The sequence below is a fragment of the Canis lupus genome, chromosome 19, assembly GCF_003254725.2.
Source record: "Canis lupus dingo isolate Sandy chromosome 19, ASM325472v2, whole genome shotgun sequence".
In the NCBI taxonomy this organism is placed as follows: domain Eukaryota; kingdom Metazoa; phylum Chordata; class Mammalia; order Carnivora; family Canidae; genus Canis; species Canis lupus.
Window position 1 is genome coordinate 20,638,003 of NC_064261.1, and position 288,358 is coordinate 20,926,360.

At 40.2% G+C, this 288,358-nt stretch overlaps 1 protein-coding gene and 4 pseudogenes across 15 annotated transcripts; all 5 read left to right on the top strand.

Annotated features, from left to right (window-relative positions):
* The first annotated feature begins 14,938 nt into the window (after positions 1-14,938).
* LOC112648868 (uncharacterized protein C2orf72-like) lies at positions 14,939-15,744 on the top strand (annotated as a pseudogene).
* An 8,893-nt stretch (positions 15,745-24,637) lies between these two features.
* On the top strand, positions 24,638-32,595 carry LOC125753055 (ubiquitin thioesterase OTUB1-like; annotated as a pseudogene).
* Positions 32,596-52,976: 20,381 nt separating this feature from the next.
* LOC125753011 (aspartyl aminopeptidase-like) lies at positions 52,977-56,565 on the top strand (annotated as a pseudogene).
* Positions 56,566-72,018: 15,453 nt separating this feature from the next.
* Positions 72,019-183,590, top strand: LOC112668321 (rho GTPase-activating protein 20-like). 15 transcript variants are annotated; one of them, XM_049097107.1, is made up of 30 exons: positions 72,022-72,258; positions 73,062-73,207; positions 76,035-76,155; positions 83,687-83,802; positions 87,448-87,594; positions 89,937-92,790; positions 101,040-101,349; positions 102,285-102,452; positions 109,778-109,927; positions 112,388-112,429; positions 113,065-113,149; positions 116,705-116,782; positions 118,992-119,052; positions 121,814-122,002; positions 123,768-123,943; positions 125,262-125,423; positions 127,195-127,304; positions 127,821-128,010; positions 129,249-129,360; positions 131,244-131,419; positions 132,742-132,903; positions 134,697-134,806; positions 135,614-135,803; positions 137,024-137,135; positions 140,405-140,580; positions 143,860-143,969; positions 144,487-144,676; positions 145,935-146,046; positions 149,904-150,080; positions 151,488-154,729. In XM_049097107.1, the coding sequence occupies exons 7-29, from the start codon at positions 101,285-101,287 to the stop codon at positions 150,050-150,052; spliced, it is 3,075 nt and encodes a 1,024-aa protein (XP_048953064.1). In that variant the 5' UTR covers positions 72,022-72,258; positions 73,062-73,207; positions 76,035-76,155; positions 83,687-83,802; positions 87,448-87,594; positions 89,937-92,790; positions 101,040-101,284; the 3' UTR covers positions 150,053-150,080; positions 151,488-154,729. The 15 variants fall into 15 exon arrangements, 14 of the variants coding, with proteins under 14 accessions (XP_048953067.1, XP_048953066.1, XP_048953064.1 ...); XM_049097101.1 differs by lacking the exons at positions 101,040-101,349; positions 151,488-154,729 and adding an exon at positions 183,388-183,590 and having other exon boundaries at positions 72,023-72,258; positions 89,937-90,051; positions 92,718-92,790; XM_049097102.1 differs by lacking the exons at positions 101,040-101,349; positions 151,488-154,729 and adding an exon at positions 180,859-181,036 and having other exon boundaries at positions 72,023-72,258; positions 89,937-90,051; positions 92,718-92,790.
* A 75,488-nt stretch (positions 183,591-259,078) lies between these two features.
* LOC112652460 (60S ribosomal protein L10a-like) lies at positions 259,079-259,724 on the top strand (annotated as a pseudogene).
* The last annotated feature ends 28,634 nt before the right edge of the window (positions 259,725-288,358 follow it).

Here is a 288,358-nt window from a genome sequence, read left to right on the forward strand (position 1 = left end):
CGCCACATTATTGCCCTTCGCAGATACTGTGTTTTTTCAAACTGAAGGTATGTGGCAACCCTATGGCAAAAAAATCTATTGCTGCCATTTTTCTAATAGTATTTACTCACTTCATGTCTCTGTGCCACATTTTGGTAATTCATACAATATTTTAATTTTTTCAATTATTATTATATTTGTTACAGTGATCTGTGATCAGTGATTACAATTCACTGAAAGCTCAGATCATGGCTAACATTTTTTAGTAATGATATATTTTTAAATCAAAAATTTAGTATATAAAGTGTTTGTTATGATAAATGATCCATGTTATGAGAAATGATTTCCCAGAAATAAGGAAAAGCTATATGCATAGAAGTGGTAAACAATATGTGGAGTCTATTCATGAATTATTATTAATTATTATTATTATTATTTCCACAAATAATTAATTGATTAACACAATTAGATGCCTTGAGAGACAGTACAGTACATCTCTCATGATTTACTATTAGTTTTAATACTGGTAAAAAATAAAAAGGACTAACTGACATATCCAACATTTCAACATTTACCTACTGATATTAACTATAATTTTAGTAAAATCTTTGAAAAATTGCAACATGAAATGATGAAATTATAGAAAAGTCCTAAACAGCATATTCACCAGCTGTCTTATTGGACAGTTTGCAGAAGTTTCAAGGATTTATATTTCAACCCACAAGGATTTTTTTTTTATGATTCATCAAGGGAAACCACATAGACTACTATTTCATTTTAATGTGGAAGTCATTTAACCATTTCATGTAAAATAACAAAATCATAATTAATTTTAGCTAATACTTATTGGCACTCAGCATGTGCCAGGTACTGTGCTAGATACCTTATCTTATTTTTAAAAAACTACTGGTACTTTATGGTCTCATTTTATTTTATTTTTTTTTTTTTAATTTTTTTTTCATTTATTTATGATAGTCACACAGAGAGAGAGAGAGAGAGAGGCAGAGACATAGGCAGAGGGAGAAGCAGGCTCCATGCACCGGGAGCCTGACGTGGGATTCGATCCCGGGTCTCCAGGATCGTGCCCTGGGCCAAAGGCAGGCGCTAAACCGCTGCGCCACCCAGGGATCCCTATGGTCTCATTTTATTATCCCCATTTCAGGGATGAGAAGATTAACAAATTCATCCAAGATGAAAAACTAAATCCATAGAATGGCAGGGATTGCCTTCAGCCCTACTACAAAAAATTTGCTTGAGGAAAGGCACTAAAAATGCCTTACTCTTCTTTTAATGAAATAATGCTATATCAGATCCCCAAGGAGATTAAACTTAAAAGGAGAAAAATGAGAGTTGGTAAGACATAACTCTGTGCTACATACAGAGCTACTTGCTGTGTACTTACTGTCACTTCCCTGACCAGGGACTTCCAAATTCTCTTGTCAAGATCCATAGCATAAAATACAAATTATGTTTGATGCTATATAGTCATACACTTGCTCACACACACATATACTTTCTATTAACTGAAGCAAGTTTTAAACTGCAATACTTAGCCTTACTTAGATTATGCTTCCTGATAACATTACATTCTATTATATCTCATTAAGAAATGTTTGTCAAGCCTAACTTAAATCAACTTCATGATTTTATGGCCATAACTTGAAAAACTGCTCATGTGAAATTCAGAGGGCTTTGCATCTACTTTGAAAAGGACATTTGAGGGGTGCCTGAGTGGCTCAGTCTGTTAAGTGTCTGCCTTTGGCTCAGACCATGATCCCAGGGTCCTGGAATAGGGTTCCGGACTCTCTGCTCAGTGGGGAGCCTGATTCTACTTCTCCCTCTGCCACTCCCCCTGTCTGTGCTTTCTTTCTCTGTGTCAAATAAATACATAATTCTTTTTTAAAAAGAAAGGACATTTGGTAATATTCTTTCCTATTAATGATGCTTTTTCTTCTTGTCAGAAGTAAATGAATAAAGAGTGAAGTGTATGGAGTCTTTAGAAAATATTTTTAAATATTTTTAAAAGGTAAAATAAGAGACTTGGCTGTAATCTTTTTGCCTGGTGTCCAAGATATTATGTCAGAGGTCATACAAACAAAGCAAATGCATCCCAACCTAACACACAGATATGATGGTATCACTCTCCAGTTTAAAATCCTTCAATTTTTTTTCCCCTATAGCCTTTAAAATAATATTTAAACTCTGTTATGGAAACATGGGGCCCTTATGTTCTATTTTCTAGCTACATGCCTATCTTCATCCCCCTTATACCTTAACCACCATTCAACTAAATAACTACCAGCTCCTACAAGAGATCCCACATGCTATCTTTTCACATGCTCTTTCATCTCTGTGGAATGTTATCCTTCAAAACTCAGTTCAAATGCCATCTATCCAATGAAAATATCTTTAAATTCTCCCAATCTCTCTCTCCATACATATTTCATATGATATAATCATTTGTCTGAAATATTACCTTTTTAGGGTGCCTGGATGGCTCAGTCAGTTAGGTGGTCTGCCTTCTGTTCAGGTCATGATCCCAGGGTCTTGGGATGGAACCCCATGTCAGGTTCCCTGCTGGAGGAGAGTATGCTTCTCCTTCTCCCTCTGCCCCTCCCCCTGCTTGTGCTCCCTCTCTATATATCATTGTCTCTCAAATAAGTGAATAAAACCTTCAGAAAAAAAAATGAATATATTACCTTCTCAGCTTTAAATTTATAAAAGAAGGGCAGTAGATCATCTTTGACCTGGAATATCTTTTTGAAGGAAATATAATTCCAAAATTTAAATATCAACTAAATCTATGTATTTATAATGATAGAGTGAGGACTTCGTACGTCCATTTCTTTAGGTTTTTATATTTCATTACCATTTTAATTGGTGGGATGGAAAATATTCCAGTTCAATTTATATCTTTTCAGTCATGGCCTACCAACAGCAAGTAGAGAAATAAGAGCAACCACAATTCACAACTTGCCACAGAGACTTCTGTGTATGGATTCATTCATTATCAACTCTACCTTAACATACAGATGGACTGTTTGAAACTCAAGAGATCAATCAATCACCAAGGACCAGGATCTATTGAGCAAATTGCCTCTCAATAATTACCAAGAGGTGACTTTAGAAATAGGAGCATGCAAAAATAATCCTTTTATGATAATGCTTTTGTTTACGTGCTCTAATGAATTTTGCTGCTGGCCTGCCTGCATGCCATTACCAGCTGGTTAAAAGCAGGTTCCATCACTCTGAGTGTTGGCTGTTTATTGCTCATAACCACCCCTTCTTGGTAGAATTTCCCTTGGTTGAACAGAAGCCACCTCACCGAGGATGTTATATTTCCATGTATGCTGATGCAGCCTGCAGCCAGCTAATAATTTACTGATTTGAGATTACAAAAGTTGCTTCCCTTTTCCCTAAGGCTGAATAATCTCTGTGGTGTAATTCATCCTCCAATGCTCCCAGAGACCGACCATGTCTTTACTTTGCTTCTTCCTCTAGCCAGTTCTTTTTTCAGGTTTTTATTTACATTCCAGTTAGTTAACATACAGTGTAGCATTTGTTTCAGGACCCCTATCCAGTGCTACTTCCCTTGTTGCTTGTGTCCTGAGAACATTCTCTTAATGAGTGACATGCACCCAAATTCTTAGGCTCTACTTCAGAGAAACCCAAATGAAGAAATGTTTCTGAGCAGTTACTGGATAAATAAATTGGTATGTTTTCCAATATTCCTGAAAAAATAGATTTCATTCTACTATAGTATGTATACTAAAAGATTTGTGTTGTGATTTTCTTTAATAAGATTTCCCTTTACATGTACAATATAACTCTATTTTTATGAAATGGTCTTTGGTCTACTATAAAGCTCCCCCATAGTATAAGTTAGTTGTCAGGGTAAAGGGAAACCAACTGCCCTTTCTAAAGGCCGTGTAACATCTTATAATCATCAAATAAATTAGATAGAGAAGTGAATATGTTTCCATTACATATATCTTTGTCCTCATGCTCATAATGACACAAGTTCCTAAAGTATAATTACCCACCAACTGCCCAGCACCATAAAAGGATGTAAGGTGTTCCTATTTAAAAACAAACAAACAAACAAACAAACAAACAAAGACAGAGATATATCTCTGCTTTCAAAGAGCTTATGCAATTCTATGTCTTATATTTTGTTTTTTTTCTTATATTTTGTTTTTTAAAATGCTTTTTTGAAAACAATATTAATAAGAATAAATATCCAGTTACTATTCTAAACTTTATTTCTTTTAGTCGTAACCTCTGTCCTTTGGCTAAAAGATGAAATCAGAGCACACTTTTTCCTTTTTCACACTTGCTGCAATATACTACTCTTATAAGGTGTAATATTTGCAGAACACCCCCAGGAGTTTAGTGTGAACAGAACACTGGTGCAGGCTGCTTAAATTCTAGTAGCAAAATTGGCTCTTCAGTTTAAGGGACAAAGTTAGGCATACCCATCACACAGCCAAATTATGGTGTATTAATGATCTCTTTAGTCTCCAAGAGCCTTCTATACTGAAAATGGCACAATGTTGCTAAAAGACAACTATAAAACATAGAACTTTTTTTAAGATTTATTTATTTATATTAGAGAGAGTGGGTGTGAGCAGAGGGAGGGGTAGGGGAAGAGAGAAACTCCTCAAGTAGGCTTTCTGGTGAATGAGGAGCCCTACTGGTGTCTCACCCAGTAACTAGTCATTTAAGTTAACCACTGAAATGACTGAGCCACCCAGATGCTCCAAAATATAAAACTGTTTTATTTATTTTTAAAATATTTTTATTTATTTATTCATGAGACACACACACACAGAGAGAGAGAGAGAGAGGCAGAGGCACAGGCAGAGGGAGAAGCAGGCCCCATGCAGGGAGCCTGACGTAGGACTTGATCCCGGTCTCCAGGATCATGCCCTGGGCCAAAGGCAGGCACCAAAGCGTTGAGCCACCCGAGCTGCCCAAAACTGTTTTAAATTAACACAGATATTTAGGCAATTTATGATAATATTAATCCACAAATTAATTGTAGATTATACCTTCTGGATATTTATTTTATGAACTTAGATCAGGGAATCCCCATAGGCATCATACAAGAAACTGTTTTCTGAAATACTGGTGCTTCTGCATGTGAACATTCATCCATATCCTGGTAAAAGTTGAAGTTGCACAGGTGTTTTCATTTGTAAAGACTCAGAAGATAATACACTGTAGATTTCTGAATTACATTACATGCAAGTTTTACTTTTAAAAAGGCTCTAAGAAGATACTGAATGATAGATAATGATATATATGTTGAAATATTTAGTAAAAAGGTGTATTTTGAAATAAGTAAAGAAGATGAACTGAGTAGAGAACAGAAGGATGGCTAGGGTGATAGATGTGTAACAAAGCATATATAAGAAAATGTTAATTGCAGAATTTATGCAGTTATTATGAGGAGGTTCATATACAATTCTCTCAACTTTTTTTCTGTGCTTAAACATTTTTATAATAACATATTAGGGGAACTTTTTGTCTTAAGCAAATGGAAATTGTGTTATGTTCCAGTACATTGAGTTAAAATCTTCTTTTAAAAGCACAGATTTTACCTCTGAAAATTAAAGTTAATCATGTCAGAACACTGTCTTGGAATATTTGGAAAATGACTTCAACATTTTCTAACTAATCTATTCATTTCAGCTTTGAACCAGAATTAAATTGAATGACTTTTTAAAAGAGTAATTTGTATGGCCCTGGTAAAATATAACTTAAAAACAAAATGAGACATAAAAATAATTTTACATAGCTTTAACAAGTATATTTTTATAACAGGGCTGATATATTTACTCTGACATTATTGTTTTTGTCTTTTATTATAGGATAAATAAAGTGAGTGATTACGCTTATGACATTGAAGACTCATACTTTTCCAATGTGAGAGCAGAATATGTATACTTAAGATCTATGAGATTAATTAAAATTTCATAATCCTGAAAGTGAACTGGAAAAATATTAAACTAATGCTTCATTTTAATCAACTAAAGAAGTCCACTTATCTTCTAGATCTATCTACTGATTAGTCCTAGAAATATTAAACAAAATAATAGCAGGAAGCACCACTGGAGTTATAAATTTGGTTTCTAAATGCCATCACTCACTAAAAGCAACAAGAACGTCTTGGAGAAATGGGCTTTCAAGTTGTGGGTAGATAATATACATCATTAGTGAAGAGCATCTCGTCATACTATAAAGCAAAGTAGCTTTCATATCCCACGAGAGTCACATCCATGAGATCCAGGAAGCAGCTTGAGGAGACATCCACTATCCAAACATAAAATTATTTAGGCATTAATAGTGCTGATGACTACAATGAAGAGAAGCACACCTGATATCTTTACATACATGCATTTATGGTGATACTGAAACATTTAGTCAATAGAATAGACAACAACATGGATTAGAACAAAAAGAATTTTAGTGCCACTGTTATATAGTTCAAGGACTTAAAGAAAAATATTATCATAAGAGTCAACAGATGTGGGATCTCAGCAGAGATTAAAATTTAAAAATAAAATTTAGAACTTAAAAACATAATACCTGAAATGAAAATTTTATTAGCTTGGGGAGAAACAGATATTACCTCCCAAAGTCAATTCTTTAAGGTCAGTTTTGATGGATGATAGGACACCAATTCATTACTTAAGCAAACTGGTATATAAAATAGTAACTGATGAAAATAAAATGGTAAATAAAAAGAATTGAAGATTTATCATGCCTTTTTTTCTACAATAGTACCTCGGGGTAACCAAAAAAGTAATAAGGGGAAGTTTCTCTTTATAGAAGTTTTCTTTTTAATACATAAATTTAATACAAAAATAATAATACAATAGCTTGATATATCAATCTCCAATTAAAGAATGAATCTCAGAAGTTATTATCCTGGGTGCTATTATCAGTCTGGATTCAGCCAGGAAACAGAGTTAATTCAGCATTGTAGAAATAAGAGGCTTAATATAGGAATTCCTGCTTATATTAATGTAAACATAAGCAAGAAGAATAAAGGTCTAGAAGGTTGTATCCAGGGAATCGGAGAAACTATTATAAATTACATCAGCCTAAAAGCACTGATGTAGTAGGGGAAGTGGGAGCTAATGAAGACGTCCAAGAAATTGCTGCATGAAGTACAAGCTCAGGAGAGATCTGCGATGGTGCAATGTCTGGATACTATGATTACTAAGATCATTATGGAAATCTCCGTGTCCGGCTGCCAAAATTGCCATGAATGACTTTTGTTTTACCTTCATCTTCCAAATCATGCAGGAGTTTTTCTCATTTACAAACCTTATGAGGAATCATTCAGGGAATGGGGTTCTGGAAAATAAGGTTTCCAGCTTTCAAAAATGCAGTTATGCTTCCAAGTTAACAAGAGGCAATGCAAGACAGATGCTAATATCACAAAAAGAAAGAGAACTGGAAATCATTTTTGTTTTGTTTGAAAAAAAACACATTGCTGTCAATGAAATATTCTTCTCTTTAAAAAAAAATACCGAACAATCCCTTAGACTTTCACTTTGTATCATAACTCCTAGGAATAAATGTAATAGAAGGCATCCTAAAACTTTCCACTTAAATTTATAAAACATCTGGATGTGACCTCTTAGGCATGCATACTGTTGGCATGAGGGACCTCAGATTATAAGGAAGCCTCAAAAAACTATTAGGTCTTGGATGGCATTGAAAAGTCATTCTAGGGGGATCCCCGGGTGGCTCAGCGGGGGATCCCTGGCTGCCTCAGCAGTTTAGCGCCCTCCTTCGGCCCTGGACATGATCCTGGAGTCCCGGGATCGAGTCCGCATCAGGCTCCCTGCATGATACCTGCTTCTCCCTCTGCCTGTGTCTACTATGCCTTTCTCTCTCTCTGTGTGTGTGTGTCTCTCATGAATGAATAAATAAAATCTAAAAAAAAGAAAAGTCCTTCTAGAAAGATGTGTGTGACAGAACTATCCTATCAAATGACATATTGCTAAGAGTAGGGGTATTTCTGGAAGAATGCAAGCAGATCAAGTCTCTGCCTCTAGGACTGGTAGTAGAACCACCTGATGACCTACCTTCATTGTAGAGCCTAATGTTCTGGACCTTGTATCTTTCCCTACTGAATTAAAGCAGGACACTTTGCTGTGAAGTAGTTGTCATATGGCAGGACCTCATCACAAAGTTCACTGCTATTTGCCCTGTGGATGGTGGGATTATTTGATGTACATAAAGATAAGTCTTTGCAATGGTCAAGGTCAAGAGCAGTATATATGGTACTAAAGGAAGAACATGGTTCGCCCCCAAAGGGTAACACTTGGGTAATCAAAGATTCCTCAGTCCTAAGTAATGACCATACCACATGTTCAAACAAGCTCTTGATAAATTCACAGTTAAAATACTCTGGTGTAGGGACACCTGGGTGGCTCAGCGGTTAAGCATCTGACTTTGGCACAGGGTGTGATCCCACAGTCCCAGGATCAAGTTCCACATCAGGCTTCTTCCATGGAGCCTGCTTCTCCCTCTATGTTTCTGCCTCTGTGTGTGTGTGTGTGTTTCTCATGAATAAATAAATTAAATATTTAAAAAAATTATAAAACATCTCTGAGAAAAACTAAGTAAGACACAAATAACTAATGGAATACCATGTTCATAGGTTGGAAGATTAATATTGTTTGGACTCCAATTCCAATAAAAATTCCAAAGTATTTACTATAAAAGGACAAGCTGATACTAAAATTTATTTAAGAATGCAAAAGACCTAGTATAGTCAAAACATTCTTGAAAAAGGAAAACAAAGTTGGAGGGTTTATACTACTTTATTTCAAAATTTACCATAAAGCTACAATAATTAAGACAATGTAGTATTAACATAAGGATAGTCATAGAAAACAATGGGACAGAAGAGAGGCCCTGACATAAATCAATCAGCAATCAAGTCTACAAAATGAAAACAGCAGTTCAAAGGAGAAAGAAAAGCCTTTGCAGGAAATGATGCTGGAACAAATGAATGAATCATTCATATTTAAATAGCGAACCTGGACCTCTACTTCAGCTTGGAACCAAAACTTAATTTGAAATAGTCATAGATCAAATGTAACAGCTAAAATTATAACACCTGTAGGAGAAAATGTAGAAGACTATCTTCACGAATTTGGAGTCGGCAAAGATTTTTTACACAGCTCTCAGGAAGCAATAACCATAAAAGCAAAACTTGATAAATTAGTCTTCTCCAAAGTGCTGCTAAGCAAAGCTACTGCTAAAAAATGAAATGGGAGATAATTCTTTCAGTATACACATTTTATAAAATCTTTATAAATAGAGTTATATATAATATTATTTTCTATACCTAAAACTCTAAAAGACCTTTATATATCTGTAATATAAAAGCAATACCCATAAAAATATGGGCAAATGCTTGAACAGACACTTTTTCAAAAGAGATACACAAATATCCAATAAGCATTTGAAAAGTTGCTTAGTCTTATTAGTTATCAAAGACATAAATTAGAAGTATGATAATTTACCACTTTATACCCCCCAAAATGGCTACAATTATAAAGACTGACAAAACTAAATATGGTTTAGTGGATGGAACATGTAGAACAACTGGAAGTCTAATACATTTCTGACCAGAGGCTGAAATGACAAGTCACTTCAGAAAAACATTTGACAGTTTTTATAAAGTTAAATAGATACCTTCCCTTTAAAGAATAAATTAGGCTCCTAGATATTTGCCCAAGAAAAATTAAAACACACATCTATAAAAAATAACTTACACAACATAGTTATAGAGGTTATTTTCAGAAAGATTCCAATCTAAAAGCTACTCCAATGTCTTTAAAAGAATAGATAAATAAATTGTGTTATATGAACACCATTGAACATTGCTTAGCAAAAGCGAAACAAAGCACAACAAATGAAAAAACTGACTTGGCAATATGCATGAATCCTTTAAAAAGTTATGTTAAGGGAAGGAGGATGGATGTAAAGTTGTGCTTACTGTGTGATCCCATCTGTATGAAGTTCAAGGAGAGATGAGATTCACCAATGGTGACAAAAATCAAAACAGAGGTTGAAAATTGAGTGATCCATGAAAAAACTTTCTGAGGTGATGGAAGAATCAGGCAGGAAAATTTGCATTAGCTATCAAAATATAATAAAACTATGTTAAAGACTTTATTGGCATAGGAATAAACAAGTAAGCCAATGGAAAAACTAGAGAGCATTAGATTGTCTTTTTAAAAATTTTATGTGTATATATGTAGATTATAATGTCTATAAACATTGGCTAAAATCTCAAAAAGTTATCTTGCTGGAAATCCTTTTACCAAAGTGCAAGCTTTTGTGTTCTGATAATTCAGTGATCCCAAAGATGTCCAAGATCTCCCTTATGAACATATTTTTTAATTAATTTTTAAGTTTTCTTCAACAGTGGTTATCCAATGTTTTTGTTGTTTTGGCCTCACCTGTTTCCAACTCTGTATCCTATATGCCACCTTTGGTAGGCATTCTGGTTTACCTTGACTTTCTCGTCTTTCCACATTTTATAAAAACTGCCCTTCTCATCATGTTGGTCTTTCTGGTTCTACCAGGTGAGTATATGATAGGTCAATCTTCGTGTCTTAGGCTTATTTATCATTATCCTTAGACTGCCTCTGAAACATTTTGGATATTTGTTTTTGGACTCTCTGTCATTTCATTTCTCAATTTCACTTTTTTCCTCCAACCAATGCCCACATTTTTTGTTAATTCTCATTTCTAAAATAGCAAAATCACAAACTGAATTCCATTGGATTCCTCCTTGCATTAGTAAAATGTTGACAGCTATTGTTCCCTAATTCGAGGATTCCTAGTATTTCACCCACAGTTGACTCCTGCATCATCACTTCCTGGTCCCAATCTAGAATAAAACACACTATGCTTCCCTTTCTTTTAATGTTGAAAAAAATGCTTGCTCTAAAAAGTGATTATTTTACTCCAAATCTCTCCTTCACTAATCACTTTTTGGATTATTGAATTCCATCATAATCATTAAATAATATATTTTTTCACTTTCCTGAAGCAGTTTTCAGCTTAAACTCATTAGCCTGATCACATGCTTCCTGGTACGTAACTGTTACGGCATTTGTGTAATTTAAACTAGGAATATTCATATAGTGAATTGGTAATAATTCTTGTACTTGGTGAATTGTGTTCTTATGGCAGGTTCTTTTATATTTCCCCTCACAGGAAATATTTTTTTTCCATTTACCCACGTTAATTATAGCATACTTCACTTAGAAATATTGCCAATCAGGGGCACCTGGTTGACTTAGTCAGTTGAGCGACTGGCTCTTGATTTCAGCTCAAGTCAGGATCTCATGACTGAGTGAGTGAGTGGTGAGACTGAGCCCCCGGCCACTGCATGCTCAGCAGTGGGATTCTTTCCCTCTGTTCTCTCTCTCTATCTCTCTCTCTCTCTCTCTCCCTCTCAAAATTACTAAAATAAATATTTTTAAAAATATCTCCAATCAGGGATCCCTGGGTGGCACGGTGGTTTGGCGCCTGCCTTTGGCCCAGGGCGGGATCCTGGAGACCCAGGATCGAATCCCACGTCGCACTCCTGGTGCATGGAGCCTGCTTCTCCCTCTGCCTGTGTCTCTGCCTCTCTCTCTCTCTCTGTGACTATCCTAAAGAAATAAAAAAAAATATGTCCAATCATAACACAACATTATGGGATGTTGGAAGTAGAAGTATGTTTACAATTTATTTTTTCTAATTTTTAAAAAAGATTTTATTTATTTATTCATGACACATACACACACACACACACAGAGGGAGAGACATAGACAGAGGGAGAAGCAGGCTCCATGCAGGGAGCCTGAAGTGGGACTTGGTCCTGGGACTCTGGGATCACACCCTGGGCCGAAGGCAGATACTCAACCGCTGAGCCAACCAGGCATCCCATGTTTACAATTTAATTGAAAGCCTCTGTTTTTAAAAATAAAGAACTAGATGCAAAGCTCTGCTACAACTGTCTTTCTACTGTAATGTTACAAGACCTTTGCCCATTGACAACTGTATTCATTGTAATTTTCAAGTGTACAATTCAGTTATATTTAATGAATTCACAGAGTTTTATAACCATCATCACTATCTGTTTTCAGAAGATTTTCATCATTCCAAAAAGGAAGCTCAATATTTATCAGGTTACTCCCTATTTCCTGTCTCTCCAGACCCTGTTAATTACTAATCTAATTTTCATCTCTATTAAGTTACCTGGTCTGGATATTTTATATAAGTGGAATCCCACAATATGTGGCTTTTTGTAATTGACTTCCTTCACTTCGAATGTTTTTAAGGTCAACTCATACTATAACATGTGTCATTCCTTTATATAGCTGAATAATATTGCACTCTATGGATATATCATATTTTGTTTATCCATTCTTCAGTTGATGGATATTTGAGGTCTTTCTACTTGTTAGCCCTTTTGAATACTGCTTCTGTGAACATGTGTATATAAGTTTTTGTGTCTAAGTATTTTCAGTACTCTTGGGAGAATATACCTGGGAGTGGAATCCCTGTGTTAAACAGTAACACAATGCATCACCTCATGAGGAACTGCCAAACTGTTCTCCAAAGTGGCTGTATCACCTGATAACACCTCCAAATTATTCCAGTTTTAAGGGCCTCTGGGTTTCAGACAGAAGCACTGAATCAGATGTCTTTACAATCTTCCATGTAAGTAAATCGCACAACTCAAGGATTATTACCTCTTCCCTTCCCACTTAGTAAGAGCAGGGACACTCTATCATAGTCTTTGTATATCTGAGCCTAGTGTTCTTTCATTTCCTTTAACTTCCCCCATAGTTTTCAATTCTAAACTTTTCCTACTATGATTCTAATCTTTAGCATCATAACCTTGGTGCAACATTGATTGGCTTGGAGCCCTTCCTGTAGAGGCTCCCCTTATCCCTATATCCCTAAGTTGTACCAAAGATGAAACATTCCTTCATGAATCTCTGTGAGAGTTAAACACTGAGGCTTGAGCCCCCTGAGCTGTCCCAAATGGCATGTGTATTGCCAGCCATAAATATAGACGTTAAACTGATTTATGGACTTAGCTTCAAATTCAAAGTGAAAATAACATGAGAGGTGAGGGAAGAGAGGGTGAAAATTATCAATCTCTTTCCTTAAATTTAGTTTATACTATTTAGGTAATTACTTAAAATAACAATAAGGTAAGAGAGAATTACCTAACATTGAAAAGGTATCTCTACCCCAGTATTTTAAAAGACTAGTAATTTGAACACTTTTTCACAGTATTTCTGTTCTTTTTTTTTAACTGTAGTTCATGGCATCATAAGTTTTATAGAAGCTAAATATATCAAGCCTTTGGCCAGCTTTCTCACCCACACACTACCTAGAATTTTTTTCTGATTTTCAATGATTCAAGTAATAGTATTCTATCATTTCCAATTGGGAGTAATTTTAGACTTTGGTGTTTCGAGAGGGCATAATTTATTGTGTTTGATATTCAGTTGGATATTTGTTTAAATTTTACACTAAAATCACATATTTGTACCTGTTTTATTCCTTCCTCTTAGGGAATATTTAGCCATGATTTAATTTTTTTTTTCTTTACTCACATATTTCAAGATTTTCTCAGGTGTTTTAAGATTTGAGGAGCAGAGATCCCTGGGTGGCGCAGCGATTTGGCGCCTGCCTTTGGTCCAGGGTGCAATCCCGGAGACCCGGGATCGAATCCCACGTTGGGCTCCCAGTGCATGGAGCCTACTTCTCCCTCTGCCTGTGTCTCTGCCTCTGTGTGTGTGTGTGTGTGTGTGTGACTATTATAAATAAACAAAAATAAAAAAAAAAGATTTGAGGTTCAAAGAACAAAATGAGAAGAAAATAAATACTTTTGACTCCCAGTGACATGGAAATGTTACAGAGTGGCTCCCCAAGGAAGGTCAGCCATGGCATGTACTGAGCCCAGTGGTCCAGACCTGCCTCACAGAGCTACCACCATGCTTACAGGTTAGTTTCAAATCCAAGGATCCGTTTTTCTGGGGGTGATTTGGAGGATTAGATAAGAGGGGAAACTTTCAACTACAATTTTGTAAAATACTCAAGGAAATTAAGAAAGAAAATTATCCATGAGTATCCAAGTTGTGTTCACTCCCTGTATGTTTTGCTCTTTTACTTTCACTTTATTTTTCACCATGCATAGACTATGGTGCCGTCCAGATACTTATAGATTGGGGAGGAGGGACTGGTATTTTTTAAATTGAAAACCATGTACGTATTAACCTTTAGGGACCTGTCACCTCTTTGCTGCACTGAGGATTTACATGCTGATCTCCTGAAGTGAGACTCTATTAGATTCCACAAATCTCATGAGTCTGATTTCTGTGTTTCCCAGTTTTCTGCTGAGTGGTTCATGCCAGAATAAAGGTAGTAGAAAACAAGAAGGAAACAAAACAAAACAAAAATCAAAATTATCCACTTAGGAATATTATTTGGAGAGAACAAAGAGCATTAATTAATTTGCCAGTCTCTTAAGATGATGATGGCCGTATGATACTAGGGAAGAGTCTTAGCGAACTGTAATTTCTAGAAAAAGTGAACATAGTTTAATAATTTCTTTATTTTTACAACATAGTCTGAGATTAAACACTTATGTCTTATTTTGAATGCATTATGAGTATATTTAACTCTTGAAATAAATTTGTATATATAATATATAAGTAATATATATATATATGTTTTATACATAGATGTGTATATGGGAAAGTGCCATAATTAATTTAGCAGAATCAGAATAAAGGTGTAATCTCATCACCGTCTATTTTCTGAAAAGGTATATGTGTTTCAGATCAGAGTGATATCTTTCCCCACCAGCTGCTATGCGGTCCCCTTCTCAGTAACCTGGGTAGTTCGTGATTAAATGCTTGCTCTAGGCGGCGAGCAGGCAGCGGAGCCGGGAGCTGGAGGCGCGGCCGCTCGGCCGAACCGCCCGTCCAGGCGCTGCGGGCGGCCGCGGGCAGGTGCTGCTGGAGGGCGGGCTGGGGAGCGCGAGCAGAGCCGCCGCTGCTGCGGGACGTCGCCGGGCCCTGTTCCCGCCCGAGCAGGCCGCGGCAAGCCGGGGGCGCAGGGGGCGCAGGGGGCGCAGGGGGCGCGCCGTCCGCTCCCGCTCGTCCTCCTGCTGTGCGGCGCGTCCTCGCCGACCGCCCGGGAGCCGCGGCGCCGCCTGCGGGAGAGGCTGCGGGACGTGCGCGGCCGCCGGGGGCGCGGGCTGGTCGGGGCGCTGGGGGCCGAGGCCGGCGGAGGACGCGGCGGCGCCCGGCTCGCGGCCCCTGGAGGCGCTGCCGCGCGCGGTGTTCGGCCGCCAGGCGGGTCCCCGTGCAGGCGGCCGCCTACTGCCCCGGCCACCCGGCCTCCAGCCTGGCCGTCCCCGGGCCGCCTGCGGGGCGCTGCAAGCCGCCGGCCCGCGCGACCAGCAGCGGGACCCTGGGCGAGACCAGGCCTCCCCGCACTGCTGGCGTGCTTTTCCTGGGGTCCCTGGAGCTCGGGGAAGGATCCAGATGCCACCTTCCCCAGTGACCCAGCTCAGGATCACCTCCAGGGTCCTGGGGAGGAGCTGTCACTGACAGCCATATGTCCCAGCGGAGACTGTGGGACCCCGGGAAGGGGTCGAGAGCCTGTGATGGACTTGTCCATACTCCTGCTGAGCCCGCTGGAGCCCCCAGATGAAGGCTGGGCTCCCGGGCCACCCGCACTCTAACCTGCACACTGGGGACTGGCTCTTGCTCACCGAGCTCCCTTGCCTCTATGTTGGCCTCGGAATGGTGGTCACTACACTAAGGCCCCACCTGTCAGAGGCTGCTGCACTGAACAGCTGGGGAAACTTGTTTTCCTGGAACCTGCCCCCCGCCTCATATTTGCTCACTTTCTGATCACAGTGAGGTTATTTGGTCTTTCTGGACCTCGGTCTTTCTACAGCATTGGGACAGATGGCTGTCTACTTGGAGGCTTTGTGGTGCTGTGGCAGCCCATGGTGTGTTGGCATGAGCATCCATCATGTCAAGTGCAGCTGGAAAGAACTCTGGATCAGCTGTCATCAGATCAGGAATGGGTGGGGAGCTTAGACCTGTCATTGAACCTTTGGGGCTTCTGTTTCTTAAACACTCCAGGGACTATGAGCCCAGGGGCTCTCAACCCAGGGCCAGACTGCCGCTCCAGGTAGCACTGGAAGCTTGTGTATGCATGTGTGAGTTTGAAAGTGTAAGTGTGTGTGTGTGTGTGTGTGTGTGTGTGTGTTGGGAGGAGGGTTACTGTGACTGTGAGGTGCCCCTGGAACTTAGTGAGCTTCTCACAACGTACAGGACAGACTCCAACAGCAAAGACTTATTCCACCCTAATTGCCCATCAAGGCACCTTTGAGAAACTCTGGATGAGCCCATCTAGTCTCTCTGAAATTCTAGGAAGTCCCCCTCCCCCACCCCAGCAGAGAGGGTTGGGCTTCCTGAGATCTTGGCTGCCAGAGGAAGCTGGAATAAAGACTGCACTGCTGCCCTGGGGACCTATTGGGTCAAAGCCAAGACATCCACATGCTCTGCCTGACCACAAATGTTGGAGAGGATGCGGAGAAAAGGGAACCCTCTTACACTGTTGGTGGGAATGTGAACTGGTGCAGCCACTCTGGAAACTGTGTGGAGGTTCCTCAAAGAGTGAAAAATAGACCTGCCCTATGACCCAGCAATTGCACTGCTGGGGACTTACCCCAAATACAGATGCAATGAAACGCCGGGACACCTGCACCCCGATGTTTCTAGCAGCAATGTCCACAATAGCCAAACTGTGGAAGGAGCCTCGGTGTCCAACGAAAGATGAGTGGATAAAGAAGATGTGGTTTATGTATACAATGGAATATTCCTCAGCCATTAGAAATGACAAATACCCACCATTTGCTTCAACGTGGATGGAACTGGAGGGTATTATGCTGAGTGAAGTAAGTCAGTCGGAGAAGGACAAACATTATATGGTCTCATTCATTTGGGGAATATAAATAAAAGTGAAAGGGAATAGAAGGGAAGGGAGAAGAAATGGGTAGGAAATATCAGAAAGGGAGACAGAACATAAAGACCCCTAACTCTGGGAAAGAACTAGGGGTGGTGGAGGGGGAGGAGGGTGGGGAGTGGGGGTGAATGGGTGATGGGCACTGAGGGGGTCACTTGACGGGACAAGCACTGGGTGTTATTCTGTATGTTGGCAAATTGAACACCAATAAAAATAAATTTATTATTAAAAAAATAAGAATGTAGGACTTAATCTCAGGCCCTCGTCCAAGGTCAAAGCAGACCCAACCCAGAAGTGCCAAGTTCCTGAATCCTTTTTTTCTCTGTTTATGAGTCAGACAGGGTCGATGATATTCCCTGAAAAACCAGAAAAGCCATCTGTTCACTCATAGAATGAACTCTGCATTACCTCCCTTGCCTTCCTCTCCTGCCCCTGGAGAAATGCGGTCTTTGGAATGGCAAGAGCAGCTCTTGATTTTCCCTGGTAGGAAGCACTGTCTAAAGGAAGTAGCTAGATTCATTCATTCATGCATGATTTGCTCAGTGGACATGCAGTTGGGCTACTATATGCCCAGGATTCCACAAGGTGCTGCATACCTTTCAGTAGTTACGTTGGCTTTCATCTCTGATACCAAAATGTGGAATTGGAAACCTGTGGCTGAGGGCCTGTGTGATATCAAGGAGGGTCCCTACTGGCTCCGTGCTTCAATTTATTCTTCATAATATGCAGCCTGGTTCTATCCTTTCTCTGCCTGGTGGGGATAGTGTGAAGGCAGGCAGGGTGACATCTTATTTGGGGTTGGTTAGTAGCAGGTGTCATTTTAATAATGCAAGGCTGTCTTACCAATAGGTAGACCTGGCTGACCTCCTACGATGAATGAACTTAAACAATTACCACTGATTTTGTTTTAAAATGGGGAGACTGGTATTTTTGAAGCTGCTATATTTTTCTATTCCTCTGTTAATTTCTTTGTAATCATTGGGTTGGATTCTTATTATTTGGTGGGGAAGGGAGCTTTTATTAAGGTAGGAAATTATATAAGGCAGAAGTCACAAGGCACAGTCTCTGCTGTGTTTAAAATCCTTTTGTATTTGTTGCCAATATTTGAAGCTTGAGAGATTGCATGTTAAAAAAGCTGGTTTTCTGGGTGGAGGATGGGGCATGCCATTAAGTCTGGTTTGCTGTAATCCTCCTGCCCTGGAACGCTCCTCCCACCCATCTAATCCACCCCACCACTGTACTTCACTCATCTATGCCACCTGCCTGGTCCTGGTGGACATTTGAGTTTACAAACCTGTGGCATAAAGGGTGGTATACATATTTTTCATTACTTTCAGTTTCTCTGGTGACTAGTCGAAGAGAGAAGGTCTTTACTGAGATTTGTGTTCTGCTTCCCAACTGGGAAACATGGGACTGACATACTTTGGGACCCAGGTTGGCTTTTTCGACACGTGGCGAAGATAAGCATGAATTTTAGGAATAATCTAGTTGGTATTTTTTAGCAGACAGAAGAGTTAGGTGCTGGAAGGGATGACCTTGGTGGTAGGTCTCTTCCCCAAGGACTCTCAGAAGGCATGAAGATTGGGGTGGGCCAGGCAAGTGCCTCCAGTCAAGTCACAGTCAGGGCTGGTGCATATTAATCCTTCTAACATGGCAGTAGTTGTGCTGCTTCTGACTTGGATCAATAATTCCTTGTATGTAATAAAACCGAACAGTACATCATTGCTGTCAAATAAAAAAAAATGCTTGTTATAAAATGAAACAAAGGAATGTGTGCCCAGTATAATATGAATATTTTTATGTCTAAAAATGTTCTGAATATAAAAATATTGGGTATTCGGTACATTTCCATATCCCTTCATTATAAAACGAGTAAGTCCATCAGATCTGAATTTAGTAATGAACTTTACATCATGTTACTCTACCATCAAATATCATTCACTCTGCTGTCTTTTGAAATGAGATATAATACTGAAAATACAGGTGCTCCCGGGAAGGACTCTGTCCTAGGATGGTAAAAGTCTTCCAAACAAGTTTGTCAAGAGCAACACTATTTCAGTATTCAGTATCAATTAATATTGCTAATTTTTAAATCTCTCCCATCATATTCCCCAAATCCATAATTGCCAGATTCTGTGAAAGCATCAATTCTTATGTTCAATACTGAACAATACCAAAGCAGATTCTAAGAATTTTTAAATAACAGTCACAATATTACTACATTCAAAAAGATGTATAAAGCATGTACTTTAGAACATCCACTTTGCTAAAAGGAAAAAAAAATCCAGTTTTGCATTCTGTCTATATATCATAAGTGAGTGTTACTCATAAAGGATTTGAACTCCCTCAGCATATGTGTCCACTTCCGCCATTAAAGTGAATTCAGGTGCCGGGCATGACTGTCCCCAGACAGGCTTTTTTGAAATAACTGATGGCTGTGGTCTTATTGCCCCATTGAACTATATCTGGATACACTCTTGTTGCTTTGACAAGAGTTTCATACAACTCCACAGTCTGTAGAACACGTGGGATGTATCTCATAGTTTCTTTTATTAATGTAAACTATTTTCACTTTCTCCAGTGACAAATTGCTCCAAATTAGGTTTTTTACACCTATTATGACTGAACTGATGAGAAATTCATCTGTAGACCACAGCTGTGTATTGCAAGCATTATAAACCCTTGTGGCAAGGAGGTGATTGTTACATTGCCAAGATCAAGCAGAAGAGAATTGTTTATTTTGGAGGGAGGCAGAAATCTTCGTTTTCAAATTTTTCAAAATTTAAAAGATTATTTGTTAAGATCCAAAATGGCCATTTTAAGAGCTATCTAACAGCAACTTGTTTTAATATATTATGAGAGAGTGAAAATTTGTGCAGAGCCACTACATTCAAAAAGAAAAAGAAAATCTACTATTTTATTACTATTTAAGTATCCATTGAATGTTAGAAATATGGCAAGCATTGTATGTGGCAGAAGCAATATCTGGTGAACATACCATTTACATGACATGGAGAAGATAGATCTCTGTGAGAGGACAGGAATGTGATCCATGCATGCACTGAGTCCATATTTCCTAAGTGTATTTACACACACGTTTGTAATTATTCTCACCTGGTATACTTAATACTGTCTGGTGATTTGCCATGGATGACAACTGCCCTCCCTTAAAATCTACCAAAGGGACATAATGGCCTGACTTTTGAAAAGTTGCTGACAAGGAACAAAAACATATTTAAAAATTCAGTACTAACAGCAAATAGGAGCTTTATAGTAACACTTGGAAAACACTGAGAAATCACAAATAAATTCCAGAAAATTGAAAGAAACTTATGCTCTACTTTTCTTGGGCCATTAATGCATGAGAACGGAATAGATTTGAATACTCTTCACTTTAAAAAAGAACATGACTGGTTACTATTGATAAGTATTGTCATAAAATATAGGGTAAAATCAATGCCTAACTTTCAGAAATTGCAGACACCTCCAAATTTTCACATGTCAAGAATACCATTATCCACAATGTCTAAAGTATAGTACAATAAAAAAACCAATGTCCATGAAATTATCGTCACAATGCAACAATGTTGTGTTCACTGAATAAATATTCACTATAACAAGATTTCAAAAAAAAAGACTTCATTCTTTAATTTTTGGTATAGGCATGTGACTGTCAGTTTGCTATTGTATTCCTATGTGAAATAGAAGATTTATAGTAAAATATATTTGACATTTCCCTTAGTCATAGTCAATGATAATTTTAATCAAGATTGCGACAATAAACAATTATTTACCTTTGTCAACATAAATATGCAAAGAATACTAATTCTCATAATGTTCATGTTTCTTTTATCTTTTTAAAGATTTTATGTATTTATTTATGACAGAGAGAGAGAGAGAGACAGACAGACAGACAGAAAGACAGAGAGGCAGAGAGGCAGAGGGAGAAGCAGGTTCCATGCAGGGAGCTGGACGTGGGACTCGATCCTGGGTCTCCAGGATCACACCCTGGTGGTGCTAAACCACTGGGCCACTGGGGCTGCTCTGTTTGTTCTATCTTATTTGAACATTGGACAGCATTTGATATGAAATGTGTCACACTCATTTTCTTTCATTTTATTTGAAAATTTAAAAACTCTTTATTAAATTGGTCATAGAATTTCTCAATGCAACAACAATTTATTGAATCTATCTCATAACTTGAAATTATTTTTTCATAAATTAGTACACCCAAAATTTTTAAGATCCATCTTAATGTACTACAAAACATGGAAAACAATTATTGGATCATTAACCTTGTAACAGACATAATAATGATTTAGTAAAATGTGTAGGTTTTTTCTTTCACTAAATGACCATTTCAAAAGGAATATTTTCAAAGAAAATTATTAGTTTAAAAATTAGTCTAATGATTTTGGTCAAAATATAACACAGACAGGAAAATGAGACTTCTAAATTAAAAGAACAATTTTGTCGAGATAACTTTTTTTAGACCAGAATATGAAATTGTTTTTTAGATTGTGATTCCAAATCATGAAGAATCAGACCAAAGAAAGTGAAATAAATTCTTCAAGAATGTCAGACCTGCTTCAGATCTTTTTAGAATAAAATGGATATAAACAAACCAACAAAACACCATATTCTTTAAAGACAGTTGCACAGGCTTTCTTTATAAATAAGAAGAAAGAAGAAACCATTTCCTACATATGTTCCAAATAGTACATAGTACCAAATGCTCAGTAAGTATTCCTTGAATAACAAACCAGCACAAGTACCACCTGTTAAAAATAAGCATCTAAGATAAAAAATAAATTTCAATTAGTTACGTTGAAAAAAATTTTAGAGGGCGCCTTGTGGTGGTTCTCTATAAGAGGTATGCGTGATTAGACCTCAGTGACAAAAGGAAAACGTTCTAGGCTAGAAAAGTTTCAAATAAGGCAAAAATTTTCCCCTCTTAAAGATGTATAAATCAAATTCTTAGGATATTTTTAAATCATACTAATAGGAAAGCCTTGGACAAGTTATTGAAATGTATCAAAATTCATGTTTTTCTGCCAACTGAATATTTATTAACACTTATATAACAGTTATGAAGATGTATTCATATGAGCATATGCAAATGAAAACCACTTGAGATCAATAACTATAGTATAAAAAGTTTATGAATATGGACTTTAGCTGACATAATTTTCTTTTTTTCTGATATAATTTTCGATTGGAAATGATCTCATAAAAATCAAAGATGTGACATTGCATACACTGTGATGTTGAAGTCTGAGCTGACTGGGGAGTTTCTTCCTGCCTGTTGCTGAGCCTGCAAGTGAGCTCGCTCAGGGATGACACAGCTGTCTGCATGTGCCTACTGTTTTATCTCAAAACTTGTAGTGACAGGTGTGTCTTGTCACACTCTCTGGTGACCATTACAGGCCTGCCTTGTTTATCATTTCAAGATGAGCTCCGATGTGTGTGACCCTGACAGTACAGAATATAATCAAATGCCTTTGAACCGAGGAAGAGGAATTTATTGCTTGTTAACACATTTTACAGTTTATAGGGTCATTAGCCCCTTAGCTTCCGAGATTTTTTTTCAAGCTTGGCTTTGAATCTATAAATTCAACGGATTTCTATCACAGAATTGACAAGAAATGTGATATTTAGTGTAGCCTTTTATAAAATCCTTACCTCATATATAACGTATAACAATAAAAAAGAGTTAATAAGATGCTTTTCCTTTTCTTATCCATCTCAGAGGGGAATAATATAGCAAAGTTGTGTAACAAACAGTGAATTTTCTATATTGGAGTAGAAGATGTCTTAAACGTCATTAGTTTTATTTTTTATAAATTTATTTTTTATTGGTGTTCAATTTGCCAACATATAGAATAACACCCGGTGCTCATCCCGTCAAGTGTCCCCCTCAGTGCCCGCCACCCAGTCACCCCCACCCCCTGCCCACCCCCCTTCCACCACCCCTAGTTCGTTTCCCAGAGTTAGGAGTCTTTATGTTCTGTCTCCCTTTCTGATACTTCCCACTCATTTTTCTCCTTTCCCCTTTATTCCCTGTCACTATTTTTTATATTCCCCAAATGAATGAGACCATATAATGTTTGTCCTTCTCCGCTTGACTTACTTCACTCAGCATAATACCCTCCGGTTCCATCCACGTCGAAGCAAATGGTGGGTATTTGTCGTTTCTAATGGCTGAGGAATATTCCATTTACCCCAAAGATACAGATGCAATGAAACGCGGGGACACCTGCACCCCGATGTTTCTAGCAGCAGTGTCCACAATAGCCAAACTGTGGAAGGAGCCTCGGTGCATGGAAAGATGAGTGGATAAAGAAGATGTGGTTTATGTAGAAAACGTCATCGATTTTTTTTTTCAATTTTTATTTATTTATGATAGTCACAGAGAGAGAGAGAGAGAGAGGCAGAGACACAGGCAGAGGGAGAAGCAGGCTCCATGCACCGGGAGCCCGACGTGGGATTCGATCCCGTGTCTCCAGGATCGCGCCCTGGGCCAAAGGCAGGCGCCAAACCGCTGCGCCACCCAGGGATCCCAACGTCATCGATTTTAAATAACTGCACGACAGGGGCCGGGAGGGAGGCGAGGCCGAGCGGGGGAGGCGGGCCGCGGGGCCGCGGGGAGGCCGGGGCGGCGAGCAGGACGCGGCGCCCGGGAAGGAGAGAAGGCGGCTTCTGCGCGGGGCGGGGGCGCGCCCGGCCCGGGGACCGCGATGCCCAGCTCCAGCCGCGTGCAGCCGCAGCAGGCGGGGACCGAAGCCGCCCCCGCGGCCCGAGCCCTGGGCCCCGGCCGCCTGCTGGGGGGCGGCGCTGCCGGGGGCGCCGGCCTGGCCGCTGCGGGCGGCCTCCGCCAGCAGAGGGGCCTGGGGACGGAGACGGAGCGCCCCCGGCAGGCGCCGCGCGGGACCCCCGGCCGAGCCCGGCGTCCCCCTCTCCCCGCGCTCGTCGTGCTCCGGACGGGCGTGGAGCCGCTGCAACCCGCTGCGAGGCCGAGGAGGAGGAGCAAGCGGAGGGGCGGGGGAGGAAGGGCGCACGGTGGTGGAGACGGCCGTGGAGTGGCGCCCGGGCAGCCGCAGGTCGGCCGCCTCTTCGGCCGGGAGCTCCGGGGCGGCCGCGCCCGGGGCCTGGGGGGCTTCCAAGGCCGGGCCCCGAGCGGCAGGCGGCGCCTTCTAGAGGACCCGGGCCGCCGAGCCCCAGCCCGGCCGGCAGCCGGGACCCGCGGCACAGCACCTCCCCCTGGACCGGCAGCCGCCGCGAGTGGCCTGGGCCGGGCGGCTGGGTCTGGCTGCGAGGTCTCTGGGGAACGAGACTCATGGAAGAAAGCAACAGCAGCCGAGAGAAGTGCCTGGAAGTGCTTTACGGAAACGACCACATACCTGCTGCTTCTCAGGCTTGTGCATGTCGACCCGGGGGTGACGAGCTCCAGGGTGTGCTGCTCCACCGGGTAACGTCACAGCTCTTCCTAGACACCCCAGGGTCCAAAGCAGCGAAACAAACTTCAAAACTCTTTCTTCAGTGGAAGACTTCTGGAAGTTCACCGAAGGTGCCTCATGGGATGGGCTGTACTGGAAGACACGGCCCCGCAACAGGACCGAAGCCGACAACCGACGTTTTGTCTCTATGAGAACCTCCTGTTAGGCTTCCACGGATCCGGCAACTCAGAGTCAGAAATGGATCCTGCTCTATCCCCCCGGACTGAAGAGATGAGATTAAAGAGTGCTATGATGTCTACTCTGTCACAAAAAGGTGACTTTTTGTCACCTCCACAAAAGCACTCCTACATCCGCAAGACCAGGCGCGAGCAAACTGTTTCTACGGAGCTTCGGGATTCTCCCACCTGGAGGCGCTGCCGGATGACAGCGAGGAATTGCAGCGCTTTGAGGCTGTGTCTGCCAAGGGCCAAGAGGCCCTGGTGTCCAGGGCTTCCCTGAGGCCACAATCGAGGATTTCCACAGCACGTTCGTGGGCCTGATGGAGCGGGTGGAGAAGCAGACCTCTGTAGCTGACCTGCTGGCCTCCTTCCACGGCCACAGCACCTCGGACTACCTGGTGGTGTACCTGCGGCTGCTCACCTCCGGCTCCCTGCAGTGCCAGAGCAAGTTCTTCAGCACTTCCTGGAGGGCGGGCGGACAGTCCAGGAGTTCTGTCAGCAGGAGGTGGAGCCCACGTGCAAGGAGAGCGACCACATTCACTCCACCGCACTGGCCCAGGCCCTGAGCGTCTCCGTCCAGGTGGAGCACGTGGACCGCGCGAGGGCGGCACCACCAACCCGCACACCTTCCCCGAGGGCTCTGAGCCCAAGGTGTACCTTCTCTGCCGGCCTGGGCACTACCATATCCTCTACAAACAGGGCTGGCCCCGGCCTCCCGCTGCCCTGTCTGCCCTCCCCTCTGCCAGGCGCTAGACATGTGCAGAAGTTTTTTGTGGTTATAAATGGTCATATTTCACTCCCTCCTCCACCTTCCCCCTCACGCAACCTTCCACATTTTATTAAAGGAGATGCTGGTGGTGAAAATAAAGTAGTGAAGTGTCAGTAGTGAAGACCGGGCTCCTTTTGGTCTAAGAAACAGAACTGCGGAAGTGTCCGTGCCCTGTAGCCATGTGCCCTGGCTTCTCCATCCCTTCATTCATTCATCCTCTAAACTCTTAACCAAGGAGAAGATGCTTTAAGTGAGTCTTCAGTGCTTATAGTTAAGACCATGCAGACCATGGCCAAAGTGACCTTTGGTTTCTCAGATTTTCTCTACTTTTTACTGCCTTCAGCTTCTGCATACGTATTTTTCAAAAGACTAAATTGTTGACTATATGGCCAACAAGAAAGTAGCTACAGGGCCTCTGGAGATTTCTTTGAAGATTCCTGGATCCTGTTTTCCTAGATCCAGTGACATCGTTCACTAGGTTGTTATCGGGTACTATTCTGGAACAGAAATTCTCATTTTACTAGCGTTTATGAATACATTTTTGTTCAGAGTACAGGTATTTAAAGTGTATACTAAACTTGTGAGCCAGTTTCCTGTCTGGTTTAAAACCTGGCGTCTCAAATGTGTGTTTATGATTTTGAATATGTATTGTCCATTGTGCAGATCTGTGGGGGTTTTGGTGTCCTTTTGTAACCATACTTAAAACATCTTGTGTATGAAGGGAAGCTAGTCAATACTTTTAGAAATACTGTAACTATTATAAAGAAATAAGAGTGTGCAGCCCAGGTGGCTCAGCGGTTTAGCACCGCCTTCAGCCCAGGGTGTGTTCCTGGAGACCCGGGATTGAGGCCCATGTCCAGCTCCCTGCATGGAGCCTGCTTCTCCCTCTGCCTATGTCTCTGCCTCTCTCTTTCTCTCTGTGTCTCTCATGAATAAATAAATAAAATCTTAAAACAATAAATAACTGCATTACAATTTCAAATGCATTCTATAAACTCCTATCAATACATCATAAGCTTATCTATAAAAATACTATAGTAAATGAATTAAAGAAACAAAACATTATTTTTAAACACTATGGAAATTTCACTTGTTTACTTTCAAAAAAATTATTTATTTATTAATGACAGAGACACACACACCGAGAGAGAGAGAGAGAGAGAGAGAGAGAGAAGCAGAGACAGAGGCAGGCAGAGAAGCAGGCTCCATGTAGGGAGCCTGACGAGGACCTCGATCCCGGGTCTCCAGGATTACACCCTAGGCTGAAGGCAGCGCTAAACCACTGAGCCACCTGGGCTGCCCACTTGTTCACTTTTTATTTATTAATAGTTTTTCTAGAATATGGAGAAACTTAAATTTAAAACAATTGCTATTTGGCAAAAGTGTATATATTTTAACAATATTTGGGATTTAAATTAATAATTGATTACAAGATAAATTTTGTTTGTTTTTAAAGATTTTATTTATATATTCATGAGAGAAACAAAGAAGAGAGGCAGAGACACAGGCAGAGGGAAAAGCAGGCTCTCTGGGGGGAGTCCTATCAGGACTTGATCCCAGGACTCTGGAGTCACTCCCTGAGCCAAAGGCAGGTGTTCAAACACTGAGCTATGAGTTGCCCCAGAAGATAAAAATTTTTAAGCAAAATGATTGAAAATATTCCTGAATTCTAACAAAAAGAAAGAAGGAAAATAAGTTATAGTGATTCGATACCTTTAAATGGAATTGAAATCAATTGGAATTAAATTATGTGATACATATTTCTTAATCATAACAATGGACTCCTGTACTAGACAGGAGGTAGTTTATCTTATATTTAGTAAGAAGGAAAACCACATTAGTTCTAGCACAGTGAGAAGATATTCATTAAAATAGCTATTTAACACTAAAAAGCCACTTCAAGAGTATGCTGACCCTCTCCCATTCAATTATCATCTTCCATTAGAACACAGGATGAACCTCAAAGATGCAAAATAGGATAAAGTCTATGTACCTGGCAAGTTTCTTAGTTATAAACGACAGAAACCAACTCTGCCTAACTGGAGTCATTGGGATCATTGAAAAGATATCAGGTAACTCACGAATTTATTGACTTGTTGGCAACTCAGCTAAGAAACAGAGGGAGGCTGGGTCAGGGAGAACACAAGCACAGCCAGATGCTGCCCCCGATGCAGCCGCCTCCAGGTCATCTCCACTGAGTCCTTCACCGGTTTCCTCAAACAAGAGCCATCACCTTCCACGTGAAAACTCTCCCACTAAAATCATGCTGTGGGACTCCAACAGCAGTTCTTCTTAGTCCATGAGTCTGAGTTCAGCCTCATATTAGTCCTAATAATTCAGCAGCTGCTGAATTTCATTGTGTTGAGCGGGTCTTCTCCTCAGACTCCAAACTATTTACACTTTCCCCCTGCTGTTTGGGATGCCCCTGTACCCAGGATACCCTCTTCTTCAATGTGTCCCTTGGTGTAACCCCACTTCACAACCCTTCTGCTGAGGGGATTCCATCTACTTTCACAGCTAAGACTCTCTCTCTCTCTTGCCTCCAAGTCTCTAACTCCACCAGCCTCTGAATTCCAGATCCTCACTGCTCTTTCCTTTCTGTCCACTTCAGCATTCACATTCAACATGTTTCGAGGTCAATTTATCATGTTGCTCGATCTTTCTTTTTTCCTTTCTTCTTCCGTGCACTTTCTCTGTAGGCAAGTCCAGCTTCTGCACCCCCCAAGACCTACCTAAACATGAGGCATTTTCAGTTTCTCCATCTCTTTCACCTTACAGGTTCAGATGGTGGCTACAGGGGTTAATTATTATTGTCTCTTCCCTCATTATTCCAGTAGCAGAACTACCCCTGTGCTGTTTCTTTTTTAAATTTTTTTTTATTTATTCATGATAGCCAGAGAGAGAGAGAGAGAGAGAGAGAGAGAGGCAGAGACATAGGCAGAGGGAGAAGCAGGCTCCATGCACTGGGAGCCCGACGTGGGACTCGATCCCAGGTCTCCAGGATCGTGCCCTGGGCCAAAGGCAGGCGCTAAACCGCTGCACCACCCAGGGATCCCCCCTGTGCTGTTTCAACTCTTCAGGCAAGCGCTGACTCTGACTGGAGTGACACATTGAAGAACGGCCACCTCCCACAATGAAGAAATTGGAGTCTTTCCCCACAGAGGTTCACAAGGAAGCTACAGGAAGAAGATTCCTTTCCTTTTTGATTGTAAAGTGGTGGAAACATGAGGCCAGAAGATTCTACAGGCATGTCCCGGTGCCCTATGCCCCACACCCGCCAGTCTACAGTAATAGAAAATAAGGCTGTTGGGTTAGAAGGGAGGGATCAGAGATGGAGAGCAATTGACAGAGCTGGTGTCCCTGCTTCCAGGTGCACTCCTTTCCTACCCATGGTTTAGTTACTGAGATATTATTTCTCTCCTTTTATACTTAGTCAGGATGCCACTACTAGATGAATTTTCCCACCCCTATATTAATTATGTCACAGCTTACTCGGCATCATTCTCCATTACCTGCAGCATAAAGACCTCACTGTGACAGTCAGTCCTACATGATCTGGACCTAACATTTCCCATCTCATCTCCTGCAAGTCTTTCCTCTCCTCTCTTATGTTATAAACTCTGGCCTTTTTTTCATTTGTTATCTCATTGGCCCATTACATTTCTACCCAGCTGAATAGCACAGATTACCTCTTCTCCTGCAGTGAATTAAGCACTGAACAGTGGATCTGCAAGTCCCATGTTGGAGTCTAAATTCCATTTTCTCTGTGTGGAGTCATCGCTCTGCAAGTCTGTTATTTCTCATTTGTGAAATGATACAGTATCTTAGCTTCACTTAAAAAAAAGATTTTCTTTATTTATTTGTGAGAGAACGAGAGAGAGAGAGAGGCAGAGACACAGGCAGAGGTAGAAGCATGCTCCATGCAGGGAGCCTGACATGGGACTTGATCTGGGGTCTCCAGGATCATGCCCTGGGCTGAAGGCAGACACTAAACCTGAGCCACCCAGGTTAACTTTAAATGAGATGTGTTACAATATCTTTGAAGGAATTTTATGCCCATGTAATTTTATTCAGGAGATTCTATTTAACTGGCTGTTGATTTTACTTAATCTGCTGAGTAGCAAGAAAATTATATGGAGACCTTTCATAATATCTGAGATTCACAGAAGCCAAAGAGTGCTTGGTATATTCAATGGGCCAATATAGATATTCAAGTCCTGCATCAGGCTGAGTTGTGCCCCCTTAGCAGTCATCTGAGAGTTTGCTTGTAAAACCAAAGCCACACGGGTGTTTTCCGCTCAGAGGAAACTGGAAAGCAGAGCAGCTGATACCTGGGACTCTGCATTAAATTTGGTCCCACTAGTGATGTCCTGGAAGTCTTGTCCACCCCCCTAGAATCATGGGAGCTTCCTGGCTTTGCTGGACAATCAGGTCCACGTGACCATGAACAACTGTTCAACGTGGACTCTGCAAAATACTCCTCCCTCCGAGGCTCACTCTTTTGAGGCTCTCTTCGACAACTTTACAGTAACTGGTTCTCCTCTACTCCAGGGGAGAAAAGTGGTCCATCTGAAATTTTAAGTTTGAGTTTAGATGAAAATTTTTCATTGTAAATTTCATTGCTCTTCTCCCTCAAATACTCGGCAGAGAAATGACTGCGGGCAAATGGATTGAAACAGATCTTTCATTTCAACACTCCTTACGTTTTTGTGGAAAACTGTTACATATTCTTAGGTAAAGTTGCCAAAGGCTCTGACAAAAATTTTACCACCTCTCGTCTAAGGAAAACGTCTTGCCTATTAAAAAGAACTGTGTCAATTTTTAGCAAACTTATGAAGGCAAATATATTGGAAAACAAAAGGAGTTTTGTCTTTTGTGGGGGTCGATGAACAGAAAAAAGTTTTCAGAGTTAATGACTCAGGCTGAGGATCTCTGAGTCCTGTAGGCTTTGCTTCCACGTGGTAGCAATTGTATTTAAACAATGAAATTGCTTTATAGTATAAGCAAACTATAAACTATAGTTTATAGTATAAGCAAAGGAATTGGGAGTCATAGGGTCTCCCAAGGCTTGGAATCATCCACATAACCCCAGGGAGTCACTTGCAGTGAATGGGGCTCTGCTTAATTATCATCAAAATTGTGATTTGAGAATCATCATAGTGAATTCTGAGGTGGAATTCTAAGGTGTCGCCTAGTTTGATACTGTTTGTCTTTCTGCTGCTTTTGCATCTCATGTTGCAGAAGTCTAGCCTTAGGCTCACAAAGAACACAAGTACTGGCAGAAGGAAATGCTTTGGCAAAGGTTTAGTGGTTTCAGAAATCAGGTCTAGCAACCTGTCATGTGGAATCTTCAAACGTGTCTGTTAGCAAAACTGTGGTATTTTGAAATCACTTGTTGGTTAAATTGGAATCACCCTGAGACAGAAAAGTTCTGGCCAGAGATTGAAGCTCCACTGCTATAAAGGGTCAGTAAGTCAAAGATCTCTATTATTATTACTACTTATGTGCTTTAATTCAACATTTTGACAAATATGTACAGGGCCATTTTCTCTGATCTATCAAGAATTGTCTAACAGGAAATGAACTTCTACTCCTTATCTGGACTCCTTTTAAAGGAAATGCACCCCCAATCTGCTCTTCTCCATTCTGTTCATACATAGCAGGAAGAGTTCACAAGTTGCTTAGTTACCTCTGCTCCATGTAATTAATGCAAGATGTTTATAGCTCAGACGTATCCCTCAGTAGACGTATTTTATGTGGTCTACATTTTTTTATTTTGGCAGTATTGGTATAACAACTTTCTGACCAACATTTGTTTTAAATGAGCAGGTTATATACTTACAGTTTTACAAGTTTGCATTTCAAATTGAATAAGCTTATATAATTTAAATGGTCACAAGTTTTTCCTACCATTAATACATTCCTATGAATAACACATTTAACCCCTTGTCAATAAACTGGGCTGGTTTCCTATATTTACAGTCACCAGAAAATGAGATTGTGGGATAAATTTATCCTTGTCAGATGCTTGATTTGACTGAGGTTGTGGAGCAAGGAAGGCTTAACTGAGTTAAATTTGGAGAGCTGAGTAAATGATTCATAAAGCATACCTTTAATTACAAATTCTAGCACGATGGTTTTCTATCACACAGAAGTCTTCTATTTGTTTTCCTAACATATAGAAATAATCATTGATAAAACATTGAACTTTCTTCTCATTCATTTATGTACACAGCCTAATAATAGTTAATGTCTTCATGAACTTAACTTATATGATCAACAGATTATAATGATTCGTACCACAAGTTTTGAGGGCCTAATATGTATAGACTTTGTGTGAGGCAGTAGTAATATGGGAAAACTTGATTCTTGTCTCATGGAATCAAAGAATGAATCTCACGGGCACAGGAAAGTGAGCAAAGGAATAGAAATTTATTAAGTAAAGATACAGAGAAAGCTCTCAGAAGTGAGAGGGGTCCCGAAAGGGTTGCCACTGTGGGCTTGTAGGGTTGGTCTTTTATTGAGAGCCTAATCAGGGAACCTAAATCCTTTTAACATATCTATTATCACCATTGAGTAAGGACTAGTATAACATCTTTAATGACTTACTTCCTTTCTAGAGTATGATGATTTTTTCTTGGTCACAAGGAGCTGTGATAACAAGACCCCACCTCTGGCACTTGGGGCAGGGTGGTCTGGCTTATTTAACTCTGGTTTACTTTTATCTACATATTTTTGGGATTTTTGTGAGGTTGAGTCCGGAGGCCCCTACTTAGCCCTGCTGGCCCCATTTGTCTCTAATTCAGTAGATATATACGAATAAATTCTAAATAGTCAAGGATGTTATATTTCAGGAATGTTTAATCATGATTCAATGCGATAAATGTCCTATTATAGGTATATACAAGTTACTACAGAAGAACAGAGATAGTGGAGAAGTGGGTTGAATTTCTGTTGTGGTCTAGGCATTGTACAATCATTTTACATACAAAATCTTATTTAATTTTCACAATATATCTGAGGCTTGTAGAAATAGAGCTGGTAGAAGTCCTGGACTTGGCCACGATTACATAGCTAGAAATGGTGGGGTGAGGATTTCAAGCCAAATTTATCTGATTTCAGACCTCTGTTCTCCCAACCATTGCAAGTTGCCTTATTCTCCCTAAGAAATGAGAGGATAGGAACTGAGGAGAGTCAGAAAAAGATTGAGAAATGGTATGACATTTGGAATGAGAAAATATGCATAAGGCTCACAGGTCTTGTCATTGGGACTGTCTTTTGGGGATAAAGAATTACCACAAGGAAGTTTCAGGAACAAGGTGAACATGTTCAAGAACTGGCAAGCATTTCAGAACAGTTGAAGCTTGAGGAGAAAAACAGAGATTGGCAAGATTTGGTGACATAGAGGTTGAGAAAAAAGCCACAAATTGTTTTCAGTATCAAGCCAAAGAGTTCTGATTTCATTAAAAAGTTAAAGAAGATAATGAATGCTTTGGGATGAGCAATAACAGACCAGATAGCATTTCTACAGGGGATCTTCCTGGTGGCAGTGTGGAGAAGGCAAAGGGATTGAAGTTGCTGAGGTAGAAACTAATTTGTAGTGTTTCAGCCAAGAAATAATGATCACTTGAGTCAAAGATTAACAAAGGTATGCACAGGGAAGGATTGTTGCTATTTTTTTAAAAGATTTTATTTATTTATTCATGAGAAACACAGAGAGAGGAAGAGACCTAGGCAGAGGGAGAAGTAGGCTCCCTACAGGGAGCCCAATGTGGCACTAAATTCCAGGACCCCGGGATCCTGCACTGAGTTGAAGGCAGATGCTCAGGCACTGAGCCACCCAGGCATCCTGATGCTAAAGATTTTAAGGATATAAATATCACAGGCCTTGGATTTGCACATATAAAATGAAGTGGGTTTAAAATTTGCAGAGTAACTCAAAATGGATGAAAGATCTAACTGTGAGACAAGATTCCATCAAAATCCTAGAGGAGAACACAGGCAACACCCTTTTAGAACTTGGCCACAGTAACTTCTTGCAAGATACATCCACGAAGGCAAAAGAAACCAAAGCAAAAATGAACTATTGGGACTTCATCAAGGTAAGAAGCTTTTGCACAGCAAAGGATACAGTCAACAAGACTCAAAGACAACCTACAGAATGGGAGAAGACATTTGCAAAGGACGTATCAGATAAAGTGTTAGTTTCCAAGATCTATAAAGAACTTATTAAACTGAACACCAAAGAAACAAACAATCCAATCATGAAATGGGCAAAAGACATGAACAGAAATCTCACAGAGGAAGACATAGACATGGCCAACATGCACATGAGAAAATGCTCTGCATCACTTGCCATCAGGGAACTACAAATCAAAACCACAATGAGATCCCACCTCACACCATTGAGAATCGGGAAAAATAACAAGGCAGGAAACCACAAATGTGGGAGAGGATGTGGAGAAAGGGGAACCCTCTTGCACTGTTGGTAGGAATGTGAACTGGTGCAGCCACTCTGGAAAACTGTGTGGAGGTTCCTCAAAGAGTTAAAAATAGACCTACCCTACGACCCAGCAATTGCACTGCTGAGGATTTACCCCAAAGATTCAGATGCAATGAAACACCGGGACAGGGCAGCCCGGGTGGCTCAGTGGTTTAGCCCTGCCTTCAGCCCAGGACATGACCCTGGAGACCCGGGATCGAGTTCCACGTCGGGCTCCCTGCATGGAGCCGCTTCTCCCTCTGCCTGTATCTCTGCCTCTCTCTTTTTCTCTGTGTTTCTCATGAATAAATAAATTAAAAAAAAAGAAACACTGGGACACGTGCACCCTGATGTTTCTAGCAGCAATGTCCACAATACCCAAACTGTGGAATGAGCCTCAGTGTCTATCGAAAGATGAATGGATAAAGAAGATGTGGTTTATGTATACAATGGAATATTACTCAGCCATCAGAAAGGACAAATACCCACCATTTGCTTCAACGTGGATGGTACTGGAGGGTATTATGCTGAGTGAAATAAGTCAATCGGAGGACAAGCATTATATGATCTCATTCATTTGGGGAAAATAAAAATAGTGAAAGGGAATAAAGGGGAAAGGAGAAAAAATGAGTGGGAAATGTCAGAAAGGGAGACAGAACATGAAAGACTCCTAACTCTGGGAAATGAATTGCGGGTGGTGGAAGGGGAGGTGGGCAGAGGTGGGGGTGACTGGGTGGCGGGCACTGAGTTGGGCACTGATGGGATGAGCACTGGGTATTATTCTATATGTTGGCAAATTGAACACAAATAAAAAATAAATTTATTTAAAAAATTAAAATAAAAAATAAATGAAAATGGCCAAAAAAATAAATAAAAATAAAATGCTTACCCTGTCATAATATAGCTTATAAAAATATTAAGCTACTTTTTAATAAAATTTATAGCATATCTTAAAAAATAAAATAAAATAAACTTTGCAGAGTGTCCTATCCCTGTCACCTTTTTGTTTGTTCCTTTTTAGTTACTTGATAAATTCTGGCCTCTGCTTTTCAAGCAGTAGTTGAAGGGAAGAATTACCTATGAAAATGGCCTGAAAAATCAAATGTAGTTGTTGTAATTTTAGTCTAAAATAGGAATAAAGGGGAAAGGAGAAAAAATAAGTGGGAAATGTCAGAAAGGGAGACAGAACATGAAAGACTCCTAACTCTGGGATATGAACTAGGGGTAGTGGAAGGGGAGGTGGGCGGGGTGGGGGTGACTAGGTGACGGGCACTGAGGTGTGCACTTGATGGGATGAGACTGGGTGTTATTCTATATGTTGACAAATTGAACACCAATAAAAAATAAATTAATAATAATAATAATAAAATAAAATAGGGATTGCAAGTCATTGCAGATAGAATACAAGCAAATTCAATTTGATCTCTGTCTTTAAATCTGGACGAACCAGAAACTGTCACTTTATAAGTAGAAAGAAGTACTCCTAAACTGCCTTTTGTGTCCTGCGGCAACCTACCTCTTTCTATATGTGGGTACTATCAGGCATAGAGTGTAAAAGAATATCACACATGCACAAAAATATGCATAGAACCATAAGGTCTACCTCATATGGAAGAAACACATAATCCAACTTGTTTCTTCTTTCATCCCTCCTTTAAAACATGACTCCTTCACTTCCATCTGGAGCATTTTATGAAGCAACTTCCTAGAATGTGCAGAAGGTCAGATCAAGTTTTCCTAAATCTGTGGGCTGCTTGGAGAGAATTTCAGTAAGTAAAGGCAATAAATTAAATTCAAAATGGAATTGAAGTTGATAGATAAAAACATAAAGTTTTCAGCATATGCAGGGTGGCAACAGTATGAAATGAACAGCTAAGCTGTGAACAAATGCCCAGTTGTTTCTAAATACATTATTTAGATTTATGTTTTGCTTTCTATTTGTCAAGTGTTGAGATAACTGTGAAAACCACTGCAGCCCCCAAACATTTTGGAAATGTAATTTCAGTAGGAAAGTTAAAATCTAGGTATGACCATTATTAGCCTACAGGCACAGTCATTAGCTACAATGATATCAGTAATATTCACTTTTATGGGCATCACTGGGTTAATTGTGTAGACACGGCATTTTATTCACATTGCAGTAGTATGTGGATGGAAGTCCCAAGATTCATACCCTTTAAAAATTATCATTAATCTGGGGGAATGCAGTCTTCCCAATTATCTTCTACAATTATACACTACTACTAGTGTTTTGACTGACTTGTACAGAAATTATCTTTTGCAATTCACGAATGGCAGGAGAGATCATGGGTGTTTCCTACATTTCTAACATTGTAGATTTAACTTTATGCCACCATAGTTACAGAGTTGAAATTTCATGGTAATCTTGAGTCAAAATATCTATTACTTTCTTCCTATCTTTTCCTACTTAAAGATGCATTTGCCTCTAAGTGAATGTTGATATCTCACAGGTAAAATAATGGACTATGATGCAACACATCTTATTTTCTTCATGTGTTTGTTCTGATATATACCTTCCAGAAGACAGAATTTAAGTAAGTCTAATTATGTTTTTTTATCATTTTGCACCTTTAAAATGTCACTGAACACACCTGTCATTGCCACCTCCAGCTAAATGACAGCATCCAGCCCTTTGGAAACATATGTGAGCTTATGCTGAAAAGCTTATTCCGAGCTCAGAGAAACCATGGAGTATTAAAAATATATTGTACTTCACATGCTTATAAAAGTCATATCCACTTCTAGAGACCACTGGTTTCACTTTTCTTTTTTTTAAATATTATTTATTTATTTACTCATAGAGACACAGAGAGAATGAGAGGCAGAGACACAGGCAGAGGTAGAAGCAGGCTCCATGCAGAGAGCCCGACGTGGGACTCGATCCAGGGTCTCCAGGATCACGCCCTGGGCTGCAGGAGACACTAAACCACTGTACCACCGGAGCTGCCCTGGTTTCACTTTTCCTCCCATTTGATATTATCTCACATCTGTGGAAATATGAGTGGAAGATCACCTAACTTGGCAATAGAAAATTGTGGAACTCTTTATGGAATATTCAACATGAAAATCAAATAATTGGTCTTAGGGGAAACTCCAAATAGAATAGGAGTTCCTGGGAGGATATGAGCTAAAGGAACCATTTTAAAGATACTGCACATATTTCTCTTTGTGAAATGGGGTTGGCACCTAATAATGAAAATGGCACCATCTACATTTCTCTGTAAATAAGTTTGAAATTCTATATTTACAATAAATACAGTATCTTTAACATTTTGTCCCTTCTTTAAGCTCCAAAATATAGTCATAGTTCCTTGTGAATCACTGATGGAAAAGAAGATTCTCTATATCCCCTAAGGTATTAATGTAGATATATATACAAAGTAAGGGAAAAATAGCCTTTCATGTGCAACTACACTCACTGTCATTCCAATGTGTCCACAGTCTGCAGGGAAATGTACCTATATAATAAGGGAGCACGGTCTGGACAAGAGGTTTTGGTTCAGGTTCTCTGGAAGGTGGAATATATCCTACTGATTACTTTTGACCAGTATCTTCCCCTGACCTACAATCTGTATTTCTTTTTATGATCAGAACTGTTTTAAGATTTAAATGTATTCTTTTTTTTAATTTATTTTTTATTGGTGTTCAATTTACTAACATACAGAATAACCCCCAGTGCCTGTCACCCATTCACTCCCACCCCCCCGCCCTCCTCCCCTTCTACCACCCCTAGTTCGTTTCCCAGAGTTAGCAGTCTTTACGTTCTGTCTCCCTTTCTGATATTTCCCACACATTTCTTCTCCCTTCCCTTATATTCCCTTTCACTATTATTTATATTCCCCAAATGAATGAGAACATATAATGTTTGTCCTTCTCTGACTGACTTACTTCACTCAGCATAATACCCTCCAGTTCCATCCACGTTGAAGCAAATGGTGGGTATTTGTCATTTCTAATAGCTGAGTAATATTCCATTGTATACATAAACCACATCTTCTTTATCCATTCATCTTTCGTTGGACACCAAGGCGCCTTCCACAGTTTGGCTATCGTGGCCATTGCTGCTATAAACATCGGGGTGCAGGTGTCCCGGCGTTTCATTGCATTTGTATCTTTGGGGTAAATCCCCAACAGTGCAATTGCTGGGTCGTAGGGCAGGTATATTTTTAACTGTTTGAGGAACCTCCACACAGTTTTCCAGAGTGGCTGCACCAGTTCACATTCCCACCAACAGTGTATGAGGGTTCCCTTTTCTCCGCATCCTCTCCAACATGAGGAAGACACAAAGAGATGGAAAAATATTCCATGCTCATGGATCGGCAGAATTAATATTGTGAAAATGTCAATGTTACCCAGGGCAATATACACGTTTAATGCAATCCCTATCAAAATACCATGGACTTTCTTCAGAGAGTTAGAACAAATTATTTTAAGATTTGTGTGGAATCAGAAAAGACCCCGAATAGCCAGGGGAATTTTAAAAAAGAAAACCATATCTGGGGGCATCACAATGCCAGATTTCAGGTTGTACTACAAAGCTGTGGTCATCAAGACAGTGTGGTACTGGCACAAAAACAGACACATAGATCAGTGGAACAGAATAGAGAATCCAGAAGTGGACCCTGAACTTTATGGTCAACTAATATTCGATAAAGGAGGAAAGACTATCCATTGGAAGAAAGACAGTCTCTTCAATAAATGGTGCTTGGAAAATTGGACATCCACATGCAGAAGAATGAAAATGTATTCTTTAAAAAAATAAATGTATTCTTTAGATATTGCTAAGTAAGAAAGAAGTTGTATTTACCCAAAACAGGAATTCTAACATTTCTTCTGTGCTTAGCACCAATTTTTTCAGTAGTACCAATTTCTGGCTAAGAAGGGAAAATGTGCATGCATGTGCCCGCGCGTGCGTGTGTGTGTGTTAAAGTTTATTTTCACCAGCCCTCCACAAGATGTTTGCAAGTAGAATCACACTTGAATCGACTTGAAATGTAACTAAATTTGGTTGTATCCAGACCTCATGAAATGAAATGTAATGTCATTGCTACACAAAAGTAGTAGGTGAGGAAAGGGCAATTCTGGGATGCCTGAGTGGATCAGCAGTTGAACATCTGCCTTTGGCTCTGGGCATAATCCTAGAGACCTAGGGTTGAATCCTAAGTCAGGCTCCCCACATGGAGCTTTCTTCTCCCTCTGCCTGTGTCTCTGCCTCTGTGTGTGTGTGTGTGTGTCTCATGAATAAATAATTAAAAATGTTTTAAAAAAGGAAAGGACAATTCTAGCCAGGGCAAAGGTCTATGGTGTGGGACAGTTTGGGCAGGGGACTCCCATTCCCACAGATGAGGTCCAGGGCTGCAAAGGGTCAGTGGAGGAAAAGAGGGGTAAGTGACAGAGACCCTATACTCCCCATGCTGAGTGATGTGGTCAAAACTTTATGAGTCTGTCCATTCCCAAAGAGAGAATGTATGAGAGTAAGGGCCTATGAAAAATGGCCACACCTCTATGGGACCAGGGCAAGGCAGTCTTCCTTCTCTTGAACAAAGAGGTAAGGAAAGTGAAGAGTAACGCTTTCTCTGAGCTTCCTTTCCCACCAACCAACAATATAGCCCTTCCTCCTAGCTTCTTCTTCTGCTGTTAAAACGTGGCTACTTTAAAAAAAAATTTAAATAGGCAAATATTCATATTATACTATAATATCAAGCAAGGTGACCTTCTTCAAAACGTGTTGTCAATCACAGATACTGTCTGGGTTTAAGTTTACTACATTAAATGCAAATTAGTCTTAAAAGTACCAGCATTCTAATTTAGTAAACTTTTTCTATTTAGTAGTAGATTGCTAAGGAGTATTTTCAATATGGATATTATGGATAAAACAGGCAAAGCTTTGGGAGTAGATCTGAAATCTTAGAGCAGAGGAACATACTTCTGAGCTGAATACAATCTATAGGTATTCTTGTTTTTTGCTGCCATGCTATATACAGTAGAACTTAAGCTTATACACCAAAGCAGTCTCAAAACACCTTTGAAAGGAGAACCTTAAAAGAAAGAAAGAAAGAAAGAAAGAAAGAAAGAAAGAAAGAAAGAAAGAAAGAAAGGAGAACCTTGCAGTTGCCTGCAGGCATTTATTTAGCCATTTTACGTGCTTAAAAAAATCTACACAATGTCTTTGAAGGACTATGAATGGGTGGTAAGCCCTCCAGCCACTTAACACTGAATACCAGCCATATTTAGGACAAAGTCTTTGTATTTTTGTATCAATAGTTAGGAGGACTTCAACAGGCAAATCTGAGGGGACACAATTCAGCCCATAGCAGCTATCATGAAGTGAATGGATATGGAGCAGAGTTGGGTTGAAATCCGAAAGAACAGTTACAAAGGCAGTGAGCAAAGCAAATGAGAACTCTTGTGAATGGATCTTGGATCTTGGTATTTGGACAAAGTAGCATAGAAATGTAAGTGGATTTGAGAGATGTTGCAGAATGCAAATTTGCAAAAATTGGTGATTGTTTGAATAGATGGGTCAGGGAGAAGGACGAGCCAAGGATGTTCCTCTAAGCTCCCAGAATAGATCACTGTGAATATTGGCACTATTTACAATATGAAGAATTGAGGAACAGTCTGAAGATGATTTCTCTTTTGAAAGTGATGATTTTAAATGTCTGAAGACTATCCAGGTGAATGTGACCAGGAAAATCAGGTTAAAATTTTAGCCAGAAACCACAGAGTTATATACTTAGCTTGTTTATTTCCTGTATTTCTTCCTTATAATAAGCATGTATAGTCCCTATCTTTCTTCCCTAAAATTAGCATGTAGGTTATATAATTGTTTTAATGAGTGTTGTGTTAGCTGCATACCACAGGTTGTGATATTCAACAAATTCACACAGAGCACCCACAAGAGGGCCTAAGGATGAGGGGAAGTCTGCAATATTAAATGGGTTTGTAATGGAATCTCAGAGAGAAGGAGAAATTTTAGGGAAGACTTGAAGATGGCGAGGTAATTCACCAAAGGTATTTCTTGAAGATTTCTAGGCAAAAGGAAGAGTAGAGCCTAAGTTTTAAGGAATCAGGAATGCATGCCTGATTCATTCTAGGACCAACAGAGAGGCTGGAGGCTGAGTGAGCAATGGAGAGTATCCAGATAGGAAACTGGAAATGTGTTAGAGGTGACTGGGAGAGCCTTAGAGACCATCCTACAGCTTTTCTTCTGAATGAAGTGGGAAGGCACTACAGCATTTTAACAAGAGGTGACATATTCCAGCTTGCCACAGAAGGGGTCAAGTCAGCTGCAATAGTTGAAAATAGACACAGTGGGTCATGGCAAACCTGTTAGAAGGAAATGTGCAGAAGATGGCTTATGCCAGGGCAACTACAGCGCAGGTGGCTAGAAGTGGTTTTTTTCTGAGATGTCATTTTTAAAGATAGAGTCCTCAGGATTTCCTCACAAACTGGGTGTAGGTTTAAAAGCCAGAGGAGACAAGAATGACTCTGAGTCTTTTGGCCTGAGACACTATAGACAGGGAAACTTATGGCTGGAGCAACTCTAGCAGGGGGAAATTAGGTGCTCACTTTTAGCCACATTGTGTTTGAGATGTTTATTAATCATTCACGTGTTTATGCTGAGTGGGCAGTTGAATGAAGTATATGGTTTCAGGATAAAGATCTGGAGATTTAAAATTAAAATCTGTGAAATTAATTTGTATTGTGGTCAGAGAATGTCATCTTTGTTTTATTGATATTTGAGGATTACTGACATACTCGTTTTATTTTCTAGTATGTGATCATTTTGAAAATGTCCCATTCATGCTAGGGAAGAATGCATATCCTTTATTGGGTGTTCACCTTGATATCTTTACCAATTTTTAACCTACTTGAATTGTGAATAAAATAAATGGGTGCAAGGAGAGGCTAATGACAATTAGAATATTTAATCTTGGATGAGCCAGAGTAAGTGTTAGAAAAATAAATATACTAGTGTTTTGTTTTATTTTGTTTTTTGATCCATATTTGGTGTGTATCTCTTTGCACTCCCTTATTTCCAGTTTCCAGTTTTAGGTTGCTTTGAACATCTCTCCAATAAGAAAAATATATCAGATTTTTTTTTAATTTATTTTTTATTGGTGTTCAATTTACTAACATACAGAATAACCCCCAGTGCCTGTCACCCATTCACTCCCACCCCCCGCCCTCCTCCCCTTCTACCACCCCTAGTTCGTTTCCCAGAGTTAGCAGTCTTTACGTTCTGTCTCCCTTTCTGATATTTCCCACACATTTCTTCCCCCTTCCCTTATATTCCCTTTCACTATTATTTATATTCCCCAAATGAATGAGAACATATAATGTTTGTCCTTCTCCGACTGACTTACTTCACTCAGCATAATACCCTCCAGTTCCATCCACGTTGAAGCAAATGGTGGGTATTTGTCATTTCTAATAGCTGAGTAATATTCCATTGTATACATAAACCACATCTTCTTTATCCATTCATCTTTCGTTGGACACCAAGGCTCCTTCCACAGTTTGGCTATCGTGGCCATTGCTGCTATAAACATCGGGGTGCAGGTGTCCCGGCGTTTCATTGCATTTGTATCTTTGGGGTAAATCCCCAACAGTGCAATTGCTGGGTCGTAGGGCAGGTATATTTTTAACTGTTTGAGGAACCTCCACACAGTTTTCCAGAGTGGCTGCACCAGTTCACATTCCCACCAACAGTGTATGAGGGTTCCCTTTTCTCCGCATCCTCTCCAACATTTGTTGTTTCCTGCCTTGTTAATTTTCCCCATTCTCACTGGCGTGAGGTGGTATCTCATTGTGGTTTTGATTTGTATTTCCCTGATGGCAAGTGATGCAGAGCATTTTCTCATGTGCATGTTGGCCATGTCTATGTCTTCCTCTGTGAGATTTCTGTTCATGTCTTTTGCCCATTTCATGATTGGATTGTTTGTTTCTTTGGTGTTGAGTTTAAGAAGTTCTTTATAGATCTTGGAAACTAGCCCTTTATCTGATATGTCATTTGCAAATATCTTCTCCCATTCTGTAGGTTGTCTTTGAGTTTTGTTGACTGTATCCTTTGCTGTGCAAAAACTTCTTATCTTGATGAAGTCCCAATAGTTCATTTTTTTTCTGTTTGGTTTCTATTTACTCTGATGACCTCTGTATTTTATTATATGAGTTTAATCTCTTTATAATAGTTCTGTGTGGTATCGGTTTTTTTTGAATTATAACATTTGGAACTGTGCACATTACACATATAAACTCAGTGAATTTTCACAGATCGAACACCCCAGTGAAACTATCATCAACATCAAGAAATAAGACACTATTGTAGCCGGGTTAGAGGAGAGCAAGAGCACAGGGTTCCCAAATAGACCCATGTTATTCGTCACTAAGATTTCATTTGCCACTGACAAGATTCGAAGGCAGAGAAACAAGTCAGGGTTTAGTGAAAAGGAGTACCCTTCAGGGGATGCTATGCCTGCTGGGTGTTTTGCCTGAGTTAAGAGATAAGCTGATTGAAGAACTTAATCAATTAGAAAGTTTGAGGTCAAAATGGAGGTGGTCGAAATCCTCCTTCACTATCATGTGCAAAGTTCCATATGAACCCTTCCAGGAAATCTTCTCCTGCTAGCCTGGCTGGCATCCTGACTTCTTTTCTCTTTTCTTTTTAGGTTTTTAAAGATTTTTTAAAATTTATTCATGAGAGACACACACAGAGAGAGGCAGAGACACAGGCAGAGTGAGAAGCAGGATCCATTCAGGGAACCTGATGTGGGACTGGATCCCTGGTCTCTAGGATCACACCCTGGGCTGAAGGCGGTGCTAAACAACTGAGCCACCGGGGCTGCCCACATCTTGTCTTCTAACATCATAGATTAGCTGAGCCTGCTCTTCTGAAATTTATGTAAATAGTGTCATGCCATATATATTCTTTTTTTTTGTCTGAGGGGCATGGATATGCAGACAGAAATGTAATAAAACTAAGCATAACAAAATATTAATGGTATAACCTCGTTGATATTTTGGTGTTTACTGTAAAATTCTTTCAATTTTGCTTTATTTGTGAAAATAACCATAATAAAATGTTAGAAAACACTTTTTCTTTATCCTGACTTTCAAAAAAAGTTTAAAAGTGTTCAAATTTATCAATTTGTATGGGGTTCGTAGCTCAAGTTTTCTCAGCAGACCAGCAGTTCGATGTCTTGGTAAATATTTCTCTGGAACTGAGAAGAATGGCTTACTAGGTTACTCACAGCTCACTCACTTACTTTTAACAATCCTACACTCTTTGTTCTGATTTTGTATTAATGGAATCATCTTCTGATTTTTTTTAATTTCTCAGAAGAAAGGAAGAGAATATAGAAATTTTGACCCTACGTTTGATAATTCTTTCTCATTGGAATTGATTATTTTTCTGTTAGAACTTTGGTTTCCTGAGCAGCTCAAGACAAACTGACCATCAACATACAGGCTTCATGGCAAGTAGGGAGTCTCTGGACCCAAGACAATAGCAAAATAGCAAAACACAAAGTCCCAATTCCTTATCTTTATTAATATTGTGTACAAATAAAGGATGCTCCATTTCCATGAAATTGCTTCAAAACTAACTGGGAGGGAGGAGGGACAAGATGGTGGAAGAGTAGTGTCACTAAGTCACCTGTCCCCACCAAATTAACTAGATAACCTTCAAATCATCCTGAAAATCTATGAATTCAGCCTGAGATTTAAATGGAGAACTTCTGGAATGCTACAGTGAGAAGAGTGCATGCTTCTATCAAGGTAGGAAGACGGGGAAAAAGAAATAGAGAAACAAAAGGCATCCAAGGGGGTGGGGCCCTGTGGGAAGCCAGGCTAAGGCCAGGGTGAGTGTCCCCAGGACAGGAGAGCCCCGACCCGGAGAAGCAGGAGCTTCACCAATCTTCTCAGGCAGAAAGGCCTTGCAGGGAGTTAGAGCAGGATCCCAGGAGGGCAGGGATCCCTCAGGCTCCCTGGGACACTAACAGAGCACCTGCGCCCCAGGAGAGGGTCCCGAGCTCCCTAAAGGGCTGCTGCGCCCGCACGGCTGGACCCTGGAGCAGCTCAGAGGCGGCTCTGGCAGAGACTCCACACAGGAGGGGCTACGAGGCCATGGGAGCAGCTCGAAAGCAGCTCAGGCGGCTCTGCAGAGAGGGAGCTGCGGGGCCAGGATCGCAATTCCAATAGCGCAGGCCCGGGAGCACAGGGTGCCAGGGACACAGCCCAGGATCCAGCCTCCCTCCAGGACAGGCAGAGGCCAGGAGGGCACAAGACAACAAGGACTCTCCTGCCCCAAGCTGAGCACATCAGCGGCCCCACCCCTGGAGCATCCAGACCCCTGCACAATGAGAGCTCTGTAGTTACTGTGGAAGCTGATTCCAGGGCTGCAGAGCTGGCCTCTGCCACTGTTACTGTTCCTCCTGGGGCCTCCCAGGATCAACAACCCCCACTGAGCCTCACAGTGGCCTCACCAGATAATCAGCTTAAACATCAGTCACTGAGCCCTGCACCAGGCAGGGGGCTGAACAGCTTCCCCAAGTGCTAACACCTGAAAATCAGCACAACAGGACCCTCCCCTTAAAGACCAGCAAGGCGGACATGGGAAAAACAAATTATTGATCAACCAGCACTAGAAAGTTCCGAAGTCAAGGAACTTACAGTATACAGAACCACAGGATACTCCCCCTCTTTTTTTTTCCTTTTTGATTTCTGTTTGCTTTCCCCCACCCCTTTTTTCCTCTTTTTCTTCTCTTTTTTCTTTTTTCTCTTTTTTTCATCCTTTTCTTTCTTCTTATTTCCTTTTTCTTTCATTCTTTCCCTCCTCTCTTTTTCTCCTTTTCCCAATACAACTTGTTTTTGGCCACTCTGCACTGAGCAAAATGACTAGAAGGAAAACCTTACCTCAAAAGAAAGAATCAGAAACAGTCCTCTCTTCCACAGAGTTACACAATGCCAAAGTTAAGACATAATTCGATAATACTACACTTATACTTGGACTTATACTTGGTGACTTCAATCTAGCACTTTCTACACTCAATAGGTCTTCTAAACACAACATCTACAAAGAAATGAGAGATTTAAATGATACACTGGACCAGATGGATTCCACAGATACCTACAGAACTTTACATCCAAACTCACCTGAATACACATTGTTCTCAAGTGCACATGGAACTTTCTCCAGAATAGACCACATACTGGGTCACAAATCAGGTCTTAACTGATACTAAAAGATTGGGATCGTCCCCTGCATATTCTCAGATCATAATGCCTTGAAATTAGAACTAAATCACAATAAGAAGTTTGGAAGGACTTCAAACACGTGGAGGTTAAGGACCATCTTGCTAAAAGATGAAACGGTCAACCAGGAAATTAAGGAAGAATTAAAAATATTCATGGAAACTAATGAGAATGAAGATACAACCATACAAAATCTTTGGGATACAGCAAAAGCAGTCCTGAGGGGGAAATACATCGCAATACAAGCATCCATCCAAAAACTGGAAAGAATTCAAATACAAAACTAACCTTACACCTAAAGGAGCTAGAGAAAATACAGCAAATAGATCCTCCACCCCACAGAAGAAGGGAGTTAATTAAGATTCGAGCAGAACTCAACGAAATCGAGACCAGAAGAACTGTGGAACAGATCAACAAAACCAGGAATTGGTTTTATGAAAAAATTAATAGGATAGATAAACCATTAGCCAGCCTTATTAAAAAGAAGAGAGAGAAGACTCAAATTAATAAAATCATGAATGAGAAAGGAGAGATCACTACCAACACCAAGGAAATACAAACGATTTTAAAAACATATTATCAACAGCTATATGCCAATAAATTAGGCAATCTAGAAGAAATGGACCCATTCCTGGAAAGCTACAAACTACCAAAAATCGAACAGGAAGAAATAGAAAACCTGAACAGGCCAATAACCAGGGAGGAAATTGAAGCAGTTATCAAAACCCTCCCAAGACACACAAGTCCAGGGCCAGATGGCTTCCCAGGGGAATTCTATCAAACGTTTAAAGAAGAAACCATACCTATTCTACTAAAGCTGTTTGGAAAGATAGAAAGAGATGGAGTACTTCCAAATTCGTTCTATGAAGCCAGAATCACCTTAATTCCAAAACCAGACAAAGACCCCACTAAAAGGAGAATTACAGACCAATATCCCTGATGAACATGGATGCAAAAATTCTCAACAAGATACTAGCCAATAGGATCCAACAGCACATTAAGAAAATTATTCACCACGACCAAGTAGGATTTATCCCCGGGGAACAAGGCTGGTTCAACACTCGTAAAACAATCAGTGTGATTCATCATATCAGCAAGAGAAAAACCAAGAACCATAGGATCCTCTCATTAGATGCAGAGAAAGCATTTGACAAAATACAGCATCCATTCCTGATCAAAACTCTTCAGAGTGTAGGGATAGAGGGAACATTCCTCAACATCTGAAAGGCCATCTACGAACATCTCACAGGAAATATAATTTTCAATGGGGAAGCACTGGGAGCCTTTCCCCTAAGATCAGGAACCAGACAGGGATGTCCACTCTCACCACTGCTATTCACCATAGTATTGGAAGTCCTTGCCTCAGCAATCAGACAACAAAAAGACATTAAAGGCATTCAAATTGGCAAAGAAGAAGTCAAACTCTCCCTCTTCACCGATGACATGATACTCTACATAGAAAACCCAAAAGACTCCACTCCAAGATTGTTAGAACTCATACAGCAATTTGGTAGTGTGGCAGGATACAAAATCAATGCCCATAAAACAATGGCATTTCTATACACTAACAATGAGACTGAAGAAAGAGAAATAAAGTAGTCCATCCCATTTACAATTACTTCACCCAAATTAAAACGATATAAAACAATTCAATGAAACACTTCTATTTTAAGTAATTTTGAAGTTTTGCTCCTTATGTGCAATCTCATTTTTTTTAAACATAAAGATACTCTTAATTTAGTAAAGAATAAGAAAGAAGAAAATCTTTACAGTGTCAACCTTGGACTGAGTGCCAAATGTGGAGCATTTTTCTCTTTCTTCAAATTTTTGTTCATTAGATTTTTTGTTGTTGTTGTTCATTAGATTTTTTTAAAATGTTTGTTGCCAAATAAAAAATCATATTGGCTGTAATTTGGAAGATGATCTATAAATATGAAAGAGTATTAAATACCTTATCTTCTCACTTATGTAAAAGGATGTAAAAGAAATCAGCTTAATTTTCCACATGAGATCAACTAGAAAAGTAGATAGTTAAGAAAAATTTTTTAGAATTTTTTTTATAATAAATTTATTTTTATTGGTATTCAATTTGCCAACATACAGAATAACACCCAATGTTCATCCCGTCAAGTGCCCCCTCAGTGCCCATCACTCATTCACCCACACCCCATGCTCTCTTCCCCTTTCACCATCCCTAGTTCATTTCCCAGAGTTAGGAGTCTACATGTCCTGTCTCCCTTTCTGATATTTCCCTCTCATTTTTTCTTCTTTCCCCTTTATTTTATTCCCTGTCAATTGTCTTCCTCAATTTCTTTCAGAAGTGTTCTATAGTTTTTAGGGTATATATCCTTTACCTCTTTAGTTAGGTTTATTCCCAGGTATCTTATGCTTTTGGGTGTAATTGTAAATGGGATGGACTCCTTCATTTCTTTTTCTTCAGTCTCATTGCTAGTGTATAGAAATGCCACTGACTTCTGGGCATTGATTTTGTATCCTGACCCCTCCCGGCCTCTGACTGTCCCAAGGGGAGGCTGGATCCTGGGCTGTGTCCCCAGGGCCCTGTGCTCCTGGGCCTGTGCTGTTGGATTCATGCTCCTGGCCATGCAGCCCCTTCTGAGCTGATCCTGTGTCAAGCCCTGCTCATGCTGCAGTGCTATAGGGACCTCGGTGCACTCTCCTGGAGGTGCAGGTGCTCTGTTAGTGTCCCAGGGAGCCTGGGGGCATCCCCGCCCTCCTGGGGTCCTGCTCTAACTCACTGCGGGCTCCTTTTTCCCCGGGAAGATTGGTGAAGCTCCTGCTTCTCTGGGACGGGGCTCTCCTGTCCTGGGGACACTCGCCCCGGCCTTTGCCTGGCTCCTTGCGGGGCCCCTCCCGCTTGGATGCCTTTTGTTTCTTTATTTCTTTTTTCCCCGTCTTCCTACCTTGATAGCAGCACAAACTCTTCTCACTGTAGCATTCCAGCTGTTCTCTCTTTAAATCTCAGGCCAAATTCGATGATTTGAAGCTTATCTAGGTAATTTGGTGGGGACAGGTGACTTGGGGACCCTACTCTTCTGCCATCTTGCCCCTCCCTTCTGACCGCATCGTATTTTAACTATTTATTTTGTTGTGGCCCCAACTTGTTAATAAACTCCTTGGGAGCAGTCAGTGCGCCTTTTGTCTGTATGCACAGTGCCTAGTGTTTAGCACATTGTAAATGGGCAACGAATGTTTTTTGATTGGGAAAAAAAAAGAAAGGGATCCCCTGGTGGCTCAAGGGTTTAGCATTTGCCTTCAACCCAGGATGTGAACCTGGAGATGCAGGATCGAGTCCCACATCGGGCTCACTGCAGGGAGCCTGCTTCTCCCTCTGCCTGTGTCTCTGCTTCTCTCATGAATAAATAAATAAAATCTTTAAAAAAATCAAATTTGTTCGGGCTATTTTTTTTCTAATTCCTTTAACCCTTACATGATACAGACGTTATTTTCTGATTGGTTACCTCTGAAAATGTACATGCCTTTTTTTTAAGACTTATTCATTTACTTGAGAGTGAGAGAGAGATTGAACACAGGTGGTGAAGGTGCAGAGGCGCGAATCTTCAAGCAAACTCCCTGCAGAGCCAGCTCAGGGTTAGCAGTGGGTCTCAGGGTCCTGAGTTCTTAACCTGAGATGAAACCAGGAGTCTGATGGTTAACCAAGGGAACCATCCAAACACACTTTATTTTTTTTAATTTACATCCCTTTTAAACAAAGTCTAAAGTTGAAGTCTCAGCAGAATCAGCCTATAATATTTAATTCCACTCATTCAGAATATTTGGGAACTTTGAAATCCACAAATAAGACTTTTTAAAAATAACATCATGAATGCTTTATTTTGTCAGGTTTATTGAAGCATAATTTACTTGCATCATGTTCACCTTTTTGAGTTTATAGATCAGTGAGTATTCTTGAGCGTATGTAGGTAGGTACATATGCCACAATCAAGATACAGAGCAATTCTGTCCCCTGAAAATGTCCTCTCACAGCATTTTGTAGTCAATCTCCTTTCCCTGTGTCTTGGTGACCCTGGCCTGTGTTCTGCACCCATAGTTCTGTCTTTTCCAAAATGTTATTATTTAAATGGAATCATATGGGACATCTGGGTGGCTCAGTGGTTGAACGTCTGCCTTCGGCTTGGTTCATGACCCCAGGGTCCCAGGATCGAGTACCACGACGGGCTCCCAGCAGGGAACCTGCTTCTCCCTCTGCCTGTCTCTGCCTCTCTCTCTGTGTCTCTCAGGAACAAATAAATAAAATATTAAAAAAATGAAACTGAGAAATTGTATTCCATGTTGGTCGAACCATTTTGTATTCCCACTAGCAATCAATGTATGAGAGTTACAGTTGTTTTGCATCTTCATCAGCACTTAGGATGTTTTTTTTCCTTGCGACTCTAATAATAATAATACTTAATGGTATTTAATGGTATTCAATGGTATATAATGGTATTTAATTTTGGTTATAATTTGCAAATCCATAATTACTAATAAGCCAATCAACTTTTCACGTGCTTATTTGCTATCCATATCTCCTCTTTGATGAAATCTCTGTTAATTACATTTTATCATGTAATATTTTTAATTCCTGAGGAATTATAAGTAGATATGGATATTTTTAAAGACAATTTTACTAACCCAGTATAAGTAAACTCAAGTGCTTTAAAATCCAAAAGTAATAACCTCATAATTGACATTACCTTGTTGCAGCAAATAATTTGTATCTAAATAATTTTAAAAGGTTAAAGTAGAAATGAAGATATATCTCAGAGCTCGAGTCACTACCTTTAAAACTTTCATGACTAATAAAAATCAGCCAGTTTCCAACCACATAAAAATGCTTCTGATTTCTATTACTTCATACTTAGCCAAACATGTATAAGAATTAAATATGACAGTTAAAAACATCATGTGTTTCAAGCATTTCACACTAAACTGCTACAACTCAGGGACTGATGTGGAAAGCCTCTCTCGCTTTCTTTTTCCTCAAACAGCTAAAAAAATGTATTCCACTCATATTAAATACTGAAATGTTTAATACATACATAATATCACAAATAAAAATATATAATTGGCAATATATTTGGCAAAATATATATTGGCAAATATATTATTGGCAATATATTTGGCAAAATATATATTGGCAATATATATATATATACTGATTATAAGCAGTAATCAGATACCAAGTTATTATTTGATAATCAATAATCAAGGTTTCTTCTTTTTGTCATGATCCTCAAATATTCTTTTCTTTAAAATATTTTATTTAGTTATCCATGAGAGAAAATGCCGAGACATAGGCAGAGGGAGAAGCAGGCTCCCTGCGGGGAACCTGGTGTGGGACTCGATCCCAGAACCCCAGGATCACAACCTGAGCCAAAGGCAGATGCTCAATCACTGAGTCACCCACCCTCCTCTTTTTTTCCCCCAAACACGTACTCCAAATGCTTTATTATTCTGTTCAGATGCTTACAAATACTGAAAGTCACCCAGCCTGGGGCCTAGCAGCCACTGCCCAGTGGTGGGCAAGGAGGTGGGCTTAGTGTTAAGGTGTGAAGGGCCAAGGCCAGGCAGCTGGTGGCCTGGTCCTCTGCTCTCCATTTCTGTCACCCTTCTGATGCTGAAGGGAGGGCAGCCACACCTCAGGATCCTCTCTCTCTGCTGCCTCCTCTCCTGCTCAGGTTCTCCCTGGAGCGTCTGAGCAGCCCTCCAACCCTGTTAGAAACCCAGCCTGTACAGAACCCGTGTAGCCGCAGTTCCCATCAGCTCCCTTCCTCTTCCAGTCTCTGGATGTCAGGGGCTTCGTCCCTTCTGGCTCTAAGCAAGGCACCAGTGGAAGGGAGAGGGCTGGGCTGGGGGGCCACATGCTGTGCATCAGGCCTGGAGACACAGGTGGAGGGCAAAGAGGGGGTGTCTGGTCCCTTCCCCCACTCCCAGCGTGAGAAGCACAAGGTCCTGGGCTGGAGAGATGGCAGGAGGTACCCTCAGGTGGGCCCACAGTAGAAGCATGGGCAGAGCCACAGAGCCCAGGCTAGGAGTCTGTAACCATGGCGGTGAAGCAGTCACCATGGAGATCAGAGTTTGGGGTCTGCAAAAAGGGGACGGGGCTGGGACCTCAAGGATGACACCTGAGGTCTCTGGCCCTTGAACAAAGTAATAAAATGCAGGAGAGCAGGGTGGAGCGGGGTTTGACAAGTGCACCGCCTGAGCTGGTTCCCCAATCTGGATGTGGCTCTCCTCAGCCTCCGAGGCCCCTGCAAAGGGGGGCTGAGGCAGGAGGGGATCTTTGGCAGATTCCGGTACCATAATTTGTCCTTTGTGAAAGAGAACACGGGCTGGGGAGCGCAGGGGCCGGTCAGAGCTCGAGGCCCCCTCTGCACCGGCTCCTCAGCCCGGGCAGGCCTGGGTCAGGACCCCGAAGGGTTATTGCAAATTCTGAGTTCCCAGGAGCCTCCCCACTTTTTATCCATTGGCCGGTACGTTAGGGGCCGAGCTCCGTACAGAAGAGCACGCAGCCTGGCACAGGAGCCCCGGCGGCGCTCCGCTCCCCCCACCCCCCAGGGCCCGGGGAGCGCTCCCGCGTGGCCGAGGGCCCAGCGTGCGGCTCTGTCTCGGGGGGCAGCAGGAGTCCGGGCCCCGACCACAGTCAGTTCAGGAGCTGAGTGTAGGCCTCCGCTCCCGGGACGATGACGTCCGTCCAGGTGCGCGTGGCCTCTGCGGGCGGGGCCACCCTGCAGCACCGCGGCGGGGCTTCACCCGGAGGTGAGGGCTGGGTTCGGGCTCTTGGCCGCACTGCGCAGGGGGTCGGCGTACACTTCCGCGATGGCCTGGAAGCAGATGACCCCCTTCAGCTCCGGCTCGTGCCTGTCCACATAACGGGAAAGGGTGCGCCTGAGCCGGTCGAGGCCAACCCGGCGCTTCTGCCAGGACTGAATCTCGCCAGCATCTCGACCGAGGACCGGCAGACCTGGCTGCTAAGCACCGCGCAGGCAGCCAGCGGCGCCGCCGACACTCGACGTGGGTCTTCAGGTCAAAGTCCTCCTTCGGGACTGGCACGTAGCGGGGCAGGGGTCGTGCCTGGGAAAACTGTTTCTCTCGCATCTTGACCTCCTTCTCCACCAGCTGCTGCCTCCTGCGCTCTCCTGTGTCGCCTCCGCCGCACCGGTTCCCGCCTCCTCCGCTCCTCCGCCCGGGCCTGCCGGGAGCTCCGCCTGCGGCTCCCTGGGCTCCAGGAGCCGCTCTGCTCGGCGGGCGCCGCTTTCAGCATCTTCTCCATCTCCTCCGGGAGGATCACTCCCGATCCTCAAACATGCTTGAGCGATTCTCCAATTATCTCTCCAGAAAATTTAAAAATAGTCTCATACAACAAAATGAGGAGTTATACCCACCTTCCATATAATTTGACAGGAAGCCTCCTTAGTGGCGTGAGGAATGCTAACTGATCCTTCCCATTTCTTTTTCAGTAATTCAAACTGGAGAAAACAAAATGAAAGTCAAACAGCAGGAAATGTGATCTGTCCTTTCTAACTAAACCTTCTGTCATCTCATGAACAGAAATCTCACAGAGGAAGACACAGACATGACCAACACGCACATGAGAAAATGCTCTGCATCACTTGCCATCAGGGAACTACAAATCAAAACCACAATGAGATCCCACCTCACACCAGTGAGAATGGGGAAAATTAACAAGACAGGAAACCACAGATGTTGGAGAGGATGCGGAGAAAGGGGAACCCTCCCGCACTGTGGGTGGGAATGTGAACTGGTGCAGCCACTCTGGAAAACTGTGGAGGTTCCTCAAAGAGGTAAAAATAGACCTGCCCTACGACCCAGCAATTGCACTGCTGGGGACTTACCCCAAAGATACAGATGCAATGAAACGCGGGACACCTGCACGATGTTTCTAGCAGCAATGTCCGCAATAGCCAAACTGTGGAAGGAGCCTCAGTGTCTATCGAAAGATGAATGGATAACGAAGATGTGGTGTATGTATACACTGGAATCTTCCTCAGCCATTAGAAATGACAAATACCCACCATTTGCTTCGACGTGGATGGAACTGGAGGGTATTATGCTGAGTGAAGTAAGTCAATCAGAGAGGGACAAACATTATATGGTCTCATTCATTTGGGGAATATAAAAAATAGTGACAGGGAATAAAGGGGAAAGGAGAACAAATGAGTGGGAAATATCAGAAAGGGAGACAGAACATGAGAGACTCCTAACTCTGGGAAATGAACTAGGGGTGGTGGAAGGGGAGGTGGGCGGCGGGTGTGGGTGACTGGGTGATGGGCACTGAGTGGTCACTTGAGGGGATGAGCACTGGGTGGTATTCTATATGTTGGCAAATTGAACACCAACAAAAAATAAATTTGTAAAAAAATAATAATAAATTTAAAAAGCCCCCTCCTTTCCACGCGGTGGCCCAGTGCCGCAGCTGCCTCCTCCAGGCTGCCTTCCATGAACTCAAAGAGATGGAGAGCTGGGATATCAAGCCGGAGAGCAAGTACTTCCTGCCCGGGAGCTCCTCCACGATCATCAGATCATCGCTTGTGCTGTGGGAGGCCAGGGTGTTCCTGGCAATGGTTTCAGCCTCACCGGGGTCCACCCGGACAGTCCCTGCCTCCGGGTGCAACGGCGCTCCCGCCGTAGCCAGGTGGGCTTCCAGCAGGTTGGCGTGGAGACCTCTGCTGTGGGATCTGGAGCACCCGGTCCGACGGGGACCTGACCTTGACTGGACGCGTCCTTGTCAAGTGCCCTCCCTCAGGCCGGCTGGGTCAGCGGCTGGGGCACGTGCACCGGCCCATTCTCCCCATCCCCCACCTGGCCATCCCTCTGCCGTGAAATGTCAACGAGAACTTTGGGCCCCACAGGGAGCTGCCCTTAGTCCCCATTCTTGCCGCAGCTGTCCCGGAGGAGCTGGAGAAGGGGACTCCTGAGCCTGGGCTTCTCAATGCTGCAGATGACCGCCACCACTCCTTCTCATGTCCCTTCTGTGGCCCCTCTGGGACTGAGCCCCGAGGAGATCTTGGAGGTGGAGCTGGGCCTTGCTGGCACGCAGCCTGCGGTCCTGGCTGGTGCCTATGAGGAGTTCATCTTTGCGCCTGGCTAGACAATCTGCACAGCTGCTTCTGTGCCCTGCAGGCTTTGATCGACTCCTGTGTGGCCCCTGCCTCTTTGGCCCTGGAGCCCCACTGTGCATGGTCGCTCTCTATGACAACGAAGAGGCGGGCTCCGAGGGTGCCCAGGGGGCTCAGTCACTGCTGACAGCTGGTGCTGCGCCGCATCTCGGCCCCCTCCCAGCACCTGACGGGGGTAGAGGAAGCCATCCCCAAATTCTACATGATCAACGCAGACGTGGCCCACGCCGTGCACCCCAACCACCCAGACAAGCACGAGGAGAACCACAGGCCCCTTTTCCACAAGGGCCCTGTGATCATGGTGAACAGCAAGCAGCGCTGTGCCTCGAATGCGGTTTCCGAGGCCCTGATCTGACAGGTGGCCAACAGTGTCGGGGTGCCCCTGCAGGATCTCATGGTGCGGAATGCCTCTCCCTGTGGGACCACCATCGGACCTCTCTTGGCTTCTCGGCTGGGCCTGCAGCTTCTAGATTTAGGCAGCCCCCAGCTGGCCATGTACTCCATCCAGGAGACCGCCTGCACCTCAGGAGTCCTCCAGACCATCAGCCCCTTCCAGGGCTTCTTGGAGCTCTTCCCTTCTCTGAGCTGTAACCTCTTAGTGGATTGAGGCCTCTTGGAAAGACTTCTCTTACACTTGAGAAGTTGTCAACTGAGCTGAAGCTAGATTATTAAAGTGGATTTTTCGCATAAATAAATGGAAAGAAAGAAAAAAAGAAAGAAAAAATGCTATTATGAGTTAGAATAAGCACAAGTGGATTGCCACAGTTCTATTCTGGTATTTGGTATTATAAAGAATGACTGTATTTAAAAAAATGCTTGTATTTTAAAAATCTCATCTTACCGGACCTCTACCTTATCTACCAAATTTGGCCTTAAAACCTTGCTTAAAAAAGTAATGTAATCCTATACATTCACCAACATTTAAGTCTTGTGAAGGGTAGGAAGTAATTAGTATCAAATGTTTCTTAAATTAAAGACTATATGCTTTTAATTTTTCCTCAGCTGTCTTATCCACTTTCACTATGGAAAATATTAACTTTCCACAGATTAGACACGATTGAAACAATTTTTAAGAGGGGAGAAGTATTGGTAGAACTATTATACAATAAAGTTGAAATGAAAACATCTCAAATATGCAAGTGAGTGCTTTTTTTCTTAACTACTTTGCAAATGTTTCAACTCAATGCTTCTTATTATATGACTACTCGCTTAAAAAAGGAAATAAATATTCATGTGGCCTTCTGAATTATTTTATGTATCACATTCAGGCATAACTGATGAGGTCTAGCAATCAGATTTTGAACATTATGTAAAATAATTTACTGAAGTCTTAGAGATTTTTTTTGTTATACCATAGTGAAATGTATTTCACTATATTTCAACACATATTAAATTAGTTGTTTCGAGCAAAATAAAGTCAATCTATAGTTTTTACTTAATATACAGCTTATAAACTTCAATGTTAAATGATTTTTTCCTGATTTCAGAGTTGTCTTGCACACTGCTCATTGACGCATGATGTGAATAAGAACTGAAAAGGCATTAGACATGAAGGGAGGCATTTGCAGATTCGTGTAAATGTAGGCCAAACAATAAATATAAGAATCCTGTTAACTTGCCATTGTAGTTTTCAGTTTTAAAAATGCTAACCCAATAATTAAGCTATACTCCTTAAGAAGCATATTTAATTAATATGAAGCTCACTAACTAAAAACATATTCACTAGTTTTAAATGTTATCAAAATCACGGTTTAATTCAAATGGACATAAAAATGTTTTTCTTCAGATAATTCCATTTATATACATGTTGATGTTCTCACAGGCTGTATAAAGTCCCTGCCATGTTCATTTCAAGATGGAGATATACAGCATTTACTTCAGTTCACAAAGTGTGGGCATAAAACAATCTACAGAAGCGTTTTATAGGGTTTAAAAGAGTTCTAATCACCCATGCCAACTGCACTCCTCTCTCAACACAAAACTGCTTTTGAAACCAAGCATTCATTTGCTAAAACAAGGCATCTGCTGTTAAAGAGATTGATTATCCTGGGGCCTGACCTAATTGGAAGATTAGATATGCTTCTCTACTATGGATAGCATGGTTTATAAAGAAAAAAAATTAGACCAAAAAAAGAGCAAACTTCTTTTGGACTCCAAGTGCACTTTTATTTATTTCTAATTTTTTTAATGATAGTCACAGAGAGAGAGAGAGAGAGAGAGAGAGAGGTAGAGATACAGGCAGAGGGAGAAGCAGGCTCCATGCACCGGGAGACCGATGTGGGATTCGATCCCGGGTCTCCAGGATCGCGCCCTGGGCCAAAGGCAGGCGCCAAACCACTGCGCCACCCAGGGATCCCTCTAATTTTCTTTAAATGGAAACAAACAGTATTACAAATGTCAGGTTGGTGTGTTACAAGTTAAAAATTCATTGGGTTCATGTCATTTCTTTGGTAACAGGTACACATTCACTTGCATCACATAAACCAAACATTAACAAAAAATGACATGTTGTCATATCCTACTGAGTTAAGATCATTATGTAATACATACACACACACATGCACACACACAAAATCTGGCCTTTTACTGATTCATTTCAGTGTTTTCTATTGCCAGTTAGGTGTCGATTTTTTCCCCCAAACACAGACATCACCTCATTGCTGTGGCTAATTGCATTTTTCTTTCTAGCCTTTGACAACCAGACCTTTGTTAATGCTATTCACCAATATATCAGACTCAGGTCATCCATCCAAAACATGACAAAAGACCCAGATGCTCATGTAAATTGCACTCCCCAAAAGTACTGCCCTCTGCCTCCATACAGATACAGATCTGTGACCCCCCCTTTTTTGTTCACTCCCTTTGTTTTCACTTAATCTTTCATGGTTGGAAAAAGTGATTATTTATAGGCTTTCAGAAACATTATACTTTGTTTACATAATAAATCAAATAATCAAGTTAATTATGAAGTTGGATAAATTGTCTACCCAAAATTCAAAAATTGCTTATTCCAGTTGAACTTCAAAATGGATTCATTTTCCACAATAAAGACTTCTTTCTACCCATTTTTTACCCTTTCTTGAGCTCTTGAGATAAAACCAAGTTTGTCCTCTTTCACTGAAGAAAAAGGAAGAAAAAAAAGTTCATGTAGAAGCGTCCAAGCAGAAATGCAGGAGTGAATCATTTATGAAATATAATTTAAAAGACGATCTTAGGTACTCGATGTTTTCTTACTGCCTTTGGCACAATTTGCATTAAGCATTAGTTACTCAAAATTTCTACTTTCCTAAAGCCTTAAAGATAATTTTGAGATACTTAGAAACTAGTGTAATGATGCTTTTAAAGGAAGGTTATTATGGATTCAAATGGCAGAGGGAACAAACTGTTGTGTAGATATATCCACATGCCAGATCCAAGACTACTTTCTATTCATTTCCATTCATTTTTATATACATTTTCACCTCATATACTTAAATGTTTACTATGTTTCAGAGTCTAAGTCACTGTAAGGGAAGGCAGAAACTGAGAATTTATTAAATAAGAAAACAATGTATCCAGACAGAAAACCAATGGCAATATTTTAGTATTCCAAGGTGAGCTTCAAGATCAAGTTAACATATATGATTTTCTGAATTTAATTTTAAAGACTTTCAAGTCCGAATACAATTATGTGAAAACTTAATAAACGTATAGGGTTACTGGAGCAACTATCCTTATCTCCTACTCAAAAATACAACCACACTAAATTTGACATGCTCATCTGTTAGTTATAATCCCATGGAAAAAAGAAGAAATACTTTATTGAATTTATTCAATAAAATGACATCAAACATTAGTGACCATTACAGCTTAGCAAATATTATGGAATATGGCAGTAACATTAGGAACGGAACATCAGGTCCTCAGTTGATTGGACTCTCCTGTGGCTAGGCCCAAATGTGCAGGCTTACTCTCTGAATCAAGTAAGAACAGAGCAGAACAGCTCATACAGATAGAGCAGTGGAAGACAAACCAAACAAGGCCAACAGCAAAGGGTAGGAGCTAAGAAGAAGACTGAAAGTTTGGAAGAATTAATGAAGCAGAAATCAAAGATACCGAAGATAGGAAAAAGTGAGGGGGGGAGTGATGACTTTATGATGATGGGGTAAAACAGGCTTCTCCTGGTAATTACAACATTCACCAGATTTAAACAGTGAAGAAAGTCTTGAGTGCTTCTTGCCTAGACTGTTACAGAGCTTTCCAATCTGTATTTCATGGCAGCTACCATCATGTTACTAAAACATCACTTTAGTTACATTCTTCCCGAGTTTCAGAACTTCCAATGGCTTCCTCATGTCTCCTGGGAAAAGTCCCAACTTTTCCACCTGCCACACAAGGCTCTCTAGAAAGGGGACCCCGATGTGATCTAATTACATGAAGACTGTGTCCTGGGTAAAAAGTGAACTGGTTTGGCCCTTCCATACTTTTGGTCTGTTGATTTTAAGTTCTGTGCTTGTAATGTCCTACCTATATGTCTACATCCAAAAAGGTTATTGTCCTACCTTTTCTTTATGATCCACATAAGACTTCATGTGCTCAATGTAACCTTCCCCAACAGCCACCCACCATCTTTGCCTGCTGAAGTTCCAAGTACCCTTCAAGAACTACTATGTCCTCCAAGAAACAGTCCCATAGTTACCTTTGCATTCATTTTGCATTTACAGCATATATTCACTTGGTTCTTATGTTATACCTCTTCCTTTACAGCTATTTTTGTGTATTGGCTCCCCAGATAGATTTACCTGGAAAAGAAAAGCTGTTTTCTCTCCCTCTTGTATCCATACAGCTCCACATCATGTGATAAATAGTACTCGGGAAACATCTATCGAGGAACAATGCTCTGTGCTATTTTTTTTCCCTTGGTTGATTTATCTTCCCATTTCTCAGAATGGCTACCCCCAGAATCTTTCCAATCCCTTTTCCTTGTTTGCCTATCTTTGCCCTCCCCAACTTCCCTATCTTACTTCCTCCTCCATTGAGAAACTGAAGGTCATTCCGCACTTCATGTAATGCTTCCCAAAAAATAAAAGTTCATCTACACTCCTGCCTCTCCTTTCTTATATATTTTGATTTTCCAAGAAGGAAATGTCTCTTCTAAGGCTTATTCTCCAGTTGGGTCCTTGATGTCACTGCTTTCTGTGGTTTCCAGTGTCTGGCTCTATTAGTTCCACCTTTCTGACCTTCAACTTTAGTTTTTATATTGCTCTGGCTCATCCTTCCTCTTTATTTTATTCCTAAAAATAATTTAAAATTAAAATTTAAAAGAATAAATTAAATTAAAAACACATATTTCCTCTTTGTTTTATTTCTAAAACTAAAATTCCTCAAACCCAGCAATGGCTCATGTTATTTCCCCACTCTCCAATTTTCTTATTCACGAAACTTTTGCTTCTATCTCCTCATCCCTCACTTCAAAACTCAGCAAGACTTCTGTCCCTACCACGTGGCCCAAATTGCTTCCTCTTAATTCATCAAAGATCTTCTAAATACAAAATCTGATGATGTTTTCCCTTTCTTATTTGTGTATAGTGTACTAAGCTACTAAAACTTTTTTTTCACCTAACTCAAATAGGTGCCTCTAACTAAATAGGTTTTTATGACATTCATCTCCCATGATTTGCCTCCTACTTCTTCTGACTTTCCTTCATCGCCTTTTTTTCCTCTGTGTGACATTTTATTAGTTACTACCCCTAGATCCTTCCCTCAGTCTCTTCTCTTCCTGACCTAAACTCACTTGAAGGAAAATGAATCTGATCCCACAAACTTAGTCATCATCTCCATGTATACAACTCTACTATGATCTCTAAGATTCCAGACTTTATTTATCAGAGATCAACCAAACACATATGAACACATTTTCAAAATGTCTCTCAATATCTCATCTTTTTACATTCTTTAAGATATTTATTTATTTATTTATTTATTTATTTATTTATTTATTTATGGCACACACACATGTGTGCAAGAATGGTGGTGGTGGGGAGGACCACAGGGGGAGGGACAGGATAGGGGAAAGAATCCCAGGCCAACTGGTTCTCACGCCCCTGAGATTCTGACCTGAGCCAAAGCCAAGAGTCCTGCACTTAATGGACTGAGCCACCCAGGTTCCCCCCCTGCCCTTTACACTCTTACTGTACTGGATATTCTTTCTCATTTCCTTTTGCCAGAACTATCCACAGAATTGGCGAGCTGAGCAATAGACTGGATTTCAATCATTCTGTCCCTGGCCAGGGCATTTGTAAACAGCACAAAATAGAAAACAACTTCTAATGTTGTAACCCTACTCGGGATACCCCTTGGGCTACCTACTCAGAAAAGCTGATACTCCAACCTGGATCCCACTTCTGGTCTCTCTTACTCTACTTAGGACCTCTTCCCCTCATTTCCACCCTTTAAGATAATATCTTAAAGTGCAGGGTCTTCTCTTTGAGTGTCCACTAGGTTTCTGGCCATTCATCTACATTGTATTTCACTGCTACATGACTCCAAGGAGTTTTATGTCAAGAATGGAGGGGGGGACAGGACATAAGGGCCCACTGCCCATCACCTCAAAGGAGATTATTTAAAATATAGCCAGACTTTTCATATTTTCAGGATTCACATCCTGCTGCAATCTAGATTGTCGGGACTTGACCTCGGTTCTCTAAGTTGGGTGACCTTGGATAAATTTTTCAGATTCCTTCTATAAGTTAATTTTCTTAGCTATAAAATGCAGGCAATAATAGTACCTAACTTGCATGCTTGTGAAAGGATTAAATAAGTAGATTCACATAAAGCCCTTGGAAGAGTGCCTGGCAGAAAAGAAGTGCTCAAAAAATGCTAGCCATTATAATTCCACCTTGTTTGCCATAATGGTAAGAGAGTGTCTGTTCTCACCTTTTCCTTAGGTTGCATCATCTGAGGACTCCTTTAGTTATCCTAGATGTATCAGGATATGCTGGAGAAACTTGGAAAAAAGCTATCTAAATAAGAATGATAATTAATAAGAAGAATAGAACAAGAATAATATATTTAAAATAACCAAAGCTTCAGTTTTATTATCTCCTGTAATCCTCACAAAAATTTTATGTGACAAGTTCTATTGTTTTCTGGCGCATGTGCCCATGAACTATGCTTTTGGTAGACTGATTGGAGATTGCTGCTCCCTTAGATGATCCCATGACATTCCACCTCTGTGCTACCAGTAGTAAAATTATTTTACGGGATCCAAATGGACTTTTACCACATGAGAATTGTTGAAACTCATAAGAGGGTTTTTATTCTGTGCCTTCAGTAAGCTTAAGTGGAAAATGAATGGTGTCCAAAAGTCTGGGGCACCCTTTCCCAAAGAAATAATGTATTTTCCTCACAGGATTGGTCTGGCAGAGGCGACATGGAAAATGATAGCTCAACTTTCCACACAGGCAGGTCAGTCATCCAAGCTGCTTCCTGAAGGAAAATGTCTCTCAATTTCTCATGTCTACCTGAGAGTGGGGGCAAGCAGGGAACACTACCATCCCCAACTCAGGATGCCTATCCTTCAGGCAATAGGATTTCTGTACACATACTTTCAACTAATGATTTGCAAAGTGAGATATGTGTACAAAACAATCCCTTGTGGGTATCCCCAGTGGTTCAGTGGTTTAGCACCACCTTCGGCCCAGGGCATGATCCTGGAGACCTGGGATCCAGTCCCACATCAGGCTTCCTTCATGGAGCCTGCTTCTCCCTCTGCCTGTGTTTCTGACTCTCTCTCTCTCTCTCTCTCTCTCTCTGTGCCTCTCATGAATAAATAAATAAAATCTTTATAAAGAAAACAAAACAAAAAAACAGTCCTTTGGGGGTATACAAAGAACTCTTAGAACTTCTACTTAGGTTGATTTTTTTAATCTAAGAAAATAAACTAAACTGTAATAAAATGTAACAAATGGATTGACACCAGCACCCTCAAGCAGCCTACACATCAGAAAGTTACAGGTCACTATTGGTATCTTGAGGAAATGAAAGTCAACTGTTTCAAGTTTGCTCACCCTTTCTCTATGGAGGTAACACGTGGTACTGGGCTATCTGACAAGAATTTCAGAAAAATTAACACCCAAAATATTCTTTTAAAGAAAACGTGACTTTTTTAAATGAATGAGCAAATGTTTTTCAAAAGACAGTCATGCTGCTGAGAGAGCATGTTGTATCAATTATTAAAAAAAAAAAAAAAACAGGGGCAGCCCCGGTGGCACAGCGGTTTAGTGTCACCTGCAGCCCAGGGCATGATCCTGGAGACCCTGGATCGAGTCCCATGTCAGGCTCTCTGCATGGAGCCTGCTTCTGCCCCTGCCTGTGTCTCTGACTCTCATTCTCTCTCTGTGTCTCTACGAATAAAAAAAAACAACTTCACCTGTACAATTGAAAAACTTGGAAACAAATTTTTCTAACTTGTTTATAATTTTTCTAAATTACAAATTATTTCCAAAGGCAATTAAAAGATGGGAAACATTTAGTTCTAAACTAATAGAAAGATGTATTTTCATATTTTTAAGAAATGGGTCAAAACTGATTAATTCTTTCTTTTTAGATACATTCATTAAAATTAAAAATACAGATAAATAAAAATAAATAATAAGTCAATAATGAACTTTTTCCATTTTCATCTTCATATCTTTGTAATTTATCTTTTTAACTTTAATGGTCAAAAAAATTCAAAAACAAACAAAAAATATAACATTTGAAATACATTTGGTGTTAAAATAAACCAAACTCAGTATCCGACTTTTAAATAATTCTTTACAAATAATTAAATCAACTTTTAAAAAAGTGAGGCATATTAACCACATACACTTTAATATAGTTACTAATACATGAAGTGAAAGTAAAAATAAATTATCTTTCAATGTTATAATAAAAGTCATTTTTAAAGATTTTATTTATTTATTTTAGAGAGAGAGAGAGAGAGAGCCTGAAAGGAGGGAGGAAGAACCGAGTGGGAAGGAGAGAGAGAGAGAGAGAGCCTGGTGCAGACTCCATGCTGAGCTCAGAGCCAGACTTGGGGCCTGACTTCACAACCCTGAGGTCACAAGCTGATCTGAAACCAATGATGCTTAACCAACTGAGCCACCCAGGCTCTCCAACAAGAATCATTTTGAAAAGAAACATTTATCTCATCGTTCTCCAATTTCTAACTTTAGTATGTTTTAATATATATATTTATTTATTATGTTTAAATATAACATATATAAAATATAACAGTTGAAATACACATGTAAATATATATTTTAAATATATATAAAGTATAATAGATAGCACAAGTGCCTAATAGCCTGGAAATGTTTATAATTTCGAGATAAATAAACCATATTGGTGTATATTCATCACTTTTTCTGTTACTAATGGGATACACTATTTTAAACAAGATCTTTGAGAAAGAAAAGAGGCAGGTATATTCACATTTCCAGAGTCCTTCAAGCAACCTTCCTTCAAGTGCCAAGTGTACTTGGGGCATTAAGTAATGGCCTGCTTTTCCCATACTCCTTATCATTATCCTAAGGCAGGCAGCCATCCTAGGGATAGAAGCACAGAACTTCCTAAGTCCCTAAGATGTTTAGCTGTATTACAGTAGCATATTTGGCTGCCCTTAGGAGCTAAATATTATAATTTCTTATTAATTCAATGGAAAATAAAAATAACTCAAATTTAATAAGAATCTTGATGTAAAATTCCAAAACTAAAAAGGAACCTATCTTATTAATAACTGTTTAATTATATGAACTCATATCATCACTTTTAAGAATAACAAAATTCTGTGAATATCTAAATGCTTCAGCCTGTTGTGTCTCATACTAGGGTCTGCAAGAATATTCTTGGAGACCTAGAAATTAATGAAACTTCATTTCAAGTTTCCTTTGATACTAATGTAACACAAGCTTAAAAAGGTATATTCTGGATCATCCAAAAGACTACCTGTCAAAAGATGATTGCCATCTATTTCAGTGTGAAAAGTTAGCATCTTTATTTATAACTATACTGAGACCAAGGAATAATAAAAATATATCATTTAACTTTTAATCCACTTGATCTCCAACACTAAACCAAAAACTCTAGGGTTCAGTAAGTCTTTTTGTTGTCAGTTGATGTTTTAAAGACTATGTACATTACTCCAGAATAAAAAACACTGTCATATTCAATTTTTAAGGGGGAAATCCCAGCAGAAATAATAGAATTAATGTGCATGACTGATCTGTAACCTGATAAATATAGCTTGACTACTACATTGTTTGAATGAGTTATAAATACAAGGCAGGTTATAAGAGAATTGTTCCAGTTGAAAAAACCAAGTTTATCCAAAGAGAAAAAAATATAAATTTAAAGTAAAGTGATTTTCCATGTTTTCACAAAGCTTTTTCTTCTCATAAGTATTTTATAAATTGGTATTCACAAATATTTGATAAAGACCCGTAGGTATGGTTTCTTTATTTTGTCTGTAAAGCTCAACAAGTATCTTTCCATTCACTCAGATAACATCTTAGTCTATTAGTTGATAGATTTACCAGAACCAATTCACCTTTACTTACATATAGATAAATAATAAAAATAACCCTACAAACAAAATATTCAGAAACGATAAGCTAAAAATGTATCATGGGCAAACGATGTTTGATCAAATTTAGTATATAATTATAAAATCATTTAGGAAATTAAATCTATTTTATTAATTTAATAACAACCATGGCTTGTTAATTTTTCATAGAGGCTCTGTATTGATAGTTTCTATATCTGAAACTGTTCTAAGTTGTTTTGAATTTCAATTATACTTTAAACACACTGTGCTGTCAAATCCAACTGACTGCAGAACCCATTCTTCATATATACATCATACATACACACATACACATTCCATCAAACAGTCTCCGGGGATTAAATATGAATAAGATTATCACCTACCTTTCAAATTATACCTTTGGTACCTAACATGGTTGAGCCATGAAAAGACTTCTAAGTGACTATTTGCCATTACCATAACAGAATTAAAATATCAAAACAAAATCATAACAAAACATGGTAATACTTTCTGATAAGAAACAACCCATATTGCTCTTTATAAGAACTTATGGAATTATTAATATGTTCTCAATAATACTTGGTTCTTAATTTTTACTAAAGATTATATTCTGTATAAGCAACTGGATTGTTAAAAAATATAAATTATTCCAGTATGGAGATATATTTGTTCACTTTATTAAACCATTACTTATTAATACAATGTCATGATTCAAATTTGTTTTGCTACTTTTTTGAACATGTGGGCCAACAATCAAAGAAAGTTCTTAGCAGGAAATATCTAAGGGAAATAAATGTTTATAACAACATCCATATTTTAAAAAGAAAAAAGCAAATTCCCCAAAATGACATAATTGTTAATTTATTAACTAGGTGCACAAGAATCTTATTCAAAATTTAGTAAATGCATTTATTATTCTTCTTCAAAAACAAAGGAATCGGGTTGGGGTTAAAGGGGTGAGCCGCAGCCCTTGTCCTGTGCTGTCAGCCGGGAGCCGCAGGGGCAGCCTCTGTGCCCGGGAATAAGTTGCTCGGGAATAAGTTCCCCCACCAAACAGGCCCAGACACACTGAAGAAGTTGTCAGGGAATTTTGACCCACGAATTCACGGATTTTACCTTAGGATGAGAAGCTTGGAAGAGAGCGCACAATCCATGTCAATTGCAAAAACAGTGTAGTCCTTGAAGGAGCTAGAAATATTATTTGTAAAACTCAAGCCTCGAAAACTACCTACCAGACATGCTATCCTACTTGCTTAAATGAGAAATGCCCTAGTGTCTTACTGTTCTATGATTGCATGACAAGTTACTGCAAATTGATGGCTTAACACACATTTATTATGGTCGGGTAGATCAGGGGTTGGTGTGACACAGCTGGATGCTCAGCTTAAGAGTCTCACGCAGTTGAAATACAGGTGTCTCTGCAAGTGGAATCTCATCCACTTGCATCCATCAACCCAGAAGATCCAGGGTTCTCTTCCAAGCCCCTTGGTTGTTGGCAGAATTAATAACTTTGTGTTTCTTGGACTGGCGTTATTGTTTTGCTCGTTGGCCAGAGGGGAGTCTTGTGCCTTAGCCAGATGGCTCTTCCATAGACCTTCTCATACTGTGAGTCTCTCTGACTTCATGGAGATCTCTTTTAAGGATTCATCTGATTGGATTAGACCTAGTCAGTTAATTTCCCCTTTGATGATTTTTTTTTTTTTTACCTTTGACGAATTTAATCCGGGAAGTGAATCCCATCATAGTCATGGGCTCTGGCCACACTCAAACAGAGATTATCTAAAATGTGCAGAAATGAAATTTCTAAAGCTAAAATCAAGTGGAACTTTAGAGGCCATGGATTTTTCTGCCATCTTAGAATGCTGCCTATGACAGTGTTACCATATATTGATCAGTTTGAATCATAGGTAATAGGTCAAGTAGCCCTACCATATTTTCCTTACACCCTTTAGTCTTTTGTACCTGTGTATATACACAGGTGTGTTTAAATCACCATCTTTTCACTCCTTCCACCAGGAATTTAGAGGCAGAACTCAGGCATCATACCGGTAGAGCCACATGCTCAGCTTACTACAAATAAAAATTGTTTCTCTTTCTGAGGAATTTTATATCGATACTCAGCACTTAAGGAAAAAATTTTCTTCGGTTTCATTTATCTGAATATATAAATAATTTTTGGTATAATTTTGGATATTCTAGAATTTAAAAGGCTGGCAAAGTATGTTTTTCATGTATAGAAGAAGCACTTATTAAATGCTTTTTTAAAGATTTTATTTATTCATGAGAGACACACAGAGAGATAGAGGCAGAGACACAGGAAGAGGGAGAAGCAGGATCCACGCAGGGAGCCCCACATGGGACTCCATCCCGGGTCTCCAGGATCATGCCCTGGGCCGAAGGTGGGCACTAAACCGCTGAGCCACCTAGACATCCCTTATTAAATACTTTTTTTGTGCGCTATGAGGAGATGTGAAATATTTAAGTTTAGAAGACCAGGTCTATACCTTTGGAGGAGTTTGTAATCTAGTTTTGTTTAAGTATGCACACTTGAAAAAAAAAAACCAAAATTGAAGTCTCATAAACTTGGCTTTATCTGGCTTCTGCCTAACTCTATGGCTGTCTTTCAGATTACTTTACCAATCTGCGTATTCCTTTAGTCACTTTTCCATCTCAGGGCTTTTCATAATGTGCTTACTGCTGCCTAGAAATTTCTGCCTGTTCAAATTAATTAATTGATTGATTGATTTTTACTTAAATGTAACTGTATTCTAGAAATTTCCTTTGGCCTCTCAGGACTATAAGATCCTGCCCTTATGCATTCTCCTAGCATTTCAGAGCACTATTTCAAAGCAATGCTTCCATTGTTACAATGAAAACGATGACATTGTAATACTTCTGTAATGATTTGTGTTATATCTTCCCTGTTACCATGGAGGATCCATGATGAGATTTAGTGGGTACTCCATCAATATTTGTTGAATGAATGATCATTTGACTATTTGCCTAGGAAAATTTCATGGAAGAACCCAAGACCTTTTCAAATTGGAGAGCAGGTTGGATGGATGAGGTGAGGCCACATTTTGGGAGCTTCAAATATCCACCTGAGTTGGATGTACCAGGGATTTCTAGGCTCTTAGAACTGACATAATTAAAGGGGCATTTTTTTGAAGTGTAAATTCAATAGTGGTTGTAGAGTGGATTGTATATAGGTCAGTCTAGAGTGGTGGTCCTCAAACTTGAGAGTGTGAAAGAATCACTTGGGTATTTTGCTATATGTAGACTCCTGACTTTTATTCTCTTTTCTTCGAATCTGATTCAGTCCAGTACCATAGCCACTAGCCACAGCTGGCTCGTAGGCACTTGAAATGTGCTTGTCTGAACTGAGATATGCTACAATTATAAAAATACCAGATTTCAAAGACTAGTATAAAAAAAAGAATGTAAAGTTTCACACTGATATGGTTTTTAATTGATTACATATTGAAATAATATTTTCACATGCATCAGGTTAATTTTACTTGTTTCATTTTAGTTTTTGAATCTGACTACATGACTATTTAAAATTACGTTTGTGACTCATCTGAAATTTCTGTCAGACAGTGCTGGTATAGGAGATGACACACTTTAACCAGCATCCCAGATGATCCTTACATTACTTTTAGAAAAGCTTTTATGCTTTTCAGATATTCCATAACGGATATTTTAGTAATGCAGGCCTAGGAAGTTGAGAGCCTAGACTAGATGGATGCCAAAGAGTTTGAATAAGAAGGTATATGTGTATTAGAACAAGATATTTTGAAAATTGAGTTAATGACTCAAAGGAAGAAGGGTACACTAAATAAATCCGAGGGGACAAGCCTGTAATACAGGCTAGTGTTGGTAAAATCTATGGGGATGTTAGGAAGAACTGCCCAAACTTGAGCCTATTCTGTTTCTTATTTATTTTGTAAACACTTAAGAATCCAGAAGCTTTGGAGAGATTTCTTTTTTTCTTTTTTAAGATTTTATTTACTTATTCATGAGAGACACAGAGAGAGAGGCAGAGGCAGAGGGAGAAGCAGGTTCCCCACAAGGAACCCGATGTGACTCCATCCCAGATCCTGGGATCTGGACCTGCGCCAAAGGCAGATGCTCAACTGCTGAGCCATCCAGGCATCCCTGAGAGGTGTCTTTGCTATTTTAATTGCTCGGTTTGACATTGACATCTTATTTAAATCATCATGAAAGTTTTTAAAAACTTGTTTTCAGTTACTTCAGTTTAGTTTTATTTACAATTCAGTGATGTCTTTCTAATGTGTAGGAGAAGGCTATTTGGGCAATGAGAAGGATAAATATAAATTAAGATTTATTTCTGTAGAAAATTCAAGCAGAGAGCATAACCAGACAAAACCACATCAGTAAAAGAGATAACTATGAAAAAGTGTCATAAACAGGCCTACACTCAATATTGGGATGCTAAAACCAGAAATGAAATTTTTAAACTAAAAATCAAGTGGAACTTTAGACTGAAAGTAACTTAATTAATGACTTAGTTGAACAGTTGAAGAGTCTTATTTCCTCAGTTGAGGAGACTGAGGTCCTGAGTAGATATGTGATGAGTTTAAGATTCAATATCTAGTTAGAATATTTAGTAGTAGAATCTAGAGTTCCTGACTTAATCCCTTTTTAAATTTTATCAATTTAAAGACATGGTAATGAATGCTTTTATTTTTAAAGGCTATTTAAAAAAAATCAACTGATTTTAGTTTAAAGTTATTCCCCCCAAGACTTATTTATTTATTTATTTATTTATTTATTTATTTATTTATTTAGAGAGTATGCATGAGTGGGAAGGGCAGGGGGAGAGGCAGAGAATCTCAAGCCGACTCAGAACTGAGCTCTGAGCCCCATACAGGGCTCAATTCCAGGACCCTGAAATCATGATCAGAGCCAAAACCAAGAGTCGGAACTTTAACTTCCTGAGCCAACCACATGCCCCAAGATTATGGGTTTTTATTCGTTAAACTACACATTACTTGCCAAGAAAACGACAGTACAATCCATAATGAATTGTAGGTCAATACACAAATAGTTTCAACTGCCAGAAGATGGCACTGTTTACATGTGAAATAACACCTCTTAAAAATTCAGGGTATATGTTTAAATTCAGCTCAAAGTAAAATGAAGGAAAAATGTATTTAATGGCTTCCAAGCTATCAGTATATGTGAAATACATCAAAATGAAAAGCTGAATCATAATACATTACATATTTCATATCCTTGTAACTATTATAGGGATACCATTTATATTTACATTCACTTTGCATATTAATTTTTTACATGGACAAAGTATTGAATCATTTTTCTTCTTTTTTTTTGAATCATTATTCTTATAGAAAGGTTTCTTTCAAATCACTAAGTGTTATTTTATTCTTGAGGCCAACATCTTGTCATAAAGCAAGTTTGTTCTAAATCTGAGAAGAATGTATTTATTCACGATAGACACACAGAGAAAGAGAGAGAGCGAGGCAGAGACACAGGCAGAGGCAGAGGCAGGCTCCACGCAGGGAGCCCCACGCGGACTCCACCCCTGGGCTCCAGGGTCAGGCCCAGGCTGAAGGCGCGTCAACCGCTGGGCCGCCCGGGCCGCCCCCAATTTCTTAAAAGCTGCGCGGGCAGACAGTCACCAGGCCCTCTCCAGCTGTGCTCGGTGCCACGCAGGCGGCTTCTTGACTGGCTCGAAGCATCTAAGCAAAAGTTTGCGGGGGGGGGGGGGGTCCCTGGGGCCACGTTAAGATGCAACCGGCGCGCAGTTCACATCACTTTGAAAATAGCTTTGAAAAAAAAAATCGCTTTGAAACTGCCGAACTGGGATCCTGGGCCTCACTCCGCAGGCCTCGGAGCGGGCGTCAGAGCCAGGTTTTGCAGTCCTCTCGCCTCAGCTGCGGCCCCGCGACCACAATTCCAGGTGCCCGCCAGGACCCTTCGAGCCCCGACAGCCCGGAAGCGCCTGACCACGCCTACCCACTGCGCCTGCGCGAGGCGCCCCCTCCGGCGAGCGGGGAGACTGGCGCTGGGCGGGCCGAGAGGCTCGTCGCGCCTGCGCGAAGGCCCCGGGGAGCAGCGTCGTTACTTTCCAAACGACTGGCGGGAACCGTTGGAGGCCGTGCGGTCGCCGTCTGGTCTGCCGGGCAGCAGCGCGCTCCCTCGTCCCTAGGCCTGGCCGTGGCGCCGCAGCTCTCCCGCGAGCAGAGGCGGAAATCGTGGCCCAGTTCTTCTGTGAGTCCCCCTCCCGCAGGCCAGAGGGCGGGGACAGCTGAGGCCAGCGGCCCTGGAGGCCCGGCCGGCCCGGAGGCGGGGGCCGGGGGTGGGGGGCGGCTCTGCTCCAGCGCCCGCCTGGCTGGAGAATCTAATCTAGGCGCCTTGCTCCTGGGGGAGCGGGAAGCCCAGGTGCTGCCCGGCCTGCCTCGCGCCGCGCCCCTGCACCAGCAGCCTTGCGGGAAACTGCGGATCCCACAGGCCGCCCAGCCCGGCCGCCCGGCACCACCCCGAGCGGTGGAGCCCAGTGCACTTTGAACAGCCCATCCACCAAGCTTTGATTCCGGTACTGAGGGCGATGGGCTAGATTTAGGACCAGGCCATGCTTGTACCCTCTGATAGACTCTGGCAGGAGAAGAGGAGGGAAAAGTGAGGGAGAGGCTTGCTCTGGAGCATCCGACCGGTTAATCAATCAATTGCTAATCCAGACGCAAAAGCCTATTTCCACACCCTGTGATCACGTAACCTGAATTGGGGCTTGCATTACCCTGAGCTTGTAGTTCTACTTGGACGCTAGGTTAATGCAGTTTGGCATTTTTATTTCCGCATAAACGCAGGTATCGTGTTCTTTTGATTTAGAAGCAACATTTTTAAGGATTTTCAGTGGCACTTTTCCCCTACTCTGCTTTCCGCAAGACACGCACAAACGCACGTTTAGGCTTTTTCAGTTTGATGCCATGAATGAAACCGCAGCCACATCTAAATAGGCTTTATTTTCCAGAGTTACAAAGTGGAAATAACTTTAACATTCCTTTTGTTTTCAGCATTTGGCATCAACAGCATTTTATATCAGCGTGGCATATATCCATCTGAAACCTCTACCAGAGGGCAGAAATACGGACTCACCTTGCTTATAACAACAGATCCTGAGCTCATAAAATAATTCAATCATGTAGTGGACAAGTGAAAGGTATTTAATTGTTGAAAACCAATTTGAGTTTTGCAGGTCTTCTTGGACCCGTACTTTCTGGCATCTTGGTGTTCATTTTTCAGCTCTATACAAAGAGGTGTAGAACACTGCAATCTCAAATATAGTGATTCTCCATCGGAAGGAAGCAAATAATAAAGTGAAAGAAAGTCCACTCTTCCCTACCACATTTTGAGTGGGTTAAATATGTTGATGTTAGGAATCTGATCTGGCTTCACAAAACAATCTCTATCAACTCCTTTTGAAGTGATTTTTGCAGTTCGTGTAGCCAGGTGGAACAAGTTGGAATTTTACATAACTATGATGATGTTTATTATTGGAGAGAAATCCACTACATATTTTTAATATGATATATTTTCTATAGCTGCCTAGAGTTTAAAACCGTCATTTAAGATAAATGAAAATGAAATTGGATCCAGCCTGGGAACTAAACTTAAAAAAATACTACTAATAGAATACCCAATAAAGTTTTTTAATGTCTTACTGTCTTCATTTGTCTTTGTTAAAATCCTGCCTGTCCGTTAGCCATTTCTAACTGAACACCCCTTGTTTTTTCTTAGCTCAAGAAATTACTGAATACTTGTTGAATGGATACTTGTTCTCCATCTATTCTGTCTCTTTTTTCCCCCATGTTTTTCTCTACTTAGGATTCTCACTTCTAATTTTTCTGTGTTATAGGATGTTTCTCCCTGGCTCCTCATTTCACCTTCCAAAACTAGTTCCAAAAAAAAAAATTACAGTAATTTTTTTATACCTGAGTCATATATATATATATATATATATTTTGTTTGTTTGTTTGTTTCAAGAGGCTTTATTTTTAAAATTCTATTAATTGTGTTTTTATCATCTTCAGGGCTAAATCACCCAGGGCGATACTCAGATTACTTAGCCTGAAACATAGAAGTAACTAAGAATCTATGTCACCTTAATTTGATGAAGAAGCAAGCCCTGCCTAAGTTACTGGTTTTTAGGTTGTCTCCTTTAAGACTACACTTAGGACATTTCACCTCAGTTGTATGTAGACCTTCCTATTTAATTTGTCCCTTTTATTTTAGTTAGAATGGAGGAATTGCTCTTCTTAGAGGCAAATTGTTCAATCTCTTTGAATCCCCATCCCTCTAGCCTTCTTAAGGAATCTACCCTAGTTCTTCTCTGGTATTTCTGATTTCTTTGTTTTGAGATATTTTCATTGGTTTCATTTGTCTTCAGTTTTAAAAGAAAAAAATTTCCACCCACCCCAGATCTTTAAGTGACTACCCAATCTCTTCCTTTTCCGAGCAAAATTGAGACAAGGTTGGTTTTTGTCAAGGGGTCAGCAAACTGATGGCCCATATCCAGCAAGTGGCCTATTTTTGTACTACCTGCAAACTGAGTGTTTTCAGATTTTTAAAGGCTAGTTTTTAAAAAACTATGCAAGAGACCTAGGTGGCCCACAAGTCCTAAATATTACAAGATTGTTTTTGTGTCTTAAAAAAAAACAAAACTGTGTATTCTTGAGTATATTATCCCAAGTTCCAAGATTAATTCAGGGCTCATTATGAGGCCCCCTTATTATAATCTCTAAGATGACTTCTGACACATACATAACTTTACTAACAATCTTTGTGTAGTTGACTCATAAACATACATCCAACCCAAGTCTTCTCTTTGCTCATATAGTAAGTGGCTCCCTTGATATCCACATGTGGCTAACCTAGTGATACTTGAAAACTAAATTTAAGGGGGTCCTGGCTGGCTCAGTCAGTAGAGCATGCAACTCTTGATCTTGGGTTGTAAGTTCCAGCCCCACATTGGGTGTGGAGATTACTTAGAAATAAAACCTTAGGGCAGCCCGGGTGGCTCAGCAGTTTAGCACTGCCTTCAGCCCAGGGCATGATCCTGGAGACCTGGGATCGAGTCCCACATCAGGCTCCCTGCATGGAGCCTGCTTCTCCCTCTGCCTGTATCTCTTCCTCTCTCTCTATCATGAATAAATAAATAAAATCTATGAAATCTCTTGACTCTACCTATACTGATCCATCTCTACCAATTTATCCTTCTATAAGCCTTCAGTACCTCTTGCTTGAATTACTAATCAATTAGCATCCCTAGATCCTCTCTTTACTTCCACTCTACTTTCCACACATCACAGCCTAAAGGATAGTTCTGAAATATAAGTTTAATCACATCACACCGTACTTCAGACACAGTAATGACTTCCCTGATTCTTGAAGTATAAGTTCTTTAATTTACCCCATGTGACCTTGCGTGGTCTGGCCCCTATGTATCTTGCACAAACCGACCTTGTTCATTCTCCCTTTCTTAACTGTATTTGTATTACCCTTTCAATCCTCTGGTCAGATACTTTTCGCTTTTCAGTATTTTAGACCTGTACCCTTTTCTGTAATCTTTTGCATATTTAATGGTATTTAAGTGTAGAACTGAAGTCAAGTGAGAATTCCCTGAGTCAAGTTTTCCTATATTCTCTCATTGGATCACATACTGCACCTTCTTAACATTTATTACAATTAAAAATTTGCATTTATTGCTGCAGTGATTAGATTAATGCTCATCTTCTGGAATTTACCTTGGATTAGAGTATACTGCATGTTCACTACTCTGTGCTTAGCATTCAGTACTAACTACATCTGGTACGGATACTGAGAATTGGACAACGGGAGCTAGGTTATTGTGAGGCAAGTTTTCTGTACAGGTTGGAGGAGTTCCAAAATACCAGTGGTAGGAATTTGCTAAGGGCAGAAAGTGAGACCTGGGAAGAGTTACTTTGTAATGCAGTGAACCAAAAAAGATGCCTTGTTCTGTATTGCAGATTGGTTATACAAGTGTTCAGTTCAGAAACTGGTGGTATTCATCTCAAATATTGAAAGCGGTGAAGTCCTTGAAAGGTGGAAGTTTGATATTGAGTGCGACAAGACTGCAAAAGATGACAGGTAAGTATGAATTAAACTGCTTCCACTTTCATAGATTTTTTTTCCAAAACTTGTTTTCTTGACTCAATGAGTTCTAACTATATTGAACTAGTTTCGTATAAGGTAGTTTGTTTCTAACTATGTTAGATCTCCCGTGGAGAAGAATAAGACTCACAAACTGTGCTCACAAAAGAGTCGTGCCTATTATGGACTTGTATAGTGTACTTTTAACATAACTGCCCTTAGTCTAAAATCCATAAATTTCACCCTTTAGTATTTATGGTGCTATATGTAAGCTACACATGATGTATTAGGTGGGCCATTTAATGGATTGTGTCAAGGTACTTTTAACCATGAAGTATTATCCTAGATTTTCTCCTAGCTTGATATGCAGCTCTACTGTATTTCATTTAACGCTATTAACTTCCTAAGACACTCTGAACTGAAGTTCTTAGATCCTCTGGATGGGAAATGCCCCCTCATTATATGCTAATTCTTAGCATTGTCCCAGGCATGCTTACCTGTAAACTCAGAACTCTCTCTCATAATGAAATGTAGTTTGTTCCTGAAGCCTTTGGTCTGTTTTAGAAAATGTTTATTTTATTTTTTTAGTAAATTTATTTTTTATTGGTTTTCAATTTACCAACATACAGAATAACACCCAGTGCTCATGCCGTCAAGTGCCCCCCTCAGTGCCCACCACCCAGTCACCCCCACCCCCGCCCTCCTCCCCTGCCACCACCCCTAGTTCGTTTCCCAGAGTTAGGAGTATGTATGTTCCGTCTCCCTTTCTGATATTTCCCACACATTTCTTCTCCCTTCCCTTATATTCCCTTTCACTATTATTTATATTCCCCAAATGAATGAGAACATACAATGTTTGTCCTTCTCCGACTGACTTATACTGCACTCAGCATAATACCCTGCAGTTCCATCCACGTTAAGCAAATGGTGGGTATTTGTCATTTCTAATGGCTGAGTAATGTTCCATTGTATACATAAACCACATCTTCTTTATCCATTCATCTTTCGATGGACACCGAGGCTCCTTCCACAGTTTGGCTATTGTGGACATTGCTTCCAGAAACATCCGGGTGCAGGTGGGTGCAGGTGTCCCGGCGTTTCATTGCTTCTGCATCTCTGAAGTAAATCCCCAGAGGTGCAATTGCTGGGTCATAGGGCAGGTCTATTTCTAACTCTTTGAGGAACCTCCACACAGTTTTCCAGAGTGGCTGCACCAGTTCACATTCCCACCAACAGTGTAAGAGGGTTGCCATTTCTCCGCATCATCTCCAACATTTGTGGTTTCCTGCCTTGTTAATTTTCCCAACTCTCATGGTGTAAGGTGGTATCTCATTGTGGTTTTGGTTTGTATTTCCCTGATGGCAAGTGATGCAGAGCATTTTCTCATGTGGGTGTTGGCCATGTCTATGTCTTCCTCTGTGAGATTTCCCTTCATGTCTTTTGCCCATTTCATGATTGGATTGTATGTTTCTTTGGTGTTGAGTTTAAGAAGTTCTTTATAGATCTTGGATGCTAACCCTTTTCATCTGATATGTCATTTGCAAATATCTTCTCCCATTCTGTAAGTTGTCTTGTAGTTTTGTTGACTGAATCCTTTGCTGTGCAAAAGCTTCTTATCTTGATGAAGTCCCAATAGTTCATTTTTGCTTTTGTTTCTTTTGCCTTCATGGATGTATCTTGCAAGAAGTTATTGTGGCCGAGTTCAAAAAGGGTGTTGCCTGTGTTCTACTCTAGGATTTTGATGGAATCTTGTCTCACATTTAGATCTTTCATCCATTTTGAGTTTATCTTTGTGTGTGGTGAAAGAGAGTGGTCTAGTTTCATTCCTCTGCATGTGGATGTCCAATTTTCCCAGCACCATTTATTAAAGAGACTTTCTTCCAATGGATAATCTTTCCTCCTTTATCGAATATTAGTTGACCATAAAGTTCAGGGTCCATTTCTGGGTTCTCTATTCTGTTCCATTGATCTATGTGTCTGTTTTTGTGCTGGTACCACACTGTCTTGATGACCACAGCTTTGTAGCATAACCTGAAATCTGGCATTGTGATGCCCCCAGATATGGTTTTCTTTTTTAAAATTCCCCTGGCTATTTGGGGTCTTTTCTGATTCCACACAAATCTTAAAATAATTTGTTCTCTCTGAAGAAAGTCCATGGTATTTTGATAGGGATGCATTAAACATGTACATTGCTCTGGGTAACATTGACATTTTCACAATCTTAATTCTGCCAATCCATGAGCATGGAATATTTTTCCATCTCTTTGTGTCTTCCTCAATTTCTTTCACAAGTGTTCTATAGTTTTTAGGGTATAGTTCCTTTACCTCTTTGGTTAGGTTTCTTCCTAGGTATCTTATGCTTTTGGGTGCAATTGTAAATGGGATGGACTCTTTAATTTCTCTTTCTTCAGTCTCATTGTTAGTGTATAGAAATGCCATTGATTTCTGGGCATTGATTTTGTATCCTGCCACACTGCCAAATTGCTATATGAGTTCTAGCAATCTTGGGGTGGAGGCTTTTGGGTTTTCTATGTAGAGTATCATGTCATCGGCGAAGAGGGAGAGTTTGACTTCTTCTTTGTCAATTTGAATGCCTTTAATGCCTTTTTTTTTGTCTGATTGCTGAGGCTAGGACTTCCAGTACTATGTTGAATAGCAGTGGTGAGAGTGGACATCCCTGTCTTGTTCCTGATCTTAGGGGAAAGGCTCCCAGTGCTTCCCCATGGAGAATGATATTTGCTGTGGGCTTTAGGTAGATGGCTTTTAAGATGTTGAAGAATGTTCCCTCTATCCCTACACTCTGAAGAGTTTTGATCAGGAATGGATGCTGTATTTTGTCAAATCCTTTCTCTGCATCTAATGGGAGGATCCTATGGTTCTTGGTTTTTCTCTTGCTGATATGATGGATCACATTGTTTGTTTTATGAGTATTGAACCAGCCTTCTGTCCCGGGGATAAATCGTACATGGTCATGGTGAATAATTTTCTTAATGTGTTGTTGGAACCTATTGGCTAGTATCTTCTTGAGAATTTTTGCATCCATATTCATCAGGGATATTGGTCTGTAATTCTCCTTTTGGTGGGGTCTTTGTCTGGTTTTGGAATTAAGGTGATGCTGGCCTCATAGAAAGAATTTGGAAGTACTCCATCTCTTTCTATCTTTCCAAACAGCTTTAGTAGAATAGGTGTGGTTTCTTCTTTAAACGTTTGATAGAATTCCCCTGGGAAGCCATCTGGCCCTGGACTTTTGTGTCTTGAGGGGTTTTTGATGACTGCTTCAATTTCCTCCCTGGTTATTGGCCTGTTTAGGTTTTCTATTTCTTCCTGTTCCAGTTTTGGTAGTTTGTGGCTTTCCAGGAATGTGTCCATTTCTTCTAGATTGCCTAATTTATTGGCCTATAGCTGTTCGTAATATGTTTTTAAAATCGTTTGTATTTCCTTGGTGTTGGTAGTGATCTCTCCTTTCTCATTCATGACTTTCTTAATTTGAGTCTTCTCTATCTTCTTTTTAATAAGGTTGGCTAACGGTTTATCTATCTTATTAATTCTTTCATAGAACCAACTCCTGTTTATGTTGATCTGTTCCACAGTTCTTTTGGTCTTGATTTCGTTGAGTTCTGCTCGAATCTTTCTTAACTCTCTTCTTTTTTTTTTTTTTTAATTTATTTATTTATGATAGTCACAGAGAGAGAGAGAGAGAGAGGCAGAGACACAGGCAGAGGGAGAAGCAGGCTCCATGCACCGGGAGCCCGACATGGGATTCGATCCCGGGTCTCCAGGACCGCGCCCTGGGCCAAAGGCAGGCGCCAAACCGCTGCGCCACCCAGGGATCCCCTTAACTCTCTTCTTCTACTGGGTGTAGGATCTATTTGCTGTTTCTTCTCTAGCTCCTTTATGTGTAAGGTTAGCTTTTATATTTGAGATCTTTCCAGTTTTTGAGTGGATGCTTGTATTGCGATGTATTTGCCCCTTAGGACTGCTTTTGCTGCATCCCAATGATTTTGAATGGTTGTACCTTCATTCTCATTAGTTGCCATGAATCTTTTTAATTCTTCCTTAATTTCCTGGTTGACCCTTTCATCTTTTAGCAAGATGATCCTTAACCTCCACGTGTTTGAAGGCCTTCCAAACTTCTTGTTGTGATTTAGTTCTAATATCAAGGCATTATGGTCTGAGAATATGCAGGGGACGATCCCAGTATTTTGGTATCGGTTCAAGCCCCATTTGTGACCCAGGATGTGGTCTATTCTGGAGAAAGTTCCATGTGCACTTGAGAAGAATGTGTATTCAGTTGAGTTTGGATGTAAAGTTCTGTAGATACCTGAAGTCCATCTGGTCCAGTGTATCATTTAAAGCTCTTGTTTCTTTGGAGATTTTGTGCTTAGAAGACCTATCCAGTGCAGAAAGCCTTAAATCGAAGTCACCAAGTAGAAGTGTATTATTATCTAAATATGTCTTAATTTTGGTTATTAATTGATTGATATATTTGTCAGCTCCCACATTCAGGGCATATATATTGAGGATTGTTAAGTCCTCTTGTTGGATAGATACTTTAAGTATGATATAGTGTCCCTCTTCATCTCTTACTACAGTCTTTGGGGTAAAGTTCAGTTTATCTGATATAAGGATGGCTACCACTACTTTCTTTTGAGGACCATTTGAATGGTAAATGGTTCTCCAACCTTTTGTTTTCAGGCTGTAAGTGTCCTTCTGTCTAAGATGAGTCTCTTGTAGACAGAAAATAGATGGGTCCTGCTTTTTTATCCAGTCTGAAACCCTGCACCTTTTGATGGGGTCATTAAGCCCGTTCACATTCAGAGTTACTATTGACAGGTAGGAGTTTAGTGTCATCATGATATCTATTCAGTCCTTTTTTTGTGGATTGTTCCACTGAACTTCTTCTTAAAGGGAAATTTTAAGAGTCCCCCTTAAAATTTCTTGCAGAGCTGGTTTGGAGGTCACATATTCTTTCAGTTCCTGCCTGTCTTGGAAGGTCTTTATCTCTCCTTTTATTCTGAATGAGAGCCTTGCTGGATAAAGTATTCTTGGTTGCATGTTCTTCTCATTTAGGACCCTGAATATATCCTGCCAGCCCTTTCTAGCCTACCAGGTCTCTGTGGAGAGGTCTGCTGTAACCCTAATACTCCTCCCCATAAAATTCAGGGAATTCTTGTCTCTTGCTGCTTTAAGGATCTTCTCTTTATCTTTGGAATTTGCAAGCTTCACTACTAAATGTCGAGGTGTTGAGCAGTTTTTATTGATTTTAGGGGGGGAACACTCTATCTCCTGGATCAGAATGCCTGTTTCCCTTCTCAGATTAGGAAAGTTTTCAGCTAGGATTTGTTAAAATACATATTCTGGCCCTCCGGCCCTTTCGGCGCACTTGGGAAACCCAATTAAATGTAGGTTTTTCTTCCTCAGTCTGTCGTTTATTTCTCTTAATCTATCTTCATGGTCTTTTAATTGTTTGTCTCTTTTTCCCTCAGTTTCTCTCTTTCCCATCAACTTGTCTTCTATGTCTCCCTCTCATTCTTCTGCCTCATGAACCCTCGTTGTGTGGACTTCTAGTTTGGATTGCACCTCATTCAATTGATTTTTAATTTCTGCCTGATTATATCTAAATATTGCAGTCATGAAGTCTCTTGAGTCCTTTATGCTTTTTTCTAGCCCCCAGTAGGTTTATAATAGTGCTTCTGAATTTCCTTTCTGACATTGAATTGTAATCCAGATTTTGTAACTCTGTGGGACAGAGGACTGTTTCTGATTCTTTCTTTTGAGTTGAGGATTTCTTTCTAGTCATTTTGCTCAGTGCAGAGTGGCCAAAAACAAGTTGTATTGGGAAAAGGAGAAAAAGAGAGGAGAGAAAGAAGGAAAGAAAAGAGAAAAAGAAATAAGAAAAAAGGAAGTAAAAAAGAAGAAACAGAGATAGAAAAATAAAGAAAGGAAAAAGAAGGGCAGGGTAAGCAAACAGAAATCAAAAAGCAAAAAAAAAAAAAACAAAAACAAAAACAAAACACAGGGGAGTATCTTCTGTTTCTGTACTTTAATTCCCTTGACATCCCCTGGAATTTGTCCGTCTAGTTGGTCTTCTGGGGGACGGGCCTGTTGTGCTGATTTTCAGGTGTTAGCACTTGGGGGAGCTGCTCTGCCCCCTGCCTGGTGCAGGGCTCAGTGGGGATTGTTTACCCCTTGAGGCTCCAGAGGGAACAACTGCAGTGGTGGCGGCCAGCTCTGGAGCCCTGGAGTCAGCTCCCGCAGTAACTACAGAGCTCTCCATCTGTAGGGGCCTGGATGCTCCAGGGGCATGGCCGCTATCTGCTCAGTTCGGGGCAGGAGCGTCCTTCCCGTCCTGGGCCCTCCTGGCCTCTGCCTGTCCTTGGGGGAGGCCGGATCCTGGGATGTTTCCCTGGTGCCCTGTGCTCCCGGGCCTGCGCTGTTGGATTTGCGCTCCACCGCATAGCCACCTCTCCGCAGAGCTGCCGTCTGAGCCCCTCTGAGCTGCTCCTGGGTCCAGCGGTGCCACGCTGCAGCCCTTTAGGGAGCTCAGCGCACTCTCCCCTGGGCACAGTTGCTCTGTTAGTGTCTCAGGGAGCCTGAGGGCATCCCCACTTTTCTGCGGTCCTGCTCCAACTCCCTGCGAGGCCTTTCCGCCCAGGAAGATTGGTGAAGCTCCTGCTTCTCGGGGCCTGGGGTCTCCTGTCCTGGGGACACTCACCCCGGCCTTAGCCCGGCTCCTAGTGGGGCCCCTCCCCCTCGGATGCCTTTTGTTTCTTTTTTTTTTTATGATAGGCACACAGTGAGAGAGAGAGAGGCAGAGACACAGGCAGAGGGAGAAGCAGGCTCCATGCACTGGGAGCCCGACGTGGGATTCGATCCCAGATCTCCAGGATCGCGCCCTGAGCCAAAGGCAGGCGCTAAACCGCTGCGCCACCCAGGGATCCCGCCTTTTGTTTCTTTAGTTCTTTTTGCCCCATCTTCCTACCTTGATTGAAGCATGAACCTTCTCACTGTAGCATTTCAGCTATTCTCTCTTTAAATCTCAGGCCGAATTCATAGATTTTCAGGATGATTTGAAGATTATCTAAGTAATTGGTGGGGACAGGTGATTTGGGGTCCCTCCTCTTCCGCCATCTTGCCCCTCCCCTAGAAAATGTTTAATTATAAATACACCTTGATATAACATCTTCTTTGAAGCACTACAGAATTAGACATTTAGGTATTCCTAAAAATACCAAAATGATTATGCCAATTAAAGATCTTAGATACTAATTGTTATCTTTATTTTACAATATGCTGAATGTTTCTTGACTTGAAGCACTCTGCAGGTTTTCTGGTCATCTGTTATTTAATGACCTGATACTAAGATCAGCCTTAATAACTGGAATAATAAATGAAATTATAATTGTTTTTTTAAAAACTCGTTTGGAATGCATTACTTAATTTGAGTTTTGAAGCATTTAATCAAACAAATAATCTTACCAGTGTTTTAAATAACTTGTTAAAACTTAAAATGAATCAAATCATTTAGTTTCTTTGGTAGCACACCCAGAGAAATGTCTCAGAAGGCCATCCAGGATGAGATCCTCTCCATAATCCGACAGATCACAGTTACCGTGACGTTTCTGCCCTTGTTGGAAGTCTCTTGTAAGTATTATATGACTTCACGTTGGTTCAGATTTCTTGTGGAAAGACTAAGGTATTACTTTAAGAATTAACCGTTTTGTTGAATTTTTTCTTAATTATCCATGTCATGGTATATAAGTGAGAAAAACGTCATGAATCTAAGGCAATGCTGGTTGTGTTTTTTTTTTTAATTTTTTTTTTATTTATGATAGTCACAGAGAGAAGGAGAGAGAGGCAGAGACAAAGGCAGAGGGAGAAGCAGGCTCCATGCACCGGGAGCCTGATGTGGGATTCGATCCCGGGTCCAGGATCGCGCCCTGGGCCAAAGGCAGGCGCCAAACCGCTGCACCACCCAGGGATCCCCTGGTTGTGTTTTATTTACAAGTGCTGAATAGGGAAAGAATGAAAGTTTTCTACAGTACTCCTGAATATTTAGATTTAATTTCTTCCATTACTTTTATTTTATACACATTTCCTTGTATATAATTAAGACTTAGGTATAACTGTGTCTTTCTTTTCTAGCTTAGTTACTCCTTCATTAATCAGATATACCCTAAATGCCTACTGTATGCCTAACACGGTTCTGGGCATTGGGATACAGCAGTCACAGAACCAAGATGTTCTTTTTCTCTGGCTTAGATTCATGCTGTCTCGTGATTAATTATATACTTTCTGCAAATATCTTTAGTGGCTCTTTGAAGAAAAAAAAATCAAGTTTTTCATTAAGTAAAAGGGAGTACAGTATTTTCTGTACTAAAATTTCCATTGAAGAAAAGCAATTAGCTAATATAACTGATTAGAGATCAAGCTAAACTAGCTTTTCTGACATGATAGCTGGCTCACATGTGAGGGAGACAGGAAGGATAGTTGTACCTTTCAAAAAATAATTGTACTTTAATGATCTTATCCAATTTAGGTTCATTTGACCTACTGATTTATACAGACAAGGATTTGGTTGTACTTGAAAAATGGGAAGAGTCAGGACCACAGTTTGTTACCAATTCTGAGGAAGTCCGTCTTCGTTCATTTAGTACTACTATCCACAAAGTAAATAGCATGGTGGCCTATAAAATTCCCACCAGTGACTGAGGATGAGATAAGGACAGTGATGTACTTGTAGTTCTCAGATGCGGTTTTCCTGAAACCAAGTCAACTATAGTTGATAAATTTTGTATCACTGGTTAATTTTTAGACTGGGAAAACTTAACATTCTACATCTATTGAACTGTGCATAATTGTCCAATTTTTTCTACCTGTATAACTTTATACAGGGTTGACATAAATTATTGCACATTGTTCAAAAGGGAACTAGCAGATCACATCAGCATTGTTGTCAATTCCTTGAAAGTGGTAACTGTAGATGGATAACTTTTGCCATAAAACTAAATGCCTTCTTAAATCAGACCTTTTGGTCAAGGACTTTGACTCTGGAATATAGGTAGGGAGATATTAAATGTAAAATACAGCAACAGAAGTCTGAATATTGAGAGTCTTTGTTTAGATTCTGAAATTATCTAACGATAACTTGCAAGTAATGAAACATTGCTCATAATAGGTCTCTGCCATTTATTTTGTCTATTTTCCATATTGAAAACATTTCCAATGATTTGATTTTAATTTGTTGTAGAACTCGAACCTACAAAGCTACGTATATTGCCACTGTTTAAATTCCTGTGATACAGAACTCTTAATTTTTTTTATGTTTTCTAAAATCAAGCTTTAAATGATGATGAAATAAAGTTAAATATGTATGTTTAAAATTTGTCTTAAAATATGTTTATATTGGTGTGGTATTAACACATACAATAGAATGGATTCAGTATAGCAAATAATATCTTGTGCTTACTGAGGCCTAAGGATACAAACTTGAATAAATCTGGAGGTACTTTCAATTTAATGAACAAGCTTTGATTATATCTCTTTAATCTTATAACCTTAGACTTAAAATAAGCATCATTCTCTGTAAAAAATAATAGATGTCATTGGAATTAATTCATTTTAGCATGTAGTGTACTGGAGAACTTTTCTATCCTCTTAGCCTTATTGCCAGCCTAGTTTTCCTTATTTTTTAAGGGTCAGTTTAAGGCAAACTTCTGACGTCTTTTCTCATCTCTATTCTAAATGTTACCTTGTTTTGTAATTAAGTGCTTAGTATCAGACACCGTTCTAAGCTTTTTATATGATTTAACTCATTAACCTTCACTATAAAGTAAAAACACATGGCCTGTATCACTCATTCAGAAATTACAAAGTGAGCACCTGTTAAAGTGCCAAGTATTAGGATGAATGAAACAAAGTCCTGGTCTTTCTAAAGCGTGAGATATGGAGAGGAAAATAGATGGCAATCTTCCAGGCAGTTACTACACAGGTTTATCTCATTATGTATTTGTCTTTGTTTTTTCACCTGAGTAATCTAATCTCTTTGATCCAGTTGCCTGCTTGTTAAGAATAAAGGGCAATTCTCTCATTGCAAGACAAATAAGTGCCAGTAATTGATGACAGGTATCGTGAATGCTATTGTGAAAGCCCATTGCCTTGAGAATTGTTGAAGCTATCTAATTGAGGTCCACCCACATGTGTCCTTTTCCTGAATAAGAAAAGTAGTTCTAGGGATCCCTGGGTGGCGCAGCGGTTTAGCGCCTGCCTTTGGCCCAGGGCGTGATCCTGGAGACCCGGGATCGAATCCCACGTCGGGCTCCCGGTGCATGGAGCCTGCTTCTCCCTCTGCCTTTGTCTCTGCCTCTCTCTCTCTCTGTGTGTGACTATCATAAATAAATAAAAAAAATAAAGTAGTTCTGCAGAAATGAAAATGATGTTGAATTAAGGTATGGTCAAGAGTCTGGTTTTCCAAACATGAGGTATGTTACAAAGTGAACACTAGTAAGATTAAAACATTTAAATACTGGGCTGTTTGTAACCTCTAAACATGAAACATTAGGTTGAGAAGGAAAACAGAACTGGAAGTTCAGTAAAAATATGAAGAGTTAACAATTCTGGTCCTACTTTTGGGACAAAAGTTTGAAATTCTTTTTAGAAAGCAGTAACTGCTTTAGGAAACACTAAATGACTCTGCTAAATAACCAGAAATAATGTGGTCATTCCCTGAAAAATGTTCACCAGTAGCAACTTTCTTAATAGGTCACGGATAATACTTTAATTTCTGTCAGTTGTTTTTATTCATCAAATTAAACTGTCCTAATATTGCCACTTATACTTTGTGGCTTATAACACTACTGACTCCTACTAGTACATCTATTAGAGTTGAGTGGGAGCCAAGCTACAAGCTTTATTGGCAAAGCTCAATCGGAAAAGCTTTGGCCTATGGCTCCAACTAAACTTGTCCTGCCCTCTTTTCCTATACCTTGAAGTCCACCTTAAGAGGAAGATATTTATTTATTTATTTTTTTAAGAGGAAGATATTTAAACCAACAGATGCAAGAATTGCGAATGACCTATGAACAGTGGGTATTATGTGTAATTGATGAATCACTAAATTATACTCCTGAAACCAATATTACACTATATGTTAACTAAAATTTAAATAAATGTTTGGAAGAAAAAAAGAGCCCTACATGACTTCCACACCATGTTATACAGAGAAACCAAGATTCTAAGAGAGCCTGATGGGCCTGCCCTGGACTCTTGACTCAGTTTTGCTTACCATAGGTGGAGGAATGGAAACATGTTCCGACTGGGCCTATCAGGGTCTGAAATAGAGCCCCAGAAGGGACTGAACCACACGTCTCCAGGATTCTTCTCCCAGTGTCATCAATTGGAGAGAGGAGTCAAGCCTCCATGGGAATTCACACAGAGGTGTGTAATAGTCTCATGTATTAATTGGCTTTTACACAAACAACCATAGAATAACAATTTTTTCCCTGTAAGTCTGTGGGTTATCTGGAGTGCTTGTCTTCTTCTCCTGCAAATCTGCAGGGCACGTGTCTCCTTCTATCATTGAAGGGGCAATGCCTCACCAGGACTGCTAAAGCTTATCTTCAGAACTTTCACACTGACATTTTTGCCCATATTCCACTGATGCAGGTAAGTCTTAAGGCTAAGCCAAACTTCAATGGGGCCAGAAAGTACACTCTTCTCATGGACTTGGGGAGAGGGCTGTGTGAAAATCTGATGAAAGTGATAGTATAAAAAAAAAAAAAAAAGAAAGTGATAGTATAAAGGAAAGATCAGGATACCTAAATAATGCTACACTGTAACTCATTTTCCACCAGATGTCATTAATGCTACAATATTCAAATTAAGGTGAACTTTTAACTTTAATGTTCAGCCTTTCCTATTGGAAATTAACTTTGGGATTTCTGGCTACAAAGATATAAAGACATCAGAGGAAGAAAACATAGCACCTGTATTTGTTAGGTAATATTTCATTTAATTTTCCTGCTTTAGTGCACAAGTAGAATTGCAGGATCAATGGACACACAAACAGCTCTACATTTTTTAAACTTTAGATGGTCTCTTCTGTCCATGATCAAGAAGCTCATTTGGCTCCTCAGCAAGCTCATCAAGAGCAGTGTTTCTTCACCTTTCCTAATGGCTCCTACCCTTTTACATCCTTTTAGCAATTGAATGTCCATAACACATTACTTTCCATTTACTGTACTTTACAAAGCTCCAGGTTTCTTTTTTTTTTTTTTTTTTTTTAATTTTATTTATTTATGATAGTCACACAGAGAGAGAGAGAGGCAGAGACACAGGCAGAGGGAGAAGCAGGCTCCATGCACCGGGAGCCCGACGTGGGATTCGATCCCGGGTCTCCAGGATCGTGCTCTGGGCCAAAGGCAGGCGCCAAACCGCTGTGCCACCCAGGGATCCCAAGCTCCAGGTTTCTTTGGGAGCATTGTAATTACACTGTCCTCAGATGACTTTAACCAATTAATGGCAGGAACCAAAAGACAGAAGACTTAATCCTGTAACTTATCTATATCGTTCAAAGAATAAATCAAGTGTGAACTTGTGAGCTGTGGTGCAACACTTTCCCAACCAGTCAAAAGAATTGTTTATTAAATAGCCTTTTACTCTTTAGGGAATTAATTTTTGGCTAAAGTTGTAAATAATATCTTCATCTTTTTATTAAATATGTAAAGTTCTGTTTTAATTAATTTTTGTTCAGTGTAACCATGATAAAAACTTGGTGTTGGAATAACTATGGAATAGAAATGCTGCTAAATTTCAAATTTTATTAGTTACATCTTCTTAGAGCAGATCTTTATTTTTTATTTCTTTTTTTATTTATTTTTTACTGGAGTTCATTTTGCCAACATAGAGCATAACACCCAGTGCTCATGCCATCAAGTGCTCCCCTCAGTGCGTGTCACCTCGTCACCCCATCCCCCTACCCACCTCCCCTTCCACTACCCCTTGTTCATTTCCCAGAGTTAGGAGTCTCTAAGAGCAGCTCTTTAAAGATCTTTCCATTCTTCATGAATATGGCTTTGAAAGCCCGCAGCATTAACTGATGCTTATTTTAAAAAAATCTAGTTGGGAAAGCTACTTAATCTTCATTAGAGTTGACAATCCTCTTCCAATATGGCAAAAACATTGTAGCCTTAGCAAGAAAACTATTAGAAAAAGCTTAGAGAGGAAAATGTCAAGAGTTGACTCTCTGATTACACAAGTCAGTTTATGTTACCATTTCACCTACTTTTGTGCTCTTACCATTTGATCTATTTTTATACTAGAGAAACATTTCATTTATTTGTATAAAGTCCATTCATCTGCGTTTATCTGCACCATTTTGCTAGGCAAGCTTGTTTGCACAAAGGAACACATGAGATCAAAATCTTTATTGTTTTGGCATTTTATCTGTGCTAAAAAAAGCCTATGAGTATAAGCACGACCACACATACTCCACTATCCATGCAAGGGAAAGATCTCAAACCTCTTCAAAAACTATCTAGTTATGGACATACCCAGTGGATACCTAGACATGGATCTAAATTTCTTTCTGAACGGCAGTGTCACTGACTCACATGCATTATTACTTAATCCTCACAAGAAATCTAGAGGGGTTATTGTTCCCATTTTACACGTATAAAACCTGAGACTCAGGAAGGCTAGGTAATTTGCTGAACTTCAGACATCCAGGGTCTAGCCCCAGGCCTAACCCTAAACCAATATTCTTTCTCATTGGTTTTCAGAAACTAGACAACAGCGGAAGGTGCCCTGCTCCAGCTGCAGGGACTCAGCCAGAAAGACTGGAATACTACATGACTCTACCTGCAAGTTGGGGAAGGAGAACTCAACACTATTTGAGTATTGAGTTGCATTCATTTTTTTAAAAACACTTTTTCAAAATAAGCTATCATTAAATTTTATATATACATAGTATTTTTGCTGTATAATAGCATCATGCATTTTCTTCCATCAATGTTTTCTTCTCTCATTCTTTCACTTGTTTTTGTAACTACATGCTGTGTTGGAATTTGCACTTCTTTACGGGTTGGAACCAGTTTGAGAAAGGGGAGACAGAAGGCAATTGAAATGTATGTTATCATCCAAATGATAGGGTTCCCTAGTAAAGCTGGGTAGAGGCTTAGACCTCATGCAAAAACAGGGTTTGCTACTGCATCTCCATAAACAAGCCATGGGATGGCCAGAAACTGCAGTTGTCCTCACTCAAGCCCACTCCAATAGGGGACCAAGAAACACTTTAAGTACAAAAGCTCTACACAGCTTCTATAGGTCTTAAAAAAGGTCTGTTCTACGTTGCTTGGGATGGTGTGAGAAAGTGAAGAGAGCGACCCCAAATCTCTTCTCCAACACCATGTTCTGTCATCAGGATTGGAGTCGAATCCTGAAGAGGGGAATAACGCGCATCCCTCTGAATGTTTGCCAGCTTTTTAATTTTTTAAATATATTACATTGTGGGTTCCACTGGCATCATGTGAGTTGTTTAAGTAGCATACTCACAGGCATATTTTTTTCAGTTTTAGTAATTATGTATGTATTTTCATCTGTAGTCAGAAAGATACCTGTTTTTTTTCCTAACATGTTTTAACACATATTACCCTGAGCAAAGATTGTAAAGTCCATGCTGAATACTTAAAAACATGTATTTGTAGAAAAGTCATGAAGGTGGTGTACACATGATGGAAGGCTGAGAAACAATGTCATAACCCTTTGTACTCAGGCATCAGAAGGGGACCAGGCAGCTGTCCCTCTCAGCCGAGTGGTGCATGCTCACAGTGCTGCTGTGCTCACACAGTCCCCAAGTCTGCTTCTCCCTACACAGAGTCCTTCTGGGACTTCTTGAAGGGCATTTTGCTTTTTGCCCATAAAAGACTAGCACCATGAGTCAGATAGTACTAAGCTGAAAGTTCACTCTCTAATTCTATTTCTTATCACTAATTATGCCCAGTCATGTTGTCCAAAATAGCTCACCAGACTTTATGATATGAATACAGAGAACTATATCCATATTAAAATGTCCCAAATTTGAACAATATGAAACTCATTTTTGTTACTCAACTTCCCCACAAACTAAATCCCCTTGCAAATAAAAGCTCTATGAGCTTTTATTTAAAGTCCAAATGCTCTCACTCTCCATTTTATACAATTGGCTCAGTGTCAGCCAGAGGCTTTTACTCAGAGCCAAGGTTCCTATAGCTGCAGCTGTGTCCTGGGATTTCACAGGAATGAGTATAGCTTCTTCAGCTTCTTCAAAGTTGCTTCAAATCTCTAATTAGTTCTAGTCTCCAAGGGGTCAGCAATCACAAAAGAAACTGTCCACTATAGAAGTTGTCACAAACAAAACTGTGGTACCCCACTTAAGTGACTATGTAATGTCACCTGACACTGCTATCAGAGCACAGCAGATAACTTAGTAGCACCTATGCTGGAGACAGCGAGGACCTGGTCTCAGTCTGGTGGCAAGCCAGCCAGCTGCACCAGCACTGAATCCACGGCCTGTGAATCTGTATGACTGAGCAGAAAGTGCCCATCAATAGTTGTGCTTCCACATGTTTAATATAGGTATTCCTTTGCTTTTGCTGTTGTTATTGTTTTGTTTTGGTGATGTGTCCCGGGTCTCCCATATATATTACCTACTTTCTCTCAGAGAGTGACATTTGAGACATTATTGCCTTCTTCAAAAATATAGATAGGTATTCTGGTTTCTTCATTTTTTTGTGTCTTGTGTCTCATGTTTTGGCTACTTTGGTACAAGATTGTGAGACCACAAGTCTAGAGAAAACCTCTACTCCCAAATTCTTCCAAGTCTGTTCTCTCTAGAACAGGGAAGTACACTCTCCTCTGTAAATGCATGAGGAATGGGATGATGAACATCACCCTACTCCCTTAGTACTATGTTTAACTTACTAGTATATGACGTTTCATTTATTCTGAAAATGATAATTGTCATCTCTTTTCCACAGACATTTCATTCCTACCTAGGCAGGTTGAGTTGGGCCAGGCAAAGCAGTAGTTGGCCAGAATCAAGATTCTAAGAAAATAAAATACTGTGATCACAGTAAGAGGCAATGACTCAGGATTAGTCTTTTGTCAAGAAGTAAAAGAAGCTTGAGGGATCCCTGGGTGGCGCAGCGGTTTGGCGCCTGCCTTTGGCCCAGGGCGCGATCCTGGAGATCCGGGATCGAATCCCACGTCAGGCTCCCGGTGCATGGAGCCTGCTTCTCCCTCTGCCTGTGTCTCTGCCTCTCTCTCTCACTGTGTGCCTATCATGAATAAATAAAAAAAAAAAAAAAAAAAAAAAAAAAGAAGTAAAAGAAGGATAACAAAGTTTAGCAAAACTTTAAGGAGATTCTAGATATCACAGATTAAAGTAGTCAAAAGTTAGTATTCCAAAGAGTTCCACCATTGAAAAGATAGAACCCAAGCACAAACCAAAAAGATTCCAAAAAAAAACTTAAATTCAGGACAGAAACTTTTCTAGTCTCTTTTATTCCTTCCTGCCTCCATAGGATCTGACTACTGGTGTGAGGAGAGAGATTGCAGATGGGAAGGAAGTGGTGCCAAGAGCTGCAGCTGCAAAAAGTTGAGTTGGTTTTGTTTCTTCTAACTTTTAAACTTAAAATTAATACATACACACGTTTTAAAAATCAAGCAGTAGAGAATGATACCAAGTGAAAAGTAAATTCTCAGCCTGAACTTGTTCCCCGACTCATTTCCAGCTCCCTGTTTTTAAGTATTTTCTGTTCTCCTGGTGGTTATCACAGTACCTCTGAAATATATGTTAATACTTGATTTCTCCTTTTATCTTGTTTATCAACTTTAGATAGCATCTATTGGAAGATGAGAAACTTATTTCTTTGATCCATCCATGTCTATGTTTTTCCAGTTACATTGCTTTGATATTTCTGGTGATTATCATTTTAAAGAGTATACTTAAACTCTATTTTGTTACATCAATTTTAGACAGTATATAATTGATTTCTTGCTATATAAATAAATAGGTGAGAAAAATCTGTGACATTATCTTCCATATCTCTCTGCTGCTTTAATATTCAGACTTCCATTGTTTCATATTATCAGTGTTACTATTAGTCAGATTCTCTTTTACAGTTGTTGTCTTCCAAGCTTTGTTTGTATGTTGATTCTACAAATTAAAATAGCATTTCCGTTATTCCAATGATTAAAATTACTCCTTACTGAAGGACTAAATAGCTCTAGTTACTGAGAAAAAAAGGGTAACCTTAGGTCAGGAAAACTGAAAGATGAATGTTCCAAGTGCCAAGGTCAAATGGGATTCCTTGAACTCAATCTTCAAGACTTTCTATTAAATTCAATTTGGTCGATGATACTTTTAATATACAAGAAATATTTATCTGCCTTTGTTCTTATTTCATAGCCACCTCTTTTTTGGCTTCTTGACTCTAAAGATGTTAGTTGGTTTTGTTTTCTTAATTTTTTTTCCATTCTCTTGTTTTCCTCAGGAGTCTACTGTTATAATATCTGTTCCACTTGCACCTTTTTTTTTTTTTTTGGTTTATTCTAAATTTTATGGGTCTTTTTCCCAAATATGCGAGTGATGAAAAAGGTTCATCAGCACTGGTAGCATGATTTTCTACTGTGGTATTAGACTTCTTTCTTGAATGAAAAGATGGATGGCAGGGTCTTTGTACACATAAGCTAGTAGTACTGTTTTAGGGTACATTTTGGTAGTTTGTTCATCATGTATCTTTTGAAAATTGACTTCTAAAAATATTAAATTAAAATATCATATCTTATTTACTTAGTTTTTTGGTGCATCTCAAATTTTGTGTGCCTGGTTTCACTCACTGCAGTATCTCTATCTGCTTTGGGACATGGACCTGGAAGGTTAAATGTAATTTCCAGATATGGTCAGTAGAGGGCAGCAAAGGGTAGTAGAGTGAACACTCAACTGCCAAGGCCTGGGCATCCCTTTTTTCCTTCTTTATAGAGATCAATTAGTGGTAGTAGAAAATTCAGAGTGCCAGAATCAGGATAGAGATTACTCATAATACTGATCCAGGATGGGTATCAAGCTTAGAAGGCAGTGGAAATGTTTAGCCACAAATTCATAGCCTGGTATCTATCAATGAGATGTGAACCACTGGACATTGGGAGGGGAATCATTAGGCTTTCACAGTCCTGACTCTTACTCCCAGCCTGTCTAAAACCTAAGATCTTGTTCTGTAAAGTCCCAGGAATCTCCTATCCACATTGAGAGCTTTGCAAATTTCCTGTCTGACAGTCAGTTCATGGTACTAGCAGTGGCTCTGGGATCCACAACCAGCCATTTCCGGGAGAAGAGACAGAGTGGGACATGGGCACCTTACGTAAACACTGACAATTGATGAAAACACTCACTTATGTTTAAGTTAAATAATTTGTGAGCCAACCTAAATGGGATGTGGCTTAAAATATATTTTCTTTCCTCTTCCAGGAGGGAAACATTCTTTAGGCAAGGAAATATTATAGGACTTTGAAATTAGACAAACTTGACTCTATGAATTATTAGGTATGTGGTTTTCAGTGCCTTAACTTTACTAAACTTCAGTTTTTCCAACTATAAAGTGGAAATAATGATTCTTACCTCACAAACCTGCTGCAAGGAAATGAGATGATGTCCATAAACTGCCTGGCAAAGAACTTGGCAATTTGCATTACTCAATTGGCATTACTACAATCTCTCCCTATCTTTGGTCATGGAGAATACTCATGATATTGTTACTATTTCTGAATAAAAAGTCTCATTGTCTCCTATAAGCATAAGTAAATCATTTGAAGGATTACTCTGTTAGATATCATACTAAGATTTCTGCGGTATGATCTCATTTAATTCTCATAACAGCCCTATGAAGCAGGTGCTTTTATCACCATCCGGATTTTATAAATGATAACAGTGAGGCTTCAGAAGTGTAACTAGTTTACCCAGTGTCATGTAGGTAGTAAATTATGAGGAAGGATTAAAACTACGTAATTTGATTCCAGACCTCGTGCTCTTGCCATTACATAATGTTTTCTGATGAACACATGTAATCAAAGATTTAAAATTTTAAGCAAAGAAATCAAAGAAGAAGTTTAAAAATACTTGGAGACCAATGAAAATGAAAACACACTGGTCCAAAAACTTTGAAATCCAGCAAAAGCTGTTCTAAGAGGGAACTTTAGAGCAATCCAGCCCTACCTCAAGAAGCAAGAAAAGTATTAACCTAACCTTACACTACAGAAGCTGGAAAAAGAAGAACAAATAAAACCCCAAACCAGCAGAAGAAATAAAATAATAAAGATTAGAGCAGAAATAAATGAAATAGAACCAAAAAAAACAATAAAACAGATCAATGAAACCAGGAGCTGGTTCTTTAAAAAGATCAACCAAATTGATAAAACTTGAACAAATCCTAGCTGAAAACTTTCCTAATCTGGGAAGGGAAACAGGCATTCAGATCCAGGAAATAGAGAGATCCCCCCCTAAAATCAATAAAAACCCCTCAACACCTCAACATTTAATAGTGAAGCTTGCAAATTCCAAAGACAAAAAGAAGATCCTTAAAGCAGCAAGAGACAAGAAAGCCCTGACTTTTATGGGGAGGAATATTAGGGTAACAGCAGACCTCTCCACAGAGACCTGGCAGGCCAGAAAGGGCTGGCAGGATATATTCAGGGTCCTAAATGAGAAGAACATGCAACTAAGAATACTTTATCCAGCAAGGCTCTCATTCAACATGGAAGGAGAGATAAAGAGCTTCCAAGACCAGCAGGAACTGAAAGAATATGTGACCTCCAAACCAGCTCTGCAAGAAATTTTAAGGGGGACTCTTAAAATTCCCCTTTAAGAAGAAGTTCAGTGGAACAATCCACAAAAAAAGGACTGAATAGATATCATGATGACACTAAACTCCTATCTGTCAATAGTAACTCTGAATGTGAACGGGCTTAATGACCCCATCAAAAGGCGCAGGGTTTCAGACTGGATAAAAAAGCAGGACCCATCTATTTGCTGTCTACAAGAGACTCATTTTAGACAGAAGGACACCTACAACCTGAAAATAAAAGGTTGGAGAACCATTTACCATTCAAGTGGTCCTCAAAAGAAAGCAGAGGTAGCCATCTTTATATCAGATAAACTAAAACTTACCCCAAAGACTGTAGTGAGAGATGAAGAGGGACACTATATCATACTTAAAGGATCTATCCAACAAGAGGACTTAACAATTATCAATATATATACCCCGAATGTGGGAGCTGCCAAATATATCAATCAATTAATAACCAAAATTAAGACATATTTTGATAATAATACACTTATACTTGGTGACATCTAATAGTGCTTGGTACACTCAATAGGTCTTCTAAGCACAACTTCTCCAAAGAAACAAGAGCTTTAAATGATACACTGGACCAGATGGATTTCACAGATATCTACAGAACTTTACATCCAAACTCAACTGAATACACATTCTTCTCAAGTGCACATGGAACTTTCTCCAGAATAGACCACATACTGGGTCACAAATCGGGTCTGAACCGATACCAAAAGATTGGGATCGTCCCCTGCATATTCTCAGACCATAATGCCTTGAAATTAGAACTAAATCACAACAAGAAGCTTGGAAGGCCTTCAAACACGTGGAGGTTAAGGACCATACATGTACAAATCCTCAACAAAGTATTAGCCAACCAAATCCACCAATACATTAAAAAAGTCATTTACCATGATCCAGTGCGATTTATTCTTAGTATGCAAATGTGATTCAATATTCACAAATCCATTAACATCATACATCTCATCAACAAGAGAAGGGTCAAATCCATGATCATTTTAATAGATGCAGAAAAGCATTTAAAAGTACAACATCCATTCATGATACAAACTCAACAAAGTAGGTTTAGAGGGAACATACCTCAACAGAATGAAGACCATATGTGAAAAAAACTATAGCTAATGTCATACTCAGTGGTGAAAAAGTGAGAGCTTTTCCCCAGGATCAAGAACAAAACAAGGATTTCCACCCTCACTACTTTTATTCAGCATAGTACTGGAAGTCCTAGCCCCAGCAATCAGACAAGAAAAAGCAATAAATGGCATCCAAATGGGTAAGGAAGAGGTAAAACTTTCACTATTTGCAGGTGCCATGATACTATATGTAGAAAACCCTCAGGATTCTACCAAAAATGGACTAGAACTGATAAATGAGTTCAGGAAAGTCACAGGATACAAACCAATATACAGAAACCCACTGCATTTCAATACACTAATAATGAAGAACAAAAAGAGAAATTAAGAAACAGTCCCATTAATGATTGTACCAAAAATAAGATACCTAGAAATAAATTTAAACAAGGAAGTGAAAGACGTGTATATATATATATATATATTGAAAAAAATTGAAGACATTCAATATATATATATATTGAAAAAAATTGAAGACAACACAAATGGAAAAATATTCCATGCTTATTGATGAGAGAACAAGTATTAATAAAATGTTCCATACTCAAAATAATCTACTGATTTGATGGAATCCCTATCAAAGAACCAATAGTATTTTTCACAGAACTAAAACAAGTAATTCATAAGCATGCATGGAACCACAAAAGACCCCAAATAGCCAAAGCAATCTTGAAAAAGAAAAAAAAAAAAAACTGGAGGTATCACGGTCCCAGATTTCAAGATATATTACAAAGCTGTAATAATCAAAACAGTATGGTATTGACAAAAATTGACAATAGATCAATAATATGGTATTATGGGCATAATGATCACCTTAAAGTATCTCTTCTATTTGATATTTAGGCTGAAAACATAGGTGTTCGGTGAAATAGATGAAAACAGACCAGGGCAGCCCGGGTGGCTCAGCGGTTTAGCGCTGCCTTCAACCCAGGGCATGATCCTGGAGACCCGGGATGGAGTCCCACATCGGGCTCCCTGCATGGAGCCTGCTTCTCCCTCTGCCTGTGTCTCTGCCTCTCTCTCTCTCTCATTCTGTGTCTCTCATGAATAAACACATAAATAAAGTCTTTAAAAAAGAAAACAGACCCTATCATTATTATTCTATTTAGAGCTCATTCATCAAATTAAAATAAATCACAATGGTATTATGGGAGAAATTAAGCTTTAGCTATTACTGCAAAGGTAACTGTGACCTGGTAAAAGAAGCTCCCTTTATCTTTCTCAGACAAACTTTTCTCTCCTTTGCTTTACTACAAGGAGAAGATACTATCAAACACTGTATCTTTCTCAATTAATTCCTTAAAACCAGTGACTCACAATCCTGGTTACATGTAAGAATCACTCAAAGAGCTTTTTCCAGATCTGATGAATCAGAACCTCTGGGGGAGGCAGTTTCAGAATGAGTGCCTGAAAAGCCTCCCAAGTGAGTCTGATGCATATCAGAATTGATCAACAGGACGAGATTCTAAAAGGAGAGAAGTTTTCCCGGCCTCTAAATCTCTAACCTCTCTGAAGGGAGATGCAGAGAATGGGACATAATCTGAGAATTGGGGAAGGTGCAGAGATAAGTCTGCCTATATTTTTTACCTGAAATAGATTATTTTTTACCTGAAATAGATTTTGACAGGTGCTTGATGGGAGGCCAGAAAGTGTTGCCCAATGAGCCTCCATGGTTCTAAATACAGTCAAGCATGGCCAGACTAGCACTTGTCCTTTAAAAGTGGTGAGAAGGGGTGCCTGGTGGCTTACTTGGTTAACTTTCTGACTCTTGATTTTGGCTCAGGGTTATGATCTCAGGGTCATGAGACAGAGCCACAGCTCAGAATCCACACTCAGCACCATTTGTGCTTCTTCCTCTCTCTCTCTCTCTCCGCCCCCACCTCTTGTGCATATGCACTGTCTCTTTCTCTCTCTCTCTCTGTCTCTTTCTCTCTCTCTCTCTCAAATAAATAAAATATTTTTTAAAAATAAATAAATGTGGTGAGAAGCCTGGAGGCCACTATCTACATGCCACTTCTGTGTTAGTTTGGTTTTAAGATGAGAAGCCTTAATAAAGTCTAAAAGGACTACCAGGACTTGTGCTCTCACCTCTACCTAATTTACAGGCCGATTTCACTCTCCTGAACCTTCTGCCTGTGTCTCCAATCCAGCAAAGTCTTCCATGTTTCTGAAACATCAGTTAGTCACATTCTGTCCCTTCAACTGACAAATGTATCTTCCCTCCCTTCCCCCTTCCTTCCTCTTTCTCTCTTCTAAGTAATCCCAAGTTATTCTTTAAAGGTCATTTCAAATGAGCTCGTCAAAGAAGCCTTCCTCTCCATAATTGAAATCAGGTGTCAAGTCCCTCCCTAAATTTCTCACCTCAATCTTTAATTTTCCTCTGCAGTACTTTCCAGAGGTTGTGTTAGGCAGTTATTGATGACATTCTCTGTTTAATATCTGTCTTCCCCCTCCTCACTTAAATCCTGTTTTTGAGAGTTGGGCCTGGCTCCCTGTTGCCCAGACCTATCAAGTGCCTTTCTCCTAGTACAGGTCCAAACACTATCTGTTGAATGAATAAAGTAAATAAGAGAAAGACTATTTTATGTCATGCCTTTTTCCCTGTCCATCCCTGCCAGAAAACTATTTCATTCACTTGTTCAATACAGAATTTTTTTATTCCTCTGATGTGCCAATGTTTGTGTGAATTTAATAATAAATCAGACATAGACTCTTTCCTTGAGGTCCATAGAGTCTAGTGGGGCATAAAAGATAGGTTTTCACATGCCTGTTACAGGAGCCTGTAAGGGAAACCACAAACTTTGTCTGTAGGATCAAATTTCTGTCCTCCACAGTTGTCAAAGAAAGACACTGTCCATGGTGGGGGTGGGGGGCCCTCACAAGAGGCTGTGTGACCTCCTGAGTCAGTTGGATTTGAATCCTTCATATTATGTCACGGCTGCTTGGATTCAGAGTCCAACCTGTATGCGCAGGAGCCTCCTAATCTGTAAAACCATCAGTTTCCTAGTGGAAAGGGAACACTGTCTTCATGTAACATGTTTTTAACAGGCTCCTGTAGGTGCTTTGACACTGAAGGAGATGTCCAGGTGGCAAATCAATGGTTAGTATCACTAACCATTAGGGAAATGCAAGTGAAATCCACTGTGAGATATCACACTACATAGCTATCAGAATAGCTAAAATAAAAAATGACAACACCAAATGTTCGTGTGGATGAGGGGAAACTGAATGACTCACACAGTACTGGGGAGAATGTGAAATGGCACAGCCATTCTGGAAAACAGTTGAACAGTTCCTAAGAAATAAAAAATAAAACTATAAAAAAACAAAAAACAAAAACAAAAACAAAAAAACATACCTAGCATATGACCTGGCTCTTCCCATCCTGGGCATTTAGCCCAGAGAAGTGAAGACTTCACGCTGACACAAAAACCTGTACACAGATGTTTATAGTAGCTTTATTAGTGACAGCCAAAACCTGCAGACACTTCGAACTCCTTCAACAGGTAGTTAAGCAAACTGTGATACATCCATATCATGATGTACTACTAAGGGACACCAGGAAATGAACTGTGAATCCTTGCAGCCATCTAGATGAATCTCCAGTTACATCAAATGGGAAAAAGGAAATCCCCAAATTTCATAAACTATGTGATCCCATCTGTATAACATTCTTGAAATGGCAACATTATACACATGGTGAACAGATTTGTGATTGCCAGGGATTAAAGAGGTGGTGGAGGGGGAAAGAAATTTGTGTGGTTGTAATCGGGGAATAGGAAGGACCCTTGTGGTGATGCAAGTGTCTCTGGAAGACTCCATCTGTAAAAAAACTGATGTCATCTCTCTGTGTTATTTATTACAGCTGCAAATGAATCTACAGTTATCTCAAAATAAAATGATTACTTTTAAAAAGTCAAAACTTGGAGGCCAAGATAAGGAAACCAGTATGTCAGTTTGGCAGTTACAACATGAGCTTTGAATATGTGACATCATAATGGCAGTGACCGCGGACCGCTGCGGAATCTTCAGGCTTCAAGCATTTGACAGTACTCTGCCAAGTGCTGTAGACTCACTCGATTTCCCGTCCCGCGAATTGAAGAGAAAAGGATGTTCCCGTCAATCAGAAAGCACGCTGAGCTTACAGGTGGACATTCAAGGCTTCAGCGCATGAGGTAGTCTTCTGATCCACTATTTCTGACCATCCAAACAGACCGGCAATAACAGGAACTGTTCTTTTCTTTTGTTTCCTCTAATACATAGAAACTAATTAGTAACTCCAGCACCAGCTTCCTGAAAAGCTGCTCCTGTTCATAAGATTCAGTGCTGCTGAGCAGAAGGGAGCAGGCTTTATACATCCTTGGGGGAGGCGGAGACACTTTCTTGGCTCCATGAGAGAGCCAACTCTCTCTCTCTGTGAGACAGTTTTCAGTGGGTCTATGAAAATACCTGTCTTAGTTATGAAAGAATTTTTACACTCTGCTCAATTGAGTTGTTTTATTACCTATTTTGACCAGGAAGTCCTGTCAGAGCTCAGCCAAGTAATAGCTAAACTCTTGTGTTCAGAAACTTTCTGAGGTTTCCAATATTTTTGTTGATCTTTGAGAATTTTTACCCCAATTTTGAATATTGAATTAGATAAGATGGGGGTCAACTTCCAGGATCTTCAGTTATCTTCATTTTATCTTAACATAAAAGCAATTTGTAATTAATTCTTCACACGTTGTTTTATTTTATATTAGGCCACAAGTTGTCCTGTTTGTTGTTGTTGTTCATTCTCCTTCTTGTAATCTGCTCTACCTTTGGCTTCTTGGCTCTCGCCTACCTCATGGCTCACAATTAGCTCTGCAGCTTTCTCCACCACACCTCTAAGTGTTCGCATGCCCAAGGGCTTTGTCCTTGAAACTGTCCTCCCTCTGCATCAGTTTCCCAAGTGACCTCACCTCTTTCTATAGCTTTCTGTAACTCAGGGATCCCTGATTCTGAGCTCTGGAGCTCTGCTTTGGGGGTTGAGACTACATTTTAGTGTTGTGTGAACCTTGAAACTTGGCATTAAACTATATTGTGTATTTGACCAGTAACTAACTGCTCTGTGTTTGATGTGTTGCAGGAAGACCTCGTCTGTGGAGGTGGACACCCACAGCGAAAGCACTACATCATCTGAGGGTGCCACTCGTACCTTGCTCATCCATGGCCCCGTTGAGCTCAAGAAAGGCTGGAGGAGGCAGAAGTGGCAGCTTTTCTTGTACAGCGATTTATTACTGATGTCTAATACCAAGTAGGTGTACCATGTTTCGTGCTCTTGTGAATCTCAAAAAAAATGCATTCCCATTAACCCTTACTATACGAAAACATAACATTTTTTCCCTTTTGTGTTTGCCAATGCTTGAGTCCTTCATTCCATGAGTACTTCTGGAGGTCTTCTTTTGTGTCATGTCCCTGCAGCAAATACAATTGACAATGTGACAGACCAATGTCTCTCCTGCCTGGGACTAACAAATGATAAAATAAGAGGGGGAATGATAATGATTAGTGCTGCTGATAGAAGGTGGATAGGGGGCTGTGCAGAGAGGGTGGGAACATGTTAGGAATAGTCTAGGAGGGCCTCTCTGAGGTGGAGCATTAAAATCAAATCTATGAGAGGAGAAGCAGCCACATTGTGCCTGAGCCATCGAGGCTGAGAGACTTGCAGGTCTACATGGGTACAATCTGACCCCTCAGAGAGAGGGGCTCAGGGAAGCCTGATTTGACTAGAGCCCAGAGCATAGGCCATGCTATCAGATATGATACTATGCTCAGGGGTCTAGTCACACAGGGTCTTCACAGGCCATGGTAAGAAAGTGGAGATATTTTGCCAAAGGATTTGTAATTAGGGGACTAACCAAATCTGATTTATATTTCTAGCAAATTTTTCTGACTGTTGCTAGATAATAGATGGATGGGTAAGCAAGAGTGGAAGCAGGGAGAGTAGTTAGGGGAGGCAATAGTCCTGATGGATGGTATCAGGGCTCTATCTTAGCAGTTTAGTAAAAAGGAAAGATGGAGCAGGGTAGCCCGGGTGGCTCAGGGGTTTAGCTTCGCCTTTAGCTCAGGGCATGATCCTGGAGACCCAGGATTGAGTCCCACATCAGGCTCTCTGCAGGGAGCCTACTTCTCCCTCTGCCTGTGTCTCTGTTTTTCTCTCTCTCCTCTCTGTGTTTCTCATGAATAAATAAATAAATCTTTAAAAAAAAAAGATGGAGCAGATAGATGGAATGTAGGAGAAAGAATTGACTGTGTGTACTTTCCTCTCAACCCTGAACACAAATGCATTGAATATCCAGTCTAGAACATGATGATTGCTCAATAAATGTCTGGGAGCAGGTCATGGAAGGTCACCTGTTTACTTACTCCATCTCTGTTTGCATTATTCACAAAACGTGGAAGACCAAGAACACTCCCACAAACAAAATATCAAGAAGTTTTTTGGTCATGAGAAAAAACTAACTCCCTCTTTTTTTTTCCTGCTTTCACCCTAGATCTCAGTTATGCCATGTCATAGGTACGACATGCTAGTAATAATTTGGCAAAATGATATACTCATCTGAGTTACATTAATAACAATTTATCAGGGGCTTACTACATGTCAGATATTATGCTAAAAAACTTTATGTACCTAATTTTGTCTAACTTTACAATGACCCTGTGAGATGGGAGTATTTTTATATTGGAGAACCTTGATGCTCAGCAGTCTAATGGATCTGCCCAGGTTACCATATTAGTAATGGACAGAGTCTACATTTGAAATCAGGTCTATTTATTTCAAAGCACAGGCTTTTATTCACTATGTGATGCTACCATTTCTATTCTCTCTTTTTTCCTGAATTTCATACAACATTCCATGAACACCTAGATTCTTTCATTATTGAAATCGACCCTTCCTTTACATTGAGTGAACAACTAACTCCAATCTGCTTGGTAAGAAATAGATCAGAATGCTTAGTGAATTGAAAAATGAAGCAAGTACAGCCATCAAAAAAATCAGAGTCAAAGATAGTAGTAAAATATATTTGAGACTAGGGAAATTGCCCATAGATGTAACCTTGAAGGTGGTGATGTCATAAGGAGGACAAAGAGAAAAGGAATGTCCAGGCCTTGGCATGAGGTCCATATGAAAGACTCTCTTCCTCCTGATAGAAGGCCAAGTCATTATTTTAAAAATGCAGGCTAGTTACCATTCTCTTTATTTAACCAAGGTGGGTATGGGAGACCAAAATATGTGGGATGCATGCTGGGAACCACACTAGGAACATCACAGATGCCTCACCCACCTGGGTTTCTCAGTGATTGAGCATCTGCCTTTGGCTCAGGTCGTGATCCCTGGGTCCTGGGATCGAGTCCCACATCGGGTTCCCCACAGGGAGCCTGCTTCACCCTCTGCCTATGTCTCTGCCTTGCTCTGTGTATCTCTCATGAATAAAGAAAATTTTTCAGGGGAGGAGGGCGGGGGGTGGGAGTGAATGGGTGACGGGCACTGGGGGTTATTCTGTATGTTAGTAAATTGAACACCAATAAAAAATAAATTAAAAAAAAATCGAAAAAAAAATTTTTTTTCTCACAGCCCTCCAAGGCCCATATTTTTTATCATCCACAGGCTGCAGAGATGAAAATGGGAACAGAGGAAGTCTCAGAAATGGTCCAGTCATACATAGGGAAATCATGCAAGAGGTTCCAACCCAGGCCTGCCTTCATCAGAAGGCCATGTTCTTCCTTCCATACCATGTTGTACCCTTCCATCCTTAGCCCAAGAGACATGCTAACAAATAGCAAACTCATTTCCTGGTTGTTAGGACCTTGCAGACCATATTCAATTTATAAGGGGAATATGTTCTTCTTTTTTTTTTATCTTTGTAATTATTATAGCATTTAGGGACAGGAGAAGACTTTCCTTTTCTTACTAGAACTATTTATTGTCCTGGGTGCTGCTTACCTCTCAGCGGGTTTTACAGAGCCTATGATGTTCTACTAAAAAGATTTTTAGGGGATCCCTGGGTGGCGCAGCGGTTTGGCACCTGCCTTTGGCCCAGGGCGTGATCCTGGAGACCCGGGATCGAATCCCACATTGGGCTTCCGGTGCATGGAGCCTGCTTCTCCCTCTGCCTGTGTCTCTGCCTCTCTCTCTCTCTGTGACTATCATAAATAAATAAAAAAATTTAAAAAAAGAATCTTTAAAAAAAAAAGATTTTTATATAAAGATAGTGTTGTTTTTCCACTAGAGAGTTGCATCTATTGAAGGGCTGAATTTTTATTTCGAATGGTTCATTATGACAAAACAAGTTGAACATTTTTCATCTTTCACATATTGCTTTTGAGATATGTCCTTATGTCTACTCAAGGGTTTTTATGTGACAAAATCTTTATCAATTTATTTGTTAATGTTCTTTGAAAGAGACTCAGTTCCCAAAAGATTATCTTATATACTTTATATTATACATTGGTAATATTAGAAAATGTAAGTGATCACAGGCATGTTAACTTCATATTTAACCCAAGGTCTTTGATATAGAGAGAACACAGATTTTTAGAATTCCAAGTTCGGGATATCATCATGGTCAGGTTCTGGTGAGAGCTCTTTTTCTGCTTGCACGCGGCTGCCTTCTCACTGTGTACCCCAAGGCATGTCCTCAATGCATGTATGTACACACATACAGATCTCTCCCACTTCTTACAAGACCATCCATCTTACTGGATTAGGACCTGACCTTGATGATCCCATTTAAACTTAATTACCTTCAAAAGCTCTATCTCCAAACATGATGATACTGGCAGAGAGGGCTTTATGGTAAGAAGGCGGGAAAGCAGTGGGAGGGAGACACAATTTCATCCATAGCAGTAGCAAGCAGCACTTAATGCTTGCCACAATCTTTAGAAAACTACTATGAGATCATTCCCATAGTAAATATTTTGGTATATTTTTGATCACTGTTAATATGAAAAAATTTACCTTTTTTTCTAGAAGGAAAAAACTAAGAAGAAATAGCCCCTGAAATAAAAAAACATATTTCATCCCTGTCATGCCTTGGTCTTACATGGAGGAATCAATACCCTCAATCAATCTATTCAAATGAATAATCTGAGTTTAGTGCCTAATTTTTCCAATTAGCCATAAAAAAGGGGGTAGGCTGACCCAGGTTCCATTTTACCTCAGCTCACCCTCAGGCTTCAGCTGGAGACTCTCTCATCTTTAGGTTGACACTACAGAATTTAACAGAATTGAATAAATAGTTGATTAATTTCTACCTATTTTTCAGTCAGAATTAGTGAATTTTGGCTTGTGTGTAATAATGAGGGGAATTAAATGTTTCTTCACACAGAAATTCTATTTCTCTAGTTGTACAAGATGTTACTAATAGTGAAAATTGGGGATTTTTCTCACTTCTTTCATACACTAGAAACTTGTGTTCACAAGAATTGAAGTCAAATGGAATCTTCCTTATCATTTTTGGTATTCATTAGAATACTAAATAAGTTATTTTTCAAATAAAAATTACTTTAAAAATTAAAGTACTTTAAAGTACTTTAAAAATTAAAATAAAAATTACTTTATTTTTAAGAACAGTATCTACTTGGGGCCCTTGGGTGACTCAGTGGTTGAGTGTCTGTGTTTGGCTTAGGTCATGGTCCCAGGGTCCTATAATCAAGTCCCTCACCAGGCTCCCCAGAGGGAGCCTGCTTCTCCCTCTGCCTATGTCTTTGCCTTCTCTCTCTCTGTGCCTCTCGTGAATAAATAAAATAAATATTTTAAAAAGAGAGAAGAGTATCTATTTGATAAAATATTAAGATATTTGTACTAGTAGAAACCCGTGAAGAATTTAGAAAAAGGGACTGAACTTAGCTCACACCCTCTTTAGACATCACATTCCTCATCATTAGTTATTAAGGAATGTAGAAATGAAATAAAAAATGAATTTAATTTGGTCAAAAGATGAAGATGACTATTAACTCACTGTCATGAAATGACGAATAGTTACAGAATAGACTATGACCCCTGCTCCCAACATTTGTAAGAGAATGCCTCTATCTTAGAAAACAGGATATCTCCCTAGAATCCTGCAAAACTCCCCAGTTCACTGGGGCTTACCTTCTGGCATAAAGATTAAGGTAGTGGAAAGCAAGAAGGACATCATGTTAATACAACTATAATAAATGACTATTTTTATAAATAAAAACTGCAGTTCTCCTCCTCTTCTTCTTGAGTCAGTTTACAGTAGATTAACACTTTCTAATTTCTGCTTAGATAATCCAATTGGGTCAGTGATTGAGAGTAAAGAAACACAGTAAGACCTTAGAAGAATCTATTGAAGTATAAAGCTTTGTTGTAACACGTTTTAAATATTTCCAAGCTAGCAACTGGCTTTATTAATATAATGCCTTGAGATTTATCCTCTCACTTCCAATATAAATCCCATGAGAAAGCTGGGCTGATGGCTCTGGGGACAGAAATGAGGCTGAGGTTAGGAAAGATGAAAAGGTTACTTCACGGTCAAGTGGTTACAAACATGGGCTTATGAGTTAGGCTGTCTGGGTTCAAACCCTGTTTCCTGCATTTGACAATTTATTTAAACTTTCTGTGAGTTTCCTTATTTGTAAAATGGAGTTATTAGAGATCATCTAGTGTAGTTGCTTGAGGATTAAATTTTTTATATTTATATTTATAAAATATTTAGAACAGAGCTTGGCATATGATAAGTGTTCAAAACGTTATAGGAGAGTAGAAACCACACTCTGGGCTCTAGGATAATTCCTTGGTTCAACTAATCCTGGTGCTTTATTGAACTAAGGTTATTGGATGGCTTTTTCCAGGTCAATGTATTTGGAAGTTTCCACACAGGATCTTAGGTGTCTGTATATACACAGATACCTATATTAGAAAGAAAAAAATCTGTAAAAACAAGCAGATACCTGTCTATCATTCCCCTTGGGCATATATTTCTGACATGACAATGCCTTTGGAATTACTATCTAGAAAAATGATTTTATCTGTTAATTGACTATGTTCCATAAAAATCTTCAAGCACATAGATACAGGCACTTGGCTGTAATGTTGAAATAAAAAAATGTTGAAATAAAAAATGTGGAAAGATGTTGGTATCCATCATATTCATATTCATTGTGTCCTAAGCTTTGAATCTACATTATCCTTCAAGTGGGCTTCCTAAAAGATTATTTTTATTTCATAAATCCCACTGAAGTGTTTTAGCTCTAATTGTTCCATGAATCAGTGGAGTCGTAGGGATTTTTGCACATGAGGTGTCTTTCATCTCAGTTTAGTTCAGTGTTTTCCACATGTGTTTCTGAATACTAAGGAGTTCCAGAGTGGAGGATCCAAGTTCCCCAGGCATTCCTTATAGGACCTGTAACTGTTTAAATCTCAAGCCCACCTGCGAGTCAAAGTTGTGAATTAACCAAATTAATCAATTAATTAATCAACCAAAATAAATCAATGGTGGTTTTCATCTTTGAGGCCAAAGAAGATTAGGCAGAAATTATCAAAAACCCATTTCACCCCTTCTTACTCCTCAGAGAAATGGGAAGTATCCATGACTTACATATAAGACCTCCGGACCACTGATCTTGGATTGATTGATGGACAGATGGATGGATGGATGGATGATTTTTCAGTTGGGCTCAGTCTGTAGGCTAACAATTTTTTTTGTTTTAGCCAGAATCTATGGGAAAATGGTATGGACAAAATTTTAAGAAGGCAAATTGAAAATAACCTATGCTTTAAAGGCTAGAAAATATTTTTAAAATTAAGGTTGAAAGTAACTTTTAAATCTTTCTGATCCAAGCTTGTTTTTTTTTTTGTTGTTGTTGTTTTGATTTCATCTCTCTCCCTCACACTCTTTAAAAGGTTTATTTATTTGTTTGTTTGTTTGTTTGTTTATTTATTTATTTATTTATTTATTTATTATTTATTTATTTTAGAGAGAGAGCAAGCATGAGTGGGGGGAGTGGCAGAGGGAGAGAGGAACCCGACTCCTCATTGAGTGGTGAGCCCTACATAGGGGCATGATCTCAAAAGCCTGAGATCATGGCCCAAGCCAAAACCAAGAGTTGGATGCTTAACTGACTGAGCCACCCAGGTGCCCTTGGTTTGTCTCTCTTAAGAAAAAAATTGTATAACTATTTTTATAAGTCATGTATCAGGTACCTTTGTTCAGCCCCTCAAACACTTTTCGAAGTATGCAAGTCATAAATGAATAATTAACTGCAATAATAGCCATAAAAATTATGTGTAATAAGTACCAAATCCAGCAATAGCAAATGAATTAATGGTTTTCCTACAAAGCTCTAAAATATACAGTGGTTACTCAAAACTCACCATTCAAAAATATGGCTGCTTGCTGCCATTAGAGTGTTTTCAGGTTTCCAAGCCAGAGTTTGCTCAACACACACATTGCAAAGGCCCATCTAACCATTTGCTGTGTGTGCACAGAGGGTAATAGAGATGTGGGAGACCTGATTTGCCCCAGAGCATGAGAACTGGTCTCTAATAAGCACAGCTACTCCCATAACATTTTTGAAATGTACTAACAGAGGTCATGTTTGGGATCTTTCTAGGTATAAGAAAAACTTTAAGATAAAAAAGAAAATACCACTGAACACCATGTGGATTGCCAACTGCATGGATACAGTGGGAGATGCCAACATCCGTTCTGGGAGGTCCTTTGTGTTGGGCTGGCCCACGGTGAACTTCGTGGCCACCTTCAGGTAAGACCGATGCCTTGGTGTCCTGTATCTACATGGCTTGAAAAGGATAACATTGTAATCTATTGTCTACCAAGCTGGTGACTCACTTTTTGACCTCCCATGACACTTGTTTTGCCTTGTACTCGGCCTAAGAAGGTGCTTATATCCACATGGAAACAAGTTATGTATAGTGGGAACTACTGGAGTAATTTCCTTCAGTTTTGATCAATGGTTTTTCAAATGGGCTCTAGTAGCCACCTGAGGAGTTAGGAGTTCTAGTTCTGTGGAAGGAGAATCAACAGAATGAGGTTCAAAATCTCCTCTCCAAGATCCTGCCCTCTGATTCCCAGGGAGTATCTGCATTTTTAAATCACCGGAATAGATTTCTTGAGCAAGTACTATTAAAGGGTCCAATTAAACTTGAAAAATTGCTTTTACACTCCCACGTTAATTCCCTTAACAACAGTATGTAATTATACAAATAAACTGATCATGCCGTTGAATACTAGGTTGCCTGAATTGCTGTGTACAGATTATCTTAGTTGGTGATGATCTAAAACAAAATATGATTCCATTGAGTAGAGGTTAGTTGTGTAAGACACATTCTTAGGCTGACAAGAGGATGGGGAATGTGGATCTCGACCCTGGATATCCTGAGTAGACACCTCTGAGTTTACAGGGATCATGCCACACTTGCATCTCTGTTTGAAACATCCACACCCCAAGCCTCATTCCTGTTTTATGTGGTTGTACTTAACATACTGCTTTCTTCTCCTCACCCCACTCCACCAAAATCTCACAGGTCATCATAAATGTAAGACAACAAAAATCTTTACAAGTTGTTAATTTATTAATCCTATAATGCAGCTGTTGACTTAATGAAAAATTTTCAAATCTTATTAGGAAGAAACATGTATTTATATCCTCTCTGCAGGTCTTCTTTTCCATAAAGATCATCAGTTCCCATTGCTTAATATCTTCTCCAGGTTGCAAGAGGATGGAAAGAGTTTCAAATGGGAATTAAAAAGAAAAAGGGAATATATAAAGTGTTTGGTAGGGGGATGTCCAAAAAAAAAATTCCCCCTAATAGGAGGAAAATGTGGAAGCCATTTAACTATTAGTTAAAAAGGCTGTATAAATATATAGAAGGCATTTATAACAACATCTGGCACCTAATGCTTTTGTTATTGATTATTATTACTGTTCTGTGGATTGGCACGAGTAACTAGAAGCTGTGTCTATGCACCTAGGCAGGTTGGGACACTAAATGGGCATTCTACTTTCTTGATGCGACAGGTCCTGAAATGGTGATGGAGAGGGTGCGGAGTAGTGTTGCTGGTAGAATTATACAATGTGACAGCCACCGTGGACAGTTTGATGGCTCCTCAATAAGTGAAACACAATTACATATGACCTCCAGACACATATCCAAGAGAAAGGAAAATATATGTCCATGCAAAAATTAATACACAAACATTTGTAGCAGCATTGTTGACAATAGCAAAAGAAAGAAAGAAAGAAAGAAAGAAAGAAAGAAAGAAAGAAAGAAAGAAAGAAAGAGAAAGAAATAAACCAAGTGTTTATCAACAAATATACGAAATGTGGTACAGGAGCTAGGGACAGGAGGGAAGGGAGAGTGACTGCTTAATAGACACATGTTTGCTTTGGGGTGATAAACATGTTCAGTCACGATGATTGCACAGAACGATGAATATACTAAAGGTCACTAATGGTCAATTTTCTTTTATGTGTAATTTACCACAATAAAAAAAATGCTGGTAAGTGGTAAGCCCACGTGTGAATGAGCCTTAAGACATTTGCAACTTTGGATATTAAATGCTGTGAAAATTTTAGCAGAGAACATACTGATCTTTAGTAGTTTTGCATCAGGGGATTGATCTTTCTCAGAAGATCACAGTGATGAAGAATACGGTTTTTAGGAACTAATTTAACATATTACAATCTGCCATATGTATAAAGAAATAAAAATATTACAGGTGTTTTTTCTGAAAAAGATATTCTTGTTTCTGAGCCAAGACAGTTCCATCAAATTGCTAAATTTCTTAAATGTGATTTAATTTGAATGGTAATATTCTTTATATCCGAATAGCCCTTGCAGCTGCAGGAACACTCTGAGCTATAATTAACCTTTTTCCAGTTCTGGAAACTAAATATCAAAGTGGTTAACAACATGCCCGTGATCACATAGCTTGCATCACATAGTCACAATTAAGTTTTCAGATTTGAAATCAACTTTTCTTCCTCTTTAGGATCTACTTCCCATTGCTTTAATACCACTCACAGATGAGTGGTATTAAAGAAGAGTCCACCAAAAGCCCAACTCTAAGGGGAGTACAATTTACACATCGACATCCCTTAACAATGGGCTCCTGATATTTTTAATCTGGAATGGTGATCTTAATATGTTATAGGAGTATTGTACATTCCTCAATTTTTTTCTTCTCATTTTTTAAATTGCAGTTCTTCAGAACAAAAGGAAAAATGGCGTTCTTACCTTCAAAGGTATTTTGTCAATGTATTATTATAAGTCTTTAACCCATGATGGAAAAAATGTAGATCTCTTCAAAGCAGTGCCCCCAAACTATGTTCCCTCCCCTTAGTAGAAATTGTTACACTATCCTCCAATGATTTCTTATTTAATTGTACCCTGGCCATTACTACAAATAACCTGCTCTCCTTTACATGCATATATTGCTTATTTTTTATGAAATTCTGGTTATCACTCTCATCTTCCCCCACTCTCCAACCTCATGATTATAGCTAACATTATTCTCAAAACATATATTAAATTTCCATAAGTGCAGTTTACCCTACTGAGTAATGCTGAAATCAACTTCTAATTCCTACATTTGAAGGTGCTAGTATGCCCTCTGGTCTAGCTAGGCAGGAAAGCTTTGGTGACTGGATCTGCTGGTCAAATCTCACATGACGAGAGTGATCCATTGTTTTCCGAGTCACAGCTTATTTTCCTGAAATATTTTTGCATGTTTCCTTCCGACCCAAAATTTGGTTTTGCTGAGCTTATTTATATGCATTTAAAAATAACAAAGTACGTTGAAAATATGATCAACATAAATTGATTGGAAAATAAGGTAATTTATCCTACTCTATTTTGGGTTACTATCAAATTCGATTAGGTACATCATGCTAGCCAAAGAGAAGGAGCAGCCAAAAAGCATTCTCCTCAAAATCTTCACTGAGAACATCAAGAACTGTGCCTGTGTGAGTATTTTTAAGACCAACAATTAAATTCTGAGTTCCTAATTCTGACTGAATGAAAAAGATGGAGATAGAGGTGGAGACACAGAGAGGGAGGAAGCAGTGAGTTGGGGAGAGAGGAAAGAGAGAGCAAAAGGTAGGAAGAGAGAGAGAATATTTAGAAAAGTACCATGAGGAAAAATGTATTTTCCCCCTCTCCATGTACCTCTTTATAGACCTAAAAACTGCGTCCTAGGTAATATGAAGCAAGAGGAATACATACTACAGTGCTTAAGCAAGGAAAGAGTATTGGATGTTAAGTGTCTATAACATTTCTCTGGATCCTTCTAATTGATTATAGTGGCTTGTAATACAGTGATTTAGAATCAACCTTTTTTTTTCCAATGGCCAGCACTTACATACAGAATGGTCTGGATTGTCCCCACAGTCCTTTTTCCCCTCCAGATATTTTATTTGGTATAACTATAAACTCAGAGAAAAGTTGTAAGTATAAAAGTAATACAAAAAGACCCCGTATACTCTTTATCTAGATTCACCTAATGGTAACACTTTATTCCATTTGCTTTATCACTTATTTTCTTTCTGTCTATTACATGTATGTGTATACTTACGTTTGAGGGTCATACATACACTATGGCCCTTTTTCCTTAAACCTAAGCATTTCTTAAGAATAAAGATATTCTACAGTTATCACCTTTAGTGAATTTAACCTTGGCATAATACTTTACTCTGCCATTCCCATTCTCATTTTGTCAGTTGACCTCAATAATGTCTCCTTTCTAGTACAGGATCCACTTAAGGATCAGGTGTTTCATTGAGTAGTTATGTCAAATGCAGAGGAGTTTTGAAAAGTCTTTTGTTCCAAGGAATATCAAGATTGAATTGAACTAAGAGGGATGACACTTTTAAGGGATCAGCATATTTCTATTTCTATTTCTTTATACCGTGGGGAGAAAAAAATCAAACCAATTGGCCCAGTTTTGTGTGTAAAATTTGATTTCTGAAATTGTAGTACAGTAGCCAAGACATTTACAGTGATGAACAAGATACTTTGGGTATCTTTAAATGGTATTTTTTTTGTGGTTGTTGTTATAGTTTGAAGTAGCTCTAGATCACACAAAACATTATTTGAAGGAGGAAAAAAAAGGTATTCCTGGCTAAAGCAAAAGCCATGCAAATATTTTGATCTGTTGCTAAGTGCAGGCTAGATGCACTGCATGAAGGAGAGAGAATTCTCTAGCAGCAGAGCACATTCTCGTCTCTGCCTTTGATATCAATTGTGGCAGTGGTTTACATTCAGAACTTTCCTTGGAAAATTACCTTGAATTTTTTAAAAATCAACTTTATTGAGGTATAGTTTGGGTGAAATAAACATTTCTGATGTTCTTTCAACCATTCTTAAAGATCCAAGTTTCCCACTGCACTGTTTCACTTCATCGTAGAAAGATGATTCTTAGCATTCCTTGTGCAAAACTGGTGCAAACAGATTTACTTAATTTCTTTTATCTGAATATGGCTTTATTTCACACTGACTCTTGAAGGATATTTTTGGGGATGTAGAATTTTGTTTGCAGATTTTTTCCTTTTAGTCCTTTAGAGATGTTCCAGTCTTTTGGTCTTGATGCTTTCTGATGAGTAGCCTGTGATTAAACATTAACCCTCAGTAGGTGATTTGTCATTTTTTCTCTAGCTGCTTTCAAGTTTTCTCTTTATTTTTGGTTTTTAGCAGTGTGGCTAGGAAGTACCTAAGCATGGTTTTCTTTGAATCTGTCCTATTTGACATATTCTGAATTTCTTGAATTTATAAATTGATGCCTTCACCAAATTTGGGAAATTTTAATCATTATTACATCAAATATTTCCTTCCTCATTATTTCTCTTTCTCTCCTCCTGACAGTTCCATTCTTTGCATATCAGACACTTTCACATTGTTCAGAGATCTCTCAGGCTCTGTTAATTTTTTGAATCTTTTCCCCCCTTTTCTTCTTCACACTGGATAATTTCTAGTATCTATTTTCAAATCACTACTTCTTTTCATCATCTCCATTATTCAATGTAGCCTCGTCAATAAATTTTTAAAAAATATTTTTTCAGATAGAAATTTCTATTTTTAAATATTTTTCCTCTCAAAAAAGGAAAAGTCATAAATACTTCTTATTTCTACAAAAATAGAGGCAATAGATGCCTCTATTTTTGTTTATTGTGAGCACATTTTCATTTGTATCATTGAGCATTATTGTAATAGCTGTTTTTGGCTAATAGTCTAAGCATCTAGATCATCTCAGGTGTGGCTTCAGCTCCTGAAAATTGATCTCATTTTCCTGGTTCTTCACATATTAAGTAACAGTTTGACTCATGAACAAAAACTAACTTTTCTTTTTCTTTTGAATTATTTCAAAAAATAGTTTGTTTTTCTGAAGTTATTTGTTTAGAGAGAGTTCCTTCTAATGGAATTTGTCTGTTGGGAGATCTTACAACATGCAGGAAAATATACATACATCCCTTGAATTACTATTTGAATGACTATTGAATTACTTTTGGACCATCTGTGATATCAAGCAATTGCATTCAATTCATAAGAAGAAAAATACAATGAAAGGACAAGGAATGAATTATGAAAGAGTTTCTTTTAACTTTGCTTTTAATATTTTCAAGGCCTGTGGGTGTCCACTTGTGCTGTTTCTTCTTTATGCACTGTTTCCCGAAGGACACAGACCCCATTGCCTAAAAATGTTACAAAAACTGTATGCATAGTAAATGTTCTGGTTACATATTCTCTTATTTTAAAATGACTTTTATAATTGAGATAGTTTTATAGATCCATCTCAGATTCCTATTAACTCCTTTCAGAAAATTTTCTGTAAACTTTTCCTAGTTGTATGGAGCAGTTTCTCAATGTATGGTCTGATAGAGAGCTATTATAAGTATCTACTCACTGGCAGAGTTGTGAATGGAACATAAACTTCTAACATTTCCAGTCTCATTTCCTAGATTCATTGGTTTTATTTGTCTTAACAGATTGCAACAATGGAAGTCTTAGTTAACCATGATGCCTGACAAAGAAAATACAGACTAAATAGTAGTTTTTAAAAAGTGTCTTTCATAGCCCGTTCTTATCTGATTTTACTGAAACCGACTATGTAATTACAAAGGAACTAAGCCATACTATACAAACACAACTCAGTAAGAGAGGAAAGTATCTAGTGCTTTCCTTTAATACTATCCCCCTCCCACCATTTTGGAAATAGCCTTATGGAGCTGAGGGTCACCCCATGTGCCCTCTTGGAATTCTCAGTTTTTCTCTTCCTTGCTTCAGCTGCTGTATTTTGTATGCCACAAATTCTTGGAGGGAAATATATGTTTTACATGTTTCCTACTAGCTTCATGTTATATAAAAAAATGAAAATATAATTAAGGGTTCGTGTTCTACACGTGCTTTACTTTGTCATTACCTGAAAACAAGCTTTACCTCTGGAGTATGGATAATAATTTGACATTTGGTCAGATGCTTTAAATCTAAAAACATTTGTAGCAATTTTTCTTATTTATTTTTTACAGTCTGTAACTGTAAGAGTGACAAATTCTGACACGGCAAATGACACTATCAACATGTTACTAACAATGCTGGGAATAACCGTAAGTTGCCTACAAACTATTTTTAGTTTACCAACCAACTTTGACTTTTGAGATTTGTGTCTGTGTGTATGTGTGTGTATGTGTGTGTTGTGCACCTCCCATCATAAGACAGCTGATTATTGTAGATAACATAGTCATATTTTGTCCTTCCAACTTTAAAAATTGAAGGCAGCAGAGCTATAGTATTAGCTTATAAATGAGTGCTATTCTTATATTCCCATTTTAAATTTTCTGCAAATTCAAAGTCATAGCCTAAAATTGGGCTATAATTTGAGAATGCTAATAACAACATGCAGTTTATTCTTTATATTTTTAATACAGACAATAAAAATGTTTCTAAATTTCTTTTTTGTTGTTGTTGTTTCTAAATTTCTAAATATTTCCTCCTCTATTGGACTCTTCTTTCTGTGTTTTCAATTCTGATACGTCCCCATCCCTATTGACCCTAGTTATCACACAAGGAAGAACTCAATCTGTTTAATGAATCCTAAATTACATGTTCTGTTGTACCTTTTGACATAAAGACTACATGGCTACAAGCTACCTCCTTTTGATGCAGATCCTGAGGATGAAGCAGCTCATATCCTTTAGGAACTGGTAAAGACAAAGACAAGTTCTGAATAAGACCATGGATCTGGGGCATTTGTACATAGCACTTTCATCGTGTTTTGGCTTTAACTCTCTGTTCTTTACCTTTTGATGGTGCTCGTGTGAGTTGCTGATATCTTTTTATGAAAGAGAAATAAATTTGAGGATGAGGTTTTATAAGGGAAAAGAGAAGGACAGTGATAGATGGAGAGAACCAAAGGGAGCACTTGGAAAGCACAGCTTCTTATCCAAAATCCTCTGTAAATGTGACGTGACATAATCATAAGATTGTTTGTAAATTCTATCTGACCCAATGGTATAATAAAGCCCTTTAAAACTTCAGAGCAACTAGAATTTGGCAGAAGAGATCAATGATTTCTGTACAAACAACATTTAATAATACATCCAAAATAAAATTGAATTTATATGTACTGACTAAAGCACATCTTTACATACATTTCTACCCTGTATGATATATAAACCCCAAGTAAGAATTAAATCCTGGAAAAGAGAGTGAGTGGTTTGAGAGATGAAGGTGGGGAGATTGATTAATGATTTAACTCATTTTATTTCACGTTTGTGATTTTCTTTGCTTAAAGTGATCAATGTCACTAGGCAAAGAATTTCTATTTTAATGAAGAACTGGGGTTATTTGGCTTTATGTATACCTGATTTAAAGGATTCCAGCATGGCATTTCCAAACCCTACCCTACCTTATTAGCTCTTACTTCTTATTTGCAACACAATCTTGAGCAGATTTAGCTGTGTGTGTGTGTTTGTGTGTGTGTGTGTATCTGTGTCTGTGCCCATCCAAACCTGTGACATTCCTTCATAAGGTGAAGGCCATGATTTTTAATCAAGAGTCAAGGGCACATGGTAACTATTACCAATAATTCCATTTCAAACATTTTTTGTTTTAGTCTCCTGGAAGACTCTTTAAAATAGTTCAGCAATCTTTATAATTTACAATTGGGATTTCCGGTACTACTGGGCAATAATTCTGCTGGGAGTAATCGTTTTCTGCATCTGACATGTTGTCTAGAGTCCTCATCCTTTCTCTCCCTAAAGTGGGGTTTGCCTGCCCCAAAGCCAGTGGCTGACTTCCATCCACTATCTCCTCAAGGTCTCTTGGGCATTTGTCTCCTTTTGCTCAGGGCTGCTGAGCTATTGATGCCTCTCAAGTTACTTTGCTCAGGATTAGTCATAGCAGAGTATATGGCTCTCTGGACAACATGCATCTCTGGGCAGGGACATTTGGAGACAAAAGCCAACACTACCCAAGGAGTCTAGAGACAGCAGAAGAGAGGACTCTGAGATGAGACTTTTACTCCATAGTAAAGGGACACAAATCTCATTTCTTATGCCATGGATCACCCACAAAGTGAGGGGCTGGCTGTACTGTGGTTTCCCGGTCTTTATAAAAAATTACAAGAATCTGGGACAGTCTATTGGAAGCTGTGAGGGGAACTAGTTAACAAGTACTATAGCTACCTCCATGGACCAAATGCCATTTATCCTGGCCCCAATTCTTTCTTTTTGGAAATACAGATATGCTAAGGAAATGTGTTCTTCAAGTACTGTGAAAGATTTGTTTTGACACCTAGTTCTTTTTGTTTCCAAGGGCTCTGAGAAAGACTTCCAGCTGTGGGTGAGTTCTGGCAAGGAAAAACTTCCACTAATTGGTAAGTGTCAGGGAAAATCTAAGATGGGATTGATTGGGTTCAAAATTGTAACTCTAAGATTCAAAGTAATGGTTGTTCTTTCTTAAGCTTCAAAATCCTTAAAAGTGAAAATCACATGCTATATTCACTCACATGTTTATTAAATAATTATCAGGTACTGTTTCCCAGGCATTGATAACATCTCTTCATTCAGCAGCTATGGTTTAGTGAGGGAGAGAAATGTAAATTTTTGTTTCTACTTCTTGTTACCTGACAAACAGAGCTGTCTTGAAAAAGTGTGATTATTTACTATTTACTTACTTATTTTCTCACTTAGGTATGAAAGCAAAATGGATTGGAATTTTTTCCCATACATTTATTTTTCATATTTCAATCTTGAATTCTAGTTCCTAACTACTAAGAAGCCTCTATTTTGTGAGAATCCTCTAAAATCCAGTTATGTACCTGAATCCAGGTACAGATATGTATTTAACACCCCTGCCCTGTGCCCAGTTTTCTCTGCATCATAAAGAAAATGAGATAATCACATTTAAACTCTAGTCTTCACTGATGAAATCGCCTGCACTTTGCTGTTTCTCAGGTTTTTTCCATCACTGTTCTTAAGGTTATTGATAAACAGATTGCACCTCTTCTAAAATAGTTATTAGCACAAGTTCTCTGAAAAAAAATCTTTGGATTAGCAAAATTGTTTAGTGTTTCCAGTAATGGAAGGATTTTAAAAAAAGAAAAAGAAGACAGGGTCGGTAGCAGACCTTGAAGTATAGTAATGGATGGTAATGGTGACAATAATCTCTTCTAGAAATCTTAAAGCATTCCTTCTTACATGAAATTCTTTATCCTTTTAATAAACCTGTGAAGCTATAACTCTTTTTCAAATAATCTGGAAATCTAAACAACCAATTTCCTTTTTTAAAAAAAAACAACCAATTTCTTTCTGCAAAATATATATTCCCAGTCTTAGACTATAGAGTCACAAAGCTCATCACTGAGATCAAAATCCCCCAGTACCACTTCCTGTTTTGAATTAATGTTGACATCTTTGTAAAAGTTGGACAGGGGCAGCCCTGGTGGCTCAGCGGTTCAGCACTGCCTTCAGCCCAGGGTGTGATCCTGGAGAGCTGGGATCGACTCCCACATTGGGCTCCCTGCATGGAGCCTGCTTCTTCCTCTGCCTGTGTCTCTGCCTCTTTCTCTCTCTCTGTTTCTCATGAATAAATAAATAAAATCTAAAAGAATGGTTAGCAGTAAAAAGGAAAAAAGCTAAATACTTATATATGTTTTAATAAAGTACATTAATTTAGATAAAAATGATGTAGATGATAACTTTTTAGACTTTGAATAGCTTCACACACGAACGCAGCTCTAAGGAATCTGAAGAGCCTGTTGTTCATGATGATCCATTACAGCATTCAAAATGCATTTTTTTAACATACTCTCAATTCTCAATTGTGGATTAACTCCTGGTTATCTTGGTTTGGTTGTATTGCTGTCATAGAAGCTTCTTTTTCCTTAATGGAGGGAAGTCCCTGTGATTCTTGCAAACATTGCATTTATGATGGATGAAAAGAACAGCAAAAGCTCCTTTAGGTACATTCAATAATAAATCTGAAATGACAGAATGAGAATTTTCATTCTATTCTTAAAAAACGAAATCCATATCATTGCATAGGGTCTTTGAGAATTCTCTAGAGAGGAAAAACAATTTAAAGCATAAAAGAGCAAAACAAATCACTTGGCAGGCAATTCTGGATGGCTCTGGGTGTGGTTTTCTATTCTCTAACCATCGTTTTACAGTTTGCTTCTGGGTTTCCCACTCTGCACACCCTTCCTTCTGATCATTGCCTGGCAGGACACCCATAGAGGGAGGGCAGCAGTGGGAGGGAACCATAAAGCATAAGGGCAACACATCCCACTACTCTCGAGTAGCTCTGGCTGGAGAATTGACAAAAGGAAATGAAAAAAAAAATCTGTTCGACTGACATTCTGTTGGAGAGAATAGTGAAGATAGCAATTCTTTATATATATACTCCAAATATTTAAAAATTTATTAACCAGGGATCCCTGGGTGGAGCAGCGGTTTGGTGCCTGCCTTTGGCCCAGGGCGCGATCCTGGAGACCCGGGATCGAATCCCATGTCGGGCTCCCGGTGCATGGGGCCTGCTTCTCCCTCTGCCTGTGTCTCTGCCTCTCTCTCTCTCTGTGTGTGTGACTATCATAAATAAATAAAAATTTAAAAATTTAAAAAAAATAAAAAAATAAAAATTTATTAACCAAAAAATAAAAATAAATAAAAAATAAAAAATATAAACCACCAATGCTTATTAATATATTCACTCTGATAAGTTTGTGTGTGGACAAGCATTTCAAAGAATGAATGTAAGGCTCGACGGGGTCAAGTAATTTGCCTAAGATGTATAGATCTAGTTAGTGTCAAGGCACAAACTAGAAAACCTTAAACATTCTCAGATAGAAACACAGCAAAAGTCGGCATTGTTTAATGCACTCATGAATATATGTATTTCATGTAACATGCTTTAAATTGTTTTCTCTTCTTAAAATCTTTCCCTTGGGCACACGCTTTCTGTAAGGTGTTCCCACAAGGGTGCATATGATGCTCACTCAGGAGGCACAGCCTTCTTTATCTAGAAGTCCCAGAAAAATACCAACATATACAAATAGGGTGATGCTTACACGCGTGGTAAGGTAGGTTTGATGACAGCCATCACCATCAGCCTAAATATTCAGGTTTCTTTCCATACAGGACATGAACATCCCTATGGAATTAAAATGAGCCATCTTCCATCTACTAAACCTCTGCCAAAGGAAGCAGAGGACTCCGTCTCTCCTTCCCCAACTCAGGAGTCCCTCCTTCTGGAGCAGAAGATCACAGACGTGCAAATCCATTTCATACTGAAGCCCAGGCACCCAGCCCAGAACAAGCAAGAGAGAGGTGAGCCACTTGCCTTTCTTCAAGTGCCTTCCCTTGGCTCATGTCTCCATGCTTAAACACAATTCAGACACACAGTTTATTCTTTCTGGGTGAGCTTATTGTCATCAATGAGGAGGAACAGTATAGGAAAGAATGCAAACACTACCCAAAATCAAGCTTAGAAAAATTCAAAAGTCTGACATCAAGACCCAACTCATTTCTATGAAGGTTGTTTTCTTGTTTTAAATCTTTTGGGAAGACCATTAACTCCTGTCTTTCTCTATATCCCCAGAGCACTTTCAAGGCTGCCCTGAGCCATGCCTTGTGCTGAGTAGTATATCATATATTTAGTTTAACGAATTGTAGGCAGCATCATTTATGTTAAAGTTGAGCAAACTGAAGCTTTAAAATGCTAAGCTTCCTCAGTGGCAGGACCAGGATGCTTCTGGTGCAGGGCTGGCACCCACATGAGTGGAGGTGGTGATGCACTCACTACATCCCAGAAAAGCCAAGTGGCCGGGTGTTCAAGGTTATTTGGTGAAATGTTCCTCATTTGTTTCTCCTTCGACAACTTGGCTCATCTGCTGACTCTTAAAGAAATCAGTTATTTAAGCAATGTTAAGGTATCTTCAAAGGGAAACATTCACAGCTGAGCACTAGAAACTTTGAACTCAGCTTCTCACTGCTGGTCACCTTTTCTTTGGAAAGCTCTTCCTTCATAGGGAATGTTGAGTAATTAAAAATCATCTCTGGAAACTGGTGCATATGCATTCATAACCTCTATAAATGCATTCATAACCTCTCATTGTTTTGCTTTTCTATGATTTCTTTCAAGCCTTGTACTTGTGTGTAGGTGTATATTTACATATATGTTTGAGTGTGTGTGTGAGGAAGTGTGTTTCCACACTTCATTGTGGTTTAGTCTCTTTTCAGTAAATGTTCAACCTATTTAACCGAAAACATCATCTCTGGGTGGGTTGGTGGGGTATGACAAGAAAACACAGCCACCAGAGGGCCAGCATGTAATGACAACATCCCAAGGACCCTGACTGCAGCAAGTCATCCTTGAAGATGGCCCAGAGCAGAGGAACATGGAAGTAGGGCTCAGGCAGATTGTGTCCTGAGGAGCAGATCCTTTGGATGGTAGAACTTGAGCACTCAGAAAGCCAAAGAGGAAATCTGAGGCTGAGGGGAGACTGGCTGTGAAAGCAGAGGATTACCACACTCAGCCGATTTGCATACCAAATCCTTCTAGCTTTTAAAATCAGATCTGACACCTGAACCCACTGATCACTCCAGTAGAAAACACATCTACAGGGGATCCCTGGGTGGCGCAGCGGTTTGGCACCTGCCTTTGGCCCAGGGCACGATCCTGGAGACCCGGGATTGAATCCCACGTCGGGCTTCCAGTGCATGGAGCCTGCTTATCTCTCTGCCTCCCTCCCTCTCTCTGTATGACTATCATAAATAAATTTAAAAAAAAAAGAAAACACATCTGCAGGTTCAGTGCCTCCTGATGCAGTGTAACCGGCAGTAACTGATGGCACAGGAAATACTGACCTTCAATCTGATCAAGTCCCAAAGTTTAACCATCAGTCTGAAGGATATGGGTAAGAACTTATCAACACCATGAGGATGCAGTTAGCCAACATCAGAACGAGGAGAGTTCTACAAATAAATGACTCAGTTTCCCTCTTCTAGCCACTACAATGAACACACTGTATAATGACAATGGTGAAAATAATGCTAAGTGAATTAAAATACACTAATCTCCCTTCTTCCTTAGATTCAGGCCAGAAGACCATGAAAAGCACTGTTTTCAGAGACTGGGCCTTTTGGTGGTGCGCTGGCACTTGCCAGAAAAACCACTGCAGAGTTGCACCATCTGCAAAACCACGACAACTCTTTGGGGTTTCCCTCACAGATATCTGTGATAAGGACAACTTGCCCTTCCCAATACTGGTAGGTCTCAGTTAGGTCTTTTATTACCTTCCTGAGGAGAGGGACCTCGGAGAAGCCAAGTGTTCTCATGCAAACCAACCCTCAAATGGAGAAATCATTAGACAGACCCTGGCTTTGGCTGAGAAGCTTTGCTAGTGTCATTTGATTTACCTACTGCAGAGTCATTTGGCCAATACAACAGAACGACGTTTTGTCCATTCCACTTGTTTCCACAGAGACCCTTGTAGGCCTGTTCAGATCAGTCAAAATGGACTCTGTGTGCATGAATCATCTTCACATTCTGCTATTGTCTTCCTGAACTCACAGTAGTCTCAGGTCTCCTTCAACTGAGTCTACTTAATCTAACAACTGAGAACACCTTACCTAAGCATAAAGACTCATCCTGAGGCATATATGAATCTGCTAATTCTAAAAGAGCATGTTAAATGACAGCCACAGCGTTTGGTCTGTGTTATCTCAAATCGGTGTACTGAATTGTCAGTGTGGAAATTTACTGAGTACCCAGTACCTCTGCAACCCTGCACTGGATTTGGGAATGTTATCCTAGGTGTGAAAAAATTTACCATGTTAGTTACATGCTTGCTACTACCCCAGTCCTTGCATCACAGCAATTTTAGGGGGTAGCTAGAACTATTATCCTCCACACTTTACAAATGAATTAGCTTTCAATATAGTTCGCATGTGCCCCAGGTCACACAAATGATCAGAATGATAATAGGTTTCCGATCCCTTGGTCTATCAGACTCCAGCCCTTATTATCTTTCTACACTGCAGGGAGACAACATGAAGATAGAGCGAAAGACAGTGAAAGACTCATGAAAGAAATGTAATCAGATAATAAGAGAGCATTAGAGGTTTTGTTTGTTTTTTTTTTTTTTTAAAGAGGAAGGGAAATAGAGATAGTAGGAATGGAGGATACAAACACTTAAAGAGGAATCAACAAATGGGAAATGAGTATGGCAAAAAGATTTGAAAACATGGGGAAGGGCATCTATGTAAGGGAATAAGGAGCCAAGACTGGTAAAGTAGGAGACAGGCGAGGATTCCACAAAGGCCTAGAAACACAGAAGTTTGATTTAAAAGGGTAAATTCAATGAAAAAATCTGATTTAAATAAGTGATTACAAAGTTTCAGTGTATGTAAGGTGGATTTTGGGTAAAACTATAGAGAGACATTGACTAAAGAATCTAAATTGACTTTAGTCTTCCAGCTCTAAAACCGTAAACCATCCGATAGCCTAGCTCTTTCAAAAAGGAAGCAAGCTTTTGCTCTGGGCTTGGGATATGAAATGCCATATACTCTTCTTTTTTTCCTACAGGATATGCTTTCCGTGATCAATCGGAAAGGACCACTCCTGGAAGGCATCTTCAGAAAATCAACCTGTATAAATTCATGCAGAAACCTAAAAGAGAAACTAAATTCTGGGGACAGAGTTAACTGTTATAGCAAATCTGTTCATGTGGTAGCATGTGTTTTAAAGGTGGGGAAAGTTCTAGCTTTACCACACATGGGTAACTGAAGCTGTGATTGGTGTCTTTCATTACGATTGCCCAGGAACCAACATAGGCATCACTGATTAAGAACTTGTCAAACTGGAAAACACTTCCTGAAATCAAATTTAAGGAAGCTACTGTAGGAGTTAAAAGCCCCATACATTAGAAATACTTTCTGTTTTCACCACGAACAGCCTACCTGAGGACTCCATGCAAAATACTAATACTAATATGACTACTAGTAATAATAATAAATTTCAAAATATACACTGACACATACATAATATTTACCAAAGCAAACATCCTGCTTTGGATGACATCCTCACCACGCTCCTAATGAAGGCAGTTTCCAAAAGAAAAATCATATGAAAAATTTGAGAATAGGTAGGGAATTTCACAATAGTAAGCAAATGTTTATGAGGAATACAAAAGGAATACAAAAGGAATACAAAAAGGCTCAGTGAGGTGACCAATCATTCTTAACCATCACTGTCTCCTGTTTCTTGATGCCTTTTACTTTATAACTCATGAAGGAAGGATTTTGCCATTTGTGTCTCCTTTCACCACATCCTAGGCATCCTTCAGTTAATATTTGTGATGTCTAGCCCACCATCCAAGGTTATAATGACATGTTAACCAGCTCTTGCTACATGCCAGTTTGGATAAATCGAACTTTTGGAGTAGGTGCAACAGACAAAAGTAGTTTGGAATTCTGGAAAGTCAAGAGATCGATTCAAGAACTAGATTAATTTGGAAATTATACAGCTACATCACAGATATCCTGTTCTATTGCTAAACCGTAATGGAGAAAGACGTGAGAACTAGAATAGAGAATTTAATCCATCGACCTTGGCACTTGCTAACAGTTCTCAACAAAACTAAGTTAAGGCAGTAATGATGACACTCTTAGAATCAAGGTCATATTTGGTCCTTCCTTGTCACATTTGGTCTTTTCTTGTCCCCCATTTCTGTTCAACTATATGAAAGATACCAATAGTCCCTGACCACTACTACACTGGACTACAGTAAAACACACCAGTAAATATATATATAGGCATCAAGAGACAGGGGAAAGAATGATGATACATTAGGTACTCAAATAGCATGATAAGTGTTGCCCTCTTGAAGGTGCACACATGGAATTGATGTTTCTAGCAAGACTTAGTAGGATCCTTTCTATTTCCGTGTTATAGGCACAGACTAGGAAGATGGTGACCACGTGTGCATAGAGTTCTTAGACATTTCTGAAGCTTTCCCTACCTAAAGTTGACTAATCTTTGTGGAGAATCAGACTCTGCAACCTTGGCCTGAATAGTATCATGTCAAACTATCTGGAGAATTGGTCTACACTAGAAATGAATATGTCCTCAGGACCATCATGAGTTTGCCATTAGACTCTCTACTTTTGTACAGTACAGGAAAGGAAGAATGAAGCGATTATGAGAGTAGCTTTTGTAGTAGTTTGCAGAAAAGCACACAAAAGTGTCATATGATAGAAGGGAGCTTTGTCCTCATTTACACTGAAACCTAGGCTCTGCTTAGATGCTTTCATTTTTGTTGGAGAAAATCCACACACCTGCTTTTCACGTGCAAGTCAATAGAGAATCAGAGCAGAGTTCCATGTGGGTCACAGTTTGGGTATCTATGACGTAAGTAGAGACTGAACTGAAGTTTGCAACTGTTTTCTCTGTAATATTTCCAATATCTATATTGTATATGTGAGTGCATCTGTGTGTATTTTTCTTTTATCCACATAAGGATTTTCTTGAAAATATCGAAGGAAGTTTACTTTCATCCAAACTCTATGAAAAATGGCTTGGTGTTCTTAACGAAGTGACTGAGAAGGAAAAAATAAATGCAGCCCAGAGGTAATGATGCAATAATTACTCTACTCTGGTCATGGCTCAGAAATACAGCCAATATACTATTAGGAAAATACTGGCTTCCTTCTTGCCACTTTGACCACTAAAATAACATTCAATGCCAAATAGTTTCGATTCTTCTCACCAATGGAGGCCAGTTTCAGAATACAAGCATGCCTTAAGGCTATTATTATACTTCTCCTGACCTTATTAACATTGACTCCTTAGTCATTGTACAACTTCTGAATATATGAAACTGGTAGACAAAAGTCAGTGGCCTGAGAGATGCCAGTGCATCAACAGCCAGTGGCATAACCTAAAGTTTGTCAAACATTTAACCAGAGAGGGTTAGCTCAGAAATTGAATTTGGTAAAACATTTTTGTGTACGTTCATGCCTGGAACTCTGCTACAGCAGGTTGTATACTAGACCTAGAAAGATGTTCTCTGCTCTCCGTCTTTATACTTCCAACTGCTAAGTGCAATGACTTGCCTTATTCAAAAGTGCATCTTTCTGACTTTAGGCTTCTAACACAGCTGCCAAAAGCGAATGTTGTTCTCTTGCGATACCTTTTCGGTGTGTTATACAACATTGAGCAACAATCCTCATCCAATCAGATGACAGCTTATGATTTATCAGTGTGTATAGCCCCAAGCATTCTTTGTCCACCTAATACCTGCAGCTTGGAATTGGAAGACAACTTCATTAAAAAGGTAGAGAGATCTCTCATATGTGTCCCCTGGGGTTTAGAATCCATGCTTTGAGTCTGAAATGTGTAGTAGTAATTACGAAGGATCAGTTCTGAAAAGTGCACATCTTCATAGGCTTTCTTGGAATGGCAGAGTTTGCTATCCTTCTCTGGTGGAATATGGGAAGGGGTGTTGTTAAAGTGGGAAACGCAGAGCAGTTGAGTCGCTTCTTTCCCATCCAGGAGATTCAATACTAGACTGACTAAACAAAAGAGAGAGAAGAGTGATGTAATATGATAAAAAAGACCTGGGCTCCGGAGTTTGACAAGCCAAGGTTCAACTCTCAGCCTGATCCTGGAGGGGGGAGCTTGTAACCTTGGGCAAAGCCATGGCTTCCTCATGACACAATGGTAACAAGACCCAGCTCCTGTGGTCATTACTGGCACCTCCTAGGTGATTCAGTCACTATGAGCGCCCATGGCTCCAAACACATTGGCTTTGCTCTGCAAGTTGTGGCTCATTTAGAATAATACTTGGCTACTCTTTTGCCTCTGCTACATCAGACAGAAACTAGTGAGATATTGCAGAACATCCTAATGAAGCCACAGATTCCTAATAAGATGACAGCTTTTCCCCAAGCTCATGCCGAGAGCCAGCATTAAGCAAAGCAAGACATGAGAAGGGACTGTGGTTAGACAGACAGACATGTTTTCCCCCAGCCCTGTGAGTTTTTACTCAAAAAAAAAGAAAAGAAAAGAAAAGAAAACATCAAAAAACAAAATCCACAAGAATATTCATTTTCCAAAAACTATTCTTCCCTATTTAAGAAATGGATTTCATAGGACTCTGTCTATGCTTTATACATTTTAATCAGATATGATACTAAGTTACAATCCAATATTTTCTGGAAGCAAAATTTTACAAAATACGTAAACTTTTAGAAGGTACCTTACTTTGAAAACTATCCTAGTTTTAAAGATGTAACCTTTGGTATCACAATGTTAGGTATTAAATTAGGCGACAAATTAGGACTTTAGTCCACTGACTAGTAATATTTTAAAATCTGTACCCAAAGTACAACGGAAAGTATTACTCTTTCTTATTTTATTAGAGAATTGGGTTTCTATATATTTTTATCAACTCTGAATTTTTCATAGAAGTCTTTCACATTTTTGGTTAGATCCAAGGTCTATAAACAAAATGTGACTTATAACTCTTCCATATGAAAAAGAGCACCCCATTGTGTTCTTTTTGCATTACAGGCTTCTCTTGTACAGTTTTTGATTGAAAATTGCCTCAAGATATTTGGAGAAGACATCACTTCTCTCTTGGGAGAGAATTCAAAGAGTTGTCATAACAATGAGAAGGCTGCAGGTACTGTGAATAGTTTAATAGGCTTTAGGGAGACACAGACAGCAAGGTTGCCAGGGGTCATGGCAGATACTTAGCCCTGTTCTGGAGCCCAGAGCATCCCCAGGGCAATGATACCCATCTGCTCCTTCTTCTGAAGACTGGCTAGCAGGTCAAGGGAGGTTTCACACTGTTGGAGACCCAAGAAAGCATAGAAACTTCCAGATGTTTCTGGCAGTATTAGGAGATAGCATGGTATGATACAGTGTTTGGGAATATTTTTAACACAATTTTAAATGGATCCCACATCTATATTATATGATATATGTAGTTAAACATATAATGCATAATTATTTTTTTCTACTTATAATATATAAATGTGCTCTGGTTGAAACCAGAGCATGGGACTTTTATTCCTGCTCCATCCTCTTTTTGATCAGTGGCTCTTGAGGCACCACAGGATTCCAGTGCTCTTTAAAATGAGTTGAAAGGAAAAACAATGAGTTGAAAGGAACCAGCATCATTGAGAGAAAAGGACTTGACTTGATGTCAATCATCTCTCCAGAGTACAAATTCCAGTGTCCCCATTTATCAGCTATACAACCTTTGGCCAATTACTAGCTTGGTATCACTCTATTCATGCCTAACATGTGGATAAAAGTAATGTCTAAATCTTAGAAATGTTGTCAAGATTCAATAAGATAAGGGATGTAAAAACATTTCTAAAAAGCAAATATTAGAACTAGGAGAAGTTCCCCTGAGACTAGTGCGAGTATTATTGGAGCCTAGCTAATCACAGCTCACTGGCAACACCCCATTTTTTGTAAAACGGAGTTTAGATTCAGAACCTGGAGACACACATCATCAATCCCTCCATACTTTTGACATGTCTTCGTTTTACGACATATACCTCATTGTGTTGAGGGAAGCTTTTGGACAATCCGTGTCATCAGGAATTAAGATGAGTCTAGTGCCATGTCTGAGAATATGCTGGTGCAAGACAAGTGTTTGTTTTTCATGTCCTCAGTGACAGAAAAACAAACTGTTGAATCCAAGCCAGTGAGAGTGATAGTGATTTCCAAAAGAGCACAACTGCAGAATGCTACCAAGTCCCCATGTGGTCCATCCACCTACATGTCTACAGTTTAGTAAGTCACTGAAGACTGGAATCTCCATAATGACCCTTGACACTTCCTCTTTATCTGTTTTTCCAATGAATGAGAAATGAACCCCTTCCAAGACCCAGCTATTTCCATTTAAAGTTTTTTCCTTGGTCCCATATATTTATATTGAGGAAATCTTCCTACAAATTATCTCCTCTTTCTTCAATGCCTATCATATCCTATGACATACTTTTTGAATTGTATTGTACTGTGTTGTATACTTTTATATGGATAATAAAAATCATTCCATAACTCAGTAGTTTACACAACCAATTCTTTGGTTATGATTCACATAACACTTCAGTGGAGACTCATCTGTGCAGTTCTGGTCTCAGACTGGATGTGAAAGCAGAGGATTTCCAAACTCAGCCTGATTTGGATACCAAATCCTTCTAGCTTTTAAAATCAGATCTGACAGCTGAACCCACTGTTCACTCCAGTAGAAAACAAACATCTACAGGTTCAGTGCCTCCTGTTGCATTGCAAAGACAGTAACTGATGGCACAGGAAATACTGACTTTCAATCTGATCAAGTTCCAAGGTTTAACCATCAGTCTGAAGGATATGGGCAAGAACTCAACAATGCCATGAGGATGCTGTTAGCCAACATCAGAACATGGAGAGTTCTACACAACAAATGACTCAGTTTCCCTCTTCTAACCCTGCAATGAACACACTGTATAATGGCAATCGTGAAAATAAGGCTAAGTGAATTAAAACACACTAATCTCCTTTCTTCCTTAGATTCAGTCCAGAACACCTTGAAAAGCACTTCTTTTAGAGACTCGGCCTTTTGCCAGCACATTGGCACTTCCCAGTACAACCAGTACACAGCTCTACTGTCTGCAAAACCAGGACAGCTCTTTGGAGTTTCCCTTATGGATATCTTTGATAAGGACATCATGCCCTTACCAATACTGGTAGGTCTCAGTTAGGTCTTTTATTGCCTTCCTGAGGAGAGGGACCTCGGAGAGGCCAAGTGTTCTCATGCAAACCAACCCTCAAGTGGAGAAATCATTAGACAGTCCCTGGCTTTGGCTGAGAAGCTTTGCTAGTGTCATTTGATTTACCTACTGCAGAGTCATTTGGCCAATACAACAGAACGACGTTTTGTCCATTCCACTTGTTTCCACAGAGACCCTTGTAGGCCTTGTTCAGATCAGTCAAAATGGACTCTGTGTGCATGAATCATCTTCACATTCTGCTATTGTCTTCCTGAACTCACAGTAGTCTCAGGTCTCCTTCAACTGAGTCTACTTAATCTAACAACTGAAAATATCTTACCTAAGCATAAAGACTCATCCTGAGGCATATATGAATCTGCTAATTCTAAAAGAGGATGTTAAATGACAGCCACAGAGTTTGGCCTGTGTTATCTCAAATCAGTGTAATGAATTGTCAGTGTGGAAATTTACTGAGTACCCATTACCTCTGCAACCCTGCACTGGATTTGGGAATGTTATCCTAGGTGTGAAGAAATTAACCATGTTAGTTACATGCTTGCTACTTCCCCAGTCCTTGCATCACAGCAATTTTAGGGGAAGCTGGAACTATCATCCTCCACACTTTACAAATGAATTTGAAAGCTTTCAGTACAGTTCGCATTTGCCCCAGGTCACACAATAGATCAGAAGCATAATAATAGGTTTCCGATCCCTTGGTCTATCAGACTCCAGCCATATTATCTTTCTACACTGCAGGGAGAGAACATGAAGATAGAGCAAAAGACAGTGAAAGACTCATGAAGGAAATGTAATCAGATAATAAGAAGAGAGCATTTGAGCTTTTTTTTTTTTAAAGAGGAAGAGAAATAGAGATAGTAGGAATGGAGGATACAATCACTTAAAGAGGAATCAACAAATGGGAAATGAGTATGGCAAAAAGATTTCCATACTTGGGGAAGAGCATCTATGTAAGGGAATAAGGAAACAAGACTGGTAAATTAGGAGACAGGCGAGGATTCCACAAAGGCCTTGAAACACGGAAGTTTGATTTAAAAGGGTAAATTCAATGAAAAAAATCTGATTAAAATAAGTGATTACAATGTTTCAGTGTATGACTCTAAGGTGGATTTTGGGTAGAAACTATAGGGAGACATTGACTAAAGAATCTAAATTGACTTTACTCCTTCCAGCTCTAAAACCATATACCATCACATAGCCTAGCTCTTTCAAAAAGGTAGCAAGCTTTTACTCTGGGCTTGGGATATGAAATGCCATATACTCTTCTTTTTTTCTTACAGGATATGCTTTCCTTTATCAATGAGAAAGGACCACTCACGGAAGGCATATTCAGAAAACCAGGTAGTATAAAGTCATGTGGAATCCTAAAGAAGAAACTAAATTCTGGAGACAGAGTGAGGCATTACAGCAAATCTGTTCTTGTGGTAGCATTTGTTTTAAAGGTGGGGAAAGTTCTAGCTTTATCCACACATGAGTAAGTCAAGCTGTGATTGGTGTCTTTCATTATGATTGCCCAAGGAGCGACATGGGCAAAACTGATTAAGAACTTCTCAAACTGGAAAACACTTCATGAATTCAAAATTTAAGGAATCTACTGTAGGAGTTAAAAGCCCCATACATGAGAAATACTTTCTGTTTTCAACACACACCACCCCCCTGAAGACTCCATGCAAAATACTAATACTAATATGACTACTAGTAATAATAAGAAATTTCAAAATATACACTGACACCTACATAATGTTTACCAAAGCAAACATCTGCTTTTGATGACTTCCTCACCACACTCCTAATGAAGGCAGTTTCCAAAAGAAAACTCATATGAAACATTTGAAGATAGGTATAGAAGTTCACAATAGTAAGCACATGTTTACTTTATGAGGAATCTAAAAAAGGCTCAGTGAGGCAACCAATCATTCTTAACCATCATTGTCTCATTGTCTCCTGTTTCTTAGTGCCTTTTATAAGTCATGGAGGAAGGATTTTGCCATTTGTGTCTCCTTTCACCACATCCTAGGCATCCTTTAGTTAATATTTGAGATGTCTATCCTGCCATCCAAGGTTATAACGACATGGTAACCACCTCTAGCTACATGCCTCTTTTGATAAATCTAACTTTTGGAGTAGGTGCAACAGACAAAAGTACTTTGGTATTCTGAAAATTCAGTAGATCGACTCAAGAAATGGATTACTTTGGAAATTATACAGCTACATAACAGATATCCCATTCTATTGCTAAAATGGTAATGGAGAAAGATGTGAGAACTAGAATAGAGAATTTAATCCATCTAAATTGGCACTTGCTAACAGCTCTCAACAAAACTATGTTAAGGCAGTAATGATGACACTCTTAGAACCAAGGTCATATGTGGTCCTTCCTTGTCACATTTGGTCTTTCCTTGTCCCCCATTACTGTTTAACTATATGAAAGATACCAATAGTCTCTGACCACTACTACACTGGGCTAGAGTAAAACACGCCAGTAAATATATATATAGGCATCAAGACACAGGAAAAGAATGATCATCCATTAGGTACTTGAATACCATGATAAGTGTTTCCCTCTTGAAGGTGCACACATACAATGATGTTTCTAGCAAGACTTAGTAGGGTCTTTTCTATTTCCGTGTTATAGGCACAGACTAGGAAGATGGTGACCACGTGTGCATAGAGTTCTTAGACATTTCTGAAGCTTTCCCTACCTAAAGTTGACTAATCTTTGTGGAGAATCAGACTCTGCAACCTTGGCCTGAATAGTATCATGTCAAACTCTCTGGAGAATTGGTCTACACTAGAAATGAATACACCCTCAGGACCATCATAAGTTTGCCATTAGACTCTACTTTTGTATAGTTCAGGAAAGGAAGAATGATGCAATTATGAGAGTAGCTTTTGTAGTAGTTTGCATAAAAGCACACAAAAGAGTAAGTGCCATATGATGGAAGGGAGCTTTGTCTTCCTTTCCACTGAAGGCTATGCTCTGCTTTGATGCTTTCATTTTTGTTAGAGAATATCCACAACCTGCTTTTGCATGTACAAGTCAATGGAGAGTCAAGCTGACCCCTATGTGGGTCACAGTTTGGGTATCTATGAAGGAAGTAGGAACTCAACTGAAGTTTTCAACTAAGTGTTTTCTCTGTGATATTTCCAATATATATTTTGTATTATATATGCATATATATGTGTGTGTGTGTTTCTGTGTATATTTGTGTGTATTTTTTTTTATCCACATAAGGATTTTCTTGAAAATATCGAAGGAAGTTTACTTTCATCGGACCTCTATGAAAAATGGCTTGGTGTTCTTGACGAAGTGACTCAGAAGGAAAAAATAAATGCTGCCCAGAGGTAATGATGCAATAATTACTCTACTCTGGTCATGGCTCAGAAATACAGCCAATATACCATTACAAAATATTGGTTTCCTTCTTGCCACTTTGACCACTAAAATAACATTCAATGCCAAATGGTTTCTTTTTTTTTAATAATAAACTTATTTTTTATTGGTGTTCAATTTACCAACATACAGAGTAACACCCAGTGCTCATTCCGTCAAGTGCCCCGCTCAGTGCCCATCACCTATTCACCCCTAGCCCCTGCCCTCCTCCCCTTCCATCACCCCTAGTTCATTTCCCAGAGTTAGGAGTCTTTATGTTCTGTCTCCCTTTCTGATATTTCCCACACATTTCTTCTCCCTTCCCTTATATTCCCTTTCACTATTATTTATATTCCCCAAATGAATGAGAACATACAATGCCAAATGATTTCAATTCTTCTCACCCACGGAGGCCAGTTTCAGAATACAGGCATGCCTTATGGCTATTATTGCTCTTCTCCTGACCTTATTAAGTAGACTCCTTAGTCATTGTACAACTTCTGAATATATGAAACTGGTAGACAAGTCAGTGGCCTAAGAGAGATGCCAGAGCATCAACAGCACTGGTATAATCTTAAGTTTGTCAAACATATAACCATAGAGAGTTAGCTCAGAAATTGAATTCGGTAAAACATATTTGTATACATTCATGCCTGGAACTCTGCTACAGCAGGTTGTATACTATATCTAGTAAGATGTTCTCTGCTCTCCATCTCTATACTTCCAGCTGCTAAGTGCAATGACTTGCCTTATTCAAAAGTGCATCTTTCTGACTTTAGGCTTCTAACACAGCTGCCAAAAGCGAATGTTGTTCTCTTGCGATACCTTTTCGGTGTGTTATACAACATTGAGCAACAATCCTCATCCAATCAGATGACAGCTTATGATTTATCAGTGTGTATAGCCCCAAGCATTCTTTGTCCACCTAATACCTGCAGCTTGGAATTGGAAGACAACTTCATTAAAAAGGTAGAGAGATCTCTCATATGTGTCCCCTGGGGTTTAGAATCCATGCTTTGAGTCTGAAATGTGTAGTAGTAATTACGAAGGATCAGTTCTGAAAAGTGCACATCTTCATAGGCTTTCTTGGAATGGCAGAGTTTGCTATCCTTCTCTGGTGGAATATGGGAAGGGGTGTTGTTAAATTGCGAAATATAGAGCAGTTGAGTCGCTTCTTTCCCATCCAGGAGATTCAATACTAGACTGACTAAACAAAAGAAAGAGAAGAGTGGCATAATATGATAGAAAAGACCTGGGCTCCGGAGTTTGACAAGCCGAGGTTCAACTCTCAGCCTGATCCTTGAGGGGGGAGCTTGTAACTTTGGGCAAAGCCATGGCTTCCTCATGACACAATGGTAACAAGACCCAGCTCCTGTGGTCATTACTGGCACATCCTAGGTGATTCAGTCACTATGAGCGCCCATGGCTCCAAACACATTGGCCTTGCTCTGCAAGTTGTGGCTCATTTAGAATAATACTTGGCTACTCTTTTGCCTCTGCTACATCAGACAGAAACTAGTGAGATATTCCAGAACATCCTAATGAAGCCACAGATGCCTAATAAGATGACAGCTTTTCCCCAAGCTCATGCCGAGAGCCAGCATTAGGCAAAGCAAGACATGAGAAGGGACTGCGGTTAGACAGACTGACATGTTTTCTCTCCAGACCTGTGATTTTTACTCAAAAACAAAACAAAACATCAAAAAAATCCACAGGAATATCCTCTTTCCAAAAAACATTCTTCCCTCTTTAAGAAATGGATTTCATAGGATTTTGTCTATGCTTTACACATTTTAATCAGATATTATCCTAAGTTACAACCCAATATTTTCTGGAAGTAAAATTTTACACAATAAGTAAAGTTAAGAAGGTAGGTTGCTTTGAAAACTATTCTAGTTTTAAAGATGTAACCATTGGTATCACAATGTTAGGTATGAAATTAGGCGACAAATTAGGACTTTAGCCCACTGACTAGTAGAATTTTAAAATCTGTACCCAAAGTGCAACGGAAAGTATCACACTAAGTTATTTTATTAGAGAACATGGGTTTCTATATATTATTATCAACTCTGAATTGTTCATAGAAGTCTTTCACATTTTTGGTTAGATCCAAGGTCTATAAACAAAATGTGACTTATAACTCTTCCATATAAAAAAGAGCACCCCATTGTGTTCTTTTTGCATTACAGGCTTCTCTTATACAGTTTTTGATTGAAAATTGCCTCGGGATATTTGGAGAAGACATCACTTCTCTCTTGGGAGAGAATTCAAAGAGTTGTCATAACAATGAGAAGGCTGCAGGTACTGTGAATAGTTTAATAGGCTTTAGGGAGACACAGACAGCAAGGCTGCCAGGGGTCATGGCAGATACTTAGCCCTGTTCTGGAGCCCAGAGCATCCCCAGGGCAATGATTCCCAGCTGCTCCTTCTTCTGAAGGCTGGCTAGCAGGTCAGGGAGGCTTCACACTGTTGGAGACCCAAGATAGCATAGAAACTTCAAGACGTTTCTGGCAGTATTAGGAAATAGCATGGTATGATACAGTGTTTGGGGATTTTTTTTAACACAATTTTAAATGGATCCCACATCTATATTATATATGTTGTTAAGCATATAATGCATAATTATTAATTTCTACTTATAATATATAAATGTGCTCTGGTTGAAACCAGAGCAGGGGGGTTTTATTCCTGCTCCATCCTCTTTTTGATCAATGGCTCTTGAGGCACCACAGGATTCCGGTGCTCTTTAAAATGAGTTGAAAAGAACCAGCGTCATTGAGAGAAAAGGACTTGACTTGATGTCAAACCTAGGTATTTGTGTATTGGTGCTGGCTCTCAATTGGTCCCCATGTCTTCAATAAGGTAGCTTCTCCTCCTTTCATATGGTGGAGGAAGAGTTCCCAGAAGCAAGAGGGACTTTTCAAGAGTTAATGTGGGAGAGGACTGTGCAAAGGACCACGCCAAAGGTGGTGGTTTACAAGATGAGGAGGCATTATTTCTTAAGACCACACATCATAAAACTCACAGCAGCACCAGTACACGCATATCCTTTCCTTCACTGGCTTTTCCTCCTCAGTTCTGTACACCAGCATTTCCTAAGGGGTATTCCAAGTAGGGTAGGAAGAATCTTTGAAATACTAACTCATTTTTTTTTACCTGAGATATTCCTTCCCTCATCCTTCTTCCTGTCTTAAGCTGCCTTAAGAGACAACTCACCTCCTCAGGGAATAGAAGCAAGAGGAGAATATGAGGAAAAGGGTGCTCTTTGATGCTTATGAGTCTTAAAGACTTAGCTTTCTAGGAAACAGAAATGATTCATGGCATAGAGTAGAAGATTTAGGTGGCAATCCCAAGGGGAAAAAGCCCAAAACCACTAGGTAGGTACATGGGATATCTGCACCATTTCCTGCATGGAAACCAAATGGAAGCAGAAATTCCTCACAGAACAGTGAGCTGACATGTCTAAGAACAATGGGACCCTCTATGTCCATGCAGAGTTTCTTATACCTCAACATGGAACATGTATCTCCTTCAGTCCCAGAAGAGTATGGAAGAAAAAGAAAGTCACTGGGTGTGAAAGACATGCCTCAGCAATAGGAGTACAGGCCAATTTCCCAGGACCAGAGAGCAGTCTGGACCCCGCAGCGGCTATTTATATACATCAATGACACAGAGCAATCAGATAAGTGGCACTTCACCATTTTACAACCTGTCTGGCACCAGAACACTCCAGAACAGACACACTCATGGGGGCAATTAAGAAAACCTAAATCTCTACCAGTCTTGGAACAGAGAATCAAACTGGACAACAAGTGAGCTATTTAGAACTACAGAACTGTACATTTCTGACTTATGCCAGTGTATAGACGGAGATTGCTATCAGTGCATATAGAATATATGATCCATGCATTGTTTTCCCTTTCCCAGAAAGGGTTCTCTCGTCAAATAGGCTTGGGAAATTCATATTTTCCTTTTGGAAGTCAAATGCACCAGTTTTTCCCAGATTTATTTGACATTATTCGACCCTTTTGAAGCGACCCCATTCATTAATGATCCTGGAAATATTTATTGCCTTGTGCCGAGTAGTATCTTATATATTTAGTTTAACTTGGTGTAGGCAGCATCATTTATGTTACAGTTGAGCAAACCAAAGCTTTAAAATGCTGAGTTTCGGGATCCCTGGGTGGCGCAGCGGTTTGGCGCCTGCCTTTGGCCCAGGGCGCGATCCTGGAGACCCGGGATCGAATCCCACATCGGGCTCCCGGTGCATGGAGCCTGCTTCTCCCTCTGCCTGTGTCTCTGCCTCTGTCTCTCTCTCTGTAACTATCATAAATAAATAAAAATTAAAAAAAAATAAATAAAATAAAATGCTGAGCTTCCTAAGTGGCAGAACCAGGATGCTTCTGGTGCAGTGCTGGCCCCACACGAGTGGAGGTGCTGATGCACGTACTATATCCCAAAAAAGCCAAATTGCCCAGTGTTTAAGGTTATTTGGTGAAATGTTCCTCATCTTTTTATCCTTCGACAGCTTGTCTCATCTGTTGACTCTTAAAGCAATCGGTTATTTAAGAAATGTTAAGATATCTTCAAAGGGAAACATTCACAGCTGAGCAGTAGAAATTTGAACTCAGCTTCTCGCTGCTGATCTCCTTTTCTTTGGAAAGTTCTTCCTTCAATAGGGAATGTTGAGTAATTAAAAATCATCTCTGGAAACTGGTGGTCTATCAATGCACTCCTAACCTCTTATTGTTTTGCATTTTCTATGTTTTCTTTCAAGCCTTGTACTTGTATGTAGGTGTATATACACATGTATGTTTGAGTGTGTGTGTGAGGAAGTGTGTTTCCACACTTCATTGTGGTTTAGGCTCTTTACAGTAAATGTTAAACATATTTAACCAAAAACATCATCTCTGGGTGGGTTGGTGGGGTTGACAAGAGAACACAGACACCACATAGCCAGCATGTAATGACTACTTCCCAAGGACCCTGACTGCAGAAAGTCATCCTTGAAGATGGCCCAGAGCAGTGGAACCAGAGAAGTAGGGGTCAGGCAGATTGTGTCCTGATAGGCAATTCCTTTGGATGGTAGAAACTTGAGCACTCAGAAACCCAAGGAGAGAATCTGAGGCTGAGGGGAGCCTGGTTGTGAAAGCACAGGATTAACAACCTAGCTTGATTTGCATACCAAAAACTTATAGCTCTTAAAATCAGAAAAAAATAAAAAAATAAAATCAGATCTGATACCTGAACCCACTGATCACACCAGTAGAAAACAAACACCTACAGTTTCAGTGCCTCCAGATCAGTGTAATGGCAGTAACTGATGGCAGAGGAAATAATCACTTTGAGTCTGATCAAGTCCCTAGGTTTAACCGTCAGTCTGAAAGTTATTGGCAAGAACTCATCAATGCCATGAGGATGCTGTTAGCCAACATCAGAACATGGAGAGTTCTACACAACAAATGACTCAGTTTCCCTCTTCTAGCCTCTACAATGAACATGCTGTATAATGGCAATGGTGAAAATAAGTCTACGTGAATTAAAACACACTAATCTCCCTTCTTCCTTAGATTCTGTCCAGAACACCAAGGAAAGCAGTGCTTTCACAAACTCGTCCTTTGGCCACTGTGCTGGCACTTGGCAGAACAACCAGTGCACAGCTGCACCGTCTGAAAAATCAGGACAGCTCTTTGGAGTTTCCCTCACGGATATATTTCATAAGGACAACTTCCCGTTCCCAATACTGGTAGGTCTCAGTTTGGTCTTTTATTGCCTTCCTGAGGAGAGGGACCTCGGAGAGGCCAAGTGTCCTCATGCAAACCTACCCCAAATGGAGAAATCATTAGACAGCACCTGGCTTTGGGTGAGAAACTTGGTAGTGTCATTTGATTTACCTACTGCAGAGTCATGAGGCCAATACACTGAACGACGTTTTGTCCATTCCACTTGTTTCCACAGAGACCCATGTAGGCCTGTTCAGATCAGTCAAAATGGACTCTGTGTGCATGAATCATCTTCACATTCTGCTGTTGTCTTCCTAAACTCACAGTAGTCTCAGGTCTCTTTCAACTGAGTCTACTTAATCTAACAACTGAAAACATCTTACCTAAGCATAAAGACTCATCTGGAGGCATATATGAATCTGCTAATTCTAAAAGAGGATGTTAAATGACAGCCAGAGTTTGGCCTGTGTTATCTCCAATCGGTGTACTGAATTGTCAGTATGGAAATTTGCAGAGTACCCAGGACCTCTGCAATGCTGCACTAGATTTGGGAATGTTATCCTAGTGGTGAAGAAATTAACCACGTTAGTTACATGCTAGCTGCTACCCCAGTCCTTGCATCACAGCAATTTTAGGGGGTAGCTAGAACTATCATCTTCCACACATTATAAATGGATTAGAAAATTTTCAGTACAGTTCGCATGTGCCCCAGGTAACACAGTAGATCAGAAGCATAGTAGGTTTCTGAACCTTAGGTCCATCTGACTCCAGCGCTTATATCTTTCTACACTGTAGGGAGAGGACATGAAGATAGAGCAAAGGACGTTGAAAGACTCATGAAGGGAATGTAATCAGAGAATAAGAGAGTATTTGAGCTTTTCTTTTAAAGAGGAAGGGAAATAGAGATAGTAGGAATGGAGGATACAATCACTTAAAGAGGAATCAACAAATGGGAAATGGGTATAGAAAAAGATTTCCATATATGGGGAAGAGCATCTATGGAAGGGAATAATGAGAAAAGACTGATAAAGTAGGAGACAGGTGAGGATTCCACAAGGCCTTGAAACACGGAAGTTTGATTTAAAAAGGGTAAAGTCAATGAAAAAAATCTGATTTAAATAAGTGATTACAAAGTTTCAGTGTATGTAAGGTGGATTTTGGGTAAAACTATAGAGAGACATTGACTAAAGAATCTAAACTGACTTTACTTCTTGGAGCTCTAAAACTGTATACCATCCGATAGCCTAGCTCTTTCAAAAAGGAAGCAAGCTTTTGCTCTGGGCTTGGGATATGAAATGCCATATACTCTTCTTTTTTTCCTACATTATGTGCTTTCCTTATCAAATCAAAAATGACCACTCATGGAAGGCATCTTCAGAAAATCAGCCAGTATAAAATCATGCAGAATCCTAAAAAAGAAACTAAATTCTGGGGACAGAGTGAACTTGGACAGTGAATCTGTTCTTCTGGTAGCATCTGTTTTAAAGGTGGGGAAAGTTCTAGCTTTATCCACACATGAGTTACTCAAGCTGTGATGGTGTCTTTCATTATGATTGCCCAAGAAAAAACATAGGCATAACTGATTAAGAACTTGTCAAACTGGAAAACACTTCATGAAATCAAAATTTAAGAAAGCTACTGTAGAAGGTAAAAGCTCCTTACATTAGAAATACTTTCTGTTTTCACCAAACACCTCCCACCTGAGGACTCCATGCAAAAGACTAATACTAATGTGACTACTATAATAATAAGAAATTTCAAAATACACATTAACACATACATAATGTTTACCAAAGAAAACATCCTGTCTCTGATGACTTCCTCACGATGCTCCTAATGAAGGCAGTTTCCAAAAGAAAAATCACATGAAAAATTTGAGAATAGATCTAGAAGTTTACAATAGTAAGCAAATGTTTACTTTATGAGGAATATAAAAAGGCTCAGTGAGGCGACCAATCATTGTTAACCATCATTGTCTCCTGTTTCTTGATGCCTTTTACTTTATAAGTCATGGAGGAAGGATTTTGCCATTTGTGTCTCCTTTCACCAGATCCTAGGTATCCTTTTGTTAATATTTGTGATGTCTAGCCCACCATCCAAGGTTGTAACGATACAGTAACCAGCTCTAGCTACATGCCTCTTTTGATAAATCTAACTTTAGGAGTAGGTGCAACGGACAAATGTAGTTTGGAATTCTGAAAATTCAGTAGATCGACTCAAGAACTAGATTAATTTGGAAATTATACAGCTACATCACAGATATCCCATTCTATTGCTAAAATGGTAATGGAGAAAGAACTGAAAACTAGAACAAAGAATTTAATCCATCTACCTTGGCACTTGCTAACAGCTCTGAACAAAACTATATTAAGGCAGTTATTATGGCACTCTTAGAACCAAGGTCATATTTGGTCCTTTCTTGTCGCAAGTGGTCTTTCCTTGCCCCCCATTACTGTTCAACTATACGATAAATAGCAATAGTCCCTGACCACTACTACACTGGGCTAGAGTAAAACACACCAGTAAATATATATATAGGCATCAAGACACAGGGGAAAGAATGATGATACGTTAGGTACTCGAATAGCATGATAAGTGTTGCCCTCTTGAAGGTGCACACCTGCAATTGATGTTTCTAGCAAGGTTTAGTAGGGTCTTTTCCATTTCCATGTTATAGGCACAGACTAGGAAGATGGTGACCACGTGTGCATAGAGTTCTTAGACATTTCTGAAGCTTTCCCTACCTAAAGTTGACTAATCTTTGTGGAGAATCAGACTCTGCAACCTTGGCCTGAATAGTATCATGTCAAACTCTCTGGAGAATTGGTCTACACTAGAAATGAATACATCCTCAGGACCATCATGAGTTTGCCATTAGACTCTCTACTTTTGTACAGTTAAGGAAAGGAAGAATGAAGCAATGATGAGAGTAGCTTTTGTAGTAGTTTGCAAAAAAGCACACAAAAGAGTAAGTGCCATATGATAGAAGGGAGCTTTGTCTTCCTTTCCACTGAAGCGTACGCTCTGCTTTGATGCTTTCGTTTTTGTTGGAGAAAATCCACAACCTGTTTTTGCACATGCAAGTCAATGGAGAGTATGAGGTGAACTCCGTGTGGGTCACAGTTTGGGTATCTATGAAGAAATTAGGGACTGAACTGAAGTTTTGAACTAAGTGTTTTCTCTGTGATATTTCCAATATATATCTTTTATCATATATACATATATTTGTGTGTGTGTGAGTCTCTACATCTCTGTGAGTGTGTCTGTTTGCATGTATTTATTTATTTTTCTATCCACATAAGGATTTTCTTGAAAATATCGAAGGAAGTTTACTTTCATCGGAACTCTATGAAAAATGGCTTGATGTTCTTGACGAAGTGACTGAGGAGGAGAAAATAAATGCAGCCCAGAGGTAATGATGCAATAATTACTCTACTCTGGTCATGGCTCAGAAATACAGCCAATATACTATTAGGAAAATATTGGCTTCCTTCTTGCCACTTTGACCACTAAAATAACATTCAATGCCAAATAGTTTCAATTCTTCACACCCACGGAGGCCAGTTTCAGAATACAGGCATGCCTTATGGCTATTATTGCTCTTCGTCTGACCTTATTAACGTGGACTCCTTAGCCATTGTACACCTTCTGAATATATGAAAATGGTAGACAAAAGTCAGTGGCCTAAGAGAGATGCCAGAGCATCAACAGCCCATGGTATAACCTTCAGTTTGTCAACATTCAACCGGAGTGGGTTAGCTCAGAAATTGAATTCGGTAAAACATATTTGTATACATTCATGCCTGGAACTCTGCTACAGCAGGTTGTATACTAGATCTAGTAAGATGTTCTCTGCTCTCTGTCTCTATACTTCCAGCAGCTAAGTGCAATGACTTGCCTTATTCAAAAGTACATCTTTCTGACTTTAGGCTTCTAGCTCAGCTGCCAAATGTGAATGTTGTTGTCTTGCGGTACCTTTTTGGAGTGTTATACAGCATTGAGCAAGAATCCTCACCCAACCAGATAACACCTTATGATTTATCAGTGTGTATAGCCCCAAGCATTCTTTGTCCACCTAATTCTGGCAGCTTGGAATTGGAAGAGAACTTCGTAAAAAAGGTAGGGAGAGCTCTCATATGTGTCCCCTGGGGTTTAGAATCCATGCTTTGAATCTGAAATGTGTAGTAGTAAATTGGATGGATCAGTTCTGAAAAGTGCACATCTTCATAGGCTTCCTTGGAATGGCAGAGTTTGCTATCCTTCTCTGGTGGAATATGGGAAGGGGTGTTGTTAAAGTGGGAAACACAGAGCAGTTGAGTCACTTCTTTCCCATCCAGGAGATTCAATACTAGACTGACTAAACAAAAGAGAGAGAAGAGTGATGTAATATGGTAGAAAAGACCTGGGCTCTAGAGTTTGACAAGCCAAGGTTCAAATCTCAGCCTGATCCTTGAGGGGGGGAGCTTGTAAACTTGGGCGAAGGCATGGTTTCCTCATGACACAATGGTAACAAGACCTAGCTCCTGTTGTCGTTACTGGCACATCCTAGGTGTCTCGGGCACTATGAGCACCCATGGCTCCAAACACATTGGCTTTGCTCTGCAAGTTGTGGCTCATTTAGAAAAATACTTGGCTACTCTTTTGCCTCTGCTACATCAGACAGAAACTAGTGAGATATTCCAGAACATCCTAATGAAGCCACACATGCCTAATAAGATGGCAGCTTTTCCCCAAGCTCATGCCGAGAGCCAGCATTAGGCAAAGCAAGACCTGAGAAGGGACTGCAGTTAGACAGACAGACATGTTTTCTCCCCAGCCCTGTGAGTTTTTACTCAAAAAAAAAAAAAAAAGAAAGAAAAGAAAAGAAAAGAGAAAGAAAAAGAAAACATCAAAAAAAATCCACAGGAATATCCACATTCCAAAAAATATTCTTCCCTATTTAAGAAATGGATTTCATAGGATTTTGTCTATGCTTTATACATTTTAATCAGATATTATCCTAAGTTACAACCCAATATTTTCTGGAAGCAAAAGTTTACAAAATAAGTAAACTTTAAGAAGGTAGGTTACTTTGAAAGCTATCCTAGTTTTAAAGATGTAACCACTGGTATCACAATATTAGTTATTAAATGCCACAAATTAGGACTTTAGCCCACTGACTAGTAGTATTTTAAAATCTGTACTCAAAGTACAACAGAAAGTATCATGCTTTCTTATTTTATTAGAGAACTTGGGTTTCTATATATTTTTATCAACTCTGAAGTTTTCATAGAAGTCTTTCACATTTTTGGTTAGATCCAAGGTCTATAAACAAAATGTGACTTCTAACTCTTCCATATGAAAAAGAGCACCCCATTGTGTTCTTTTTGCATTACAGGCTTCTCTTATACAGTTTTTGTATGAAAATTGCCTCGGGATATTTGGAGAAGACATCACTTCTCTCTTGGGAGAGAATTCAAAGAGTTGTCATAACAATGAGAAGGCTGCAGGTACTGTGAATAGTTTAATAGGCTTTAGGGAGACACAGACAGCAAGGTTGCCAGGGGTCATGGCAGATACTTAGCCCTGTTCTGGAGCCCAGAGCATCCCCAGGGCAATGATTCCCAGCTGCTCCTTCTCTGAAGGCTGGCTAACAGGTCAAGGGAAGTTTTACACTGTTGGAGACCCAAGAAAGCATAGAAACTTCAAGACGTTTCTGGCAGTATTAGGAGATAGCATGGTATGATACAGTGTTTGGGATTTTTTTAAACACATTTTTAAATGGATCCCACATCTATATATATGATATATGTAGTTAAACATATAATGCATAATTATTTATTTCTACTTATAATATATAAATGTGCTCTGGTTGAAACCAGAGCACGGGACTTTTATTCCTGCTCCATCCTCTTTTTGATCAGTGGCTCTTGAGGCACCACAGGATTCCAGTGCTCTTTAAAATGAGTCGAAAAAAACCAGCATCATTGAGAGAAAGGACTTGACTTGATGTCAAACTACCTCTCTAGAGTACAAACTCCAGTGCCCCATTTATCAGCTATATGACCTTTTGCCAATTACTCTAGCTCGGTATCACTTTATTCATGCCTAAAATGTGGATAAAAATAATGTCTAAATCTTAGAAATGTTGTCAAGATTCAATAAGATAAAGGATGTAAAACACATTTCTAAATGGCAATGAATAGAACTAGGATACGTTCCCCTGGACTAGTGCGAGTATTATTGGAGCCTAGCTAATCACAGCTCATTGGCAACACCCCATTTTTTGTAAAACGGAGTTTAGATTCAGAACCTGGAGACACACATCATCAATCCCTCCATACTTTTGACATGTCTTCGTTTTACGACATATACCTCATTGTGTTGAGGGAAGCTTTTGGATAATCCGTGTCATCAGGAATTAAGATGAGTCAGTGCTGGTGTAAGACAAGTGTTTGTTTTTTGTGTCATCACTGACAGAAAAACAAACTGTTGAATTCAAGCCTGTGAGAGTGATAGTGATTTCCAAAAGAGCACAACTGCAGAATGCTACCAAGTCCCCATCTGGCATGGGTCCATCCACCTACATGTCTATAGTTTAGTAAGTCACTGAAGACTGGAATCTCCATAATGACCCTTGACACTTCCTCTTTATCTCTTTTTCCAATGAATGAGAAATGAACCCCTTCCAAGACCCAGCTATTTCCATTTAAAGTTTTTTCCTTGGTCCCATATATTCATATTGAGGAAATCTTCCCACAAATTATCTCCTCTTTCTTCAATGCCTATCATATCCTATGACATGGTTTTTGAATTGTATTGTACTGTGTTGTGTTGTATACTTTTATATGGATAATAAAAATCATTCCATAACCTAGTAGGTTAGACAACCATTTCTTTGGTTATGATTCACATAACACATCAGTGGAGGTTCATCTGAGCAGTTCTGGTCTCAGCTGAGGGAACTTGTGCACTTGCAGTTAGCCTGCAGCTCATCTGGAGCTAACCTAGGTGTTTGTGTATTGGCGCTGGCTCTCAATTGGTCCCCATGTCTTCAATAACGTAGGTTCTCCTCCTTTCATATGGTGGAGGAAGAGTTCCCAGAAGCAAGAGGGACTTTTCAAGAGTTAATGTGGGAGAGGAATGTGCAAAAGACCACGCCAAAGGTGGTGGTTTACAAGATGAGGAGGCATTATTTCTTGAGATCACACATCATAAAACTCACAGCAGCACCACTACCGCACATATCCTTTTCTTCACTGGCTTCTCATTCTCAGTTCTGTACACCAGCATTTCCTAAGGGGTATTCCAAGTAGGGTAGGAAGAATCTTTGAAATACTAACTCATTTTTTTACCTCAGGTATTCCTTCCCTCATCCTTCTTCCTGTCTTAAGCTGCCTTAAGAGGCAACTAAATCACCTCCTCGGGCATAGAAGCAAGAGTAGAATATGAGGAAAAGGGATCTCCATGTTGCTTATGAGTTTATCAGAGTTAGCTTTCTAGGAAACAAAAATGATTCGTGGCATAGAGTAGAAGATTTAGGTGGTAATCTCATGGGAAAAGCCAAAACCACAGGGTAGGAGTATAGGATATCTGCACCTTTCCATGGATAGAAACCTAAAGGAAGCAATAATTCCTGACAGAATAGCAAGCTGACATGTCCAGGAAAGATGGGGCACTCTATGTCCATGCAGTTTCTTATACCTCAACATGGAACAGATCAGTTAGTAAAAGTATCTCCATCAGTCCCAGAATAGTTGGGAGAAATAGAAAGCCACTGGGTGTGAAAGACATGCCTCAGCAACAGGAGTACACACCAACTTCCCAGGATCAGACAGCAATTTGGACACTTCAGCAGCTACTGTATACACCAATGACACAGAGCAACCAGATAAGTGGCACTTCACCAATTTACAGCCTCCCCAGCACCAGAAGACTCCAGAACATAGACACACTCATGGGGGCAATTAAGAAAACCTAAATCACTACCAGTCTCAGAACAGAGAATCAAACAAGGCATCAAGTGAACTATTTAAAACTACAGAACAGTACATTTCTGACTCATGCCAGTGTATAGACAGAGATTGCTATCAGTGCAGATAGAATATATGATCCATGCATTGTTTTCTCTTTCCCAGGAAGGGTTCCCTTGTTAAATAGGTCTAGGAAATTCTTACTTTCCTTTTGGAAGTCAAATGCCCCAGTTTTCTTCCACATATATTTGACATTATTCCACCCTTTTGAAGTGACCCCTTTAATTAATCATCCTGGGAACATTTATTGCCTTGTGCAGAGTAGTGACCAGGTGTTTAAGGTTATTTGGTGAAATGTTGCTCATCTGTTTATCCTTCGACACCTTGGCTCATCTGTTGACTCTTAAAGAATTCAGTTATTTAAGCAATGTTAAGGTATCTTCAAAGGGAAACATTCTTTTGAGCAGTAGAAACTTTGAACTCAGCTTCTCACTGCTGATCAACTTTTCTTTGGAAAGTTCTTGCTTCAGTAGGGAATGTTGAGTAATTAAAAATCATCTCTGGAAACTGGTGGTCAATAAATGCATTCATAACCTCAGGATACCTTGTTTTCCTTATTCTATGTTCCCTTTCAAGCCTTGTGCTTGTGTGTAGGTTTATATATACATGTATGTTTGAGTGTGTGTGTGAGGAAGTGTGTTTCCACACTTCATTGTGGTTTAGGCTCTTTTCAGTAAATGTTCAACCTATTTAACCGAAAACATCATCTCTGGGTGGGTTGGTGTGGTATCACAAGGGAACACAGCCACCACATAGCCAGCATGTAATGACTATTTCCCTTGGACCCTGACTGCAGAAAGTCATCCTTGAAGATGGCCCAGAGCAGAGCAACAGAGAAGTAGGGTCAGGCAGATTGTGTCCTGAGAGGCAGATCCTTTAGATGTTAGAACTTGAGCACTCAGAAAGTCAAAGAGGAAATCAGGCTGAGGGGAGACTGGCTGTGAAAGCAGAGGATTACCACACTCAGTTTGATTTGCATACCAAATCCTTCTAGCCTTTAAAATCAGATCTGACACCTGAACCCACTGATCACTCCAATAGAAAACAAACATCTACAGGTTCAGTGTCTCCTGTTGCATTGCAAAGACAGTAACTGATGGCACAGGAAATACTGACCTTCAATCTGATCGAGTCTCAGATCAGTCTGAAGGATATGAGGAAGAACTCTTCAACACCATAACGATGCTGTTAGCCAACATCAGAACGTGGAGAGTTGTACACAACAAATGACTCCGTTTCCCTCCTCTAGCCACTACAATGAACATGCTGTATAATGGCAATGGTGAAAATAAGGCTAAGTGAATGAAAATACACTAACCTCCCTTCTTCCTTAGATTCAGGCCAGAAGACCACTAAAAGAAGTCTTTTCAGAAGGTTAGCCTTTTGGTGCTGCGGTGGTACTTGCTGGAACAACAAGTGCACAGCTGAGCCTTCTGCAGAACCCAGAGAGCGCTTTGGAGTTCCCTCTCGCGGATATCTGTAGTAATGACAACTTGCCCTTCCCAATTCTGGTAGGTCTCAGGCTGGTCTTTTATTGCCTTCCTGAGGAGGGGGACCTCAGGGAGGCCAAGTGTTCTCATGCAAACCTACCCCAAATGGGGAAATCAATAGACAGCCCCTGGCTGTGGCTGAGAAGCTTTGGTAGTGTCATTTGATTTAGCTACTGCAGAGTCATGAGGCCAATACAGCAGGACAACTTTTTGTCCATTCCACTTTTTCCCAGAGACCCATGTAGGCCTGTTTAGATCAGTCAAAATGGACTCTGTGTGCATGAATCATCTTCACATTTTCCCATTGTCTTCTGAACTCACAGTAGTCTCCGGTCTCTTTCAACTGAGTCTACCTAATCTAACAACTGAAAACATCTTACCTAAGCCTAAAGACTCATCCTGTGCCAAGTATGAATCCATGAATCCTAACAGAATATGTTAAATGACAGTCACAGAGGCATCTTCAAAAAATCAGCCAGTATAAAATCATGCAGAATCCTAAAGCAGAAACTAAATTCTGGGGACAGAGTTAACTTGGATAGTGAATCTGTTCTTGTGGTAGCATCTGTTTTAAAGGTGGAGACTTCTAGCTTTTTCTGCACATGAGTATGTGAAGCTGTGATCGGTGTCTTTCATTATGATTGCCCACGAACTGACATAGGCATAACTGATTAAGAACTTGACACACTGGAAAACAGTTCATGAAATCAAAATTTAAGGAAGCTGCTGTAGGAGTTAAAAGCCCCTTACATTAGAAATACTTTCTGTTTTCACCACACACTGCCCACCTGAAGACACCTTGCCAAATATAATACTACTATGACTACTAGTAATAATAATAATAATTAATAACAATATAATATCAGTCCATTCATCCCTAAAATGTGGATGAAAATAATGTCTAAATCTTAGAAATGTGGGATCCCTGGGTGGCGCAGCGGTTTGGGGCTTGCCTTTGGCCCAGGGAACGATCCTGGAGACCCGGGATCAAATCCCACATTGGGCTCCCGGTGCATGGAGCCTGCTTCTCCCTCTGCCTGTGTCTCTGCGCCTCTCTCTCTCTGTGACTATCATAAATAAATAAAAATTAAAAAAAATAAATCTTAGAAATGTTCTACAGATTAAATAAAATAATATATGTAAAATACATTTCTGAAAAAGCAGTTAATGGAACTAGGAGAAGTTTCCCTGAGACTAGTGTGAGTATTATTGGAGCCTCGCTAATCGCAGCTCACTGGCAACACCCAATTTTGTTAAACGGAGTTTAGATTCAGAACCTGGAGACACATATCCTCAATCCCTCCATACTTTTGACATGTCTTCATTTTTTCTTTAGTGTAATCCATATCATTAGGAATTAAGATGAGTCTAGTGTCATGTCTGACAGTATGCTGTTATAAGACAAATGTTTGTTTTTTATTTCATCAGTGACAGAAAAACCACCTGTTGAATCCAAGCCAGTGAGAGAGAGAGAGTGATTTCCAAAAAGGCACAACTGCAGAATGCTACCAAGTCCCCATCTGGCATGGGTCCATCCACCTACATGTCTACAGTTTACTAAGTCATTGAAGACTGGAATCTCCATAATGATACTTGACACTTCCTTTTTCTTTATTCTTCCCATGAGTGAAAAATGAACCCCTTCCACGATCCAGCTATTTCCATTTAAAGGTTTTTCATTGGTCCCATATATTCATATTGAGGAAATCTTCCCACAAATTATTTCCTCTATCTTCAATGCCTACCATATCTATCATATTACATAGTTTTGTATTGTGTTGTGTTGTATGTATTTATATGAATAATAATCATTCCATAACTCAGTAAGTTTGACAACCATTTCCTTTGGTTATGATTCACATAACACTTCAGTGGAGGCTCATCTGAGCAGTTCTGGTCTCAGCTGAGGTCACCAGTGCACTTGCAGTTAGCCTCAAGCTCCTCTGGAGCTTACCTAGGTGTCTATTGTTGCTGTCTCTCAATTGGTCCCCATGTCTTCAATAAGGTAGCTTCTCCTCCTTTCATATGGTGGAGGAAGAGTTCCCAGAAGCAAGAGGGACTTTTCAAGAGTTAATGTGGGAGAGGACTGTGCAAAGGACCACGCCAAAGGTGGTGGTTTATAAGACGAGGAGGCAATATTTCTTGAGACAACACATCATAAAACTCACAGCAGCACCAGTACCACACATATCCTTTCCTTCACTGGCTTTTCATCCTCAGTTCTCCACACCAGCATTTCCTAAGGGGTATTCCAAGCATGGTAGGTAGAATCTTTGAAATACTAACTCATTTTTTTACCTCAGGTGTTCCTTCCCTCATCCTTCTTCCTGTCTTAATCTGCTTACAAGGCAACTAAATCACCTCCTCAGGGCATAGAAGCAAGAGGAGAATATGAGGAAAATGGAGTTCTTTGTTGCTTATGAGTTTTACAGATTTAGCTTTCTAAGAAAAAAAATGATTTGTGACATAGAGTAGAAGATTTACGTGGCAATCTCATGGGAAAAGCCCAAAACCACTAGGCAGGTACATGGGATATCTGCACCATTCCTGGATGGAAACCAAAAGGAAGCAGAAATTCCTCACAGAATAGTGAGCTGACATGTCTAAGAGAGATGGGGCCCTCTACATCCACGCAGAGTTTCTTATACCTCAACATGGAACAGATCAGTTAGTAAAAGTATCTCCATCAGTCCCAGAATAGTATGGAAGAAATAGAAAGCCACTGGGTCTGAAAGACATGCCTCAGCAACAGGAGTACAGACCAATTTCCCAGGACCAGAGAATCAAACTAGACATCAAGTGAGCTATTTAGTACTACAGAACTGTACATTTCTTACACATGCCTGTGTATAGACTGAGAGTGGTATCAGTGCATATAGAATATATGATCCATGCATTGTTTTCCCTTTCCCAGAAAGGGTTCCCTTGTCAAATAGGTTTGGGAAGTTCATGCTTTCCTCTTGGAAGTCAAATGTGCCAGTTTATTCCACATTTAGTTGACATTATTTGACCCTTTCGAAGTGACCCCATTAATTAATGTTCCTTGGAATATTAATAAACATTTCTCTAAATTTATTTCTTAGGTCATAGTTTAACATTCCACTCCCTGCTTAGAAGCCATCAATGGATTTCAATAAATCTTTGGTGTTTTCCTTTTTTTGTCCAAAAAAAAAATCTCATCTTTAAAATCCTCCCCAATGCAGCCTGCTCTAGTAATTAGTATTGTCTTCATTCTTTCCCAGTGCAGATCCTTTAGTTTAGCTGGGTCAGACATATCCTTGGTTCCTGAACACAGCACACTCACTTTTCTACTATAATTCTCACCTCTTCTTGGACTCTGCATTGCCACACACTATGTAGGCTAGCCATTTGGGTTCTCCAATCCCAGTAATTTCACAAAGCCTTTCTGATCTCAATTTAATTTTTTCTTTATAAAATATGAGCACCTAACCCTACTAGACAGTGGCTCACATGCTGCTTTGACCATCAGGAATTATGCTGATGTGTTCATACGTTATACAGAAAATCCAAATTCCTGAGGTAAACAACTGTATCTTGTGTTAGTTTTATAGTACTTTTAAAGCCTGGCTAAATGTCTACTCAAAAAAATGTACGAATTAATATGTTCAATTTTCTAAGAGTATAGAGATTTTATAGAGACTGGTAGAAACTGCAAGTTTTAAAACATGAGGTTGAACACAGCACATGAAATTTTAGGGGGCGACAATAAGACATAGGTTTGAGTAATTGTTTTAGATATGACTTCACAGGCTGAGTCACATGTTCTTGGATAGACTATTTTTATTCATTATACAAACAACGTGATATTGGTGTGATATATTTGGGAATAATTGCATGTTTGTATGAAATTTAAATATCAACAATCCAGAATAAAAGGGGCAAAACACATAGCTGGGTAAGGCATCTGTGAGTTTTTAAACCAAGGAAGATATTGGAAAAAAAGGAAAGAAAGAAATTGACAAGAAGAGGAGATAGAAATACAAGGAGGTATAGAAAAGCTGAAACAACTAATTTGTCAATTGTGACTCATAGAAGAGATTTCTGACATAGGGAAATAGTTAATAAATGTTAGTTTTGCCCTCAGGATACTCCAGCATAATATCTCTGAGAACAGCAATTCATTTCTTAATTTTGAAGAAAAGATCCTGAGAACTCTGATAAACTGTAAAAGGATCTAACTGCATAATCTAGAATGAGTGACAGGCAATTAGGTGTTCCCCATTGGCCTTTACCATACCTGGGAGTAAGATGTGTGTAATCATTAGTTAATATGCACTTAGTGATACAGTTAAGGTTAAACATGTCTAAAAGTAAAATAAAGGTACTTAGAATGACTATCTTACTTTATTCCAGAAAGAAAGTTACTCACAGGCTACCAGTATAAGAAAACTATTTCTCAAAATTGGTGGATCAATTACCATGATGAATCTCTCTCTCTCTCTCTCTCTCTCCCTCTCTCTCTCTAATAACACTCAGTTTTTATTCATACGAGGAACATGTAAGAATTTGGTGAATGGAATATATACCAGTACAAGAAACCAGCTTTTTTTCAGAGAGCACTGAACAATGCCTTTTATATTTTTCTGTAATTCTTTCTATGCTAGTCGAATGGGCCAATAAATACTCTGAAGATTTATAGTGGATGGTGACTATTTTCCAGTTTTGTTTTGTTTTACTTCCCCATAGCATAACTGGTGCTACGAGCAAATTGGTTTCTTCATAGTCTTGGGCCTCAATGTCAGTATTAATTTAGTTGGCTTACTCTTTTAAAGAATGAAGTCATTCCTTTGTCAAATAAAAGAAACAAGTAGAAAAACCAAACTGCCAAAGGAAAATTGTAATTTCTTAAAGTGGATAAAGAGAAACTGCTTTATAAGAATGGGAGGTTTTCCAAAATGTAAAAGTATAAAACTAGTTGGGAAATAAATAAACAAAACAAAGCAACACCATCCTCAGGATAATAATTATCTCTGTGCAAGGAAAGACTAGGATTAGGAGAAAGGGGAAAGAAAGAAACTCCAAGCACACATACATCAATTTAAATTCTTGGAAGATTTAAAAATGCTTACACTTCACCATGTGCTTCATACTTCTGAAGAACATGTTGTAGGCAACTTGATCATATAAATATCTACCACATACCCATGCATACACAAACGCACACATTGAATTGTATATGTAAACATACAGAACACTGTTAAATGAGTAAGTAAACAAACGACAGAAATTTTAAGATTTTGTATTTATTCATAAGATACCGATAGACAGAGGCAGAGACACAGAGGGAGGAACAGGCTCCTCACAGGGAGCCAGATGCGGGACTCGATCCCCAGACCAGGATCACACCCTGAGCCAAAGGCAGGCAGATGCTCAATCGCTGAGTCACCCAGAGGTCCCTAAAGTACAGAAATTCTTAGCATTCAGCAATTTTATCTGTGATTCCTCTGTATTGATGATCTGGTTCACTCAGTCCAAGTGGCTGAACAGTAGTACTCCATTATATGATGATACATTTATGTGTGTACACATCTAGTCAAACTTTCTAGAGGCTTACCTAGTTTATTAGCTTTCAAAGAAATTGATTTTTTAAATCATCTCCATAAATGTTTTTCCCAGGCTTATTAATTTGTGTTTTGTTTTTATAATTCTGTTGCTTCAACTTTCTTACTCCTTTGATTTCTTCATCTAGCTTCTTGGATTAAATGCTAGCTAATTGTAGTAAATATATTTAAGACTATTCATAACTTCTAAGTATTGCTTTAGCTATACCTCTCAAATTTATTTTTAATATTTTAGTTTGTTGATAAAACCATTACAGTTTATGATTTTCCTTGTGAAGTCTTTTTTAACCTAGTCATTATTTAAGCTTTTGGTTTTTTTTTTTTTTCAGATTTTCTAACCTGTAGGATTTTAATTACTAGCTGTAATAGTTAATTTCTAATTAAACTGCACTGTAATCAGATAATATGGTTTGAATAACTATGACTCTTTGTGACTGAGAGTGTACAGTTAATTTTATAAATATTTAAAATGTTGCATGCACGCTTTAGAAGAATGTGTATTCTCTGTTGTATTCTCTTTTGAGTGCAGGGATATGGAAACTCACAATTATGTCATACGTGTTACTCAAATTCTCTATATATTCTCCAAATGTGCAGTTTCTGAGAGAGGTGTTAAATTTTGCCATTATGCTTCTGTGAGCTTTTTTTAAAATTTTTATTTATTTGTAATAATCACAGAGAGAGAGAGAGAGAGAGAGAGGCAGAGACATAGGCAGAGGGAGAAGCAGGCTCCATGCACCGGGAGCCCAATGTGGGACTCGATCCCGGGTCTCCAGGATCGCACCCTGGGCCAAAGGCAGGCGCCAAACCACTGTGCCCCCCAGGGATCCCTCTGTGAGCTTTTCACTTTTATTTTGTAATTCTGAGTTTTCGTAGTTGCTGGCTTTTGGTGTTTTATGGTTTATGTCTATATTATTAGGCACATACAAATTTATAATTTCTATAGCCTTTTCATGAATTATAAATTATAACTTATTTGCTTTATTCGCATTAATGCTTCAACTTCATACTCGCCTTTGACAGATATTGTTGCACTAGCTTTTTTTTTTTTGGTTCATATATGCTTAGTCTATTTCTTTTTTTTCTTTTTATATTTTCTGTTTTAGGTTGTGTGTGTAGATGTGTCCCCTGTAAGCAGCATATAACTGATTTTTTATATCCACACTGATAATTTCTGATATTTATTAAAGCGATTTAATCTATTACATTTATTGTCATTATAGTGTATTTCGAGTTATACTGACAAACCATATTTTGTATTTTTATTTCATCAAAGATTTCTCCTGGTTCCTTTTTTCTTCTTTCCTAAGTTTTGTTAGATTCATAAATCATATTTTTGTATCCTCTGTGTCAATTTTTATTTATATTAGAATTTCTTAGCTATTATGTCTTTGACCACTTTTTCCAATATTCCTCTATTATCTCTTACTAGAATCCATTAAAATTTTATGAAACAATGATTCTCAAAGAACACTCGATACAAACAACCTTTTCACTTTTCCTCTTTGTACTGCATCCTGGGTAAAATTCTCAGTTCTTTTTTCCAGTTTAATTCCTTAACCTTGGTCATTCTAGAGTCTATTCTTTTACTTTCATATTTTTTCTTTTTTCCACACCTATATGTTTTCTGGGATTACTAATCAGATCTTTTTCCTATTCATACAATTTTATATTTTTTCAATAAAGATCATTTCAGGGGCACATGAGTAGCTCAGTCGGTTGAGTATACAATTCTTGATTTCAGCTCAGGTCATGAGATGGAGCCCCCACATGGGGCTCCTCACTGGGCGGGGAGTCTGCTTGAGATACCTTCTCTCCTTCTCTCCTTCCCTGCTCTCTCTCGCTCATGTGCTCTCTCTTCATTAAATAAAAATCTTTAAAAAGGTCATTTCATTCATTTTCCCCTCTGATTTTGGTACCAAGAAGTAGGTCTTACTGTGACAAATACCTAAAAATGCCAAAGCAGCTTTAGAACCGGGTAAGGGGGAAGGATGTAGAAGTTTGGAGGGCCACACTGGGAAAAGCCCACATTGCTGTGAAGGAACTATTGGTAGAAATAATAGATGTTGAAGGCGATTCTGGTAAGAGTTCAGAAATAAAAGCAAGAGCTTCAGAGATAGACTCTATCTTCTTAGAGAATACATAACTAATCAGAAACAGATTGTTCGAAATATGGATGTTGAAGATTTTTCTGTGAGATCTCAGATGGAAATAAGGAACGTGTTATTGGAAACCATAAAAAAGGAGAACCTTGTCATGAAATGGCAAAAACTTGTCTTAATGAGTGTTCCAGTATTTTGTGGAAGTTTGAACTTGGAACAATAAAATCGGATATTTATCTGAGTAGATTGCTCAGGAAAGTTTTAAAGGAGCTTGTTTCCTCCTGACTCCTTATACTAAAATGCAAGAAGATAGAAATGAGTTGAAGAAGGTATTAAGCACAGAGAAGTCAGGACTCAAAGATGTGGAAAATTCTCAAGTTTCCTAATTTCTCAGTTTGTCATTTCTGCTCTAGCACTTGTGCTCATGCTCTTGCTACCCCTAGACAGTTCCCTTCTTGTCCTCTTCCCATCCATGTCCGACCTATAGAGTCAGCTTCCCAACAAAGTCTGTTTTGATTTGATCAGCCATGTTGGCATTTTCTCTTGTGAATTTCTGTAGCCTTATAATCATTTTCCTGTGATTTTTGTGACATGTAGTCTTTAAGGCACGTTTCATTTTTTAATTTTACATTTTCTGAAATTGAAATTTCAATTTTACTCTTTTGTCTGTGTATATATCTATATCTTTTTCAGCAATTCTCTGTTTACCCATCAAATGCTTTTTATGGATAACACATATGTAATCCACGGGTTCTAGAATATGAGGAAATAGAAAATGTGACTTCTGAATGGTTCTCAGGTGGTTCTCCATGGCACGTACCAGAGCAGGGCTAGAGCAGTGGGAAATTTAAGCAAATCAGTGGAGCCTTGCTCTGGTCAAAGCAGCTCAACGCTTTTTTTATACTTTTTGCTTTATTATTTTATTTTTGGGTCTGAGCAAAAAGTTTTGTGAACCCCAAAATATTGGTATAAATGTGTAGTATGTTTTAGCTTTGTCTCTCTTAGGAGAACACAGGCTTCTGCACCCAAAGAGACTGGCACAGTTATGTCTAGATAATTGGGTCAGCTTATTCTTGATTGGTTTGTGTGCAAACATGCAGACTACATCCATAGTCATCACTCCTCTTAAACTTTCAAACATCTCTGAGCCAATCTCCTAAATGTTAGTTCCCTTCTAACATTTTCCTTAAAAAAAATGGTGCCTCAGGCCACCCAGAATGAACACAAATTTTATAGCATTAATAGTTCTTTGCAGACAGCAAATTTTAGATTTCTTTCCAAAGCACATGAATGGATTTTAAGAAAATCTGTAAATGGCTATAATTTAAGAAGAAAGTATTATCCTTAAGAGAACATTATAAATTGGAGGGCAAAACAACCACAACTTTTATCTAGAAACTTGTTATCTTCTACCTCTGCCCCTTCTCCTGCATGCTCTCAATCAATCAATCAATAAAATCTTTATTTCAAAACAGGAAATGGGCTCACACAATTGTGGAGTCTGGCAAGTCTCAAATCTTTGTGTATTGTGAAAGAGAGTGGTCTAGTTTCATTCTTCTGCATGTGGATGTCCAATTTTCCCAGCACCATTTATTGAAGAGACTGTCTTTCTTCCAATGGATAGTCTTTCCTAATTTATCGAATATTAGTTGGCCATAAAGTTCAGGGTCCACTTCTGGGTTCTCTATTCTGTTCCATTGAACTATGTATCCAGGTTTTTTTTTATGTGTCTGCTTTTGTGCCGGTACCACACTGTCTTGATGACCACAGCTTTGTAGTACAACCTGAAATCTGGCATTGTGATGCCCCCAGATATGTTTTTTTTTTTAATTCCCCTGGCTATTCAGGGTCTTTTCTGATTCCACACAAATCATAAAATAATTTGTTTTAACTCTCTGAAGAAAGTCCATGGTATTTTGATAGGGATTGCATTAAACGTGTAAATTGCCCTGGGTAACATTGACATTTTCACAATCTTAATTCTGCCAATCCATGAGCATGGAATATTTTTCCATCTCTTTGTGTCTTCCTCAATTTCTTTCAGAAGTGTTCTATAGTTTTTAGGGTATAGATCCTTTACCTCTTTGGTTAGGTTTATTCCTAGGTATCTGATGCTTTTGGGTGCAATTGTAAATGGAATTGACTCCTTAATTTCTCTTTCTTCAGTCTCATTGTTAGTGTATAGAAATGCCATTGATTTCTGGGCATTGATTTTGTATCCTGCCACGCTACCCAATTGCTGTATGAGATCTAACAATCTTGGGGTGGAGGCTTTTGGGTTTTCTATGTAGAGTATGATGTCATCAGCAAAGAGGGAGAGTTTGACTTCTTCTTTGTCAATTTGAATGCCTTTAATGCCTTTTTTTTGTCTGATTGCTGAGGCTAGGACTTCCAATACTATGTTGAATAGCAGTGGTGAGAGTGGACATCCCTGTCTGGTTCCGGATCTTAGGGGAAAGGCTCCCAGTGCCTCCCCATGGAGAATGATATTTGCTGTGGGCTTTTCGTAAATGGCTTTTAAGATGTCGAGGAAAGTTCCCTCTATCCCTACACTCTGAAGAATTTTGATCAGGAATGGATGCTGTATTTTGTCAAATGCTTTCTCTGCATCTAATGAGAGGATCCTATGGTTCTTGGTTTTTCTCTTGCTGATATGATGAATCACATTGTTTGTTTTACGAGTGTTGAACCAGCCTTGCGTCCCGGGATAAATCCTACTTGGTCGTGGTGAATAATTTTCTTAATGTGCTGTTGGATCCTATTGGCTAGCATCTTGTTGAGAATTTTTGCATCCATGTTCATCAGGGATATTGGTCTGTAATTCTCCTTTTTGGTGGGGTCTTTTCTGGTTTTGGAATTAAGGTGATGCTGGCCTCATAGAACGAACTTGGAAGTACTCCATCTCTTTCTATCTTTCCAAACAGCTTTAGTAGAATAGGTATGATTTCTTCTTTAAACATTTGATAGAATTCCCCTGGGAAGCCATCTGGCCCTGGACTCTTGTGTCTTGGGAGGTTTTTTTTCCATGTCTTTGTGTCTTCCTCAATTTCTTTCAGAAGTGTTCTATAGTTTTTAGGGTATAGATCCTTTACCTCTTTGGTTAGGTTTCTTCCTAGGTATCTTATGCTTTTGGGTGCAATTGTAAATGGAATTGACTCCTTAATTTCTCTTTCTTCAGTCTCATTGTTAGTGTATAGAAATGTCATTGATTTCTGGGCATTGATTTTGTATCCTGTCACGCTGCCAAATTGCTGTATGAGTTCTAGCAATCTTGGGGTGGAGGCGTGTGGGAAATATCAGAAAGTGAGACAGAACATAAAGACTCCTAACTCTGGGAAACGAACTAGGGGTGGTGGAAGGGGAGGTGGGCGGGGGTTGATGGTGAATGTGTGATGGGCACTCAGGGGGGCACTTGACGGGATGAGCACTGGCTGTTATTCTGTATGTTGGTAAATTGAACACCAATAAAAAATACATTTATTATAAAAATAAAAAAATTAAAAAAAAACTTCTGATGTAAAATAGAGCAAAAATGCTCTGGGAACACAATATGCTCTCTAATCGCTTGTCTATAAAATAGCCACTGTGTTCTCTGTGACATAATCTTATTCTAAAGTTTCTTGGCCTGTCGAGATTGATAATTTACCTAAGTAAAATAGTTGAGGTATACTTTTTTTTTTCCTGTGAAGAGTACCTGTTTCCTAGGATCAAATCACATGTTTTCTGTGTAACAGAGTTTTCTTTTTATTCTCTTGTCTTTTCTGTTGACTTTTTTCCATGTCAGATTTTTTTTTGTAAGATACTTTAAAGATTACTGTCTTTGCCTGAGCCCCTCAGAGAAAGATAGCATATATGTTAGTGATTTGTGATTGTTGTTTTTTATTTATGGACTTAGTTTTTTGCCTAATATAGTATCTCATTCCTAGGAATCCTATTAAATTGTTTCCTTGCTGTGTGTCTGATTATTAGCTATTATTAAAACCATCAGAGACCATTTTAGTGGCACCTGGATGGCTCAGTTGGTTAAGCATTTGACTCCTGATTTCACCTCAGGTCATAATCTCATGGATTGTGAGATCCAGCCCTGAGTAGGATTCCACACTCAGCAGGGAATCTGCTTCTCTCCTTCTTGCTCTCCCTCTTCCCCTCCATTTTTTCTCTCTCACAAATAAATAAATAAATCTTTTTTAAAAGGAAAGAAAAGAAACATTTACATTTGTTTGAAACTTCACTTTTTAATACGACCTGATGAATGTGCCATAAATATGAAATTAACTTATATTGCACAGTTCACTCTTTTGAATACACCTGTCATTTTTCTGCTTCACATAAATATCCTTGATTAAAAGATGCTTTATTTTTACCAAGGGAATAATTTAAAAAGTATTATTTTGCTTAAGTCATTGTATCAGCCAACTTTTGCCAAGAAGACTGCTCAAACAAATAACCTTAAAGTCTTAGTGGTTTATAGCAACAAAGATTTAGCTCTTGTCCATGCAAGTGTGGGGTACAGGAGGCTGTGCCTCTTTCCAGCATTTGGTTCCACTTGATGTGTAAAGGAACAACACTTACAAGAGACATGCATTTTTCTGGCAGAAGGGAAAGAACAGTCACCCAAACATGACGACTCTTGAAGCATTCTCTTGGACATGATTCACTTTGCTTCCAGGCACATTTCATGTGCCAATACAAGTCACTTGGTCGAGCCTGATATAGTACACACCTCCTACACACACACACACCACTCTGGGCTAGATCACAACTTGGTACAGTCCCCCCTCCTGGGTTGGGAGTAAATAAATAGGAATGCAATGCTCTGTTACAGTTAGGTCTTTCTTATTTTTTACTAATAAACTTATTTTTTATTGGTGTTCAATTTGCCAACATACAGAATAACACCCAGTGTTCATTTTAAAGATTTTTTGTATTGTTAGGGGAGTATTAATGATATATTTTGTGAATTTTACTGTGGAAATAATTTTTTCCTGATATTTTTCAGCTTTATATTTTGAACTCTGTAGAACTGATGTTAATATACAGGTTGAGGTTGAATTAGGATTTTTGTAAGGAAGAATTAAGTGAAAGGATATTACATATGGAATTCTTACTTCCTACTTCATTATATTTTATTTTCTCCACTGTATAACTTGTCTCCTACTTCTATTGATAATTGAGTAGGAGTTCAAACTTTCCTCATCCATACTGCTATAGTTTCAGTTTGTAACTTTAGGAATTTTGAAGATTATTTCCTACTCTATTGATTAGTCATTAGTCAATTTGGCTGGATAATCTGACACTATCTTCTACCGTTTCAATACACTAAATTATGCCTTTGCCAATTTCATAGTCATATGTTTTTTTTTTTTACAGCACCCACATGTGGACAGCAGTCTGCCAACAAGTAAAGAGAAACCAAGTTAAGTCACAGACAGGTGCAGCTGAAATACCAAATCACCCATTGCCTTTTCTAGAGTTATATTTACTTGTGCACAGTGGGGACTATATTTCCTTACAAAACAAGAGATAGTTACATTTGCTGTTTTGAAATAGCAGAACTGAACCTCAAATGCATGAGATCATGAAATCTTAGTGGGGTATGGTACTTGAAAAGGGACAGTGGGCAAGTTGTCAGAGAAAGTGGAGATTTGTGAGTGATGCTGGATGTTGGAAGGAGATAGGAAATTTGAAAAGTAGATACATCTAGATATCCAGGAGTAAATGTTTTGTGATAGTGATAGAATCAGAAAGAATTAGACTGGAAGGCATTGTGAGTTTATTTGGTCTTAGCTATTGCCACAATACAGAAGCAGTTCCATTGGTAAAAGCTTATCAAATGGTGGCTTACATGATCCTGTGTAATTTCAGAGAAGTCCCCTCCCCCAATCTTCCAAGATTGTGTATTCCACTTTTTCACTGTCATACCCCACTTAAGTGTTTTTCTTAATTCCATACCAACTGTCCTTTTCATAGGGTGAGGTCTGAGAGGGGCAGCAATGATCACATCATCCTGTATATGCATTTCTCTTTAACTTCATTAAAGCTCTTGGGAAAGATGTTATTTCACCTGTGATTGAATCTACTTCTGAAAGGGATGAGATTATAAAGTCTACCTACACTATTTTACAGATTAAGTGAAAGAGTTTCAAAGATGATGAGACTCACCCAAGGTGAAATGGCCCACATGGGAAATCCAAAGCCAGAAGAACAATCTTGTCTCCTAATTAAGTGTTCTTACTTTGTATATGACATATAAGTGGCTATTTCATGAGTATATTAATATCAGATGTACATAACAGAATATAAGTTTTTTTCCTGCTCATAAGATTGAGGTAGCATAGTAAATAATAGGTGTCTGGCCAAAGAAAGGAAATTATTTTGTGAGTCATTGAAAATTAAGCAGAAGAAATAAAAGAAATATATGAGGACAAATTCCCTTTAGCCGTTAAATGCATTGGGTTGTTTTAGCCTCCTTTAAGAAATGTTTTATCCAGGAAAATTGAAAGCTATATAGATGAACTCATTCTATTTCACTCCTGAGTTCACTATGCCAGTTCTTCTCATGGTTCTAGTTCTAGACTGGCTCTAGGATTTGGTAAGTGTGAGCTTTACAATTGTTTATCATCGCTTAGTCTCAATTCCCCCATCGGTAAAATGTGCACAGCTTGGAGGTGTTCTTCTGGGAGATGGACCCAGATTTTTTTGGATTTTTTAATCCAGAATTACTCTTTTAGGTAGGTGCTATTGATCCTATTTTGTAGATAAGGTAATAAATGAAGTTAAGATAACCTTTCCTGAGGATACATTGCTAATAAGTTGTATACCAGAATCCCAAGTCAGGTCTGTCTGATTCCAAGGCAGAGTCTCTCCACCCAGTGTACTTGGAAATGCACTTGACATTTTCATCCATCTCTCAGAAGGTGAAAATCTGATAAAGTACGTGATATTTTTAGAAAATTGCCAAGTGCTATATCGATGTGAGGTATTGTTGTTTCTTTTATGTGTTCTTAGCCACTTATTGGAAAATAGCAGTACGATCCAAGGCATAAATAAGTTTTATATTTTCTGCTTTACGGATGAGGAAATTGAGGCCCATGGGATAAGGAAGGATATCTACATAGGCAGAAAGTAGCAGAGTAGTGTCAGTTCCTAGTCTATTTCTAAAGCCCATCATCCAGTCTCTCTCCTTATTCCTCTCTAGACCTGAGTTTTTATTCTGGCATAGGGGCTGATTCCATCACTATGTACTGATCCTGTGTTGGAACTTCCCAATCAGCTAAGACACTCTAGCGAGGTAAGAGTAGGTTACTAATATGGAAAGAGGTAATGACATTGATGATAATATTTTTTAAAGACTATATGCATACACATAATCATTCAAACTTCATGACAGTTGGATATAACACTATATGGTGGCCCTTCCATACTTTATGAATTCAGAAATGGTCATCGTGGTGCATTAGGATTTTGGCAGAGCACCCGCCTCAAGAGAATACTCTGCAGCAGCTCTACCATAAGGCACTATGTCCAATTTTCCTGTTGAATCATTCCAGCCAGGTTACTTACTACATTTTTCTGGGCTTGTTCATCTTCATTTCCTAAGTTTGTTAAAAAAAAAGCCCTAACAATTAGGATATTCAGAGAAGCTCTTGTATGTGTAAATTTGCCTGTAAATCTGAATTCTGTATGAGATGTTACTACCAAAATGATGAATCTAATAAAACTGTAAGCCACCATGATTTTTTTGTGTCATTCAGAGAAACAGATCAACATTCTCCTGTACTTTACTTATTTGAATAGATTATCAGTCCAAAGGAAGAGCTTTGCAAGTAGTTTGTTACTAAAATGATTTATTTTTTGGTTGGGAATTATAAATGACTCTGTGTAGATTTGTTGAAGAATAGTAGTTAATTTTAAAAATGGCTGAATTTGGGTTATCCGGGTGGCTCATTTGGTTAAGCTTCTGCCTTCAACTCAGGTCAAGATCCCAAGGTCCTGGGATCAAACAACACATGAGTTCTCTGCTCAACAGGGAGTCTGCTTCTCCTTCTCCCTCTGCTCACCCCCAGCTCATGCTTGTTCTCTCTTGTTCTTTCCATCTCAAATAAATAAATAAAATCTTTTTTTAAAAATGAGTTGATTAATATTCTTTGGCACATGAGTGAAGGACCACATGAAAATATGTTGAAATATACAGAGAAGATATAGATTCAAAGCAAAAATCTGTAGTTAGTGTTTTATTTTGAACCTTAAGAAGAATTATTATTATTTTTCAACAGGAAATTTTCCTTTCTCTCTTTTTTAAAGATTTTACTTACTTATTCATGAGAGACACACAGAGAGAGGCAGAGACATAGGCAGAGGGAGAAACCGGCTCCATGCAGAGAGCCCAATGCAGGAGTCGATCCCAGGACTCCAGGATCATGCCCTAAGCTAAAGACAGACACTCAACCACTGCTGAGCCACCCAGGCATCCCAAGAATTATCATTAAATAGAGTAACATCTGTGAATGCTTGAGGGAAAACTGTAGTACCCTGGACTCACCCTTAAACCTTTTACTCTCATACTGCATGTACATTCTGTCAGGAAATAGCATCTGCTTTCTCTTCAGATCATACTGATTACTTCTCCCCATCTCCACTATTCCCCTGTCATAATATTCCCAAGTCATCACTATCTGTGACCTGGCTTATTGTAATAGCCTACTACCAAAGTCAAGTAAAGGAAAATATCAGTAAACTTTTATTTATTTATTTATTTATTTATTTATTTATTTATTTAGGAAACTTTTATTAATAAGTGTTTTTCTTCTATAGACACAAGCATTTTAATATGCTTTTTTTTACTATTCATTATTTGTCAAATGTTGAGCAACTGTATGAGTACAGCTACTGCTGTGGGCAACACATGGTAATTCTTGTTTGTTGCCTTGAGGAAATTATCTTTGGGAAAATGATATAAACACATATTAGAATCTCACTGATCATATGAATTAAATGACAAAAAAACACTGAAATGGATTATAAGTAACCAATAAAATTAAGACATTTTATATAGAAAAACTCCTGGAACCTACATGCATTTAGTAGATTAGATATGGAGAAGGATACAAATGAACTGTGCCTCAGATGATGATGATGATGAAGCGTTGTAAGAGAGGCCAGGTGGCATCTTTGCAGTTGTACTAAGGCAGGAACGAGTCCAGTGTTTTTGAGAGGAAGTATACCAATTGGACTGAAAAATAAGATGTAGGTTCTTTTGAAGGATATTTGAAGATGAGAGGACAAACTGAGTTCAGATTATGGGAGTCTATTTGATAAGCTGTTGAAGCCATATTTGGGTTATGGCTGGTTCTGCCTATTGAGAGTCCTGAGCTGGGACTAGAGATTGGGGGATGCACCCAGTAAATATTATTGGTAGGAAATCATAAGTAGAGTTAAGAATGTGGTTTTGGAGAACATGATGGGTATAATTAGGGTAACCAAAAATTCTGTTTTGCTCAGAACTCTTTTTAGTTTTAACTCTGAAAGCCCCGTGATCTGGGAAACTCTTCAGTTGCAGACAAAGCAGATGGCTGGTCACTTTAGATATAGTTCAGACAAGTGGTTGGGATCAGAGGTTCAAACCAGAGTGATGCATTAGTATGTTAACAAGTGAACAGTGCGTGACAACAGAAATCCAAAGCAATTCAGAGTTCTGGGAGGCAGTCGGTGGAATTGAATTATATTTTGGCTGAGATCAATTTGGCCAAATGAAATTTAGTCAAAAGCAGCATTGTCAGAGCAACTTTATTTGACAGTTGTGTTGAAATAAATTTGAAAATAAAATGAATATTTTAACCACAGGCTTTCAAGCTTTACATAATAATACTACTACTACTAATAATAATATAATAATAATAATTAGTAATAATAATAGCGACTACCATTCACAAATGCTCATCATGTGCCAAGCACCTTATTCCTTAAAATCAGTCTATGAGATAAGCACTGTTATTTTCTCCATCTTGCAAATGAAGAAACTGGTGGTTTGAGAGATGAAGCTGTTTGCAGTTACACAGCCAATTAATCATAGAAAGAGACATTGAACCCTAGTCCACCCAAAGCCTGTGCTGTTTAGTCACTAAGTGGTACCACTGCTCGGCATCAAGTTTATTTATTTATCAAGGTCTGTTTATTATTTATTATTTTTTTACTGCAAAAATAACACATGTTAATTCTAGAAAAATTATAACATATGGACTAACAGAAGAACATGGTTAAATATGTACAATTGCTTTTACTTAGAAATAGGCTCTGCTATTTGCAAATGACATATCAGATAAAGGACTAGTATCTAAGATCTATAAATAACTTAGTAAACTCAACACCCAAGAAACAAAAAATCCAATCATGAAATGGGTAGAAGACATGAACAGAAATTTCACCAAAGAAGACATACACATGGCCAAAAAGCACATGAGAAAATGCTCCGCATCATTTGCCATCAGGGAAATACAAATCAAAACCACAATGAGATACCACCTCACACCAGTGAGAATGGTGAAAATCAACAAGGCAAGAAACAACAAATGTTGGAGCGGATGAGGAAAAAGGGGAATCCTCTCTTTTTTTTTAAATTTTATTTATTTGTTCATGGGAGATACAGAAAGAGGCAGAGACGTAAGCAGAGGGAGAAATAGGCTCAATGCAGGGAGCCTGATATGAGACTCATCCCAGGACCTTGGGATCATGCCCTGAGCCAAAAGCAGACGCTCAACCACTGACCCACCCAGACATCCCTAAAAGGGGAATCCTCTTACACTGTTGGTGGGAATGCAAGCTGGTACAGCCACTCTGGAAAACAGTGTGGAGGTTCCTCACAAAGTTAAAAATAGAGCTACCCTATAACCCAACAATTGCACTACTGGGTATTTATCCCAAAAATACAGATGCAGTGAAATGCTGGGACACCTGTACCCCAATGTTTATAGCAGGAATGTCCACAATAGCCAAACTGTGGAAGGAGCCATGGTGTCCTTCGACAGATGAATGGATAAAGAAGATGTATATATAGAGAATGGAATATTACTCCGCCATCAGAAAGGACAAATACCCACCATTTGCTTTGATGTGGATGACACTGGAGGGTATTATGCTGAGTGAAGTAAGTCAATCGGAGGAGGACAACCATTATATGGTTTCACTCATATGGGGAATATCAGAAATAATGAGAGGGATTATAAGGGAAAGGGGGGGACCTGAGTGGGAAAATTTAGAGAGGGGGACAAACCATGAGAGACTCCTAACCCTGGGAAATGAACAAAGTGTTGTGGAAGGGGAGACGGGGAGGAGGCTGGGGTAACTGGGTGATGGGCACTGAGGAGGGCACTTGATGGGATGAGCACTGGGTGTTATACTGTATGTCCGCAAATCGAACTTCAATAAAGCAAACAAGCAAGGTCTGTTAACGTGTTTGATATCTTTTTCTTTTGGGAGCACATTGATAGGTATATATCTATACACACTGAGATATATATGTATATATATAGCACAATGATATACATGACATACATATATATTTTTTCCTCTAAAATTACATTTGAGGCTCTCGGAGGGGGCAGGAGATTCCAGTTACACACCCGCCAGGCTCCCAGCCCCCCACTCTTCTTGGCCATTTTGGGAAAATAAGGCTCAGAGTCGTCTGAGGTCAGAAGAAAGGGGTGCCAGCCTCACCCACAGCAGAGAAGAGAGGACAGAAGGATCTGAGATCCCTCTGAGGGCCAGGCCTGGGGCAACGGGTAGGGGCACCAGTTTTGCTGGGTTTCCAGTTTGAAAGGCAAGGGGCTCACCACCACGCCAGAGCCCGCCTGGAGAAGACAGATATTAGTAGAAGGGTGTGGGCAGGGCGGGGCTGGGGCGCTGGGCAGCGGCCAGTACTCTCAGAGCTGGCTGGCTCGATGTCTCAGCGCAGGCCTTCAGGACCCCTGCATGGCCCCCCTTCAGGTAGCGCCCACTAACCTTGATGGCCACTTTGTTGTAGTCACAGAATTTGAAGAAGTCCACGGGGGTGTCGCTGCTGCTGGCGACCGATGAGTCACTTGCCTGTGGAGTCTTTGATGTTGTAGGCACCATCATTGAACTCCAGCTGGAGGACATCGTAGCTGGAGCGGTTGGCATCCAGGGTGCCTATGACGGCAACCAATGAAGCCATGCTCTCCACGGAACACGATGACGGGACGGTTGATGAGCTTCATGAGGAAAAGCTCCGATCCCCTGCTCTCTCCACCAAGGCAGCCAGCTGCCGTTCTTCTTGGCTGTCACAAACTTGCACGGACACACGCAGTGTGATCCGCCGATCACGCCACTCGATGTCAAAATAGCAGCTGGCATTCTTGGTGGAGGCAGTGGATTGCACGCCTCCCGTGGCTGTCAGCGTCCAGTACGTCCCCGTGTGAGAGCCTCTGTCCCCCACTTCCCAGGAACTGTACCATCGGACCCCTCCTGGTGCACCTTCCCTGTGTCTGGCGAAGGCCGCGGGAAGGAGGGGGTGCAGCCAGCAAGTGCCTGCTGCTTGCTCCTGTGCACCAAGCAGGCTCACCCTCCGCACAGCCCGCTCTGGCCTGGGGCTCTGCTCTCTCTCCTTTCATCCAGGCCTGACTGGAATCAGAAAATGACCAAATCAGTATTTTTTTAAACGAAGCATTATTGCTGGAAGCACCCAGGCAAGCCTCGTGGTAGCCGTGAATGATTTTCAAGGGGTCCTGTGGGGGAATCTTGAAGCAGCATCTCCAGGAGTTGGTGCTCTCCTTGTCTGCTAGTTGGGGGGAGGTGCAGGATGTTCCCCTGAATCCAGAACCTGCCCCTACCTCCCCAGGAGGCTTTCGCTGGCCCCCTCCTTCCTGCCTGCCTATGCTTCTGTCCCCATCTGGTGGTGCTGAGCTCCCTCGCCACCTAAGCCAGAACCTCCCGGTGTGATCGGTGCTCCCTGTCCGACCAGACTCCTCGGGTCTCGGGGTGGGATGAAGCTAGGCGTCACCCTCCACCGGGAGCCCCATCGGGAAACCGCAGGCCCCTGGCTCCCAGCCCTGCCCCTGCCAGCCCCCCTACCAGTTCATCTCTGCCATGTATCTCACTCTGGGTGTCTTGGTCTTTTATGTTTTGTGTGATTTGTATAACTAAATGCCCATGATAGTAGCTTCAGACTGGAAAAGCAAAATAAAATAATGCGAGTGTATGCCCCCCCAAAAAATTACATTTGATACTTTTTAAAACCATTTTTTAAGCATTTAATTTATTGCAACTTCTCTTGTTGGACATTTGGACTACTGCAGCTTTTTGATACTCCAAACAGCTTACAGTAAAAAGTAATTAGCTGAAAATGATATACAAATAAAGCAAAATGAATTAAGACTGAAATACAGGGGATCCCTGGGTGGCTCAGCAGTTTAGCGCACCTGACTTTGGCCCAGGGTGCAATCCTGAAGTCCCGGGATCGAGTCTCACGTCAGGCTCCCTGCATGGAACCTGCTTCTCCCTCTGCCTGTGTCTCTGCCTCTCAATGTCTATCGTGAATAAATAAATAAAATCTTTAAAAAAAAGACTGAAAAACAAAAAATTCAGAATGATGGATGATATAATGCAAGAGACAGATAACGTAAAACCACTTGTTCTATGTTGTATTCTGATTACCAACACAATGAAAACCACTGGTTGAAGAATATTTGCTTTTCGGGTGCCTGGGTGGCTCATTCCATAAAGCATGGGACTCTTGGTATTGGCTCAAGTAATGGTCTCAGGGTCGTGAGATTGGCCCCCCCTCCTATGGTGCTGCTAGCTCAGCGGGGAGTCTGCTTGAAGATGCCCTCCCTTCTGCCCTCTACTCCTTCTGACTCCCACTCATGCTCGCTTTCTCTCTCTTCCTCTAAAAGAAATAACTTTTTTAGAAAAAGAATATTTGCTTTTTGAAAGATCATGTCAGCCTTCTTTCAGCTAAGGCATTTTTATTTTTTTTATTTCTTAAAGATTTTATATATTTATTCATGAGAGACACAGAGAGAGAGGCAGAGACACAGGCAGAGGGAGAAGCAGGCTCCATGCAGGGAGCCGGATGTGGAGCTCGATCCTGGAACTCCGGGATCATGCCCTGAGCCAAAGGCAAATGCTCAACCACTGACCACCCAGGCGTCCCAGCTAAGGCACTTTTTAAAAAGACTTTATTTATTTGAGAGAGAGAGATTAAGCAGGGGGAGGAGCAGAATGGGGGAGGGGGTCAGCCTGACTCTGCTGAGCACAGAGCTTGACAGGAGAACCTAATCTCAGGACCCTGCGATTGTAACCTGAGTGCAAACCAAGAGTCTGATGTTCAACTGACTGAGCCACCCTGAGTGCCCCCAGCTCAAGCATTTTCAACAGAATCACCTGGAGCCCATAGCAGGAACCATAAGCAGGACCCCAGACTCCAGGCAGAGTTTAGGAAGGGGTTAACTCCTAAAATGTAAATGTAAAGGGTGACTTTCTCTAATGGAGGGAACTATGTTCGGGAGAATGAGCCACAAACCTGGTGACCAGAAACTGATAGCTAGAATAAGAGAGGTAAATGTCAGGATCAGAATACGAAAGTAGTCACCAGAGCTGGAATACCAGGGCAGAGCCATGCTAATGACAATGGGGAGTTGCTGAGTTCCCAGGAGATTGGGTCAATACCCTTTATTTTTTTCTGAAGATTGATTTATTTATTTATTTATTTATTATTTATTTATTTATTTATTTATTTATTTATTTTAGACACAGAGAAAGAAAGAGAGCAAGGAGAGAGAGAGAGAGAGAGAGAGAGAGGCAGAGACACAGGCAGAGGGAGAAGCAGGCTTCATGCCAGGAGCCCGATGCGGAACTCGATCCTGGGATCATGCCCTGGGCCAAAGGCAGGTGCCAAACCGCGGAGCCACCCAGGGATCCTCAGGTCAACCCCCTTTAAATTCTTGCCAAAGGGCACAGAATTTGGCCTGGGGGTGAGTCTACACGTGAGGAATATTGCCCCAAGAGCTCAAAAGAGCTCCAGGATTAGGAATCTGGCAGGTTCTGACAATGGGAAATTTTGAAGGAGAACAATATAGTGAAGAGTTATTATGTGATTAAACTAGAGAAGTTTAGGGATATTTCTGAAAACTATTGTGGTAGTGAATGAAGGGGGAGATTTTGGGCAGTGGTAGGAATTATATTTAGAAAGGTACCTAGAGATTTCTATTAAATAATAGAGTGGAGAAATACCTGTAATGACATTTCTCTTCTTACCATATCTTGGCAAACAGACAAAACATGTGGTTGGACCTTGGTGGCTATAATGCTATTATTACTCTAAGTTCAGGTTTTAACTGGTACATTAAAATTTTCTTTTGTTACGGAGCCCCTAAATAGGCATGCTGTGTCTGTCTTATGATTGCAGTTTAAGTTAATGTTACCATGTTTTTTTTTTTTTAGGTGTTTTTTTTTATTTTTTTTTAATTTATTTATGATAGGCACACAGTGAGAGAGAGAGAGAGAGAGAGAGGCAGAGACACAGGCAGAGGGAGAAGCAGGCTCCATGCACCGGGAGCCCGACGTGGGAATCAATCCTGGGTCTCCAGGATCGCGCCCTGGGCCAAAGGCAGGCGCCAAACCGCTGCGCCACCCAGGGATCCCTGTTACCATGTTTTAAAATTAAAACTTATTATCTTTTCTTGCTGCTATGAAGGCCATCAGGAATCTAATGATTAATATTCTGGAAAGACATTTCAATTGAATTTCTTGGGTATTGATCAGATAAGTATTAAGATTTATGATTGTCTTCTGAAATTTTCATTAGGTGAGTCCTTTGTTGCTTTGGGTAACTCTTAGGAAGTGGTTTCCAAACCCTGGAAATTACCACTTTGAGTTAATTTAGAAAGAGACGTCTCTTTTGCTGAGTGTGTTGTTTTTTGTGTATTTTTTTTGCACAAAAAAGTAACAATTGTATAGAAGTTAATTACCTTCTTAATTACAAATAACTTTATAGTTTCTGGAGGTTTGGAATTAAAACACTTCCAAGGATGTTTAACTATTAGAGGAACATCCGTTAATTAACTGTAGCTGATGGTTAGATTTGCTTCAGTGCTTTGAACTTTTGCATCAAGCCTTTCTTGCCCAGAAATGATGACTATGATCATCATTTCTGTCTCTTCCTGGAATTTTCTAATATATATTGTTTTAAAAATTACAACAATTCTGTTCATTGTAAAAACCAAAACAAAAAACCCTAAAATTGTATTGAATACAGACTACTTTTTCTCCCAGCCTCCAAATGATAACTGTTAACAGTCTGATTCATATTTTTACAACTTTTCACAAGGATTCTGCTTATGTACACACACACACACACACACACACACACACACACACACTATACGTTCCTCTTCCTCCCCTCTCCCTTCTCCCACTCACCTTACCTCTTCCCCCTCCTCTGTCTCCTCCTCCTTCACAGGAGTGTGGAGTGTGGTGATAATGCCAAGGGAGAGAAGGCTTTGTTCTGTGTTCTCTCCCTTATTGAATCTCACTCCTTAGTGGAGCTTACTGTCCTTGTCCTTTCCTCCCCTTGCCTACCACCAAGGTTCAAAAAATTCAGGCTATGCTTTGCTTCTCTTTATCCTCAGCAGCCAGACAAGGAACTCCCAGAACAAATCCTCAACTATGTAAAAGACAGCCGTTCTGGGTGTTTCTCTTGGGGACAGCAAGCTAAGCAGCCCCAGTTCTGGCCTCCCTGGTGATTGGCTGAGGGCCCAGCGGGGTTTTGTGTACCAGTTCATTCCAAGTGTGAAGTTTCTCTGGGGTTTCCTTGGGAAGTAGGTTCTTCTTTGTAACCTTTTTCTTGTGTCTGTTATGGGTTGAGATTTCTTCTGCAGTGGTTATCTATCATTTCAACCCTGATTTCTAATCTTCCAGACTTTTCTAAAATTTTTTCATGTGTTGATAATGGAGCTTCTTTTCTGCTCTCCTGTCATTTCTTTTTTTTTAATTTATGATAGTCACAGAGAGAGAGAGAGAGAGAGAGAGAGAGAGAGACAGAGACACAGGAAGAGGGAGAAGCAGGCTCCATGCACCGGGAGCGTGATGTGGGATTCGATCCCGGGTCTCCAGGATCGCAACCCTGAGCCAAAGGCAGGCGCAAAACTGCTATGCCATCCAGGGATGCCTCTCCTGTCATTTAAGTGGAATGTAGGTACACATGATGATTCAGTCAATTCCTTGAACCTCTCAGGTGCCTGATCTTTTTTTCTCTTTCTGGACCAGGGTTTTGGAAATTCTTTTAAGGTTTGTTTGTAGTTCCCCTGTCTTATAACATGAAAGTTCTAGCTTAATTTAAATATTCCAGTTTAAACGTAATATTAATCATAATTAGATCACCGATACCATATTGTTCTCTAGATGCAGAAATGACACGATTACTTAATAAACTTCTTTTTGCTGCATTTACAGGCCTCCACAAGATGTTATTGCATTGGACAAATTAATGATGTGGAATTCACTCTTAGAAACTTAGATAATTAGCCTTTCCTTTGATATATATGAATGTCACTATTTGTAATATATATTTTATGTATATTTTATGTATATGTATTTTATTTGCCAGGTAACTGAATATTGTCAGTTTCCTTTTCAGTATCTACATCAGTTGGAAAAGTAAAAAAAAAAAACAAAAAAAACCATAGTAACTTTGAACTGGCACGTGGTACTCAATGTATCTTAAAATGATTTTTTCTTAATCACTATTAGAAACAAATGAATAGGGATCCCTGGGTGGCGCAGCAGTTTGGCGCCTGCCTTTGGCCCAGGGCGCGATCCTGGAGACACGGGATCGAATCCCACATCGGGCTTCTGGTGCATGGAGCCTGCTTCTCCTTCTGCCTGTGTCTCTGCCTCTCTCCCTCTCTCTGTGACTAAAATAAATAAATAAATAAATAAATAAATAAATAAATAAATAAATGAAACAAATGAATAGGGCACCCTGGGTGGCTCAGCAATTTAGCATCTGCCTTTGGCTGGGGCCTGATCATGGAGACCCAGGATCAAGTCTCTCATTGGGATCCCTGCATGGAAAGCCATAAACTACCAGAACTGGAACAGGACGAAATAGCAAATCTGAACAGGCCAATAACCAGGGAGGAAATTGAAGCAGTCATCAAAAACCTCCCAAGACACAAAAGTCCAGGGCCAGATGGCTTCCCTGGGGAATTCTATCAAACGTTTAAAGAAGAAACCATACCTATTCTACTAAAGCTGTTTGGAAAGATAGAGATAGAGTACTTCCAAACTCGTTCTATGAGGCCAGCATCACCTTAATTCCAAAACCAGACAAAGACCCCATCAAAAAGGAGAATTATAGACCAATATCCCTGATGAACATGGATGCAACAATTCTCAACAAGATACTAGCCAATAGGATACAACAGTACATTAAGAGGATTATTCACCATGATCAAGTAGGATTTATACCTGGGATGCAAGGCTGGTTCAACACTGATAAAACAATCAATGTGATTCATCATATCAGCAAGTGAAAAAACAAGAACCATAGGATCCTCTCAATAGACGCAGAGAAAGCATGTGACAAAATAGAGCACCCATTCCTGATCAAATCTCTTCAGAGTGTAGGGATAGAGGGAACATTCCTCAACATCTTAAAAGACATCTACGAAAAGCCCACAGCAAATATCATTCTCAATGGGGAAGCACTGGGAGCCTTTCCCCTAACATCAGGAACCAGACAGGGATGTCCACTCTCACCACTGCTATTCAACATAGTACTGGAAGTCCTAGCCTCAGCAATCAGACAACAAAAAGACATTAAAGGCATTCAAATTGGCAAACAAGAAGTCAAACTCTCCCTCCTCACCAATGACATGATATTCTTCATAGAAAACCCAAAAGCCTCCACCCCAAGATTGCTAGCACTCGTACAACAATTTGGCAGTGTGGCAGGATACAAAATCAATGCCCAGAAGTCAGTGGCATTTCTATACACTAACAATGAGACTGAAGAAAGATAAATTAAGGAGTCCATCCCATTTACAATTGCACCCAAAAGCATAAGATACCTAGGAAGAAACCTAACCAAAGAGGTAAAGGACCTATACCCTAAAAACCATAGAACACTTCTGAAAGAAATTGAGGAAGACACAAAGAGATGGAAAAATATTCCATGCTCATGGATTGGCAGAATTAAGATTGTGAAAATGTCAATGTTACCCGGGGCAATTTACACGTTTAATGCAATCCCTATCAAAATTCCACGGACTTTCTTCAGAGAGTTAGAACAAATTATTTTATGATTTGTGTGGAATCAGAAAAGACCCCGAATAGCCAGGGGAATTTTAAAAAAGAAAACCATATCTGGGGGCATCACAATGCCAGATTTCAGGTTGTTCTACAAAGCTGTGGTCATCAAGACAGTGTGGTACTGGCACAAACACAGACACATAGTTCAATGGAACAGAATAGAGAACCCAGAAGTGGACCCTGAACTTTATGGTCGACTAATATTCGATAAAGGAGGAAAGATTATCCATTGGAAGAAAGACAGTCTCTCCAATAAATGGTGCTGGGAAAATTGGACATCCACATGCAGAAGAATGAAACTAGACCACTCTCTTTCACCACAGACAAAGATAAACTCAAAATGGATGAAAGATCTAAATGTGAGACAAGATTCCATCAAAATCCTAGAGAAGAACACAGGCAACACCCTTTTTGAACTCGGCCACAATAACTTCTTGCAAGATACATCCACGAAGGCAAAAGAAACAAAAGCAAAAATGAACTATTGGGACTTCATCAAGATAAGAAGCTTTTGCACAGCAAAGGATACAGTCAACAAAACTCAAAGACAACCTACAGAATGGGAGAAGATATTTGCAAATGACATATCAGATAAAGGGCTAGTTTCCAAGATCTATAAAGAACTTCTTAAACTCAACACCAAAGAAACAAACAATCCAATCATGAAATGGGCAAAAGACATGAAGAGAAATCTCACAGAGGAAGACATAGACATGGCCAACATGCACATGAGAAAATGCTCTGCATCACTTGCCATCAGGGAAATACAAATCAAAACCACCATGAGATCCCACCTCACACCAGTGAGAATGGGGAAAATTAACAAGGCAGGAAACAACAAATGTTGGAGAGGATGCGGAGAAAAGGGAACCCTCTTACACTGTTGATGGGAATGTGAACTGGTGCAGCCACTCTGGAAAACTGTGTGGAGGCTCCTCAAAAAGTTAAAAATAGATCTGCCCTATGACCCAGCAATTGCACTGTTGGGGGTTTACCCCAAAGATACAGATGCAATGAAACCCCGGGACACCTGCACCCCGATGTTTATAGCAGCAATGGCCACGATAGCCAAACTGTGGAAGGAGCCTCGGTGTCCATCAAAAGATGAGTGGATAAAGAAGATGTGGTTTATGTATACAATGGAATATTACTCAGCTATTAGAAATGACAAATACCCACCATTTGCTTCAACGTGGATGGAACTGGAGGGTATTATGCTGAGTGAAGTAAGTCAGTCGGAGAAGGACAAACATTATATGTTCTCATTCATGTGGGGAATATAAATAATAGTGAAAGGGAATATAAGGGAAGGGAGAAGAAATGTGTGGGAAATATCAGAAAGGGAGACATAAGGTAAAGACTGCTAACTCTGGGAAACGAACTAAGGGTGGTAGAAGGGGAGGAGGGCGGGGGGTGGGAGTGATTGGGTGATGGGCACTGGGGGTTATTCTGTATTTTTGTAAATTGAACACCAATAAAAAAATGAAATATATTTTTCTATCTAGCATCTCGCCAAGAAAACTTGTAGGAAATGAAAAATGTAAATAATGGCACCAATAATGAATGACTCACTCTATCAACTATCCTCTTAAAGACTCATCATATTGTGAATTTATTTACAAGTTTATATTTGGTACCCAGAGTAACAATGTTATATACAATCTTTTCTTTTTCATACAAACCATTTTTAGTCCACCAGTATGAAGGAAAGGGATTTATAGGTTTGTTTTGCTTAATTCATCATTTTTCAATTCTGTAAAATTTTACTCAACTCCTGAAACAAGAGTTCATAGCAGAGATACGTATTTATCTTTCAATTATCACAAACAAGAAACCCCTCTTGGGTATATCTCTAGGTATGATATTTCTATACAGTTTTTTAAAGATTTATCTATTTTAGAGAGAGAATGAGCAGGAGACAGAGAATCTCAAGCAGACTCTACACTTAGTACAGAGCCCAATGTGAGGCTTGATCCCAAGACCCTGAGATCAGGACTTGAGCTAAAACCAAGACTTGGATGCTTAACCAGCTGTGCCAGCCAGGCGACACCTCTACACAGTCTTTAAAGATGTGTCTTAACATACTAAAATCTGGGCACCTGGGTGGCTCAGGGGTTCAGCATCTGCCTTTGGCTCAGGGCATGACCCCAGGGTAACGGGATCGAGTCCCACATTGGGCTCCCTACATGGAGCCTGCTTCTCCCTCTGCCTGTGTCTCTGCCTGTCTGTCTGGGTCTCTCATGAATAAATAAATAAGATCTTTCTTAAAAATATGAAAATCTTTAAGATTATAAATGTACAGATTATAAATGTATAAATGTATATTCAAATGTACATATGAATACTATGATTATTAAAGTTATTTTTAATCTTTGTTTGAAAAATTTCTAGAACTCGAAATATGCCTTTCAGACATTTTCACATTTAGAGACTATGTCATTTTCCTGTGACGGGCTGTATTGTTGGTTTGCAACCTTGAGGGCTCCCCAGGTGAAATCTGAATGTGGCCCCCACACACAGGGGGCTTGGAGATCCCAGAGAAAGCAACAGAGGATTCCAGATTGGCAGGTGGCTGTTTTAATAAACGAGGGAATATGAGGCTTATCCTAAGTGGCCCCAAGACAAGGAGATTCTCACACCCACCCACGCACTGGGACTTAACAGTTTAGGGGTTCCTGGGTGGCTCAGTCCGTGAAGCATTAGACTCCTGATTTCACGTCAGGTCATGATCTCAGGGTTGTGAGATCGAGCCCCACATCAGGCTCTGTGCATATTTAAAAAAAGTTTATACAGAGGACTTAACTTGGTTTAGTTATTTGCTCTCAACAACATCTTAATTGTCTCAAGAACACCTCACTCTCATCAGACTGCATCCCCAAAAGGGCTGCCGGCATGAGAATAGTAGTTTGCAGGCACATTTCAAGGACAGGGGAGGGTTTAAGGAGCTTCTTCTCAAGATCTTTGACCTAACATCTGCAAAGATCCTTTCTTCCAAATAAGGTGACAGACGTGTCCTGTTTCCAGAAATATGACGTGGGCATACCTTCAGGGGGAACACCATTTGACACTCCACAGAAACTACACATTATTATTACATAAAAACTGTGCTCCTGTCTCGGGTAAGAGAAATATTGGCCCCTGAAAGATGCCCACATTGTAACCCTTGGAACATATCATATTGCCATGCAAACAGGCTTCTGCAGAAGTGATTCAGTTAAGGATTCTGAGATGGGAAGATTGTCCCGGATTTTCCAGGAAACCCAATATGATCAGAAGAACCAGTGTAAGAGGGAAGCAGGAAGGTCAGAGTGAAGGAGGATGTGGCTACACGGCTGAGGACAGGGGGGCAGGTGCACACACCAAGGACGGAGGGCAGCCTCCGGAACCAGGAAAAGGCAAGGGACAGAATCTTCCCTACAGCATCCGGATAAAACACAGTCCTTGATTTTAACCTTACAAAACCATTTCAGACTTTTTCTTCTAGAGATGCAACTAATACATCTGTATTGTTTTATACCACTAAGTTCCAGGTAATTTGTTACAGAGCATTGGAAATGACACAGGATGCAATGTCTTTCACGGCATATTAACAGTTGTGTGTTTAAGGACAGTCTGACTACCATGGTTTTAATTCACTGCTAGGGCTGCCTGATTTGAGAAAAGGGAAGTCAATTCTATTCTATTTCTACTCAAGGAATTATTTTATGTTAGTTGGGATGTTAACAGAATGTTAACCTGATGTTAACAAAATCAAGAATTTGAATTCTGTTTTGTTTTGTTTTTCCTTAGCTTCGAGATAAGACCTGCCATTGACCCTACAAGAGGATTCCTAACAGATGTTTTACGGGGTCACTCTCAGGAGTCCATGCTCACTCTCAATATAGCCAGGTTTAAAATTCTTATCCCTGTTTAAAACTGTGAGATAAGTAGTTACACTTACCCAAAAATCATCCAAATCGTTAGATAGCTAAATTTAAAAACAATCTATTATCTACTTCAAAATAAGATCTATTAACATAAAAAAAGTCAAGACCCCAGGGCATGCTACCTTTGTATACCTGGCCTTATAGCTTTGATGGCTTGTAGACTTTGGATTTAAATTTCCCTAAAGCAAGAAACCAAGATATTTGGTGGAGAGAAGAGGTGGCAAGAAGTGTAGATATTAATGACCTGGTCTCTCAATTTAATTTTTGTTTGCTGTTATTTTTCTATTCCTATGTTATTTGAAAAGCATGAAAGTTAAATCCGAGTCGATATTCATTTTATAGCTTTTTTACATACATGCCACGTTAAAATTTTGTTTTATGTCTCACAAACTTTAATTTCCATTTTAAAGTTAAAAATCGGTCTCGAAGGTTATCAAAGTATTCAAAAGTATTCAAAAATTATATTTACTGTTATTAGAACATTTCATGTTGTTGCATATATTCTTTTAGCTGTTTGATATCATCCACTTGGCCTCATTATAATAAATGAGAGAAGATAGCTATGGAGCAAGTCTACCTTGTAACTTGGATGATTTCCCCACTTCATTTAATTGACTTTTCCCTACTGCTTTGCTCAGCATCATTTAATACCTTATGCCTAATTCTATTTAGAGTTTACAAATCCATAAAGTGAAAGATTGACTCCAACACTGTTACGACTTTCTAGTTGTGAACAGAACATAAGGTAATATTTTAATAGGCACTTGTTGCCTCAAATATACTTCTATAAATGTATAATGTTTAATTCTTAGGTACTGATTTTAATTTTTCTCAATATCATATAATAAAGCCTAGAGGAAAAGTGCAAAGGCCGTCAAGTCTATCACTTAATCTGCAAGAGCTAACAATACATACATTGAAACTATCTTGTTTCAAGACTTAATACCCATTAATATTTCAAAAGGTACTACAGATTTAGAAATTTTTAAAATTTGAAAATGTCCGATTTCTAAATTTGGTACACACTGAAGGAAAAAAAATTCATCCCTGTTCTTGCCATTTTTTTTTCATAGAATGTGCACAGATCAAAAAGAATAGGTTGGGATTTTCCCTCAGTGGAAGGCAATAATTTTCAACCAGTTTCAATCATGAGAAGTTGTAATCTTCATCATCTTTCAGGAGCTTCACTGGAGAGAGGTCATTTGTCTTAGCCACTTAATGTTTACCAAGATACTATGTGAGTCATGTCATTGAAAACTGACCAGAAATTCACAGCAATTCAAAAGCCAGGCACACAGGCAATATTTCACAACTTTTTCTCCAACCTAGGCACGTCAAAGTATTTGTTTTCCTATATAAAATGTGTGCATGCATGCGTGTGAAATTAAGTCAGGCTGTTTTAATCCACCAGAGACTCCAACGACAATTTTAATGGTATTCTGATGAATAAATACTTGCCAAGGGAATGACTATATGAAAAGAAAATCATTTTCCAGTGTGCAAAACGCTGGTCTAGTTGTCATCCCACTTCCGAATTTATCTATCAATAAGCAAAAAAGAGCAACCATATTTTTTCAATGTCCTATCAGAATAAGTAATTTTTAAATGTGAATTTTTAAAAATTCTCCTGAAGCAACAAACAATATGGATCAAACAGACTTTGTGACCCTCCAGCTACTGTCCAATATTTTTCCCTGTAAATCACTGGTTCTCAAAATGTGGACCACAAAACTAACAGCACCAGCATCAGGTGGAATATTGTTAGATGAGCAAATCTTTTTTTTTTTAGACTTTTTATAGGCAGAGAGAGAGAGAGGGAGAGAGTCAGAGACACAGTCAGAGGGATAAGCATGCTCCATGCCGGGAGCCTGACCCGGACTCGATCCCAGGACTCCAGGATGGCGCCCTGGGCCAAAGGCAGGTGCCAAACCGCTGAGCCACCCAGGAATCCCCTAGAAGAGCAAATCTTAAACACACTCCAGGGAGTTCAGAAACTGAGGTAGTAGGGCCCAGGAATTTTCAAGGCCCCCATGAGATTGTCATGCAAACTGAAGTTTCAGAACCCTTGTTCTACGACCAACTCTGACTAGAAGTGTGCGTGCATGTACTCTAAACATTCAGAATCGCAACCTTGCAAACAGTGCACACTCATTTGCGGTATGGGTTCCCAAACTACCATTTAATAATGGAAAATACCACTGTAAAGTCAGCAGTGTAGAAATTTCAAGTAAACAAAGAATTATGCAATGTGGAATTCATGTATCGATGGGCCGACCACGTCTTCATGTTCGGCAGAACCGGGCTGGCAAGCTGTCACGGAGGGAGGCATCCATCAACTCCGTGTGTTCATAGAAGTAAACATTTTTCCTAAGACTTATTTTTTTTGTTGTAGAGAGAGAGCGAGCATGAGCAGGAGGGCCAGAGGGAGAGCGAGAGAGAATTTCAAGCACACCCCTACCTGAACATGAAGTGACGGGGGCGGATCTCAGGACCATGAGATCACTACCTGAGCCAAGACCAAGAGCTGGATGCTGAACTGGCTACACCACCCAGGCGCCCCAAAATTAAACACTTTAAACAATAGTAAATTGTCAACAGAGTACAAATCATGTTATATATTGTTTTCACATTTAACGGTAAATCTGCATTTAAAAATTAGAAGTATTCCATTATGTTGTATCACAGGCCTCAAAACTTTTCTGAGGTACCTATATTTGGGGACACTTATATGAATGCAATGAGCAATAGTAATTCATTTTATACCTAACTAATTTAGAGGTAGCAATTTTTAAATATTCTCTCCTTATTCTACAGTCACATTTCCATGTGAGTAGGTGTTGAGTGATGAAAATATTCAACGGATTCAACTTTTATAGATTGTTTTTACTCTTTTGCTAATTTTTGGGAACAAAAGCATAAAACTTTACTACTTTCCTGATGTTATCCAGTGCTATATTTGCCAAAATATCAGTAAAAGCTGCACATGAATTTTAGATAATATCGATTAAACTTTGTTATTCTATAACACTTGCACATTGGAAAGTTCAGTTAGACAACAATGCCAAGGGATCCCTGGGTGGCGCAGCGGTTTAGCGCCTGCCTTTGGCCCAGGGCGCGATCCTGGAGACCCGGGATCGAATCCCACGTCGGGCTCCCGGTGCATGGAGCCTGCTTCTCCCTCTGCCTATGTCTCTGCCTCTCTCTCTCTCTCTCTCTCTCTGTGGGACTATCATAAAAAAAAAAGACAACAATGCCAATAAAAGGAAATTTTAATATATTAAACTTAGGAAGTGTAGATTTTGTAAGTTCTCTATTATAAGTTTTATATTTCTAAATATAAATTTTGTAGTTATACTCTTTTTAAGAATATATGCATATATGGGCCTTGGCATCACAACTCGCTCATCCATAAAGTTAACATTTTTGATTATATAACAATCCAGCATTATTATTCTGGACTCACATGCCAAAAACTTAATATAAGTTATTTTTATGTATAATGCAGAACTGTCCATAAATGAGTCCCTCATCCTCCTTCCTTTTTGTTAGGTGTGTGCTTCTCTGACAGGAAAGGGAGGAAACCTGCGCTCCCTCTAAAACATCTTGAAACAGACACATACATACATATGTATATATATATATATGCATGCATAAATAAGCTTGGTTAAATATAGAAATTATGAATACTTAGAGTGATATTTTTTCTGAGTGTTTCCCATCCAATGCATCAAGTGAAGAAAAGGACATGAACTAATGGAATATGATATAGTAGATTTGATAATGTTACACTTAGCTTTATATATTTTAAAAATTTTAATATGGAGGATAAAATCTGTCTTAAAACGCATTATGTTCATTTAAAAAATGAAAATTAATATTACTTTTATTGATTCATTTTTTATTGAATTTGTTTTTTGTGTATATGCTACTTAAAATATGAAATGAAATTTTAATTTGGCTTAGTTATCAAATACTGTAGCCTGACCTCATTCTTAGCCATCAGCAACACTTTCAAAAAGGACTCAAATTTAAAAAAAAAAATTTATTATATAGGTAAGCCATGGCCATTGTAGTTAATATGTAAAATATAGAAATGGATAGAGATATTGTTTATATATATATATATATAAATTTAATTGTTTATATCATATATAAACAATTAAAATATCTACTAAAATATTTTGATTTAAATATGTTCAGTCTTTTACACCAGTGTATATTAAAATATGCATGTTTTGATACAAAATAGGTTTAATACATATTTATGTATTCAAATCTGTCCATCTGTTCTGGTGTGAATCTTCTATTATATTTAAGCTAAGGTGATTCTTCATCATGAAATCCAAAATTCAAATATTCACTTTTGCTGTTTTTTCTCTAGCTCCTTTAGGTGTAAGGTTAGCTTTTTTACTTGAGTTCTTTCCAGTTTTTGAATGGATGCTTGTATTGCGATGTATTTCCCCCTTAGGACTGCTTTTGCTGCATCCCATCGATTTTGAATGGTTGTACCTTCATTCTCATTAGTTTCCATGAATCTTTTTAATTCTTCCTTCATTTCCTGGTTGACCCTTTCATCTTTTAGCAGGATGGTCCTTAACCTCCACGTGTTTGAGGTCCTTCCAAACTTCTTCTTGTGATTTAGTTCTAATTTCAAGGCATTATGGTCTGAGAATATGCAGGGGAAGATCCAAATCTTTTGGTATCGGTTCAGACCCGATTTGTGACCCAGTATGTGGTCTATTCTGGAGAAAGTTCCATGTGCACTTGAGAAGAATGTGTATTCAGTTGAGTTTGGATGTAAAGTTCTGTAGATACCTGAAGTCCATCTGGTCCAGTGTATCATTTAAAGCTCTTGTTTCTTTGCAGATGTTGTGCTTAGAAGACCTATCCAGTGCAGAAAGCCTTAAATCGAAGTCACCAAGTATAAGTGTATTATCATCTAAATATGTCTTAATTTTGGTTATTAATTCATTGATATATTTGTCATCTCCCACATTCAGGTCATATATATTGATAATTGTTAAGTCCTCTTCTTGGATAGATCGTTTAAGTATGATATAGTGTCCCTCTTCATCTCTCACTACAGTCTTTGGGGTAAAGTTCAGTTTATCTGATATAAGGACCGCTACCCCTGCTTTCTTTTGAGGACTTTTTTTTTTTTTTGAGGACCATTTGAATGGTAAATGGTTCTCCAACCTTTTTTTTTTTAAAGATTTTTTTAAATTTTTTATTTATTTATGATAGTCACAGAGAGAGAGAGAGAGGCAGAGACACAGGCAGAGGGAGAAGCAGGCTCCATGCACCAGGAGCCTGACGTGGGATTCGATCCCGGGTCTCCAGGATCGCGCCCTGGGCCAAAGGCAGGCGCTAAACCACTGCGCCACCCAGGGATCCCGGTTCTCCAACCTTTTATTTTCAGGCTGTAGGTGTCCTTCTGTCTAAAATGAGTCTCTTGTGGACAGCAAATAGATGGGTCCTGCTTTTTTATCCAGTCTGAAACCCTGCGCCTTTTGATGGGGTCATTAAGCCCGTTCACATTCAGAGTTACTATTGACAGATAGGAGTTTAGTGTCATCATGATATCCATTCAGTCCTTGTTTTGTGGATTGTTCCACTGAACTTCTTCTTAAAGGGTAATTTTAAGAGTTCCCCCTTAAAATTTCTTGCAGAGCTGTTTGGAGGTCACATATTCTTTCAGTTCCTGCCTGTCTTGGAAGCTCTTTATCTCTCCTTCCATTTTGAATGAGAGCCTTGCTGGATAAAGTATTCTTGGTTACATGGTCTTCTCATTTAGGACCCTGAATATATCCTGCCAGCCCTTTCTGGCCTGCCAGGTCTCTGTGGAGAGGTCTGCTGTTACCCTAATACTCCTCCCCATAAAAGTCAGGGATTTCTTGTCTCTTGCTGCTTTAAAGATCTTCCCTTTATCTTTGGAATTTGCAAGCTTAACTGTTAGACGTCAAGGTGTTGAAAGGTTTTTATTGATTTTAGGGGGGGATCTCTCTATTTCCTTCATCTGAATGCCTGTTTCCCTTCCCAGATTAGGAAAGTTTTCAGCTAGGATTTGTTCAAATACATATTCTGGCCCTCTGTCCTTTTCAGCGCCCTCGGGAACCCCAATTAAACGTAGGTTTTTCTTCCTCAGGCTGTCGTTTATTTCCCTTAATCTTTCCTCATGGTCTTTTAATTGTTTGTCTCTTTTTTCCTCAGTTTCCCTCTTTGCCATCAACTTGTCTTCTATGTCACCCACTAGTTCTTCCACCTCGATAACCCTCGTCATGAGGACTTCTAGTTTGGATTGCATCTCATTCTATTGATTTTTAATTTCTGCCTGATTAGCTCTAAATTCTGCAGTCATGAAGTCTCTTGAGTCCTTTATGCTTTATTCTAGGGCCACCAGTAGCTGTGTAATAGTGCTTCTGAATTGGCTTTGTGGCATCGAATTGTAATCCAGATTTTGTAACTCTGTGGGAGAGAGGACTGTTTCTGATTCTTTCTTCTGAAGTGAGGTTTTCCTTCTAGTCATTTTGCTCAGTGCAGAGTGGCCAAAAACAAGTTGTATTGGGAAAAGGAGAAAAAGAGAGGAGAGAAAGAAGGAAAGAAAAGAGAAAAAGAAATAAGGAAGAAAAAAAGAGAAGAAAAAGAGAAAGAGAAAGAAAGGGAAAAAGGGTGGGGGAAGCAAACAGAAATCAAAAATCAAAAAAAAAAAAAACACGGGGGAGTATCTTCTGATTCTGTATACTTTAAGTCCCTTAAATTCCCCTGGAACTTGTCTGTCTAGCTGGTCTTCTGGGGGAGGGGCCTGTTGTGATTTTCAGGTGTTAGCACTTGGGGGAGCTGCTCTGCCCCTGCCTGGTGCAGGGCTCAGTGGGGGTTGTTTACCCCGTGAGACCCCAGGAGGAACAACCACAGTGGCAGGGCCAGGTCTGGAGCCCTGGATTCAGCTCCCGCAGTAACTCCGGAGCTCTCTGTCTGCTGCAGGGGCCTGGATGCTCGGGGGTGGGTCTGCTGATCTGCTCAGCTCCAGGCAGGAGGGTCCTAGCTGTCCTGGGCCCTCCCGGCCTCTGCCTGTCCCGGGGGGAGGCCGGATCCTGGGCTGTGTCCCGGTCGCCTAGTGCTCCTGGGGCCTGCGCTGTTGGATGTTTCTAGCAGCAATGTCCACAACAGCCAAACTGTGGAAGGAGTCTTGGTGTCCATCGAAAGATGAATGGATAAAGAAGATGTGGTTTATGTATACAATCGAATATTACTCAGCCATAAGAAATGACAAATACCCACCATTTGCTTCGATGTGGATGGAACTGGAGGGTATTATGCTAAGTGAAATGAGTCAAGCGGAGAAGGACAAACATTTTATGTTCTCATTCATTTGGGGAATATAAATAATAGTGAAAGGGAATAGAAGGGAAGGGAGAAGAAATGGGTAGGAAATATCAGAAAGGGAGACAGAACATGAGAGACTCCTAACTCTGGGAAACGAACTAGGGGTGGTGGAAGGGGAGGAGGGCGGGGGGTGGGGGTGAATGGGTGACGGGCACTGAGGGGGGCACTTGACGGGATGAGCACTGGGTGTTATTCTATATGTTGGCAAATTGAACACCAATAAAAATAAATTTATTATTTAAAAAAAGTGCAAGTAAGTAGACAGCACAGAGAGACCTGCATTTCTGCCTCCTGGGCAGTGAATGCCAAGTGGATCTTTCCAGGTTGGAAGGAAAAAGAGAAGGAGCTTCATGTACTTGTGAAACAGGACATAAAGCCACCCCGACAAGGCTTTGACAAAAGTTACCAGTACATACAAGATGAGCGATTTGTCTATTTGAGACTTAACTAGGGTGGCACCTGGTGTTCAGAAGGGCTCAGTGATGGGGTTGTAACAAGGAGAATGCTGCAGAAGCAGGCACGATGGGGACTCGGTCACGGGGGACAGTCTCTGAAGGTTGAGCCACTCACACGAACACGTGCCCCGTACCGCAGCCTTTCAAAGGGAGTCGCACGGGATTTCTGGGTCTCCTTAGAATGAATTTACTTAAGAACAAACTTTCGTTATGGACATTCTCTGCAATCTGAGAGCGCAGCAACCAAAAGAAAAGCAAGGACATAATCCTGCTGCCTTTATAGGGGATTACGGAGATGCTCTGACTCGAGCCTTTAAAGCCACTCTGGACACACCTCCTGTCCTGCAGGCCTTAAGACCCCTTTGAGGATCCCTGGGTGGGGCAGCGGTTTGGCGCCTGCCTTTGGCCCAGGGCGTGATTCTGGAGACCCAGGATCGAATCCCACATCGGGCTCCCGGTGCATGGAGCCTGCTTCTCCCTCTGCCTATGTCTCTGCCTCTCTCTCTCTCTCTGTGACTATCATAAATAAATAAAAATTAAAAAAAAAGACCCCTTTGAGCAGCTCCTTCCACCCATCGATGTGTCCGATGAACTGTGATCACATAGATGCAAAAAGGACACTTCACACCCAGATATGTCCCTGCTCAGCAGCGTCCAGAAAGTTGGGAGCCAGGCCGCTGCACCTCGGGGCCAGGTCCCCCTGTGGCCAGGCCGGTGGTGCAGCCAGGCCCAGCGCCCAGAGAGCACAGTGTGGGCAGCTCAGGGTGCAGGCGAGGGGGTGCTGTGATGTCCGGGGGTCGGGGGCTCCCACCTCCTCCTGGTCCCCCTGCTCTGCATGAAGGCTTCGGCTACTGGCTCCGGCCCAACAGTGCCTCGCCTAGGCCTGTGTCTCCCTTCCTGTGGGAAGCAGGACACAGCCAGGCTTCGGGGTGGCCCTGGACCCCTCACGCTCTGCGGGGGAGGGTCCCCGGGGGTCCATCAGCCTGGCGCCCCGGACTAGCCAGCCCGCCGCCTCCACACCAGGATGCTCCAGGGGCAGGACACAGCACAGGGCCCCGGGAGGGCCTGGCGGGTGGGAGGGTACTCATGTGACTGGCCCTCCTCTCCATCCCTGGGGGAGGGTGCTCCCGTGACCCAGTCCTCCTCTCCATCCCCAGGGGAGGGTGCTCCTGTGACCTGCCCTCCCTCCTCTGAATACTCCTGTGAACCTGCCCTCGTCTCCATCCCCAGAGGAGGGTGCTCACAGTGACCAGCCCTTCTCCCCAGTCCCAGCCCCTCTGCCCTGGGAAACGTCTGTCTTCATGTCAGTTGACACCTTGAGCCTTCCTGAGACCTTTGCCTCTAAAATGGGCTTAAAAACACAAAGGCTTTTACAGTTTGACTCCTTCTCGCTCTTAAAGGGCAATGATGGTCTCTTGCTGTTCTGGACATCTTACCTGTAATTATTTTTTAAATTTTTATTTTTTTTATTTTTTTTATTTATTTATGATAGTCACAGAGAGAGAGAGAGGCAGAGACACAGGCAGAGGGAGAAGCAGGCTCCATGCACCGGGAGCCTGACGTGGGATTCGATCCCGGGTCTCCAGGATCGCGCCCTGGGCCAAAGGCAGGCGCTAAACCACTGCGCCACCCAGGGATCCCTCTTACCTGTAATTAGAAGCAGTTCTCTGAAGGTGCATTTACCTTGTTTTCAATTATTAGAAAAAATTATTATTTTAATAAACCTGATTATCCCTGTCTTTTTGGCTGTGTGTGTAAATGCCCTATGCACGGACCTTTAGGGATGGAGTTCTGGATCATAGGCTCTATGTAGTTCATGTATTTTAATTTTATGTGCATTTTATACTCCATGAGCTATTGTTTCTGCTTTTAGGGTCATAATTTACTTACATTTGCCCACACATTTTTTCTTTCCATTACTCTATACCTTAATGATTTTAGTGTTTCTCTCTGTTATTGTATTTTTGTCCTGGAAAAAGTAATTTTAGTAATTCTTTCAAATGAGAGTGTGCTGCTGATGAATTCACTCCGTTTTATTTTGGTTCGAGATATTTATTTCTATTCTTCAGTCCAAAAGATACAGATATAGAGTTCTGTTTGGCAGTCATGTTCTTTCTGGAATTTAAAGCTTATTCCATTCTCTTCTGGCTTTCATCACTTAAGATGATAATAGTTAACTGTTGATTTTATTGTTACTCCATGAAGGCTAAACTTCTCTTAATGCTCCCACCCCTGGCTGCTTTTCAGTTTCTAATTTCTTTTTAACTTATATTTTAATATGCTCAGATTCAGATGTCTTATGCTAGTTTGCTTGTTTGTGTTTAACTGCCTGGGATCTATCATTCTTGAATCTATAGATGATGCATTTTATCATTTTTAGAAAATCTCAGCCATTATTTCTTCAAGTATTATGTTAGCATCACCTTTTCTCTTCTGTGTTTCGTCGTTTGCAATCACATAAATTAGACTTTATTCCATATACACACATTTTATCTTTTTCTTCCTTCTCTTTGTTCACTTGTAAAAACTCTTCTGGTGCTCTAGTCTGGATATTTTCTCCTGAACTTTATTCCAATCCTCCATTCTTCTTTACCTAAAACATGGATGAGTGACTTTTTTTTTTTTGTAAAAGACTAGATAGGAAATATCTTATGCTTTGTAGGACACACAGGTTAGAAAACTGGGCATCCTAATACACAGAGAGTCAGACACATTATGTAACCACGCGGCTATGACCTGTTCCAATACAAAATCCATTATCAAGTATTCTGCATTTGGACCATAGGCTGACATTTGCCAATATTATGTTTAATAGGACCTTTGAGTTCATAATTTCATTACTGTATTTTTTATGTCTAGAGTTTACATTAGACCATTTTCATAGCCTCTAGTTCTCTGGTGAAATTTAATATATTACCAGCTCTTTCCTGAGCACCTTAGTTGTCGTTATTTTGGCATTTGTGTCTGATAATTCCAATGTCTGAATCAGCACTGAGTCTACTTCTACTGCTGTTTTTTGCTTTTAGCTGTATCTCTTGCCGTGTCTGTTAACATCTTATGAAGTCGGAGTCTTAATTAATATGAAAAACTCTCAGAGCTCCAAATGATACATTATCTTCAGCCTGTAGTCAGCATATGGATGTATCACCTTAATACAAGTCAGGTCAAGCTCGATCAAGGCTGAGTTTTAGTGCTTTTAAGACCCGGTGTATTTCTGCTTCTCCCTTACTCCCGTGGTTACTTGTTTTCAGAAGTCCTACATGAAATCCTTGGGAATTTGTAAGGGGCCCTACTCAGTGGCAAGCCCTGTGTGCCATCCTGGTGCTGGAGCTGCCCACTGCTGCAGAACCCCAGCCCTCCAGCCTGTGTGGCCTCGGGGTCGCTGGGCTCCTGGAGGAGGCAGCAGTGCTCCCTTGCCCAAGTCTCACTTGCAGGGAGATCTTGTTACTCAGGCATGGCGGGTTTAGCATCCTTGGCGTCTGGGTTGCACCTACCAGTCTTCAGAAATGTGGAGAAACTCCATTTATGGTCTCCATCCCTTAGTAGCCATCCTGCTCAGCTTCTCAGCTATTCCCGCTCATCTTAGAAATGGATGTTTGCTTGTCATGAAGAGTGGCGTGTGGCACCAAGTCCTCCCCTGTGAGCATCTCTTCTCCTGCCATAATCACCTTTCAAGCACACACTTACTTGAGAATTTTTCATTGCCTTTAAATAGATGGTTGATTTTCATTGTCTGCTTGTTTGAATAATTTCTAGTTTTTTCCTTAGTTTTTTGCTTCGTTTTGAGAGGATGTTATATAGTTTGCTATGAGGTAGTCCATCTTACCAGGGAAATGAAAGTTTACCTATTATTTTTTAATCTCTTGAAAATAATTCAACATGACGTTTTCCCCTCTTTTTATCACTTGCATTTGCTGTATCAAAGTCATGCGCTGCATGTTTCCTCTCTGCTCCATGTCTGAGGAGATCCCTCAACCTGTGTTACCCACACTCCCTTGCTGCCTGGCTTCCTATTGGGTTTTGGGGGAAGGGAGTCCAAGCATGGCAGCTGAGAGGCTAAAGCATTTGTTCCCTTTCTTCATGGAAGGAAGCATTCTCACCCTTTGGCCTCAGATTCTGTGCAAAGGCTGCTCTCACACGGGTCTAGCTTCCGTTTGGCTAGACCGCCATCCTGCTTTGCCCTTTCCATGTACTTTGGGCCTAAGGGTAGGTGGTGGGGTTTCTTGTTTTTGCTGGAAACGTGGTATTTAACTTGACCTCGGTTATTCCCTTAATAGCCCCTTAGTTACGTTTCTTTCAGTTAATCTTTTGAATATGCCATCTGCTCTGCTTGGACCTTGACTGATACATATTCACATTCTTCATCAGGATAATGAGAGGGGCTTTTGGGGATTTATAGCTAGGATGGTTCATATTTTGCCCCAAACTATGGACCTTTTAACGAATGTAGCCTTGCATTCAATAGAGTCAAACCTAAAAGAACAAATAGTGATAATTTCATAAAAAGAACTCTCCAAATGCACGTGTACACTAATGTAATTTGTGCACCTACAAAACACAAGATTAAAAAACAAAATGTTAGTTATGAAGTAGAACAAGATACATAGAGTTGTTAAGAAGATTCCAGCTGGCATTGTAGTACAAAGGTAAGTCAGTAATTAAAATGCATTGGGCTGGACAAAAATGGGGCAGACAAAGCTCAACTGGCTTTAGTTTGTCAGTGTCACTGACTTTGAGTATTTTTCATTACTACAATGATTAGTCTAAGATTTGCAGTTCTTCCCTTGACATGCTGACCTTTTCACATTGATTCTTTCTACCTGCTGCTAAGATGCAAAATCAATATAATCAAACAGGCAAATCACTTGATACTGAAATTGCCTGATAATAGAGAAGAAAATCTCATTATCCAGTGTCCTTGGATGTGCTTATGCATCTATAAAGACAGGCCCAGAGACCTACCTTGAAGGAGACCTGTTACACTCCCACATCCAACATGTGACCTTAGTATTTAAAGGTGTGCTGTTGAACAGAATCCAGTGGGCGGACGTGCCTGCTGATGTTTGATGACATCTCCCCTTGATGATATCCTATGGTATTTCTTTCTCTTTTACTTTTATGGTAGTTTTGTTAGCTCTCCTCCCATCCCCATTTCTCTCCTGTTTTTCTGCACCTCACCTGACATAGAGCTCGTTGAAACCAGATATGTAATGGAACAGTTTTAAAGAGGTGATTCAAAGGGATTGTGGACCCTGGTCATTTTTCTTCCCTTCCCATCCTTCCACTCCTTTGGGAGACATGCTGGTCATTTGAAATATTAACAGCAGCCCCTTCAGCCTTTGTGGGTTTTTTTTCTGCCAGAGTCCTGGATCTTGTTCACAAAAACCCAAAGCAAGTTGCTTCCTTAGGGGGGTTACCCTGACACAATTCCTTAAATCATAGTTTGTCAGTAGTCATCCATGTATCAGTTAGCTTTAATATACTACTAATTAATCTGCATAAAAAAACTAACTGTAGTACATGTAAAATTTGTAAAAAGTTGTTTTTAGAGCACCTTGCTCTGTTTGGAAAGTTTTGACTATTAAATTTTACTCCCTGAGAAAGAAAATCCGATAGGGAGTTCTATGATTCAGGTATTTGCTGGAAATGATATTTTATTTAGCTGTGCTATGTGTTCATCATTGTCAAGAGTGGCAAAACATATATGCTGATTTAAGGGCACAGTGCATTTCCTTTTGAATATTTTATCAAAGTTAAGTTTCTTAGTTACTTTTTTTAAAAAGTGGTAATGTATTTTATAATCCATCGTTTTGAATCTAGGAATCAAACTGGTAACAGGATAATATAAAGAATCTACAACACGTTTTTCCCTTTGGAAGCAATCTTCATAGAACTCATCTATAATAAGGATATTACATATTCTCTAAATGTAATGCATTCACGTTAACTGGTGATAAATTGAGAATGTTCATTCTTAATGTCTGGTTGGAAACTAGTCCCAAATTTTAAAAATTGCTGTTTAAAGAAATAAACAAGTCTTCTATAGAAAAAATGTATTTTTATAGCATAGTAATTCATTCCATGAATGGGGCAGATGGGGCTGGTTGGAATCATCATCTCAACTAAGTGCCTTTTATTTGCTGAGATTGGGTCTCATGTCTATAATATAAAAATGTGTTCTGACTAAAGAACTGTTGTTTATCTCAACTTTTAATGGAAAAAAAGTTGATCGGTGTTGGGTTTAAATTATGAAAACATTTCAGACTTAAACTGCAATTGAAAAATATATGCTTTTTTTAAACTTTATTTTTTAGAGTAATGTAAGCTTCACAGCAGGACTGGGAGGATCATGGAGATTTTCCACATGTTGCCCACTGCCACACACACGTGGCCTCCTGCGTTATCAGCATCACTCACTAGGTAGTGCATTTGTTACCAACGATGAATCTACATTGAACATCAAAATCACCCAGAGTCCAGAATTAACCTCGAGGTTCGTGCTTGCTGTTGTGCATTCCATGGGCTTAGACAATCATATAATGACACTTATCCATCATTCTAAAATCATATAGAGTAGTTCCACTGCCCTAAACATGTGCTCTGTACATTTATCCTTTCTTCTGCCACCGTTGACATTTTTACTATTTCCATATTTTTACTTTTTCCAGAATATAATTTAGTCATAATTACGTGGTCTATAGTCTTTTCAACTGGCGTCATTCACTTCATAATATGTACTTAGGGTCTCTCCATGTCTTTTCATGGCTTGAAAGCTGATTTCCTCTTAGCACTGAATAAAATTCCCTTGTCGGATGTACCATAGTTATTTTTCCATTTACCTACTGAAGAAGAATAGATAAAAAAAATGATGTTCCCATTGCTTCACATCCTCACCAGCAATTAGTGTTGCCAGTGTTCCAGATTTTAGGAATTCTATTAGGTATGTTGTGATATCTTATGCATTTTTCTATGGGCATATCATGTGGACTATTTTTCATATGCTTGTTTTATATCCATATATATTTTAAGGTCTTTGGCCCATTATTTAACTGGGTTATTTTTCTAATTGTATAGTTTTATGAGTTCTTTCATATTTTGGATACCATCTTTTATCAGATATATTTTTTGCAAATATTTTCTCCTGGTCTATACCTTGTCTTCTAATTCCCTTGACATTGAATTTCATTGAGCAAAAGCTTTTAATTTTAATGAAGCTCAGCTTATCAATTATTTCTTTCATGGGTTGTGTCTTGTGTTATATCAAAAAGGCATCACCATACCCAAGATTATCTAGGTGTTCTCCTATATTGTCTTCTAGTTCTAAGACACAGTTTTTTCTTTAAGAATTATTCTAACCACATATTTTATATACGCACTTTTTAAAAATATACCATTTATATAAGAGAAAAATGAATGACACAATGTTTGTATATTAGATTATATTTAGATTTTTGACTGTATAAGTGGCCAGTTTCTTATAAGATAAAATATATTTGCACATCATTCTGAAAAATGGTTATTATAACTATTTTTAAATGAAAAAAGATCTCATCTAATACAGCAAATTCTGTAGTACCATTGATAACACTGATAGAATCATCTTCATTTGGGGAAGTAATTACTAATAATTCATAATCTTGTGTTGGAATAGCTCTCTTAGAAAAAAGGATTATTTAACTATTTTATTAAAGGTTTCCTGGTCAAATGATGAGAGACTCTTTACTCTGGGAAACAAACTGAGGGTTGCTGAAGGAAAGTGGGTGGGGAGGGTAGGGTAACTGGGTGATGGAGATTAAGGAGGGCATGGGATGTGATGAGCATTGGGTGTTATACTAGATGTTGCAATTTTAATTTGTTTATTTTTAAGATTTTATTTATTTATTTACTGAGAGAGAGAGAGAGAGAGAGAATGAGCAGAGGGAAGAGGCAGAGAGTGAGAAGCAGGCTCCTTGCTTGAGCAGGAATCCCTGATGTCGGGCTCAATCCCAGGGTCCCAAGATCATGACCTGAGCCCACACAGACACTCCAGCAAATTGAATTCAAATTAAAAAAATCAAATAAAAGTTTCCTGGAATTTTGTGCTATGTTTTAGAGACTCCTCCTCCTGCCTCCCTATCAATGCATTCATTTATTCATCCAGCAAATATTTACTCAGTACTTTCATAGACACAACAGGAGTTTAAAGGATATTTCTATTATGGATAAATAATTAGATAGAATGCAAATAAGAGTGACATGCATTCTTTCTTTGATAAATATTTACCTCTCATGTTTTAATTTTTAGCTCACTGATCCTTCATTTATGAAGTCTTTCATTTATTTAGCCCTTACACTGGAATCTTGACCTGTAAGTTTTAGATACTGGATTTATATAAATAAGAGATAAGTATCCATTCTGCATATGGGTATTTTTTAAACAAAACAAAAATTTTTTTTTTCAAAACAAAAATTTAAAAGACAATCTTATGCCCAAATCCCTTTCTAACCTAAAAGTGGGGGAGCAAATATGGTGGCAGGAGTTTATGGAACATCTCTTATTTCTTTCTATTTGTTTTTTTTCTCTGAGAAATGGAGAAGAATAAGAAGTCATAGACTCAGTAAGGATGGATGAGGATGCATTATTAATTTGAGAAGAGGTCTGGCCTAGTTTTCCAGGGATGCAGAAGAATGAACAGAATAGGAAAAATATATTTGGTGCCATTAAAATCCTACTTGTGGTGAGACTCAAATGATCACAGAACTCACATGGTATGTGTTTTTCTTTAGCTGCATGAAACTTTGTGAGTTCAGATCCCAAGGAGGAGGAAATTTGTCTTAAACTAGGATTGTGATTATTCAAGCAAATGCTCTGAAGGGAGCATTGCATAATGGAGTTACGGGTACATGCCTGAAAGAAATTAAACCTTTCATGGAATTTGAGCTAGTAATATTGAAAAGGAAGGCACAGGGATCCCTGAGTGGCGCAGTGGTTTGGCGCCTGCCTTTGGCCCAGGGCGCGATCCTGGAGACCTGGGATTGAATCCCGCGTCGGGCTCCCGGTGCATGGAGCCTGCTTCTCCCTCTGCCTGTGTCTCTGCCTCTCTCTCTCTCTCTCTGTGTGACTATCATAAATAAATAAATAATTAAAAAAAAAAAGAAAAGGAAGGCACAAGGATGAGGTCATAAAGAACATTGAAAATGCAGTAGAAATGATGGACCAAAAGTCCAAGTGGGTCTGTGGCATTTTTGGAATTAGAGTACTAGAAGAAGTAAGCTGGAAAGATAGGAGCTGGTGATTGGTGACCTAGGTTCTTAAGGCAGTGGAAATTAGTAATTACAAACATAGGCATGATTATGTGAGTAGCTGAAGCATGCTGAGAGCCAAATCCATTGGAGAGAAGGATATGGAGTCACTGAGTGAGACACCAGGGCAAAAGTCATCAATGTAGATAATAAAATTATCAAGAAGGATTTTGATAAGAATTGTGGTGTAAGTCTTCAAGGAATAAGAGGAAACACAAAGGAGTAATAAGAGGCTTATAAGTAGGGAGGAATATAGTGAGTGCAATACAGATGGGTAATTCTTCAAGATTATTATAAAAAACATGAAATTTTAGAAAGGAGGAGGGAGAGAGCCTGGTCACAGCAATGATTAGCAGGTCTTGTGACAATTCCTGAGCCCCCAGAGGAACAACTATGCCCCCAACCCCACCCACCTCTCCCCACCTCCTGCCTTCTGCCATCCAGGCATTTGTGGGAATCGTGCAATGGAGGAAATAGCCTTCACTTGAGAAGACTTTAGGGGAAGCGATGTCCTCAGTGGGGAGACAGTTTCAAGTAGGGAAAAATATTGATAAGAACTTTGGGGTAGCGGTTAGAGATACAGGCAGTTTTAGCAAAGCCTGATCATGAATTCTGAACATCACTGTGCAACAGTGTCAGGATATAGATGTAGGAGTATCACCTAACAGAACGGGAATTCGAGACTGATGTTAACATATTTGGGGATTAGATCCTAGAAAGTCATTATGCAAATGTAAGAAACTAGGAAGATTTGCTTAATGCTGCTACATGCTCTGTTTCTTAGAAATAAATTTTAGAAATAAATTCCATTGGTTACTTGTTTGGAAATAATTTGGTTTGGGAATAAAATGATTTGATTGATGAATATTTTGCCTAACTGAGATCATCTCTTTATAAACTAACAAAGATTTAAATAATTAGTGTGAATAAATAGAAACATTTGAACTGTTTTGAGAATATTTTCATTTTTCTCTAGCAGGGGTACACTTACTGCTTTTGAGTTGATATATCTTTTTTCAGTACATTCTACTTATTACTGCAGACTTCCAATGGGATAGGATTGGGATGGGTGGGAGGGGACATAAGGTTGAATTGACATTAACTCTTTATTAAATCCAAGAAATAATTTCTTGAGTAGAGAAAACAGACCATATGTTTGTGTGTGTGTTTGTGTGTGTGAGAGAGAGAGAGACAGAGAGAGAAGTAGGGAGGCAGAGAAGTGGAGTGAGATGGCACAGGTCATCTTTCAGAATATTTTTTGGTCACTGAGCTGAGCAAGCAGTAGGAAAAGCACTTTTAGCAATAGAGAAGAGAAAGTTGGCAGCTACTTAATAGAAGAAGCTGGTAGGAGGAGGTCAGTAGTCAGAGAGAGAGAACATCTAACAATAACTTACCCAAGTTAAATGGCATTTGAAATTACTGAGATAAGAGATCTTGGTAACAGTACATCTTGTGTCACATTATTTATTGATGGAAATAGAATATTTTAGAAGAAGTAAGTTGAGAGTGGGACCTTGGGATTCACTACTTTTAAAAGGACAAGCTTATGTTTCAACAGCACCTGCATACATTGATACAAAATGTGAGAATAAATGAACTTCCAAACACATAATAAGACAGAAAGTAAGTACAGGGTGATACTCGTTTATGCTTATTTTGAGAGTTGAGACCAAACTACATAGTTGAGTGCGATGTAGAAAGAAATTAATACATTAAATTGTTCTTCAATTTTGACAAGATTTTCAACTCTTTTCCAAAGTGATTTTGAATATACTATCTAATATCATCCTCTCTCTGAAGTAATACACGAATTCTTCAAAAAGGGGCGGGGGATAAACCAAGAGAAGAAAAGAAATCACCGGCACTGAGCAAACGTGATTGCGAGTCCATTAAATGCCATTCAAGATGTTTCTACATTAAGAGAGAAGAGTAGAATGATATGACACTTTTTAATGACCCGTGCTTTTTGCAGCACACTTTGTTGGCTTCAGAGGGTAAGGGTAGGACAAGCCGTGATCAGGAGAAGCTTTCAACTCATGGTGCAAATGCAGAGATAAACCTGAACTGGTGTTTTTGCGTGTGTGCCACTGATTCCGAACCCCACGAGGTCCTGTCAGGCAAATATGTGCGCTTCACCTTGGCTCCGACTCTGTGATTAAGGTCCCCCTACCTCTGATCGGCTGGGTCAGTGCACGCATGCATCCCGTTTTCAACGACAGAAGCCCTGTTGATACATCTTTTTTTGTTCTGCTCTGCATTACACGTGCCCTTGTATGCGTATATTTTTGTGCCTTTCCAATCACTTCGGTAGGCAATCAGGAAACAAATGCTATGTGAAGGTTGCGATATTTTATTCCGAGTGGTTTTTAAATATATAAGTAAAAAATGAATTGAAAATCATAAACCTGTTTACTGACAAATGAGGGAAATATTGAAATGTTTCAGTTTGCCGTGGTTTCAATATCTTAACCAAGATTCACATTCATAATTGTTTATATTAACTATGGCAGGCAGAATGAAAATAAATGGAAACATCCTCTAAAAAGAATCAAAACCAAATATATTTTTACCTTTTCAGAACATAGTTATACATATTCTATGTGAATAACTTTACTTGATGATTCAGAGATTATAGAAATGGATTAGACACTGATCCCTAACGTAGAGGGGCATACAACTGAGCAAAAGAAAGAATTCATGGGATAAATAACCCTAACATTTGGTAGAAGAGGGCCCATGCATCAGAGAGTTATGGATAAAATGTCCTGGGCATTTAAAAAAAGAATAAAGCTTTTGTTTTTGTTTCTTTGCTTTTTTTTTGAGAGGTTTGAAAAGACTCTATGAAAAAAATTGGAATGAAGTTGGTCATCAAAGGACAGCTAAAATACGCAATTGGTGACAGTAGCAAAGATAGGAATGGACCTACCAAGAAAAAGACAAGGATGTGAATACATTAAAGTCCTGAAACAGGAGGCTCAGCTGAGTCAGAGGGTCACAGATGTAAAACTGATTGAAAAAATGATGTGGGGAATTGGTTAAACTTGTTTTCTTCTGTAGGCAGTGAGGAGCTTTAAAGATTTAAACAAGGCTATGAGATGATGATGACAGCTGTGCATCAAGATTAGTCCTGTAACTGTGGAATGCTTTTTAAAATATATTTTATTTATTGATTCATGAGAGACACAGAGACAGAGGCAGAGACACAGGCAGAGGGAGAAGTAGGTTCCCTACAGGGAGCCCAATGGGGGACTCAATCCCAGGACCCCGGGGTCAGGCCCTGAGCCAAAGGCAGGTGCTAAACCACTGAGCCACCCAGGCATCACCGTTGAATGATTTAGTGTTTTAGTAGATAATTGTTATGCAAAAAAATCGGATAACAAACATAAACATTTCCTTAAAAATAAATTTAGTAAACAAAATTATTTTAAAATAAATTTATTGATTTAAATAAATAACAATTTATCTTCTTACCTGGAAAGAAGCCAGGTAAGAGCCATTAACTGGTAGGAACACTTCATAGTTATGGACACATGGGATCCCTGGGTGGCGCAGCAGTTTAGCGCCTGCCTTTGGCCCAGGGCACGATCCTGGAGACCCGGGATCGAATCCCACGTCGTGCTCCTGGTGCATGGAGCCTGCTTCTCCCTCTGCCTGTGTCTCTGCCCCTCTCTCTCTCTCACTGTGTGCCTATCATAAATAAAATAAAAAATTAAATATAGTTATGGACACAAAAAAATAAAAAATAGTATTTGAGACAAATTCCTGGAGACTGAGTGAAGACTACCATAAGAATGGTGTAACACCTATGGTAGGCTGTCTTAGTAGGAACAAAGTCTGTTTTTAATTTTTTCTTTTTACTTATACATCCAGAGTATTCTAACAAAGACATAGTCTTATTTATTTATTTATTTATTATTTATTATTTATTTATCTTTATTGGAGTTCCATTTGCCAACATACAGCATATCACCCAGTGCTCATCCCACCAAGTGCCCCCCTCAGTGCCCATCACCCAGTCACCCCCAGCCCAGCCCACTTCCGCTTCCACTAACCCTTCTTCATTTATCAGAGTTAGGAGTCTCTCATATTGTGTCACCCTCACTGTAATTTTCACTCATTTTCTCTCCTTTCCCCTTTATTCCCTTTCACTATTTCTTATATTCCCCGTATGAGTGAGACCATATGTTTGTCCTTCTCCGATTGACTTATTTCACTCAGTATAATACCCTCCAGGTCCATCCACATCGAAGCAAATGGTGGACATTTGTCATTTCTAATGGCTGAGGAATATTCCAGGGTATACATAGACCACAGCTTCTTGATCCATCTTCTGTCAATAGACACCGAGCCTCCTTCCACAGTTTGGCTATTGTGGACTTTGCTGCTATAAACATTTGGGTGCAGGGGTCCTGGCATTTCACTGCATCTGTATCTTTGGGGTAAATCCCCAGCAGTGCAATTGCTGGGTCTTAGGGCAGATCTATTTTTAACTCTTTGAGGTACCTCCACAGAGTTTTCCAGAGTGGCTGCACCAGTTCACATTCCCACCAACAGTGCAGGAGGGTTCCCCTTTCTCCACATCTTCTCCAACATCTGTTGTTTCCTGTCTTGTTAATTTTCCCCATTCTCACTGGTGTGAGGTGGGATCTCATTGTGGTTTTGATTTGTATTTCCCTGATGGCAAGTGATGCAGAGCATTTTCTCATGTGCTTGTTGGCCATGTCTATGTCTTCCTCTGTGAGATTTCTCTTCATGTGTTTTGCCCATTTCATGAATGGATTGTTTGTTTCTTTGGTGTTGAGTTTAATAAGTTCTTTATAGATCTTGGAAACTAGCCCTTTATCTGATAGGTCATTTGCAAATATCTTCTCCCATTCTGTAGGTTGTCCTGTAGTCTTGTTGACTGTTCCTTTTGCTGTGAAGAAGCTTTTTATCCTGATTACATACCAAGAGTTTATTTTTGCTTTTGTTTCCCTTGCCTTCATGGATGTACCTTGCAAGAAGTTACTGTGGCCAAGTTCAAAAAGGGTTTGTGTGTTCTGATCTAGGATTTTGATGGAATCTTGTCTCACATTAAGATCTTTCATCCATTTTGACTGTATCTTTGTGTCTGGTTTAAGAAAATGGTCTAGTTTCATTCTTCGGCACATGGCTGTCCAATTTTCCCAGCACCATTTATTGAAGAGACTGTCCTTTTTCCAGTGCATACTCTTTCCTTTTTTGTTGAATATTAGTTGACCATAGAGTTGAGGACCCATTCCTGGATTCTCTATCCTGTTCCATTGATCTATGTGTCTGTTTTTGTGCCAGTACCACACCGTCTTGATGACCACAGCTTTCTAGTACAACTTGAAATCCAGCTTTGTGATGTCCCCGGCTGTGGTTTTCTTTTTCAATATTCCCCGGGCTATTCAGGGTCTTTCTGACTCCACACAAATCTGTAGTCTTAAGAGAAAAAGTTTTTACAGATTCTCCTTCCTAGAGCTCTAGGATAAGGCCCTATCTCCTCCTAATGGATACTCTAGCTTTCCTATGATTTCCTGAAAGGAGAAGAAAAACTACTAGAGAAACATTTACAAATGTCACAGACTAGAGACACAGGCCCACAGAAAGATTGAGATTACATCATAAGGTAATAGAATACATCCCCTCACTGACATTTTACCAACACATGAATGAGGTTGATACAATAGTACCTCATTATAATAGAAGGAGGTGCAAGACATGGACGCCGAGGAGGTGAATGGAAGGAGCCCATAGTCAACAGGGAAAGAACAGCAAGGACATGAGAGGAGAAGTATCATTGATATGCAAGAAAAGAGAAAAAGGAATAATTTAGGTGCCCATGTCAAATTAGGTCAGAGAAAGAGGTGTTAAAGAACAAATGTGAGGCACCTGGGTGGGTCACTGGTTAATCACCCGCCTTCTGTTCTGGCCCTGCTCTGTGCAGGGAGCCTCTGTCTATGCCTCTCTCTCTGTATCTTTCATGAATAAATATGTAAAATCTACAAAAAAAATTTAAAAATGAAGAACAAATGTAGCAAATAGTTATCATTAGCATAAAATGAAATAGAAACATTAGGACTGTTTTGAGAATAATTTATTTTCCTTTATCAGAAGTAAATTTATTGCATGAGTTGAAATATATATCCTATTAATTCTGTTCCCTTAAAGAACCCCAATGCACTGTGCGTATTCAGAGATGACAACGTTGTCTAAGTAAAAAATCCCAATAAATGGACAAGATTTCCTATTTTTTTTTACTAAATTTATTTTTTATTGGTGTTCAATTTGCCAACATACAGAAAAACACCCAGTGCTCATCTCGTCAAGTGCCCACCTCAGTGCTCATCACCCGGTCACCCCCACCCCCTACTCACCTCCCCTTCCACCACCCCAAGTTCGTTTCCAGAGTTAGGAGTCTCTCATGTTCTGTCTCCCTTTAAGATATTTCCCAATTATTTTTTCTCCTTTCCCCTTTATTCCCTTTCACCATTTTTATATTCCCCAAATGAATGAGACCATATAATGTTTGTTGTTCTCTGATTGACTTATTTCACTCAGCATAATACCCTCCAGTTCCATCCATGTCGAAGAAAATGGGGGGAGCAAACAGAAACAAACAAACAAACAAACAAACAAAGACAAGGGGGAGTATCCTCTGATTCTGTATAATTTAAATCCCTCGACTTCCCCTGGAACTCTGCAGTGCTGCTTGGTCAATAATTTGTTTGTCCCCTGTCCATCTAGCTGGTCTTTTGTGGGAGGGGCCTGCTGTGCTGATTTTCAGGTGTTAGCACTTGGGGGAGCTGTTCAGCCCCCTGCCTGCTGCAGGGCTCAGTGAAAGACGTTTAAGCTGTTTATCCCGTGAGGCCACTGTGATGCTCAGTGGGAGTTGTTTACCCTGTGAGGCCCCAGGAGGAACAGCAACAGTGGCTGTGACCAGCTCTGGAAACCTGGAGTCAGCTCCCACAGTAACTACAGAGCTCTAGGTGTGCAGGGGCCTGGATGCTCTGGGGGCGGGGCCGCTGATCTGCTCAGCTCCAGGCCTCCAGCGGCAGGAGCGTCCTTGCTGTCCTGGGCCCTCCTGGCCTCTGCCTGTCGCAGGGGGAGCGTTGGTCCTGGGCAGTGTCCCCGGCGCCCTGTGCTCCCGGGCCTGCGTTGCTGGAATCGCGCTCCTGGCTGTGCAGCCTTCTCCGCTGGAGCCACCGCCCAAGCTGCTCCCGAGCTGCTCCCGGGGCCACGCAGCCCCCTCCGCGTGGGAAGCTGGTGTTTCAAACACCGTGTGTTGCATGAGACATGTTGCTTTCAGGGGCGCCCAGAGGGCTCAGCGGACGAGCACCTGTCTTGGGCCCAGGGCATAAGGGTGTGACCCCGGGTCCTAAGATCGAGTCCTGCATCGGGCTCCCTGCAGGGAGCCTGCTTCTCCCTCTGCCTGGGTCTCTGCCTCTCTCTCTGGGTCTCCCCTGAATGAATAATAAAATCCTAAACAATCCCCAACCATGTTGCTTGGCCATGGCTGAGCGTCAGTGCTGAAGGTGCCAGGAGCTCAGCGCTGCTCCTCCTCCTCCCGCTGACGCCTGAGTGCAGGGAACCGGATGCTGGGTCTCCGGCGGCTGTGCTATATGAGAGGCTCGGCTGGAAGTGGAGGCCTGGCCTCCTGACAGTGACCCCAGTGATGAGAGGCCGGCTTTCCGGGAGCTCGACGTGTCTACTGCTGGGTATTTTGGGGGGGCACTTGCAGCCCGGGTCGTTCCGGGCAGTACGGGGGCCAGTGCCTCTGTGGAGCAGGGAGGCCTTGGCAGCCCCTTCGTGCACACACGGGCCAGACCACATCTACACTCTGCACCTAACCGCAGGCACCTTGCTCAGAGGCGCAGGTATTTTTTCCCAACTTCAGTCCAGGATCTGAGGTCTACATAATTTTTTTTAGGACTCTACTTATTTATTTGAGAGAGGTGGGGACTGAGAGAGACAGAGGGGAGAGCGCAGGGGCCCAGGAGCGGGGAGGAGGCAGAGGGAAAGGGGGAAGCAGAGCAGCATCCCTGTGGAGCCTGGCAGGTAAAACAGCAAATACAATAGTCGGTAAATGTTTTTGGTTTTTTTGTTTTGTTTTGTTTTTTGTTTTTGCTTTCTAAAAAATCTTTTCAGTTGACATGGCCCCTCCGTAGTGTCATATACTCATATTTATTAAGTGTATATATAGTAAGTATATTGTAATGATTCTTTTCCATATTAAAGAGTTAAACTTCAGGCAAGATTTAATTAGGTGTGTATTTTTTTCAAGCTTCCAATTGCATCTTGATGAACTCCTTAGATATTCAATTATCATGTAACTGACTTGCAAATTCTATTTATACTGTACGGGCTAGTGCAGACCCCTTGGTATTTCGCTGCTGCGTCATACTAGTGGAAAATGAAGTCGTGTAACCAGACACTGGTGACATATTTTGTCGCTTATTAGCTTAGGGGAATTATCTGCATGTTCTATTGCACATTGAATTGCAACTGAAGTGTTGCATTATAATATATATGTGACGTGGCAAGGAAATATAATTGAATTATCATAGTAAACTGACTTGCAATGAAAATGAACACATTTATTGAAAAGCATTTCTATGACATGTAAACAACGTGTTTCCTTTTGATAACTATTGTTTTTCTCTTGTTCCTTTTTTATTATTTATTTATTTATTTATTTATTTATTTATTTATTTATTTATTTATTTTTATAATTTGCTGCTTGCCATTGCAGGAAGTAGAGTTTTGTATTCAGTTTCTGTATTTCATATTTTATTCTAGATTTTATATGAATCTTTACAATCGAGTTACTCACATCCACTCAATTCACATTATTTTCCTCCTTAGGATGATTATTTCCACACTTGGAGTCCAGGAAAGGCCTTAGATCAGGGTAAGAATCTATTTTAAATAAAAATCTTTACATGTTTATAATCACCATACTTTAAGTTGATATTTATTGTTTGTTAGATTCTTCCGATACTAAATAGGAAAGCTTAGATCATGGACAGATTCATACAACAATTAATTCATTACTAGAATAGTGTAGTCAGGAATAAGCGAAATAGATGCCTTGATAATGTCAGGACGTCTTTCATTTTTAGATTCATATCTTAGATTGCCCGATCTGGGCTTCTGAGCTTCATCCTGCCCATTTTTATTAGCTGATAGGAATCACTTCATCCAGTTCTCAAATACACTCGAGCGCATTCACTAGGAAATAGACTTATTTGTGCAAAATTTCAAAACAAATGACTTTGCAGTCTGTGTTTCAGTTAATAAAAGCTTTCATTTAAAACAGCACAGACTGGTAATTAGACTCAGTCAGGGTCTTAGTAAGACCCCAAAGAAGAAGTCGTGGAAGAATCCAAAGTTCTCTCACCTCCATACACGGTTTCCCCTTGAGAAGGGAAAGCAGGAAAGATGCTTGGGAAAGGAAGATGTGCATGAGAACAGAAACATCCAGCACAATGCAATCATAATGATAAGGACAATTACGCACACTTGTTTGTGAAATTCTGCAGCATTAGGACCAGGGACTCCTAGAGTCTAGTACAGAAGAATTTTCTACTTTATGTTGACTATGGTAAACCTTATAGAAGATAGGACTTCCTGAAGTGGGACCAATTAAAAATAGAAGTTTTTAAGTATGACTTGTAAGTTATTAAAGGAATCAGGGATTTTGCTGTGTCTCCCAATTTTTGACTTCACATGCGCAAGGTCGGCTACAACAGCCAACCTTGCATGAGACTGACCTGAGCGGTCCTAGCTAGGGACGCCCATCAACACTGATGTTGGCGTGCACTCTCAAAGAGTCGCTCACATCCAGTTCCCTCATTAATATTAGTTTCTATCTGCTATACTTCACCTGATTTCACTAGTAATATCTAGAGTGTCTGTGGAATCTTCATTTTATACTTCTGAAAAGTATTTTTGGTCTTGCTAACAATATATAAACCAAGCCAAATGTACTAAAAGACAGGTAATAAAGAAATAATGAGATATAGACTGAGATACATTTGCAAACTTTCTTGGGGAATTAATTTTTATGATGGAATCATAAACCTTGGAAAAACCAGAATTATCTATGAAATGGATCTTAACACTTAAATTTTCCATACTGGATGCATCCAATTACAATAAAGATTGTGGTGTGTGTGTGTGTGTGCGTGTGTGTGTGTGTGCATCTATGTGTGATAATTTGTTGACTTACTATTTGTCTCCTGTTTAAAAAAGAAAAAAAAAAGAGGAAAAAAAAAAGATTGTTATAGGAGGCTTCCAAACCCTGGTGAGATTGATTTACTTTAATTTTTCAAAGATGATTTTAACCTACTAATTGTCAAAAATATCCTATTTATTAGGTAGAGAGAAGCTCCCTACATAATAATAGCTAATAGTTACAGTCGCTATTCTAAGTACTCAGTATATGAGTCCTTTGAATCTCTGCAGTAACCCTGTCAAGTAGAGGAGGAAAGTGAGGCACTTAAGAGGCTTAAGCTCCTGCTCAAGTTCATAGTCCCACAAAGTGGCAGAGTCAGGATTTGGGTCCAGGCAACCCGACCCCTGAGCCCCATTTCCTAACTGCTGTGTGACACTGCCACTCCTACGATAGCATTAAAATGAAATAATGACAACCTGCTGGTATTTTGAGGTTTATGCTTTAAAAATGAGTATTTGCTTGAGTGAACATTAGAAATAGATCTAGTTGCTGTGTTTCTATATTTTAAAGGATTTTTTTTTTGATTTTCAGGTCGGGGTTCTGATTGATTGAACATGCATAGTTGATAAACATATATGGGGAAGTCTTTTTTTTTCTTGTATCAAAAGAAAAAAGAAAAACGCAAAAAACTAGACTGATAAACATGCATTTGTTTTGGTTTTGAGTCATATTAACCCGTTGGTGGACCCTGGGTTACTCCCTGAGGGGTGAGACAAATTGTCCTCTTCTCATCTGTCTCTAACTAAGATAGATGGTGGGCATCACTTGGACAGAAGAGGCTTGAGATTTGCTGATTTGTAATGTTTCTTGTGTTTTTGTGATGAAAGAATCTTGCTAAGTACCATTTTCAAAATCTGAACTTTTGGACATGAAACATTTTATGACTTTTTAGAAGTATTTATAATTTTTAATATACTCTCATGGTATGTGGACATCCATATCACATATCACTATCAGTTGATTTTCTCCAGTCTCTTGGGGACTGTTTGCATATTTTTTGAAAGAAATGAAGAAAATCTTGCCTTAGCATAACATTTTTTTAGCATTATATTTTTGTGCCGAAATTTATACCCTTTTAACCATCCACATTGTGAATTATATCTTGCTTTTCTACAGAATGGTCCACAAAATATGCAGAATTAAAATATTACTAATGGAAAAATAATTTTTCATGACAAATGGTGCAATTTCTCATCACCAAACCATTTCTACATATATGCATAAATATGCACAAGTGTACATGCGTGAGCAGATACATCATTTACACATGTGTAGACACACACGTCTTTGCCTCTATAAACTTTCTTCTATCTGACTAGGACCCAACTGATTGTTCATATATAGCTTATCTACCTTGTGGTTTACCATTGAAGAGTTTTTCCTCTTCTGAGTTACTTTTCATAAATTACAATATATCAGCATTGTTTTTGTTTTTTGTTTGTTTGTTTGTTTTACTAGTAAAATAGTAAGAGTTTTAGGAAAATATAATAGTTTCAAATAAATTCAAGTACAACTGTTTTGGTGTGATAAAATCTGCTTTATAATAAAGGAAATCATACCAAAAATATGGTATGCCAAAAATAGACTCCTTTGTATTTCCTCACATAGGATCCTCTGTGCCATTGCTTCTGTTCATTAGTGTGGCTAATCATGAGTTTACACAACAGAAATTGACTGAAAGAGAGTTTTAATGAGGACATGCATCTTCTTGAATATGACATGAAAATTTACTGTTTACTATGACAAATTTAGAGGGTAAATGCACGGATGAAACTATACAGTGGTGGCATGATCAAGATTTTACACAATTTAATGAGCTTTAGATAGGCTGTAACTTTGAAAAAAATCACTTTTGGGGCACCTGGGTGGCTCAGTGTGTTAGGGGTCTGACCTTGGCTCAGATCATGATCCCAGGTCCTGGGATGGAGCCCCAGGTCAGGCTCCCCACTCCGCTGGGAGCCACTGTCTCCTCTGCCTGACACCCCCCTGCTTAGTATACGCTCTCTCTCAAATAAATGAGTATCTTTGTAAAAGAATAAAATATAATTTCAAAAAAATCACTGTTTTCCTTTTCATTTCATTAACCCTGCCTTGTTTTAGGTCATGGACTTTTTAACAGAGATTTTATTTATTCATGAGTCACACACAGAGAGAGAGGCAGAGACACAGGCAGAGGGAGAAGCAGGCTCCCTGCAGGAAGCCTGACCCGGAACTCGATCCCGGGACCCCCGGGGTCATGACCTGGGCCGAAGGCAGACAGTCAACCGCTGAGCCACCCAGGGGTCCCTGGCCATGGATTAATTTGGGTTTATAATGGGTAAGTCATCGACATTTCTAGCAGGAATTCCTATCAGCTGTTTAGACAATCTGCAGGTGCTGAGGTGCCGTGTGCACAAGGAATACCTTCTATTGGAAAGTTGTCCTCCGCGGGCTGTGATCTCCAGGCCCCCAGGCGACGTGGTCGGGGCAGCAGGGCTCTGTCCGCGTCTCCCTGATCCTGCTGTGCCCCGGGGCCTCCCGTGGCAGTGGGGCAGTCAGCGGCCTAGTGAGAACGAAGCTGCAGCTAAATGGATGCAGAGAGGTCCCGGCAGGTCCGCCCGGCAGCGCTGGTGTGTCCCGCGGGTGTGCTGGGGCCACCGCAGGGCTGGGCCGGCCGCTCCGCCAGAGGCAGGTGCGCACTGGCCTGGGCCCAGGGTGGCGGCTCTGAGGCCGGGGCTGCACCCGCAAAGACGGCGGCCCCGGGCCGGCTGGGCCGCCCCGCCTCTGTGGGGCCCCGGCCCACCCAGCCAGCTCCCCTCTGTGGCACACCCCTCGCCACCAGCAGGCCCGGCCTAAGGCCCTGGCCGTGACCCCTGGCCGTGACCTCTGGCCGTGGCCTCTGCCGCGGGGAGGAGCTGAGCAGGCCCCTCCGAGCCTGTGCTCCCCAGTGAGCAGAGCTGCTCACTGCTCCCCGCCTCTGCGCATTCTCCAAACTGAAAAGGACCAGGGTTTGAGCACACACAGCCCTAACTTCTCTCTCCCTTCGAGCAACACGCGGCTGCACCTTCCCGTGCATGAGTTGCATCCCCACTTGTTGACGGCTGGGGGGGGGGGGGTTACTAATTTTCTCCTGTCCTTAGAGGGTGGCGATGGTAGTGGCGGGGACAGGGGTTGGGGCTGTGCCTGCTTCACAGCAGAGGCACGGGCTCCCACGGCGCTGCCCTGGGCCGGTGTGTTTCCCTGGCTTCATAATTCGATTCATTTTAGCATTGAATAATATTCCCTTATCTGGATGTACCAGAGTTTATTTACTCAGGCACCTGCTGGAAGACTTCTGGGTTTTTCCTAAGTCTTGGCAATTATGAATAAAGCTGCTATAAACAATCTTGTGCAGGTTCTTTTTTTTTTTTTTTTGGACATAAGTTTTCGATGCAATTGGATAAATACCGAGAAGTGTGATTGCTGAAACATATGGTAAGAGTATGTTTATTTATGTAAGAAACCGCCAAAGGATCTTCCAAAGTGGCTGTACCATTTGGCATTCTCTCTAGCAGTAAATGAGAATTCCTGTTGCTCCACATCCTCACACCATTTATTTGCATAATTTACTTGCCCCTTAGGTATTTCAGAGTGTAGCCCTTTCAAAGCATCTGGAAATAGACGATCAGCGATTTTTCTATTTTATCTAGTAAAGCTGTGTACACTTTCAGAACCACTTGATTATTTGTGATTATATGATAGCCTAAGTCTTTCTAATCTTAAGAATTTATTATTTTACTTTATGGAAGGGGTTTCTATATATATATATATTTTTTTAATTTTTATTTATTTATGATAGTCACAGAGAGAGAGAGAGAGAGAGAGAGAGAGAGAGACAGAGGGAGAAGCAGGCTCCATGCACTGGGAGCCCGATGTGGGATTCGATCCCGGGTCTCCGGGATCGCGCCCTGGGCCAAAGGCAGGCGCCAAACTGCTGCGCCACCCAGGGATCCCTGGAAGGGGTTTCAAGCATGGAAAGCTCTTGAGGATGGATTATTTCTCTTCCTACATATTAATTTTTGGTACGTTGGTAGATCAGGGATATTATAATCAAGCTACTCCTCAAACTCACGTGGGCAGTGTTTGTATACATAGCCCGGTACCCTACCCACTGCATCATCAACTCAGGGCATGGAGTACTCTACTTTCTACTTTTCACAAACTTTCCAACAAACAAAGTTTGTTTCGAGCTTAAGTTTAAAAAAAAGTTACATGACTCCTTACTCTACCTTTTTTGTTCTTTTAACTAAATGCTCTATGCAGCAAATACATTGAATTATCTGTTATTTTGGTATATTTCTTACTACATTTGACATATCTAATTAAAGGACTGAATAAAATCCTCAAAGAGTAGAAGAATGGAATTTTCAGTGTGATTTTGCTTCCCTCAAATACAAGCAGATGAATTTGACTATTTGATACAATGCTGAGGAGGTTATACTTTATTGTTATAATTTACATTTACTCTTTTGTTTGTTGATAGTAATTTGGCTTCTCTATGGAGGAGCATCTTCCTAGCATTTTCACATATGTTGTTTCATTTGACCTTCACACGCACAAAATCTTTCAAAGTTTTATTTACGGGGAGTGAGATTGTTGTTGATTGCAACATATGAACAAACAGAATAATTTGGATTTTGATTTGCTCACAAATACTGATAAATGCAATTGAAATTAGTAGTCAGATTTCCTAGATACTGACCTCGATGTTTACCAAGCTATAATGCAGCTTCTGCTAATTTACTAATGGTTTAAAAGCAAAACAGCCTATTCATTTAGCTCATTTTGTTAAAGCATAATTTTTAAGAGTCCAGAAATAAGCTGTCATTGGTTGAATGCTTACTACATACCATGAGAATTTAGCTTTTATCTCATTCAGTTCTCAATACCAACTCTCATCTTTCTTGCTTTTATTTTGCTCACATTTTTATTCCTTTCATTGCTCCCATTACAACGAAAAGGAAAATTGATGTTCAGTGAATGCAAATAATTTGCCTATGATCATGCAGCTATTTGGAATAAGAACTAGAATTCATATATATCTCATTTGATTCCAAATTCTGAGGCTTCTCCAAATCATGACCTGTATCAGCATTTATGCTGGGGACCTGGCTATTTTCATAATCATTCATTGCAACTTCAAGTTAGACTTCTTAGGGAAGTTGTTGTTGCTACTAGGAAAAGGATGGAATTATTTCCACTTATGTAACTTTGTATAAAATCATTGAATCAAACGCATTTAGCTTCTAATTTCTGAACTTTAAAATGAGAAGTCTGCAGAGAATGCTTTCTAAACTTCCAGTTTTGTCTTTTTAGTGTTCTGCAAGCCCTGTGAATGGCAGGCTAGTGAATACATCTTTAATCATAAAGGTTGAAATGTAACACTTAACTCTGCCAATAATTTTTATTTATATCATTTGAAAAAGAGCAGTAGTCATTCAAAGGATGACTTTGATTTTCAGGAGGACTTTGCAAAGGTAACATTTTAAAATAATATCTGGAGAAAACTTTATTAGCAACTTAATTTACCAAATTTCTTTTGAAATATTTTATCAACATCCACACCGTCGGCTGATCATCAGTTCGTATGCATTAGATCTGCAGTATTTCACGATATTCTTACAGGTTTGATATGATTCAGTTTCATATGATTGGAAGAGGAGGGCTTGCTCTTCCTTAACTTTGGAGCTACTCAGACAGACAGTTAAGGGACTTGCCCAGAGTTACATTAAAGAGCCTATAATGTTAACTATTTATATTAAGTGGTGCATCTGGAACTAGGTTTTATGTCATTTAACACCTAGCCCTGGGCAGCCCCAGTGGCGCAGTGGTTTAGTGCTGCCTGCAGCCCAGAGCCTGATCCTGGAGACCCAGGATCGAGTCCCACGTCAGGCTCCCTGAGTGGAGCCTGCTTCTCCCTCTGCCTGTGTCTCTGCCTCTCTCTCTCTCTCTCTCTGTGTGTCTCTCATTAATAAATAAATGAAATCTTTAAAAAAAAATAACACCTAGCCCTGTGCCTCTCACTATACTATATCCCCCACAATTCTTACCTGCTACTTTGAACCATCATACTAAAGACAAGCTAATTATGGCTGTACTGCAGTAGAGGCGGTTGTCTCTTCAGGTAAGGACAGAGCATTTAGAAGTTAAAATAAATTGTAGTGCAAGATGGGCAACAACATGTTTAAAATTTCAGACTTTAATGCAAGAAAGGAGGTAGCATTATTTTAGGGAATTTTGTGGGAATTTTCTTGAGAATCAGATAGTACGAGGTTTGAGTCTGCGCTGTACTATTTATTAGCCCTTCTAACTTGGAAAAATTAATTAACCCAAAGCCAAAGGTAATGTTTGCAGATTAACAATTAACTAAAGCCCTGAGGGCTTTCAGGAGATAGTTAATAAAGAAGCAAGGGGAGAGATGTAGGAAAACTAACAGGCTGTCATTTAGGGTCAAAGCATCTTACTGTTTTACACAATATTGTCATTTCACACATTTAAAAAATGTTTTTTTCAAGAGCACTTAAACTATGCACAGAAGCTTGTATTCTAAAATATCAATAATTCCTATCAAAAGAGAGACAAACAGACTCTTAACTATAGAGAACAAACTAATGGTTACTAGAGGGGAAGTGCAGGGGGTGGGTGAAATAGGTTAAGGGGATTAAGAGCACACTTACAATGAGCACTGACTAATGTATGGAAGTGTTGAATCACTATATTATACACTTGAAGCTAATATAACAGTTAACTATATGGGAATTTAAAAAAGAACTCCTATCAAAAAAGGAACTAAAGAACATATGGATTTCCACTTAGTTTTGACACACTATACTGTAAATTTTGTGTAGATTTTGAGCACTCTTTCTTAGTAAATGGAGGTCGGAACTGCATCTATGGACAAACTTCTATTCCCTACCCATTTTAAATTGAAAACATTAGGAAATAAAATAGAGAATATATATAACTCAAAAAATGAAAATTAAGAAAATACATATAGGGGATCCCTGGGTGGCGCAGCGGTTTGCTGCCTGCCTTTGGCCCAGGGCGCGATCCTGGAGACCCGGAATCGAATCCCACGTCAGGCTCCCTGGTGCATGGAGCCTGCTTCTCCCTCTGCCTGTGTCTCTGCCTCTCTCTCTCTCTCTCTCTCTCTTTGACTATCGTAAATAAATTTTAAAAATTTAAAAAAAGAAAAAGAAAATACATATATAGTCAGCTAAGTGTCAGTCCTGGATTTAAATTATTTCTATTAAATGGGCTCTAATTACTAGATTTTTAATCACTGTTTTCTCTTATAAGGTAAAAGTTACTATTATGGGTTGAATTGTGTCCGCAAAAAAAGGTATATGTTGAAATCCTAGCCCCTCACTCTTGTATTTGTGACGTTATTTGAAAATAGAGTCTTTGTAGATATACTCAAATTAAGATGAGATCGTACGAATTTTGGGTAAGCTGTAATCCAGTATGATTGGTGTGTTTATATAATGAGGAACAAGGTGACAGATGGACATAAAGGAGAAGGCCATGCAGCCACAATGGCAGGGATTAGCGTTATGCTGCCACAAACCAAGGCACACCCAAGATTCCAACAGTCTCAGAAGCTGGAAGAGAGCCATGGAGTAGAGTCTCCTCCTGAGTATGCAAGAACGTCCCAGGACCCATTCTTCTTGATGGCACACTTCAAGTTTCAGAAACGTGAGAGGATAAATTTCTGTTTGCTTAAGCTGCCCAGTTTGTAGTACTTTGTTATGGCAGCTCTAGGAAATCAATACAGTCAGTGTCATCAAAATGATGTTTAAATAATTCCTGTAGGGCCCCTGGGTGGCTCAGTTAAGCATCTGCCTTGGGCTCAGGTCACAATCTCAGGGTCCCAGGATCGAGCCCCCATCGGGCTCCCCACTCAGCAGGGAACCTGCTCCTCCTTTTCCTTCTGCTCCTGCTCTTTTGCTTTCTCTCTCTCAAAAAAATAGATAAAATAAAAAAAAATAATTCCTATGATAACTATATTGATTTCATTTCATAAGCATAAGAGTTGATGTACAAATAGACATAATGTCTTTCTTTGATCTGAATATTAAAAATACTATATATTAATTATAATTTAAACTTATGAATTTTTGAGTATATAACATTTTATATCAAGTATGTGTGTGTGTTGGATGGATGTTCTTTTTTAAGCAGCATCTGTTTTCTGGCTTCAGCACCCTGATTTTCTTTTAGAAAAATGTGCCTCACTCCACAGATTTTCATAGGTTGGTGTCACCCAAACCTGGAAGTACTTATGTGACCTACATCTGACTAAATAGAGTCTCCCTGGCCCCTGTTCCCAGCCAGTAGGTTAGGGATGAGAACATGGCCCAAATCAGGCCACTTAGATTTGGGGGGTATGCAGGGGAATTATATTTTGTCATATTTATTTTTGTCACTTTATTTTTTGTTATATTTTGTCATCTTATGTAGTTCCACCTGCAAAAAAAAAAAAAAAAAAGAGAGAGAGATTCTGTTTCCTATAGTTCCCCCACATATCCCCCAAATCTGAGTGGCGTGATTTGGATCATATTCTCATCCCTAAAATCTGGAAAGTCATATTGGTTTTTATTAGACTATAGAATGATATAAATAAAGTATGACTCCATTACTATGTTTAGGCCTTAGCTGTATATTTTCAATGTAATAATGGACTATACTTGGTAGAGAAGGGTAAAAAGCAAATGTAATTTAAAAGTAGATCCTTCTACTTAAGAAGTTTTGTATTTTAAAGGCCTTGTTTTGAAAGCATCGCCACAAGTCTTTTGAGAGGCCATTGAATAACTATCTGAAATTATCTCAAATAACTGTATTAGCAAGAATATTTTAAAGTCATTTTTTTGTATCTTCTTCTGCACCTGGCTTACAGTAGGACTGAAAATTATTTCTGGTTGAAGCTGGAGCTTGACACAGGACTCCAATAGGGATAAACATAAAGAAATGAGGTCAAGGAAGACAAGTGGCATGCTTAAAGAAGAAACTCTCAAACCTTGGGTGCTTTCCACCTAATTTAGAACACAGTCGAAAAACAGATAAAGTCGGGCAGCCCGGTTGGCTCAACGGTTTAGCGCCACCTTCAGTCCAGGGTGTGATCCTGGAGAACCGGGATTGAGTCCCACATCGGGCTCCGTGCATGGGGCCTGCTTCTCCCTCTGCCTCTCTCTCTCTCTCTCTCTCCCTCTCTGTCTCTCATGAATAAATAAAAAAATATATTAAAAAAAGAAAAACAGATAAAGTCAACTGTGAAGCTGAACAATTGGCCCTAAATATCCAGGGATATTTGATATTTTGGTATATCATAAGCTATACTACAGAGAACTCAAATAGTTGAGGCAATTTGTCTTTTAGGAATTGTCATCTATCAGTGAGTATCAGGAGGGCGATTCTGACTGAAATTTTTCGACAAGATATGTTAAATGGTCTTTTTTAAATATTTAAAACATGAAGGTGAAAAACAGGATTATTTTATTGGGAGTCTCATTCAACAGAAGGTCAAATAAAATAATCTTTAATGATTTTATTTAAGCTGTGGTGAGTAATTTAATTCAGGTCTAACCTATAAGAGATGGGGGAAGGGGAAGTTATTAAGGTAGCTGCCTTCAACAGAATTGCCTACATAGAATGATGTGGAGTTGCAGAGATCTGAGGAAAAAAAGTTGTATTTGCAGAAATGCACATGTTTAAAGACAGGATATCTAATCCATGGGGAAGAGAGTGAAGATTTGGCTTAAACTAGGAGAGATTCAGTTCTAGAGCCAGGAAACTAGGAAGAGTCTCATCATAAGGATTCTGGCAGAGAAAAAAGGATGGAGAACTAATTACTAGGACAAAGGAAATTACCGCCTAGGCCTCAGGGTCATAGAGTGTGTGATATCGCATGAGAGACATGGCCAGGGGTGCGTTTGCAGAAGTAGGTGTAGATGGTGTTCACCTGAACCCCTCAGGAAGTATGTCCTATAGGAACTTCTGTTGAGCAGGCTGGCAGGTGATATTTCTATTTTATACCCTACGATATATTTTTCATCATCTTCTACATAATTTCATCTGCTAATCACGATACTTAAACCTGCCGCTCTTCAGTCCAAACATGGAGTCACACTTAGGTGTCATGATAACCATACAGAAATAACGAAAGACAAAAGGCACAACATCAACACCCCAAACAAAAATCTACTGATATATCAGGTCATATCAGATTTATAATCTGTATTAAAAATGGCATTTTTTGGTCTTTTTTACCTTAATCCCAAAGACTTTACTCATACTTGTATTTTTTTCCATTTAAAGATGAACTTGACACTCAACCCTCTCTCACTTACTAATCACTAGTTTATTTTTTAACCTACACTGAATGGGTTCCTATGGAGTATTAAACTAATTTATGGAAACAGTATATTTTATCAATAGATAGATGTTATTTGGAAATTAATACATTACTCAAAATATGCTTAAGTACAAATGTGGTTGTTGATAAAATGATTGATATATGAAGTTTCAGGATGTAAAAATTCTTTATGGAGATAAATTACCTTTTTCGTCAAGTACCCTGACATTTTTTTTCACCCTGAAAACTACATTACTGTTGATTAGTTTAAAAAATCCATGCCTTTTCAAATAAACTCAGCATTGCTTTATATGCAGTATATTTAACACCAATATTTTTCTAGCTAGAGCATTATTAATTAAAGTTAAATTTAAATTCTCACCAGATTTAAATCTCACAGGCCATATTTTATCTTTATTAAAAAGTTTCCTATTGACAATGCACATGTGAGAGCTATAGTTTTAATCACAGAACATGACTTAAGTCTTGCTGAACTGATAAAACTGAATCACCATGCTGCCAAGTTAGGTTCCATATTGCCGCCCTGCTTTTAATTAGAAGGCTAAATTGCTGTCAGACCATGCTTTTGAACCTTATCTTCCTCTTTCTATTAAGAAAAAGACATTCAGCATCTCATCCTGAGAAGTACAGTAATGATTTTTTTTTAAATCAGTTATTCCTTTTTCATGCCTAATTTCTTTGTTTTTTAGCAGTTTTTTTTTTCATGTTCGTTGTTGTCATCGTTGCTGTTGTTGTTTTATTTTTTGGATAAAGCTTGAGTATTTGGATCTGAATTTCAGTCCTAATTTCTCAGTTGGTTATCTCTTTCAAGAATGACATTTTGGGTGTGAAAAATTAATATATATTGTTTTATATATGGATTATTCTGTCTCTTAATCCTTGGTTGATTATACTTTAATAGCTTTTTAGAATTCAAGAGAATTCAGAAGTTTTTCAGAGTGTGGAAATTATTTAATTCTTATATTCCAATTCGTTCTTAAAGTTATCTCTTTTAAGACATTTCAGAAAGAAGATAGTGGCTACTTCTATTACAATTTACTCTTTTATATTGCATTAACTTCTGCTTGGATGGAAGGGAATTCTGAAGTCTAGTAGTATATAGTTCAGTAGCATGTAATAAAATTATAATCCATATATGACGCTTATTGAGCCGGAAAAGCTGATGAATATGAAATATAACTATTGGAAGAAAACAAAGAATTGATTATAATTTTATAGAGGACAGACTTCAGATAAGTAAGTTTGAATAAAGAATTAAAAGTTTACTGATAACAGCAACCGTAAATTCATCTTAAATTATATAAACATTTTTGGTAATATGGACAGAGGCAGGCAAGGGATATTCCATTAGCATCTTTGGTAATATTGTGCCATCATGTTGAGGATTACTCTGAGGCATCCCATGAATGGGGCGAGGACCTACATGCCATGTGTTTGCTGATTCACCTTATGTTTTTTAGTTTATAAGGGTTTGTTTCTTCCCACTCAATTTCACTTTCCCGTTCCTATCTGAGAATGAGCAATGATTCGTTTGTCATAAGTCTTGTGTGAGGATTAAATCATATGTACGAAGGTTTGAGGACTGTACTTAGCCCATATAAACACTTTTAATAATAATAGCAATAATATAATTATAATAAGATGGCTAATTATGTAATTGTAATGGCTAGTAGCATATGTTAGTAGAATTATAGCTCTTGACTTACAATTTCAAAGTACAAATATATCTTTTTTTCCAGACATGAAGTTACCTTGAGCATTTTGTTAAAAAGATAAACCCTTAAAAATATCCAAAGGTAAATAACTTTAGCAGTAGGCAAGGATTCTTTTTAGTTTTAAAAAGTCATGTATTAAATCTTGGCACTCCAGATTGCCTACTGCTAAATTAGTGGTAATGTTTATGATGATGATGATGTCATGATACCTTGATATTATGACTAACACATCCTGACAATGACTCTGAATGAAACTGAATCACAGTGGTAATAATGGGTAATCCTGCTGAGTATCTCTGCTAAGCATGGACAATTAAGAAAGAAAACCATTAGTTGTAATTGAAGAATTCATGTTTGTATCTAGTAGTTTTGCTACTAAAGAAGATGAATCCCAACAAGCCCAAAATAATGCAATAATCAGTCCTCATTGCTTCATTAGCATTTTAAGAGATAATGACAATTGAGCCCTTTTAGTGTGTTTTCCAGAACCTAATTAAAAATGCAATTTATAATTTTTAGAATTGGACATGGAACAAGTATTCGTCAAAATGTCATTTAAGTAGAGCTCTTCTAAGGTTTTTTGTTTTTATTTCCTATGATAATTAATAAAATGTGGATGAAATACACTCCTGTGTCTTACACTCTTTTACTTCTTTCTTTCTCAAGCGGAGCTGTTTCACAAGTATGTTTGTAGGTGGTAAGGTCTCAACAATCAGCAAGCGTTGACGACCATATAGTACTTGTTGTGGGTGATATAAAATACTCTGTACAGTCTTAGAAACTGTACAAATCAATTCTATAGCTTTATGATGAAGAAGCCCGAGTCCCTCAGCTGCTGTGCTGTGTTAACCCCGAGCCCTGTGAACCACCTTTTCGGAAGGCTTCATTCCTCAGTTTCCTTCCTCCTCAGTGCTAGCCTACATGGTAGGCCTGGAAGTATTGTCCCTTTGACTTTTGCCTCTGAAACTCCAGCCCATAATTGAACATCATTATGTTAAATAATTAAATCACATATCAAAATCAGACGCTTTCCATTTGCCTCACATACTCGTCCCACCCCCAACAAGAGCCCAACTTCTTGAGTAATAAATGGTATTTATGTTGTTGATTTCTCAGTCTTTTAGGTTTGGACTGTCTCTCAGCCCTTTCCTTTTCACTCAGGTTCGCCATTAATTTGTTGAAGTGATTTAGCCATTTCTGCCTCTATAGTAAGTTCATATAAATTTCAATCTTTTATTTATTTAGTTTTGGAGAAGGAGGGGGAGGCCAGGGCAGAGGGGCAGAGGGAGAGGATGAGGGAGTCTTACCCGGTCTCCCCTCAGCGCCCAAGGTGGGGCTCAGTCTCACAACTTGCAGATGGAGACTTAGCCAAGGTGAGGAGTCCTATGCTGGACTGTGTCCAGCCAGGTGGCCCAGTTTTATCTCAGTGTCAGGTAAGAGGAATCAGCTCTGGCTAAGAGCTACGCAAAGGCCTGGCTAGAGGGTGTCTGAAGGTCAAGGTGAGGGCTCAGGTCAGCAGCCTCATGTGTGGCCCTGATACAAGTGCTTGAGAAAGCAAGTCGCTGGCAGAGGTTGGGCGAGGGGCTCCCCTCCTGGTCAGGAAGCTGCAGCTCTCCGCTGGGTGGGGGCTGCCCTGGCCCGGGCACACCCCCAAGGAGGAGAGGAGCTGCAGGGCCGAGGCGCTGCGGGCAGATGCACAGACAGCAGCTTTTACCTTCTCTCTTCATTCTTACATAATAATACTGAGCTTCCGGTCTAATCTTTGTCTCTGGGTTGTTTCTGCTCCAATCTGTAACCCACAGAGGGGAGCAGACATCACCAGGCTAAAATGACAGTTCTCTGAACTACCTGCCTCCTACTCTTCTCTGTCACACTTTCTCTTAAAGTGTGTGACGCTCTCGTGTCACTCATCACTGATTATGATTAATATTTTTTTTTTATTATGATTAATATTATGAAGTGTTCTTAAGTACTTTGGTCATGGAAACTGTGATTTTTATGACCTTCTATTGTTGATAGAGAATAAAATACTTTAGTGAAGGGAAGGCGTATTTATATTTGCTGAAGATAATAGATCAGATTTATTCCCTTCGTCCTCAGATGTGAATATCCCTTTAGTAAAATAGTCATAGAATAAAATAATTTAAAATATTTAGAATACTGTAAATGTGTTCATTCTATTAATCTTTGTTTTGTTAAGACCTCTAATAGAATCCATATCTTTTGACAGAATAGGAGTTAATAAATATGAAAATATTTTTACCAGACTTTGATCAAACGGGTTCAACTAATACGAATATTAAAACATATGAATAGATACATTCATAGAGGTATGAACATATAAATTCATAAGGATACACAGGTAAAGGTGAAAATTATGTTCAAATTAACTTCTTATGATGTTTACTTTAAAACTTTCTTTTGTTGGGAGGCGGGGCAAGATGACGAAAGAGTAGGTTCCCCAAGTCACCTGTCCCCACCATATTACCTAGATAACCTTCAAATCATCCTGAAAACCTACGAATTTGGCCTGAGATTTAAAGAGAAAACAGCTGGAATGCTGCAGCAAGAAGTGTTCCCTCTTCTATCAAGGTAGGAAGATGGGGAGAAAAGAAATAAAGAAACAAAAGGCATCCAAGGGGAAGGGGCCCACGAGGAGTTGGGATAAGGCCTGGAGGAGTGTCCCTAGGACAGGAAAGTACCTTCCCAGAGAAGCAGGAGCTTCGCCAATCATCCCGGTGGGAAAGGTGCTGGCAGGGAGTTGGAGCAGAATCCCAGGAGGGGCGGGGATGCCCTCAGGCTCCCAGGGACACTAACAGACACCTGCGCCCCAGGGAGAGCCCCACAACCCGGGGCGAGCTCCCTAAAGAGCTTCAGCACACTCAAAGCTGGACCCGGGAGCAGCTCGGAGGGGCTTGGGCGGCGGCTCCCAGCGGAGGGGGCTGCGCGGCTGGGAGCGCGAATCCAACAGCATAGGCCCGGGAGCACAGGGCGCCGGGGACACTGCCCAGGATCTGGCGCTTCCCCCAGGACAGGCAGATGCCGGGAGGGCCCAGGACAGCAAGGACATTCCTGGCGCCAGCGGCCCTGGAGCTGAGCAGATCAGCGGCCCCACCCCCTGAGCATCCATGCCCCTGCACACCGAGAGCTCTGTAGCTACTGCGGGAGCTGACTCCAGGGCTCCAGAGCTGGCTGCCGCCACTGTGGTTGTTCCTCCTCGGGCCTCACAGGGGAAATAACCCCCAATGAGACTTACAGTGGCCTTACGGGATAAACAGTATAAACAACCTCCCCTGAGCCCTGCAGCAGGCAGGGGGCCGAGCAGCTCCCCAAAGTGCTAACATCTGAAAATCAGCACAGCAGGCTCCTCCCCCAGAAGACCAGCTAGACGGATATGGGAGAAACAAATTACTGACCATCTGCACTGCAAAATTCCAGGGGAAGTCGAGGGATTTACAGTATAGAGAATCAGAGGGTACTCCCCCTTGTTTCTTGTTTTTTGATGTTTTCTCACCCCTTTTTTCTTTTCTTTTCTTATCTTCTTCCCCTCTTTTTGTTTATTTTTCCTTTTTCCTGTTTCTTTTATTCTTTCTCTTCTCTCCTTTTCTCCTTTTCCCAATACAACTTGTTTTTGGCCACTCTGCACTGAGCAAAATGACTAGAAGGAAAACCTCACCTGAAAAGAAAAAATCAGAAACAGTCCTCTCTGCCACAGAGTTACAAAATTTGGATTGCAATTCAATGTCAGAATGCCAATTCAGAAGCACTATTACAAAGCTACTGGTGGCTCTAGAAAAAAGCATAAAGGACCCAAGAGACTTCATGCCTGCAGAATTTTGATTTAATCAGGCAGAAATTAAAAACCAATTAAATGAGATGCAATCCAAACTCGAGGTCCTAACGACAAGGGTTAACGAGGTAGAAGAACGAGTGAGTAACTAGAAGACAAGTTGATGGCAAAAGGGAAATGAAGGAAAAAAGAGACAAACAAAAGATCATGAGGATAGATTAAGGGAAATAAATGGCAGACTGAGGGAGAAACATCTAGGTTTAATTGGGGTTCCCGAGGGCGCCAAAAGGGCCAGAGAACCAGAATATGTATTTGAACAAATCATAGCTGAAAACTTTCCTAATTTGGGAAGGAAAACAGGCATTCAGATTCAAGAAATAGAGAGATTCCCTCCCCCCCAAAATCAATAAAAACCCCTCAACACCTCGACATTTAATAGTGAAGCTTGCAAATTCCAAAGATAAAGAGAAGGTCTTTAAAGGAGCAAGAGAAAAGAAATCCCTGAATGTTATGGAGAGATGTATTAGGGTAACAGCAGACCTCTCCACAGAGACCCGGCAGGCCAGAAAGGGCTGGCAGGATATATTCAGGGTCCTAAATGAGAAGAACATGCAGCCAAGAATACTTTATCCAGCCAGGCTTTCATTTAGATAAAAGGAGAGTTAAATAGCTTCCAAGATAGGCAGGAACTGAAAGAATATGTGACCTCCAAACCGGCTCTGCAAGGAATTTTAAGGGGGACTCTTAAAATTCCTCTTTAAGAAGTCCTATGGAACAATCCACAAAAAAAAATGGACTTAATAGGTATCATGAAGACACTAAACTCAAATCTTTCAATAGTAACTCTGAACGTGACTGGGCTTAATGACCCCATTAAAAGGCGCATGGTGTCAGACTGGATAAAAAAGTAGGACCCATCTATTTGCTGTCTAAAAGAGACACATCTTAGACAGAAGGACACCTACAGCCTGAAAATAAAAGGTTGGAGAACCATTTACCATTCGAATGGTCCTCAAAAGAAAGCAGGGGTAGCCATCCTTATATCAGATATACTAAAGTTTATTCTGAAGACTGTAGTGAGAGATGAAGAGGGACACTATATCATACTTAAAGGATCTATCCAACAAGAGGACTTAACAATCCTCAATATATATGCCCCGAATGTGGGAGCTGCCCAATATATCAATCAATTAATAACCAAAATTAAGACATATTTAGATAATAATACACTAATACTTGGTGACTTCTATCTAGTGCTTTGTACATCCAATAGGTCTTCTAAGCAAAACATCTCCAAAGAAACAAGAGCTTTAAATGATACACTCGACCAGATGGACTTCAGTTATCTACAGAACTTTACATCCAAACTCAACTGAATACACCTTCTTCTCAAGTGCACATGGAACTTTCTCCAGAATAGACCACATACTGGGTCACAAATCAGTTCTGAACCTATACCAAAGATTGGGATGGTCCCCTGCATATTTTCAGACCATAATGCCTTGAAATTAGAACTAAGTCACAAGAAGAAGTTTGGAAGGACTTCAAACACGTGGAGGTTAAGGACCATCTTGCTAAAAGATGAAATGGTCACCCAGGAAATTAAGGAAGAATTAAAAAGATTCATGGAAACTAATGAAAATGAAGATACAACTGTTCAAAATATTTGGGATACAACAAAAGCAGTCCTGAGGGGGAAATACATCACAAAACAAGCAGCCACCCAAACACTGGAAAGAACTCAAATACAAAAGCTAACCTTACACCTATAGGTAGAGAAGTTATGATTCGAATTGAGGTCCCCAGATTCCAAATGCCAGATACTTAACAACTCTCCTGACCCATTGCCTAAGGCAGTTCCTAATTATTGAGTTTCTAGGATGTGATAGAGAATACAGAGATAAATAAGACAGACTCACTCTGAATGGTTTGTCCTTTGTCCACTCTCCTGGGAAACCTGTCCCCATGTGTCTCCAGGATCTAGCACACATTTTGGCACAGAGTAAGGCCTCACTTATTATGGAATAAATGAATTGCACTTATCTCAGAGACTTTCATCTTTTTTATGAAATTTTATTCATTTATTCATGCAAGACACACAGAAAGAGACAGACAGAGAAACAGGCTTCCCTCCCTAATGTGGGACTGGATCCCAGGACTCCCAGGATCATGACCTGAGCTGAAGGCAGATGCTCAACCAGTGAATTACTCAGGTGTTCTTGTCAGAAGACTTTCTGCACCCCATTTCAGGGATTGTAGAGGACAGAGGATGTCCTGGGACCTCTTGTTTGTACTATCCAGGCACTGTTTCAGTTATTTCCTTTGGGTCTGTTGGCTCAACACGACTGGGCCATATCAACAGTCCCTTCCAGTCCTGGAGTACTGCTCTCTATAAAATGGTTGTTTATTTTCCAGTGGCACATGTTTCTTAATTTTCTCCATGTTCTTAGATTTCTTTGGAGCCTTAAGCCATATGCAGAATATGGTAAGTTCTCTAGACACCTTCCCGAGAAAAACACATTTAAACTTACCTTTTGCATCCAGTTTCCAGGCCTTCCTAGACCTGAAATAAGTGTCTCTACTGCAGAGGATTCTTGGAGGCCGCAGACATCTCAAGCCAAAAAATTGACTTCTTAAAGTGAGGGGAGGGTTATTCAATCAGCAAATTCTTATAAATTGCCTCCATATGCTGTGCTTCACGCCAGGTGCTGGGGACCACAGGGGACAGCTGCAGCATCCAGGTGGGTCAGGAGGCCACTTGGGGAAGAAGGAGTCAGTCAGCGTCTCCTTGACTCTCAGGCCACAGTTTCAGACTGGGCTCTGGGGCTTCTGTAGATTCTCATCTCCCCTGGGTGCTTGGTCTTTCTCCCTCCTGGCCTCCCACATTAGAGTCTTCTGGATCAGGCTTATCCAAGATAAGCATGGATGAATCCTAGTCAGGTTCCTTAGTGCTTCTGCTCCAGAGTATATCCTACAGGCATGCAAACTCAGCAGCTTTTAATACTACAAGTTCAAACCAGGGGATCCCTGGGTGGTGCAGCAGTTTGGTGCCTGCCTTTGGCCCAGGGCACGATCCTGGAGACCCAGGATCGAGTCCCACATTGGGCTCCCGGTGCATGGAGCCTGCTTCTCCCTCTGCCTGTGTCTCTGCCTCTCTATCTCATTCTGTGTGACTATCATAAAAAAAAGTTCAAACCAACCCTCATCCAAACTTCCTCAGTAGAATGTCAAAAGACTCTTCCTCTCCTTTTTGTTGCTAATAATAATAATAACAACAGCCAATAATAACAAAAGCTTTACTCATTCATCAAGCATGAATGAGTGGAGCACTGTGGGGACCCTGAAATGTGGAGTGAGCAAGACCACGTATTTGGCTGAGGCTTGGGGGCGGGGCATGGCAGACATGATGCATGGCTGCCAAGTGCGAATCCTCATTATGCAGGGTCTGAATTTTCACCAATTTTTAGACGCTTTAATGAAAAAATAAAAACATCAAAAACAAAAGTTGGTTCAAAATTGGCAATCTGCAGAGTTAAGAAAACATTGAAATATTGATGGCATCACAAAACCCAGAAAATAGCATTTTTGTATTTGTATTGCCATCTGTGAACTGTTTCTTTCTGATTTATTTATTTACTTATTTTGATGGCATGGCCTCTTTTTTATTGGAGTTCAATTTGCCAACATATAGCATATCACCCAGTGCTCAACCCATCAAGTGCCCCTGTCAATGCCCAACACACAGTCACCCCTCCCCCCACCCACCTCCCATTCCACCACCCCTTGTTCATTTCCCAGAGTTAGGAGTCTCCATGATCTGTCTCCCTCTCTGATATTTCCCACTCATTTTCTCTCTTTTCCCCTTTATTCTCTTTCACTATTTTTTATATTCTGCAAGCTAATGAGACCTTGCAATGTTTGTCAGTGTCTGACTGACTTATTTCCCTCAGCATAAGACCCTCCACTTCCATCCACGTCGAAGCAAATGTTGGGTATATGTCGTTACTAATGGCTGAGTAATATTTCATTGTATACATCTACCACATCTTCTTTATCCATTCTTCTTTCGATGGACACCAGGGCTCCATCCACAGTTTGGCTGTTGTGGACATTGCTGCTATAACCATTGGGGTGCAGATGTCTCAGCGTTTCACTGCATCTGTATCTTTGGGGTAAATATTCAGCAGTGCAAATGCTGTGTCATAGGACAGTTCTAGTTTTAACTCTTTGAGGAACCTCCACACAGTTTTCCAGAGTGGCTTTACCAGTTCTCATTCCCACCAAAAGTACAAGAGGGTTCCCCTTTCCCCACATCCTCTCCAACATTTGTTGTTTCCTACTTTGTTAATTTCCCCATTCTCACTGGTGTGAAGTGGTAACTCATTGTGGTTTTTATTTGTATTTCTCTGATGGCCAGTGAGGCAGAGCGTTTTCTCATGTGCTTGTTGGCAATGTCTATGTCTTCCTTTGTGAAATTTCTGTTCATGTCTTTTGCCCATTTCATGATTGGATTGTTTGTTTTTTGGCTGTTGAGTTTAATATGATCTTTATAGATATTGGATACTAGCCCTTTGTCTGAAATGTCATTTGAAAATATCTTCTCCCATTCTTTAGGTTGTCTTAGTTTTGTTGACTGTTTCTTTTGCTGTGAAGAAGCTTTTTATCTTGAGTAAATCCCAATAGTTCAGTTTTGCTTTTGTTTCCCTTCCCTTCATATATGTATCTTGCAGGAAGTTGCTGTTGCCTAGTTCAATAGAGTGTTGCCTGTGTTCTCCTCTAGGATTTTGATGGATTCTTGTCTCACATTTAGATATTTTCATTAAATTTAGGTTTATCTTTGTGTTTGGTGTAAGAAAATGGTCTAATTTCCTTCTTCTGCACCTGGCTGTCCAGTGTTCCCAGAACCATTTAGTGAAGAGTGTCTTTTTTCCAGTGAATAGTCTATCCTGCTTTGTCGAATATTACTTGACCAAACAGTTGAGGGCCCATTTCTGGATTCTCTATTCTGTTTCATTGATCATGTGTCATTTTATGCCAGTACTACACTGTCTTTTTGACCACAGTTGGTAGTACAACTTGAAATCTGGCTTTCTGTTGTCCTGGCTCTGGTTTTCATTTTTAATATTTGCCTGTCTTTGGAATATTACTTTACTAATTCCATACAAATGCTAAGATAATATTTTCCAACTATCTGAAGAATGTCCATGGTAGTTTGATAGAGATTTATTAAATGTGTAAATTGCCCTGGGTAGCATTGACATTTTCCCAATATTAATTCTTCCAATCCACGGGAATGGAATAATTTTCCATCTCTTTGTGTCTTCCTCAATATCTTTCAGAAGTGTTCTGTAGGTTTTAGGGTATAGATCCTTTACATCTTTGGTTCGGTTTATTCCCAGTAGTCTTATGCTTTTGGCTGCAATTGTAAGTGGGATCGACTCCCTAATTTCTCTTTCTTCAGCCTCATTGTTTATAGAAATTCCACTGACTTCTGGGCATTGAGTTTGTATCCTGCCACACTGACGGATTGCTGTATGAGTTCTAGCAATCTTGGGGTGTAGTCTTTTGGGTCTTCTATATAGTGTATCATTTCTGTGCAAAGAGGGAGAGTTTGACTTTTTCTTTGCCAACCTGAATGCCTTTTATTTCTTTGTTGCCTGATTGCTGAGGCTAGAACTTCTAATACTATGTTGAATATCAGTGCTGAGAGTGGACACCCATGTCGTGTTCCTGATCTTAGGGAAAGGCTCCCAGTATTTCCCAGTTGAAAGTGATATTTCCTGAGGGCTTTCCTTGATGGCTTTACAGATGCTGAGGAATGTTCCCTCTATCCCTACACTGAACAGTTTTGATCAGGAATGGATGCTGTATTCTGTGTAATGCTTTCTCTGCATCTATTGAGAGAATCACATGGTTCTTGTTTCTTCTCTTGTTGATATGATTTATCACATTGATTGCTTTATGAGTGTTGAACCAGCTTGCATCCTGCGATAAATTCCACTTGGTCATGGTGAATAATCTTAATGTACTGTTGCATCCTATTGACTAGTTTCTTGTTGAGAATTTTTGCAGCTGTGTTCAACAGGGAGATTGTTCTATAATTCTTCTTTTTTGTTGGCGTCTTTGCTTTTGGACTTAAGGTGATGCTGGCCTCATAGAACGAGTTTGGAAGTACTCCATCTCTATATTTCTGAAGAGATTTAGTAGAATAGGTATTGTTTCTTCTTTAAACATTTGAAAGAATTCCCCTGGAAAGCCATCTGTCCCTGGACTTTTGTATCTTGGAAGGTTTGTGATGACTGCTTCAATTTCCTCCCTGGTTATTGGCCTGTTCAGGTTTTCTAATTCTTCCTGTTCCTGTTTTGCTAGGTTGTGGTTTTCCAGAAGTGTATCCATTTCTTCTAGATTTCCTACTTTATTGGTGTACACCTGCTAATAATATGTTTTAAAAATCATTTGTTTTTCCTTGATTGTGATCTCTCCTCTTCCATCTATGCTTTAATAATTAGAGTCTTTTTTCTTTTGGATTTAATAATGGTGGCTAATGGTTTATCAATCTCATTAGTTCTTTCAATGAAACAAGTCCTGGTTTTATTGATATGTTTGACAGTTCTTCTGGTCTCTATTTCACTGAGTAATGCTCAAAACTTTATTAACTCTCTCTTTCTGCTGGGTTTAGTTTTTATTTGCTGTTCTTTCTTCAGCTCCTTTACGTTTAAGTTTTAGTTGTGTATTTGAGTTTCTTCCAATTTTTTGAGGTATACTTATATTGCAGTGTATTTCCCTCTCAGGACAGCTTTTCCTGTATTCCAAAGATTTTGAATGGTTGTATTTCCATTCTCATTGAAATTCTCATTCATTTTCATTCCCATTTCATTCTCATTTGTCCATGAATATTTTAATTCTTCTTGAATTCCCTGGTTTACCCTTTCATCTTTTAGCAGGATGGTCTTTAACCTACAAGTTTTTAAATTACTTCCAAATTTCTTCTTGTGATTGAGTTCAAGTTTAAAGATATTATGAGATGAAAATAGGCAAGGAAGTATCCTAATCTTTTGATATCAGTTCAGACCTGATTGTGACCCAGTATTTGGTCTATTCTGGGTAAAGTTCCATGTGCACTTGAGAATAATGTGTATTCGGTTGTGTTTTGATGTACACTTCTGGTGTGAGATCCATGTGGTCCAGTGAAATCCATGTGGTCCAGTGTATCATTTAAATCTCTTGTTTTCAGGATCCCTAGGTGGCTCAGTGGTTTGTCACCTGCCTTTGGCCCAGGGCACGAACCTGGAGTCTTGGGATCATGTCCCACATCAGGCTCCCAGCATGGAGCCTGCTTCTCCTTCTGCCTGTGTCTCTGCCTCTATCTCTCTATCATAAATAAATAAATAAATAAATAAATAAATAAATAAATCTTTTAATAAATAAATAAATCTCTTGTTTCATGGAATATTACTCAGCCATTAGAAACAACAAATTGGCTATGATGTGGGTGGACCTGGAGGATATTATGCTGAGTGACATAAGTAAATTGGAAAGGACACACATTATATGGTCTCATTCATTTGGGGAATATAAAAAATAGTGAAAGGCAATAAAGGAAAAGGAGAAAAAATGAGTGAAAATATCAGTGAAAGTGACAAAACTTGAGTGATACCTAACTCTGGGAAATGAACAAGGGATAGTGGAAGGGGAGGTGGGTGGGGGTTGGGATGACTAGGTGATGGGCACTGAGGACACTTGGCAGGATGAGCACTGGGTGTTATGTGTTGGAAAATTGAACTCCAATAAAAAAATAAAGCTCTTGTTTCTTGGAGATCGTGTACTTAGAAGATGTGTCATTGGCCGTAAACAAGGTGTTGAAGTCTCCCAGTATTAGTGTATGATTATCTAAGTATGTGTCTATTTGTTTGCTAATTGATTGATATACTTGGCAGCTCCCAAATTAGGGGTAATATATTCATGATTGTTAGGTCCTCTTGTTGGATAGACCCTTTCTGTATGATATACTGTCCCTCTTCATCTATTACTACAGTCTTTAGGGGATAAAATTTAATTTATCTGATGTGAGGATTGTTATCATTGCTTTATTATTAGGACCATTGGTAAGTGGTCCTGCAAACTTTTTTCAGGCTGTAGGTATCCTTAGGTCTCAAATGAGTCTCTTGTAGACAGCAAATAGATGGATCTTCCTTTTTTGTCCAGTCTGAAACCCTGCACCTTTTGATGGGGTCATTGAGCCCATTCACGTTCAGAGTTACTATTGAAAGATATGAATTTAGTGTCATCATGATACCTATTCAGTCCCTGTTTTGTGGCTTGTTTCCTTGGACTTCCTCTTTCTTTTACATAGTCCCCCTTAATATTTCTTGCAGAGCTGGTTTGGTGCTCTCATATTCTGTCAGATTCTGCCTATCGTGGAAGCTCTATATCTGGCCTTCTATTCTTAATGTGAACCTTGTTTTATGAAGGATTCTTGGCTGCATGATATTCTCATTAAGCATCCTTTCTGGCCTGCCAGGGCTCTGTAGAGAGGTCTGCTGTTGCTATAATATTTCCCCCCATATAATTTAAGGATGTCTTGTCTATTTCTGCTTTAATGATTTTCTTATTTTTGGAATTTCTAAGTTTCTCTATGAAATATAATGGTGTTGAACTTTTTTTTAGGGGAACCTGCCTATCTCCTGGAACTGAATGCCTGTTTCCCTCCTCAAATTAGGGAGGTTCTCACCTATGATTTGTTCAAGCATGCTTCTGGTCTTAGGTCCCTCTTGACACCCTCTGGAACACCAATTAAACATAGATATTTGGTGGGTATCTGTCATTTCTAATGGCTGAGTAATATGCCATTGTATATATATACCACATCTTTATCTATTCATCTTTCAATATACCCACCATTTGCTTCAACGTGGATGGAACTGGAGGGTATTATGCTGAATGAAATAAGTCAACGGAGAAGGACAAACATTATATGGGGAATATAACGGGGAATATAAAAAATATTAAAAGTGAATAAAGGGGACAGGAGAAAAATGAGTGGGAAATATCAGAAAGAGAGCAGAATATGAGAGACCCCTAATGAGAGTCTGGGAAATGAACTAGGAGTGGTGGAAGAGGAGGTGGACAGGGTGTGGGGGTGACTGGGTGATGGGCACTGCGGTGGGCACTTGAAGGGGTGAGCACTGGGTGTTATTCTATATGTTGGCAAATTTAACATGAATAAAAAATAAATTTATAAAAAAAAGAAACATTTTTGAGAGGCGGGGCAAGGTGGCAGAAGAGTTGGGTCCCCAAGTCACCTGTCCCCACCAAATTACCTAGATAATCTTCAAATCATCCTGAAAACCTATGAATTCAGCATGAGATTTGAAGAGAGAGAGCAGCTAGAATGCTACAGTGAGAAGAGTTCATGCTTCTATTAAGGTAGGAAGACGGGGTAAAAAAGAAATAAAGAAACAAAAGGCATCCAAGGTGGAGGGGCCCCGCGAGGAGCCAGGCAAAGGCTGGGGTGAGTGTCCCCAAGACAGGAAAGCCCAGTTCTAGAGAAGCAAGAGTTTCTCCAACCTTTCCCAGTGGAAAGGCGCTGGCAGGGAGTTGGAGCCAGATCCCAGGAGGGGCAGTGATAACCTTTGGCTCCCTGAGACACTAACAAACACCTGTGCTCAAGGAAGAGCTTGCCACACCCTGTGCCTGAGCTCCCTAAAAGGCTGCAGCATGCATCCGACTGGACCTGGGAGAAGCTCAGAGGTGGCTCTGGTGGAAGTTCCAGGCTGAGGGGGCTTCACAGCACTGGGAGCAGCTGGGAAGTGGCTCCGGCAGAGACTGCACGAGGAGGGGGCTGTGCAGCCCTGGAGCACCTTGGAGGTGGATTAGGGGGTGGCTCCACACGGAGGGAAATGTACGACCCAGGAGAAGCTCAGACCGGCTCCTGCCAAGGCTCCGCATGGAGGGGGCTGCGCAGCACCAGGAGGAGCTCAGAGGCGGCTTGGGTGGAGGCTCTGTGCAGAGGGACCTGTGAGGCCCAGAGCATGATTCCAACAGCTCAGACCTGGGAGCACAGGGTTCCAGGGACACAGCCCAAGATCCAGTGCTAACCCCAGGACAGGCAGAAGCCAGGAGGGCACAGGAGAGCAAGGACACTCCTGCCACTGGAGATCCCCAAGTTGTGCAGATCAGTGGCCCCTGCCCCAGGAGCATCCAAGCTTCTGCAGACTGAGAGCTCCAAGGCTACTGCGGGAGTGAATCCAGGGCTCCAGAGATGGCCGCCACCACTGTTAATGTTCCTCCTGGGCCATCACAAGATAAACAAACCCCACTAAGCCTCAAAGTTGGCCTCACTGGATAAACAAGTTAAACATCTTTCACTGAACCCTCCAACAGGCAGGGGTCTGAGCAGATCCCCCAAGTGCTAACACCTGAAAATCAGCACAGCTGGCCAGTGGCCAGCCTCCCAGAAGACAAGCTGGAGGCACAGGGGAAAAATAAATTATTGAGCAAGCAGCACTGGAAAATTCCAGGGGAAATCGAGGCATTTACAGTATACAAAATCAGAGGATACTCCCCCTTGTTTTTTGTTTTTGGATTTCTGTTTGCTTCCCCCCAATTTTTATTCTCTTCTCTTTTTTCCTTCCTTTTTTTTCTTTTTCTTTTCATCTTTCTCTTCTCTCTTTTTCTCCTTTTCCCAATGCAACTTGTTTTTGGCCACTCTGCACTGAGCAAAATGACTAGAAGGAAAAACTCACTTCAAATAAAGAATCAGAAATAGTCTTCTCTCCCATAGAGTTATAAAATTGGGATTACAATTCAATGTCAGAAAGCCAATTCAGAAGCACTATTATACAGCTACTGGTGGCTCTAGAAAAAAGCAAAAAGGACTCAAGAGACTTCATGACTGCAGAATTTAGAGCTAATCAGGCAGAAATTAAAAATTGATTAAATGAGATGCACCAAACTCGAGATCCTAATGATGACAGTTAATGAGGTACAAAAAGAGTGAGTGACATAGAAGAGAAATTGATGGCAAAGTGGGAAACTGAGGATAAAATAGAAAAACAATTAAAAGAACATGAGGATAGGTTAACGGAAATAAGTGACAACCTGAGGAAGACAAAAATCTACAATTAATTGGGGTTTCCGAGGGCACTGAAAGGGACAGAGGTCCAGAATATGTATTTGAACAAATCACAGCTAAGAAGTTTCCTAATCTGGGAAGTGAAACAGACATTCAGATCCAGGAAATAGAGAGACCCCCCCAAAAAACAATAAAAAAGTTCAACTCCTCAACATTTAATAGTGAAGCTTGCAAAATCGAAAGATAAAGAGATGATCCTTAAAGCAGCAAGAGACAAAAATCTCTAACTTTTATAGGGAGAAATATTAGATTAACAGCAGACCTCTCCACAGAGACCTGGCAGGCCAGAAAGGGCTGGCAGGATATATTCAGGGGCCTAAATGAAAAGAACATGCAGCCAAGAATACTATATCCAAGAAGGCTCTAATTCAGAATGGAATGAGAGATTAAGAGCTTCCAAGACAGGCAGGAACTGAAAGAATATGTGACCACCAACCCAGCTGTGCAAGAAAATTTAAGAGGGACTCTTAAAATTCCTCTATAAGAGAAAGTCCAATGGAATAATCTACAAAAACAGGGACTGAGTAGGTATCATGATGACACTAAATTCATATCTTTCAATAGTAACTCTGAATGTGAATGGGCTCAATGACCCCATCAAAAGGCACAGGGTTTCAGACTGGATAAAAAAGCAGGACCCATCTATTTGCTGTCTACAAGAGACTCACTTTAGACAGAAGGACACCTACAGCCTGAAAATAAAAGGTTGGAGAACCATTTACCATTCAAATGGTCCTCAAAAGAAAGCAGGGGTAGCCATCCTTAGATCAGATAAACTAAAGTTTATCCCGAAGACTGTAGTGAGAGGTCAAGAAGGACACTATATCATACTTAAAGGATCTATCCAAGAAGAGGACTTAACAATCCTCAATATATATGCCCCAAATGTGGGAACAGCCAAATATATCAATCAATTAATACCCAAAGTTAAGACATACTTAGATAATAATACACGTATACTTGGTGAGTTCCATCTAGTGCATTCTACACTCAATAGGTCTTCTAGGCACAAAATCTCCAAAGAAACAAGAGCATTAAATGACACACTGGACCGATGGATTTCACAGATATCTACAGAACTTTAGATCCAAACTCAACTGAATACACATACTTCTCAAGTGCACATGGAAATTTATCCAGAATAGACCACATACTGGGTCACAAATCAGGTCTTATCCAACACCAAAAGATTGGGATCATCCCCTGTGCTTTCTAAGACCATAATGTCTTGAAATTATAAACAAATCACAAGAAGATATTTGGAATTGTTTCAAACACGTGGAGGTTAAGGACCATCCTGCTAAAAGATGAATGAGTTAACCAGGAAATTAAGGAAGAATTAAAAAGATTCATGGAAACTAATGAGTTTGAATATACAACCATTCAGAATCTTTGGGATGCAGAAAAAGCAGTCCTGAGGGGGAAATACATCGGAATATGATCAGCCATCCAAAAACTGGAAATAACTCAAATACAAATCTAACCTTACACGTAAAGGAGGTAGAGAAGAAACAGCAAATAGATCCTACACCCAGAAGAAGAAGAGAGTTAATAATGATTCGAGCAAAACTCAATGATTTAGAGAAGAGAACAACTGTGAAACAGATCAACAAAACCAGGAGTTGGTTCTTTGAAAGAATTAATAAGATAGATAAACCATTAGCCAGCCTTATTAAAAAGGAGAGAGAAGACTCAAATTAATAAAATCATGAATGAGAAAGGAGAGATCACTAGCAACACCAAGGAAATACAAATGATTTAAAAACATATTATGAGCAGCAATATGCCAATAAATTAGGCAATATAGAAGAAAGGGACTCTTTTCTGGAAAGCCAAAAACTACCAAAACTGGAACTAGAATAAATAGAAAACCTGAACAGGCCAATAACCATGGAGGAAATTGAAGGAGTCATCAAAAATGTCCCAAAGACACAAAAGTGCAGGGCCAGATGGCTTCCCTGGGGAATTCTATCAAACGTTTAAAGAAGAACATGTACCTATTCTACTAAAGTTATAGAGAAAGATAGAAAGAGATGGAATACTTCCAAACTTGTTCTATGAAGCCAAAATCACCTTAATTCCAAAACCATACAAAGACCCCACCAAATAGGAGAAGTATAGACCAATATCCCAGATGAATATGGATGCCAAATCTCAACAAGATACTAGCCAATAGGATACAACAGTATAGTAAGAAGATTATTCACCATGACCAAGTGTGTTTTATCCCTGGAATGCAAGCCTGGTTCAACACTTGAAAAACAATGTGATTCATCGTGTCAGCAAGAGAAAAATCAAGAACCATATGATCCTCTCAGTAGATGCAGATACAGCATTTGACAAAATACAGCATCCATTCCTGATCAAAACTCTTCAGAGTGTAAGGATTGAAAGAACATTCTTCATAATCTTAAAAGCCATCTATGAAAAGCCCATAGCAAATATCATTCTCAATGGGGAAGCACTGGGAGCCTTTCCCCTAAGATCAGGAACAAGATACGGATGTCCACACTCACCACTGCTATTCAATGTAGTACTAGAAGTCCTAGTCTCAGCAATCAGACAACAAAAAGACATAAAGGCATTCAAATTGGCAAAGAAGAAATCAAACTCTCCCTCTTCACAGATGACATGATACTCTACATAGAAAACCCAAAAGACTCCACCTCAAGATTGTTCAGAAATCATACAGCAATTTGACACTGTGGCATAAAAAAAAATCAATGCCCAGAAGTCAGTGGCATTTCTATTCACTAACAATGAGACTGAAGAAAGAGAAATTAGGGAGTCAATCCCATTTACAATTGCACCCAAAAGCCTGAGACACCTATGAATAAACCTATCCAAAGAGGTAAAAGATCTATACCCTAAAAACTATAGAACACTTCTGAAAGAAATTGAGGAAAACACAAAGATATGGAAAAATATTCCATGCTCATGGTTTGGAAGAATTAATATTGTGAAAATGTCAGTTACCCAGGGCAATTTAAACCTTTAATGCAATCCCTATCAAAATACCATGGACTTTCTTCAGCGATTTGGGACTAATCATCTTAAGGTATGTGTGGAATCCAAAAAGACCCCGAATAGCCAGGGAAATTTTAAAAAGAAAACCATAGCTTGGGGCATCACAATGCCAGATTTCAGGGTGTACTACAAATCTGTGGTCATCAAGGCAGTGTGGTACTGGCACAAAAAACAGACACATAGATTAATGGAACAGAATAGAGAATCCAGAAGTGGACCTTCTATTTTATGGTGAACTCTTATTCGACAAAGGAGGAAAGACTATCCACTGGAAAAAAGTCTCTTCAATCAATGTTACTGGGAAAATTGAACATCCACATGCAGAAGAATGAAACAAGACCACTTGCTTGCACCACACACAAAATAAACTCAAAATGGATGAAAGATCTAAATGTGAGACAAGATCCCATCAAAATCCTAGAGGATAACACAGGCAACATCCTTTTTGAACTTGGCCACAGCAACTTCTTGCAAATTTCATCCATGAAGGCAAGAGAAACAAAAGCAAAAATGAACTATTGGGACTTCATCAAGACAAGAAGCTTTTGCACAGCAAAAGATACAGTCAACAAAACTAAAAGACAACCTACAGAATGGGAGAAAATATTTGCAAATGATATATCAGATAAAGGGCTAGTTTCCAAGATCTATAAAGAACCTATTAATCTCAACAGCAATGAAACAATCCAATCATGAAATGGGCAAAAGACATGAACAGAAATATCACAGATGAAGACATAGACGTGGCCAACAAGCACACGAGAAAATGCTCTGCATCACTGGCCCTCAGGGAAATGCAAATCAAAACCACAATGAGATAGGACCTCACACCAGTGAGAATGGGGGAAAATGAGCAAGGCAGGAAACAACAAAATTTGGAGAGGATGTGGAGAAAGGGGAACCCTCCTGCACTGTTGGTGGGAATGTGAACTGGTGCAGCCACTCTGGAAAACTGTGTGGAGGTTCCTCAAAGAGTTAAATATAGATCTTCCCTATGACCCAGCAATTGCACTGTTGGGGATTTACCCCAACGATACAGATGCAATGAAACGCCGGGACACTTGCACCCCAATGTTTATAGCAGCAATGTCCACAATAGCCAAACTGTGGAAGGAGCCTCGGTGTCCATCGAAAGATGAATGGATAAAGAATATATGGTTTCTGTATACAGTGGAATATTATTTAGTCATTAGAAATGAAAAATACCCACCATTTGCTTCATCGTGGTTGGAACTGGAGGGTATTATGCTTAATGAAATAAGTCAGTTGGAGAAGGACAAACGTTATATGGTCTCCATTTGGGGAATATAAAAATAGTGAAAGGGAATGAAGGGGAAAGGAGAAAAAATGAATGGGAAATATCAGAAAGGGAGACAGAACATGAGAGACTCCTAACTCTGGGAATGAACTAAGGATGGTAGAATGGGAAGTGGTTGGGGGGTCAGGGTTATTCATGGATGGGCACTAAGGAGGTCATTTGATGAGAGGAGCACTGGGTGTTATTGTTTATGTTGGCAAATTGAATACCAATAAAAAATAAATTTATAATAAAATCAATTAATAAATAACATAAACATAGATTTTTCCTTCCAAGTTTATTTATTTCCCTTAACCATACCACATGGACTATAATTCTTTCCCCCTTTTTGCCTCTTCTTCCTTCCTTGCCATCAACTTGTGTCCTATGTCACTCTTCGTTCCTCTATGTTTTAACCCTCACTGATAGCATTGCATCTCCTTTAATTGATTTTTAATTTTGGCCTGAATAGATCTAAGTTCTGCTGTCATGGTTTATTGAATCCTTTATGCTTTTTTTCCCCTAGCCACAAGTAACTTTATTTTTTTAAATTTTTATTTATTTATTTATTTATTTATTTATTTATTTATTTATGATAGTCACAGAGAGAGAGAGAGAGGCAGAGACACAGGCAGAGGGAGAAGCAGGCTCCATGCATGGGGAGCCTGATGTGGGATTCGATCCCGGGTCTCCAGGATCACGCCCTGGGCCAAAGGCAGGCACCAAACCGCTGCACCACCCAGGATCCCCCACAAGTAACTTTATAATTATGCTTCTAATTTGGCTTTCTGACATCTAATTGTAATCCAAATTCTGTAATTCTGTGCTAGAGATAAAATTTCTAACTCCTTCCTTTTTGGTGTGTTGTACTTTCTAGTCATTTCCTCAGTGTAGAGTGGTTGTTTGAGTAGGGTGAGTCAAGAATATCAACCACGACTTAAGTAAATTTCACCTCTAGGTGACTCTGACATGGTCTGAGACCAGAAAGTAAAAACAGTGATTAGAACAAAATAAAACAAAAATACCAGTAAAGCGAAAAACTAATTTTAAAACAAAGTAGTAAAATAATACAAGGCCAAGGATCCCAAAGAAGATGAAAAGAAAGTAACAAGGGAAAGGAAGAGAAAAAAGCAAAATAAAGAGAAATAAAGAAAAAAAAGGAGAAGAAAAGAAAAAGGGGATGACAGGGAATGGAGGTGGTGAAGAATTTGTAGTGGAGGGAGAATCTAAGTTGTCCTAGATGGTGATCCTTTAGGTTCTGAGTGCATTAAGTTCAGTATGTTAGAAGATGCTCAGTCCCAAATTTATATAATCCAGCAATACTTGAAGAAAACCCCAACATTGACCACCAAAACATAAACAAGATAAGTGAGGGGGTGCAGAATGAAAATGAAGAGAGAATATAATCTTACAGAATGAACCAGCACAGTATACCACTTGGTGTGGGTGCATGCTGGTCATGTTTTAGAAAGGGAGCACTTGACGGGATGAGCACTGGGTGTTATGCTATATGTTATCGAACTCCAATAAAAATACATTAAAAATAAATAAATAAATAATAAAAATACATATGGGCTGAAAAAAAAGAAATTTTTAACTTCTACTATTGTATGACAAAATGAAGCAGAGGAAACAAAAATCTTAACTCCTCCTCCCCCCCAAAAAAATGCCACATAACTTCCAAAATTAAACTGAGTATGTTGAAGGGAATCTAGAAGTGGATAAATATCTAGGACATGTGATTGTAGAAATATGAGAGTCTCCCTCTACTTGTGTCTCAGCCTCTTTCTGTGTGTGTCTCTCATGAATAAATAAATAAAAAAAAGTAAAAAAGAAAGAAATATGAGAGTCAAAAAGGAAGAAACAAAAATGAAGAGGTGGTAAAATATTGTAGTTAAGGTGCAAAAAGAGAACAAAATGGAAAGTTTTAGTATGATATAAAAAAGAACTGCATGGCAAAAAAGGGTAGAAAAAGGTATCATCTAGTTCTTTATACTGTAAATCCCTCGACTTGCCCTGGAGCTTTCCAGCACTTCTTGTTCCATAACTTGCTCTTCCCCTGTGCTTCCACCTGGTCTTCTGGAGGAAGGGCTACTGTGCTGATTCGCAGGTGTGTGTACTTGGGGAAGATGGCCCACCGCCACCAGGTGCAAGGCTCAGTGGGAGCTGTTTTTCCTTTGAGGCCTCTGTCCCCTGGTGGTCCCGCATCTCCCAGGCACAGGGTGAGACCAGGAGGGACAACAATACTGGCGGCGGCCAGCTCTCCAGGTCTGGAGTCAGCTCCCAGCAGTAACTACCACAGTCTCCCAGTCTGCCTTGGCCTGGATGCTCTGGGGGTCAATGGGCTCTGATCTGCACAGCCTGGGTGCCCCTGGCAGCAGGAGTGTCCTCGCTTTTCTGTTTCCCCTCGCCTCAGCCTATCCCAGGGGAAGTGAAGTATCCTGGGCTGTGTCCCCTGGTGCCCTGGGATCCAGGGCCTGAGCTACTCGAGTCATGCTCTTGGGGCTGCAGCTCAGGGAAGCAGCAGGGCGGAGGCCCATCTGTCCTGACCCCATGCCTGAATGACCAGCTTCTCCCCGAGGCCCCACTGGGTGCATGCTCCAGCCCGATACCGAGATCAGCCTGCTGTGTGCATTGCACTCTCCCCTGGGCACACCTCCTCTATTAGTGAACTCTGGGGCCCTTGAGGCTCCATTGCTCCTCCTGCCATACTGCCTGAGTTCACTGCTCAGTGCCATTTTGTCTGGGAAGAATCCAGGGTGGATTTATAAAATTATCGCTTCTCTGGGGCTGTGCTTCATGTCCCTGAGGATTTCCCACCAGGCTTTCACACTGCTTCTCACAGTGCCCCTCCCCCACTTGATTGCTTTTTTTCTGCCTCCCTACCTTGTTAGAAGCAAAATATCTCTCTGTAGCATTCCAGCTGATCTCTCTTTAAAACTCAGTGGAATTCCAGTATCAGTAACACTTTTATTTATTTATTTTTTCAGTAACACTTTTAATTCTTGTTCCTGATCCTCCACATGTGAGACTCTCTGCAGACTGCACATTGATCCCAGAATCCTTTCTAGCTCATTTCCTTCGTATTGAAAGGGATATTTCTCCACTGAGTCTCCCCTCCTACCCCTCCTCTTGTTCCCAAACCCTTGTGACTAAATTTTCCTGAGAAAGAATCCTCTCCCTTAGCCAGAGGGCTGTGGCAGATGCAACCCCAGGTGCAGCTACATGCCATGCCCTGGGGTGCTTTATGGGGACCTAGGCTGCATGTGATTGCTAAAATGAGTGATACCAAGAACAAGGGTTCTTGGGATCCAGAGATAGCTTCCCCATGGATTCCATGGGAGACCAAGGAGTTCAGTCATGGGCTGAACTTTAAGATGAAACAGACACAGGAGATCAAAAGATGCTGAAGAGAGGAAACAGGCCACCTGAGGATAGAGGGTGACCAATTTCAAGGTTCTAAGGTCAAGAAGACAGCATTCTCACTCAAGGCCAGCCATGGGGGTCTATGCAATGATAGAGGTGCAGGTCTGAGGGAGGGTGGTTTCTGTTGAGACTGACATAATAAACCAATGTCCCGATAAAGGGTGTCAAATGAGTTTTTCATTTGTTTCCAGTGGATAGAAGAGTTACATTTGCAGTACACTGTAGCCTGTTAAGGATGCAGTAGTTTTACAACTTGTTTTCTGGGCAGACCCGAGTGTAGGCTCTTGGGATGCTCCCTGGGCTGGGAATTTTAAAGGCCTGACTGACCCTGTTTATGTAGCCACAGCTCTCCCCCTCATCTTCCCACAGAGCTTGTTTCCTAGGATCAACCACACAGAGGCCCAGAGGCTCTTCAGCCCAGAGCCAGATTCTCTGCTCCCATGTGATTCTGCTAATCTAACTAGTGAGTAATAGGTCTGTTTCCAACATCAGGGACATTATCCCACTCTTAAACCTTCCCTATGGTCTGCTAGGAGTTTCTCCAATCCTACTAAGGCTGGAGTTAAAGTTTGGTAGACTTCGACAAGGGATAAGAGAAAAGGCTGTGCATTTCATTCACTTCACTTATAGACTGGGGGACTTTGAGCAAAATAGATTACTTCTAATGTCGTGTTCACCTCTCTAAGTGGCCAAAGGTGCCATAAGGTGGAAGGGGTTTGGGAAAATCCTTTGTCTCCCAATATTCTGAGTTCAGAGAGGGCACAGGCTGGTGATAGGTTGTGCAGAGTTGTTTTCCTTCTCCAAGGAGCCCTGCAAACCATGAAGGTACCCTAGATTTTTCAGGATTCATTCATTGATCGATTGTTTGGTAAGGGGGTGTGTCAACAACATACCCATGACCACTCCTCTCTGCTCTTCTGATATTGGAAACACAAAGGTGTTGGCAAATTCATAGAAGAGAAACAGGCAGGAATCAAGATAGAGGAATCAGTTGCCCAGGGTGGGGGGTGGGGCACAGGGAGGCCATCAATGTGCCCAAAACAATGGCACGAGGAGAGTGACTTCCTCTCAGAGGGACAGGGATGCTCAGCAGCTTCTTGATGACTTCAGTTATTAAATTTGAGAGTGAAAGGGTCCAGAGATATGGATCTTATCCTCCCCATCCCCGGAGAAGGGATCCAGGTCCCTGGAGGAATGCGTGCTGAGGGCAGAGTGGTGCTCCAGGTTCAGGGACACAACCCCAGGAACAGTGACACAATTTCTCTCATCACCTGTGACTCCATTCTCTCTCCGCCAAGGCCTTCCTGTCTTTGTCATTGCTCCAATGTACACAAAAGCCTGTCTTACAAATTCTGAGTAGGACATGGACATCAGCTATATGCATGACACATACATCTGGCTTCTAGCACCTCTATCCTCTATTTCTTGATTAACAAGAAATTCCCTCTGTGACTTTACCTTGTCTTACAGTTAGATAATTATCATTCTGGGAATGCCTGAGTGGCTCAGTGGTTGAGTGCTTTCCTCTCAGGGGTTGATCGTAGGACTTGGGATAGAGTCCCCCATCGGGCTCCTTGCACCTGATTCTCCCTCTGCCTGTATCTCTGCCTCCCTCTCTCTCTGCATCTTTCATAAATGATTATCATTCTTGAGAACATGGTCCCAAACTGCTGCTGGTGCATCGTGTCTCCATTTTCTATATTGTATCTGACCCTGCTCACCTCACCTCATCTACTGGCATCACCCTGACTCCTGACCTCCCTGACCTCCGGGTTTGGATCACTGAATGTCGCTGCTCTGCCATGAATGGTAGGCAGGGTGGAGGTCTGGGAGTCAGAAGGGCACATGTAACCACCCCTCCACATGGGGTGTCCCCTAAAGTCAGGCTCTGCTCAGATCTCTCCAAATGAGGGTTATCCTTCTCTGGTGGTTTCTGAAATGCCTCATTCTTCTATTCATTTCAAGAATGAAGAAGTCCCCTATACACATTCAAGAGAAGGTGCAGAAAAACCAGGTTAGAGAAAAAATGACCTAGAAGAAGAAAAGTGAAGAGTTCAGGATGAAAACAGTAAAGCAACCAAGGGTACATGCAGATGCATTTATCCAGCCCATATCAAATGTGATCTCACTGTGTGCTATGCTCTATTAGATGTTGGGGTTTATGCAGTTGGTCATATTTTTATTATTATTAATCATTTCTGAGGACCAGCTCCTATTCCCATTGTCACTGGGAAGCGTTAAAGTCCTACCTTATGTTTGGTTAGAATATCTTAGGAATAGAGCAGGAGAGGCCTTTGGTCTTCGATGGAGCCAATCTCTTGAGATACACACTGCTGTGGAGATCTGATGTTGTACAAAGGATGATTCTGTTGCTGCCAAGTGCTGGTAGAGCCTGGGACCCACTCTCATTGCACCAATATGTCACACCACAGCAATGCTTGGCTACCCTCAGTTTTGGCTGGGGGTGTAAGTGTGCTCTAGAGATGGGCAGCATAGAAGACATCCCTCGCAGCACATGCCTCTGGTTCCAGCAGAATTGAGGTGGGAGGGATGGTCAGTAGCACAGTTCCCTCCATCCCTCCTTGCACAATCCTCAGTCCTGAGACAAAAATAAAATCTGAAAAAAAATAAAAAAAATAAAATCTGTACTTCCCTGCCTGTGAGAGAGGTTCAACTTCAGCTACCTTAGGCCATCACTGGGTGGACGGAATCTAGAGGAATGTTTGAAAGCTGCTGGTCTGGTGGCACATACATGTGATCAAGGCCCTGCAGAGTAAGTCTCGTGGTCTGACCAAGCCCAGGACAAGCTCTAGACAGGGCAAACAGGGTTTCTGTTCCTGTCTGATTTCACTACTATAACCACACAGTACCGGGCCTGCTCCCCTTACCAGGATCTTGGACCAGCCTCAGACTTTCCCTCATGCCTGCCTGGAACCCATGGCCCAGTCTTCCAGAAGCAGGGCAAATTCTGGCTTGATCTGGTATTGATGCAGCCTCATCTGCTTTAGAAAAACCCAAATCCCATATTTAGACTAAAGGATATTGGGAAGATACTTTATCTCTACCATCACATTCATCTCCTCTGTGGACTACAATATGTATGGGTTGTTCTGAAGATTCAGTGTGTTCCAGATATAGGAGTCTCTCATAGTTTGTGTCACTCTCTAATTTTTCCCACTTAATTCCACTCCTTTTCCTCATAATTCCTTTCTCTATTTCCTAAATGCCAGGAGGAGGGCATTTGATGGGAAGAGCACTGGGTGTTACAATATATTGGCAAATTGAATTTACATAAAACTAAATAAATAAGCTTTTAAAAATATATAAATGTTTGTTTCAAGTACCTAAGAGCACCCCAAGCACAAAGCAGTCAATATAGCCCAGTGGGATGCCACCCACATGGCCCATTGCACATGCCACACAACCGCTGCCCATAGACCCGCAGCCCATTGCAACTAATCCAGAGTTTCCCGGATTGGATCTTTTATCTACTGACTAAGGAGGGTCACATAAAAAAATGATCAATCTGAGCATTCCCATGCCATAGACTATAATGGGTGTTGTAGGTGATCGAGAAGTGAAATGAGCAATTAATGGTTAAGAGAAAGAAGAGGGAGTGAAGCAGGAGTGAGCAGAAAGAGGGAGCAAAACATGGGACAAGAAAGTCATAGAAAATTTGGTGGTTTCTTTGAAGAATCAGATGTCAGACCTTGTTTCCTTGTTCGGGATATGGAATCTGAGACCGGGGAAAGTGCAGAGACTCAAGGCCATTCCCGTCATAGATTTGAAAAGATGTTGTTTCTAGGGGTGTGTAGTTGAGAAGACTAGAACAGAAGGCAAAATTGAGTTCCTGGGTTGAGGACATAGATCCTAGGATCTGTGACTCATCCTCCTGTGTGCTTAACTGTCTCCTATTCTTTCCTCAGACCATCCATCACCGTTTGTATGCTGCTGCACAAGGAATATTATTTTGGTGACTGTGGAGACTCAGATTCTTAAATCAACATAGTAATTTATTTCCTGTCATTCATTTCACTCTCTTTTGTTTTGTAAGTAGTTATTTACTTCATTGTGAGGTAGAGAGAGAGAGAGAGAGAAGAGAGAGAGTCTTTGGGTAGGAGAGGCAGAAAGTGAGAGAGAATCCCATGAATATTGCCTGCAAATCCTGCTATCGAGCTCAAACCAGCACCCTGAATTCAGTACAAGAGCCAACCCTTCAATAAGATACTGAACCTACTAAGTCACCAGGCACCACCATCCTCTCTCTTAATGAAATGCTCCTATGGAGGATCCTCATCTTGCAGCAGTTGCTGTCATCCAGCACTTGACAAGTTGGGATCTTTCAATGTATAATATCTTCTGCCATGCCCCATAACTTCCCTAGCCTTCTCCTAGTAGGTGGTCCCCAGTGTACTTGGAAAATTTAAAGTATAGATCACAGCCAGATAGTTCATTCAGAGAGATTTCTGACCCACAGCCAATCAGGGAACCAGCCCATTATCTTGTAGTTATTCAAGGGAGAAGGCCTAGTCTATATCAGATAGAGTGTAAGATGTTTTGCAGCTGTACCCTGGTGCTTTTTTTACACCAAAATCTTTGGTCGAACTGGTTCAATATTCTACCGAATAACCTTATACCACTCTAGCACAGGCTCAGGATTCTAACCATAACCATTGTCCCACCAAAACCTATGGAAAACAGAGCTTTCCTAACACTTGTCTCAATTTCCTATCTAGGACCACCGATTCATTCACAATCACATAGGGTGCCTCACTTCTGGACAGCTCTCTATAGACTCCCCATACAATAACTTCTCATCAAGGCATAACTGAAGCCTTCCATTTAAACACTAGAGTGAGTTTGCACCCTGCAGTCTGATGCTGGGGCTCTGCTCAACACAAATAATAGTGGCTGACTCCCTTGCTCTAACATGATCTGAGTCAATAATCTTTAATTACTTTCATTTAGTTGGCCATTGTTCACTGTACACGCAATCACAAGGGGTCCACAGAACATCTTCAGATCCTCCTGTTGCTTTGAGCAAGAGTAGTGTTCACAGAGGCCCCCTGTGCCTTGCTCTTGGCAGCTATCAAGTCCATGGGAGGAGCCCTCCCATGAAGAGGGAGCCCTCAATCTGAAATGAGTTCTCTGAGGCAGTTCCTAAGCAGTTTGTACTCAGTATGGCACCTGGATCTTGTTTTTGTTCCCACATCTTGGGACTATTATGGAATCAGACTATTTTTAGGTCCCCTTATTCTGTCTTTTGGTTACCATTTTGTGCTGTGTTGTGCAGTGTAAAACTGGTGTGTGTCATAAAAAGAAGTATCTGACCATAGAAGCATGAATAGTGCCCTATGAGTCTTCACTGTGTCAGCATCACAGAGAAGTGAGTGTGAAGATCTCATAGGACTGGGGTTCACCCTGAAGAAGAACTTTGCTGAGGCTCAGCAATCCCATCAGTTGAGTTTCTCTGACTATGTCAGTTTTGTGTCCTGAGGGTATTCACTCTGAGGTTGTGCCTGCTGTGATGGACACATCATTGGCTGTTGTTCTGCGGTGATTATTTGTAATTTTGGGGGTCTCATGGCATGAGGTACACAAATGTGATATTTCCATATTGTCACCAGCTGTCTTGGGATCATCTAAACATGAACCCTCTCCTCTACCTGAAATCGTGTTTGTTTCTCCTATGTCTGCTTCTCACGATTTTAATTCTTGATCCACACCACTTCACCAATGTTTTGGGTCTTCAAGGCCACCTCTGGATCAATGGAACTGAACAAATTCATTCCCTAGGGAAATCTCTTAGAAAAGAAGGAAAATGAATGGGCAGCACCATTGGTTGATACACTGAGGCCTCACAAAGGAATTCAGTATCAAATTAGTTTCATTAACCATTTGTTTGGCCAAGCTAAAGAAAAATTTGACAATGCTAGGCAAGAATAAAGTAGAAGCACCTCTTTAGTAAATGATCCTACTCGCCTTCCTCTAGTTGTTTGTCTCCACTTATTGTTGTTGTCCTGTGTCGCTTCCTCATGCACCTCCTTCCCACTCCTCCCCTTCTCCAGATACCTCATTTTCCACAATTCACCATAAGCAGGAAACTGCCACTTGATTCTAAAAATTTAACCCTCCCATAGCCAGGTGTGAGGAAACAGTATATGGTTGAAATATTGAACTGAGCTTAATGAAAACATGCACTTGAATTTTTTTCTAACCCTCCAAAAAAGCCAAGGCATATTTCTATGCTAATAGAATTCTTTAGATGCAGGTATGACCTGGTGTTACCTATCCATTATCAGCTTATACACACACTCATGGTTTGGATATTCAGATGACCCATTTTGAATAACAAAGCTGTTTGGACTGACCTGGAAAGTTACCTACAAGATCTTCTTTTCTATGGTAAATTAATTGTCAATGACATATACAGAGAACAGGGGAGTGACCAGACCCTTGATTTTCTCTTGGGTCATGATCTCAGTCTCCTGAGATCAAGCCATCCTCAGGTTCCATGCTGAGCAAGGATCCTGCTAAGAGATTCCCTTCTTCCTCATCTATCTATACCCCTATCTAGACACACTCTTTCCCTCTTTCAAGAAGAAAATAATAAAACAAGAATGAAATAAAATTAATTCAGCTTTCAAGCCATCCAAAAGATCTCAATGAATGCTATGTGTATTCATCAAAATGAAGGTGAGTCTGAGAAATCAATATGGTTCATGACTCAAAGTATATGACATATTCAAAACAATAAAGCTGTAGAATGTGAAATGTATCCATGTATTTTCGATCAGTCTTCACAGGAAGTAATATAGAGTTCAAAGAAATTACAATTTTGCTGGAACACAGTTCATTTTTTAAAAATTTTATTTATTTATGATAGGCACACAGTGAGAGAGAGAGAGAGAGAAGCAGAGACACAGGCAGAGGGAGAAGCAGACTCCATGCACCGGGAGCCTGATGTGGGATTCGATTCCGGGTCTCCAGGATTGCGCCCTGGGCCAAAGGCAGGCGCTAAACCACTGCACCACCCAGGGATCCCTGGAACACAGTTCATTAAGATATAACCTATTTAAAGAGAGGAAAATATTTTCAGCTGTCCATTTAAATAGGAAAAACTTTCAGAATCCTGTGAGTTCCCTTGGTGCAAGTACACAGAAGCAAAGATGGTTTCCCAGTCCATTCCCTTCAGTAATACTCGTTCTTTCACTGTAAATTAGGAGCTGGAATATCCATAAATCTAGGAATTTCAGCACCCAGACTGGAAGACACTACTATACTACATGCAGAGATGGAAACATCTTAAAGAACAGCTAGGATATTATTGAAGTTTTTCACCACTAAGGTAAGGCAAATGTTCCTCAAATGTTCCTTAAATGTTCCTCGCAGCCTTGTCCTGATCTTCAACTGGAGATGTTTCTGAAGTAAGAGAGAAATGTGAAAAACTTCCCTGATACATCGCTAAAAGGGACCTTATAAGGTCTATGTAAAAAGAACAATGGAACTCCAAGAGGTTCAAACTTTAACTTTAAAAAAATTCAGAATTGGACATAATAAAAAGCTACTCAAACAGGCATCTCTTTTTTTCTTCAGGAAAATTGCTATTTTGGTTCTTTATTATCCAAGTTGAGTATCTCATAAAGTAGCATTTATTTATTTGTTGTTATTGTTGGAGTTCAATTTACCAACATATAGCATCACACCCAGAGCTATCCCATCACGTGCCCCTCTAGTGCCTATCACCTAATCATCCCAATCCCTCACCCAACTCCATTTCCAGTTCCCTTAGTTCATTTACCAGAGAAAGGTGTCTCTTATGTCTTTTTCAAGAGGGAGAGAGAATCTTTTTTTTCTTTTTTTTTATTTATGATAGGCACACAGTGAGAGAGAGAGGCAGAGACAGAGGCAGAGGGAGAAGCAGGCTCCATGCACCAGGAGCCCAATGTGGGATTCGATCCCGGGTCTCCAGGATCATGCCCTGGGCCAAAGTCAGGCGCCAAACCGCTGCACCACCCAGGGATCCCAGGGAGAGAGAATCTTAAGCAGGCTCCAGGCATAGCAAGTGGCTGTCATGTGGCTTTATCTCAAGAACCTGAGGTCATGATCTGTGGCAAAAATCCAGAGTCACAAGCTTAACCAACTGAGACACAGAGGCCTCCCAATGCTCAATCGCTTTTTCTTACAGAATAACAATTCCTTGTATGGATTGATCTGAAGAATCTTTTTCATTCACTTAAAAAGGGACAGCTTCATGGTCTCTAGTTGAATGATACTAAATAAAGGTGAATTTATTTGCAAAAGAAACTTGAATTTCTTGGGAAAGGACATATTTCTTGAACTAACCATCTGAATCCGTTTAGGTGAAGCCCTTAAAATTTTTTATCAGATGGATAGAAGATGGTTGAGCAGAGGTCCTCATGTCAGCTAGGCCCCTAAATTTAGCTACATAACTATAAAGCCATCCTGAACACCAGTGAATTCAAGCTGCAATCTAAGCAAGATTGACTGACTCTACAAATAGAAAAGTGAAAAATTTTTGCCTGGTGGATATAAAAAAACAAAACGAAGGGATTTATCAGAGGATAATGGGCAGCATGGAGGTAGCATGTGTAAGCTAGTTGCTTGAAAGTAAAAGAGCCCCGATGTTCAAAATCTGGACCTTTAGAAATGTGCTCCTCAAGAGACTTCCCTACCCTCCCATAGGTGAAAGGGCCCAGAACCACAGGTAAGTGAGTAGGATCTCAATATTCCTGGAAGCCAGAAAGTACCCAAGCACCTGAGCCAGCAGAGTTCCCATGTATTGGTTCAGGGAAGTGGGTTTAGATCAGCACGTATGAGAGAATATTCAACTTGAGGTGCAATCACCCACTGTCGTAGGCTTGGCCAGGAGACCATGGTGGGTCCATACAAGGGATTGGAACACATCCTCTCCCTTCCTCTGGGAGGTAGATTATGTGACCATTGGACAGGTTGAATGTTCTCTTTGTGGGGGACCAGCCACCACAGAAAGGGACAAACTTCCCTTTCCTCCAGGAAGAGGGGGTAAGAGCAAGAGTGGCAAAGACTCTCCCTGGGGAAACATAAACATTGCATATTTCAGTGTCCCTCCATGTCTGCTAGGGGAGAATTGTAGAGTCTGCACTGGAGTCTGCAGATTTGTCAATTATCACTTCACTCATCTCCAAGGCTGGAGATTAAGGTGTGGTCTATTTTCCTCTCACCCGGAAAATGAGTATGAAAAGTTTCAGGGAACAAATCGCTCACAGAGCAAAGAGCTTACAGTGAGCCTGGACCCTGACAAGGTCGGCACAACACCACCCAGGCACAGACCCATGAAAATCTGTGCAGAAGGCCCTTCCTGGGAGGATCACCTGGAAGAACAGGTGACCAGCACATTTCTTGACCAAACAGAACTGGAACCTCCAGCATTGGGGGAACATAGCAAAGCAACTCAAGGTTTTCCTTGAGGCCAGGAGGGCCCAGGACAGCCAGAATGCTCCTGCCACTGGAGGGCCCCTGAGGTGTGCAGATCAGTTGCCCCTGCCCCAGAGCATCTAGGCCCCTGCAGCCTGAGAGCTGTGGTAGTTACTGTGGTAGCTGACTCCAGGTCTGCAGAGCTGGTCTCCATGACCGTTGTTCCTCCTGGGGCCTCATAGGATAAAAAACAGCCACTGAGCCTCACATTGGCCTCACAGGATAAACAGGATAAACATCTCTCTTGAGCCATTCCCCAGGCAGGGGCCTGAGCAGCTCACCCAGGTGCTCACATCTAAGATCAGCACAGAAGACAGCTCTCCCAGAAGACCAGCTTGATGGACATGGGAAAAGCAAGTTATTGACCAAACAGCACTGGAAAGTTCCAGGGGAATCCAAGGGATTTACAGTATATAGAATCAGAAGATACTCCCCCTTGTTTTTTGATTTCTGATGCTACCCTAACCTTTTTTTCTCTTTTTTTTCCCTTCTCTCTTTTTCCCCTTTCTCCATAAAAACTTGTTTTTGGCCACTATGCACAGAGCAAAATGAAAAACTCACTTCAAAAGGAAGAATCAGAAATAGTCTCTCTCCCACAAAGTTACAAAATTTGGATTACAATTCAATGTCAGAAAGCCAATTCAGAAGCACTATTATAAAGCTATTGGTGGCTCTAGAAAAAAGCATAAAGGAGGGGGATCCCTGGGTGATGCAGCAGTTTGGCGCCTGCCTTTTGCCCAGGGCACAATCCTGGAGACCCAGGATCGAGTCTTACGTCGGGCTACCAGTACATGGAGCCTCCTTCTCCCTCTGCCTGCGTCTCTGCCTGTGTGTGTGTGTGTGTGTGTGTGTGTGTGTGTGTGTGTGACTATCATAAAAAAAGCATAAAGGACTCAAGAGACTTCATGACTGCAGAATTTAGATCTAATCAGGCAGAAATTAAAAATCGATTAAATGAGATGCAATCCAAACTAGAAGTCCTAACAACAAGGGTTAACAAGGTGGAAGAATGAGTGAGTGACATAGAAGACAAATTGATGGCAAGGAGGGAAACTTAGGAAAAAAAGAGAAAAACAATTAAAACATCATGAGGATAGGTTAAGGGAAATAAATAACAGGCACAGAAGGAGAAATCTACATTTAATTGGGGTTCCCGAGGGCGCCAAAAGGGACAGAGCATAAGATACCTAGGAATAATCCTAACCAAAGAGGTAAAGGATCTATACCCTAAAAACTACAGAACACTTCGGAAAGAAATTGAGGAACATACAAAGAGATGGAAAAATATTTCACGCTCAGGAATTGGAAGAATTAGTATTGTGAAAATGTTAATGCTGCCCAGGGCAATTTACACATTTAATGCAATCCTTATCAAAATATCATGGACATGCTTCAGAGAGTCAGAATAAATTTTCTTAAGTGTTTTGTGGAAACAGAAAACCCTCAAATACCCAGTGGAATATTAAAAAAAAAAGATAGCTGGGGGAGTCACAATGCCAGATTTCAGGGTGTACTACAAAGCTGTGGTCATCAGGACAGTATGGTACTGACACAAAAACAGACACATAGATCAATGGAACAGAATCGAGAATCCAGAAGTGGACCCTCAACTTTATGGTCAACTAATATTTGACAAAGGAGGAAAGACTATCCACTGGACAAAAGACAGTCTCTTCAATAAATGGTGCTGGGAAATTGGACATCCACATGCAGAGGAATGAAACTGGACCCTTCTCTTATAGCATAAACAAATATAAACTCAAAATGGATGAAAGAACTAAATGTGAGACACTATTCCATCAAATTCTAGATGAGAACTCAGGCAACACCCTTTTTGAGCTTCGGCACAATAACTTCTTGCAAGATACATCGGTTAAGGCAAGACAAACAAAAGCAAAAATGAACTATATGGACTTCATCAAGATAACAAGCCTTTGCACAGCAAAAGCAAGAGTCAACAAACTAAAAGACATCATACAGAAAGGGAGAAGATATTTTCAAATGCCGTATCTGATAAAGGACTAGAATCAAAGATCTAAAAAAAAAAAGTATTAAACTCAAAGCTAAGAAACAAAGAATCCAATTATGAAATAGGCAAAGATATGAACAGAAATCTCACAGAGGAAGACATAGACATGGCCAACGTGCACATGAGAAAATGCTCCGCATCACTTGCCATCATGGAAATACAAATCAAAACCACAATGAGTACCACCTCACAGCAGTGAGATTGGGGAAAATTAACAAAGCAGGAAACTACAAATGTTGGAGAGGATGCGGAGAAAAGGGCACCCTCTTACACTGTTGGTGGGAATGTGAAATGGTGCAGCCACTCTGGAAAACTGCGTGGAGATTCCTCAAAGAGTTAAAAATAGACCTGCCCTATGACCCAGGAATTGCACTGTTGGGGATTTACCCAAAGATACAGATACAATGAAACTCCGGGACACCTGCACCCCAATGTTTCTGGCAGCAATGTCCACAATAGCCAAACTGTGGAAGGAGCCTTGGTGTCCATCGAAAGATGAATGGATAAAGAAGATGTGGTTTATGTATACATTGGAATATTACTCAGCCATTAGAAATGACAAATACCCACCATTCGCTTCGACGTGGATTAAACTGGAGGGTATTATGCTGAGTGAAATAAGTCAATCAGAGAAGGACAAACATATGTTCTCATTCATTTGGGGAATGTAAATAATGGTGAAAGGGCATAGAAGGGAAGGGAGAAGAAATGGGTAGGAAATATCAAAAATTGAGACAGAACATAAAGCTTCCTAACTCTGGGAACCAAACTAGGGGTGTTGGAAGGGGAGGAGGGTGGGGTTGGGAGTGAATAGGTGATGGGCACTGAGGGTGGCACTTGATGGGATGAGCACTGGGTGTTATTCTGTATGTTGGCAAGTTGAACACCAATAAAAAATAAATTTATTATTTTAAGGAAAATAATAAAAAATAAATAAAAATAAATTAAAAAAAAGAAGATGTGGTATATGGGTGAGACATAAAGGAGAGTCCACATAGGAAGCCCTTGTAGCAAGTCCACCATAATAACGGGTTATGTTAAATGACATGCTTTCTCCCCCTGCTACGTGACACCAGTGCATTGCTCTGTGCCAGGAGGAAGTAGGTGCTCAGATTGCTGAAGGCACCAAATCCATTTCTGTTGGGCTCTGGACCCAGGGAGCTGGAGCATCTCCCAGAATTCCATACCTACCTGGGCTGGCTCTAGGGTTTTTCTCCATTACACTTCTCAAGTAGGTGCAAATGAAGCCATGACTCTATCACAGCCTCTGTGTTGAGCTTTAGAAGATGGGCCAGTAACCTCACCTCCAGGGATCATCTTTCCCAAGGGCCTAGAAAGGAAGTAGGGAAATTTGAGTGGGAGTGGAAGTACCTTCAGTGTGAGAACTGTTATCCAATGGAAGGGAGCTACACAGAGAGGAGAGTGAAGCTCAGGATAGCATCACTATTCCTCACTTTGTGCCTGCGGACACGTCACTCCACCTCTCTGAGCAGTGGTTCTTGGATCAGGGCCTTTCTATAGCACTGGTGCCCCTGAAATTGTTGAGAAGACAATGAAAGCTGTATCATACAGGTTGCGCTGGATGAATAGACCAAGCACTGCTTTCTCCATTTTGGCAGTGAAGCTCCTACTTTTATAGATGCACAAGTTCAGCCTCAGGGAGGCCAGGGATATGTCCAATTTCTCACAGGATGAATCTTGCTGGATCCACATGTGACCATAGCTATTCTCGTTGCTCTGCCCCAAAACAACCAGCAGGGCTGGCCTTCTGGTTACACCAGATAGGGGTCTCCTAAGCCTGAGGAGGCACTTGGGAGGGGTGGGGAAAGCAATATTTATAGGCCATTACCCAGGGCCTTGTTTTCTCATTAAATCCTAAGAACTTCAATGAGTGCTATTGTCCCCATTTAGCAGCGGAGGGACCCTGGGCTCAGAAAGGTGACTCTCACTTACCAACAATACATTGGAGAAGGGAAGTTCATACTCCCTGCCCCAGGAGGCCCTTGCCCACAGCATCAAGTAAGTTTTTGGAAGAATGAAGTGAGAGAGTACAATACAGGGACATACAGTGAGTCCTTAGGCTTCAGGAGATCAATAGGCCTTCCTCAATCTGGAGAAGATAAGAGGTCAAAATGCCAGCATCTCTAGGCCCTGGAAGTCCTTACAAGACTCAAAGCTCCAGAGGGGCAAGCCTCATGCCACCCACCCAACCAAACCACCTCTGGTTGACAAAATCCTTCCATGCCTTTCTTCAGGAGGAGTACATTGGCTTCAGGATGGCACAAGAGTTCCAGGGGCAGGTTGAACCTGCACGACCTTTCTTCCACCCACTCCACAAGGCAGCACATAGAGACTCACCAGGCTTTCTCCCACAGGCTACCAGGTCAGCTCCAGCCATCCACACAGGGATGTAGAGACTTAGCAGCCCATGTGGTCTTTAAGGTTCCTCTCCTCCCTGCCCGATGGAGAGTGTGTCTCTCCCTTCTTTGTGCCTCCTGTGCCCAGTGGCTCCAGGGTGAGGGTTTAGTCTTTGGGGCCTGTGTGCCTGCCACCCTCTAAGTGTAGTGTCTCCATTGTGCCCCCAAGGGGACACTGGGAGGCTCTTAAACCCCCATTTCCCCAGGGAGGTCCCCTATTCCCAAGATCCAACAGGAATATCCACCTCTTCATTGGAACAACAGATTCCAAGTAATGTTTTTTGGTGGAAAATTCATTTTCATTCTTACTGCTCATGTGTTCTCTGACATCCAGTAGCCTCCTGACCCTCTCAGACCCTCGGTTTCTTTAACTCTGCCATGGGTGATTGGACTTTCACCTTCCACCCATAAAGCTCAAACTCAGTCACATACTTGAAATTTTCAGTCATTTTGCCCCAGTACCTTCTTCTACACTGACTGTTTGTTCCTGTAAGAACTCCATGCTGTGGGCAGGAAGTGGATCTATGTGGATACAAACCTCGACCAAACGACTTTATGCTTGGAGAAACAAAATACAATGAGTAAAAAACACGTTGGTAGGTTGGGCTACATGTTGAGGGTGGAGCCTCCTTAATATTCTCTTTCCATTTTCCTCTACGCCTCTCCTTACACTTTTTCTTTTGCTATCATAACAAAAAAAAAATCATTCTTCTACTATAATCAGGATACCATACTGAAAAACATCACCCTAAGCCATATTATTTTTCAGTTGTGAAATTCATAACTTAAATTGTCAGTCATGAGTTAATACCCAAAATAATAAAACTGCTTTTACCACTCAAATTTGGTCAGATTAAAAGGAAGGTGTTGTGAAGCTAACATTTGGACATACCAAGTGAAAAGTGGTGTTATTATTCCCAATGATAGATCTGGAAAATAAGGTCCAGATAATGCAAGTGATTTGTCTGAATCCACACATCCAGTTGCTGGTGGAGGTGAGAATCAAAATCCTTCCCTTTATGCGGACCAACTATTATGTGGCATTGAAGTTCTAAAGACAGAAGATGGCTTAGGACTCCATATATATCTGGATTACTATATATTTAAATGCCTCAGTTGTGTTTCTTTTTCACTAGGCTTTTCCTCATATAGGTTTCCAAAATGTTCGTCCAAAAAATGTCTATAATCCTGAGAAAACAGACATGATTTTGATCAGGGAAATGCTCCACTGTTCTGTCTTCAAATTCTTTCTCTTTTCTTTTCTCCATATTTTCTTCTTGGAGCAAATTTAGATCATTTGACTTTCTAGTTAAGGCTTCACATTATTTCCCTACTTTATTTACATATTCCATTACTTTTTAAAAAACACTTGATTGATTTATTCATGAGAGACACAGAGGGAGAGACAGGCAAAAACACAGGCAGAGGGGGAAGCAGGATCCATGCAGGGAGCTCGACAGGGGACTCAATCCTGGTCTCCAGGATCACAGCCTGGGCTGAAGGAGGCGCTAAACAGCTGAGCTACCCAGTCTGCCCTACATATTCCATTTCTTTTTCTATCTGAACTGTGTAAATATATCAGGTGTACCGTGCGTTTTTGTCTGTCATTTTCACCTATCCCTAATCTGATGTAACTGAATAAAGAAGTTCTTATATTCTGTCTTTCTTGGGACAACTGGGTGGCTCAGCAGTTGAGTGATAACCTAGCACAAGACATGATTTCAAGCCTGGAGATTGAATCCTGATCCAGGATCCCCACAATGATCGCCTTTTTTCTGATTTACTTATTTCACTCAGCAGAATACTCTCCAGATCCTTTCATATCGAGCAAATGATATGTATACTTTGTTTCCACGCACAAGAAATAATCAGTTGTCACTCTGTGTTACAGGACCACATCTTATTTATTCCTTCATCTGTTGAAGGACATGATGGTTCCTTCCATGGTTTGGCTGTTGTACACATTTGTGCTATAAAACAAACATTGGGTTCTCTTTTCCGGTTACTGGGCATGAGCTACCATGAGCAGCAAAGTCTCCCGTAACACCCTGTATAAGGCTATGTGGGAGGCCCTGCACAGGAACCAGCACAGCGCTGGAAGTTTCTGGTGACTGGAGCTGCAGATGATATGGAGGAACTATGACCCTCAGAAGGACAAATGCTTCACGGACACCATCAGGCTTTAGTCCCTCCCTGCCCCAAGTTCTCCCTGTGTGTTTTGGGGGACTAGCAGCACTGTGATGAGGCCAAGGCAGTGGATATTCCCCACATGGACATTGAGTCACTGAATAAATTCAACAAGAATAAAAACCTAGCTAAGAAGTTGGCCAACAAGTATGATGCCTTTTAGGCTTCAAATCTCTGATCAAGCAAATCTCACAAATCCTGGGTCCAGGCCTGAATAAAGCTGGCAAATTCCCTTCCTTCCTGACCCACAATGAGAACATGGTGGCCAAAGTGGATGAAGTGAAGTCCACCATCAAATTCCAGATGAAGAATATGCTATGTCTAGCAGTGGCTGTTGGCCACATAGAGATGGCAGACGATGAGCTCGTGTAACATATTCACTTAACTGTCAAATTCCTGGTGTCCATGCTCAAGAAGAATTGGCAGAACGTCCAGGCTTTGTACATCAAGAGCACCATGAGCAAACCTCAGCGCCTTTAATAAGACCATTTAATAAATCCTAGTGCTGCCGGTAAAGAGAAATAAAAGAAAATAAAAAGAAAATAAAATAAACATTGGGAGGCAGGTGTCCAGTTGTTTCACCACATTTGTATCTTTGGGATAAATACCCAGTAGTGCAATTTCTGGGTCATAGACTAGCTCTATTTTTATCTTCCTGATGAAACTCCACTGTTTTCCAGAGTGTTGCACCTGCTTGTATTCCCACCAAAAGTGCAAAAGTGGTCCCCTTTCTCCACATCCTCGCCAGCATTAGTTGTTTCCTGTCTTGTGAATGATACCATTCTCAGGGGTGAGAGCTGGTATGTCATTGTGGTTTAGATGTATGTGAACCTGATGGCAATGGTTGTGCAGCATTTAGTCATGTGCTTGTGAGCCAACAGTAAGTCTTCTTCACTGAAATCTCTGTTCATATCTTCTGCCCAATTGCAGCCTTGCTGGATAAAGGCTTCTTGGCCACATGTTTTCTCCTATGGCTTACCAATTACATCTCAAGTGAGATTTCCTTTTGTCATATATCCAAGTTCTTACTGTGTCATAAGCACTCCTTGAGATAATAAAACTCAAGGATGAATCAGCCTTTATGGTCGCCATGGGACATTTTTGTTGATTACATTACAACAAAGACACAGGCTGTATTTTTCAGACTTATGAGAAAATCAGGTTCGCAAATGGTGGCAAATCATACAGAAGTGCTCAATCAGCTGATGGGGAGTCAGTCTCTAGTATAAGGGTATTTAACCACTATGCAATGCACCTTTCCATGTCTCTACTTTCTGCTGGGTAGACCCTAACTTTCTACAATGGTTTTGGTATCAATAATACTTTTTTTGGTATTTTTTTTATTTTAGTTCAATTTGCCAACATATAACACCCAGTGCTCATTCTGTCAAGGTCCCCCCTCAGTGCACGTCACCCAGTCTCCCCAACCATCTGCCTACCTCTCCTTCCACTCCCCTTTGTTAGTTTCCCAGACTTAGAAGCCTGTCATGCCTTGTCACACTCTCAGATTATTCCCACTCCTTTTCTTTTTTAAAAAAAAATTAAATTTATTTATGATAGTCACACACAGAGAGAGAGAGAGAGAGAGAGGCAGAGACACAGGCAGAGGGAGAAGCAGGCTCCATGCACCAGGAGCCCAATGTGGGATTCAATCCCAGGTCTCCAGGATCATGCTCTGGGCCAAAGGCAGGCGCCAAACCACTGCACCACACAGGGATCCCTCCCACTCTTTTTCTATTATTCCCCTTGATACCTTTCATTATTTTTTATATCCCCTGTATGAGTGAGCCATATTATAATTATCCTTCTCTCATTGACAAAATTCGCTCAGCATAATACCTTCCAGTTCCATCTACCACAAAGTAAATGGTGGGTATTCATTCTTTCTAATGGCTGATTAATATTCCTTATATATATCTCACATATTCTTTATCCATTCATCTATCGATGGACAATGAGGCTCCTTCCACAGTTTGGATATAGTGGACATTGCTGCTATAAACATTGGGGTGCAGGTGATCCAGCATTTCACTGCATCTGTACCAGACCCATCCATCCTGAGCCTCCACCTGAATGATCGGCTTCTCCCAAGGCCCTGCCGGATGCCCCCTCCAACCCTATACCAAAATTGGCCATTGGTATGTGGTGCGATTTCCCCCAGATGCAACTCCTCTGTTAGTGGCTTGGGAAAACTGAGGGCTACACTGCCCCTCCTGCGGTTCTGCTGGAGTTCCCTGCTGAGCACTTTTCCATCTGGGAAAAATATGGTATAGATTTTTTAACATTCCTGCATCTCCCAGGATGGGCTTTCCTGTCTTGGAGGCTTTCTCCACAGACTTTAGCGTGGCTTCTTGTGTTGCCCCTCCCCCACTTGATTCTTTTATGTTTTATTTTATTTTTCTGCCTTCCTACCTTGTTAGAAGCGAAAACCCTTCTCTCTGTAGCCTTCCAGCTGTTCTTTCTTTAAATATCAGGTCAAATTTGTAGGTTTTCAGGATGGTTTGAAAGTTGTTGGGACCAGGTGCTATTTTTGAACAATGCTTTTGAACATAGATATCTCTCTGAAGTCTGTATGTCAGAGATATATCCCAGAGACTTTGGGATATATTTCCCAAAATTGGGATTACTGGATCAAATGGTAGTGCTTTTTATAGGCCTTTGAAGATTCCCTTTTGGTTTTCGTACTAAAGTCAGCAGTTACATTATGTGTTGGGTAGGTTAAATCTGTGTCAACTCCAAGACCTTTCTAAAACATACTCTCACACAGGTGGCTCTGCAAGGTAAATGATGAGTAATGGCATCAAATATTTGAACTTTGAGAAAAGTATCACTCATTGTTGTATGGTTTTATTTTTGTGGTGTTGTATGGTTTTGACAGCAAGGTGACAACAGTCCATTGTATTTCAATGTATTTTTCAGTGTCTTATTCAAGTACATGGGACAATATTCCTAACAGGTCAAATCAGTCTGCTATCTCCTTGGGGATGTGGGCCAGTGAAACCTGTATCTTGGAGATAACAAAATATGTACTATACAAATGATTCATTTGAAGATACCATGGAAATTCATTCACTGAGTTGATTCAAGATTAATTATTCTAGCAGCACTTCATCAGATTTGTTGTTTAAGTGTCTAGCTTGTGATTTTTACTCAGGTGGTGATCTCCAGGTCCTGAAATTGAGCTTCATGTTTGGCTCCATGTTGGCTCTGGAGACTGTCTTTAATTCCCAGGATTCAACTATTCATGCTTTTGCACTTTGCATAGAAATCTTCTTAATCATTGAGATTTGTCATCTGTATGGCTCTCCTTTTGGCAAATTAGAGACATAAAACGTGTCAATGTTTGGGATTTCCTTAATTTTTTCACTTTTAATTATTCAGTTAATGTTCATCCATGACTTTTTTGTGGTTTGATAAATCAGTTATTTCTATTGCTAATATTTATTTAGAGAGAAAGAGTGCAAGTGTAGGGAGAAATGGCAGAGGAAGAGGGAGAGAGGATATTTTATTGGGGGGAATCTTAAGCAGGTTCCAGACAGACCATGTGGCTATCATGTGGCTTGATCTCAAGAATCTGAGGCAAAATCTAGCAAAATTAATAGTCAGACGCTTAACCATCTAAGAAAACCAGGCTCCCCAAGAGCTCAATTGCTTTTCATTACAGAATAATATTTCCTTGAATGGATTGAATGGAAGTTTTTTTTCATTCATATAAAGATGGACAGCCTAGTTGTCTCTAGCTTCAGTAAACCTAAATAAAGCTGAATTTTACTGAAAAGAAACTTGAACTTCTTGGGAAAAGACTGGTTTCATAGACTAACTATGATTCAGTTTGGATTAGGCTGATTAAAAAACAAATTTCAGATGGATTGAAGTTCATGCAGTAGAGGTCCTTATGTCAGCTCGTCCCCTAATTTTAGCTACATAACTATCAAGCCATCCTGAATACCAGTGAATTCAAGCTGAATTATAAGCCAGAATGGCTGACTCTACAAATGTAAAAGTGAAAAATATTTGCACAGTGGTGTGTGGAGTAGTATAATGGAATGGATTTATCAGAGGATCATGGGTGGTGTGAGGTGGGAGTATCTATAAGCCAGCTGCAGGAAAGTGAAAGAGCCCTGAAGTTCAAAAACTGGACCTTTAGAAATCTGCTCCTCCAGAGACTTCTCTGCCTAAAAGGGGTTCATTAGTGAAAGGTTGCAGGAACAGAGGTGAGAGAAGTCTCAATATTCCTGGAATGCAGAAATTACCCATGTGCCTGAGCCAGTAGAGTGCCCACATATTGGTTCAGGGAAATGGATTAAATTAGCGATCCTGGGAGAATATTAAGATTGAGGTGCCATCAGCCACGATCTCAGCCAGACCAGGAAACTGGGGTCCATGTTGAGTCCATACAAGGGACTGGAACACAGCTTCCACCTTCCTATGGGAAAGGCAGATTGGGTGACCATTGAACAGATTGAATGTTCTCCTTGCCGGGGACCAGCAACCACAGAAAAGGAGAAACCTCCACTTCCTATAGGAAGAGAACTTGAGAGCAAGGGTGTCTAAGACTTCCTGAGGAAACCTAAACATTCCACATTTCAATGCCCCCCAATGTCTGCTAGGGGAGAATTGGAGTATCCAGACACCATTGTACTCTGCAGATTTGTCAAACACAACTTCCCTCATCTCCAGGGCTGAAGACTGAAGTGTAGTCTTTCTAACTTTCACCCCAAGAAGAGTCATGAAGGGGGACTCTTAAAATTCTTCTTTAAGAACTCCAATGGAACAATCAACAAAAACAGGGATTGAATAGTTATCATGATGACACTAAATTCATATCTTTCAATATTAACTCTGAACATGAATGGGCTTAATGACCCCATCAAAAGGCGCAGGGTGTCAGACTGCCAAAAAAGCAGGACCCACATATTTGCTGTTTACAGGAGACACATTTAAGACATAAGGACACCTACAGCTTGAAAAAAAAAGGTTGGAGAACCATTTACCATTCAAATAGTCCTCAAACCTCAAAAGAAACCCAGGTTAGCCATCCTTATATCAGATAAACTAAAATTTCTCCCAACACCTGTAGTGAGAGATGAAGAGGGACACTATATCATGCTTAAAGGATCTATTCAAGAAGAAGACTTGACAATCAAAATATATATGCACCGAAGGTGGGAGCTGACAAATATATCAATCAATTAATAACCAAAACTAAAACATACTTAGGTAATAATACACTTATACCTGGTGATTTCAACCTAGCACTTTCTATACTAGATAGGTCTTCTAAGCAAACACGTGGAGGTTAAGGACCATCTTGCTAATAGATGAAAGGATCAACCAGGGAAAAAAGGAAGAATTAAAAAGATTCATGGAAACTAATGAGAATGAAGACACAACCAATCAAAATCTTTGGAATACAGCAAAAGCAGTCCTGAGGAGGAAATATATCTCAATACAAGCATCCATCAAAAAACTGGAAAGAACTCAAATACAAAACTAACCTTACACCTAAAGAAGCTAGAGAACAAACAGCAAATAGATCCTACACCAAGCAGAAGAAGAGAGTTAATAAAGATTCGAGCAGAACTTGACAAAATCGAGACCAGAACTGTGGAACAGATCAACAAACCCAGGGTTTGGTTCTTTGAAAGAATTAATAAGATAGATAAACCTTTAGCCAGCTTTATTAAAAAGAAGAGAGATAAGACTCAAATTAATAAAATCATGAATGAGAAAGGAGAGATCACTACCAACACCAAGGAAATAAAAATGATTTTAAAAACATATTATGAACTGCTATACACCAATAAATTAGGCAATCTAGAAGAAATGGACGCATTTCTGAAAAGCCAGAAACTACCGAAACTGGAACAGGAAGAAATAGAAAACCTGAACAGGCCAATAACCAGTGAGGAAATTGAAGTAGTCATCAAATACCGCCCAAGACACGAATGTCCAGGGCTATATGGCTTCCCTGGGGAATTCTATTAAATGTTTAGAGAAGAAACCATACCTATTCTAGTAAAGCTGTTTGGAAAGATAAAAAGAGATGGAGTACTTCCAAACTCGTTCTATGAGGCCAGCATCACCTTAATTCCAAAACCAAAGACCCCACCAAAAAGAAGAATTACAGACCAATATCCCTGATGAACATGGATGCAAAAATTCTCAACAAGATACTAGCCAATAGGATCCAACAACACATTAAGAAAATTATTCACCATGACCAATTAGGATTTATCCCCGGGACACAAGGCTGGTTCAACACTCGTAAAACAATCAATGTGTCGTCATATCAGCAAGAGAAAAAAAAGGACCATATGATCCTCTCATTAGATGCAGAGAAAGCATTTGACAAAATACAGCATCCATTCCTGATCAAAACTCTTCAGAGTATAGGGATACAGAGAACATTCCTCAACATCTTAAAAGCCATCTACAAAAAGCCCACAGCAAATATTATTCTCAATGGGGAAGCACTGGGAGCCTTTCCCCTAGGATCAGGAGAGGACATGGATGCCCACTCTCAACCCTGATATTGAAAACAGTACTAGAAGTCCTAGCCTCAGCAATAAGGCAACAAAAAGAAATAAAGGGCATTCAAATTGGCAAAGAAGAAGTCAAACTCTCCCTCTTCCCAGATAGCATGATACTCTAGAGAGAAAATCAAAGGACTCCACCCCAAGGTTGCTAGAACTCATAGAGCAATTAGGCAGTGTGGCAGGATACAAAATCAATGCCCGGAAGTCAGTAGCATTTCTATACACGTACAATTAGACTGAAAAAAGAGAAATTAAGGGGCCAATCTCATTTACAATTGCACCCGAAAACATAAGATACCTAGGAAGAAACCTAACCAAAGAGGTAAAGGATCTACGCCCTAAAACTATGGAACACTTCTGAAAGAAATTGAGGAAGACACAGAGATGGAAAAATATTTCATGCTCATGGATTAGAAGAATTAATGTGAAAATTTCAATGTTATCCAGGGCAATTTACACTTTTAATGCAATCCCTATCAAAATACCATGGACTTTCTTCAGAGAGTTGGAAAAAATTATAAGATTTGTGTGGAATCATAAAAACCCCAAATAGCCAGGGAATTTATAAAAAGAAAACCATAGCTGGGTCCTCACAATGCCCGATTTCAGGTTGTACTACAAAACTGTGGTCATCAAGACAGTGTGGCATTGGCACAGAAACAGACACATATATCAATGGGACAGAATAGAGAATCCAGAAGTGAACTCTCAACTTTAGGGTCAACTAATATTTGATAAAGGAGGAAAGATTATCCACTGGAAAAGAGACAGTCTCTTCAAGCAATGGTGCTGGCAAAATTGGACATCCACATGTAGAAGAATGAAACTAGACCACTCTCTTGCGCCATACAAAAGATAAACTCAAAGGGGATGAAAGATCTTTTTTTGGGGGGGGAGATTAAAGATCTTAATGGGAGATTAAGATTCTATCAAAATCCTAGAGGAGAACACAGGTGAACACCCTTTTTGAACTTGGCCACAGTAACTTCTTGCAAGATTCATCCATTAACGCAAGAGAAACAAAAGCAAAAATGAACTATTGGGACTTCATCCAGATAATAAGCCTTTGGAAAGCCAAAGATACCGTCAAAAAAACTCAAAGACAACCTACAGAATGGGAGAAGGTATTTGCAAATGACATATCAGATAAAGGGCTAGTTTCCAAGATCTATAAACAACTTATTAAACTCAACAGCAAAGAAACAAACAATCCAATCATGAAAAGGGCAAAAGACATGAACAGAAACCTCACAGAGGAAGACATAGAAATGGCCAACAAGCACTTGAGGAAATGCTCCGCATCACTTGCCATCAGGGAAATACAAATCAAAACCACAATGAGGTACCATCTCACACCAGTGAGAATGGGGTAAATTAACAAAGCAGGAAACCACAAATGTTGAAGAGGATGTGGAGAAAGGGGAAGCCTCCTGCACTGTTGATGTGAATGTGAAATGGTGCAGCCACTCTGGAAAACTGTGTAGAGATTCCTCAAAGAGTTAAAAATAGATCTGCCCTACGACCCAGCAATTGCACTGCTTGGGATTTACAACAAAGATACAGATGCATTGAAATGCTGGGACACCTGCACCCCAATATTTATAGCATCAATGTCCACAATAGGCAAACTGTGGAAGGAAGCTTGGTGTCCATTGAAAGATGAATGGATAAAGAAAATGTGGTATATGTATACAATGGAATATTGCTCAGCCATTAGAAACGACAAATACCCACCATTTACTTCAACTTGGATGGAACTGGAGATTATTATGCTGAGTGAAAGAAGTCCAGCAGAGAAGGACAAACATTATATGGTCTCATTCAGTTGGGGAACATAAAAAGTATTGAAAGGGAATGAAAGGGAAAGGATAATAAATGAGTGGCAAATATCAGATAGAGAGACAGAACATGAGAGACTCCTAACTGGGCAAAGAATTAGAGGTGGTAGAAAAGGAGGTGGGCAGGGGGTGGGGTGACTGGGTGATGGGCACTGAGGGAGGCACTTGATGGGATGAGCACTGCATGTTATTCTATATCTTGGAAAATTGAACACCAGTAAAAAATAAATTTATAAAAAAATAAAAATAAATAAATAAAACTATCCTTTCCCAATTAAAAAATCAAAAGCAGAAAAAAAAGAATCTGAGGTTCTCAATGTCCCAACATAAACTTTCTGAAACTCTGTAGGCCTCCTGTCTTACTCCATGAGTGCTTGGGAACTGGGGCCAAGTGTCTTTTGAGTTAGGTAAAATGGTTTATGAAACATCTCTTAGCTATTCTTCCTCATCTTGAAAATTGTGTGTGCCCCTCTCCAAGAATAAAGGTTGACTTAATGTTAAAAAAAGGAATCAGTGTCTATTTTTCAATTAATGTCCCAACACACATTTCCTTTTACATTTTGGGCATTTTCCCTAATTACACTTTATTGAGATATCAATTTTATGCTAACCGTCATCCCATTCCTCCCCATGTAAGGTACAAGCTTGTGAACATATGACATTTTTATCATTTTTGCAACAAATAGCCAGTCTTTATACTTGCATTCAAACATGGATAATTAGTTAATTAATTGATTTAATGACTGAGAGATAACCATGTAAGACTTATTAGTCATACAAAAAAATGCTGATGTACACACGAGTAGACAAAGTAATTTTTTTTACAGAAGTGGATAATGGCAAGCATTTGAACCTACAAATGTCGATTGAGAACAGAATTAGAATTCATTCGAGTGGTTTCATATTACCTGTTTCTCAGTTCTCCTGAACTGCACTCCAGAGCTCTTTTCAAAACTAATGCATGTTTTTTTTCTATGACATACCAAGTTCTCTGGCACTGTTTTCAGGCATGTATATGTGTGTGAGGAATAAATAATGCACAATGAAAATTTTTTCACACGTTTTAACAGATTTGATTCTAGTGACTCTACTTTCCTGTGCACTACTATTCATCTCATTTGATGTGCTGATCATGACTCAGGGAGTGGAAGGCTGTACAGGAGAGTCATGTATACTTTTGTTCAAGGGTCCCAAGAGTATATTTGGGGAGAAATCAATAGCTTTTTTTTTTCAACATGCTTAATTCTGTCAAAACTAATTTGTGTTAAGGTAAAATACTTGTATTTAGGCATACCTCCTTCGTGTTAGAGAGTAATGGTCTGGGAACTCAAACATCCAGGTTTCAACACAGCTATGGATGTTCTGAAATGTGAGATCTCAGATAGGATATTTAGCTTCTACTTAAGCTTTCTGATCACTATCCGTACATTTATTCATTCAATGCTCAACAAACACATATGTGAGGTTTTGTTGACTCTTACTCCTTGACTGGAGAACCAGAGGCACAGTAATGAGATTCATGAACTCTGTATTAAGAAGCCAGGATATGAATTGAGGCTTGTAGCCCCAAATCTCAGACTCCAGTTACTGAAATAAACTGCAGTGATTAGTCAGGCATGGGATCGTTGGTTATTTTGCAAAGGAGCTATCGCGTCTGAGTCTATGTCAGGAACCACCTTTTCCAAGGGAAATCCCAACACTGTCTATAATTATGATGTCATCTCAGTTGTTACATAGCACAGGGGAGCTCTTGAGCCATGGTGGTACAGATCCTTCCATAGTCACTAAGAGGAAAAGGACAAAGAAGACTGATCACTTTTGGGCCATAGCTCTTGTGAGTTCAGAGCATGACTATGTTTAGCTTAAATCTACAATAGTGGTCAATTCAAATCCATGGTTGTGGTCAGTTTGAAGGTTCTGAGCGTTTGGTCGCACCATTAGATAACCTGGTCGAAGCCTGTCAGTGCTGAGCTGTTCTTCAGCACGTAACCTCGATCTGCTCAGAATCAAGGAGTTTCTTTCATGGTATTTGATTGCATTTTATGTATGGGGAGTGCTAGTAAAGCTGAAATCCTGTGACTCTACCCCTAGGGCAATGAAATATCAGACTCAAGGTCCAGTTTATGGTTAGCTTGGTATCCACCACCCTCATTGATTTCTCTTTTACAGCTGAGATACAGAGCTGATCAATGCCTGACAAATCAGTGTCATGGCATGGTATGACTTCAGGACATATCATAAAAATATTCAGAATTTTGTAGCAGAGTGGCGATTGGCCAGCTGGCTCATTGTTGGTGAGTGTGACTCTTGGTCTAGAGTCATGTGTCTAGTTTCTATGATTGACGTGGAGCCTCCATAAGGAAAACAATTATGAGAAACATGTGGTAGTATGTGTGATGACAGCATCACCTTGAGGCCTAAAACATTCTTGAATGTCACGAATTCACAATAACTGTTCATCATGGTCGGTCACTAGAAGGGAAGCTACTTCTTTGAAGAGTTCTCATCAGACATTATGCTTGGAAGGTCCTGGGTTCTGAGTCAGCTTGGGAGCAGTCCACTTCTCATTTAGGGTTGTCCACTGGTGCCCAGGATGGCTCCTTGTGAGACAGATGGCAGTGTGAACACTAAGGAGGATGACCACAGTTGGGCTACCATTGCCATTCCAGATCTTGACTTGGGGGCAACAGCTTTGTGTTTTGGGTCAGGGATTGAAATCAGGAGGTGGATGGCTGAGTTACAATGTGAACCTTACTCTTGGGTCAGGCAGCCCTCCAGGTTATAAAATATCTTGCACAGGGAACAAAGGGCAAGATGATTTGAGAAAGAGATTGAGGCAGCCCTTGGTTCAGGGGTGCAGAGCATAATATCCGTGACCCTTGGAAGGTCTCAGGTATTCAGGTCCTCTCTCCACAGGGAACCAACTCCAGTCCAGTCCTGGACCCCTTCCTCATCATATTCTAACTCTTGGCAAGTCATCAACACCACACTTTCAGCTCTCAATGACTGTGTTGTTCTGTATTCTATATTACCTTACCTAAAGAAAGGTATGTCCCCACATGGTGTCTGCTAGCAATTTGTTTGTCCTTTCTTGACAGTAAGTGCATTTGATATCATCTCATCTCTTCATGATTTTCAAGCGTATGATACAGTGTTGCTTATTACATGCCCTTGGTTTCATGCAGAATTTCAGAACATACTGAATTTGTATTATTGAAATTTCAACCCTACCTGCAACATTTTCCACTTTGTCCCTCCTTCTCACTCCTATTTTATTCTCTGATGCTGTGTATTGAATATTCTAGATTCCCCATATAGGTGCCATCATGCAGTATTTGTCTTGCACTGCCTAATTATTTCTCTTAACATAATGGCCTCCATAGCCATGCATGTCATCACAATTGTTGAGATTTCCTTCCTCTTAACATGGAAAAATATTTCATTCTACAGATAGACTAATTTTTTTTAACCTTTTGTTCATCAGTGGTCATGAAGTCATTTCTTTTTTTCTTCGGTGTTGTAAATGGTGCTCCAGAACATGTGCAGATACTCTGTGTAATTCAGATTTCAACACTTTGTGACCTATTTGCCAAAACTAGATGGCTAGATATATGACAGATCTTTTTAATTATTGGGGGACCACTCAATGTTGTTTTTTATCATGACTTTATCAGTTTATATTCTTGGTTGGCTACTTTAAGAATACTGCAATTCCAAGGCCTTTGTACAGCTCACTGAATCAGGTGGCTCTGCAAAGCAATGATGTGTAATGGGATCAAAAGTTTGAACTCTGATTATGTTATCAATCATGTTGACTGTCTTCTAGCATAAAGATGTCAACAGCTCTCTCTATGCTTCTCCATTTCCCAGGATGTACAATTAAAAACACAAACAAAAACTATTTATGAAATCGATTGGGTACAACTAGCCTGAAAAGTGGGTGAAAATATTTCAAGATTACAGAAACAGAAACAGAAACAGAAAAATTCACCCATCAAAGGAGTCAATAGAAGGTACAATAAAAATTAATTCATTAAATTGACTCAAGAAATATTCTAGGGGCTACTGGGTGTTTCTGTCCACTAAGTTTCTGCCTCCTGGTTTTCAGCTCTGGTCATGACCTCAAGTCATCAAATTCACCCATATTCAGCATGAAGCCTGCTTAGTATTCTCTCTTCCATTCCATCTGCTCCTCTGCTCCTTACACTTTCTATTTTGCTCTCTCTGAAAAAAAAAAGATTATTATTAAATTTTGCTCAGAGTGCCATACTAAAGAAAAATATACTAAGAGTACTATTAGCATTCCATTGGTCATATTCCCTATGCTGTACATTTCACTTGTGACTCTATTAATGAATATGTGGAAGCCTGACCCCTCCACTCTTTTTCACAACTATGGCTACTTGTAAATGATAAACATTCAGTATTTAATCTCTCCCATAGTGGATGATTTTTATTACAACAGATTTGGCATAAATACAATAGAGTAATAGACTCAATAGAACAGATGACAACAACTGCCTAACATGGAAAAAGCCCACCCAAAAATTGTTGAAATCAAGGGCAAAATCATCCAAAAGAGATGACAGTGTATGTGGATCTACAGAGGCAGAAATGGTTTTGGAAGACGTCAAGAAGGCAGGAACATTCAGCTGGGCTTCACAACAAGCTCTATAAGTGAAGGGAACCTATATTTGTATTCAATGTGCACATCAGTTCTATTTTACATTGATTATTTCATGTTACTTAAAGTTGCCATTGCCTTTCTTGAAGTTTTTATTTTTTGGAGAGAGAGAGACAGAGAGACAGCAAGAGAGAGCATATGCTAAGGGAGAGTAGAGGGAAAGGTAGAAGCACAACCCCGTTGAGCAGCTTTCCCAAAAAGGAGAGTGATCCCAGGCTCATGGACCTTGGCCTGAGGTGAAAGTTTTTCCTCATCCACCAATGACCTAGCAGTAGCTCCCTTTATGCTTATTACCCAGTTATTATCATCCAGTCTTCCCTTGGATACATATAAACACTGATCTCAGTAATACCTGGGCACCACCACCAATGCACTGATAGTCATTCTGTCCCCTCCTAGATGTTGACATGGCTGTGGTGCTGCATTTTGTCCACCAAAACTCGTAGAATGACTCTCCTAACACTTGTATGATAAGTCTGCCCCATTTCGCCTGAATGAGAAATGCTGCTCTCTTGGTTTTCCTCTTTACAAAGTGAATACACATGTGATAAGAAACAGTGTATTTTTTGGAGTAAAGACCATTTTGGTGGGGTGTTGGAAGAGGAGGATGTTAAGTGTTCAGTGGGGGACATTTGCTCAGAAGCACTTTCTCCACCTGGAATTCTGTATTTGGAATCGCTGCTTCAGTCAACTTGAGATATCTATCCTCAGGAAAGGCTCATGCTTTCTCCATGGGTGAAATCTGTGCTTCCTTTGGGGGCCTTTGACACTATTGTTGCTCATTTGGTGTTCACTACTTACCAGGGGAATCAATGACAAAGTACACACATGAAGTGATGCCTATCTTATCCTCTTTTGTGTAACTGCAGGTCATCTCAGAAACCATCCAAACTGTTCTGTTTTCTGGAACCAGTCTCTTTCTTGGGAAAATATCTAAATAGTAAGTCAGATGGGGCAGCCTTGCTGTACTCAATCTGGGTAGACACCCAGTTTCCATGGTCTTGAAGCTTGGGACTGTGTGAGATAGGCAGATTTTCCAGGTGAGAAAATAGGTCTATGTTTCTACACTCCTAGAAAGCCAATGTATTCTCTGTGCGTGGAGTAGGTGTGAGTGCAACAGGCTTGGGAAGGTGACCTGTTGACTCTATGCAGTGTGTGAGAGCATGTGAGTGTGTGTGTGTGTGTTGTGTGTGTGTGAGAGAGAGAGAGTGTGAGAGCGAGAGAGAGAGAGAGAGAGAGAGAGAGAGAGAGAGAGGAGATTGAGACAGAGAGAGAAAATATAGCCAGATAGGGACACAGAGAAATACAAGGAATGGGAGATGTAGAGGGAAAGAGTGAGGTAGATTCTCTAGTAGATATGTCCCACTGACACCATACGATGAGTAAATATTCCAAAATAAACAAAACATAACAAAACAAAATAAAAACCTCATTACACAGCACATTTTAGAATCCTGAGATCATGGATGGGTGGCCCAACAGTGCATATCAGTCCATGTGTCATAACCAATTGCCCCAATATTCTCTAGGCCTCCATTTATAATGAGTAGTAGCTCCAAATCACTCTCTAATTTTCCTCAAGGTCTAATTTATGTATTTGATAGAAAGAGATCAGAAGAGGTTGAGAGGTACAGAGGGAGAGAGAAACACACCATTTCCTGAGTATGGAGCCACACCCTAGGCTTGATTTCAGGTCACAGACAGCCTGACCTGAACTGAAGACAGACTCTTAAATGCCTGAGCAACTCAAGCACCCCTACCTGAGTTATTCTTGAGTGGTATGAAAATGTACTGACGGGTATTCTGTGTCCTTCTAGATGCACCCTATGGTACTTTGGTCATTACACTCTTCCAGATGATCAGAGTGGAAGTGAAAATTAATGTTGTCAGGGTGCGCTTAAGTGTCTTCAACCAAGGAATGAATGTCGCTTTCTGGGTTGCTTTACACACAAATTCTATTGTAATGGAATTTGTTCATTTTGATGAAATACATAATCTTCTTGGTGGGAAGAGTGCTGAGTGGTTGCCTGTAGCCAAGGATTACCTTATTTGAGAGGATGTTTACCTTTGGCAACAGCAAAGTGGGAAATAAACAGCATGATGGGGTACTTTCCCTCAGCAACATTTTCTCCTGCTCAGCTCAGATTTGTTGTAATCACCATCCTGAATGGTCTGAAGACACACGTCCTTCAGGAAAAGCAACTTGCTCCAGATGTCCTGTCATTTATTTGGGCACCAATATTACAAACATGTTGTTACATGCATAAAAGTGGATAGTTTATGAAGTTTTTTTTAATAATAATAATAAATTTATTTTTTATTGGTGTTCAATTTGACAACATACAGAATAACACCCAGTGCTCATCCCATCAAGTGCCCCCCCTCAGTGCCCGCCAACCGGTCACCCCAACCTCCCTGCCCTCCTCCCCTTCCACCACCCTTAGTTCATTTCCCAGTGTTAGGAGTCTTTATGTTCTGTCTCCCTTTCTGATATTTCCCACACATTTCTTCTCCCCCCCTTATATTCCCTTTCACTATTATTTATATTCCCCAAATGAATGAGAACATATAATGTTTGTCCTTCTCCGATTGACTTATTTCACTCAGCATTATACCCTACAGTTCCATCCAAAATGAAGTAAATGGTGGGTATTTGTCATTTCTAATGGCTCAGTAATATTCCATTGTATACATTACCCACATCTTTTTTTATCCATTCACTTTTTGGTGGACATCAAGGCTCCTTCCACAGTTTGGCTATTGTGGACATTGCTGCTCTAAACATCGGGGTGCAGGTGTCCTGGTGTTTCATTGCATCTGTATCTTTGGTGTAAATCCCCAACAGTGCAACTGCTGGGTCATAGGGCAGGTCTATTTGTAACTCTTTAAGGAACCTCCACATGCAGAAGAATGAAACTAGACCACTCTCTTTCACCATACACAAAGATAAACTCAAAATGGATGAAAGATCTAAATGTGAGACAAGATTCCATCAAAATCCTAGAGGAGAACACAGGCAACACCCTTTTTTAACTTGGCCACAGTAACTTCTTGCAAGATTCATCCATGAAGGCAAGAGAAACAAAAGCAAAAATGAATTATTGAGACTTAATCAAGATAAAAAGCTTCTGCACAGCAAAAGAAACTGTCTCCCCCATGGAATGCAGGAATGTGGACAAGGTACATTGGATTGTGTGTAAATGGTCTCATCCCAGAAACGGACTCCCCATCTGCTGGTACAGAGTTGTGAAATGTTCAGTATCCTTGTCGATGTGGGCCAGCAAAACCCATATTTTGGAAATAACCAAGTATATACTATGCAAATGATTCAATGGAAGATACCATGGAGATTCAATCACTAAGTTGATTCAAATTCATTATTCTAGCGATACCTGGGTGGCTTTGTCAGGTAAGTGTCTATTTCTTGACTCAGGTCATGATCTCCAGGTCCTAAAATTGAGCCTCATTTTGGGCTCTATGTTGGCTATATAGCCTGCTGAAGATGTTTTCTTTTTCCCTCTGCCCCTCCTATCCTTGTACTTTCTCTTTCTGCATTAAAAAATAATAGGTATGATTATTCTAGTTTACTCAGTGTGGTGTACTGAGGCAAACATATAAAGGCATGTTATTTTTGTTTCAAGTGTACACTTTAAATTTTTGGTGAGATTTTAGTTTATAACCAGAGTAGAAAATAAAATTTTCAACTCAAGTTTGATCTCATTCCATGGTAGATATTATGAAGCTAGCGTTTGAGTATTAGTTTGTTGTTAAACATCAAAAATTGATCTCATTACTTTTAATGAATATACTTTATTACTTAGAATAAGTTGGAATAGCTGAATGAGTAATATAAACAGTTTACCTTACTGATAAAGTAATATGAATATCTATAAGGACACAGCTCTTGACATGTTGGGCCTACAATGATCTGATGTGATCTGACAGACACCTTATAGATAAACATATAGAATGGCTTCATCCCATCCTTCTTTTTGTAGTAAATCACGCTTTTTAGTGTGATTATATCTAAGGGTTGGGAGATGCTCTGCAAAGATAGTGGAGCTGTGTTCTATACAGGATATCTGAGAAGGATATGGGAAATAATCAAAATAGTAGTAAAATGCAAAGATACTCATTGCTCTGAGTGAAACAAACAAAACACTGTGACTCCTCAAAAAAATGAATTATATTCTGCACCATTCCAACGTAGGTGAAGAGTGCCTTTCACCTCATTCGTAGCATAGCTGGAGGTTCAGATCTCTTTGTGGTTGGGCATGAGGGACAGTCATGTGGAAACATGACAGGAGGGCCCAAGGTTTCTCACCATATTTCTGTGAGGGCCATATTTGTGTGGAGAATCCTCTTCCCATTCTCACTTCAGAATAGCACTGATCCTTGTTTGCCTGGTGCACCCGATCATTGTCTAGGGAGTTAGAATATTTGAAGCCACAGACCATCTCCTCCAAGATCTCCTGGGCACAGCTCTTCAAATGCAGTTTCCTGTAAATACAGGGCCAAGAGACGTTAGGGTCCTCCCTAGACATCACCCCAATGGACACCACCATTAGAAATTGTGTTCTCGAGTTCAGATCACAAAGGTAGCTGAAGAGATATGTGGCAAGGAGGAAGCCAGATGAAAAAGACACTTGGGCTCATGACAAACATTCAAAATTGAGCTTGGTCCTCAGCACTCAACATCTCATTTTGTCTGCTATGTCTTTGGGTCTGAACACCAAAGATGTGTCAGGCTTCCAACACCTGGCAATTGGTTTCTGCCCAGGAGGGGCATATTCCTCTCCTCTGTCCCATACACACACACACACACACACACACACACACACACACACACACACACACACTCACACATACACAGACACAATGTGGGGTAAAGAAGTGCGAGCCTGCTCCACTGAGATCACAGTGTGTTCTGCTCTCCAGTGGGTGGGCCCAAGTTGCCTTGTGGTACCTGTTGAGGTCTCTTGACAAATAACCAGGAGCACTGGAGAGAGGGCCGAGCTGATGTCGACAGCGATGTGAACATCTCTCCATCTGGATTCTCCTGAGCCCAGAGCACCTGAAAGTAGGACAACAGCAACAGAACATCTTGTTCTATTGACTGTCTCCAGTTAAGTGAGCTGGAAAGCAAGAAGTTCCAGAATGCAGCTCCCTGGTTACCAGAGTTCTGAATGAGTTGTGGGCCTGTCACCAAGGAAGTGAAGTCACTTTTTTCAAGGTCCCTGCCCCTGGACCCCTTCCTTCAGTCAGACCTACCCAGAGCCCCTTCTTGGCAGACTACTGCTTACCCTATGCCATCTGCTTAACTGTACATCAGGGGCCAAAACTGCCATAGACACAACTCTCTGAAAATGCAAGTAAGGTCCTGACTTTGAGGAGATGAAGCTGAATTCAGACCTTTATTTCTCTGCTTGCATTCCAAGTTGTGTGTCCGATCTAACCCATGGTGCCTCTCACAAAGTCCCCCGTTTGCCAAACTGCACAGTGGGAGAATCAGGCTAGAATGTACTTCTAGGGACACCATCAGGGGTCTATAAATAATAATTTATAATGCATGTGAGCTGGTATCCTGTGTATATGAGGCACAAATTTAAGGATGAAATATTGACAAGAAGGGGTGGGATGTGCATGGAGAATGATTTGAAAGTGATCTTTGTTCTAGCAATGTAGTATCACAATAGTCATTTTCCCTCTGTCCTCATTTCATTGGGGTCACCACGATGGGGTGAAAATGCTCAAGATGCAGACATGGTCATTTTCTGTAGTGAAACTGTCCAATTGTATTCTGTTCTATTTAGAGTGAGACTCAATTGTCTCATTCTGGCCTCTGAGGGCCACAGCCTTCATAATGGCTGCCAGTGGTCCTGACCTGTGGCATAAGTACTCCTGTGTAACCCTGAGGTGCTTAGTGACTGGCTCCTGACCAATATGATACAGCCCACACAATACATGTCACATCTAAGTTCCAGTTGGAGGTATTCTTAGGGTTAGTGTTAGGGTTGGGCTTCAGGTTAAGGTTAGGGTTACGATTACCTTTTAGGGTTAGCCTTTTGAATATGGTTAGGGTTATGTTTTAGTTTGAGCGATAGATTAGGTTTTAGGGTTTAGGGTTATGGTTTCATGTTATGGTTTAGGGTTAGTGTTAAGGTGAGGATCCATGTTCAGCTTCTGGTGAAGTTCGGGACAAGTTAGAGTCAGGTTAGGTTTCGTGTCCAGTTAGTTTTAGGGTTCCGGTTATGGTTAGGGCTGTTTCCAGTTAAGGAATAGGGTTTGTTTAGGGTTTGGGTTTGGGTTAGGGACCCCCTCTACTGCTCCAGTTGACTCATTTGTCTCTTAGAAGGAAGCGCCCAAAATGAGGCCCTTCCAGTGGAAATCAAGAAACCAATGAGATCCTGGGCTCTGAGTCGCTTCCCAGCCACAACCCCTGTAGTCACCCAATGTGCTCTGTGGAGGCATCAAAGTTCTCTATCTGGATATGGAAACCAATCCAAGTTTACTTGATATTTTACAAAAAAAAATTAAGGAATTTTATTAATTTCTTAGAGAGGGAGAGTGAGAATAAGCAGAATGAGCCTAGAAGGGAGCAGCAGAGCAGACCCCCCCCTCCCTGAGCATCAAGGCCATTGTACGGCGCATAGCGAGGACCCTTGGATCATGACCTGACCTGAAGGCAGAGGCCTCACTGACTGAGCAACTCAGTGCACTTACTTGATCTTATTGCCCATCCCAATGGTCAGAATGTGGGTGGATACATTAATCCCATGAGGCAGCCATGAAGATATCACTTCTAACCAAGTATGTACATGCGTGCCTATGCTGGGGAGATTGATGACCATCTGACAGTCTGATTACACTTGAGACCAAAACAATATATCTACTGTATTCCATCAATGATCTTAGTGACTAGGAATGTGTCTGCAATCCTAGGCGCTTAATCTATTTTCTGGGATGAAGGAATCCCAACCATCACTTTCCTTATACTGAGTGTACCATAAGCTGCACTGGCTTCCCCCAGTGACCTCTACTCTGGGTACATAAAGGACAAATAAAGGACCAGTTAGATTGAATCCCAAAAGTACTTGGTAAGCAGGAAAACCGCCGGCTTTCCATGTGCTTGTGTAAACCAAGAGCGCCACAAGGTCATGAATGTTGATGTGGAGAATTTATTCGCTTGGGAGAGAATACTGCTACACATGAAGATGCACAGCAGCCCTTTCTACAGGGCCAGACACCAGATAAATCTATGCCATGTTTTCTCAAAGGATTTCCCACAGCAACCCCATGAGGTTCATCCTCTTAGCACAGCACTATTCAGAGGAGGAAAAGGAAACTCAGAGAGGTGCGGTGACTCTCCCCAAACACACGGTGGTAGAGAGGAGCCTCAGGCCCTGTGCTGTGTATGGGTTGGTCACTCACCTGTGTAACTGCTGTCCCAGGACCTGTTGGGCTGTGGTGACCACCTGGTAGAGACAGGAAATGATTGGGTTGATTGAGAGGCTTCTATCATGGAAGGATAGCAGCAGGAACTGTACAAATATATCCATTCTGCCTTCCTCGAGCATCAGCATGTTCCTGGCCTCACCCAGGGACAGGGTTGATGGTTCCTTTTCAAACCAGAGACACAGAAGGGACACTGTAGTCAGCTTCCAAACAATGAACCAATGGGAAATTCAGGGTCTGGCGCTCAGACCAAAAACAGCCATCACCTCGGGAAGTTTTACAGGACAAAGGACTTCAGTGCCTACAAAGAAAAAGGTTCTAGGCTTCAAAGTACCATTGGTTTGAGGGGAGACATGGTAAACCATTGGTAACTTTAACACATTCTGTTCGCTGAACAACAACAGCATTTCTCTCAACTCAGAACTCTGGCAAAGACAGGTGTACCATAGAGACATCTATAAACAACCCCACTGCAGAAGAACACAGAGTGTTAGAACCTCAAATGCTGCTCAAGATCACATATGTTGAGCCTGATAAGAGACCAAAGCATAGGCTGCATGGTTTTTCCCCTAAACTGATGTAATTTGGTGTTCCTGACATAGGGGGAAGGGCCTGGGGAGAAACACCTTCTTCTGCAGGTCCCAGGGGAGCCAATTGTTTTTAGTCTCTGTTTTTGGCTTGCCCTAATCACCTCAGGGTCCTGACTTTGACCATGAAAGTGACGGGTTCTCAGCCCAGACCGGCAATTGATGTATTTGGTCGCCTGATGCACCTGTGCTTGTCATGGGGAGAGTGTCAATCTCTACAAAAAGAGAGAGCCAGCTACTTAGGTCAGGAGGCATCAGAGGTCTTGAACCTAATCTTCCAGGCAATGCAGATCTAGCAACTAAAGCATTCTGTGGGGACACATAAAATGTTTCTAGCAGCACTTCATAAATGGAAAGAGAATGGCATCAAGTAAAGAGCCAAGGGCCTTGAATGGCTGAATCACTGTGGTAGACACCCCAATGATGGAGTACTACAATGATATATAAGGACACAGTTCATGACCATGATGTGTTCTGACAGATGACACACTATAGACAAACATACATAATGGCATCATCCACACCTCCTTTTGTGATAAATCACCCTCTTTTGTGGGATGATTTGTGAGGGCTTGGAGACATTCTTCAAGGACAGTGGAGCTGTGTTCTATACAGGATATCTGGGACATGTAGGTGAAATAATAAAACTGGTAGTAAAATGCAAAGTAAAACGCATTGCTCTGAGTGAAACAAACAAATCACCACCTCTCCACAGTAACATGAAATATATTCTGCACAATTCCAACATACATAAAGAGTGTCTTCCCACCTCATACCTAGCTGGAGGTTAGGAGTGGAGCTTCAGATCTCTTTGCAGTTGAGCCTGTTGGCCACTCATGTGGAAACACTACAGGAGTGTCCCAGGTTTATTGCCATGTTTGTGTGGGGGCCATATTTGTGTGGAGAACCCTCATCGCATTCTCACCTTAGATCAGCACTGTTTTTGTTTCCTGGTGCACCCGATGATTGTCTAGGGAGTAGAATAGTTGAAGCCACAGACCATCTCTAAGATCTCTTGGGTGCAGCTCTATAAATACAGTGCCCCACAATACAGGACCAAGAGACATTAGGATCCTCCCTTGACATCACCCCAAGGGGACATGGCCATTAGAAATCATGTTCTCCAGTTCAGATCACAGGGGCAACTGAAGAGACATCTGGCATGGAGGAAACCAGATGAAAGAGACTCTTGAGTTCATGACTAACATATTCGATATTGAGTTTGGTCCTCATCACTCACCTTCTCTTCTTGCCTGCTATGATCTGGGGTCTGAACACCAAAAATGTGTCAGGCTCCCAACACCTGGCAGCTTGTTTCTGCCTAGGAAGGACATGTTCCTCTCCTCTGTCCCCTCTACACACACACACACACACACACACACACACTCACAGACACACAGTCACACACAAAGACACACACAATGAGGGTAAAGACGTGCAAACCCACTAAGCTGAGATTACTGTGTGGTCTCTTATCCAGTTGGCTGCCCCAAATTTCCTTGTGGTACCCATTGATTTCTCCCGACTCATAATCAGAAGCTTCAGAGGAGAGGTCTGAGCTGACATCAACAACAAAATGAAAATATCTCCGTCTGGACTCTCCTGAGCCCATAGTGCCTGAAAGTAGGACAGCAGCAACAGAGCATCTTGTTCTCTTGACTGTGTCCACTTAGGTCAGCTGGATAGAGTGAAGTTCTAGAACGCCCCTTCCTCATTACCAGAGCTCTCAATCAGTTATGGGCTTGTCACCAAGGAAGTGAAATTACTTTTTCAATATTCCCGTCCTTGGGCACCTTACTTCAGTCAAAGATTTCCAAGTATCTTTTTGGAAGGTGACCTTTTACCCCATGTCACCTCCTTAACTAAACATCCTGAGCCAAAAATTACATAGCCACAACACTGAAATGCAAGTAAGGTCCTACTTTTGAGGAGATAGAGTTTAATTCAGACCTTTATTTCTTTGTTTCCTTTCCCAGTATGTGTCCTATCTAACCCACAGTGTCTCTCACATAGTCCCAGTTTCACAACCTGCAGGTGGAAGAATCATGTTACAATCTACTTCCTAGGGACATCATCAGGGGTCTATGGATGATATTTATTGCATGTGATATGGTATTCTGTGAACCAAGTGCAAATTTAAATAAGTAAGATTAAGAAGAAGGGGTGGGATGTGCCATGGATTACCAATTGAAGGTGGCCTGAGTTCCAGCAAGGGAATATCACAATGGTCACTTTCCCTCTGGTCTCATTTCAATGGGGCACCACAATGCATTCAAAATGCTCCAAAATGCAGACATGGTCATCTTCTGTAGTCAAACTGTCCAAATGTTTCCTGTTATACTTAGAATGAGACCCAGTTGCATGTTCTGGACTCCGAGGACTGCAGCCTTCACAATAGCTCCCAGCGATCCTGACCTGTGGCATAAGGATCCCTGTATAACTGCAAGGTGCTTAGTTCCTGGCTCCTAACCAATACAATACAGCCAACACAATGGCACATCACATCTAAGTTCCAACTTTATCTATGCTAAGGGTTAGAGTTTGGGTTTGGTTTCAGGATCACAGTTTAGGGTTTACATTAGGGTTAGGGTTAGGGTTAAGTTTAGGGTTTATGGTAAGAATTAGGGTTCTGGTTTGGGTTCGTGTTCAGGTTCAGAAGCTCAGGGTCGAGTTAGGATTCGTATTCAGGGTAGGGATAGGGTTCGTGTTATCCTTCGGGACCCAGTTCTGTTTAGGGTTAGGGAATAGGGTCTGTTTAGGTTTAATGTTTGGGTTCAGGTTAGGTACCCTTTCTGCTGCTCCCTTGGGCTCATTTTTCTCTTCCCAGGAAGCCACAAAATGAGGCCCTCCCAATGGTAATCAAGATATCTATGAGATCCTGGGCTCTGAGATTCGCTCCCCAGCTACAAACCCTATAGTGTCTGAAACACGTGCTCTGTCAAGGCCTCAAGGTTCCCCTTCTGGATCCAAAGACCAATCCAAGTTTTATTTGGTATTTTACAAGAAGTTTTCAGGAAATTTAATAATTTCTTGAAGAGAGAGAGAATAAGCAGGTGAGCTGCAGAGGGAGCAGGAGAAGCAGGCTCCCCACTGAGCTGGGAGCCCAATGAAGGGCTCAAAGTCAGGACCCTGGCATCAGGACCTGACCTAAAGGCAGAGGCCTCACTACCTGAGCCACCCAATGTCCTTATTTGATCTTATTGTCCACGTAATGGTTCTAATGTGGGTGGATCCATTCATCCCATGAGGTGGACATGAAGATGTCACATGAAACCAACTATGGACATGGCATGCCTACAATGGGTAGAGTGATTGACTGTCACTCTGATTAGCTTTCAGACTGAGACACTGTATCTACTGTATTCCTTCAAAGACATTAGTGACTAAAAATGTGTCTGCAATCCTATATGATTAATCTATATTCTGGGTTGAAGAAATCCCAACCGGCACTTTAAGTATACTGAGTGGACCTTGAGCTGCTCTGCCTTCCCCCAGTGAACTCTACTGTGGGCACATAAAGGACAAGTAGCGGGAACAGTTAGATGGACTCTAAGAAGTCCTTTGCAAACAGGAAAATAGCCTGATTTCCACGTGTTCTGTAAGCCTAGAGCACCAATGGCCCATGAGGGTTGATGTGGAAGCTTCTTCACTGGTGAGAGACAACTGCTACACAGGAATATGCCTAGCAGCCCTTTCTACAGGGCCAGCCACCAGATAAGTCTATGCCATGTTTTCTCCCAGGATTTCCTACAGTACCTCCATGAGGTTCATCCTCTTAGCACAGCAATTTTCAAAGGAGGAAAAGAAAGTTCAGAGAGGTGCAGTGACATTCCCCAAGCATACCGGTAGTAGAGGCGAGTCTCAACCCCTGTGCTCTGTATGGGGTGGTCACTCACCTGTGGAACTGCTGGCTCAGGCCATGTTGGGCTGTGATGAACACCTCATAGAGACAGGAAATGATTGGGTTCTTTGAGAGGCTTCTATCCTGGAGGGATGGCACCAGGGACTGTACAAAAGAATCCATTCTGTCTTCCTTGAGCATCAGCATGGTCCCGGCCTCACCCAGGGACATGGTTGATGATTCCTTTTCACACCAGAGAAACAGGGAGGGGCACTGTAGTCATCTTCAAACAATGAACCAATGGGATGTTCAGGGTCTGGCTTTCAAACCAGAGACACCCATCCCCTCGTGAGGTTGTACAGGACAAAGGACTTCAGTGCCGACACAGAAAAAGGTTCTAGGCTTCCAAGTAACATTGGTTTTAAGAGAAACATGGTAAACCATTGATAGCTTCAACACATTCTTTAGCAGCAACAACAGCATTTCTCTCAACTAAGAGTTTGATGAAGACCAGTACGTCATGGAGTCATCCATAAACATCCCCACAGCAGATAGAACACAGAGGGTTAGAACTTCAAATGTTGCTGAAGATCACATATGTAAGGCCTGAGAAGAGACCAAAGCATGGGCTGCATGGCATTTCCCTTAAGCTGATGTAGCTTGGATTGTTCCTGACATAGGGAGGAAGGGTCAGGGAAGGACCACCTTCTTCTGCAGGCCCCAGGGGAGTCAATTGTTTCTAGTCTGGGTTTTGGCTTGCCGTGATCACCTCAATGTCCTGACTTTGACCATGAAAGTGACCCGTTCTCAGCCCAGACTGGCAATTGATATTACTTGTGTCCCGATGCACCTGTGCTTGTCAGGGTTAGATGGACTATTTGAACCCTTAGAGCAACTCATCCCAGATTTCCTGTGTGGATTCCTACAAAAAAGACAGAGCCAGCTAGTTGGGTCAGGAGGCATCAGAGGCCTTCCACCTAATGTGGGGTTCCAGGTATGGCAGATCTAGCATTTTATGTTGGGACACGTAAAATGTTCCTTGCAGCACTGCAGAAATAGCAAGACAATGGTATCAGGTCAAGTGCCAAGGGTCTTGAAAGGCTGAATCACTGTGGCAGACGTCCCCATTGATGGAGTGCTATGAAGGTCTATAAGGACATAGCTCATGTCCTGTTGGACCTACAATTATCTGATGTTTGTTGACAAATGACACCTGCTAGATAAACATACAGAATGGCTTCCTCCCACCCCTACTTTTGTGTTAATTCACCCTCTTTATTGTGATAATTTGTAAGGTCTTGGAGACGTTCTGCAGGGACAGTGTAGCTGTGTTCTACAGAGGATATCTGGGAAGCGTGGGTGAAATTTTAAAAAATGTTTGTAAAATACAAAGATACTCATTGCTCTGAGTGAAACAAACAATCCCCACTCCTTAAAAAACATAAAATATATTCTGGACAATGCCAACATATGTGAAGAGTGTCTTCCCACCTCATACATAGCTGGAAGTTAGGAGTGGAGGTTCAGACCTCTTTGAGGTTGGGCCTGTGGGGCACTCATGTGAAAACACTATGGGAAGGCCTCAGGTCTCCATGTTTGTGTGGGGGCCGTATTTGTGTGGAGAACCCTCATTCCATTCTCACCTCAGAACAGCACTGATCCTTGTTTTCCTCTTGCACCCAAGAATTATCAAGGGAGTTAGAATAATTGAAGCCACAGACCATCTCCTCCGCGATCTCCTGGGTGCAGCTCTGTAAATGCAGTGTCCCATATATACAGGGCCAAGAGACATAAGTGTCCTCCCTCAATATCACACCAAGGGGACACCCACACTAGTAATCATGTTATCTAGTTCAGACCACAAGGGCACCTGAAGAGACATGTGGCATGGAAGAACTAAGTGAAAGAGACTCTTCCTCAAGACTAACATATTCATAGTTGAGCTTGGTACTCAGCACTCAACTTCTCTACTTGCATGCTATGACCTGGGGTCTGAATCCCAAAGATGTGTCAGGCTTCCAAACCTTGCAGAAGGTTTCTATCCAGGAAGGGTGTGTTCCTCCCCTCTACCCCCTCTACACATTCACAGGCAAACACACACATGTGCGTGCACACACACACACACTCTCACACATACACACACAGATAAACACACATGCTAGGTAAAGAAGTGTGAGCCGGCTCAGCTGAGATCACCGTATGGTCGGCTCTCCAGTGGGCTGCCCCAAGGTGCCTTGTGGTACCAGTTGAGGTCTCCTGACACATAACCAGAACCTTCGAAGAAGAGGGCCAAGCTGCCATCGACACTGACATGAACATCTCTCTGTCTGGACTCTGCTGTGCCCAGAGTGCCTGAAAGTAGGACAACATCAACAGAACATCTTGTTCTCTTGACCATCTCCAGTTAAGTGAGCTGGAAAGTGGGAAGTTCTAGAATGCAGCTTCCTGGTTACCACAGTTATAAATCAGTTGTGGGCCTCTCACCTAGGAAGTGAAGTCACTTTTACAAGATTCCAGCCCCTGGACACCTTCCTTCAGTCAGACCTATCCAGGGTCCCTTCTTGGTAGATGACTGCTTACACCATGTCATTTCCTTAACTGTACATCCTGAGGCAAAAATGCCATAGTCCCAAATCTGAAAATGCAAGTAAGTTCTACCTTTTAGGACATAGAGCTGTATTGAGACTATTATTTCTCTGCTTGGTTTCTCAGTTCTGTGTCCTAACTAACCCACTGTGTCTCTCATATAGTCCCCAGTTTGCCAACCTGCGTGGAGGGAGAATCAACTAGATTCTACTTCCTAGGGACATCATCCCTGTCTATGGATGACATTTATAATGCATGTGAGCTGGTGTCCTATGTATCTGAGGCGCAAATTTAAGGATGGAATTTTGACAAGAAGGGGTTGGATGTGGCACAGAGTACCACTTGAATGTGGCCTTTGTTCTAGCAACATAATATCACAATGGTCACTTTCCCACTGGCTTCCTTTCAATGGGGTCACCACGATGGTGTGGAAATGCTCCAAGATGCAGACATGGTCATCTTCTGTAGTCAAACTGTCCAATTGTTTCCTGTTGTATTTAGAATGATACCCAGTTGCCTTGTTCTGGCCTCTGAGGACTGTAGGCTTCACAAGGGCTCCCAGCATTCCTGACCTGTGGCATAAGAATCCCTGGGTAACACCGGGGTGCTTAGCGAATGACTCTTGACCAGTACGATACAGCCAACAGAATGGCATGTCACATCTAAATTCCAATTGGAACTCTGCTTAGGGTTAGTGTTAGAGTTTTGGCTAGGGTTAGGTTTAGGGTTTGGATTACAGTTTAGTGTTAGGGGTAGAGTGAGGGTTAGGGTTTAGGTTGAGTATTAAGGGTAGGGTTTATGGTTTCAAGATAGGGTTTAGGGTTATTTTTTAGGGATAGGTTTAGGGTTAGGGTTTGGGTTTCTGTTCGTGTTCTGGACGAACAGGACCTTAACCTGGACAGGTTAAGGTCGGGTTAGGTTTCGCATTCCGGTGGGGGTTAGGGTTCATTTTAGGGTTAGGTTTCGGGTTTGGGTTACAGATTGGTTTTGTGTTGTGTTATGGGACCAGCTGGGATGGGTTGTTCCTGTAACTGTTAAGGTTAGGGTTAGCATTAGGTTTAGGGATGAGGTTAGTGTTTGTTTTAGGTTTAGGGTTAGGGTTAGGATTACGGTTTAGGTTTAGGTTTAGCATTAGTGTTAGTGTTTAGGGTGTGTGTAGGGTTAGGGATTAGGGTTTATGGTTAGGGTTTAGGGTTAAGGTTTGGGTTGGGGTTAGGGTTAGGGTGAGAGTTAGGGTTCGGGATAGGGATTGGATTCGGGTTTGGGACCTGAAAGGGTAAGGTTATGGTTCGTGTTCTGGTTAGGGTTTGTGTTCCAATAGGGATCAGGTTAGGTGTAGTGTTAGATTTAGGTGTAGGGTTAGGGTTTGGGTTTGGGTTGAGGTTAAGGTTAAGTTTCATGTTAGAGAATAGGGTTTGTTGAGGGTGAGTGTTTGGGTTTGGGTTAGGGACCCCATATGCTGCTCATTTGGCTCATTTGGCTTGTCACAGGAAGCCCCAAACTGAAGCCCTCCCAATGGAAATCAAGAAATCAGGGAACCCTGGTGGTGCAGCGGTTTAGCCTGCCTTTGGCCCAGGGTGCGAT

Bases quoted from the DNA above. Each gene is read 5' to 3' on its own strand.
- LOC112668321 (XM_049097103.1), top strand. The intron at 128,011-129,248 runs GTAGAGAGATCT...TTTGCATTACAG, and splicing joins AAGACAACTTCATTAAAAAG to GCTTCTCTTGTACAGTTTTT. The intron at 140,581-143,859 runs GTAGGTCTCAGT...TATCCACATAAG, and splicing joins ACTTCCCGTTCCCAATACTG to GATTTTCTTGAAAATATCGA.